At 43.8% G+C, this 261,648-nt stretch overlaps 4 protein-coding genes across 4 annotated transcripts in view; 2 read left to right on the top strand and 2 right to left on the bottom strand.

Moving 5' to 3' along the window:
* Nucleotides 1-52,085: 52,085 nt before the first annotated feature.
* Nucleotides 52,086-169,767, bottom strand: MINDY4B (MINDY family member 4B). Its single transcript, XM_077292949.1, has 13 exons — nucleotides 169,538-169,767; nucleotides 133,754-133,872; nucleotides 133,621-133,648; nucleotides 126,707-126,874; nucleotides 122,472-122,591; nucleotides 114,426-114,520; nucleotides 106,710-106,875; nucleotides 100,884-100,949; nucleotides 76,343-76,413; nucleotides 74,172-74,244; nucleotides 71,674-71,844; nucleotides 61,029-61,209; nucleotides 52,086-52,443 (listed from the first exon to the last, which is right to left on the bottom strand). Exons 2-13 carry the CDS (start codon nucleotides 133,864-133,866, stop codon nucleotides 52,301-52,303), a joined length of 1,395 nt encoding a protein of 464 aa, XP_077149064.1. The 5' UTR covers nucleotides 133,867-133,872; nucleotides 169,538-169,767; the 3' UTR covers nucleotides 52,086-52,300.
* A 4,293-nt stretch (nucleotides 169,768-174,060) lies between these two features.
* On the bottom strand, nucleotides 174,061-223,929 carry CLRN1 (clarin 1). Its single transcript, XM_077292948.1, has 3 exons — nucleotides 223,486-223,929; nucleotides 186,776-186,955; nucleotides 174,061-175,409 (listed from the first exon to the last, which is right to left on the bottom strand). The coding sequence occupies exons 1-3, from the start codon at nucleotides 223,736-223,738 to the stop codon at nucleotides 175,144-175,146; spliced, it is 699 nt and encodes a 232-aa protein (XP_077149063.1). The 5' UTR covers nucleotides 223,739-223,929; the 3' UTR covers nucleotides 174,061-175,143.
* On the top strand, nucleotides 196,081-203,875 carry LOC143808997 (uncharacterized). The gene is made up of 4 exons (XM_077292176.1): nucleotides 196,081-196,211; nucleotides 196,371-196,527; nucleotides 197,283-198,225; nucleotides 203,813-203,875. The coding sequence occupies exons 2-4, from the start codon at nucleotides 196,400-196,402 to the stop codon at nucleotides 203,873-203,875; spliced, it is 1,134 nt and encodes a 377-aa protein (XP_077148291.1). The 5' UTR covers nucleotides 196,081-196,211; nucleotides 196,371-196,399.
* An 18,958-nt stretch (nucleotides 223,930-242,887) lies between the features above and the next one.
* Nucleotides 242,888-261,648, top strand: part of MED12L (mediator complex subunit 12L) — a 995,158-nt gene continuing 976,397 nt past the window's right edge. Inside the window, exons 1-2 of the mRNA XM_077290760.1 lie at nucleotides 242,888-243,207; nucleotides 257,642-257,759. Coding sequence (XP_077146875.1) covers nucleotides 257,661-257,759 — 99 coding nt within the window. The 5' untranslated portion in view covers nucleotides 242,888-243,207; nucleotides 257,642-257,660. The remainder of the gene's footprint in view (nucleotides 243,208-257,641; nucleotides 257,760-261,648) is intronic.

The raw sequence follows: 261,648 nt of genomic DNA, 5'->3' as shown, positions 1-261,648 counted from the left end.
TCACATTCTAGCAGGATTTCCCTGGGTTTTCCCTGTCTCGGCCTCTTTCACACGTCTGTGGTCTCCGGTACCTGTGTGGTGACAGTTTTCACACTCATCTGTGCTGACGACGGCTCTCACTAGTCTCCCCTGATCTGCCGGGATCGGCAGGAGCACAGGAGAACCATGAAAGCAGGTGGGGGCTTTTGAGACTCTTAGGCCGGCCTCACACTCAGCGTATGTAAATACGGTCAGTTTTCTATGGCCGTAATGCGCAGAAAAGTCCCCAAAATAGTGATCCGTAGGCAGGGTGTGTCAGCGTATTTTGCGCATGGCATCCTCCGTATGTAATCCGTATGGCATCCGTACTGCGAGATTTTCGCGCAGGCTTGCAAAACCGACATCTAATGGATTTATGTGCTCAAATGTTCGGGAAAACATATATACAGTATATATGTCATTGAGACACATCTAATATATAATTGCCTAGAATACTACTTCCTGCAATTTGTGCCAACTTCCGTGGCTTTGTCCGGAGCTAATGTCCGGAGATAAGTGACGTCACCAGTGTCCTACACCCAGGCAGAGCACAGTGGCCCCAGGCAGAGCACAGGGGCCCCAGGCAGAACATGGGGCCCCAGGCAGCATATGGGGCCCCAGGCAGAGCACAGGGGCCCCAGGCAGCATATGGGGCCCCAGGCAGAGCACAAGGGCCCCAGGCAGCATATGGGGCCCCAGGCAGAGCACACACCAAATCGGAGGCCGAGGGGCCCCGCCAACCAAATCGGAGGCCGAGGAGCCCCGCCCACCAAATCGAAGGCCGAGCGGCCCCGCCCACCAAAGCGGAGGCCGAGGGGCCCGGCCCCGCCCACCACATCGGAGGCCGAGGGGCCCCGACCACCACATCGGAGGCCGAGGGTCCCCGCCCACCAAATCGGAGGCCGAGGGTCCCCGCCCACCAAATCGGAGGCCGAGGGTCTCCGCCCACCAAATCGGAGGCCGAGGGTCCCCGCCCACCAAATCGGAGGCCGAAGGGCCCCGCCCACCACATCGGAGGCCGAGGGGCCCCGCCCACCACATCGGAGGCCGAGGGGCCCCGCCCACCACATCGGAGGCCGAGGGGCCCCGCCCACCACATCGGAGGCCGAGGGGCCCCGCCCACCACATCGGAGGCCGAGGGGCCCCGCCCACCACATCGGAGGCCGAGGGGCCCCGCCCACCAAATCGGAGGCCGAGGGGCCCCGCCCACCAAATCGGAGGCCGAGGGGCCCCGCCCACCAAAAGTAAGTGCGCCCCCGGGTGCAAAAGTAAGTACGCCCCCGGGTGCAAAAGTAAGTGCGCCCTTGGGTGCAAAAGTAAGTGTGCCCCCGGGTGCAAAAGTGCGCCCCCGGGTGCAAAAGTAAGTGCGCCCCCGGGTGCAAAAGTAAGCGCGCCCCCGGCCCCGGGTGCAAAAGTAAGCGCGCCCCCCAGTCCCGTGTGTGAAAAGTGCTGCTGTAAAGCTGGTAGCGCTGTTCAAGCACCATGTATTTCCTTCAGGAAATGCCCATCTAATATATAATTGCCTAGAATACTACTTCCTGCAATTTGTGCCAACTTCCGTGGCTTTGTCCGGAGCTAATGTCCGGAGATAATGTCCGGAGATAAGTGACGTCACCAGTGTCCTACACCCAGGCAGAGCACAGGGGCCCCAGGCAGCATATGGGGCCCCAGGCAGAGCACAGGGGCCCCAGGCAGAGCACAGGGGCCCCAGGCAGCATATGGGGCCCCAGGCAGAGCACAGGGGCCCCAGGCAGCCTATGGGGCCCCAGGCAGAGCACAGGGGCCCCAGGCAGAACATGGGGCCCCAGGCAGAGCACAGTGGCCCCAGGCAGAGCACAGGGGCCCCAGGCAGAACATGGGGCCCCAGGCAGAGCACAGGGGCCCCAGGCAGCATATGGGGCCCCAGGCAGAGCACAGTGGCCCCAGGCAGCATATGGGGCCCCAGGCAGAGCACAGTGGCCCCAGGCAGAGCACAGGGGCCCCAGGCAGCATATGGGGCCCCAGGCAGAGCACAGGGGCCCCAGGCAGCTTATGGGGCCCCAGGCAGAGCACAGTGGCCCCAGGCAGAACATGGGGCCCCAGGCAGAGCACAGTCGCCCCAGGCAGAGCACAGGGGCCCCAGACAGAACATGGGGCCCCAGACAGAACATGGGGCCCCAGGCAGAGCACAGGGGCCCCAGGCAGCATATGGGGCCCCAGGCAGAGCACAGGGGCCCCAGGCAGAGCACAGGGGCCCCAGACAGCATATGGGGCCCCAGGCAGAGCACAGTGGTCCCAGGCAGAGCACAGGGGCCCCAGGCAGCGTATGGGGCCCCAGGCAGAGCACAGTGGCCCCAGGCAGAGCACAGGGGCCCCAGGCAGAACATGGGGCCCCAGGCAGAGCACAGGGGCCCCAGGCAGCATATGGGGCCCCAGGCAGAGCACAGTGGCCCCAGGCAGCATATGGGGCCCCAGGCAGAGCACAGTGGCCCCAGGCAGAGCACAGGGGCCCCAGGCAGCATATGGGGCCCCAGGCAGAGCACAGGGGCCCCAGGCAGAGCACAGGGGCCCCAGGCAGCTTATGGGGCCCCAGGCAGAGCACAGTGGCCCCAGGCAGAACATGGGGCCCCAGGCAGAGCACAGTGGCCCCAGGCAGAGCACAGGGGCCCCAGACAGAACATGGGGCCCCAGGCAGAGCACAGGGGCCCCAGGCAGCATATGGGGCCCCAGGCAGAGCACAGGGGCCCCAGGCAGCATATGGGGCCCCAGGCAGAGCACAGTGGTCCCAGGCAGAGCACAGGGGCCCCAGGCAGCCTATGGGGCCCCAGGCAGAGCACAGTGGCCCCAGGCAGAGCACAGGGGCCCCAGGCAGAGCACAGGGGCCCCAGGCAGCATATGGGGCCCCAGGCAGAGCACAGTGGTCCCAGGTAGAGCACAGGGGCCCCAGGCAGCCTATGGGGCCCCAGGCAGAGCACAGGGGCCCCAGGCAGCATATGGGGCCCCAGGCAGAGCACAGGGGCCCCAGGCAGCATATGGGGCCCCAGGCAGAGCACAGTGGCCCCAGGCAGAATATGGGGCCCCAGGCAGAGCACAGGGGCCCCAGGCAGAGCACAGGGGCCCCAGGCAGAGCACAGGGGCCCCAGTCAGCATATGGGGCCCCAGGCAGAGCACAGGGGCCCCAGGCAGCATATGGGGCCCCAGGCAGAGCACAGCGATATTTTGGACCACTGTGCGGTGTTTCAGACCCCCTGTGTGATGTCTGGGGCCCTGTTCTTAAGTATATTAAAGATTAAAGTAACGTATATTAAAGTATATTATAGATCAAATTTGACAAGTTTATGAGCACCATTGAGTGATATACTCAAGAATGACATAATTTTTCAACATTTTATGGTTTCAAACTGTAAACACTCAGAGTTTTTTTTACTTCAACCAGAAAACCTTAACGGTTCATAAAAAACTTGACTGTTCAGGATATGATAAAAGTCATAGTATTCTGAATCTTTAACTTATAAAGATACCTTTACATGGGGTGATTATTGGTTCCAGAGAGGCTTTCGGCCGATAATCATACACATGGCTGGTGACAGGACAATACAATATAAACGTTCAAAGGTAAACACTGATAACATTAAAATCTAATATATAATTGCCTAGAATACTACTTCCGGCAATTTGTGCCAACTTCCGTGGCTTTGTCCGGAGATAAGTGACGTCACCAGCATCCTACACCCGCTCAGGGTGGACAAAGATATATGCCTTCGTGGTGCGCGGCACTTTTCTGATTGGTTGCCGCCTGCCGCGAGCGACCAATCAGAAATGTGCCGTACTGTCAAGAATTGTCAAGAGCTGGTGAGTGCAGCCATTTTTTGTTCTTTCTTACTATTATTTATTAATTGTATTATTCTTACATTTGAATAAATAAAGTATATATGGATTCTAGACTCCCGATTCTTTAGAATCGGGCTGCCATCTAGTATATATATATTCTATATTTATATTTAATTCAGCGCGATATATGTGAAAAGCCAGTAATTCAATTGCCGGCTTCTCATTTCTCTTTCCCAAACCCGACATGATATGAGACATGGTTTACATACAGTAAACCATCTCATATCCCTTTTTTTGCATATTCCACACTACTAATGTTAGTAGTGTGTATGTGCAAAATTTGGGTGCTGTAGCTGCTAAAATAAAGGGTTAAATGGCGGAAAAAATTGGCGTGGGCTCTCGCGCAATTTTCTCCGCCAGAGTGGTAAAGCCAGTGACTGAGGGCAGATATTAATAGCCTGGAGAGGGTCCATGGTTATTGGCCCCCCCTGGCTACAAACATCTGCCTCCAGCCACCCCAGAAAAGGTACATCTGGAAGATGCGCCTATTCTGGCACTTGGCCACTCTCTTCCCACTCCAGTGTAGCGGTGGGATATGGGGTAATGAAGGGTTAATGTCACCTTGCTATTGTAAGGTGACATTAAGCCAGATTAATAATGGGGAGGCGTCAATTATGTCACCTATCCATTATTAATCCAATTGTATGAAAGGGTTAAAAAACACATTATTAAAAATTATTTTAATGAAATAAACACACAGGGTGTTTTAATATTTTATTGCTCTCTCAATCCACCTGAAGACCTTCGCTCTGCAAAATAATAAACCAACAATATACATAGCTTGTGATGAACTGTCACGTCCCACGAAGTAAATCCATCTGAAGGGGTTAAATCATTTTACAGGCAGGAGCTGTGCTAAAGCACTCGCTCGTACCTGTAAACCCCGGGTGCTGAAAGGAAAGCAGGATGATCTGTACTTACCTTGAGTTGCGGTGAGGCGCCCTCTGCTGGATGAACTCATATGAACTCGAGCGTAGGAACTTTTCCAAGGCTCCAGTTCATGAGGACATCCAGCAGAGGGCGCCTCACCGCAACTCAAGGTAAGTACAGATCACCCAGCTTTCCTTTCAGCACCCGGGGTTTACAGGTACGAGCGAGTGCTTTAGCACAGCTCCTGCCTGTAAAATGATTTAAACCCTTCAGATGGATTTACTTCGTGGGACGTGACAGTTCATCAGAAGGTACAGTGGGGCAAAAAAGTATTTAGTCAGTCAGCAATAGTGCAAGTTCCACCACTTAAAAAGATGAGAGGCGTCTGTAATTTACATCATAGGTAGACCTCAACTATGGGAGACAAACTGAGAAAAAAAAATCCAGAAAATCACATTGTCTGTTTTTTTTATCATTTTATTTGCATATTCTGGTGGAAAATAAGTATTTGGTCAGAAACAAACAATCAAGATTTCTGGCTCTCACAGACCTGTAACTTCTTCTTTAAGAGTCTCCTCTTTCCTCCACTCATTACCTGTAGTAATGGCACCTGTTTAAACTTGTTATCAGTATAAAAAGACACCTGTGCACACCCTCAAACAGTCTGACTCCAAACTCCACTATGGTGAAGACCAAAGAGCTGTCAAAGGACACCAGAAACAAAATTGTAGCCCTGCACCAGGCTGGGAAGACTGAATCTGCAATAGCCAACCAGCTTGGAGTGAAGAAATCAACAGTGGGAGCAATAATTAGAAAATGGAAGACAGATAATCTCCCTCGATCTGGGGCTCCACGCAAAATCCCACCACGTGGGGTCAGAATGATCACAAGAACGGTGAGCAAACATCCCAGAGCCACGCGGGGGGACCTAGTGAATGAACTGCAGAGAGCTGGGACCAATGTAACAAGACCTACCATAAGTAACACACTACGCCACCATGGACTCAGATCCTGCAGTGCCAGACGTGTCCCACTGCTTAAGCCAGTACATGTCCGGGCCCGTCTGAAGTTTGCTAGAGAGCATTTGGATGATCGAGAGGAGTTTTGGGAGAATGTCCTATGGTCTGATGAAACCAAACTGGAACTGTTTGGTAGAAACACAACTTGTCGTGTTTGGAGGAAAAAGAATACTGAGTTGCATCCATCAAACACCATACCTACTGTAAAGCATGGTGGTGGAAACATCATGCTTTGGGGCTGTTTCTCTGCAAAGGGGCCAGGACGACTGATCCGGGTACATGAAAGAATGAATGGGGCCATGTATCGTGAGATTTTGAGTGCAAACCTCCTTCCATCAGCAAGGGCATTGAAGATGAAACGTGGCTGGGTCTTTCAACATGACAATGATCCAAAGCACACCGCCAGGGCAACGAAGGAGTGGCTTCGTAAGAAGCATTTCAAGGTCCTGGAGTGGCCTAGCCAGTCTCCAGATCTCAACCCTATAGAAAACCTTTGGAGGGAGTTGAAAGTCCGTGTTGCCAAGCGAAAAGCCAAAAACATCACTGCTCTAGAGGAGATCTGCATGGAGGAATGGGCCAACATACCAACAACAGTGTGTGGCAACCTTGTGAAGACTTACAGAAAACGTTTGACCTCTGTCATTGCCAACACAGGATATATTACAAAGTATTGAGATGAAATTTTGGTTCTGACCAAATACTTATTTTCCACCAGAATATGCAAATAAAATGATAAAAAAACAGACAATGTGATTTTCTGGATTTTTTTTTTCTCAGTTTGTCTCCCATAGTTGAGGTCTACCTATGATGTAAATTACAGACGCCTCTCATCTTTTTAAGTGGTGGAAATTGCACTATTGCTGACTGACTAAATACTTTTTTGCCCCACTGTATGTATATTGTTGGTTTATTATTTTGCAGAGCGAGGGTCTTCAGGTGGATTGAGAGAGCAATAAAATATTAAAACACCCTGTGTGTTTATTTCATTAAAATAATTTTTAATAATGTGTGTGTGTGTGTGTGTGTGTGTGTGTGTTAAAAAACACCCTTTCATACAATTGGATTAATGGATAGGTGACATAATTGACGCCTCCATTATTAATCTGGCTTAATGTCACCTTACAATAGCAAGGTGACATTAACCCTTCATTACCCCATATCCCACCGCTACACGGGAGTGGGAAGAGAGTGGCCAAGTGCCAGAATAGGCGCATCTTGCAGATGTGCCTTTTCTGGGGTGGCTGGGGGCAGATGTTTGTAGCCGGGGGGGGGGGGGGCAATAACCATGGACCCTCTCCTGGCTATTATTATCTGCCCTCAGTCACTGGCTTTACCACTCTGGCGGAGAAAATTGCGCGGGAGCCCACGCCAATTTTTTCCGCCATTTAACCCTTTATTTTAGCAGCTACAGCACCCAAATTTTGCACATACACACTACTAACATTAGTAGTGTGGAATATGCAAAAAAAAAGGGGATATCAGATGGTTTACTGTATGTAAACCATATCTCATATTCTGTCGGGTTTGTGAAGGAGAAATGAAAAGCCGGCAATTGAATTACCGGCTTTTCACTAACACCGCTGCGTATTTCTCGCAAGTCACACTGCTGGTCCGTGTGGAATCCGTATTTTTCTCGCCCCCATAGACTTTCATTGGCGATTTTTTTTGCGCAATACGGTGACAAACGCAGCATGCTGCGATTTTCTACGGCCGTACAAGACCGTATATTACGGATGCGTAATATACGGCAGATATGAGCTGGGCCATAGAGATTCATTGGGCCGTGTGTAATGCGAATTTTACGGACGTAGTTTATGCGCTCATACATCCGTAAAACTCGCTAGTGTGAGGCCGGCTTTAGGCTACTTTCACACTAGCGTCGTACGACGCAAACTGTGATTAGAAAACACAACGGTGGCAGCGGATGCAGTTTTAGTAAAACAAATAACCTATATCCATAGTTTATAGAATAGATAAAAACATATACTTTTATTTGAATAAAGTTAAAAACCATGAAACAACTACAGCAGATACACACAAGCGTGCTCCCTAACACAACCCTAGATGGGGTACTACACCAATCACTGCCTGACAGCGGAGGTTGGCACCCTATACACAGATACGAGACTGGCGCCCCCACTCTTCGACGGCTGACTCTGTTACTCCTACCATCCGCCCTGAACAAAGTGTCCAACACTCACTGTCATCTGGTCCCGACAGGAAAAATATTTTTCAGACAGGATGGGTAAGCAGTGGGTATATATATTGAATTGCTCATACAGGGCTGCATGTGGCAGGGTGAGAGACACGGACTAAGACACTGGTGCAAAAAATAAAAAGTGCTCGTGCAAAAACTTCTCACCAACTCTGTACCCTGTTCATGAATACCCTGCCTAGCTGTGGGGGTTGGCACCCTACTGTACAGCGGATATGGCGCCCCCACTCAGCGATGGCTGGCCCTGAAGAAACCCTGTTGATATTCTAATAATTTATCCGATATGGGTTAACAAAAAGGGTATGATTAGGCCCATTGGGCACGGCAACCAGGCAGGCATATAACACCACGATCTTTAACAGGAGATTACAGTTTAGCTGATAATAAACATCATAACAGAGGGTGAGAACCGATACTTATCAAACATTGATGAGCTGAACACCTCAACGCGTTTCGCCACGGAGGCTCATCAGGAGGCCCAGATATGTAGATATAAAACTGCAGCGGATGCAGTTTTACAACGCATCCGTTGCCCCATTGTGATGTCCGGGGAGGAGGGGGCGGAGTTCCGGTCGGATATGGCAGACACGACGCACCAAAAAACGTTACATGTAACGTTTTTTTGTGCCGACGGTCTGACTCAACACGACTCAACCGTCGCACGACGGTTGCGATGTGTGTCAATCCGTCGCAATGCGATGCTAATGTAAGTCTATGGAGAAAAAACGCATCCTGCAAGCAATTTTGCAGGATGCGTTTTTTTCTACAAAACGACGCATAGCGACGTGCAGTGCACGACGCTAGTGTGAAAGTAGCCTAACTCCCATCATCTGACACTTGCTGCCGCTAATAACAGTGACCGCAGGAGCGGGTAATCGGGGTGTTCCTCAGCTGCCCGCTGCTATCTAATTAAATGAGTGAATAACCCGTCGTGGGTTCCCCCTTATTTTCTTGAACCAACCAGGCAAAACTCACAGCTGGGGGTTGCATCCCTCAGCTGTCAGCTTCTGCAAGGATGGTTATCAAGAATAGAGGCGTTCCCATGCTGTTCTTTAAATTATTAAATAAATTTAAAAAACGGCGTGAGGTCCCCCCTCCCCCCCCCCGCATTTTTGAAAACCAGCCTTGTTAAAGCAGACAGCTGGGGGCTGGTATTCTCAGGCTGGTAAGGGCCATTGATATAGGCCCCCCAGCCTAAAAACAGCCCACAGCTGCTCAGAAAAGGCACATCTATTAGATGCTCCAATTCTGGCGCTTTGCCCGTCTCTTCCCACTTGCCCTGTAGCAATGGCAAGTGGGGGGGTTGATGCCACCTTTGTATTGTCAGGTGACATCAAGCCCACGGCTTAGTAATGGAGAGGCGTCTATCAGACACCTCTCCATTACTAATCCTATAGTTGTATTGTAAATAAAGACACAGAATAAAATCCTTTATTTGAAAAAATGACAGACACCTTTAATATTCTCAATTAAACCATACTTGCGACCTCGCCTAATTCCACCGAAGCCCTCGATCTCCTGTAGTAATAATAAAATAAAAAAACAATATATCATACCTGTCTGTCATTGTGTCCCACACCGTAATCCATGTCTGGAGGCTAAATAGTTTTCAACCTGGACAGTGCCAAGATGTGACCGTCCCGGCTGAAAACCACTGGTGAATGAGCTGCTGCGAGTGACGTCACTGAGGCTGCGTTCCCAGCCTGCCTGTACTGCGGTGACCTCAGGACCGTGAGAAAGTGCCAGTTATGATGTCGCAGCCGCCGGTGAATGATGCTGCACTCTCAGCAGCTCATTCACCAGTGGTTTTCAGCCTAAATTGTAGTGTGTTTCGAAAGGAGTCATTTCAAAGTGACTCCACTGTCTTTTATCCAACCAGCCCTTTTTGAACATCTTAACCCCTTTCTGACCTTGGACGGGATAGTACGTCCAAGGTCAGAAGCCCCGCTTTGATGCGGGCTCCGGCAGTGAGCCCGCATCAAAGCCGGGACATGTCAGCTGTTTTTAACAGCTGACATGTGCCCGTAATAGGCGCGGGCAGAATCGCGATCTGCCCGCGCCTATTAACTAGTTAAATGCCGCTGTCAAACGCAGACAGCGGCATTTAACTACCGCATCCGGCCGGGCAGCCGGAAATGATGGCATCGCCGACCTCCGTCACATGATCGGAGGTCTGCGTTGCTGCAGAATAGTAACCATAGAGGTCCTTGAGACCTCTATGGTTACTGATCCCCAGCAGCTGTGAGCGCCACCCTGTGGTCGGCGCTCACAGCACACCTGATTTTCTGCTACGTAGCAGCGAACAGCAGATCGCTGCTATGTAGCAGAGGCGATCGCACTGTGCCTGCTTCTAGCCTCCCATGGAGGCTATTGAAGCATGGCAAAAGTAAAAAAAAATGTGAAAAAAACAAAAATATAAAAGTTTAAATCACCTCCCTTTCGCCCCATTCAAAATAAATCAATAAAAAAAAAATCAAACCTACACATATTTGGTATCGCCGCTTTCAGAATTGCCCGATCTATCAATAAAAAAAAAAGCATTAACGTGATCGCTGAACGGCGTAGCGAGAAAAAAATTAGAGACTCCAGAATTACGTTTTTTTGGTCGCCGCGACATTGCATTAAAATGCAATAACGGGCGATCAAAAGAACGTATCTGCACCGAATTTGAATCATTAAAAACGCCAGCTCCTCACGCAAAAAATAAGCCCTCAACCGACCCCAGATCATGAAAAATGGAGACGCTACGAGTATCGGAAAATGGCGCAATTTTGTTTTGTTTTTTTTTAGCAACGTTTGGAATTTTTTTTCACCACTTAGGTAAAAAATAACGTCATGTTAGGTGTCTATGAACTCGTACTGATCTGGCACTAACACCATGGGGATGCGATTCACTTCCGTATTTGGAGGTGATTGCCTAGAGTTTTTGGACGTGCGAGTTACCGTCGAAAGCGGGGATTTGTGTACATCTACAGTATCTATCGAAAGCCCACCGCGACAAATTCAGTTTTACATTTCAATAGCCTTCATCCCCCCCATACAAAATGTTCCCTTCCCTTCAGTCAATTATTGCGGACACGTAGGGTCAACAATACACCTCAGGGTTTTGAACAACAATCTGGCGAGCTGTGCAATAGATTACGGGCTAGAGGCTACCCCGAGGGTATATTGCAGATGGCGAAAAACCGGGTCGATGTCCGTTCACATGAACAAGATTTGGGTAGAGTCACTCCAGCGGCGCCGCGTTTTAATTTTTGTTTCAAGTACGGTCCTTTGGATCGGGAGATAAGGGCCTCAATCAGGAGACATTGGCATCTCCTGGAGAGGGACAAGGAGCTCTCGGATAGGGCGGTTGGAGGTCCCTTAATCTCAAACAAACGCAGCACACGCATTAGGGATGTGCTAGTTCATAATAGTAAGATTCACTTACATAAGACTTTTGCATCTGGTTCCACCAGTATTTCCGGTTTGGAAGGGGACCATCCTTGCCATATAGGACCTTTGGGTTTTATGGCAGGGTCGACTGGGGAGGTGTTGGCTGATTTCCGCAGCGATGCAGCTTTATTGTTGAGTTTGAATAATACATCACTCTTGCAAGAAGAAAGCATACCTCATGGCTCAGTCTCTAAATCGTTTGTGGGTGGGGTTCCCTCTACATTTATGCCGGTTACATCTCCTGGCAATATGGTGGATCTTTTTGAAACCTTGGTTCTTAAAGACATAGAAGCCTTGATTTATAAGGAGGCACCCCCTAATCTTACTGTGCCTGAAAAAACAGCTTTGAAGGATATGGCTAGTTGGACTGATGTCGTGATACGTCCTGCCGATAAAGGGGGTAAGACAGTCTTGTTGCCTAGTGAAGCATATCTCTCAGAGGCAACACGATTGTTATCCGAGGCCAATGTCTACTGCAAGTTGCAAAAGGATCCCACCAATAGATTTAAGATTGAATTACAATCATTTTTGAGGACTGCAGTGGAACAACGCGTTATCACTCAAAAAAAAGCAGAGAAATTGTTCCCCACCTTTCCCACTAAGCCATATTGGTATTATCTCCCCAAAGTACACAAATCCATCACCCAACCCCCCGGCAGACCTATTGTGTCGGGGGTGGGATCTCTAACTGAACCCCTTTCCCAGTACTTGGAATGGCTTTTACACCCCATACTCGTTTCTGTCCCGTCCTACATCAGGGACACGAACTCCTTCCTGGATCGCATTCGTGATTTTTGTTGGCAGCCGGGGTTCTCCATGGCATCCATCGATGTGGTCAATTTATACACCATGATTCCTCAACAGATGGGGGTGGACTCCATCAGGCGGGTTCTGTCAACCACTGATAGGAGCATTGACTTCATCGATTTTGTGTGCAATGGGCTTAGTTTTATACTTACCCATAATGCCATTACTTTCATGGACTCTTGGTACCTCCAGACCACTGGGACTGCCATGGGGACCCCGGTTGCATGTATATTCGCGAATCTGTACTTGGCGGTTTTCGAGGAAGATTTTATTTACTCCTCGAAGAACCAATTTTTGCGACATATTCGACTTTTTCTCAGGTATGTTGATGACGTGTTCCTGGTGTGGGACGGCACGGAGGACGAGTTTGCACTCTTTGTTGAGTACTTGAATGACACTAACACCATGGGGATGCGATTCACTTCCGTATTTGGAGGTGATTGCCTAGAGTTTTTGGACGTGCGAGTTACCGTCGAAAACGGGGATTTGTGTACATCTATCTATCGAAAGCCCACCGCGACAAATTCAGTTTTACATTTCATTAGCTTTCATCCCCCCCATACAAAACGTTCCCTTCCCTTCAGTCAATTATTGCGGACACGTAGGGTCAACAATACACCTCAGGGTTTTGAACAACAATCTGGAGAGCTTTGCAATAGATTACGGGCTAGAGGCTACCCCGAGGGTATATTGCAGATGGCGAAAAACCGGGTCGATGTCCATTCACATGAACAAGATTTGGGTAGAGTCACTCCAGCGGCGCCGCGTTTTAATTTTTGTTTCAAGTACGGTCCTTTGGATCGGGAGATAAGGGCCTCAATCAGGAGACATTGGCATCTCCTGGAGAGGGACAAGGAGCTCTCGGATAGGGCGGTTGGAGGTCCCTTAATCTCAAACAAACGCAGCACACGCATTAGGGATGTGCTAGTTCATAATAGGACCCCAAATCCTCAGGTTAAATGGTTGGAATTATCGACATTAAAGGGCAACTACCGCTGTGGACATTGTCATTTTTGCACATATCATGTTACTGGACGGGCCTTGAATATTGGCCCTGTAAAGCACACAGTTCAACAGTTTATTTCGTGCAAAACTGACTATGTCGTATATGTACTTTTCTGCCCCTGTAAGCGGTTCTATGTGGGCAAAACTATCCGTCAATTATATGTACGCTTCAGAGAACATGTCAGATCCATCCAGAGGGGCAAAGGTGTCCCGAGACTTATTAATCATGTCAGGGATTTCCATGAAGGAAGATCTGAGGTTCTAACTTTTGCAGGAATAGAGAGGGTAGTCTTACCAGTGCAAGGAGGGGATCTGCATAAATTATTATTAAGACAAGAAACTAAATGGATCATCCGTACGCGGGCTATGGGTCCTGCCGGTTTTAATGACCGGATTGATATGTCTGTATTCTTATGACCCCTGTCTGTCTGGTTTCCCCTGCCTAATTCCCTATAGTATTTATTTATCACTGGTCCTCCTAATCTTGTTTGCTCTTATCATTCAGTCTTTGTCCATTAATCTGGAATCTATATATATAATTTTTTATTTTTTTTTGTTAGTACTCATTTGCATATTTGCACATATATTCATAATATTGATATTTTTCTGTTGGCTTTAGGTCCGCGGTCTGTTGCTTTCATAGGTATGCTCCGCCAGCTTTTGTTTTTAATTGATTTCATTCATGTTATGTATATGTTTTTTATCATTATCTGTTGTATTAAGGCACCTGTATTGTGGGCGTGTGACGGCAGTGGGTGGGTTTGCTCACCTATTTCCATCAGCGTCACCTCAGTGCTTCAGACCTGTTGAAGCGCTGCTTCAGCGCGAAACGATCGTTGTCACTCCTGCTCACCTCCTCTTTCCTGCACTCCCCCGAGCCGTGAAGACGCGGCTATGAATATGCTTCAATAAAAGATTGGACCACACTTCCTGGTGAGTGCTGCCGCATTTTTTTCTTGGTTTCATTCATTGTTCCACTGTTTCCATGCGAGCACCTCCAGTTCTGACGTCGGACTTTCCGTTCACATTACATGTGAACCACGGTTCACTCCAGGGAAGCTAGGCTGTGCAGCACCATTTTTTTTCTTTTTTCTTGATATTGGTCACATTGTGTTTGGGCTAGCACGCCTGGAACCGGAGTAGTGGTATCATAATCATTGACGTTTTTTACCGCAATATGGATCTCGACGTCTCTGCAATACGTGTGGGGCTATTAGCCGGCCGGGAGGATGTGGCTAATTATTTTAAGGAGTGTGAGCAGGCAGATCAGATACACATGCTGAGCACTAAAAATCTGGAGTACAAGCTTATGAACCTATCTGAAAGAGAAATCAGACTGTTTTGGACTAACAACTCTCTTCAATCTTATGCGGACAATGGCCGAGACCCAAGGGGACTACGTGTCTGGAAGGAGATATCACATTTCAGTAGTGATGTTTCGTTTAAATTGGAATGGGAAAAAATCATGCTTAAGAGTTCCCAAGAATTACTTTTATTGGTTTTGAAATCCAACATGCAGAATTATGAGTCATTAAAAACTGATATAGCCAAAACTCAGACCGAACTTAAGAGCAGACTCACGGAAAGCCAATGGTCTTCCTTTAATAAAAAACTGGATAGTAAGTTAATTCCAATCCAGGCTGAAATTAAACAGAGGAAGAGGGACAAATTTATCCGTGACAAAAATGACTATGACTCTGGACAGATTTTTTCATGGCAAAAGTCACAGAAGGATAATTTTCCGTCCCATTCCAAAATGAATAAGCCAAACGTTAAGAAACGTAAATTCAGAAAACGCAACCAATTTCATCGCAATGAGTACATAACCACTGAGTCAGATTCGAGTCTGAGTGAAGGGCAAACTACAGGAATGGATCCAATGGACAGTTCTATCTCTGAAGCTTCAACTTCCACAGCACCCCCTTTAGGAGAAGAACACGTAGGGGGAGGAGGAAACACAGGTTACGTTCCCGGCTGGAGACGCAAGAGGAAGAATGTGTCTTGGAGACAGGGGCATTAGCATCATCTATTACTGAGGACTGTGTCATTAATTTAACGGACCGGGTTTTGGAGCCATCACAACTCAGCTTATTGGCTAAAGGCCTTAATTATTGTATCCCTGATAAATTTGACTTTGTTGATTTCCGGATTGATCTATTTAAAGCCATTAGAAAGATTCACTTACATAAGGCTTTTGCATCTGGTTTCACCAGTATTTCCGGTTTGGAAGGGGACCATCCTTGCCATATAGGACCTTTGGGTTTTATGGCAGGGTCGACCTGGGAGGTGTTGGCTGATTTCCGCAGCGATGCGGCTTTATTGTTGAGTTTGAATAATACATCACTCTTGCAAGAAGAAAGCATACCTCATGGCTCAGTCTCTAAATCGTTTGTGGGTGGGGTTCCCTCTACATTTACGCCGGTGACATCTCCTGGCAATATGGTGGATCTTTTTGAAACCTTGGTTCTTAAAGACATAGAAGCCTTGATTTATAAGGAGGCACCCCCTAATCTTACTGTGCCTGAAAAAACAGCTTTGAAGGATATGGCTAGTTGGACTGATGTCGTGATACGTCCTGCCGATAAAGGGGGTAAGACAGTCTTGTTGCCTAGTGAAGCATATCTCTCAGAGGCAACACGATTGTTATCCGAGGCTAATGTCTACTGCAAGTTGCAAAAGGATCCCACCAATAGATTTAAGATTGAATTACAATCATTTTTGAGGACTGCAGTGGAACAACGCGTTATCACTCAAAAAAAGGCAGAGAAATTGTTCCCCACCTTTCCCACTAAGCCATATTGGTATTATCTCCCCAAAGTACACAAATCCATCACCCAACCCCCCGGCAGACCTATTGTGTCGGGGGTGGGATCTCTAACTGAACCCCTTTCCCAGTACTTGGAATGGCTTTTACACCCCATACTCGTTTCTGTCCCGTCCTACATCAGGGACACGAACTCCTTCCTGGATCGCATTCGTAATTTTTGTTGGCAGCCGGGGTTCTCCACGGCATCCATCGATGTGGTCAATTTATACACCATGATTCCTCAACAGATGGGGGTGGACTCCATCAGGCGGGTTCTGTCAACCACTGATAGGAGCATTGACTTCATCGATTTTGTGTGCAATGGGCTTAGTTTTATACTTACCCATAATGCCTTTACTTTCATGGACTCTTGGTACCTCCAGACCACTGGGACTGCCATGGGGACCCCGGTTGCATGTGTATTCGCGAATCTGTACTTGGCGGTTTTCGGGGAGGATTTTATTTACTCCTCGAAGAACCAATTTTTGCGACATATTCGACTTTTTCTCAGGTATGTTGATGACGTGTTCCTGGTGTGGGACGGCACGGAGGACGAGTTTGCACTCTTTGTTGAGTACTTGAATGACACTAACCCCATGGGGATGCGATTCACTTCCGTATTTGGAGGTGATTGCCTAGAGTTTTTGGACGTGCGAGTTACCGTCGAAAATGGGGATTTGTGTACATCTATCTATCGAAAGCCCACTGCGACAAATTCAGTTTTACATTTCATTAGCTTTCATCCCCCCCATTCAAAACGTTCCCTTCCCTTCAGTCAATTATTGCGGACACGTAGGGTCAACAATACACCTCAGGGTTTTGAACAACAATCTGGCGAGCTTTGCAATAGATTACGGGCTAGAGGCTACCCCGAGGGTATATTGCAGATGGCGAAAAACCGGGTCGATGTCCGTTCACATGAACAAGATTTGGGTAGAGTCACTCCAGCGGCGCCGCGTTTTAATTTTTGTTTCAAGTACGGTCCTTTGGATCGGGAGATAAGGGCCTCAATCAGGAGACATTGGCATCTCCTGGAGAGGGACAAGGAGCTCTCGGATAGGGCGGTTGGAGGTCCCTTAATCTCAAACAAACGCAGCACACGCATTAGGGATGTGCTAGTTCATAATAGGACCCCAAATCCTCAGGTTAAATGGTTGGAATTATCGACATTAAAGGGCAACTACCGCTGTGGACATTGTCATTTTTGCACATATCATGTTACTGGACGGGCCTTGAATATTGGCCCTGTAAAGCACACAGTTCAACAGTTTATTTCGTGCAAAACTGACTATGTCGTATATGTACTTTTCTGCCCCGTAAGCGGTTCTATGTGGGCAAAACTATCCGTCAATTATATGTACGCTTCAGAGAACATGTCAGATCCATCCAGACGGGCAAAGGTGTCCCGAGACTTATTAATCATGTCAGGGATTTCCATGAAGGAAGATCTGAGGTTCTAACTTTTGCAGGAATAGAGAGGGTAGTCTTACCAGTGCAAGGAGGGGATCTGCATAAATTATTATTAAGACAAGAAACTAAATGGATCATCCGTATGCGGGCTATGGGTCCTGCCGGTTTTAATGACCGGATTGATATGTCTGTATTCTTATGACCCCTGTCTGTCTGGTTTCCCCTGCCTAATTCCCTATAGTATTTATTTATCACTGGTCCTCCTAATCTTGTTTGCTCTTATCATTCAGTCTTTGTCCATTAATCTGGAATCTATATATATAATTTTTTTTTTTTTTTTGTTAGTACTCATTTGCATATTTGCACATATATTCATAATATTGATATTTTTCTGTTGGCTTTAGGACACAGACACAGAATAAAATCCTGTATTTGAAAAAATGACACAGACACCTTTAATATTCTCAATTAAACCATACTTGCGACCTCGCCTAATTCCACCGAAGCCCTCGATCTCCTGTAGTAATAATAAAATTAAAAAAAACAATATATCATACCTGTCTGTCATTGTGTCCCACACCGTAATCCATGTCTGGAGGCTAAATAGTTTTCAACCTAGACAGTGCCAAGATGTGACCGTCCCGGCTGAAAACCACTGGTGAATGAGCTGCTGCGAGTGACGTCACTGAGGCTGCGTTCCCAGCCTGCCTGTACTGCGGTGACCTCAGGACCGTGAGAAAGTGCCAGTTATGATGTCGCAGCCGCCGGTGAATGATGCTGCACTCTCAGCAGCTCATTCACCAGTGGTTTTCAGCCTAAATTGTAGTGTGTTTCGAAAGGAGTCATTTCAAAGTGACTCCACTGTCTTTTATCCAACCAGCCCTTTTTGAACATCTTAACCCCTTTCTGACCTTGGACGGGATAGTACGTCCAAGGTCAGAAGCCCCGCTTTGATGCGGGCTCCGGCAGTGAGCCCGCATCAAAGCCGGGACATGTCAGCTGTTTTTAACAGCTGACATGTGCCCGTAATAGGCGCGGGCAGAATCGCGATCTGCCCGCGCCTATTAACTAGTTAAATGCCGCTGTCAAACGCAGACAGCGGCATTTAACTACCGCATCCGGCCGGGCAGCTGGAAATGATGGCATCGCCGACCCCTGTCACATGATCGGAGGTCGGCGATGCTGCAGAATAGTAACCATAGAGGTCCTTGAGACCTCTATGGTTACTGATCCCCAGCAGCTGTGAGCGCCACCCTGTGGTCGGCGCTCACAGCACACCTGATTTTCTGCTACGTAGCAGCGAACAGCAGATCGCTGCTATGTAGCAGAGGCGATCGCACTGTGCCTGCTTCTAGCCTCCCATGGAGGCTATTGAAGCATGGCAAAAGTAAAAAAAAAAAAGTTAAAAAAAATGTGAAAAAAATAAAAATATAAAAGTTTAAATCACCTCCCTTTCGCCCCATTCAAAATAAATCAATAAAAAAAAAATCAAACCTACACATATTTGGTATCGCCGCTTTCAGAATTGCCCGATCTATCAATAAAAAAAAAAGCATTAACCTGATCGCTGAACGGCGTAGCGAGAAAAAAATTCGAGACTCCAGAATTACGTTTTTTTGGTTGTTGCGACATTGCATTAAAATGCAATAACGGGCGATCAAAAGAACGTATCTGCACCGAATTTGAATCATTAAAAACGCCAGCTCGTCACGCAAAAAATAAGCCCTCAACCGACCCCAGATCATGAAAAATGGAGACGCTACGAGTATCGGAAAATGGCGCAATTTTGTTTTTGTTTTTTTAGCAAAGTTTGGAATTTTTTTTCACCACTTAGGTAAAAAATAACGTCATGTTAGGTGTCTATGAACTCGTACTGATCTGGAGAATCATAATAGTAGGTCAGTTTTAGCATTTAGTGAACCTAGCAAAAAAGCCAAACAAAAAACAAGTGTGGTACTGCACTTTTTTTGCAATTTCACCACACTTGGAATTTTTTTCCCGTTTTCTAGTACACGACACGCTAAAACCAATGATGTGGTTCAAAAGTACAACTCATCCCTCAAAAAATAAGCCATCACATGGCCAAATTGACGGAAAAATAAAAAAGTTATGGCTCTGGGAAAGAGGGGAGTGAAAAACGAACACGGAAAAACGGAAAATCCCAAGGTCATGAAGGGGTAAAGCATTTGTATTTTCGATAGAAATGAATGTGAAATTCTTTTGAGTGTTGTGTGAGTGCTCATTTCTTGGAGTTTCTAGAAGCAGTCACTCAAAAAGTTGTTTCAGGAAAAGAAGACTCCTTCAACAAGTCCCCAAGAGATTCCTGAAGTGGTTTCTAATTCATAAAGGTTTGAAAAAAAGCTGTAGCCTAAGGCTTTATTAGCACATTAGTATCTTATATCAGTATTTCAGCAATGCAAAAAAACAAATGTAGGAGTGGCTTATATCCAAAACAACTGTTCTGAATGTTACTATTTCTTTTTTTATTATCTCTGTAGGTTAAACACCTGAATTTGGTTCAAGGCTTTATTCGCACCTCAGTATTAGGGCAGAGACAGACTGCGGTATTTCTCCTGCAAGAATCGGATCGTAAAACTCATACTGGCCTGGCACATCCACTGACCTGAGCCTGACAGCTGTGTAGTAATCCATCACGCTGACATGCTCCGGTCAGGAGAGGTGCCGGCCAGTGCGTGCAGTGTGATGCCATTCTCGAGTGAGTTATACATCTATCTGGCTCAGCCCTTATCAGTAATACTAGATGGTGGCCCGATTCTAAAGTATCGGGTATTCTAGAATATGCATGTCCACATATATTGCCCAGCCCACGTAGTATATTGCCCAGCCACGTAGTATATTGCCCAGCCACGTAGTATATTGCCCAGTGACGTAGTATACAGCACAGAGCCACGTAGTATATTGCACAGCGACATAGCATACAGCACAGAGCCACATAGTATATTGCACAGCGACGTAGTATACAGCACAGAGCCACGTGGTATATTGCTCAGCCACGTAGTATATGGGCCAGTCACATAGTATATTGCCCAGCAACATAGTATATTGCCCAGTGACGTAGCATATTGCTCAGCCATGTAGTATATTGCCCAGTGACGTAGTATACAGCACAGAGCCACGTAGTATATTGCACAGCGACGTAGTATACAGCACAGAGCCACGTAGTATATTGCCCAGCCACGTATGTCACAGGTTAAAAAATAAACATACTCACCTTCCGAGGGCCCCTTGTAGTTCTGTCGCCTCCTCGCGCTGGCGTGCAGGACCTGTGATGACGTCGCGGTCACATGACCGTGTCGCGGTCACATGACCGTGACGTCACGGCAGGTCCTCGCGCAGGATCTGTGATGACGTCACGGTCACATGACCGTGACGTCATAGCAGATCCTTCTCACAGACCATCCTTGCCACCGGAACCTGCCGCTTGCATGGACTGGTCACCGGAGCGTCGCGAGGAGCTGGAAAGGCGGCGGAAGGTGAGTATATAATTTTTTATTATTTTAACATTAGATGTTTTTACTATTGACGCTGCATAGGCAGCATCAATAGTAAAAACTTGGTCACACAGGGTTAATAGTGGCGGTAACGGAGTGAGTTACCCGCCGCATAACGCAGTCCGTAACCGCTGGCATTAACCCTGTGTGAGCGTTGACTGCGGGGCCTCTCTGACCTTTCCGGCACCTGCGCACTGCAGTACTTTGCTCTGCCCTCAACAGGGCAGACAAAGTACGCCTGCGCCGGAGCCGCGGCGTAAAGACCCGAAGAGGACGTCATGGAATGAAGATGGGAGGCGCCGGAGCGGACCGGAGACACCCATTTGACCAGACCGCACCGGGACCGCCCCTGGGTGAGTATAATCTAACGTCTTTTTCTCCTCTTTCAAGTATCTACAGCATTACAGAATGCTGTAGATAAGCCCCTGATGCCGGTGAGCTTACCTCACCAGCAGGGTGGATAAAAATCAATGTTTTTTTAAAAAAAAATCTGATTTTTTTGATTTAAATCGGATTTTTTTGATTTAAATCAGATTTTTTTCAATAAACTGCTTTTTGAGGAAAATATTTTACCATCCAAAGGTTCTTCCATCATGAGATAAAGCTGAGTTGTTTAACTCAGTAGAATAAAGGCTGTATATGTGTAACATTCACAATGCCATGCTCTTCCAGAGGTTTCTGTAGGATTAGTGGGCAGTTTCTCTCCTATATTATCACAGACGCTCGCTTTACTTACGCAGTTCTCAAAACTGAATTTGACTCAGCAGAGGTCCCAGCCTCTTCACGGCAAAAATGTTACAACATGAACAGAGTTGAGAAAAAGACCTTAATCCTATTGTTCTACAAACCTATGAATACAGAATCAACCCCTTCAGTGCCAAGTCCAAGAAGTTAGACAATATGTTTCTGATTGTTTGGAGTGGAATAGATCTGCACAACACAAGAAGAATGTGAATCTAAGTGTGAGGAGGAGGAAGGGCAAGCAGACAAGAAAATGAAAGTGAAACTTTGAGCACAATACTGCAGCATAGCCACAGACAGACAAGTCTAGATCTGTTTGTGTGTACGATACGATCTGAAGTTTATTACATTCTTTCCTTATAATGGCAGCAGGCTGTAAAAGAGACCCAGTTTGGGAATATTTTAATGAAGCTCCTTCGCCTATCGGTAAGGCAGGCATGCGTGCAAAATGCAAACGATGCAACAAAGAGATGCAAGGCCTGGTGGCGCGAATGAGGCAACATCATGAGAAGTGCGGTGATGAAGATGACCAAAGAAACACTTCTGAACAGGCAGGATCTTCAGGTTGGTAAACATTTTTATTGAATCCTATTTCTAAAGACTGAACTGTCATGTGTGAGAAAAATTATATTTCTTATTATTACTGCATGTTACTGTCATTTGGTACAGTTATGAAGAAAAACAAATATTCCTTTTGGGGCAGGGGCAGTGATGTGTTGTGTACAATAAGCAGAAATTGTATAAACAATAAAATAACAGCATTGACTTTTTTTGTTTAGGGGAATTCATGGATTCTGGAAACTATCCACCTCCAAGATCACCATCATCCTGTTCTACAGTTTCAGAGTTATCCATCCAGGATAGTGCTTCATTAGCAGCAGCATCATCATCAGACACCCACAGCCACATATCACCATCACCCAAAAGGAAGAAAAAACCTTTACCTCCTGGAACCACCATAGATAGGTTTGTGATAAGAACTAGCAGATTAGAAAAAGAGTTGATTGATGAAAAAATTGCCCATTTTATTTATGCAACGAACTCTTCTTTCCGTCTGACTGAGAACCCACATTTCATTAATATGGTTCAGTCACTGAGACCAGGATACAGTCCACCCAGCAGAGCTGATGTTGCAGGGAAACTGCTGGATCAAGTGTATGACAGAGAAATGGAGCAATGCGCAACAGCTCTGGAGGGTAAAATTGTTAACCTAAGTATTGATGGGTGGAGTAATGTCCACAATGATCCTATTGTATGTGCTTGTATAACAACAGAAGAAGGTAAAGTCTTCCTTGCACAAACAACTGATACGTCAGGAAATGCACACACAGCAGAATACTTACAAGAAGTGGCAGTAAAAGCTATAACGACATGTGAACAAAAATTCAAATGTCTAGTACGCAGTTTGGTCACTGACAATGCTGCAAACGTATCCAAGATGAGAAGAGATTTAGAAGAGCAGGGAGGGAATACAAAGCTGCTAATAACATGGTTGCAGTGCTCATTTGCTGCACCTCTTAGCCAAAGACTTAAGTGTTCCAGAAATAAAGGCTAATGTTGTTGAAATTGCTAAATACTTCCGTAATAATCATTTTGCTGCAGCAGCTCTGAAAAGGATGGGTGGAACCAAGCTAACGCTCCCACAAGATGTTAGATGGAACTCTGTGGTGGACTGTTTTGAGCAGTATATCAAAAACTGGCCTATTCTGATGACACTTTGTGAAGAAAATCGAGATAAAATAGATGGCACTGTCACGGCCAAAATCCTCAACATTGGGCTTAAGAGAAATGTTGAACATATGCTGAGCTTACTGAAACCCATCTCTCAAGCTTTAAACAAAATACAGAAAAATAGCTGTTTTATTGCGGAAGCTGTTGAAATTTGGAAGGAACTGAGTGAACACTTAAAAACAGAACTAACACATGGACAGAATTAAATTACAAGCAGTAAACAAACGAATGGGACAAGCACTGACTCCAGCTCATTTTTTGGCAAATATTGTCAATATCCAATATCAGGGTCAAAACCTAAGTGCTGAGGAAGAGGAGTTAGCTATGACATGGGTATCCAGCAATCATCCATCTTTAATGCCAACTATAATAAACTTCAGAGCTAAGGGGGAACCATTCAAGAAATATATGTTTGCTGAAGATATTTTAAGGAAGGTCACACCAGTAAACTGGTGGAAGTCACTTAAGCGCTTGGATTTAGAGACTGTTCAAGTAATGATTTCACTTTTAACAGCAGTAGCTTCTTCTGCAGGCGTTGAAAGAATATTCTCTTCCTTTGGACTCATTCATTCTAAATTGAGAAATCGGTTGGGACCCAATAAAGCAGGAAAGCTTGTTTTTCTTTTCCAGATTATGAATAGGAACAAAGATGAAGATGATAGAGAAGTGAGCTACAGAGGACAGCAGGGACAGTAGTATTTAAGTTTTTCATGTGTCGGCTGGGCTGACAGTCTAAGTTTCTTAAAATATATATATATTTTGTTTAGCCAAATTAGTTAACAAACATGGATGTTTGTTTAAGCAAATAACTTATGCTGTAATGTTGTTATTGTTTCAGTTGAATAAATCTATTTAAATTGTTATTAAGGTCAGGATTATTTTTCTCCTTCCTAAGTACAACAGAACAGTGGTGTCCAAATATGAATGATTAACCCATTAAACTGGGGAGAAAAAAGTAATATAAAAAGTGATTCTAAAAATCTTCATCTACTTGCATGTTAAAGTAGCAAGAACTAGTTTAGGTAGTGTGGTGTAGTGACCCCTGTGGCAGCTAGGGGGCGCTCTGTGCGCTCGGTGAGATATGCATGGAGGCGTATCTGTTGTGGTAATAGTGGTGAACCTGTAATCGGCAGTGTTGTGAATGGCCGATATGTGTCGCAGAGGGAGTCTGCGTGGTAAGTCTGATGTATTGTGGTTATGCTGGGACCTGTAGTCCCTCAAGAGTTTGTGTAATGTGTATAGTTAAGTTTGGGTGACTTACTAGGCTAGTCATGAGAGATGGGAGGGTCAGACTAGCCACACATACACTCCCACCCAGGGGAGTGGTTACCAGTATGTAACGTGACCAGGGTGTGAGTCAGTGTTGGATGTGAGCTCCCTGTGTGTGGAGCTGACAGGTGTGTCCGGTAGGTCCTGTGTGGTTCCTGTGTGGAACCTGTGTATGGACCTGACCGTGAAGGTCCCGAATGGTGCTGGACTGTTCTAGGAATGACTAGGGTCCTGCAAGCACCTGAGTTCGTGGGACTTGGCTTCGGGTGGCCTGGGTATTGGACGTTCCCGGCTGGGGAAGGACGTCCTGAAGAATACCCGGACTAGGCAACCAGCGTGATCCTGGTTACCTGTGGTGACGGGTGGAGGACGGGGTCCAGGACCTGCGGTGACAGGTGGAGGACGGGGTCCAGGACCTGCGGTGACAAGGTGAGAACCGGGATCTGCGGAGCCAGAGACAGTTACTGTGTGGGGAAGCTGGAGTCCTTCGGTGAGGTCTGGACTGACTACTGTGTGCCGGACAGGCAAGTTGGTGATCCCCGTTAGGCAGCTTACCCGGAAGAGTGTTAACAGAGTGTGGGGAAGCTGGAGTCCTTCGGTGATGTCTGGACTGACTACTGTGTATTGACCAGGCGAGTTGGTGATCTCCGTTAGGCAGCTTACCCAGAAGACTGTTAAAAGAGTCGGCAGGTGGAGCAAGGGCTCCCGTCAGGTACAGAAGAGACTGTTGGTGCCTGTTGTGTTCTATGTGATAATGAACTGTGCATTACCCGGTTTATGGCACTTTAATAAACCGTATGGACTGTTTTGTTTATAAACCCGTGCCGTGTGCTTGAATATTGCGGCCAAGCGAGTGTCCCCCAACACACTCAGTAAGAGAAACCTTACAGTAGAAACTTTGATTTAAATCACTGATTTAAATCAAGCCTTACTGACTAGTGATTTAAATCGTGATTTAAATCCGTTAGATTTAAATCAAATACACCCTGCTCACCAGCCATTTTGGGGGTGACAGGTTCCCTTTAACAAAAAAGTGCGAAACAACTGAATCTATATTCTAGATTCTTCAAAGTAGCCACCTTTTGCTTTGATGACTGCTTTGCACACTCTTGGCATTCTCTTGATGAGCTTCAAGAGGTAGACACCGGTAATGATTTTCACTTCACAGGGGTGCCCTGTCAGGTTTAATAAGTGGGATTTCTTGCCTTATAAATGGGGTTGGAACCATCAGTTGTGTTGAGCAGAAGTCTGGTGGATACACAGCTGATAGTCCTACTGAATAGACTGTTAGAATTTGTATTATGGCAAGAAGAAAGCAGCTAAGTAAAGAAAAACGAGTGGCCATCGTTACTTTAAGAAACGAAGGTCAGTCAGTCTGAAAAATTGGGAAAACTTTGAAAGTGTCCCCAAGTGCAGTGGCAAAAACCATCAAGCGCTACAAACTGGCTCACATGAGGACCGCCACAGGAAAGGAAGACCAAGAGTCACCTCTGCTTCTGAGGATAAGTTTATCCGAGTCACCAGCCTTCGAAATCGCAGATTAACAGCAGCTCATATTAGAGACCAGGTCAATGCCACACAGAGTTCTAGCAGCAGACACATCTATACGACAACTGTTAAGAGGAGACTTTGTGCAACAGGCCTTCATGATAAAATAGCTGCTAGGAAACCACTGCTAAGGACAGGCAAAAAGCAGAAGAGACTTGTTTGGGCTAAAGAACACAAGGAATGGACATTAGACCAGTGGAAATCTGTGCTTTGGTCTGGTGAGTCCAAATTTGAGATCTTTGGTTCCAACCTCCGTGTCTTTGTGTGACGCAGAAAAGGTGAACGGATGGATTCTACATGCCTGGTTCCCACCGTCAAGCATGGAGGAGGAGGTGTGATTGTGTGGGGGTGCTTTGCTGGTGACACTGTTGGGGATTTATTCAAAATTGAAGGCATACTGAACCAGCACGGCTACCACAGCTTCTTGCAGCGGCATGCTATTCTATCCAGTTTGCATTTAGTTGGACCATCATTTATTTTTCAACAGGACAATGACCCCAAACACACCTCCAGGCCGTGTAAGGGCTATTTGACCAAGAAGGAGAGTGATTAGGTGCTACGCCAGATGACCTGGCCTCTACATTCACCAGACCTGAACCCAATCGAGATGGTTTGGGGTGAGCTGGACCGCATAGTGAAGGCAAAAGTGCCAACAAGTGCTAAGCATCTCTGGGAACTCCTTCAAGATTGTTGGAAGACCATTCCCGGTGACTACCTCTTGAAGCTCATCAAGAGAATGCCAAGAGTGTGTAAAACCGTCATCAAAGCAAAAGGTGACTACTTTGAAGAACCTAGAATATAAGACATATTTTCAGTTTCACACTTTTTTGTTAAGTATATAATTCCACATGTGTTAATTCATAGTTGTGATGCCTTCAGTGTGAATGTACAATTTTCATAGTCAAGAAAATACAGAAAAATCTTTAAATGAGGTGTGTCCAAACTTTTGGTCTGTACTGTATGTAGCAAATATTTTATATGCACCTGCCTGAAATCGGCTGGGCAGGCTGGAAAGCCCCCAAAGCAAATGTTAGGATTTGTTTCAGCTTTGTATTAGTATGCTTTGGGGTAGTGTGTTGCCACCTGCAGGTCATTTTTCCTTACTGCAGTTTTATGAAAATGTTTAAAATGTATTTTGTGGTAACATTGTGGATGTGTGGTTTGTTTGGCTATTTTCTTGCTGAAGGGGGCAAGTTTACCTTTCAAATGGTGTATGATTTGTGGGTGTGGATGCAGTATGAACGGAGATACAAAGTAATCACCGAAAAAGAGTGTTTTGAAATAATATAGAAGGATAGGCCTGTTCTCCTTGCCTTTTATGCAATGCCCTCTGAAGTTCGATCTGGTAAGCTGAAACTAATGAAAGGTTCTATTAATGAATCATTCTTTGGACGCAACACATGGTCTGGAGCATTGACCTACCCACCCAGACTCTTGAGTCACGCCTGGATCTAATACATATACACTGCTCAAAAAATAAAGGATACACTTAAACAACATAATATAACTCCGATTAAATCACACTTCTGTGAAATCAAACTGTCCACTTAGGAAGCAACACTGTTTGACAATCAATTTCACATGCTGTTGTATAAATGGAATAGACAGCAGATGGAAATGATTGGTAATTATCAAGACACACTCAATAAAAGAGTGATTCTGCCAGGGCTGTGGAGTTGGAGTCATGGAGTTGAGGTTAGTTTTGGTTGGAGTCGGTAGAAATGTACCGACTCCAGCTTAAAAAAAAAAAAGTATTAATATTTCATAATTGAACTTTCATATGAATTTTATAAATGTTACTCAAATATATATGTTCTATCAAACTATGAACAACAGTGATAAGCAGTTCTGCTGAAGATAGAGACATTTCTTACTTCTTGTGTGTCACTGTTCTCCACTGCCCTTATCTAATCTTATACTTGTTTAACCTCATGCTGCCCCAACCCCCCTACTTACAATGTATGAAACTGAAAGTGAAAATGTGTTGCAAATTCTTAGTAGTAAAGCTCCTGTAGACTAGATGTTTACTAGGTGTGCATCTTCCAAGCATCTCACAGCTGCTACTCAGAAGAGGAAGACTGTAAGAAGTATTATCCTTTCAACAAACTTTGCATCAGTTAACTGTGAGTACATGAGGAATAACAGTATTACTGACCACTATATCATTTGTACGACCTGGCAATCATTTTGTACAATTGTTTTTAGGAAAAACAATTGTCATTTGGATTGTGAATGCAGAATTAAAAACCTGAGAATGTCAAAGAAGCGTCACATTAAATCAGCTGTATTTGAACATTTCACCATCACTCAAGATAGAAAACATTATGTCTGTCAGTGTATGACAAATGATCCAGACGAAAACAAATGCTGTGAAGCCAAGATCAGTGCATATTCAGGCAAAGATAAAAATGCTCCTACCAGAGCTTCTAATCTAAAGAGACATTTACAGTGCTTTCATCCAGAAGTACTGAAAGCAGTGGATGAGAAAGACTGCATCCAAACCAATGAACCAGTGCCCAGCTCCTCCAGCCAAACAAAGGAGCAGAGAACTTTGCAGCCATCAGTTGCAAGATATTTTGTCAGTGACAAAGTTACTGTGACAATGACAGTAGATATATTTAAAAAACAGATCATAGAGCTTGTTGTAAAGGATAGTGTGCCTATTTCATTATTTTCACGACCAGCTTTTATGTGTCTGAATAGGGAAATGGCCCGCAAGCTTGGTGTTTCTCTGGAGAGAGAGAGAGTATTAGAAAATTAGTAATCGAAGAAGCTTTTAAACAAAAGGAAGAACTTAAAAAAACTCTCAAGGGACGCTTTCTGTTTCTTAAAATTGATGCCTGCACACGTCACAGAGTGAACTATTTTGCCATCAATGTCCGATTTGTTTGTGACAAAAATGAAATAGTTACCAAGACATTGGCAGTAAAAGACACCAAAGCTCATCACACCAGTGAGTTTCTCCAGGTCTTGTTGGAAAAGGGTCTGCAAGACTATGAACTTAAAAAAGAGCAAGTTCTTTCTGTCGTAACTGACAATGCTTCAAATATGATAAGTACTATTAAGCTAATTAATGAGAGTAATGATGGTGACCAGCAGCTAGAAGAACATTCTGGGTCCACAGACACAGAAATGTTTGAAATAGAGGAACACAGTATTGTAACTGAGGAGCAAACTGAAGTTGCTTCAGATGAACAGCAACATGATAGTTTAGATGATCTTGTTGAAACTGTCAATACGTTCTTTCATTCATCACATGCGCTGTGTTGTGCATATGCTACAGCTGGCTATAAGAGACAGTCTGCAAGAAGGACATGCTGCACTGATTAGCAAGGTGAGAAAATTGGCTACTGTTGCCAGAACCCCTAAAGTTGACTCCATTTTGAAGAGACGTGCTGGAAAAGGGGCAATTATTGATCAAGCCACACGATGGGGCAGTACTTAATGATTCAGCGCCTGGTTGAACTGAAAACCTTTCTTGTAGACATGGCTAACCCTCAACTGACGCTAAATAAAAGTCAGTGGAATCAGGTGACTGAGCTGGAAAAATTGCTAGAGCACCCATTTACAGTGACTAAAAAATTACAAGCAGAGGACTTAACTCCAGGTATTTTCTTAAAGGAGTGGAAGAACCTTATGTTTCGCCTGTCCCAAAGAGGAGAGTTAATTGCAAGTGGCATTGCTACATCAATGAAACAGAGAGAGGAGCTACTAGTACAAAATAACATTCTTTTGGCAGCTGTTTATGTAGACCCAATGCGTCGGATTCTTCTAGATGATCAACAGCTAACTAAAGGAAAAGAAGCTCTGTTTGAAATAGCAGTAAGGATGAAAGGGTTGCAGAACAGTCAGGAGGAACAAGAAGAATTTGGTCGTCCTGCCACATCTTCACCCTCATCAACTGATGAAGAATTTAATTTCGAAAAATATTTGGATCACAAGGACCGTGCAAAGCGTTCCCACATAGAAGAAGAGTCATCCCAATCAAAGAACACAGCCAGTACATTTCAGCAGAATTTTTCATGTGCACTAAAAGAAATTGAGAAATTTGATCGTTCATCAAAAATAACAGTGCAACAAGCGATTCCTCTGTATCCTGACATTGTCAGAGATATTGCCTGAGTGGTTACTGCTTTGCCACCAACCCAAGTTAGTGTAGACAGGTTGTTCTCTGCTCTCAAAATAATTAGATCAGATTTGAGGGCATCCATGAAGAAGGATCTGACAGAGGCAATACTTTTTCTGAGGACAAATTTATAGCTTTCTTCTTATTAACTGCATAACAGTGTTTATTGCATATTTACTTACAAGAGTTTAGAAAAGTTTATAAAATTTATTTGCTATATTCTAATTGTATTCTAATAAATATGGTTTTTGCTCTAAGTGGTCTGAGTACTTATATGATGGTGAGAAACTGAATAAGCACAATGTTAATATATTACAACAGTAAACTTATTGTTACGAATTGGCCATTTATGAAGGCGTCGGAGCCAGAGTCGGAGTCAGAACCTGATAAAATCCAGGAGTCGGAGTCGCAACTGTGGCTTACCGACTCCACAGCCCTGGATTCTGCAGGTGGGGACCACAGACCACATCTCAGTACCAATGCTTTCTGGCTGATGTTTTGGTCACTTTTGAATGTTGGTTGTGCTTTCACACTCGTAGTAGTATGAGACGTACTCTATAACCCACAAAAGTGGCTCAGGTAGTGCAGCTCATCCACGATGGCGCATCAATGCGAGCTTTGACAAGGTTTGCTGTGTCTGTCAGCGTAGTGTCCAGAGGTTGGAGATGCTACCAGGAGACAGGCCAACACACCACGAGATGTGGAGGGGGCCGTAGGAGGACAACAACCCAGCAGCGGGATCGCTACCTCAGCCTTTGTGCAAGGAGGAACAGGAGGAGCACTGCCAGAGCCCTGCAAAATGACCTCCAGCAGGCCACAAATGTGCATGTGTCTGCACAAACGGTTAGGGTATGTGTCCACGATCAGGATTGCATCAGAATTTGTCCGTTTCGGTGGGTATGCCACATGCGTCTTTTAATGCATAGTGGAGACGAGATTTCATGAAATCCCCTCCACTATGCTGTAACATCTGGACGCTGCGTGTTTGACGCTGCAGCTCTACGCAGCGTCAAACACGCAGCGTTTCCTGAATGTGGAAACATACCCTCTGAAACCGACTCCATGAGGATGGTCTGAGTGCCCGACATCCACAGATGGGGGTTGTGCTCACAGCCTAACACCGTGCAGGACGCTTGGCATTTGCCACACCACCAGGATTGGCAAATTCACCACTGGCACCCTGTGCTCTTCAGAGATGAAAGCAGATTCACACTGAGCATGTGTGACAGACGTGACAGAGTCTGGAGACACTGTGGAGAGCGATCTGCTGCCTGCAATATCCTTCAGCATGACCGGTTTGGCAGTGGGTCAGTAATGGTGTGGGGTGTCATTTCTTTGGAGGGCCACACAGCCCTCCATGTGCTCGCCAGAGGTAGCCTGACTGTCATTAGGTACCGAGACAAGATCCTCAGACCCCTTGTGAGACCATATGCTGGTGCGGTTGGCCCTGGGTTCCTTCTGATGCAGGACAATGCCAGAACTCATGTGGCTGGAATGTGTCAGCAGTTCCTGCAAGGTGAAGGTATGGACTGGCCCGCCCGTTCCCCAGACCTGAATCTGATTGAACACATTGGGACATCATGTCTCGCTCCATCCAACAACATCATGTTGCACCACAGACTGTCCAGGAGTTGGCAGATGCTTTAGTCCAGGTCTGGGAGGAGATCCCTCAGGAGATCATCTGCCGCCTCATCAGGAGCATGCCCAGGCGTTGTAGGGAGGTCATACAGACACGTGGAGGCCACATGCACTGCTAAGCATCATTTCCTTGTCTTGAGGCATTTTCACTGTTGTTGGATCAGCCTGCAATTTGATTTTCCACTTTGATTTTGAGCATCATTCCAACTCCAGACCTCCGTTGTCTATTAGTTGCAATTTTACATTGATCATTTTTAGATTTTTCTGTTCTCAACACATTCCACTATATAATGAATAAAGATTTACAACTGGAATATTTCATTCAGTGATATCTAGGATGTGGGATTTTAGTGTTCCCTTTATTTTTTTGAGCAGTATATATCAGGAGATAGAGTGGCAGATGGTTGGTACTTGGGCTTCTGACCTCTGTGATGCAAGTCCTGAAACAATGTTATGACTAGAGATAATATGTGACTTAGTTTATTTAAGAGGAACCTGTCACGTCAGATAACGCTGTTAAACGGCAGCTATACGGTTACGCTGAAGGTTAATGACATGAGAAAGGTGCCTGGCCATTGTACTGAAAATGCGACACCTGGTAGAAAATTAACTTTATTTTTGCCATGAGCCACCTGGTTTCAGTCGTGCAGATGTGACCGAACCAATTACAGTCACTGCTCAGCACACTGTGAGGAGCTCTCTTTCGAGAGCCTTTTTGGTCTCACTCCAAATCTTAGAGAACTCCTGGGACAAGAAATCCGCTGCCGGTACCCCCAAGATGAGAGAAATTGGAAGAGGAATGCCCGGATGTTGACCAAAGACCACAAAGAAGGGAGATTTGGAAGAAGATTCTCTGGGAAGATTGTTATAAGAAAACTCAGCCCAAGGGAGAAGAGAAACCCAGTCATCCTGATGAGCATTGGAAAAATGTTGCAGGTATGTAGTTAGAACCTGATTAACTCGCTCCACTTGGCCGTTGGATTGTGGATGATACGCGGAAGAGAAATGCAGGCTAATCTTCAATAGTCCACAAAGAGCTCTCCAAAAACGTGAGGTAAATTGAACTCCCCGGTCAGAGACAATATGTTGTGGGAAGCCATGAAGACGGAAGACTTGGTGTAAAAAGATTTTTGCCAACTCAGAGGCGGATGGCAGACCAGGCAAAGCAACGAAGAGAGCCATTTTGGAGAACCGATCTACAATAACTAGGATGACAGCAATTCGAGGAATGGGGCAAATCGGTGATGAAGCCCATGTGTATATGGCTCCAAGGGACGGAAGGCACTGGCAAAGGATGCAGGAGGCCGGACGGAAGCTGTCTGGGAACTTTGGTTTTGGCACAAGAAGCTATGAATTCGGAGACGTCTTGATGGAGGGACGGCCACCAATAGTGCTGAGAGATAAGGGAGAGTGTCTTCTTGACTCCTAAATGTCCTGCAATCTTGGAGGAGTGACCCCAACGTAAAATTCTCTTTGTCTTGATTCGACACTACTGTCTTGCCTGCAGGCGGAGAAACCACTCTCAGAGGAGCAAGGGTGAAGATTCTTGCTGGATCAATGACGTGAGCTGGAGAGTCCTCTACGTCCAAAGGTTGAAAGGATCTTGAGAGAGCATCCGCTTTGACGTTCTTGTTTCCGGGTCGGAAATGAAGTTCGAAGTCAAATCGTCAGAAGAATAAAGACCATCTGGCTTGTCGTGGATTAAGTCTTTTGGCAGACTGAACATAGGCCAAATTCTTTTGGTCAGTGTAAATGATGAACGGATGGACGGCTCCCTCGAGAAGATAGCGCCACTCCTCTAAAGCTAGCTTGATAGCCAATAGTTCCTTATCTCCAATTGAGTAGTTACGTTCTGGAGAAGAAAAGGCTTTGGAGAAAAAACCACAAGTAACTAAATGGCCGGAAGAGGATCTTTGCAAGAGAACAGCTCCAGTTCCGACGGATGATGCATCGACTTCAAGGATAAATGGTCTATTCGCATCTGGGCGATGAAGCACAGGAGCAGCAGCGAACTTTTGCTTTAGAGACTGGAAGGCCTCTTCAGCTTCGGAGGACCAAAGGTTGGAGTTGACTCCCTTGCGGACAAGAGCAGAAATAGGCTTAGCAATCAAAGAGAAATGAGGAATGAATTGTCTATAATAGTTGGCAAAGCCAAGGAAACGTTGGATTGTTTTTATTCCAAGAGGGCGAGGCCAGTCACGGATTGCAGAGACCTTCTCGGGATCCATCTCCAGACTAGACTTCGAGACAATGTATGCAAGAAAGGGCAGGGAGGACTGCTCGAAGACGCATTTCTCGATCTTTGCAAACAAATTGATTCTCCCTTAGTCATTGCAGAACACGGCGTACGTCTCGTCTATGAGTGGTAAGATCCGGAGAGAAGATGAGAATGTCATCAAGATAAACCACGACACTGGAGTAGAGTAGATCTCGAACTACATTGTTCACAAATTACTGGAATACCGCAGGAGCGTTGCAGAGACCAAACGGCATAACCAAATACTAATAGTGACCATTGCGAGTGTTAAAGGCGGTTTTCCACTCATCTCCAGCACGAATTCAAACCAGATTGTATGCACCATGCAGATCCAGTTTGGTAAAAATTTGCGCTCCTCTGAGGCGATCGAAGAGTTCTGGAATGAGTGGCAGTGGGTATTTGTTCTTCACCGTGATGTTGTTTAGGCCTCTATAATAAATGCAGGGATGAAGCGAACCATCTTTTTTCTTTACAAAAAAGAAGCCTGCTCCGGCAGGAGAAGAAGATTTGCGAATAAATCCTTTAGCAAGATTTTCTTGAATATATTCCGACTTGGCTTGCATCTCAATAGGAGAGAGAGGATAGATTCTACCACTAGGCGGGATAGCTCCAGGCACGAGATCTATGGGACAATCATAGGGTCGGTGTGGAGGTAGACCCTCAGCTTCCCTCTTGTCGAAGACATCCAAGAAAGAACTGTAGACACAGGGTAAAGCAGAAAAGGAAGAAGAAACACCCACAGGACGCACTGGCAGCAGACAATGTTCCCGACAGAATTCTCCCCAGCGCAAAATATTACCATTGTGCCAATCTAACATGGGCTCGTGACTGCGTAACCATGGAAGACCAAGAAGTACAGGATGAGATAGACCGGCTAAAACATAAAATACAATTTTCTCCCTATGCAGAGCCCCTACTTGAAGTTCCACCTCATGTGTAACTTGCGTAATGGTCTCCTGTAAAGGTTTACCATCCACGGATGCAAGAATTAAAGGACTCTCCAAGGTTCTAACTGGGACAGAAAATTTCAAAACCTCTTCCAGTCTGATAAAATTCCCTGCTGCACCCGAATCCACATAGGCGTCCAAAGAAATGCCCTTGCCAAAAATATGCAATAAGACAGACAATGTGAGGGGTTGAGAGGTATCGCAAACACCTAGGGAGGCCTCTCTTACCTGACCTAGGCGGAGAGGTTTTCGGGACGTTCAGGGCAGGACCGCAACAGATAAGAGGCACTCCCGCAGTAGAAGCATAAACCTTGAGTACGCCTCTCCTTACGTCGTTGTTCAGACAACTTGAGACGTCCACCTGCATCGGTTCTGGAGCGGACGCCATGGAGGAAGTTCCGGGCTGCAGACTGAACGGTTTGCAGGTGGCAGGGGAAGGCCGAAGAGATCTCCGCTCCCGGGCGCGTTCCTGGAAACGAAGATCAATACGGGTAGCTAAGGAAATCAAAACCGTAGGAGTGTCCCGACCAGCTAACTCATCCTTTATACGCCCGGAGAGACCTCGCCAGAAAGCTCCCACTGATGCCTCATTATTCCAGCCTAAATCGGAGGAGAGAGTACGAAACTGGATGGCGTATTGGCCCACAGTTGATGAGCCCTGATGGAGAGAAAAAAGAGCCTCAGTAGTAGAGGCCAGGCTTCCAGGTTCATCAAATACATGACGGAAAGTCACCAAAAATTCAGACAATCGGAAGACTAGGGGATCGTCTGGCTCCCAGAGGGGATTAACCCATGCCAAAGCGACACCCTCCAGATGGGAAATCAAAAAGGCTATTTTAGCCCGATCGGTGGGGTAATGCTGGGGCAGAAGTTCAAAATGAAGACGACATTGATTTAAAAAACCTCGACATAATTTGGGATCACCATTGTACAGAGGTGGTTTAGCCAAGCGGGGAGGAGGGTGGGGAGCAGAGGCGGAGGTAGAAGCAGCCGTTTGTAAAGAAAGCAGCCGGTCGTCTACCGAGGCCATGTAGCTAAGGATATGAGCCTGGGTATCACGTTGCTGAGCCAACTCTTGCTGTAAGCCAGCTAGTTGGAAAGCATTACCAGGATCAGAGGGCTGGAGCGAAGAAAGAAGGGAGTCCATTGCCTTCATGAAGGACACGATACGGGCCTGGTTCTCTCGCAAAAAGACTAACTCTTTTTGCGCAGCAGAAGCTCCAGCGGGGTCCATGGCCTTTGCTTACTGTAAGGATTCGGAGAAGAATCTGAGAGTGGACCCTCTGGGTCATTACTCTAGAGCCCCCGAGGACAAGCGGACCAGATGGAACCACCATCAGGGAGCGTTAGGAGCAGGTCCAAGGGGGAATGGAGACACAATGGCTAGAGCCAAAGGGACGACTGAAACAAAAGGAGAAGGTAGACAGGCTATAGGGAACTGGAACAGACTCGGGAAGATATATGGATTTAGAGACACAGGAGAGGGCCACGGGAACCACAAGGCTGGAAAAGAAAAAAAGAGAAAGATCTTAAGAACTAGACTATAAACAGGAGGGAATGAGAAACGGAAAAAACTGACACAGGACTGGGAAAGGACAGATAAATCTGAGACACTCAGTGGACTGGAACACAGGACTGGCACGGCAGAGACACAGGGAGGACGAAGCTGGAACGCAGAGCAGACATGGCTGGAACGAAGGGTAGACACAGCGGAGATACGGAGTAGACAGAGCTGGAAAGCAGGGAAAACACTGCGGAGACCAAGGGCAACAGGCGAAGAAAATGATAGAGAGACCGAGGAGCCTAGGGCATAGGAACACTGACGAAAGTGCAGAGTAACCTACGAAGCAAAGGCGTCTTACCTGGGAAGACGCCGGGAAGAAATACCCAATGGGCGCCGCCATGTTGGGGCGGAACCATCGGGTCGAGACCTCCCAGGAGGCTCTGCGGTGCAGGAGATGCGACTGCGCATGTGCGAAGAAACCAGATGCCGCGACCTAGCGAAGGGAGAAGCAGAGCGGCGTGGGACAGAGTCGCGAGCGCGCCGAGGGATAGGAGTAGGCAGGTAAGTATGTGCGGTCGTAACACTCAGATGTCCTTTTGGTCCCAAAATACCCACCCACTCTGGACGAATGAGCCCAAGAGAGAACCTCCAGTCGCAAATTCGCTGGCACGAAAGTCTTGCCCGGGGGCACGGACTCTAGCGAAACCGGAGCCACAGTTCTCAGGCTCTCAGAAGGGACAATAAGCCGAGGCTCCTCTTCCTCAGATGACACTACGGAGCGGGAGAGAGCGTCGGCATGAATGTTCTCCCCGGAGAGGAAATGGAGAGTAAAATGAAACCAAGAGAAGAACAGGGACCATCTAGCCTGGCGAGAATTCAGCCGCTGGGCCGTCTGTAGATATACCAAGTTCTTGTGATCAGTGAATGCCTGGAAGGGAAAGCAAGCCCCCTCCAAGAGGTGTCTCCATTCTAAAAAAGCCAACTTCATGGCTAGCAACTCCCTGTCCCCGATGGAATAATTCCTCTCCGCCGGTGTGAAGGTCTTGGAGAAGAAGAAGCAAGGATGCTTCCGACCTTGAGCATCCTTTTGGAAAAGGACTGCTCCAGCACCAACGGATGAGGCATCCACCTCCATGATAAATGGCTTATCTACATCGGGGCGATGTAGAATGGGAGCGCTAGCGAAGTGTGATTTAATCGAGAGAAAGGCCTTGGAGACATCCTCCGACCACAACTTGGGATTTGCTCCCTTCTTTGTGAGGGCAACCAAGGGAGCTACCAAAGTTGAGAAGTGTGGAATAAACTGGCGATAGTAATTAATGAACCCCATAAAGCGCTGCACCGCTTTAAGTGAATGGAGTTCCTGCCAGTCCATCACAGCCTGTAGCTTGGCAGGATCCATAGCCAAACCCTGGGCAGAGATGATATAACAAAGGAAAGGCAAGGACTCCTGCTCAAACACACATTTCTCCAACTTGGCGTAGAGGGAGTTTGCCCGTAAGAGGTCGAAGACTTTGCGAACATGTCTCCGATGGGAGTCAATATCTGTAGAGCAGATGAGAATATCATCCAGATAGACTATGATCAAGGTGGTGAGCATATCCCGGAAGATGTCATTCACAAAGTCTTGGAAAACGGCTGGGGCATTACAGAGCCCGAAGGGCATCACCAGATATTCATAGTGCCCATCCCTGGTGTTAAAAGCCATCTTCCATTCGTCCCCCTCACGGATGCGAATCAGGTTGTAAGCACCCCGCAGATCTAATTTAGTAAATACCCTTGCTCCCCGTAGCCTATCAAAGAGCTCAGATATCAGGGGTAGTGGGTGCTTGTTCTTAACGGTGATGGCGTTAAGACCCCTGTAGTCTATGCATGGATGTAATTCTCCACTCTTCTTCTGCACGAAGTAGAACCCACCCCCTGCAGGTGACACTGACTTCCTAATGAATCCTCCTGCCAGATTCTCTTGGATGTACTGAGACATTGCCTTCATCTCCGGGAGAGATAACGGATAGACTCGACCCTGGGGAGGCTCAGCACCAGGCAAGAGGTCGATAGGACAGTCATAGGGGCAGTGAGGTGGAAGGGTCTCTGCAGCCTTTTTGGAGAACACATCTGCATAGGGCCCATAGTGCTTGGGGAGAGAGGAAAGATCTGCGGGTACCTCTGTTGTAGCAACCTGAACGCACTCCCTCTGACATCTACCCTCACAGGATTTACTCCATCCCAAAATTCTCCCTGAGAACCACTCTATATGAGGGGAATGATAGCGTAGCCATGGTATCCCCGACAGGACCTCATCAACTCCCTCAGGAAGGACTAATAGAGAGATAATCTCCTTATGTGATGGAGACACAGAAAGAGTGAAAGGAATGGTTTGGTGTGTAATCTGTGAGGGTAGTGTCGACCCATTTACCACTCGAATGGTTACTGGTTTGGCGAGCATCACCAGGGGTATTGCGTGTTGCTGGGCGAAAGCGGAAGACATAAAATTACCCTCCGCCCCAGAGTCCACACATAGCTCTACCAGAAGGACAACTTAGAGGCAAACCCGTGTCTAGTGTACCTCCTCCAACTGCCACTAGACACTGATGTTTCCCCGACCACTGAGGACACTTGGAGGCAAGATGTCCTGACTGCCGGCAAACATGACAGACCTTAAAGGGACTCTGTCACCTGAATTTGGAGGGAACAATTTTCAGCCATAGGGGCGGGGTTTTCGGGTGTTTGATTCACCCTTTCCTTACCCGCTGGCTGCATGCTGGCTGCAATATTGGATTGAAGTTCATTCTCCAAGATTGCCTTGTGCAAGCATGTACTACGGAGGACAAAGAATGAACTTCAATCCAATATTGCAGCCAGCATGCAGCCAGCATGCCACCTTTATGGCTGAAAATTGTTCCCTCCAAATTCAGGTGACAGAGTCCCTTTAAGTGCACGAGCGGACCGGGACTTGGACCCCGCTCGTGTCCCCTCTATGGCCTCATGTGACTCGGGCACCTGGACCGGAGATTCCAAAGGTCTGGCGAAGGTGGGAGCCAGCCGAAACCTCTGCCTACACTGGGCTCGCTCCAACCTTTGCTCGTGAAAACGATGGTCTATGCGAGTTGATACAGCTATGAGCTCCTCCAGTGTTGCGGGAATCTCCCTAGTGGCCAAAGCATCCTTCAAGTGGTCAGCCAGCCCCCTCCAAAATACAGGGATGAGGGTTTTATCTGGCCACTCCAACTCAGATGCTAATGTCCGGAAGTGGACAGCAAAATGGCTGACCATGGTCAAACCCTGAGTCAATGCCAGCAGTTGGAGCGCCGTATCATGGGTGACTTTAGGTCCTACAAAGACCTGTTTCAGAGTGCCCAGAGACCGAGGAACACTCAGCACCACATGATCGTCGGACTCCCGCAGCGGCGTAGCCCACTCCAAAGCTCTGTCTGACAGGAGAGATATTATGAATCCCACCTTTGCCCGCTCTGTGGGAAAACGTGCAGCCAGGAGCTCGAAATGTATACCACACTGGCTCACGAAACCCCTACAGGACTTACTGTCCCCAGAGTATTTTTCAGGCAATGGGAGGTGAGATAAGGTCGGAACAGAGGTGGCGGGTAAAGCTGCTGCAGCCACGCTAGCGGCCTGAACAGCTATTGCGGTAACATCCACCGCCGAGGTTGCACGCTCGAGAGACGCCAACCGGCCCTCCAGCAGCTGGATGTACCCCTGCAATCACTGTTCATCCGCCATTACTTAGCCAGATCCTGGCGCTAGTACAGGTCCTTCTCAAAAAATTAGCATATAGTGTTAAATTTCATTATTTACCATAATGTAATGATTACAATTAAACTTTCATATATTATAGATTCATTATCCACCAACTGAAATTTGTCAGGTCTTTTATTGTTTTAATACTGATGATTTTGGCATACAACTCCTGATAACCCAAAAAACCTGTCTCAATAAATTAGCATATTTCACCCGTCCAATCAAATAAAAGTGTTTTTTAATAACAAACAAAAAAAACATCAAATAATAATGTTCAGTTATGCACTCAATACTTGGTCGGGAATCCTTTGGCAGAAATGACTGCTTCAATGCGGCGTGGCATGGAGGCAATCAGCCTGTGACACTGCTGAGATGTTATGGAGGCCCAGGATGCTTCAATAGCGGCCTTAAGCTCATCCAGAGTGTTGGGTGTTGCGTCTCTCATCTTTCTCTTCACAATATCCCACAGATTCTCTATGGGGTTCAGGTCAGGAGAGTTGGCAGGCCAATTGAGCACAGTAATACCATGGTCAGTAAACCATTTACCAGTGGTTTTGGCACTGTGAGCAGGTGCCAGGTCGTGCTGAAAAATGAAATCTTCATCTCCATAAAGCATTTCAGCCGATGGAAGCATGAAGTGCTCCAAAATCTCCTGATAGCTAGCTGCATTGACCCTGCCCTTGATGAAACACAGTGGACCAACACCAGCAGCTGACATGGCACCCCACACCATCACTGACTGTGGGTACTTGACACTGGACTTCAGGCATTTTGGCATTTCCTTCTCCCCAGTCTTCCTCCAGACTCTGGCACCTTGATTTCCGAATGACATGCAAAATTTGCTTTCATCAGAAAAAAGTACTTGGGACCACTTAGCAACAGTCCAGTGCTGCTTCTCTGTAGCCCAGGTCAGGCGCTTCTGCCGCTGTTTATGGTTCAAAAGTGGCTTTACCTGGGGAATGCGGCACCTGTAGCCCATTTCCTGCACACGCCTGTGCACGGTGGCTCTGGATGTTTCCACACCAGACTCAGTCCACTGCTTCCTCAGGTTCCCCAAGGTCTGGAATCGGTCCTTCTCCACAATCTTCCTCAGGGTCTGGTCACCTCTTCTCGTTGTACAGCGTTTTCTGCCACATTGTTTCCTTCCAACAGACTTACCATTGAGGTGCCTTGATACAGCACTCTGGGAACAGCCTATTTGTTGAGAAATTTCTTTCTGGGTCTTACCCTCTTGCTTGAGGGTGTCAATGATGGCCTTCTTGACATCTGTCAGGTCGCTAGTCTTACCCATGATGGGGGTTTTGAGTAATGAACCAGGCAGGGAGTTTTTAAAAGCCTCAGGTATCTTTTGCATGTGTTTAGAGTTAATTAGTTGATTCAGAAGATTAGGGTAATAGGTCATTTAGAGAACCTTTTCTTGATATGCTAATTTATTGAGACAGGTTTTTTGGGTTATCAGGAGTTGTATGCCAAAATCATCAGTATTAAAACAATAAAAGACCTGCCAAATTTCAGTTGGTGGATAATGAATCTATAATATATGAAAGTTTAATTGTAATCATTACATTATGGTAAATAATGAAATTTAACACTATATGCTAATTTTTTGAGAAGGACCTGTATACTGTTAGGGTTGGCGGAACGCACCGAATATATTTATTAGGTGAGATAGGTGCGTTCGCAACCCGGGATCCACCGAGCAGGAAAGAACCTGCTGCTAAGCAAGGCGGTGAAGTAAATTAGAATAAACAAACTCTGTTACTTCACAGAGACCGTAGTAAAGAGAACGCTGTGCCCTGTTTGGCTCACAGGAGACACAGCTACAGAGTTGAGCCGACAGTGGTCATGCAGTCCAAACACGCAGCTGCTCTCTGGTGGAGCCGGAATTCTAATGGCTATTAGCTAGCCCTGAATTCACACATAAGAAACTCCTCGCCGGAGGTGCCAGCATTCTAGGGGCTTATTTCAGCCGGGTCCCTGACCACACGCACGACCACACTGGCGCTGAGCACGTATATATTTGATACTAGCGCATGGCTGTGCGGTCATGAGAACCTTTTATAGCTGCAGCAAGTACAGGACCTTCCTAGAAGGACCAATGGAAGACTTCCACAGAACTTGATCAGGTACATGACCTTCCTGGAGGACCAATGGAAGTTGCTGCAGTACCTGAGCATGTGACCCTTGATCTCCAGTGAGAGATCTTACCCTGGGCATGCTCAGTGTGTGCAAAGCAGGACTTAGTCCCAGAAAAGCCTGCTCGCCACAGACCAGTGCAGGGTACAATAGCAGAGCCTGGAGAGGCAGCAGTAACCCTTTGCACAGTACCAGATTCAGTGAGACGCTGGGACTGACGTCTCTGCTGAGCAGGTTCCACTGCGGCTGATGCAGAATGAGAGACCACAGCACACATGGTTTGAGATTCCCCCTGTGCAGCGGCGGGAACTCAACTTCTAACAAAAGTGACATTATACACAGGAGCTCTGCATATAGTGTCATTGTACAGGTAATATAGGGATTACAAGTGACACTATACAGAGGAGCTCTGTGTATAGTATACAGGTATCAAGGTAAAGTGGAATAAAAAAATAGTATTTTTTCTTTAAAATGTTGCTTTAGCCCCGATTTCTTCACCTTTACATGGAATAGAACGAGAAAATGGACCCCATAATTTGTTAGTTAATTCCGTCTGAGCGCGCTGATACCCCACATGTAGTCAGAAACCTCTACTTCGAGAAACTGAATGGCTCGGAAGGGAAGGAGCACCATTTGAATTTTGGAACACAAATTTGGCTGAAATAGATTGTGGGTGCCATGTTGTATTTGCATGGCCTCTAAAGTACCTCAATAGCAGAAACCCCCCACAAGTGACCCCATTTTGGAAACTACACCCCTCAAGGATTTTATCCAGTGATATAGTGAGCATTTTAAACTCATAGTTATCACACACAATTTGGTAACGTTAGGTTGTCATATTGAAAATTTTAATTCTTTTCACCAAAATGTTGCTTTAGCCCCAAATATTTCACTTTTGCAAGAGGTAACACAAAAAGTAGGCTCCACAGTTTGTTACCCACTTTCCTCTGAGCACATTTATACCCCTCATGTAGTCAAAAAAATCTCTTTGGACACGTGATAGGGCACTGAAGCGAAGAAGCGACATTTGGAATGTAAATTTGGCTGGAAAAGATTGCAAACATCGTGTCATTTGCAAAGCCCCTGAGGTACCAAAACAGCAGAATCCCCCACAAGTGACCCCATTTAGGAAACAATTGACCCCATTTAGGAAACTAGATCCATAAAGGGATACATCTAGGGGTGTGTTGAGCTTGTTGAACCTGTAGGTGCTTCACATAACTTTTTAAAATGTGGATGTAAAAATGAAAATTACGTTTTGTCCACTAAAATGTTGTTTTAGCCCCAAATTTGTAATTTTCACAATGGATAACAGGAGAAAATGGAACTTATAATTTGTTATGCCATTTCTCCAGCAATTTTTTCCGAATGTGGAAGTACTCATATGTGGTTGTACACTATTGTTTGAGCACACGGTAGGGATCAAATGGGAAGGAGCGCTACTTGGCTTTTAGAATGCAGATTCTATTTGAACAGATTGTGGGCTCTATTAGCTGAGCCCCTGAGGTGTCAATACAGAAGAAACCCCCCCACAAGTGACCCCATTTTCTAAACTAAATCCCTCAAGGAATTCATCTAGGGGTGTAATGAGCATTTTTAAACTACAGATGATTCACAAAACTTTATAAAATGTAGGTGTTAAATCAAAAGAAATTTTTCATTAAAATATTGTTTTACCATCTAATTTATAATATACAGAAGGGGTAATAGGAGAACATGGACCACATAATTTGTTATTGATTTTTTACTGAATGTGGAAGTACCTATATCTGGTACATTATTGTTTGAGCTCACGGCAGGGATTGGATGGGAAGGAGAGCTACTTGGCTTTTAGAACACAGAGTTCGTTTGAATTTTGGGGGTTATTAGACCCCATATTGGAAACTCCACTGCTTAAGGAAGTCATTTGGTTGTGTACTGAGTATTTTGAACCCACAGGTGCATCACAGGATTTTATAACATTGAGACGTGGAAATACAACATTTTAGTGGTAAACATTTATTTTTTTTATTTACTGCCAATTTTTTCAGTTACACAAGGGTGAATAGGTGAAACTGGACCCCACAATTTATTGCACAATTTCTCCTGAACACTGTGATGCCCCATATGTTATCAAAATCTATTTTTAGGCCACACGTCAGGGCTGAGAAGGAAGGAGCGCTATTTAGCTTTTGGAGCATATATTTTGCTGGAATAGTTTGTGGGCAACATTTGTGGAGCCTCTAAGGTGTCAGAACAGCAGAAAAACCCCAAAAGTGACCGCATTGTAGAAAATGCACCTCTCTATGAATTCATCTATGGCTGCAGTGACTATTTTGTACCATCCACTTAGTCTTTTTTTCTGAAGAATTACAAATCTGCCAGTTTAGTGCCCATATATTGTGTCCCCATACAGTGTAGTGCCTCCATATATTGTGCCCCCATACAGTGTAGCACCCCCATTGAGTGTAGTGCCCTCATACATTGTGCACAGCTTGTGCTTCTGGCGACGTGCACCATGTAAGTTGTTAAGAGTGGTCTCCCCGCTACAATAATGCCAAACATGTGGCCGCTTACCATGGTTTAGGCTCAGTGGGCTCAGAATGAGGGGAGATTTGGATTTGGCTGCTCAGATTTCTCTGGATTTTATGTGAGGGGTGAGAGCCATCGCTTTTGTAAAGTCTTTGTTCTACCAGTAATATGAGAACTCCCTATAGTCCCAGTGACAGATGATGAACCTGGGAGGGGCCTGTTTTTGTGTGGGATGTTAAGGTTTACATATAAATTCCACAAAAATGCGATTCTGATGAAACCCCCAATGGAACCACTCACTCTAATGAGGCAGATGGAGACTCTTTGTATGTCTTTTGGCGTCTGTTCTGGTGATATCCATCTTTTTAGATGTGCACAGAACTGTGGTAATCCACACTGGTGCACTAAAAATAATGTGACTCCACCAGAACAGATCAGACGGAGTGCAAAGTGACTCCATCTGCCTTATCAGTAAGTGGTTCATTCGGGGATTTTGTCCGAATCACATTTTTTGGAATGTACACAGAGACCCTGACATAAGCGCTCAGCGGAGAGTGCAGGATAAATGTGAGCCGAGCCTTATTCCAATTTTTGGGAGGTAGAATGAGCAAAAAAGACAACAGTACAGGAATAGTTCTTATTTTTATTTTTGTGCAGTTCACCGTGTGGTATAAATGATAAGACTACTTTATTGTCCTGGTTGGTGTGATTACCGTGATACCAGATTTATATAGTTTTTTTATGTTTTCCTGCTATCACAGAGTAAAAATGCTTTTTCAATAAAGGAAAATGTTTTTTTACCGCCATATTCTGAGAGCTGTAATGTTTTTATTTTTTGGAAAACAGAGCTGTATGAGGGCTTATTTATTGCTTGATGAGTTGGAGATGTTTTTGGTACCATTTTGAGGCACAAACATTTTTTGAACACTTTTTATTTAGATTTTTTTAGACCCAGAATGAACAAATACCAACAATTCAGATAATGTTTTTATTTTTTGAGCCGTTCACCGTGCAATAAAAGTGATAAGTTCGGGTCAGTACAATTACAGCAATATCAGATATATATTTTTTTATGTTAACTATTTTTACACACTAAAAACAATATTTTACAAAAATAAATGTTTTTGCATCGTCATATTTTGAGAACTGTAACTTTTTTATTTTTATGCCGAATGAGCCATTCTAGGTGTGGAGACACGGGGGGTTGGCGGGTGCCCCGGTCAGCTAGCCGAAATCTCATGGACCAGGGATCGTCCCGCCAAACGCCCGCTCTCCCTTTAGCATGGGCATAATTCTACTCAGACAAAACAGGCTGGGGGTAAAACAGTGTGGCAATGCTTTATTGAACCACAAAATAGGCAAATAACACGTAGAACAGTCCCAGCAAAATACCCTAAGATGGTGCACATTACAGAGTCTCACCCGCTGTCTCACCGGAATAATGGCAGCTGTTACTTCAGAGCTTCCAGGGTCGACTACCCCGCCTGTGCCACGCACACAGAAAGGAGGTAACGACAAGCATTGGAAAATTACTGTCCATTCAAATACAAGGCCAGTTGACCGGAGGGTAACAACCTGGCTTCTCTTAACATCTCCATGGAGCCAGGCGACCAGCGAGTCCCAATCCTGGCTTTCTCCAAATGTATCGATGGTTCAGCGATGGTCAATGAGTAGATCTGTATTCTTCCAACAGGGGCCACAGTCCCCTAGGTGACCAGCGGGTCCCAATCCTGGCTTTCTCCAAATGTATTGATGGTTCAGCAATGGTCAATGAGCAGATCTGTATTCTTCCAACAGGGGCCAAAGTCTCCTAGGTTGACATCCTGTAGAATAATAAATCTGTGTCCCTCGTGAAGGAGCCAATATGTCTTGGCTGCAGTCCCATAGAGTCCCTGGATCTTTGGAATGCCAACAAAGTGGCTGGCATGGACAATGCATGTAATCAACATATCAGCAAACATCATTGTTCAGTGGCCATGCATTACTGTTTTGCAAAGATAACAGAAAATAAACTGTAGGAGATAATATTAGAGGTAAATACTCATCCTACAAAAAAAAGTCAATACAGACAATAGTTTATGATTCTGTGCCTAGTGAATTTACGTCTGCCATAATTAAAGGGAAGCTGTCACCAGTTTTGTGAAATAGCTAAAAATATCACATTATTCAGCTTCTGCTTTGCATTCCCTAAATCCTTATATAACCCCCTGACTCCCCTTGTATACTCCCGAAAACCTTTTTTAATTTATTCCAAGCTGTATGCTAATCTTCTCAGTCCGGTCCAATGGGCATGGTTTCGGGCCTCTGCATCCCTCCCCCGGCTTCTGCTTGCCATCCTCCTGACGTGGATGACGATCCACATTGCCATGCGACATCTCGTGCCTGCTCACAAATATTGCAAAGCCGAAAAACAGAAGTGCGTATGCGCTGGCAAACATAGTCCCGGTACATGAGCCGGAAGTACGTGTGTCGGTGCATGACACTACTCTTTTTCAGATTTGTTTGCAGTTGGGCAAAGCATAATGCGCAGGTGCAAAATGCAATATTTCTGAGCAGGCGCGAGATGGTGCACGGCGCAAGAGGCGTCATCCATGAAGTAGGACAGTGAGCAACAGCCAATGGGAATGATGTAGAGACCACGCCCATCGGAGCTGACTGAGAAGATTACCATACAGCGCGGGATAAGTGAAAAAGGTTTTTCGGGAGTATACAAGGGAAGTCGGGGTTATATAAGTATTTAGGGAACGAATTGCAGAAGCTGAATAAGGTGATATTTTTTGCTGCTATGTCACAAAACTGGTGACAGGTTCCCTGCAAGATATAATGAGTGTCCTCACACTAGGGCTTGGTTTTTGCAGGACGGTTTGGCGTTTTCATTCATACAATTTTTTTACATACGACTTTTTGATCACTTTTTATTCCATTTTTTTTGTGTATTGTATGATGAAAAAGTGACATTTTTGTTGTTTTTATAATTTGTTTTTATGGTATTTGCTATACGGAATAAATAACATGACAGTTTTATAGTTCTGGTCTTTCCGGATGCGGCAATTCCAATTATGTGTACGTTATTTTCTTTTGTTTTAACACAAACGCTGCATTTTTTGTGGTAAAACGTCTTTTCCTGATTTGTGTGTGCTTTGTTTTGTTTTGTTTTTTACGTTTTTTTTTTTTACACATTTTATTTCACTTCTTTTACTTTTTCACTTAGACACGGTTTGGGACATAAATATTTTTTACTTTGATCGCTGGTCTCATGCATTGTCTCGTCTACAGCAGTGCCTGAGACCTGTCAGTGTCTCACTGACTCCGCCTGCAAGACTCTGAGTCAGTGAGATCTAACAGGCCACCGTACCCTGGAGTCATCAGATGGCCTCAGGGTACCATGGCAACTATTGGCACCCGCGATTACGATAGCGGGGAGTCGATTCTGCCAAAGGGGAGTCTTTTAACCACTTAGGTATTTAAGGGTTTAATTGGCACTGATCGGTTCCAAACCCGGTCGGGGTCGATGCCGCAAGTTGTCAGCTGTCATGTACAGCTGTGACCGGTGGGAAACGCGCTCGCTGCAGGGAGCTATTCACTTACTCCTCAGCGCTGTTAAAAAGCGGCACTGAAGGAAAAGGCCCCTTAATGACCACTGTTGATAGGCGTATCAGTGGTTGTTAAGGGGTTAATAATATAAAAATTTGGACCCACTTCTTTTTTTTATTTATAAATACCAAAGTAAAATGCTGAAAGTAGCCTGGGGTTAGCTTATCAAGTGGTGGCGATGGTGTGCCCACAATACTGCTAATTACGCAGTAAAACAGCCGTAGTTTACTATAATTTGCTGCAGGTACAGAGAAACTTGAAAAAAACACTTGCTGCACCTGCACTTTGTGCATCCATGACAATTCACTGTAAACTGTTTGCAGTTATGCCACTTGGTTCATGGATGTGCAGCAAGCTCCTGCTTCTCATCTTCATCATGTAAATCCAGCCTAAGGTTATGTTCCTACGGTCAGTAAACACTGCGAGTTGGATGCTGTGTACATCCGCAGCATCAAACCCGTAATGTCAAGATGTTACAGCATAGTGGATCGGATTTCAAGAAATCCCGTCTCCACTATGCGTGCACTAACGCCTCCGGCTTACCTGCGGAGACGGACATGCGGCGCGTCTTTCCAGACCGCAGCATGTCAATTTATGTAGCGGAGATGCCCAGTCTCCGCTGCATAAATTACCCATACACTTTCATTAGATGCGGTAAAACCGTATTATCTTCCTAGTCACATGCGAATTAAGTGCGGGAATGCAGCTTACTACGCAGGTGTACTATTTAAATAATGGTGAATCTTGTTTTAGCCGGATGTACACGTACAGTGCAGTTCTCGGTTACCGCCGGGGACCGAGTTATCTCCACTCATCAGCTTCAAGCTCCGCTGTGTCTGGATGTCAGGCTGAATGGTGGCATAATACCACCGTTCAGTCAAAGGCATCCAGCTGTAGCAGAGCTGGACTCATCGTGGGACAGTATGTACAGTGTATCTTCTCGGCGGACAGGTAAGGAATATTGTGACTTTTTTATTTTAATTCTCTTCCAGGAGACAAGAGAGTCGGTGGAATAGGCGATGCAGTAAGTATGGTTTAATTAAGATCTATTAAAGGAGTCTGTCATTATTTCAATTAAAATTCTTTATTTTGGCTGTGTCTTTATTTACCATGTAACTATAGGATTAGTAATGGATAGGTGTCTTATAGATGCCTCTCCATTAGTAATCCGTGGGCTTGATGTCACCTGACAATACAAAGGTGACATCAACCTCACAAATATGAACCCCACTTGCCACCACTACAGGGCAAGTGTCAATCCCTTCACTGGCTCCCCATTGCCCACAGACTCCAGTACAAAACCCTAACCATGACGTACAAAGCCATCCACAACCTGTCTCCTCCATACATCTGTGACCTCGTCTCCCGGTACTTACCTACACGCAACCTCCGATCCTCACAAGATCTCCTTCTCTACTCCCCTCTTATCTCCTCTTCCCACAATCGTATACAAGATTTCTCTTGCATATCACCCCTACTCTGGAACCCTCTACCACAACACATCAGACTCTCGCCTACCATCGAAACCTTCAAAAAGAGCCTGAAGACCCACCTCTTCCGACAAGCCTACAACCTTCAGTAACCACCGATCGACCAAACCGCTGCATGACCAACTCTATCCTCGCCTACTGTATTCTCACCCATCCCTTGTAGATTGTGAGCCATCGCAGGCAGGGTCCTCTCTCCTCCTGTACCAGTTATGACTTGCATTGTTTAAGATTATTGTACTTGTTTTTATTATGCATACCCCTCCTCACATGTAAAGCGCCATGGAATAAATGGCGCTATAGCAATAAATAATAATAATAATAAGAGCCGGGTAAAGTGCCACAATTGGCGCATCTTTGGATGTGCCAATTGTGGGGCGGCTGCGGGCTGCTATTTTTAGGCTGGTGAGGGCTAAAATCCATGAACCAGCCTGAGAATACCATGCCACAGCTGTCTGCTTTTTCTTTGGCTGGTTAACAAAAATAGGGGGAGCCCACGCTTTTTTTTTGGAGGGGATTCCACTATTTTTGCTAACCATCCAAGGTAAGCAGACTGCTGCGGCCTGGTATTATCAGGCTGGTAAGGTCCATGGACATTGGATCCTTACCAGCCTGAAATACCAGTCCAGTAGTCTGCCTTACTCTAGCTAGTTAACAAACATAAGGTGATCCCACACTATTTTAAAAAAATTATTATTGATTTATTAAAAAAGGAGGGGAGGACATTACATTAAACTGATCTTTCTGTGCTTTCCTTGACTTCCTGTGTCATGTACTTCTGTGTCACAAGATTCACAATTATGTACACGTGTAGTAAGCTGCGTTCCTGCACGTAATACGCATGTGATTAGGAATGTAATGCGGTTTTACACTATCTAATGAAAGTTTATGGGTAATTTATGCAGCAGAGACTGAGCGTCTCCGCTACATAAATTGACATGCTGCTGTCTGGAAAGACGTGCCGCTTGTCCGTCTCTGCGGGTGAGCCACGGGCGTTGGTGCACGCATAGAGGGCACATGATTTCTTCAAATCCCATCCACTATGCTGTAACAGTTGGACTCTGCGGGTTGGACACTGCAGATGTAGGCAGCATCCAACCTGCAGCATTTACTGACCGCGGAAACATTCCCCCAATATGTCTGCAAACAGGAAAACACTTTTTTTTTCCTTCCCAGAAGCCAACTTTCAATTAGCTTTATTTCAAGCAATAAAAAAACACATGCAATGAAAAAACGCATCAAAAAAGCAGGTCAAAACGCAGGTGACCTGCCAGTGACCACAGATGCAGATTTGGTGCAGATTTTATCTGTGTCAAATCCTGAACAAACACTGAGCCATTCCTGATTGTTTGCACATGTTCTAATATGGAGATATTTGACGAAATGCAAAGGAACGTCATTCCTACCATTTATACATCTATTTGCTAGAGTATGTCAAGAAATAAAAAAATAATATATATAATGATGTAAGATAATGTTGGAAGTAGTGGTTAGCATGGTGACGTTGCAGCACTGGGGTCTTAGGTTCAAATCCCACCAAGGGCAACATCTGCAAGGTGTGTGCATGTTCTCCCCATGTTTTGTGGGTTTCCTCCGGATTCTTCGGTTTCCTCCCACGCTCCAAAGACATACTGATAGATTATGAACCCCAATGGGGACAGTGATGATAATGTCTGTACAGCGCTGCAGAATATGATGGCGCTATATAAGCAAGTAAAATAAACTGTCTATGCTCAATTTTTAGTTTTTCTTATTCACAGCTATAGTGAGATAAATGTTTTTCTGTGAATGTGACTCCACTTCCTCTGACCATAAATACAGACTGCTTTCCATATTTATGGTATTTAGCTTACATACTTAAATAAATGATCTTTAAATGACTGCAGAAATCTTCTCGGAAAATGACTTTACATTTATTTATACAGTCTTATTTATTGCTTTGATTTTGTTCAAACCATCAAGGCTCCAGTATATTATGGAAAGCCATTAACTATCCATTGGCTGGAGGCCCAATATAATAAAGAAAGTGTCCAGTGCTGAATTTTGTCATTTAATTTTCTTTCCTTTAAAATCCATATACTTGTATGTTTAGAAAAATGGCACCGTCCCATGCCAATTTATAGCAGCCCCTTCCCATTTGGTTCTAATGATCATCTCAAGTGATGGAAATTTCTTTTCATGATCAACTTCGTCTATTTTGTATGATTCCTCCCAGTGATGTGAGTGGGTATCTGAAAGAAAAACAAGTAGCAGTAATTTATCAAATAAACTGCATTATTTGTGAATTTGAAATCCTCATACAGTCCACAGACTAAGGGCTTGTGCACAGGAGTCTATAAATCGGACGAGGAATATCCAATTTTGATCCATGTTATTCAGTGAGACACTGCAGTTGGTCAATTTTTTTCACTGACAGATCGGATGAGTCTCAGTGATTCAACTTTATGGGTACGAGAAAAAAATTGGATGCCATATGGAGTCGCGGTATGACAACCCATTTTTACGGATACATTACAATTCTGTAACATTAAAAAATGCAACTGGTCTTGTAAATAATTAATTGATGCCATAAAAAAAAACGGATTGTATATGGATGAAAACTGAGAAAAAAATCATCCTTTCTGGATGAAAATCGGACTCATTTTTTATACTGTCGTGTGACCCTAGCCTTATGCACATACTCAGAGTGGTTAACCTACTATTCAATGGAGTTCAAGTTGGTATACATGCAACGTGTAGGAGCATGTGCATACTGGCCATCAAACAGACAAAACCTAAGAAAGAAGCAAAATGAACATGTACCCCTGCTATACATAAGTAAAAAGCAATAGTGCATGTAAATAACAATAGGGTACTTAGCAAACACTTAAGCCCTTTTTGACATGTGTCGTAATAATACACATACGTAGCAATCTCCTGTTTGGTGCGTGCTCCAGAACTGAGCCCGCACCATTCCAGGCACCTGACAGCTGATCTATACAGTTGACACGTGCCCACAACAGGCGTGGGTGGAATCACGATCCACATGGCTATTAACTACCGTAGTTAAATGCTGCTCTCAATCTCTGACAGCGGCATTTAACTCACGCTTACAGGAAGCGCATCACTGGCTCCACCCATCGGTGACCCTGTCACATTATCATTGGTCACCAATGGGTCGGCATGACAACCAGAGGTCTGCAGCAGACACTACCCGATTTCTATGAGCGCTCCTCCGAGATCTGATCATCGCCTTTGTGAAGCAAAGTCGATCAAAGTACTGCAGCTTCTAGTCTCCCATGAAGACTATTGAAGCATGCAAAAAGTGAAAAAAAAGTTTTTAAAATATTAACCTCTTTGTGACATTCTCCGTACTAGTACTGCTCTGCGGGAGATGCATTAGTGCCCAGAGCAGTACTAGTATGGCGCCGCTATCACACAGCCTCACACTGAGTGCTGCGGCGATCATGTGCAGGTGTCAGCTGTATGTGACTGCTGTCGGTGCTAGCACCGATCGTGGGCATTTAAGCCCTCTGATGCCACTGTCAGTAGTGACAGGGGGCTCCCTGCGCGCTTCCATCAGAATAACGCAATGTGATCACATTGTGCTGATGGTCTCCATGGAGACCTCAGTCACCAAGATGGCCACAGGGTCCTGCCAGGTCCTGCAGGGAGGTGGCTTGTGAGCGCCTGCTGAGAGCAGGTGCCGGCATGTCTCTTTACCTGCTTGTCAAATTAGGATCTGCTGTGCAGAGTGTCAGATCAGCAATCTGCTGTAAAATAATAATGTCCCATACTGGGACAATGTAATACAGTTAAAAAAATATTATAAAGTGTAAAAATATATATATATTTTTTTAAATCTCTAAATCTCTAAAAAAAAGAAATAAATATCTTTTCAATAAATACATTTATTTATGTAAATAAAAAAACAATAAAAGTACACATATTTGGTATTGCCGCATCCGTAACGACTCGCTCTATAAAACTGTCCCACTAGTTAACCCCTTCAGAGAACACTGTAAAAAATTTAAAAATGAGGCAAAAACCAACGTTTTATCATCATACCGCCGAACAAAAAGTGCAACAAAACACGATCAAAAAGACGGATGTAAATAAAAATGGTAATGCTGAAAACGTCATCTTGTCCCGCAAAGACAAGCTGCAATACAGCTCCATCAGCAGAAAAATTAAAAAGTTATAGCTCTCAGACTAATGCGATGCAAAAATAATTATTTTTTTCTATAAAATAGTTTTTATTGTGTAAAAGCGCTAAAAAAGATATAAATTAGGTATCGCTGTAATTGTAGTGACCCAAAGAATAAAGCTGTCTTACCAATTTTACCACACGTTGAACGGTATAAAAAAAAAAAAAAAAAAAGAAGCAATTCCTGAATTGCTGGCTTTTGTACATTCTGTCTCCCCAAAAATCGGAATAGAAAGCAATTAAAAAATGTCATGTGCCCAAAAGTGGTACCAATAGAAAAGTTAACTTGTCCTTCAAAAAACATGCCATTACATGAATGTCGACTGAAATATGAAAAAATTATAGCTCTCAAATATGGTGACGCACAAACTAGTTTTCGCAATAAAAAGCATCTTTTAGTGTGTGACAGCAGCCAAACATAAAAACCCGATATAAATCTGGTATCGCTGTAATCGCACCGACTCAAAGAATAAAGTCACCTAATCACTTATACCACACGAGGAATGGCATAAAAAATAAATAAAACCAATTCTTCACATGCTGTTGATTTTTTCATTTTGCCTCCCCAAGATTTCAGTAAGACTCGGCGCACATTTATCCTGCGCTCTGAGCTGAGCACTAACACCGGGGTTTTCGTGAAAATCTCTGAAATACGTGATTAAGACAGCACCTCTGGGTGAAGATTCCCTATAATGAGGCAGATGGAGGCACAGTGGACACCATAGGACCTGTGGTCCGGTGGGGTCTGTCCTTTTAGGATTGTATTAAAGGGCCATTGGCCTCAGTTTTGTGCACTTCTGAAAAGAAGGACACTGCGGAACAGAGGCCATACGGAGTCCAGAGTAACTCTGCTTCCTCACTATAGTGAATGGATCCATTGGGGGTTTCATTTGAATCACGTCACTCAGAGATTTAGATGGAAACCATAAAGTAAGTGCTCAGCGTAGAGCGCTGGATAAATGTGATCCGAAATGTTATATAAAATGTTCCCAATAAAAGCTTCCACTCAGTCCACCAAAAAAGCAAGTCCCCACTCAGATCTGTCATCTGTTAGCGGAAATATAGGGGCTTCCACGTTACTGGTAGCACAAAGGCTCTGGTAAAGCGAAATGGCTCCTCACCTGCCAAAAAAAATTCAGCAAATTTTCCTCTCCCAAATCCAAATGCCCCCTCCTTTCTGAGCCCCAGTGTACCTAAACGACATATAGCGCCCACATGTTTGGCATTTCTGTAGTGATGAGAGCCTGCCTTTACAGGTCCGTGTCTCTGGAAGCACGAGCTGTGTATAATGTATTGGTCACTACAGCGTACTGGTCACTACAATGACAGCTTGCAATTTTTACTCAGCAACATCCACTGCTGCCTGTTTATTGAAAACACCCATGGAGTCCAAATCATCACTACATCTGTAGATAAATTCCCAAAGGGTTATAATTTCCAAATGGGGTCACTTGAGGGGGGATTCTGCTCTTCTAGCACTTAGGGGCTCTTTATATGGAATCCGCAAACTAGTCTAGGAAAATCTGCACTCCAGGAGGCAAATAGCGCTCTGTCCCTCCAGAGTCACTCAATATGGCATAGTAGTACTGTGCAGCCACATATCAGGTATTTCGACATTCAGCAGAAATTGTGGGACAAATTCTGGTGCCATTTTTACCCATCTACCGTGTGAAAAAAAACCTTGGGGCTAACACACAATCTTGCCGGTAAAAAATGTAAATTATTTTTTCTTCACTGCCCAATGATATAAAAGTTTGTGACACATCCGTGGTGTCAATATAATCACTGCACCCTTAGATAAATTCATTGAGAGGTTTAAATGGTAAAATGGGGTCAATATGGGGGGTTCCGTTGTTCTGGCACCTCAGGGGCTCTGTCAATGTAACATGGCACCCTCAAACAAGTGCAGAAAAATCTGCACTGTAATATGGCGCTACTTCCCTTCTGAGCTTTGCACTGTGCCTCAAAAGTAGTTTTTGACCACATATAGGGTGTCGGTGAACTCAGAAGAAATTGCACAACAAACTTTGGGGTCCATTTTCTCCTTTTGCCCTGGTGAAAATACAAAATTTATAGCTAAAAAAAGATTTTTGTGGGAAAAATGTGATTTTTTTTATTTAATGTTATAAACTTCTGTGAAGCAACTGGGGGTTCAAGGTGCTCAATACACATCTAGATAAGGTCCCAAAGTCTAGTTTCGAAAATGGTGTCATTTGTGGGGGGTTTCCACTCTTTAGTCACATCAGGAGCTCTTCAAAAGCCACATGGCCTCTACTTAATATTCCATAAAATTTTGCATTCAAAAAGTCAAATGGCGCTCCTTCCCTTCCAAGCCCTGCCGTGCTCCCAAACAGTAGTATTACCTCACATATTGGGTATCAGCGCACTCACAAGAAATTGCACAACAAACTGTATAGTGCAAGTTCTCCTGTTACCCTTATGAAAATGCAAAATATGGAGCTAAAAAGATTTATTTGGGAAAAATTTGATTTTTTTATTTCCACAGCTCTGCTCTATAAACTCCTGTGAAGCACCTGTGGGTTAAAGGTGCTCAATACACATCTGGATAAGTTCTATAAGGGGTCTAATTTCCAAAATGGTGTCACTTGTGGGGGACATCAGGAGCTGTTGAAATGCGACATGGCGTCCGCTAATTATTCCATAAAATTTTGGATTCCAAAAAGTCAAATGGCGCTCCTTCCCTTCCAAGCCCTGCCGTGCACCCAAACAAGTGTTTTTACTCCACATATGGGGTATCTGCGCACTCAGGAGAAATTGCACAACAAATTCTATGCCACAATTTATCTTTTTACCCTTATTTAAATGCAAAATTTGTAGCTAAAAAAGATTTATTTTGGAAAAATGAGATTTTTTTTATTTCCACGGCTCTACTTTATAAACTTCTGTGAAGCACCTGTGGGTTCAAGGTGCTCAATGCACATCTAGATAAGTTCCCTGAGGGGTCTATTTTCCAAAATGGTGTCACTTGTTGGGGGCTTCCACTGTTTAGGCACATAAGGGGCTCCTCCAAAAGCTAATTATTCCAGCATATTTTACATTTGAAATGGCGCTCCTTCCCTTCCGAGGCCTGCTTTGTGCCCAAACAATAGATTTCCCCAATATATGGGGTATCGGCATGCTCAGAAGAATTTGCACAACAAAAAGTTATTGTCCATTTTCTCCTCTTACCCTTACAAAAGTAAAAAAAATTGGGAAAAAAAGGAAAATTTTTGTGAAAGAAAAGTAAATGTTTATTTTTTCCTTCGACATTCCAAAACTTACTGTGAAGCACATGAAGGGTTAATAAACTTCTTGAATGTGATTTTGAGTACCTTGAGGGGGGCAGTTTTTAGAATGGTGTCACTTTCGGTATTTTCTTTTTTATAGACATCTCAAAGTGACTTCAAATGTGATGTGGTCCCTAAAAAAATGGTTTTGTAAAATTTGTTGAAAAAATGAAAAAATCGCTGGTCAAATTTGAACCCTTATAAACTTCCTAACAAAAAAAAAGTTGGTTCCATAATTGTGCTAATGCAAAGTGGGACATGTGGGAAATGTTATTTATTATCTATTTTGTGTGATATGACTCCTGATTTAAGGGCATAAAAATTAAAAGTTTGATATTTGCCAAATTTTCATCTAATTTCCATTTTTTTCACAAATAAATGCAAGTCATATCAAATAAACGTTGCCACTATCATAAAGTACAATATGTCTTGAGAAAACAACCTCAGAATCACTGGGATCCGTTGAAACGTTCCAGAGTTATTACCTCATAAAGTGACACTAGTCAGAATTGTAAAAATTGACCCGGTCATTAAGATGAAAACAGGCTTCGTCTCAAAGGAGTTAAAAAATAAAAAAAATATAAAAGTTCAAATCACCCTCCTTTTGCCCCATTCAAAATAAAACAATTAAAAAAAAAATCAAATATACACATATTTGGTATCGCTGCATTCAGAATCGCCTTATCTATCACTATAAAAAAAGTATTTACCCAATCACTAAACGCCATAATGAGAAAAAAAATTAAAAATGCCAGAATTACGTTTTTTAAGTTGGCGCTACATTGTAATGCAATGCAATAGCAGGCAATCAAAAGATCGTATCAAACACCAAAATCGTATCAATAAAAAGGTCAACTTGACATGTTTTTTTAACAATTTTTTTATTTCTTTTTCACCACTTAAATAAAAAAGATCCTAAACATTTTTGTGTCTGTGAACTCGTAATGACCTGGAGAATCATAATGGCAGGTCAGCTTTAGCATTTAGTGAAAATGGTAAAAAAAACAACAACTGTGGAATTGCACTTTTTTGCAATTTCACCACACTTGGAATTGTTTTCCCGTTTTCCAGTACATGATATGTTAAAACCAATGGTGTCCCACAAAAAACAAGCCCTCATATGGCCATAATGACAGAAAAATAAAAAGGTTATGGCTCTAGGAAGAAGGGGAGCAAAAAAAGAAAATGGAAAATGGCCCGGGGTTAAGGGGTTAAACTGCTACTCTTGTTGTTGGAGCTTCTGCACTAACAGTTTATTAGTTTCCGGTTGTGCTAGCTGCAGCTGCTGTTGGGTTTGCTGACGCTTTTTTGATCAGCTCCTCTATGCTGTCTGATGTTGCTTCTTGGCTTAAGGCCACCTTCACCCAAGACAAGTGGTTTGTCCACAGCCATCACAAGTGTTTCCTGGGGAAGTTGCCTAAACATCTAGCAACAGCTGTGGTAGATCATCTCACTCAGCTGTACACAGAGGTAGACACAGTAATGCTGTCTCTGTAAATCTTAGAATGGTTTATTAAATGTACTGCATAAACCAATGCAGAGTTAGCAAAATAAACACGGCCTTTCTGGAAAACAAAACATAACAAATGGCACAGTCCGAGTTGCTGCGGGGATCTGCCACTCCAGAAACAAGCATAAAAAGGTTCAGCTTTTGTTATCACAAAACACAGCTCTGGAGTTCTCTTCTCCAGGCACACCTAACGCTGAATGAGCCAGAAGACTGTGTATTAACCTTCTGGAATCCACCCTGGGGTGGAGATATGGTGAGCAGCTTCCCACCCACTCTTCAGCTGTTCACTAAACCTAGCCCTATACATGGCTGATTAACCCCTTAGCACTCAGTGTGCTGGAACATTTTCCTAGGCTCATATCACTGAAGTTAATAACCTCAGTGACACATATCGTTCCTCCAGTGCTTTGCCAGCGACTTTGTCACACACCATATAGTTTTGGTTACTAGACTGGTCAGTGCAAGTCACAATTTTCACAGAAGATAGCTGTTTGTCAAAGCCATGCAAAAGAAATGTGTATTTGACATTTCAGAATAATCTGATATTTATTTCAGGATGCAGATAACCATGAATGCAACAGTAGATTAGGGAGTCACCTGCTCCCTTTCCCACCATTTAGCCTAAGCGTCTGTGTCTCAGCGCAGCAGGTGAAATGACATCACTACATCGTGCTGTTACACGGAACCTCAGTCCACACACAGGGCACACCAGAGTATTGGACTGGAACATGCCTAGGTGATTAGTTCTATTTTTTGTCAGTAGTTGGGAGAAACTGGGGGCTATCACACTGCGTGGGGGAGCTGTGAGGGCCATCATACTGTGTGTGGTTGGCATCATTCTGTGTGTGTGTGTGTGGGGGGGATGACTGAGGGCATCATAATGTGTAAGCTATTGATCAAGGTACAATGGCTGAATAGAAGGAGCAGTATGGTTTACTGCTTTTTATTAGCTTAATAAAAAGCAGTAAACTATATGACATTGATTAGCTGCTACGGATAAGAATATTTTACAATATGCGCTATCGTAATATGTTATTAGTAGGAAATGTGTCATCTTTAACTTTACGCCTTTTAGAAATCATTTCATCTTCAACTTGCTTAACTGTTCACACAGTCATTTTGACCCGGGGTGCACAAACTTTTACATGCCACTGTATTGATTCCATTTGTAATTTGTTAAATGTTATATTGACCACATCTAGTTGTGTGATGTTTATGTTGGCATGGAGAGCAATACTTATTTATATCCAGAGATGGATAGTAAAATCTATAACATATAAGCCAAAGATTTCATGAAAGCGATGGAAACATATTTAGAATTGAGAGTCCTCAGTGGTTGATACCTTTTAATGGCTAACTGAAAAGATGGTAACAAATTGCAAGCTTTCGAGACTACACAGGTCTCTTCATCAGGCATAGACTAAAAGAAATTCTGAAGAATCACATATTTATGCACAACATAGCACAGAAAAAAAAACATGGATAAGACAGGTGACATGAAGCAGAATTACCACGAGTGATAAACAGTTATGTCCATAAATATTGGGCCAGTTCTTAGATAAGGAATGTTTTATTGTCCTCTGATTGGGGTCCGGTTATGTTGTGATGACCCCACATGGTCTGAGGGGCAAGTTCCATATTTCCTTAGTTGATGTAAAAAGACATAAATCCATGCGACATATTCATTCCTGCAATTTGTTACCATCTTTTCAGTTAGCCATTAAAAGGTATCAACCACTGAGGACTCTCAATTCTAAATATTTTTCTATCTACTGGCTGACACGGTACCAAGATATATATCTTTCCTATATCATGAACGCGATGGAGACTTACCAACTGTTAGATGTGCTGTTTTCTTTTGGGTAAACTGCCCACTGTAGAAATAAAGCTCAAAATTATGTTCCATTTTCCAGTCACACAATAGAGACGTATTTGTTCCAAACAGAACGCTGTAGGTTCCATTAATATTGCAAAGCCAGATAGGATACTTTGGCGTTTTTAGCATGCTGCCCACCTGTCATGAATTAACAAAATGTTAATATCAAATAAATAAAACATATAGACATACAAATTTCTTGTGCAACATGACCGCATGTACTGATGTGGACATGATTGTTGGTACCCTTCTGATAAAGTAGGAAAAACTCCCATTGGTCACTAAAATAATTTGAAACTGATAAAAGTAATTTTCAATTTAAAGTTACTGAATATCAACTAATGAAAATCAGACATTACTTTTGAACTTTGGTTCAACAGAAAAATTTAACAAACCAAACTAATGAAAACGGTCTGGACCAAAATGATGGTGTCCTTAAAGGGAACCTGTCACCCCAAAATGGAAGGTGAGCTAAGCCCACCGGCATCAGGGACTTATCTACAGTAGATAAGCCCCCGATGTATCCTGAAAGATGAGAAAAAGAGGTTAGATTATACTCACCCAGGGGGTCCGATCCAATGGGCGTCGCGGTCCGGGGCCTCCCATCTTCATAGGATGACGTCCTCTTCTTGTCTTCACGCTGCGCCTCCGGTGCAGGCGTACTTTGTCTGCCCTGTTGAGGGCAGAGCAAAGTACTGCAGTGCGCAGGCGCTGGGCCTCTCTGACCTTTCCCTGTGCCTGCGCACTGCAGTACTTTGCTCTGCCCTCAACAGGACAGACAAAGTACGCCTGCACCGGAGCCGCAGCGTGAAGACAAGAAGAGGACGTCATCGTAAGAAGATGGGAGGCCCCGGACCACGACGCCCACCACAGCGGGAACGCCCCTGGGTGAGTATTATCTAACCTCTTTTTCTCATCTTTCAGGATATATCTGGGGCTTATCTACAGCATTTCAGAATGCTGTAGATAAGCCCCTGATGCCGGTGGGCTTAGCTCACCTTCAATTTTGGGGGTGACAGGTTCCTTTTAAACCATAAAAATTCAATGTAGATGGGAGGAGGGCGGAGCTAAAGGCAGAGCTTTGCCGCCTCATATCTACATAATCATAACAGTAGCAGCCGCCATCTCCTATTTCAGTAATAGGAGAGCCTGTCTTCACTGAATACAGATTTTATCTCAGAATTGAGAATTTTGATAATGAATGATCAATTTTGGCAGAGAAAGAAGCAGATGTTTCATATAAGATATATTACAAAGTTGTGTACTATTGATTTATGAAATAAACATTAAAACGACTGTTAATCTAACTTCATATTTTGTTGCACAACCTTTTAAAGTAATCACTGCAAATGATTTCTGTGACTCTTGATGAGACTTCCGCACAGTATTTTGCCCAGTCTTCGTGAGTAAAATGCTCCAGCTGCCTCAGATGTGAAGGCACAATCTCCAGACTGCAGGTCTCAACTCTTTCCACAGGTGTTCAATAGGAGCCACTTCAGAATAGTCCAATGCTTTGCTCTTAGCTATTCTTGGATGTTTTTAGCTGTCTGTTTAGGATCATTATCCAGTTGGACAATCCATGACTTGCCACTCAGACCAATTTTCTGACACTGGGCAGCACATTTGGCTCCGGATGACTTGATCTTGAGATTTCATTTGTTTGAGAACCTTACTGAAAGAGTGGCTATTGGGAGAAAATTAATTAATTTCCTTATGGGAGACGTCAGTTTTCAGTTGTGGGGGTATGAAGGAATGATCTCAATGATTACTCACAGCATTGTTAGTGGGGGCTAAAAGCACTGCCTGGCACTTTGAGTGACAGCTCACCCTGCATTGATGCGCTGCAAGGCAAGGTGTCAATCAAAATGCCACGGCATGCTTACCCCTGCTTCTCACTCTGTACTTTGGTGGTTACTAGTGCCACTCTGTGCACACCCCTATGGTGCCGATCCATCATTCATTACCTTTGCCCATTTTTTTCTCTATTTTTTGTGTGTTTTGTGCCTCTTTTGTGTTTGAGCCCAATTTTTATTCTATTTTCACCTTTTTAAAGTCTATTTTAAATGTGCTCCCCCAATTTTTTCTTTTTTCCACTTTGTGGGCAGAGTCTTTTGGCTGATTCAATTGCTTTTTTTAAAAGGTTGCAAAATTTGGCACAACTCTTATTCAGTCCTTCCTTATTGTGAGTTTATGTATGTCTTTCAAAAGTCCCATGTTTTGCAAATTTTTTAAGAAATATGGTAAATAACAGTCATACAGTGGGTACGGAAAGTATTCATACCCCTTTACATTTTTCAATCTTTGTTTCAGTGCAGCTGTAGGGGACATGGTATAATGTTCTAGTCCCTTTTTGCCTTTCTTGTATATATGTTTCTTTGACACATGTGATACTGCTACACTCACTGGTGTATTATCACTACTTACTGGTACTGCTACACAGTCAAGTGTATTACCATTTTCTGCTAAATGTATAATATGTTTTGCCATTATATGCACATGACAATGTAGGGAAAGTGAATTACCCTGGGCCTGTCATTAGGTATAGTGCTAGGGGAGTAGTAACCCAAGTTGGCGACTAGATGGGGGCACTATAAGCAGGATAGCAAATAGTTACCAATAGGAGGGGCTTCTGCTTGGTAAGCCAGGGAATAGTTCCTGGAAAAGTTGAATAGGGCGGAAATGCCCAAAGGGTCCACATGGGCTATAGGCCCAGGACACAGCAGTAGCTATGCACCGTTAAGAGTGGGGCCCAGCATCCAGGATAAAGGGGGCCAGAGCACAGAAGAGCGTACAGCAGCAGCAGCAGTGCCGTATTAGTGGGACTGTAGTTGCTAGAAGAAGGAGGCTAAGCAGAACAGAAGCAAGTTATCCAACATGTGGCAGATTTTTGCGTGGGCCACTATTCTAAAGACCGGTGTGAGACGACAGAGAATACCCCCATGAGAAGCAGAAGTTCTGGGCATTGAGGACACTGAGGGACTGGAAGATACGGTTCGTCCCGGGAACAGGCTGAGCGACAGAGAGAAGGAGGCAAGGGAAAGCGTTGCCAATTGCTGTGATTGATTATGCCCTGGATGATGTTGTGCTGAGTAAAGAAGTTGAAGCTAAAGTGAAGCTGGACTGTGACTCTTTTTTTGTGGAACCGTTTGCAGAGGAAATAACCCCGTTCCGGGAGAGCCCAGATGGTGCAGAGGAGCAGTACCGAAGTACTCAGGAGGGATGGGACCAGAGAGTGATACAGAGATTACTGTCGGCTATGACTACAGCCGTGGCCTCAGCTTCTTACACAGCCATTTGGTAAATTCCAAAAAGTTCTTTTTTTTCCTCATTAATGTACACTCTGCACCCCATCTTTACTGAAAAAAAAACAGAAATGAGGAAGATGGATAGTCACAAGCCATCAAACAAAGAAGAACCACTTAAATTTTTGCACCAGGGGTGGCATAAGGTCACCCAAAAGTAGTGTGAAAGACTGGTGGAAAGCATGCCAAGATGAATGAAAGCTGTGATTAAAAATCATGGTTATTCCACAAAATATTGATTTCTGAATAGTGTTGAGCATTCCGATACCGCAAGTATCGGGTATCGGCCGATACTTGCGGGTATCGGAATTCCGATACCGAGATCCGATACTTTTGTGGTATCGGGTATCGGTATCGAAACAACATTAATGTGTAAAAGAAAGAATTAAAATAAAAAATATTGCTATACTCACCTCTCCGACGCAGCCTGGACCTTACCGAGGGAACCGGCAGCGTTCTTTGTTTAAAATGCGCGCGTTTACTGCCTTCCGTGATGTCACGGCTTGTGATTGGTCGCGTGCCGCCCATGTGGCCGCGACGCGACCAATCACAGCAAGCCGTGACGTAATTTTCAGGTCCTGAATGCCTAATTCTAGGCATTCAGGATTTGAAAATTACGTTACGGCTTGTGATTGGTCGCGTCGCGGTCACATGGGCGACGCGACCAATCACAAGCCGTGACATCACGGGAGGCAGGAAACGCGCGCATTTTAAAATTACGTCACGGCTTGTGATTGGTTGCGTGCCGCCCATGTGACCGCGACGCGACCAATCACAGCAAGCCGTGACGTAATTTTCAGGTCCTGAATGCAGAATTAGGCATTCAGGACCTGAAATTACGTCACGGCTTGCTGTGATTGGTCGCGTCGCGGCCACATGGGCGGCACGCGACCAATCACAAGCCGTGACGTCACGGAAGGCAGTAAACGCGCGCATTTTAAGCAAAGAATGCTGCCGGTTCCCTCGGTAAGGTCCAGGCTGCGTCGGAGAGGTGAGTATAGCAATATTTTTTATTTTAATTCTTTCTTTTACACATTAATATGGATCCCAGGGCCTGAAGGAGAGTTTCCTCTCCTTCAGACCCTGGGAACCATCAGGGATACCGTCCGATACTTGAGTCCCATTGACTTGTATTGGTATCGGGTATCGGTATCGGATTAGATCTGATACTTTGCCGGTATCGGCCGATACTTTCCGATACCGATACTTTCAAGTATCGGACGGTATCGCTCAACACTATTTCTGAACTTTTCCTGAGTTAAAACATTAATATTGTTGTTTGTAAATGGTTATGAACTTGTTTGTTTTTTTTTTGCATTATTTGAGGTCTGCAAGCAATGCACTTTTTATTATTTTGACCATTTCTCTTCTCATTTTCAGAAAATAAATACAAAATGTATTGCCTTGAAGTTCGGAGACATGTTGTCAGTAGTTTATAGAATAAAAGAGCAATTTACAATTTTGCAGGGGTCTCTTAATTTTTGCCAGAGCTATATATCTATATTTATATCTATCTATATTTATATCTATCTATCTATCTATCTATCTATCTATCTATCTATCTATCTATCTATCTATCTATCTATCTATCTATCTATCTATCTAAAATAAGTAATTGTAACTTTTATTGGAGGTACACCAACTGTGAGAGTCAGAATCTAAAAATAAAACCAGAAAATCACATTGCATGCTTTTTAAATAATTAAAATGCATTTTATTGCATGAAATAATTATTTACCATCAAGAATTCTGGCTGGCACAGATCTGTTAGTTTATCTTTAAGAAGCCTCCTACTCTGATCTCATTGCCTGTATTAGGCCGGCGTCACACTCAGCGTAAGACAATACAGTCCGTTTTTTACGGCCGTAATACGGAGAAATGTTCCCAAAATAGTGATCCGTATGTCATCCGTAGGCAGGGTGTGTCAGCGTATTTTGCGCATGGCATTCTCCGTATGTAATCCGTATGGCATCAGTACTGCGATATTTTCTTGCAGGCTTGCAAAACTGACATCTAATGGATTTATGTGCTCAAATGTTCGTTAAAACATATATACAGTATGTATATATATATATATACATATATGTCATTGAGACACACATATATATATATATATATATATATATATATATATATATATATATATATATATATATGAGAAAAAAAGGAAAACAGCACAAAAAATTGTAGAAAAAGTGGGTTTTAATGCCTGGACGGCGTGGCCACGCCGTCCAGGCATTAAAACCCGCTTTTTCTACAATTTTTTGTGCTGTTTTCCTTTTTTTCTCATATTATTGGAGCCACTGGAATATTGGCTTGGAGAGCTTTGCACTGCAAGTGTGGTAATGTGATGCTGTTCTAATTTTTTCTACATATATATATATATATATATATATATATATATATATATATATATATATACTGTATTTATATTTAATTCAGCGCGATATATGTGAAAAGCCGGTAATTCAATTGCCGGCTTTTCATTTCTCCTTCCCAAACCCGACAGGATATGAGACATGGTTTACATACAGTAAACCATCTCATATCCCCTTTTTTTTGCATATTCCACACTACTAATGTTAGTAGTGTGTATGTGCAAAATTTGGGTGCTGTAGCTGCTAAAATAAAGGGTTAAATGGCGGAAAAAATTGGCGTGGGCTCCCACGCAATTTTCTCCGCCAGAGTAGTAAAGCCGGTGACTGAGGGCAGATATTAATAGCCTAGAGAGGGTCCATGGTTATTGGCCCCCCCCCTGGCTACAAACATCTGCCCCCAGCCACCCCAGAAAAGGCACATCTGGAAGATGCGCCTATTCTGGCACTTGGCCACTCTCTTCCCACTCCCGTGTAGCGCCCTCTGCTGGATGTCCTCATGAACTGGAGCCTTGGAAAAGTTCCCACGCTCGAGTTCATATGAGTTCATCCAGCAGAGGGCGCCTCACCGCGACTCAATGTAAGTACAGATCACCCAGCTTTCCTTTCAGCACCCGGGGTTTACAGGTACGAGCGAGTGCTTTAGCACAGCTCCTGCCTGTAAAATGATTTAACCCCTTCAGATGGATTTACTTCGTGGGACGTGACAGATCAACAGAAGGTATGTATATTGTTGGTTTATTATTTTGCAGAGCGAGGGTCTTCAGGTGGATTGAGAGAGCAATAAAATATTAAAACAACCTGTGTGTTTATTTCATTAAAATACTTTGTAATCATGTGTGTGTGTTTTTTTAACCCTTTCATACAATTGGATTAATAATGGATAGGTGACATAATTGATGCCTCTCCATTATTAATCTGGCTTAATGTCACCTTACAATAGCAAGGTGACATTAACCCTTCATTACCCCATATCCCACTGCTACACGGGAGTGGGAAGAGAGTGGCCAAGTGCCAGAATAGTCACATCTTCCAGATGTGCCTTTTCTGGGGTGGCTGGGGGCAGATGTTTGTAGCCAGGGGGGGACCAATAACCATGGACCCTCTCTAGGCTATTAATATCTGCCCTCAGTCACCGGCTTTACCACTCTGGCGGAGAAAATTGCGTGGGAGCCCACGCCAATTTTTTCTGCCATTTAACCCTTTATTTTAGCAGCTACAGCACCCAAATTTTGCACATATACACTAGTTACATTAGCAGTGTGGAATATGCAAAAAAAAAGGGGATATGAGATGGTTTACTGTATGTAAACCATGTCTCATATCCTGTCGGGTTTGGGAAGGAGAAATGAGAAGCCGGCAATTGAATTACCGGCATTTCACTAACACCGCTGCGTATTTCTCGCAAGTCACAAGCATGGTCCGTGTGGAATCCGTATTTTTCTCGCCCCCATAGACTTTCATTGGCGATTTTTTTGCGCAATACGGTGACAAACGCAGCATGCTGCGATTTTCTACGGCCGTACAAGACCGTATATTACGGATGCGTAATATACGGCAGATAGGAGCTGGGCCATAGAGATTCATTGGGCCGTGTGTAATGCGTATTTTACGGACGTAGTTTATGCGCTCATATGTCAGTAAAACTCACTAGTGTGACGCCGGCCTTAAATGCACCTTTTTGAACTTGTTACTAACAAACAGACAATCATGGCATGTAACAGCCGCAAATAATGCAACCACAGGGACTCGAACATAATAAACAAGCACTCCCAGATGCTAGGATAACACCCGAGAATGTTCGCATATAACGTTTTTTCCTTCCACATTCCATTCATTCCTGTGAAGCAACTGAAGGGTTAATAAACTTCCTGAATGTGGTTTTGAACCTTGAGGGGTGCAGTATTTAGAATGGGGTCACTTTTGGGCATTTTCTGTCATACTGACCCTCCAAACTCACTTCAAATGTAGTGTGGTCCTTAAAAAAAATGGTTTTGTAAATTTTGTTGGAAAAATGATAAAATCGCTGGTCAACTTTTAACCCATATAACTTCCTAACAAAAAAAAATTATGTTTCAAAAATTGTGCTGATGTAAAGTAGATATGTGGGAAATGTTATTTATTAACTATGTTATGCGATATGACTCTGATTTAACCCCTTACTGACCTCGGACGGGATAGTACGTCCGATATCAGCTCCCCTGCTTTGATGCAGGGCTCCGCGGTGAGCCCGTATCAAAGCCGGGACATGTCAGCTGTTTTGAACAGCTGACATGAGCCCGCAATAGCAGCGGGTGAAATCGCGATTCACCCGCCGCTATTAACTAGTTAAATGCCGCTGTCAAACGCAGACAGCGGCATTTAACTACCGCATCCGGCCGGGCGGCCGGAAATGACGTCATCGCCGACCCCCGTCACATGATCGGAGGTCGGCGATGCTTCTGAATGGTAACCATAGAGGTCCTTGAGACCTCTATGGTTACTGATCCCCGGCAGCTGTGAGCGCCACCCTGTGGTCGACGCTCACGGCACACCTGATTTTCTGCTACATAGCAGCGAACAGCAGATCGCTGCTATGTAGCAGAGGCGATCGTGCTGTGCCTGCTTCTAGCCTCCCATGGAGGCTATTGAAGCATGGCAAAAGTAAAAAAAAAAGTTAAAAAAAAAAAAAATAAATAAAAGTTTAAATCACCCCCCTTTCGCCCCAATCAAAATAAATCAATAAAAAAAAATCAAACCTACACATATTTGGTATCGCCACGTTCAGAATCGCCCGATCTATCAATAAAAAAAGCATTAACCTGATCGCTAAACGGCGTAACGAGAAAAAAAATCGAAACGCCAGAATTACATTTTTTTGGTCGCCGCGACATTGCATTAAAATGCAATAACGGGCGATCAAAAGAACGTATCTGCACCGAATTGGAATCAATAAAAACGACAGCTCAGCACGCAAAAAATAAGCCCTCAACCGACCCCAGATCATGAAAAATGGAGACGCTACGAGTATCGGAAAATGGCGCATTTTTTTTTTTTTTTTTTTTTTTTTTTTTTAGCAAAGTTTGGAATTTTTTTTCACTACTTAGGTAAAAAATAACCTAGTCATGTTAGGTGTCTATGAACTCGTAGTGACCTGGAGAATTATAATGGCAGGTCAGTTTTAGCATTTAGTGAACCTAGCAAAAAAGCCAAGCAAAAAACAAGTGTGGGATTGCACTTTTTTTGCAATTTCACCGCACTTGGAATTTTTTTCCCGTTTTCTAGTACACAACATGGTAAAACCAATGATGTCATTCAAAAGTACAACTCGTCCCGCAAAAAATAAGCCCTCACATGGCCAAATTGACGGAAAAATAAAAAAGTTATGGCTCTGGAAAGGAGGGGAGTGAAAAACGAACACGGAAAAACGAAAAATCCCAAGGTCATGAAGGGGTTAAGGGCATAAAAATTAAAAGTTTGAAAATTGAAAAATTTTCAACAAACTTCCATTTTTTAGCAAATAAACTCAAGTCATATCAAAGAAATGTTACCACTATCATAAAGTACAATTTGTCCCAAGAAAACAATCTCAGAATCACAGGGATCCGTTGAAGCTTTCTAGAGTTATGACCTCATAAAGTGACACTGGTCAGAATTGAAAAACTTGGCCCGGTCACGAAGGCAAAAACAGGCTCGGGAGCAAAAGGGTTAAGCTGCAGATAGTTCTTAATTACATTGGTTATACGTTTGAGGCTATTGTCCTGTTACAGAATAAATTTGGAGCCAATCAGATAGCTCCCTGTTGATTTTACATGATAGCTAAGTATCTGCCTATATGTCTCAGTATGGAGGACACCATTAATCCTGGCCAAATTACCAACTCCATATACTGAAAAGCAGCCCTAAACTTGCAAAAATATTACACCACTCTACTTTCCTGCAGATAACGCCTTTTGTTACAGTCAAAAATTTAAATTTTCACTCGTCAGTCCAGTGTAACTGGGCCATTTTTATGCATCCCAGTTCCTATATTTTCAAGTCACTTGGCATTGTTTCCATATCGAAGGCATGTTTTTTTGGCCACAATTCTTCCACAAAGACCAATTTTTGCTTAAATGGATATAAGCATGATGTGTTTTTTTTCTGTTGCACTGTTTCCTTTCCAATCATTGTGTCTATGGCCCTCAGCGTTGCCCATTTCTTCATGCCCTCCTTTTTGAGAAATACAGTCAGATACTTATCCATCATGAAACACCGGCGAGGAAATGTCTGAGTGGCTCTAAATTTTTTTCTGAAGCAGGACAATGATCTCAAATATGCATCCAATGCCATTAAGAACAACGAGGGGTCCTGGAAGTAATGATCTGGCCTGCACAGAGCCCTGATCTCAACATCATCAAGTGTGTCTGGGATTACATCACTAATGGTCTGTACTAGCTTGCATCCACCGAAAATCTGTGGTTAGCTCTCCAAGATGTTTGGAACAGCCTCCCTGCTGAGTTCCTTCAAAAACTGAGTGTAAATGTATGATGAATTGATTGTTTGGTCTTGTTTAGAAGGCAATAGGTGGTCACACTAAATATTGATTTGATTTGCATTTTTATTTATTAACTTTACATTTTGTTCATTGATTAAAATAAATTCTTAACACTTCTATTTTTTAAAGCATTCTTACTCTGAAGCATCGTCTCCACATATGCCCCAGACGTTTAGCACAGTATGTATAATTTTAAAGTTATGCTTCTTTTCCAGAAGCAGCAAAATGTCTGTCCATAAGTTTTATCTTGTGTTGCAAATTCACCCTATAAAATTGAAAAAGTACTAATCTCCCATAGACGCGGACAATGGACAAATACTGTTCTGATATAAACAGGCAGCTTTCAATTCTAAACATATGGATAAATCAAGCTGCCAAAAGTAAGTATATCATGTCTTTCATCTCTTACCTGGGGAAGTCTGTTTTGTTCCATTTCTTCTCTACTCCAATGTAAGTAGCCCACATCACTGCGTGTAAGGACTCCATGGTACTTCTGATCCACATTTTGATCATCCAGAGCCCGGTCTCCATTGAAGATATGTGGACTTGCTCTACCAGTTAGCATAAGATTCAATACTGCCTGCAAAAAAAGTAGTAAATGGATTTATAACCAACTCATTTAAATATGTTCTATGTGCTTATTCAGGTACTAATTCTCATATTCTGTCAGCTTTCAGATCTGAAACAGTTCATTTTGACAAATATTTAATTACAAGAAATATTTAGAAGTATCAGTAATATTAATATTGTTTTGGAGCCAATTCATGGTAATCTGCACGAGACCTTATAGTTGCAATTGACACAACTCTTCATCTTAAAGAGAACCTGACAGCTGATACATGGTGTCCGATCCAAGGGAAGCATGTATGAGGCACTGGCTGTATGATCTCAGCCAGGTGTGCATGATCCTTAAACAATTCAACATTTTAGAGGACAACACACTTTTAAAGCTGCCGAGGAGCAACCCGAAGTAGAAACCAATCAGATAGGCGGGTCCCCGGCGGCTTCTCCCTGCATGCTGCCCTGGATTGACAGGTCTCTTCTTACAAGTGCTGCATTGATTGAGTCAAACTTACTTGGCTGTGTTCATACAGCTAGTGCCTGATACATGCTGCCCCTGAATCGGGCAGCATTATTCAGATGACAGGTTCACTTTAAGGTTACAATCACACATTCCGTGAAGCATCCATGTGCTGTCCATTTTTTAACAGGCAGCACAATAACCCATAGCACTTCATGGATCTATACATATATCTGTGAGAAACATGGATCCGTGTGTGAGATCTGTGAGATTTAGATCAAGTCCTATTCTGATTTGAATCCATTTTATATCCGTGTCTCACTGGTGATAAATTTGAATAAAAATGGACGATAAAAAAATGTATGCAACATGGAAGACAAATGAAAATAAAAAGGTCCTTTTCTTAAGGATGGTAAAATTCCCAATGTAGCCTGCAAACTCTCTCTTGACAGATGATGTAGTTGGAGCGAAGGCCCCAACATGATGAATTTCATTAGCCGATCCTTTTGTTCTACCTGGAGATACATCACTGACAGAGGAGTCTGACTGCAGCACTCTCTTGGAGAACCCACGAGAGCTGTGCTGAGCTGAGTATTCCTGTATATTGGGGAGTCAGGAAAGATAGCTATCGGCCAAATGACAGTTCAGCCAACAGCTATCTAATATATATGGGGACCTTAAATAGGGTTTCTATACTTTTTCCTTCTTTGCCTCCCAGTTTTCTGCTTGCCAGGAGGTGGTGTGCTCCTGAAGATTGACATTTCAGACAAGTGGAATGGTCGCAGATGTGCTCTCTATGATGCTACAAGCAGAGGCTGCTTTACCTCTACAATATCGGAGGGGTGCAGGGACACCAAAACTGGCCTGCTCCACTTATATGACCAACTTCAGAGTTGGGCTTATAAGCTGTATGACAAGAATGTTGCAAATGTGCTCTCCTTGCCTAGGAAACCAAAATATTCTGATAGACTGCAGAGGAGACCGATAACCTAGACAATCAGTGAAGCTGACAGTCCATTGATGTACGAGGCCAGGTGACTTGATTGTCTCAACCTGGATTCTCTAAATGTCTTTGAGGGTTCAGTGATGGTCAATGAAGCAGCTCTGTATTTCAGTTGGAGCCATGATGCTATGGCTACTTGAATCTAGAGTCTCCCTAAACACAGGCGGATCCTCCTTTTTATAGGTCACAACTTCTCATTCAGTCATTCTTTCACAGGTTTGGGAGAAGGTGGTAGGGGACTATTTCTCACTGCTGGAGTGTTCAGACAACATGCATAGATTGTTCTTCATATTTTCAGAGCATCAATGGGTCATCAACATATTAACAAAGAATGTGCCTTTGTTTTCCAAGGATAGTAGAACAATACCAGGACAGATACAATAGCTAGTCAGCAGCCAGTCATCAAATGGCATCCATTGAACATTAATTCAATTACAATAAGTCTCAACATTCATTCTCACATAAGCTCTAGCTCATCTCCCTAGGCCTACTGAAATAATATGTCTGGATAATTCAGATTAAATGCTGTGTCACCACAGATGTCACTTTTCTCTCTCTGCTCCTTCAACTTTCACTCCATGCTCCTTGATGGCTATTATACAAGCTGTGAAGAGGAAGATGAAGGGGAAGGGAGGCATCAAACTCGAGCACAGACTATGATAAGCCTTGCTCATGGTGTGGCTTACAAGCACCAAGACACTGGCCATACTTCCTGGTTTGTGACATAATGTTAAGAGTAAATTGCAAAGTTGCATGTATTCATAAACACTTTGCAGTTTTATACATGTAAGATGTCGAGGCAATGCCGTTAAATCTTCTTGTAGATATGGTGATGTTTGGGCAATAGTTTTAAAAAGGCAAAATAAACACTTTACATAGTCACCTGTCTGACTGTGTAGTTTCCCTGGCAAAAATGGAAGAGGTGAGATATGGTGTGATCCAGATCTTGTTGAATCCTAAAAAAACACAAAATATATATAAAAAATTAACTAAGGAATATACAGGAGATAGATTTGTCATGTTAAAAAAAATCATATAAAAAAAGAATCATTTCAGAGCTTTTTCCAGCTTCAATGTCACCCATAATTTGTAAAAAAAATCACTAAAGAAATGAAATAATTTGGGAGTGGGGAAAACAAAAAGTACAAAACTAAAATAATGTGGTTGCATAAGTGTGAACAACCTCTTATAATTGGGGATGTGGTTGTGTTCAGTATTAGCCAATCACATTTGAACTCATGTTAAATAGTAGACATCATTTCAAGTGATTCTGATATACTGCTTATAATGTTTAACTTGTTCTAGGATTTTCCTTTCATTTTCTTAGTCACATTTTACAGCAAAAGCCATGGTCTGTTTGCCTCTTTCAACACAGCAAAGGGATCTTATTGTTGAAAGTTATCAGTCAGGAGACGGGTACAAAAGAAATTTCCAATACATTTGATACAACATGGAACTCAGTGAAGATGGTCTTCAAGAAGTGGTTTAAATTTGGCAAACAGTGACATTACCTAGAACTGGATGTCCCTCAAAAATTGATGAAAAGACAAGAAAATTGGTCCAGTAGACTGCCAAGAGGCTTAGGGCAACAGAGGAGCAGCAGCAGTTTCTGACAAGTACAGGTTATGTACTGCATGTGACAACAATCTCCTGTTCTGGTCTGATGATACCAAGGTTAAACTTGTTGGCCATAATTTTAAAAGGTAGGTTTTGTGCAAAGCTTGCACTGTGCATCACCAAAAGAACATCATACCCATAGTGAAGTATAACAGAGGCATTGTGTTTTGGGGCTTTTTTTGGCAGCTGGAACTAAGGCTTATTGGAGATAGATCGAATTATGAACAGTTCCAAATATCAGTCAATTTAGCATCAATACCTTCAGACCTATGCTAAAAGCTGAAGATGGAGAGGAATTTCGCCCTCAGCACAACAATGACCCTAACTATACCTCTAAATCAATAAAAGAATGGCTTCGTCAGAAGAAGATCAAAGTTTTGGAATGGCCCAGCCAGAGCCTGAAGCTGAATCCATTTGAAAACCTTCGGGTTGACCTCCAGATGGTGCTGTGCACAGTAGATGCCCTCACAATCTGACAGATTTGGGCCATGCTGATAAACTCCTACCAAAAAAGACTGAATGCTGTCAAGAATTCAAAAGGTCCTTTGACAAGATTATAGTTTAAGTGTGTTCATATTTATACAAAGACATTACTTTTAGCTTTTGATTTTTTTTCCATCTGAGAAGATTTTAATTTGTCTTTCAATTGAATTGTACAGATTATGGATGATAGTCCCTTGATGAAACGTGGTGAAACACATGTCGATATCAGTGCGACAGTGGACCGGTTTGGTAAATATCTTATCTTGGTCTAATGTATTATGCTTCCTATTGATTTACTTTACACTGTCTTGTGACATACACTTTATAGGATAAGGTCTCATGTTTATAAATAGGTAGTATACTAAATATTGTGATCTAAATCTTATATCTGGCTCTTTTCATTTGAAATCTTTAGTGAATTTCAAATTCTGATTATTTATTAATTTAGCACTATGCATTTTATGTTACTGAAATATCACTTAATGAATTAATGTGTTTGTGAGTTCATTTATTATATTGCGGAGCCTATCATAGATATTTCTGCAGTGAAATCCTTTATATAACAATTTACTCCCTATCATGATTCTCATTGGTAGACTCCTCCCATATTTTAATGGTTTTTATTGATTTGTATAATAACATTAATCTTTTGAATCAGGTCTACAGTATGTGTAGTTATTTTGTGTAAATTTATAGATTGTGGGTGACAAAGGTGGAAAAAGTTCTGAAATGATTCTTCTTAGTATGATTTTGTTACATGACAAAAACCTGTCATTTTAAAAGTGGTGTGTAGACTGGTTATATCCACGGTAGCTAGGCTGACTATGCAAAATCGGAAATAGTTTTTCTTGTTCCAGTCTGTGACTGTTTTCATACATGTTCCCAACCACTTATTATGAAAAAGATTATAATAGTATTAAAACCAAACTAAATTTAACACAAAAAATATCTCACCTTTCAATTGTCCTGGAGAAAAGCAAACTGTACAGAAACAGTATGACTCCATGGCTGCCCTCCTCCTTAAACTAACATGAAAAAAGCATATTAACATACAGCTATGAATAGCAAAACGCTTTTCTTTCCATTTAGCCATTATTACTGGGCTGCTCATTTACGCAGAATTATCGACATGGCCATCTAAACCTGCTTACATGAAATGGGTGGAAATTGAACAACTTTGGCTTGCCCCAGCCCACATTAATTCTCTATTATGGAATGGTTGTTACAACCCGTCTTCAAACGAACTCCTAGGCCCAATGAGTCTCACCTGAGACATTTGGAGGACCTGCTCCAAAAAATTCAAGATACTATCCACAAGCTGCCCTCTTACTTCTTTCCTATTCCACCCTAATTTCCCTGAGAGCTCGCCTCCCTCAATAACAGGAACGTGAGCTCACACTGGCCTGTTTAATTTTGGAGACAAAACTAATTATAAAACAAGGACTTTGCTTCCTGATGATGAGATGTAATCTACATTAGCCGTTCCTACGCTCCCGTTATTCCAATACATGAAGATCAGGCATTTGCCTCATCCCTATTTAACAGTTTACAGGTTCCAACCCCAACACCTTTTGAAAGACTTTGTAGAAATGGTTCCTCAACAAAGGGCTTCATCTCTGATGTATATAATCAGGGCCGGTTTTACACAAAGCGGGGCCCTGGGCAAAAGTTTAAAGTGGGGCCCCAAATGCTCACATATTGCACCATCACACAAACATTTCTGTTGCATTTACAAGCGCTGAGTCCAGGCTGGTAAACGAGTGTGATCGACAATATTGAAGTCATTCGACGCTTGTTTCCCGGTCTCTTTAGGGTATGTGCACACATTCAGTAATTGGCAGCAGCACATGTCCGCTGCGTCCAAAGCGCTGCCGGCTATTGAACGTAGGTGATTCCGCATGTGTTCATTGAACCGTACGGATTCATCACGCCAAATACATTGTATGGGTGACATTTAACTTGTGTAGGCTCATGTCTTTGCAAGATAAATAGACATGCTGCGGTCTGGAGAGACACGCCGCATGTCTGTCTCCGCGGGTGAGCTGCAGGCATCTGTGCACGCATTGTGGGCATGGGATTTCTTGAAATCCCATCCACTATGTGGTAACATCTGGACACTGCACAAGTACGCAGCGTCCAACCCGCATCGTTTACTGACCATGTACACATACCCTTATTCCGGCTGAGGAAGAATAATTGGTGCAGGTACTCCTCGATACAGTATAATGCAGGTCCCATATAGTACAAATAGTAAAATGTGCTCCCCATGGTCCATGATAGAGCATAATGCAGCCCCCTCAGAGTATACTGCAGCCCCCCTCAGAGTATACTGCAGCTCCTCAGAGTATAATGCAGCCCCACACACACAGTATAATGCAGCCCCTTCAGCGTATAATGCAGCCCCAGACACACACTATAATGCAGCCCCTTCAGAGTATAATGCAGCCCCTCTCAGAGTATACTGCGGCCCCTCAGAGTATAATGCAGCCCTACACACATAGTATAATGCCGAAAAAGAGGAGGACCAGGAGCATAAAGTACAAATATATATAAGAGAATCTTTATTTATACAAAATATTAAAATATGGACATCAGTAATCATAACAAGTATACCACAACATTACATGAAAAAGGGGGAAAGTACAAACCCTCAACCTCACCACCCCAACGCTATAGGGAGTAATCATGTAAACAGTTGTAGGCGGTAAACACCATATAGCTAGAGGTAATCGCATGGAAAGAAAGAAGGAGAAGAGATTGCTGCTGTGTCAGTACTCAACAAAGGGTCTAAGGCAAGTGCACCAACTAATTACAATAAATAACCCATGACACAGCAGCAAAAAAATGCAAAATGCGCTTACCCATGCAGAGGGGGGAGAGGGGAAGGGATCCCGCCGGTGGATGAACCGGCGGGATCCCTTCCCCTCTCCCCCCCTCTTCCATGTGATTACCTCTAGCTATATGGTGTTTACTGATGTCCATATTTTAATATTTTGTATAAATAAAGATTCTCTTATATATATTTGTACTTTATGCTCCTGGTCCTCCTCTTTTTCGGCATTTAGTGTGTGGAGCAATGATTTAAATAATCTGGGTTATCATTATATATACTAGTACTCTTTCCCAGATTTTTTTGCTATGCATTCGGATTTCCGGTTATCACACATAGTATAATGCAGCCCCCTCAGAGTATAATGCAGCCCCTCAGAGTGTAATGCAGCCCCCCACAAACAGTATAATGCAGCCTCCCACACACAGTATTAATCAGCCCCTTCAGAGTATAATGCAGGCCCCCTCAGAGTACACTGCGGCCCCTCAGAGTATAATGCAGCCCCACACACACAGTATAATGCAGCCCCCTCAGAGTATAATGCAGCCCCCTCAGAGTATAATGCAGCCCCACACACACAGCATAATGCAGCTTCCCACACACAGTATAATGCAATCCCTTCAGAGTATAATGCAGCCCCCACACACAGTATAGTGTAGGCCCCACACAGTATAATGGAGCCCCCACACATGCACAGAGTATCGTGCAACACACACACTTTACCTCTCCTCCTCATTTCCCCGCTGCTCTGGCTTCTGCAGAGTGTGCTGCTGAGTCAGAGACAGAGTGATGGGAGAGGAAGCATCACATGACCCTCTCCTCCATCACTACTTTCAACTGAATCGGCATTTATGATGCTGATATGTTCAATGCACGGGGAGGGGGGTTCTGGCGCTGGGCCCCTCTTACTCAGTGGCCCCATAGTGGCTGCATGGTGTGTCTGGATGGTGGCCTCTGAAAAAGAGGGGGCCCTAGGCGGCTGCCTGGTCTGCCTGCCCCTAACGTCGACCCTGTATATAGTATTATACAAAACCCTGATGGAAATTCCTTGATTAGGCATCCATATATGCTCAAATGGGAAAGCTATATGGGCAGAACCATAAACGATGCTGATTGGAGATTTGTATGGTCAAAAGCAGCCATTTTGGCATCTTGCATCACTTATAAAGAGAACCAATACAAGACCCTCCATTTCTGGTATCACACTCCTGAACTTCGACACAAATTAGATCCATCTATTTCCCCCCCGTGTGATGGAGATGTGCCTTGCTGACAGGATCTATATTCCACCTATTCTGGGACTGCTCTCTGCTCCCACGGAATATATCTATAAGATCCGTTTGGAGAAGTCTACACACATTGACGGCTGCAAGATGTTTGATGGCCTCTCAATGGAAACAAACCTCCTCCCCTCTATGTATGACTTATACACTAAGATCAAAGATATCAGAAATTTTGAATATCGCGCTGCTCTGAATGATGAAACGGTCGAGAGATTCAACCTCCTTTGATCCCCATGGGAAACCTTTTGGGTACTTCTTAGTATTTAGGAACCTAGGAACCCCACTCACAAGGTCATATATTTCCTATCATCCTTCAACACCTAATACCGTTACTTATCCCCTTACCCCTCCTTCTGTTTGTATGTCTTCTATGTATCCTCCTTTTTATTTACTTTGATTATATATATCTATATATACTAGCTGTACTACCCGGCTTCGCCCGGGTTAATGACTGCTGTTAGCAAAATAGAATGTGTTAACAAAAATTTATTCTGCACACAAAAACCACAAAACAAATAGATAGAAATGTAATTATTAAAAGGCAAAAACTAAGCTAATAGAAGAATTTCACAACATATATTAGCTTTGTTATACTGAGAATGTCTTTGTTGCCTATATTAACCAATCAGAGCTCAGGTTAATTAACTGTAGCAAAATAGAAGCTGAGCTGTGATTGGTTGCTATTGGCAGCCTGATAAATCCCCAGCCAACAGGAAGCCCTCCCCCCTGGCAGTATATATTAGCTCACACATACACATAATAGACAGGTCATGTGACTGACAGCTGCCGTATTTCCTATATGGTACATTTGTTGCTCTTGTAGTTTGTCTGCTTATTAATCAGATTTTTATTTTTGAAGGACAATACCAGACTTGTGTGTGTTTTAGGGTGAGTTTCATGTGTCAAGTTGTGTGTGTTGAGTTGCGTGTGGCGACATGCATGTAGCGACTTTTGTGAGATGAGTTTTGTGTGGCGACATGCGTGTAGCAACATTTTGTGTGTCGAGTTGCATGTGACAGGTTAGTGTAGCAAGTTGTGTGCAGCAAGATTTGTGCATGGCGAGTTTTGCGCATGGCGAGTTTTATGTGTGGTGCGTTTTGAGTATGTGCAAGTTTTGTGTGAGGCAACTTTTGCATGTGGTGCAACTTTTGTACATGTGGCAATTTTTCTGTGTGTGCAAGTTTTGCATGAGGTGAGTTTTCCATGAGGTGAGTTTTGCACGTGTGGCGAGTTTTGCGTGAGCCTAGTTTTGCATATGGCGAGTTTTGCATGTAGCGAGTTTTGCGCGTTGCGAGTTTTGAGTGGTGACTTTTGTGTTTCAACTTTTATGTGGCGAGGTTGGTGTGTGTGTGGTGAAATGTGTGCTGAGGGTGGTATATGTGTTCAAGCACGTGGTAGTGTGTGGCGCATTTTGTGTTTGTGTTCATATCCCCGTGTGTGGTGAGTATCCCATGTCGGGGCCCCACCTTAGCAACTGTACGGTATATACTCTTTGTCGCCATCGCTCTCATTCTTTAAGTCCTCATTGTTCACATCTGGCAGCTGTCAATTTTCCTCCAACACTTTTCCCTTCACTTTTTCCCCATTATGTAGATAGGTGCAAAATTGTTTGGTGAATTGGAACGCGCGGGGTTAAAATTTCACCTCACAACATAGCCTATGACGCTCTCGGGGTCCAGACGTGTGACTGTGCAAAATTTTGTGGCTGTAGCTGCGACGGTGCAGATGCCAATCCCGGACATACACACATACATACATACACACATTCAGCTTTATATATTAGATATACCTGTATGTAATCTCCTGTATATAGTATATACCTGTGTGTCATCTCACCTGTATATAGTATATATCTGTGTGTCATCTCCTCCTGTATATAGTATATACCTGTATGTCATCACCTGCTATACATAGCATATATGTTGTGAAATTGGATTCTGGGCTCCCCCGGTGGCCACTTGTGGAATTGAACTTGTGTGCATCATCCCCTCTGTTCACCTGCTCCTATCAGGATGTGGGAGTCGCTATATAACCTTGCTCCTCTGTCAGTTTCTTGCCGGTCAACAATGTAATCAGAAGCCTTCTGTGCTTGTTCCTGCTACTAGACAACTCCCAGCTAAGTTGGACTTTTGTCCTTGTGTGTTTTTGCATTTTGTTCCTGTTCACAGCTGCTGTTTCGTTACTGTGTCTGGAAAGCTCTTGTGATCGGAAATTGCCACTCTGGTGTTATGAGTTAATGCTAGAGTCTTAAAGGAATTTCTGGATGGTGTTTTGATAGGGTTTTCTGCTGACCATGAAAGTGTCCTTTCTGTCTTCCTGCTATCTAGAAAGCGGACCTCGATTTTGCTAAACCTATTTTCATACTACGTTTGTCATTTCATCTAAAATCACCGCCAATATATGTGGGGGCCTCTGTCTGCCTTTTGGGAAAATTTCTCTAGAGGTGAGCCAGGACTGTCTTTTCCTCTGCTAGGATTAGGTAGTTCTCCGTCTGGCGCTGGGCATCTAGGGTTAAAAAACGTAGGCATGCTACCCGGCCACTTCTAGTTGTGCGGCAGGTTTAGTTCATGGTCAGTATAGTTTCCATCTTCCAAGAGCTAGTTCTCATATATGCTGGGCTATGTTCTCTCGCCATTGAGAATCATGACAGTTTGACCGGCCAAAAAAAGGGTTAAATTACTGGCTGAGAAAGGAGAGAAAAAAGAAGTCTGCTACAATTTTTTTTTTTTTTTTTTTTTTCCCTCTAGTTCTGAGTGTGCTCTTAAATGAATCACTTGCTAGTCTGCCTATACTGCAGCCTTCCTCTCTTTCTCTCCTTCTAATCCTTGAATGGCTCTGTGTTCACCTGTTTCAAATGGATCTTCAGAGTGTAGCTACAGGTTTGAATAATCTCGCCACAAAGGTACAAAATTTGCAAGATTTTGTTGTTCATGCACCTATGTCTGAGCCTAGAATTCCTTTGCCTGAATTCTTCTCGGGGAATAGATCTCACTTTCAAAATTTTAAAAATAATTGCAAATTGTTTTTGTCCCTGAAGTCTCGCTCTGCCGGAGACCCTGCACAGCAGGTCAGGATTGTAATTTCCTTGCTCCGGGGCGACCCTCAAGACTGGGCTTTTGCATTGGCACCAGGGGATCCTGCGTTGCTCAATGTGGATGCGTTTTTTCTGGCCTTGGGGTTGCTTTATGAGGAACCTCATTTAGAGCTTCAGGCGGAAAAGGCCTTGATGTCCTTGTCTCAGGGGCAAGATGAAGCTGAAATATACTGCCAAAAATTCCGCAAATGGTCTGTGCTTACTCAGTGGAATGAGTGCGCCCTGGCGGCGATTTTCAGAGAAGGTCTCTCTGATGCCATTAAGGATGTTATGGTGGGGTTCCCTGTGCCTGCGAGTCTGAATAAGTCCATGACGATGGCTATTCAGATCGATAGGCGTCTGCGGGAGCGCAAACCTGTGCACCATTTGGCGGTGTCTACTGAGAAAACGCCAGAAAATATGCAATGTGATAGAATTCTGTCCAGAAGCGAGCGGCAGAATTTTAGACGAAAAAATGGGTTGTGCTTCTATTGTGGTGATTCAACTCATGTTATATCAGCATGCTTTAAGCGTACTAAGAAGCCTGACAAGTCTGTTTCAATTAGCACTTTACAGTCTAAGTTTATTCTATCTGTGACCCTGATTTGTTCTTTGTCATCTATTACCGCGGACGCCTATGTCGACTCTGGCGCTGCTTTGAGTCTTATGGATTGGTCCTTTGCCAAACGCTGTGGGTATGATTTGGAGCCACTGGAGGCTCCGATACCTCTGAAAGGGATTGACTCCACCCCATTGGCTAGTAATAAACCACAATACTGGACACAAGTGACTATGCGTGTTAATCCGGATCACCAGGAGGTTATTCGCTTTCTGGTGCTGTATAATCTACATGATGTTTTGGTGCTGGGATTGCCATGGCTGCAATCTCATAACCCAGTCCTCGACTGGAGAGCTATGTCTGTGTTAAGCTGGGGATGTAAAGGAACTCATGGGGACGTACCTTTGGTTTCCATTTCATCATCTATTCCCTCTGAGATTCCTGAATTCTTGTCTGACTTTCATGACGTTTTTGAAGAACCCAAGGTTGGTTCACTACCTCCGCACCGGGAGTGCGATTGTGCCATAGACTTGATTCCGGGTAGTAAATACCCTAAGGGTCGTTTATTTAATCTGTCTGTGCCTGAACACGCTGCTATGCGAGAATATATAAAGGAGTCCTTGGAAAAGGGACATATTCGTCCTTCGTCATCTCCCTTAGGAGCCGGTTTTTTCTTTGTGTCTAAGAAAGACGGCTCTTTGAGGCCGTGTATTGATTATCGACTTTTGAATAAAATCACGGTTAAATATCAATATCCGTTACCACTGCTTACTGATTTGTTTGCTCGTATAAAGGGGGCCAAGTGGTTCTCTAAGATTGATCTCCGTGGGGCGTATAATTTGGTGCGAATCAAGCAGGGGGATGAGTGGAAAACCGCATTTAATACGCCCGAGGGCCATTTTGAGTATTTGGTGATGCCTTTTGGTCTTTCAAATGCCCCTTCAGTCTTCCAGTCCTTTATGCATGACATTTTCCGCGATTATTTGGATAAATTTATGATTGTTTATCTGGATGATATTCTGATTTTTTCGGATGACTGGGACTCTCATGTCCAGCAGGTCAGGAGGGTTTTTCAGGTTTTGCGGTCTAATTCCTTGTGTGTGAAGGGTTCTAAGTGTGTTTTTGGGGTTCAAAGGATTTCTTTCTTGGGATACATTTTTTCCCCCTCTTCCATCGAGATGGATCCTGTCAAGGTTCAGGCTATTGGTGATTGGACGCAACCCTCTTCTCTTAAGAGTCTTCAGAAATTTTTGGGCTTTGCTAACTTTTATCGTCGATTTATTGCTGGTTTTTCTGATGTTGTAAAACCATTGACTGATTTGACTAAGAAGGGTGCGGATGTTGCTGATTGGTCCCCTGATGCTGTGGAGGCCTTTCGGGAGCTCAAGCGCCGCTTTTCTTCCGCCCCAGTGTTGCGTCAGCCTGATGTTGCTCTTCCTTTTCAGGTTGAGGTCGACGCTTCTGAAATCGGAGCTGGGGCGGTGTTGTCGCAGAGAAGTTCCGACTGCTCCGTGATGAGACCTTGTGCTTTTTTTTCCCGTAAATTTTCGCCCGCCGAGCGGAATTATGATATTGGGAATCGGGAGCTTTTGGCCATGAAGTGGGCTTTTGAGGAGTGGCGTCACTGGCTTGAGGGGGCCAGACATCAGGTGGTGGTATTGACTGACCACAAAAATTTAATTTACCTTGAGTCTGCCAGGCGCCTGAATCCTAGACAGGCGCGCTGGTCGTTGTTTTTCTCTCGGTTTAATTTTGTGGTGTCGTACCTACCGGGTTCTAAGAATGTTAAGGCGGATGCCCTTTCTAGGAGTTTTGAGCCTGACTCCCCTGGTAATTCTGAGCCCACAGGTATCCATAAAGATGGAGTGATATTGTCTGCCATTTCTCCAGACCTGCGGCGGGCCTTGCAGGAGTTTCAGGCGGATAGACCTGATCGTTGCCCACCTGGTAGACTGTTTGTTCCTGATGATTGGACCAGTAGAGTCATCTCTGAGGTTCATTCTTCTGCGTTGGCAGGTCATCCTGGAATCTTTGGTACCAGGGATTTGGTGGCAAGGTCCTTCTGGTGGCCTTCCCTGTCACGAGATGTGCGAGGCTTTGTGCAGTCTTGTGACGTTTGTGCTCGGGCCAAGCCTTGTTGTTCTCGGGCTAGTGGATTGTTGTTGCCCTTGCCTATCCCGAAGAGGCCTTGGACGCACATCTCGATGGATTTTATTTCGGATCTGCCTGTTTCTCAGAAGATGTCTGTCATCTGGGTGGTGTGTGACCGTTTCTCTAAGATGGTCCATCTGGTTCCCTTGCCTAAGTTGCCTTCTTCTTCCGAGTTGGTTCCTCTGTTTTTTCAAAATGTTGTTCGTTTGCATGGTATTCCTGAGAATATCGTTTCTGACAGAGGGACCCAATTCGTGTCTAGATTTTGGCGGGCATTCTGTGCTAGGATGGGCATAGATTTGTCTTTTTCGTCTGCTTTCCATCCTCAGACTAATGGCCAGACCGAGCGGACTAATCAGACCTTGGAGACATATTTGAGGTGTTTTGTGTCTGCGGATCAGGATGATTGGGTTGCTTTTCTGCCTTTGGCGGAGTTCGCCCTCAATAATCGGGCCAGCTCTGCCACCTTGGTGTCCCCGTTTTTCTGTAATTTGGGGTTTCATCCTCGATTTTCCTCCGGTCAAGTGGAATCTTCGGATTGTCCTGGAGTGGATGCTGTGGTGGAGAGGTTGCATCAGATTTGGGGGCAGGTGGTGGACAATTTGAAGTTGTCCCAGGAGAAGACTCAGCTTTTTGCCAACCGCCGTCGTCGTGTTGGTCCTCGGCTTTGTGTTGGGGACTTGGTGTGGTTGTCTTCTCGTTTTGTCCCTATGAGGGTTTCTTCTCCTAAGTTTAAGCCTCGGTTCATCGGCCCGTACAAGATATTGGAGATTCTTAACCCTGTGTCCTTCCGTTTGGACCTCCCTGCATCCTTTTCGATTCATAATGTTTTTCATCGGTCATTGTTGCGCAGGTATGAGGTACCGGTTGTGCCTTCCGTTGAGCCTCCTGCTCCGGTGTTGGTTGAGGGTGAGTTGGAGTACGTTGTGGAAAAGATCTTAGACTCTCGTGTTTCCAGACGGAGACTCCAGTATCTGGTCAAATGGAAGGGATACGGTCAGGAGGATAATTCTTGGGTCACTGCCTCTGATGTTCATGCCTCCGATCTTGTCCGTGCCTTTCATAGGGCTCATCCTGATCGCCCTGGTGGTTCTGGTGAGGGTTCGGTGCCCCCTCCTTGAGGGGGGGGTACTGTTGTGAAATTGGATTCTGGGCTCCCCCGGTGGCCACTTGTGGAATTGAACTTGTGTGTTGTGAATTTGCTTTTTTGCTCCCTCTAGTGGTTACTAGTTTTTTGACTCTGGTTTTTCTGTCATTCCTTTTATCCGCACCTGGGTCGTTAGTTAGGGGTGTTGCTATAAGCTCCCTGGACCTTCAGTTCTATGCCTGGCAACGTAGTTATCAGAGCTAGTCTGCTGTGCTCTTGTCTACTGATCCTGGTTCCAGTTATATCAGCTAAGTCTGCCTTTTGCTTTTTGCTATTTGTTTTGGTTTTGTATTTTTGTCCAGCTTGTTCCAAATCTATATCCTGACCTTTGCTGGAAGCTCTAGGGGGGCTGGTGTTCTCCCCCCGGACCGTTAGACGGTTCGGGGGTTCTTGAATTTCCAGTGTGGATTTTGATAGGGTTTTTGTTGACCATATAAGTTACCTTTCTTTATTCTGCTATTAGTAAGCGGGCCTCTCTGTGCTAAACCTGGTTCATTTCTGTGTTTGTCATTTCCTCTTACCTCACCGTCATTATTTGTGGGGGGCTTCTATCCAGCTTTGGGGTCCCCTTCTCTGGAGGCAAGAAAGGTCTTTGTTTTCCTCTACTAGGGGTAGCTAGATTCTCCGGCTGGCGCGTGTCATCTAGAATCAACGTAGGAATGATCCCCGGCTACTTCTAGTGTTGGCGTTAGGAGTAGATATATGGTCAACCCAGTTACCACTGCCCTATGAGCTGGATTTTTGTATTCTGCAGACTTCCACGTTCCTCTGAGACCCTCGCCATTGGGGTCATAACAGTTTGCCAGGCCAGTATTAAATGTTTAATGCATTGCAGAAGAGGGATTATAAGAAAGAAGATTCTGAGTTTTTTTTTTCTTTTTCCCCTTTACCTCAGAGTGGCTATGCTTGCTGCAGACATGAATGTCCAGACCTTGATTACAAGTGTGGACCAGCTGGCTACTCGTGTGCAGGGCATACAAGATTATGTTATCAGAAATCCTAGGTCAGAACCTAAAATACCGATTCCTGAACTGTTTTCCGGAGACAGGTTTAAGTTTAGGAATTTCGTGAATAATTGTAAATTGTTTTTGTCCCTGAGACCCTGTTCATCTGGAGATTCTGCTCAGCAAGTAAAAATTGTTATTTCGTTCTTACGGGGCGACCCTCAGGATTGGGCTTTTTCGCTGGCGCCAGGAGATCCGGCATTGGCTGATCTTGATGCGTTTTTTCTGGCGCTCGGTTTACTTTATGAGGAACCCAATCTTGAGATTCAGGCAGAAAAGGCCTTGCTGGCTATGTCTCAGGGGCAGGACGAGGCTGAAGTGTATTGCCAAAAATTTCGGAAATGGTCCGTGCTGACACATTGGAACGAGTGTGCACTGGCCGCTAATTTTAGAAATGGCCTTTCTGAAGCCATTAAGAATGTTATGGTGGGTTTTCCCATTCCCACAGGTCTGAATGATACTATGGCACTGGCTATTCAAATTGACCGGCGGTTGCGGGAGCGCAAAACCGCAAATTCCCTCATGGTGTTGTCTGAACAGACACCTAATTCGGTGCAATGTGATAGAAAAACCGCAAATTCCCTCATGGTGTTGTCTGAACAGACACCTGATTTAATGCAATGTGATAGAATCCTGACTAGAAATGAGCGGAAAATTCATAGACGCCGGAATGGCTTGTGCTACTACTGTGGTGATTCTACACATGTTATCTCAGCATGCTCTAAACGTATAGCTAAGGTTGTTAGTCCTGTCACCGTTGGTAATTTGCAACCTAAATTTATTCTGTCTGTAACTTTGATTTGCTCACTGTCATCTTACCCTGTCATGGCGTTTGTAGATTCAGGTGCTGCCCTGAGTCTCATGGATCTCTCATTTGCTAAGAGCTGTGGTTTTACTCTTGAACCATTAGAAAATCCTATTCCTCTTAGGGGTATTGATGCTACACCATTGGCAGCAAATAAACCGCAGTATTGGACACAGGTTACCATGTGCATGACTCCTGAACACCGCGAGGTGATACGTTTCCTGGTTTTACATAAAATGCATGATTTGGTTGTTTTAGGGCTGCCATGGTTACAGACCCATAATCCAGTCCTGGACTGGAAGGCTATGTCAGTCTCAAGTTGGGGCTGTCGTGGTATTCATGGGGATTCCCTGCCTGTGTCTATTGCTTCCTCTACGCCTTCGGAAGTTCCGGAGTATTTGTCTGATTATCAGGATGTCTTCAGTGAGTCTGAGTCCAGTGCACTGCCTCCTCATAGGGACTGTGACTGTGCTATAGATTTGATCCCAGGCAGTAAATTTCCTAAGGGAAGACTGTTTAATCTGTCGGTACCTGAACATACCGCTATGCGTTCATATATCAAGGAGTCTCTGGAGAAAGGACATATTCGTCCGTCTTCTTCCCCTCTTGGTGCGGGATTCTTTTTTGTGGCAAAAAAGGACGGATCTTTGAGACCTTGTATTGATTATCGGCTTTTAAATAAGATCACTGTCAAGTTTCAGTATCCTTTACCGCTGTTGTCTGACTTGTTTGCCCGGATTAAGGGTGCCAAGTGGTTCACCAAGATAGACCTTCGTGGTGCGTACAACCTTGTGCGCATTAAGCAAGGTGATGAATGGAAAACCGCATTCAATACGCCCGAAGGTCATTTTGAGTACTTGGTGATGCCTTTTGGGCTCTCCAATGCGCCTTCAGTTTTTCAGTCCTTTATGCATGACATTTTCCGGAAGTATCTGGATAAATTTTTGATTGTTTATCTGGATGATATTTTGGTTTTTTCTGATAATTGGGATTCGCATGTGGAGCAGGTCAGGTTGGTCTTTAAAATTTTGCGTGAAAATTCTTTGTTTGTCAAGGGCTCAAAGTGTCTCTTTGGTGTACAGAAGGTTCCCTTTTTGGGGTTCATTTTTTCCCCTTCTGCTGTGGAGATGGACCCAGTCAAGGTCCAAGCTATTCTTGATTGGACTCAGCCCTCATCAGTTAAGAGTCTTCAGAAGTTCTTGGGCTTCGCTAACTTCTACCGTCGTTTTATCGCTAATTTTTCTAGCATTGTGAAACCTTTGACGGATATGACCAAGAAGGGCTCCGATGTAGCTAACTGGGCTCCTGCTGCCGTGGAGGCTTTCCAGGAGTTGAAACGCCGGTTTACTTCGGCGCCTGTTTTGTGCCAGCCTGACGTCTCACTTCCCTTTCAGGTTGAGGTGGATGCTTCGGAGATTGGGGCAGGGGCCGTTTTGTCGCAGAGAGGCCCTGGTTGCTCTGTTATGAAACCTTGTGCCTTTTTCTCTAGGAAGTTTTCGCCTGCCGAGCGAAATTATGATGTGGGCAATCGGGAGTTGTTGGCCATGAAATGGGCATTTGAGGAGTGGCGTCATTGGCTCGAGGGTGCTAAGCATCGTGTGGTGGTCTTGACTGATCACAAAAATCTGATGTATCTCGAGTCTGCTAAACGCCTTAATCCGAGACAGGCCCGCTGGTCATTGTTTTTCTCCCGCTTTGATTTTGTTGTCTCGTATTTACCAGGTTCAAAGAATGTGAAGGCCGATGCTCTTTCTAGGAGCTTTGTGCCTGATGCTCCTGGAGTCGCTGATCCTGTTGGTATTCTTAAAGATGGAGTTATCTTGTCAGCTATTCCTCCGGATCTGCGACGTGTGTTGCAGAGATTTCAGGCTGATAGGCCTGAGTCTTGTCCACCTGACAGACTGTTTGTCCCGGATAAGTGGACCAGCAGAGTCATTTCCGAGGTTCATTCCTCGGTGTTGGCAGGTCACCCGGGAATTTTTGGCACCAGAGATCTGGTGGCCAGGTCCTTTTGGTGGCCTTCCTTGTCAAGGGATGTGCGGTCATTTGTGCAGTCCTGTGGGACTTGTGCTCGAGCTAAGCCTTGCTGTTCTCGTGCCAGCGGTTTGCTCTTGCCCTTGCCTGTCCCGAAGAGACCTTGGACACATATCTCCATGGATTTCATTTCTGATCTTCCGCTATCTCAGGGCATGTCCGTTATCTGGGTGATATGTGATCGCTTTTCCAAGATGGTCCATTTGGTTCCTTTGCCTAAGCTGCCTTCCTCTTCCGATCTGGTTCCTGTGTTTTTTCAGAACGTGGTTCGTTTGCACGGCATCCCTGAGAATATTGTGTCAGACAGAGGATCCCAGTTCGTTTCCAGGTTCTGGCGATCCTTTTGTAGTAGGATGGGCATTGATTTATCGTTTTCGTCTGCTTTCCATCCTCAGACTAATGGACAGACGGAGCGAACTAATCAGACTTTGGAGGCTTATTTGAGGTGTTTTGTCTCTGCTGATCAGGACGATTGGGTGACATTCTTGCCGTTGGCTGAGTTTGCCCTTAATAATCGGGCTAGTTCCGCCACCTTGGTTTCGCCTTTTTTCTGCAACTCTGGTTTCCATCCTCGTTTTTCTTCGGGTCATGTGGAGCCTTCTGACTGTCCTGGGGTGGATTCTGTGGTGGATAGGTTGCAGCAGATCTGGAATCATGTGGTGGACAACTTGAAGTTGTCACAGGAGAAGGCTCAGCGCTTTGCCAACCGCCGCCGCGGTGTGGGTCCCCGACTACGCGTTGGGGATTTGGTATGGCTTTCTTCCCGCTTTGTTCCTATGAAGGTCTCCTCTCCCAAATTTAAACCTCGTTTTATTGGGCCTTACAAGATATTGGAAATCCTTAATCCTGTATCTTTTCGTCTGGATCTTCCTGTGTCGTTTGCTATTCACAATGTATTTCATAGGTCCTTGTTGCGGCGGTACATTGTGCCTGTAGTTCCTTCTGCTGAGCCTCCTGCTCCGGTGTTGGTTGAGGGCGAGTTGGAGTACGTGGTGGAGAAGATCTTGGATTCTCGCCTCTCCAGGCGGAGGCTTCAGTACCTGGTCAAGTGGAAGGGCTATGGTCAGGAGGATAATTCCTGGGTGGTCGCCTCTGATGTTCATGCGGCCGATTTAGTTCGTGCCTTTCATGCCGCTCATCCTGATCGCCCTGGTGGTCGTGGTGAGGGTTCGGTGACCCCTCACTAAGGGGGGGGTACTGTTGTGAATTTGCTTTTTGCTCCCTCTAGTGGTTACTAGTTTTTTGACTCTGGTTTTTCTGTCATTCCTTTTATCCGCACCTGGGTCGTTAGTTAGGGGTGTTGCTATAAGCTCCCTGGACCTTCAGTTCTATGCCTGGCAACGTAGTTATCAGAGCTAGTCTGCTGTGCTCTTGTCTACTGATCCTGGTTCCAGTTATATCAGCTAAGTCTGCCTTTTGCTTTTTGCTATTTGTTTTGGTTTTGTATTTTTGTCCAGCTTGTTCCAAATCTATATCCTGACCTTTGCTGGAAGCTCTAGGGGGGCTGGTGTTCTCCCCCCGGACCGTTAGACGGTTCGGGGGTTCTTGAATTTCCAGTGTGGATTTTGATAGGGTTTTTGTTGACCATATAAGTTACCTTTCTTTATTCTGCTATTAGTAAGCGGGCCTCTCTGTGCTAAACCTGGTTCATTTCTGTGTTTGTCATTTCCTCTTACCTCACCGTCATTATTTGTGGGGGGCTTCTATCCAGCTTTGGGGTCCCCTTCTCTGGAGGCAAGAAAGGTCTTTGTTTTCCTCTACTAGGGGTAGCTAGATTCTCCGGCTGGCGCGTGTCATCTAGAATCAACGTAGGAATGATCCCCGGCTACTTCTAGTGTTGGCGTTAGGAGTAGATATATGGTCAACCCAGTTACCACTGCCCTATGAGCTGGATTTTTGTATTCTGCAGACTTCCACGTTCCTCTGAGACCCTCGCCATTGGGGTCATAACACTTGTGTGCATCATCCCCTCTGTTCACCTGCTCCTATCAGGATGTGGGAGTCGCTATATAACCTTGCTCCTCTGTCAGTTTCTTGCCGGTCAACAATGTAATCAGAAGCCTTCTGTGCTTGTTCCTGCTACTAGACAACTCCCAGCTAAGTTGGACTTTTGTCCTTGTGTGTTTTTGCATTTTGTTCCTGTTCACAGCTGCTGTTTCGTTACTGTGTCTGGAAAGCTCTTGTGATCGGAAATTGCCACTCTGGTGTTATGAGTTAATGCTAGAGTCTTAAAGGAATTTCTGGATGGTGTTTTGATAGGGTTTTCTGCTGACCATGAAAGTGTCCTTTCTGTCTTCCTGCTATCTAGAAAGCGGACCTCGATTTTGCTAAACCTATTTTCATACTACGTTTGTCATTTCATCTAAAATCACCGCCAATATATGTGGGGGCCTCTGTCTGCCTTTTGGGAAAATTTCTCTAGAGGTGAGCCAGGACTGTCTTTTCCTCTGCTAGGATTAGGTAGTTCTCCGGCTGGCGCTGGGCATCTAGGGTTAAAAAACGTAGGCATGCTACCCGGCCACTTCTAGTTGTGCGGCAGGTTTAGTTCATGGTCAGTATAGTTTCCATCTTCCAAGAGCTAGTTCTCATATATGCTGGGCTATGTTCTCTCGCCATTGAGAATCATGACACATATACCTGTATGTCATCTCCTCCTGTATATACTATATACCTGTAGGTAATCTGCTCCTGTATATAGTATATACCTGTGTGTCATCTCCTCCTGTATATAGTATATACCTGTATGTAATCTCCTCCTGTATGTAGTATGTACCTGTATGTCATCTCCTCCTCTATATAGTATATACCTGTGTGTCATCTCTCCTGTATATAGTATATATCTGTGTGTCATCTCCACCTGTATATAGTATATATGTGTGTCATCTCCCCTGTAAATAGTATATACCTGTGTGTCATCTCCTCCTGTATATAGTATATAACTGTATGTCATCTCCTCCTGTATTAGCCCTCGTTCACACGTTATTTGGTCAGTATTTTTACCTCAGTATTTGTAAGCTAAAATGGCAGCCTGATAAATCCCCAGCCAACAGTAAGCCCTCCCCCTGGCAGTATATATTAGCTCACACATACACATAATAGACAGGTCATGTGACTGACAGCTGCCGGATTCCTATATGGTACATTTGTTGCTCTTGTAGTTTGTCTGCTTATTAATCAGATTTTTATTTTTGAAGGATAATACCAGACTTGTGTGTGTTTTAGGGCGAGTTTTGTGTGTCAAGTTGTGTGTGTTGAGTTGCGTGTGGCGACATGCATGTAGCGACTTTTGTGAGATGAGTTTTTTGTGGCGACATGCGTGTAGCAACTTTTTGTGTGTCGAGTTGCATGTGACAGGTTAGTGTAGCAAGTTGTGTGCAGCAAGTTTTGCGCATGGCGAGTTTTGCGCGTGGCGAGTTTTATGTGTGGTGCCTTTTGAGTATGTGCAAGTTTTGTGTGAGGCAACTTTTGCATGTGTTGCAACTTTTGTGCATGTGGCAATTTTTCTGCGTGTGGCAATTTTTCTGCGTGTGCAAGTTTTGCGTGTGGCGAGTTTTCCATGAGGTGAGTTTTGCACGTGTGGCGAATTTTGCATGTGGAGATTTTTGCGCGTGGCGAGTTTTGAGCGGCGACTTTTGTGTTTCTACTTTTATGTGGTGAGGTTGGTGTATGTGTGGTGAAATGTGCGCTGAGGGTGGTATATGTGTTCGAGCACGTGGTAGTGTGTGGCGCATTTTGTGTGTGTGTTCATATCCCCGTGGTGGTGTGGTGATTATCGCATGTTGGGGCCCCACCTTAGCAACTGTACAGTATATACTCTTTGGCGCCATCGCTCTCATTCTTTAAGTCCCCCTTGTTCACATCTGGCAGCTGTTGATTTGCCTCCAACACTTTTCCTTTCATTTTTTCCCCATTATGTAGATAGGGGCAAAATTGTTTGGTGAATTGGAAAGCGCGGGGTTAAAATTTCACCTCACAACATAGCCTATGACGCTCTCGGGGTCCAGACGTGTGACTGTGCAAATTTTTGTGCCTGTAGCTGCGACGCCTCCAACACTTTTCCTTTCACTTTTTCCCCATTATGTAGATAGGGGCAAAATTGTTTGGTGAATTGGAAAGAGCGGGGTTAAAATTTCACCTCACAACATAGCCTATGACGCTCTCGGGGTCCAGACGTGTGACTGTGCAAAATTTTGTGCCTGTAGCTGCGACGGTTCAGATGCCAATCCCGGACATACACACATACATACATACATACGTACACACATTCAGCTTTATATAATATATATATATATATATATATATATATATATATATATATATATCTAATATATAACCCCGCGCTTTCCAATTCACCAAACAATTTTGCCCCTATCTACATAATGGGGAAAAAGTGAAAGGAAAAGTGTTGGAGGCGTCGCAGCTACAGGCACAAAAATTTGCACAGTCACACGTCTGGACCCCGAGAGCGTCATAGGCTATGTTGTGAGGTGAAATTTTAACCCCGCGCTTTCCAATTCACCAAACATTTTTGCCCCTATCTACATAATGGGGAAAATATGAAAGGAAAAGTGTTGGAGGCAAATTAACAGCTGCCAGATGTGAACAAGGGGGACTTAAAGAATGAGAGTGATGGCGCCAAAGAGTATATACTGTACAGTTGCTAAGGTGGGGCCCCGACATGGGATACTCACCACACACTGGGATGTGAACACAAACACAAAATGCGTCACACACTACCACGTGCTTGAACACATATACCACCCTCAGCACACATTTCACCACACACACACCAACCTCGCCACATAAAAGTCGAAACACAAAAGTCACCACTCAAAACTCGCAACGCGCAAAACTCGCTACATGCAAAACTCGCCATATGCAAAACTAGGCTCACGCAAAACTCGCCACACGTGCAAAACTCACCTCATGGAAAACTCACCTCATGCAAAACTTGCACACACAGAAAAATTGCCACATGTACAAAAGTTGCACCACATGCAAAAGTTGCCTCACATAAAACTTGCACATACTCAAAACGCACCACACATAAAACTCGCCACGCGCAAAACTCGCCATGCACAAATCTTGCTGCACACAACTTGCTACACTAACCTGTCACATGCAACTCGACACACAAAATGTTGCTACACGCATGTCACCACACAAAACTCATCTCACAAAAGTCGCTACATGCATGTCGCCACACGCAACTCAACACACACAACTTGACACATGAAACTCACCCTAAAACACACACAAGTCTGGTATTGTCCTTCAAAAATAAAAATCTGATTAATAAGCAGACAAACTACAAGAGCAACAAATGTACCATATAGGAAATACGGCAGCTGTCAGTCACATGACCTGTCTATTATGTGTATGTGTGAGCTAATATATACTGCCAGGGGGTGGGCTTCCTGTTGGCTGGGGATTTATCAGGCTGCCAATAGCAAACAATCACAGCTCAGCTTCTATTTTGCTACATTTAATTAACCTGAGCTCTGATAGGTTAATATAGGCAACAAAGACATTCTCAGTATAACAAAGCTAATATATGTTGTGAAATGCTTCTATTAGCTTAGTTTTTGCCTTTTAATAATTACATTTCTATCTATTTGTTTTGTGGTTTTTGTGTGCAGAATAAATTTTTGTTAACACATTCTATTTTGCTAACAGCAGTCATTAACCCGGGCGAAGCCGGGTAGTACAGCTAGTATATATATAATTTGAATATCACTATAATACGTTACATCTATACTATAAAGCTGATTTACCCTGTTTTCATTGTAATTTGTATATCCCTTGCTTATCTCAAATTTGTTTTTGTTAAATATGAAAATCTTTCAATAAAAATTGCAATTATTAAAAAAAAGTTTTTGTTCCCAATTCTGGCCATCAGGTGGCAGCACTGCTCTAGAGTAGCTGCTTGATGCTCAGGCATTTCCTAACCTCTAAGCCTGGGTTCACACTAATGTGCGCTCCCCGCCAAGGGAACCCTGACCGAGCCGTAACGGAGCTATCCACTAGAGTGAAACTGGTTTAACAAAAAAAATCAGAGCTGAACATATAATGTAATAACCGCGTGGATGTATGGTATGCAGTAGGCAGAGGAAAATTATAAAAAACCTCAGGCATTAGCACTTCTTGAATAGATTATTATTGTTATTATTATTATTATTCATTTATATAGCACCCTTAATTCCATGGTGCTGTACATGAGAAGTGGTTACATACAGGGTTATAGATATCGTTTACAGTAAGCAGGTTTACAGGGACAGACTGGTACAGAGGGGAGAGGACCCTGTCCTTGCGGACTTACATTCTATAGATTCATTTAACCCCTTATTTTAAATAACTAATAAACCTTTATTGCATTAGTGCCTGAGATTTTTGTCCGTTTTCTCTGCATACTGTATTCAGTTGAATGAAGCCGTCAGTGTCACCGTGGACAATGTGTGGCCTCCGCAGTGGCAGAATTCGTTTTTCTCAGACATGCACAAAAATGTCCAAGTTCTGAAAAAGACTAATTCTGCCTTACCGGAGGCCACACATTGTCCACGGTGACTTTGACGGCTTCATTCAACTGAATAGAGTATGCAGAGAAAACTGCACCATGACTCCATTGGCTTCATAAAAAGAATGGCTTCATCTGGGCACTCAGTAGTAAATAAGATGGTCCGCACTACCCCGAAATGAGCGCCCAGAAGGAAAAATAGACTAACCACTTCTAGAAATAAAACTTTGGCACAAAATAGGTAATACATTTGCAATAACTATTTATTGACCCAACTCTTATGAGACAGATTACGTGCCAAACCCTTATGTGACAGATCACATTCCAAACCCTTATGAGACAGATTACGTGCCAAACCCTTATGAGACAGATTACATGCCAAACTCTTATGAGACAGATTACGTGCCAATTTCTTATGAGACAGATTAGGTGCCAAAACCCTTATGAGACAGATCACATGCCAAACCCTTATGAGACAGATTACATGCCAAACCCTTATGAGACAGATTATGTGCCAAACCCTTATGAGACAGATCACATGCCAAACCCTTATGAGACAGATCACATTCCAAACCCTTATGAGACAGATTACGTGCCAAACCCTTATGAGACAGATTACGTGCCAAACTCTTATGAGACAGATTACGTGCCAATTTCTTATGAGACAGATTATGCGCCAAACCCTTATGAGACAGATCACATCCCACACCCTTATGAGACAGATTACATGCCAAACCCTTATGAGACAGATCACATGCCAAACCCTTATGAGACAGATTACATGCCAAACTCTTATGAGACAGATTACATGCCAAACTCTTATGAGACAGATTGCATGCCAATTTCTTATGAGACAGATTAGGTGCCAAAACCCTTATGAGACAGATCACATGCCAAACCCTTATGAGACAGATTACGTGCCAAACCCTTATGAGACAGATTACGTGCCAAACCCTTATGAGACAGATTACGTGCCAAACTCTTATGAGACAGATTACGTGCCAATTTCTTATGAGACAGATTATGCGCCAAACCCTTATGAGACAGATCACATCCCACACCCTTATGAGACAGATTACATGCCAAACCCTTATGAGACAGATCACATGCCAAACCCTTATGAGACAGATTACATGCCAAACTCTTATGAGACAGATTACATGCCAAACTCTTATGAGACAGATTGCATGCCAATTTCTTATGAGACAGATTAGGTGCCAAAACCCTTATGAGACAGATCACATGCCAAACCCTTATGAGACAGATCACATGCCAAACTCTTATGAGACAGATTACGTGCCAAACCCTTATGAGACAGATTACGTGCCATACCCTTATGAGACAGATCACATGCCAAACCCTTATGAGACAGATCACAGGGCTCTAAAAGGGCTCTAAAAGTGAACCTGGAAATTATAGGCCAGTAGGTCTAACCTCTACTGTTGGTAAAATATTTGAAGGGTTTCTGAAGGATGTTATTCTGGATTATCTCAATGAGAATAACTGTTTAACTCCATATCAGCATGGGTTTATGAGAAATCGCTCCTGTCAAACCAATCTAATCAGTTTTTATGAAGAGGTAAGCTATAGGCTGGACCACGGTGAGTCATTGGACGTGGTATATCTCGATTTCTCCAAAGCATTTGATACCGTGCCGCACAAGAGGTTGGTACACAAAATGAGAATGCTTGGTCTGGGGGAAAATGTGTGTAAATGGGTTAGTAACTGGCTTAGTGATAGAAAGCAGAGGGTGGTTATAAATGGTATAGTCTCTAACTGGGTCACTGTGACCAGTGGGGTACCACAGGGGTCGGTATTGGGACCTGCTCTCTTCAACATATTCATTAATGATCTGGTAGAAGGTTTACACAGTAAAATATTGATATTTGCAGATGATACAAAACTATGTAAAGCAGTTAATACAAGAGAAGATAGTATTCTGCTACAGATGGATCTGGATAAGTTGGAAACTTGGGCTGAAAGGTGGCAGATGAGGTTTAACAATGATAAATGTAAGGTTATACACATGGGAAGAAGGAATCAATGTCACCATTACACACTGAACGGGAAACCACTGGGTAAATCTGACAGGGAGAAGGACTTGGGGATCCTAGTTAATGATAAACTTACCTGGAGCAGCCAGTGCCAGGCAGCAGCTGCCAAGGCAAACAGGATCATGGGGTGCATTAAAAGAGGTCTGGATACACATGATGAGAGCATTATACTGCCTCTGTACAAATCCCTAGTTAGACCGCACATGGAGTACTGTGTCCAGTTTTGGGCACCGGTGCTCAAGAAGGATATAATGGAACTAGAGAGAGTACAAAGGAGGGCAACAAAATTAATAAAGGGGATGGGAAAACTACAATACCCAGATAGATTAGCGAAATTAGGATTATTTAGTCTAGAAAAAAGACGACTGAGGGGCGATCTAATAACCATGTATAAGTATATAAGGGGACAATACAAATATCTCGCTGAGGATCTGTTTATACCAAGGAAGGTGACGGGCACAAGGGGGCATTCTTTGCGTCTGGAGGAGAGAAGGTTTTTCCACCAAAATAGAAGAGGATTCTTTACTGTTAGGGCAGTGAGAATCTGGAATTGCTTGCCTGAGGAGGTGGTGATGGCGAACTCAGTTGAGGGGTTCAAGAGAGGCCTGGATGTCTTCCTGGAGCAGAACAATATTGTATCATACAATTATTAGGTTCTGTAGAAGGACGTAGATCTGGGGATTTATTATGATGGAATATAGGCTGAACTGGATGGACAAATGTCTTTTTTCGGCCTTACTAACTATGTAACTATGTAACATGCCAAACCCTTATGAGACAGATCACATGCCAAACCCTTATGAGACAGAATACATGCCAAACCCTTATGAGACAGATTACGTGCCAAACCCTTATGAGACAGATCACATGCCAAACCCTTATGAGACAGATCACATGCCAAACCCTTATGAGACAGAATACATGCCAAACCCTTATGAGACAGATTACGTGCCAAACCCTTATGAGACAGATCACATGCCAAACCCTTATGAGACAGATCACATGCCAAACTCTTATGAGACAGATTATGTGCCAAACCCTTATGAGACAGATCACATGCCAATTTCTTATGAGACAGATTAGGTGCCAAAACCCTTATGAGACAGATCACATGCCAAACCCTTATGAGACAGATCTCATGCCAAACCCTTATGAGACAGATTACATGCCAAGGTTTTGGCCCTTCTGGCCTCTATCTGTCCAGGTGCTCATCAGTGGATAGAAGATATCCATTCTGTTTGTCACTGTATGGCTCAATAAATACAGTTATAAATCTATTTCCTATTTTGTTCTGAAGGTTTTCATCAGGGTTCTGTCAGAGTTTCATCTAGAATATAGTTTATTAGGGATTCCGACAGAAACTCTGACGTAGTGCTCAACAGATAGCAGGGTAGGGGAAACTTACTGCCAGTAACAAAGAACTAGTTCATCTTTTCAATGCTCAGAAGAGTAGTAGCGGCTCAGGCACTATTTGCACCCACTAAATGACTCCCCAAACAAGTAACTAATGGATGCTATCATCATATGCAACATGTGAAAATTAAAGGAACTGATTATTAATTTCCAGGGTTCTGATTGCTGAAACCCCACTGATTCCGACAATAGGTCTCTGCAGAGTCTGAATGGAGTAGAGGTCGGGCACACACACCTTCACCCCTTTCATTCCTTATTGGACTGCCTGAGAGAACTGAGTACGGTGTTATGTAATTTCCGGCGGTCTCACAGGGAATGAATGGAGCGATGGTGCACATGCTCTAATTCCACTTCTCTCAGATGGGACTCTGCAAAGATTTGAGGATTGGTATGGTGCCAATAGTCTGGTTTTCTATCCTAATGATAGCTGATAAACTATATACTTAGTGCAACCCATTAATGATCTCATTAGGATGGCATGTATGGCAAAATAGATAGAGCTGAATGCAGAGTCATAAACCCTGTGAACCCCTGTGCAACGCAGAGTCATAAGCATAAGGCTTAAAGAAGAGTTTCTATTGCAGGTAATCAGCTATAAAAATGAAAAATAACACGTATTCAGACTCACGCAGTGTATGTGGGCACAAATGAATTTTTCCAATCTGTCTTTTTCTACAAACTCAAATAACTGGAGCTGTCAATGGAAAAAGAAATGTGGTTAAGCGTAATACAATAAAATATCGCTCTAATATGTAATAATCATTTACTCATTTACTGTCTTATGTTCCATTTGTTGTGTATAGCAATCATACCTTCTTTTGTTTTATTTATTTTTCTATTACAATTTAGACACATGCCGTAAAGGAAAGATCCATTAATTCTTCAAAAGGACTTCCAATATTGCATGTACAATATAGGGCTGCACTATCTTTTGGGTAGTAATTTACACAATACAGAAACTGATATCTCACAACTGATAGCATTAAGACTGTTGTCCCATGAATACAAATTACATTTACCTGTTAGATCATGTAAAACATCATTTATTCCAATTGAAAAGTTGTTAACAAAAATTGCTTCTACATCTGGATTTTGCTGTTACAGACTTGTTATGGCGCCCCCTGGTGTTTGTTTTCCTTTGCAAGGACTCCTTAAAAGCTAGAGTTTGCTACCCGGTCACTTCTCCTCCTTCTGACACATTTTTAGGTTTTATTGTATACACGCTTTTAACAGTTCTAAAATGAGTTCATTTTTGGATAATCAAATAATTTTTGCCTCTTTTTTTAAAAACACACGGGGATTCATTTTTTTGTCATTTTTCTCATTTTTTATAACCACAAAAGACTTAAAAACATTTCAAATCGTCTTCTCTATTCTGTAGAATTTATTTTTCCATATTGGACATATTTTTTCCAATAGAAATAGATAGAAACAGAGAATTAGGGTATGTGCACACGTCAGGATTTCTTCAGGATTTTTTGCGGTTTTTTTTTGCGGAATTCCCCGATAAAAATGCTATAATACCGCATAAAAATCGCATACATTATGCATCCTATCATTTAGAATGCATTCTGCATTTTTTGTGCAAATGTTGCGTTTTTTTCCGCAAAAAAAAAAAAAAAATGCAATCCGGAAAAAGAAGCAACATGTTCATTATTTTTGCGGATTTTTTGCGGATTTCCCATGAATTTGGAGTGTCAGGAGAAAAACGCAAAAATTCCGCAAAAAATCAGCAAAAAAAAAACCGCACAAAAAACGAGTAAAAAACGAGCAAAAAACACAAAAAAAAAAACCGCATGCGGATTTCTGGCAGAAATGTCCGGATTTTGTCAGGAAAATTTCTGCTAGAAATCCTGACGTGTGCACATAGCCTTAGACTGGTGGTGTCTCTTTTTATTTTTTTATTCAAGCTTTCTTTAACTATTTTATTTTTTCCTTTTGTAACTGGGACTGGTATAATGTCTTCAGGTAACTTTCAGCCTGCTGGCTGTATAGCAGAACTTCCAGGATTTCATAGGACCCAGCGGCTCCTTTTCCCTCCTTATACCCAGTCATCACATGATCACTGGGTCTGGAGGAGGAAGCAAGGTAAGTTCTTCCTAATCTACATACACAAGCGCTGGTTCTGTACTATGTATAGAGAGATGGAGACTGTAAACATGGTAATAAACATATACCAACATAATAAACAATACATTTCTATCCTCTCTCTGGGTGGCAGCCTACTTCCTTCCTTCCTTTTACAATCTTCTGAAAGTTTCTTAGACTGCATTTTTATTTTAGAGCGTCAGTGCAGGAATAAGAGTGGACCACATGGACCTTTATAGTCTATGGACAGTCCAAAAGTAGTGAAAAAACATAGCAATGATTCTAATTAAAAAATATGGTTTGTGTGATCTTAAGGAGAAATTTAGTAATTCAGTTCAGGACAATTCCTTTAAAGGTCAAGTGTCACCAGAAAATTACCTATTGTACGTGTAACACAATAACTTGATTTAAGCAACAGGCCATTTTCTGGTGATACACTCCCTTGAAGTGAAGTTCCACCTAAGCAGCAATAAAAAAAATCAATATTTGGAATATACATCCAATGATGATGAGTAGCACAGGAGCCACAGCCGGGGGAATGAGAGTCCGGTTGGTTATGTAGCTTAGTATCTGTGATTGAGAAGCTTCTGGTTTCTATGATTGCATATGTTAAAAATCAGGAAACATGGCTCATATCATTATTGGAGGTGCACTATTTTTTTGCCAATGAAAGATACTCGCAACCTGTTAAATGCCACCGCCAAACTCTGACAGCGTCATTATCCCCTTCATGACCTTAGACTTATTTATACTTCCAGGTTGGGAAGTACTTCCTGACCCTCGACGTATGGATACGTCCATGCTATTTTAGCGCACAGGAGCTGTGTGCATGCGAACGCCACCAGGTGTTCAGCTGAAATGACAACTGACACCCTGCACTCACTGCCAGGAGCCGTGCCCGTAGCGCTCCTGGCAGTTTTACCCTCTAAATGCTGCAATTGATATCGATCGCAACATTTAGGAGGCAGGCGGAGGGAGGGGGCTCCCTCTGCCCTCCGATCAGTGCCCCCGAGATGTCTCAAGTGGCCGATCATTGCCATGGTGACCAGATGTCAACATCTAGGTCACCAGGGCTAGCAAGCTATTAGTTAGATCATGCAAAGTGCAAAATCTAACTAACTTGTGTCAGTGCAGCACTGACAGTATATAAAGCATAGCAATGCTATTACATTGCTATGCTTTATAACTGTGATCACAGCTGTGAAACTCAAAGTACCATAGTGGGACTAAGTAAAAAAAATAAAACATTTAAAAATATAAAAAATAAAATAAAAATATATATACCGTATATACTCGAGTATAAGCCGACCCGAGTATAAGCCGACCCCCCTAATTTTGCCACAAAAATCTGAGAAAAGTTAATGACTCGAGTATAAGCCTAGGGTGGGAAATGCAGCAGCTACCGGTAAATGTCAAAAGTAAAAATAGATACCAATAAAGTAAAATGAATTGAGACATCAGTAGGTTAAGTGTTTTTGCTCCATAAAGTTTATGATGGCCCCATAAGATGCTCCATATTAAAATATGCCCCATATAATCCTGAAAAAAGGTCAATAATGTCCCCATAAGATGCTCCATAGACACATTTGCCCCATATAATGCTACACAAACGTTAATTATGGCCCCATAAGATGCTCCATAAAGATATTTGCCCCATATAGTGCTGCCCAAACGTTGATTATGGCCCCATAAGATGCTCCATAAAGATATTTGCCCCATATAGTGCTGCACAAACGTTGATTATGGCCCCATACAGACACTTGCCCCATATAGTGCTGCACAAACATTGATTATGGCCCCATACAGACACTTGCCCCATATAGTGCTGCACAAACGTTATGGCCCCATAAGATGCTCCATACAGACACTTGCCCCATATAGTGCTGCACAAACGTTGATTATGGCCCCATACAGACACTTGCCCCATATAGTGCTGCACAAACATTGATTATGGCCCCATACAGACACTTGCCCCATATAGTGCTGCACAAACGTTATGGCCCCATAAGATGCTCCATACAGACACTTGCCCCATATAGTGCTGCACAAACGTTGATTATGGCCCCATACAGACACTTGCCCCATATAGTGCTGCACAAACGTTATGGCCCCATAAGATGCTCCATACAGACACTTGCCCCATTTGCTGTTGCTGCGATAAAGAAAAATCACATACTCACCTCTCCGTCGCTCAGGCCCCCGGCACTTTCAATATTCACCTGACTTCGTTCCGGCACCGCTCCATCTTCAGCGTCTTCTGCACTGACGATCAGGCAGAGGGCGTCCACTAACCACGTCACCACGTTTGACCTGAGCGTCAGTGCAGAAGACGATGCAGACGGAGCGGCGCCCAGAACGAGAAGCAGGTGAATATCGCGCAGCGCTGCGCTTCCCTCCCCATTATACTCACCTGCTCCTGGCGCTGTGCAGTCCCTGCTTCCCCGGCACCCCAGCTTCTTCCTGTACTGAGCGGTCACCGTTACCGCTCATTACAGTAATGAATATGCGGCTCCACCCCTATGGGAGGTGGAGCCGCATATTCATTACTGTAATGAGCTGTACCATGTGACCGCTCAGTACAGGAAGAAGCTGGGGTGCCGGGGAGCCAGGGACCTGCAGGGACCGTGCCAGGAGCAGGGAGTATAATTAGACAGCCCCCGCTCCCCCTCCCCTGCCGACCCCTGGGTATGACTTGAGTATAAGCCGAGAGGGGGACTTTCAGCCCAAAAAAATGGGCTGAAAATCTCAGCTTATACTCGAGTATGTACGGTATATATTGTTCCATCAATAAGTATTTTAATGGAAAATATTTGACAGTATTTGGAATTTCCGAATCCGGAACTACCCGACCTATAAAACTGTCCAACTAGTTAACCCTTTCAGTGAACACCATTAAAACCAACAAAAAGTGAAATCAAACATGATCAAAAAGATGAAAAATCAGTTGAAAAATAAAAAGGTTATAGCTCTCAGAATAAAGCAATGCAAAAATAATTATTGTTTTCAATAAAATAGTTTTTATTGTGTAAAAGTGCCAAAACATAAAAAAATATAAATGTGGCTTTGCTGTAATCGTACTGACTGGAAGAATAAAACTGCGTTATCAATTTGACCACACACGGAACACCATAACCCCCCCAAAAATTCCTACATTGCTGATTTTTGATTCCCTATAATAAGGTAGAGGCACTGTGGATGCCGTCTGGCCTGTAATCCGACGGTGTCCATCTTTTTAGGTGTGCATAAAAGCGCAGGTGGCCACAGTTTTGTGCACCTCTGAAAAGAAGGACACTACTGAACAGAGGCCAGGCGGAGTTCAGAGTAACAATGCTGCCTCATTATAGTGAATGGATCCCTCTGGGGTTTCATCTGAATCACGTCATTTGAAGATTTAGATGGAAACCCCAATATAAGTGCTCAGCGCCTGATAAATGTGATCACAAACTTTATATAAAATGTTCCCAATAAAAGCTTCAACTCCTTGCACAAAAAAAAAAACATGTTCCCACTCAGGTCCATCATCTGTTAATGGAAATATAGGGGCCTTCCACGTTACTGGTAGTACAAAGGCTCTGGAAAAGCACTAAGGTTCCTCGCCCCCCCAAAAATCTAGTGAACTTTGCACTCCCAAATCCAAATGCCCCCTCGCTTCTGAGCCTCACAGTCTGCCTAAACCACATTTAGCATCCACATGTTTGGCATTTCTGTAGCAATGAGAGCCTGCTTAATTTGCCGCTGCATGTCTCCAGAAGCACGAGGTGGGCAAAACGTACTGGGGGTATCATTTTCAAAATGGGGAAACTACAGTCTGTGCGATGATCTCTGACACTGATGGAATCAAGGTCTCTTCTACGTCATGCTGCTATCAGACTACATAGCAAAACCTGCTGGCATATTTTTTTTAATGTAAATCATGTGGCCCTGATTCATCTTTTGTGATTTCTTCAAGTCACTTATCTTTTCCTATATTGTGGTATTTGCTCTTATCTTTTTTAGAAAAGTTTTAAGAAGTCTAGTGAGCTATGCATAGCATCTAAAACGAATAAGACATTTTATGACCTGCACGTAAACCAGCCTACTAGTGCAATTTAAGTCCAAATTCTGTCGCATTTAGGAAATTTTGCCCTAAATGCTCTTGATCAGAGGTGTCAAACTGCATTCCTCGAGGGCCGCCAACAGGTCATGTTTTCAGGATTTCCTTGTATTGCATAGGTGATAATTTAATCACCTGCACAGAATGATTCCAGCACCTTGTGGAATGCTAAGGAAATCCTGAAAACATGACCTGTTGGCGGCCCTCGAGGAATGCAGTTTGACACCTCTGCTCTAGATATTGAATCCCATTAGAAGTGTCGCTCTTACATACTCTTTCTGTAAAATTATCTGTTTTATACTCAGGGCTCTCTGTAAAATATGAATCACTCGTGATGAGACAGATGGTGGCTCTCTTCATTTCTCCTGTGGTCCAAAGGATATCCGCCATTGATGTTGCCAGGGCTCTTTCTTGCTGTTTTTGGCTTAATTCTGATAAACTATTTGAGAAAAACACACATTTTAAAGAAAGTTATTGTAAAATGTGCATTAATTACATTACATTAATGTATGAATTTTTACATGTTTTAAGTACAAAGTCCGAGTGAATCAGGTCTCTTAAAGGGGTGGTCCAGTTAAAACAGGTTATCACCTATCCACAAGTGATAACTTGCTGATTACTGAGTGTCTGACTACCAAGAGTATTTATCTCTGACTGGGAAACTTTTCTGCCAGTTATAAAATGATCTATTAGGTTGTACTCCTGATCACAGCTCCATTCACTGCCGGATAAAGCTGTTCGTCAACCCCACAGGGAATGAATAGAGCTCAGGTCGCGCATGCGCACTGCCGCTCCATTCTAAAAGGTGCTCCATTCAGCAAGTACAAGCGGTTCTCAGCGGTTGGAGCCCCACCGATCAACAAGTTACCATCTATTCAGTAGACAGGCTTAAACTTGTTTTCATTGGACAAACCCCTTTAAAGGGACACTTTGGTAATCCCTTTTTGATTGAAGAGATCACCAAAAATAGACCGATCAGAAGGTCTCCTGCAATTGGGAGCTCAATCATATGTGGGGGTATGAGGCAGCAGGTAAAGAATGCCCCTTCCGTGCCACCATTGTTGATGCATTACATGAAGGACATTAAAGGGAATCTGTCATGATGAAAATGGTATCTGAACTGCCGACAGGATGTTATAGAGCAGAAGGAGCTGATCAGATTGAGATACATTTTTGTGGTAAAAGTTTATTAAAACTTGCATTTTATTAATTGAATTGATTGTTTATACGAGTATTAGTCCAGTGGTTGGTGCTACTCATTTATTACCAGTCTTCTGTATGACTGTGCAGAGACAGCTGTCAATCATTAGTAGGACCACCCACTGTTCTGCTATCCATACAGACACCCGGGATTCCAATGAATAAAATGCCAGTTATACTGAATCTTTTCCAGCAAACCTACAGATCATTTATCTCACCCTTCTTGCCAGAAAAGGGAAGCAATCAGCGCTGACGACTCCCTCCTCTAGGCCTGACTTTAGCACTTACCCACCAGTGGAGGTTGGCACCCTATTACGAGGAGAATGGAAGCCCCCCCTACTTTACGTAGGGAATATAGGGGGGGTCACATGGCCACACAGTCTCTACTGTTCATTGGTCATTTCTGGTTACTAACCAAATTGGATGTTTTTAGTATTCATAGTGGTTATACTATTGGGTAAATCCGGCTCCAATCAGCTGTTTTGGCGGTTTTATAATGACTGACAATTGGTTGTCAGTGCGTTGCCATGCTGTCGCCGGGATATTTATAGCCGTGTTATGGCAAGGTGCAGTCATTGTGAGGTACCGTTTGAAGAAAAGAAGACCCCACTGTCTGTATGGATAACTTATTACAGCAACTTATTGCTAGAGCTGGGGAGGAGGGCGGAGCAGAATGGCTGAGATCGTGCCTTAACTCTAGGCCTGTTACCTCAAGTCCTGAAGCAGTTCCAGTTACATCGGTTCCCAGCCCTGTGCCTCAGAGTCCAAGCATGCCTCCGACATCGCCGCCGAGTCACCGCGGCAGCACTAGGAAGAGGAAGCCCCGGACGACTTACTCTCCATCTCCGGCACCTCCTCCGGTCAGCAGCGCAGCGCCGGAGCATTCCAGGAAGTCCCGCCTGCCTCCAATGAGAAGGTCGCGGAGCCCATCGCGAGATTCATGGAGGCGCCGGGAAGTACAGCCGTCCACGTCATCACGCGCCGACAGCAGGGCAGAAGAACGTCGCGGACGGAAGAAGATGCCGACGAGAGCGCCAATTTCAAACGCCGGCTCTCCTTACCAGGCGGATTCTGGTTTCTCTTTCCCTCCGCTGTCTGGAGCTCTGCATCCTCATACCCAGGATCCGGAGTCCCTCTCTACACCAGCCACGCAGCTGCGCTCGCCTAACAGGGAGGGCTCGAGTGCATGCTGCGCACCGGATGCTACATCAGAAAACAGAAGCTCTGGAAGGGGTGAGATGATTAATACCAATGTTTCTTTATTTGATGATGATATTAAGCGCATTGTTCAGAATGTTCTCTCTGAAACATTAAGTGGTATTCTTCCTTCTGCCCCCCCTTCCATTTCTCACATAGATCTGACTGCCATTCCTAAGAATACATTTAAAGAGGCATTAACATGTGATTTATCTCCCCTAGGCTTCCACTTGAGTTCTGCAACTAAGGAACTCATTTGGAGCAATAATTATGTGGATTTGTTTTCACTTCTTCCTCGCAGGGAACAGCCAAGTAAAATAGATAGGAAGGAAGACAAGCCTGATTCTGATGACGCCAAGCGTATGTTTAAATCTTTCAACAATTGGTTGCAGGCGTTTTCTATTTACTCGGCTGTTCTAGGTGAAAAATCTCCACAGCTTTGTAGCAGATTATTTCAACATATCGATATAATACTTGAAGCGTACCGCAATTTTGGAGGAGTCGCGTGGCTTCATTATGATGAAGCTTTTCGCCAAAAGCTGGCTGTACATCCTGAGGTTCGCTGGGGCAGTAAGGATGTTGGATTATGGTTAAACCTAATGCTCCCGCAAAGACATTTTTCTTCCAGAGCTTCTTCTGCCCCTGTCCCTAGGAAAGGATTCTGTTTTACCTTTAATGAATCCAGTTGTAAATGGGGCTCAAATTGTCGTTTTCGCCATGAGTGTTCCTTTTGCGGGAACGGACACCCCGCTTTCAAATGTTTTAAAAAACAATCTGCTCAATCTATCTCAAAAGAGCCTTCTGGAAAGAGCACAGACGCCAGTGAAGGTGGAAAATATGGTATCATGGCTAAATCGATACCCAGACCAAATGATCAGTAGCCTGCTTTTTAACAGGTTTACTTATGGCTTTTTTGTTCCTCCTTTCAAGGGATCAGGCTGCCAAATTGTTAATAATTTACGTTCGGTTGATATGTATCCTGATGTAGCGGAAGAGAAAATTAGGCATGAGTTGGATCTCGGTAGGGTAGCTGGTCCTTTTTCCTCTCCTCCTTTTCCAGATTTTAGAATTTCACCGCTAGGTGTGGTTCCTAAACGAGAACCTGGTTCTTTTCGCCTTATTCATCATTTATCCTTTCCGGCAGGATCTTCTTTGAATGATGAAATTGATAGTGCAGCCTGCTCAGTGTCTTATTCTTCTTTTGACAAGGCAGTGGACATTTTGAGGCACTTTGGGCAGGATGCATTATTAGCAAAATCGGACATTAAATCCGCCTTTCGGCTTCTCCCGGTTCACCCCGACGGTTTTTCCTCCTTGGGTTTTCATTTTCTAAATTGTTTTTTCTTTGACAAATGTCTTCCTATGGGTTTTTCTTTATCTTGTTTTTATTTCGAAACCTTTTCTACCTTCTTGCACTGGGTTTTGGAAACAAATTCTCCTGGGTCAGGCATTTTGCATTATTTAGATGACTTTTTATTTGTAGGTCCCCCTTCTTCCTCTAATTGTCTTTTGACATTGAATTCCTTCATTAGCTTGTGTAATCATTTTGGTGTACCCCTTGCTCATGAGAAAACGGTTTATCCCACTACATCTATCGAATTTTTAGGCATTGTTTTAGATTCCTCTGCTATGGAATGTAGACTCCCAGAAGAGAAAATCTCTAAACTGCGATCAGCTTTACACAAATTTCTCTCCAAACCAAAGGCTACCCTGAAAGAATTACAGTCATTATTAGGCCTTTTGAACTTTGCCGCGAGAATCATTCCAGTTGGCAGGGCATTTTCCCGCCGTCTGTATGACGCTACGAAGGGCGTTTCTTCCCCTACTTCTCATGTGCGAATAAGTTCTGCTCTGAAGGAAGACGCCAGAACCTGGCTGACTTTTATTTCTGAGTTTAACGGGAAATCTTGTTGGCAAACGGCGTTCATTTCCTCCGATTCTTTTCCATTTGTTGTTTCAGTCCAAACTCTCAAGGGTTGTGGAATATTGTTTACATCACATTGGATTGCGCAGGACTGGCCCGATTCATGGGTGGCTTGTGGCCTTACTAAGAACCGGATGGTTTTGGAACTTTTTTCCATTTTTTTGGGTGTCTCTACTTGGGGTTTTCATTTCAAAAACTCAAGAATTATCATTTGGTCCCTCGACCCTGGTGTCATCTTCGCGATCAACACCTTGTCTTCCAAGAACAAATGGGCTGCAAGTATTTTGCGGCAGTTGGTAATGATTTGTCTTAAGTTGAATATTTGGCTTAAGGCGGCTTCTGGTAAAAGCAAATTTTGTTCTGCAGTTGACGCTTTGTGTGCACGTCATTGGTCACTTTTTCGTTCACAGGTACCAGGGGCGGATTCGGAAGAAACTCCTTGCCCACGTTTGATCTGGGACATGATTGTAATCTGATCCCTCACTTTATTCAGAAATCTGTGTCAGATAGAACATGAGCCAGCTATTCGGCCGCATGGTTCGCTTGGCTTGCTTTTTGTAAACTTAATGCCTTTAACCCAAAAGTATCTGACCCCATGGCTGGTCTACACTTTGCTGAGTCTTTAGTACTTCAAGGTTTCTCATATTCCTCGGTAACTAAATATCTAGCGGGGGTCTCCTTTTTTCTGAAACTTTCCGGAGAGTTACCATTAACGGCAATTTTTACAATCAAGCAGTTTTTAAAAGGCTTGAGGAAGAACAATTTTCACCTGACACCAGACGGCCGATCTCTTTGCCCCTGCTTAAAGAGTTATGTTCAGCCCTGAGCCAAGTTTGTATCAATTCAGATGAGGTTTTATTATTTCATGCAGCCTTTTGTTTGGCCTTTTTCGGAGCGCTTAGAGTGGGCGAATTGGTATCGGCTAAAAAATCTCATCCTTCGGGATTGATGTTATCAGATATACGGTTTTATGATGGTTTTTTTCTTATTGTTCATTAGGAGATCTAAAACTGATCAATTAGCAAGAGGGACCAGCATTAAAATTTCTTCCTTCCCGGACCCATTCATATGCCCATTTTTTAACATGAACCGTTGGTTACATGCCAGGTCACTCGCAGAAGGACCGTTGTTTATACATAAAGACGGTTCAGCAGCTACAATTTTTCAGTTTAATTTTATTTTAAAGAATTGTTTGAAAACCCTTGGCAAAGAGCATCTCAAAATTTCCTCTCACTCTTTTAGGATCGGTGCAGCAACCGAAGCTTCTAGGGCTGGCCTCTGTGATTCTCAGATTAAACAAATTGGGAGATGGGAATCCAGAAGATTTAAATTATATGTGCGGCATGACTTGTATGATTACTAATTATCGATTTATTTGCAGGTCCTTCCATAGTTTGGATACTTGGTCATTCATTTATTTTTTGGGCACAGAGGCGAGCTTCTCAACGAAGTTATACTGAGAATTTGTCATTCGACCCTTCCTTGGTCCAAATATTTTGGCACGGTGTTCGAGGACTGAAGTGGTATAATTTAATTTTTCAATTTCGTTATTGTATTAATTTGTATCCGTTTCCGGATTTGGTAATTTTCCATCTAGGCGGTAACGATCTCGGTAAGTTAAGAACTCTGGATTTACTTGCTAATATGCGAGCTGATATAGTAAATCTCAGGCAATCCTTTCCTTACCCGAGTTTTGTATTTTCCGAGATCGTCCCGAGGTTGGTTTGGCATTCCGCTGAATCTGGTTTTATGGACAAAATTCGCAAAAGGGTAAATAAGAATATGGAGAAGTTTTTTCCGTTGGTTAATGGGTTTTCTTACAGGCACGTCGAGCTTGAAGGTTTTTTGCCTGGTCTATATCAACAGGATTTGGTTCATTTATCCAATATCGGTTGTGATATTTTTAATCTGGACATGCAAAGCATAGTGGAAAAATGGCTGTGCGGTGTGGGGGGGGCCTCGACTCAGTGAGCCGAGGCTTGTGGGAAAATCGCCCAGTCTATGGGTGGATGGTTGATTGGTTTGTGGAATATTTGGTGAAATTACATGATTTATTAATCTGGGAATGTTTTGTTAATTTTTATGAGTAACCCAAAATAAACATCACGGCCTTATTTTTCCACTAAGAAAGCTTTGTCGTGTGTTTTTATTTCATGTATGAATGAGGCTTGTGTTGCCATGGAAGCCCCCCCCTACTTTACGTAGGGAATATAGGGGGGGTCACATGGCCACACAGTCTCTACTGTTCATTGGTCATTTCTGGTTACTAACCAAATTGGATGTTTTTAGTATTCATAGTGGTTATACTATTGGGTAAATCCGGCTCCAATCAGCTGTTTTGGCGGTTTTATAACGACTGACAATTGGTTGTCAGTGCGTTGCCATGCTGTCGCCGGGATATTTATAGCCGTGTTATGGCAAGGTGCAGTCATTGTGAGGTACCGTTTGAAGAAAAGAAGACCCCACCCTCCCGCCCTTAAATTTTGCTTTGTTGTGATGTTTATGTTGTGGGAAAATCGCCCAGTCTATGGGTGGATGGTTGATTGGTTTGTGGAATATTTGGTGAAATTACATGATTTATTAATCTGGGAATGTTTTGTTAATTTTTATGAGTAACCCAAAATAAACATCACGGCCTTATTTTTCCACTAAGAAAGCTTTGTCGTGTGTTTTTATTTCATGTATGAATGAGGCTTGTGTTGCCATGCCCCCAATCATTGTCGACTCTCCCTGTGTAACCCTTGATATCCCTAATGTTACAGTGGGGTGATAAAGGTTAGTGTGCAAAAACTGATCTGGCATTGCTCACACCAGCCCAGTTAAAGGCCAGTATCAGAAGCAAGGTGACTATGTGCAAAGTTATCAACAGTACAATGTGTATCTGATGCCCTATACTCCACACCTGAATATCTTGCTGAGGTTGGCGCGCGCCCTATTTGATGACGACTATGGTGCTCCTGCTCCTTGACAACTCACCCTCAATAGTCCTGACTACACTTGGTACCCAGTCATGACAAAAAGAGGAATTAACTGTTTCATAAAGGCAGTGAGAAAAAAATGCTGTAGTTAGCAATCAGAAGATACTTAGGTTGATAAAATACTTTGCTGTAACTTGGGTAAAGCCTCAACGAGTTTCCCCATGTCAAGGTTCCTCAGGAGGCTGATACAGCCATGAATCCATGTGATAAGCCCAGCATGGTATGTTACAGACATATACATCCCCATTTCAATAGATAGAAACTCCTCCCCTTCCTATTGCCCCACAGTCTTCCCCCTATACCTTAAATCCAGTAGTAGACCACCATATCCACTTCTACTTACACCCGATACCCGTATTCCTATATACATCAAGTATGTACAGTCATTGTTAATCAGTGAAGTAAGTTGGACTTATTTACCTTGAAATGTCACAGATGCATTTAAAATATTAGCCATATATTTAAAGCATAACATTACAGATTGTCAGCTGTAATCCTGATTTTAGGCACACGAGATATCAACTCATCGGTTAATGGCTATGTTTTCAAGGATACCATGATCTGTAGGACGCTAATTTCACAAAGTCATAGAATGTTCTGTAGCTTAACCTCATGTCTTGTGTAAAACACACATTGCCATTGATAAATCAGGCCCATATATACAAGTTCCATCCCTTCCCATTGTCTTACCTCTTTATAGAAGTGTATTCATGCTTGTTCTTTGTAAACAGCAGGTACTTAATGATGTGAGCTTGCACCACCAGCTGAATGGCTCTTGTTCCCCCCTTTAATATATATGTTTGTATTGTTATTATTAATTGGATGAACATTAGCTACACATAATTATGTTTCGCTATTAAACGGCACCATATAATAAAAATCAATAGGTTTTCATATATAATAGAAAATGTTTCAATCTAGATTAAGTTTTCTGCCTGTTTATCTGCAAGTCGTGCACTAAATTACAGTTTCCTTTAGAATGGATGAGTGATGGATGGAGGGAGGGATGGATGAATGGGGGATGGATGGAGGGAGGTATGGGGGATGAATGAAGGGAAGGATGGATGAGATATGGATGAGGGATGGATGGAGGGATGGCTGTAATCCATAGTGTCCCATGCTGTAATCCATCTCTGTGACATGTGCTCTTTAGCCTGAATGGTGGGATCATGCTGAGAATCAAGGAAGTATGAGCTGCAGCGAGCGGGCCCATGAACTACGGTGATCAACCGCTAGCACAATGAGAAAAAGTCTCAAGGTGCAGTATTGAGTTCACTGTAAGAAATTTCTCCCGATGAACTCACCTCTGCACTGTGACACCATTTCTCACTGTACGAGCGGTGATCTCATCGAGGTCACTGCAGTTCATTGGCCCAACTGGAAACGCAAAATCAGTGACCTGTGGTAACCTCGATGACGTCACCTCTAGTCACTGACGCTGAGCTCACAGCAGCTGATTTTCCCAGTGGTTCTCAGCCTGGATGGTCGCATCTTGGCAGCGTCCAGGTTGAAAACTATTAATCCCCAGACATGGATTACGGCATGGGACAGAACAACGGACAGGTGAGGGATATTGTGGCTTTTTATTTTTGCTTTACAGGAGACAAGGGCTTCAATTAAATGGGCGTTATTTGAGTATAATATAAGTGTGTTTCTTATTTTTAAATCAAAATGAAAAAAATGTGTTTTATTTTTTATTTGTGTGTCTATTTACCAGACAACTATAGGATTAGTAATGGATAGGTGTCTCAGGCCGGCATCACACTGGCATATCGCATCCGATGCGAGAGCATCGGATGCGATATGCTAATGACACTCAGCTCCTGCTCGCAGCAGAGCAGGAGCCGAGTGTTATGCGTCTGTGCTCCGATTCTCTCGCACATGGAGGATTGGAGCACAGCTGCGGAGGAGGCGGAGAAATGAATTTCTCCATCTCCTCCATTGCTGGGGTCCGCTTATAACGCACATCACTCGGATGATATCTGAGTGATGTGCGCTGTCTCACTCGCACCCATAGGCTTATTCCCACGCTCGAGTTCATATGAGGACATCCAGCAGGGGGCACATGACCGATACTCTAGGTAACTACAGGACATTCCCCTGCATTACATTCATTCACAACATTTTACAGACAGGGGGCGACTGCATTAGCAGAGCTCCTGGCTGTAAAATGATTTAACCCCTTCAGATGGATTTACATCGTGGGACTGACAGAACGATGGAAGGTATGGGATATTGTTGATTTTTTATTTTACCTTTTTTACAGGACGAGGGTCTTCAGGTGGATTACCAGTATAATAAAATATTACAACACCCTGTGTCTTTATTTCATTAAAATACTTTTAAATAATGTGTGTGTGTTTTATTAACCATTTCGTACTATTGGATTAATAATAGATAGGTGTCATAATTGACGCCTCTCCATTATTAATCTGGCTTAATGTCACCTTACAATAGCAAGGTGACATTAACCCTTCATTACCCCATATCCCACCGCTACACGGGAGTGGGAAGAGAGTGGCCAAGTGCCAGAATAGGCGCATCTTCCAGATGTGCCTTTTTCTGGAGTGGCTGGGGGCAGATGTTTTTAGCTAGGGGGGCCAATAACCATGGACCCTCTCTAGGCTATTAATATCTGCCCTCAGTCACTGGCTTTACCACTCTGGCGGAGAAAATTGCGCGATTTAACCCTTTATTTTACAAGCTACAGCGCCCAAATTTTGCACATACACACTGCTAACATTAGTAGTGTGGAATATGCAAAAAAAAAGGGATATGAGATGGGTTACTGTATGTAAACCATGTCTCATATCCTGTCGGGTTTGTGAAGGAGAAAGAAAAAGCCGGCAATTGAATTACCGGCTTTTCTATAGAACACCGCTGCGAATTTCTCGCAAGTCACACTGCTGGTCCGTGTGTAATCCGTATTTTTCTCGCCCCCATAGACTTTCATTGGCGATTTTTTTTGCGCAATACGCTGACAAACGCAGCATGCTGCGATTTTCTACGGCCGTACAAGACCGTATAATACGGATCAGTAAAATACGGCAGATAGGAGCTGGGACATAGAGAATCATTGTACCGTATGCAATCCATATTTTCTGCACCTCTCATACATCCGTAAAACTCGCTAGTGTGACGCCGGCCTTAATGGCAGCACAATTTTGTAGAAAATGGGGGGCATTAAACATAAGTAAGGTGTTTGTAATTTATTTCTACTGATGCAGCGGAAAGCAACATTTAATGTTGCATCGCAGTAATCACACTCTTTCTTTGTGGACTGTAGGTTTGCATGTAGACCCATCTCTCATTATTTTCATATTATAACATGAACCTGACTGTATGTTACTGTTCCCTGTAACTTATTACACAGCATTGCAGAAAATGATTGCACTTTATTCACCCCTTCACGCTGCGGACAATTCTGTCCACATTGACATATGAGGGCCTGTTTTTTGCAGGACAAGTTGTACTTTTGAATGACAGCATTCATTTTACCACGTAGGGCACTGAAAAATGGGGAAAAAATTCCAAATGTGGTGAATTTGTGGAAACCCCCCCCCCCCCCCGCCCCAATTCTGACATTGTTTTTTTAGGAAATGTTCATAAAGTGTACGTTTTGTGATAAAAGTGAGCATGCAATATGATTCTGCTCATCAGTACGATTATGGCCATTCCCAACATTTCCAGTTTTTTTTAAATTATTTTAGTGGTGAAAATAAAATCAGAATTCTTCAAAAACAATTTTTTGGGTTGTGTTGCCATTTTCCAACACCTGTAACATTTTTAATTTTCAGCACTGTGTGTGATGGCCTATTTTTTTGTGGGGCGAGATGACATTTTTGTTTTTACCATTTTGGGATAGATGTGAATGTTTGGTTGTGGAATTGCTGTGACCAAAAAATATACTTTTCGCGCTCTTGATTTATTCTGTCTTAGGCCGGTTTCACACGTCAGTGGCTCCGGTACGTGAGGTGACAGTTTCCTCACGTACCGGAGACACTGACACACGTAGACCCATAAAAATCAATGCATCTGTTCAGATGTCATTGATTTTTTGCGGACCGTGTCTCCGTGTGCCAAACACGGAGACATGTCAGTGTTCGTGGGAGCGCACGTTTTACACGGACCCAATAGAGTCAATGGGTCCGCGTAAAACACGGACCTCACACGGACATTCTCCGTCTGGGGTCCGTGTGCGTGCAGGAGACAGCGCTACAGTAAGCGCTGTCCCCCCCACATGGTGCTGAAGCCGGTATTCATATCTTCCCTGCAGCAGCGTTTGCTGTAGAGAAAATATGAAGAATAGTGTTAAAAATAAAGATTTAGGTGTCCGCCGCCCCCCCACCCCCTGTGCGCCCCCCCGCTGGTCAGAAAATACTTACCCGCTCCCTCGCTCCTTCCTCTCTGCCCCGCGCCTCCTACTGTATGCGGTCACGTGGGGCCGATCATTTACAATCATGAATAGTCGGCTCCGCCCCTATGGGAGGTGGAGCCACATATTCATGACTGTAAATGATCGGCCCCACGTGACCGCATGCAGGAGAAGCCGCGGCCAGACCAGGAAGCAGCGAGGGAGCGGGTAAGTATTTTCTGACCAGCGGGGGGGCGCACAGGGGGTGGGGGGGCGGCGGACACATGGATCTTTATTTTAAACACTATTCTTCATATTTTCTCTGCAGCAAACGCTGCTGCAGGGAAGATATGAATCGCAGCTTCAGCACCATGCAGAGTGGGTACCACACGCTCCGTGTGGTACCCACTCGCCATACGGGCGGCACACGTGTGCCGCACGTATGGCCTCCGTGAGTTCCCAGGCACACGGACACGGATAACTCCGGTACCGATTTATTCCGGTACCGGAATTATCTGGACGTGTGGGACAGCCCTGAGGCCAGTCTCACACGTCCAGATAATTCCGGTACCGGAGAAAACGGTACCAGAGAAAACGGTACCAGAGTTACCCATGTCCGTATGCTCACGTAGGCCATCCGTGTGGGATCCGTGTGATGTCCGTGAGTATGTTTTTAAGGTCCGTGTGCTGTCCGCGTGCTGTCCGTGTCCGTGTATTGCAACAATTTTTACAATTTTAACCCTATGACAGGAAAAACGCACACGGACAGCACATGGACAGCACACGGATGTCACACGGACAGCATCCGTGTGCGGTACGTGTTTACACGGACCCATTGACTTTAATGGGTCCATGTGATCCGTGCGCTCCCACGAACACTGACATGTCTCCGTGTTTTGCAAACGGACACACGGTCCGGGAAAAATCACTGATATCTGCAGAGACACATTCATTTTAATTTGTCTACGTGTGTCAGTGTCTCCGGTACGTGAGAAAACTGTCACCACACGTACCGGAGCCACTGATGTGTGAAACCGGCCTAAGGTGTTTACCGATCCTGTTAATTGTTTTTATATTTTAATGGATTGGACTTTTCTGAACGTGGCGATACCACATATGTGTATTTATTTTTATTTTTTTAATATGTTTATTTTCAGTGGGAGAAAATGGGAGTGATTTGTACTTTTAGTTTTTTTTTTATTTCTTTTAACTTTTTTTTTAACTTGTTATTGTTAGCCACATTAAGTCAGATAGCTTGTGCTATATGCAGTGGTGCAACAGCGTATTAAATGCTGCTATCCAATATTGACAGCCACATTTAACAAATTAACAATCGTGGCAGAGCTCTGCTCCACCCGTAATTGTTACGCCTGTTTCACACGTCAGTGGCTCCGGTACATGTGGTGACAGTTTCCTCACGTACCGGAGACACTGACTCACGTAGACACATTAATATAAATGTGTCTCTGCACATGTCAGCGTTTTTTCACGGACCGTGTGTCCGTTTGAAAAACACGGAGACATGTCAGTGTTCGTGGGAGCGCACGGATCACACGGACCCATTAAAGTCAATGGGTCCGTGTAAACACGTACCGCACACGGATGCTGTCCGTGTGCCGCCCGTGTGCCGACTGAGTACCACACGGACATTGCAGGAGACAGCGCTACAGTAAGCGCTGTCCCCCCAGCGTGTGGTGCTGAAGCCGACATGGGGTGGAGCCGCATATTCATCACTGTAATGAGCGGCACCACGTGACCGCTCATACAGGACAAGTTGCGGCGCTCAGAGGAAGCATCGAGGGAGCTGGGTGAGTATTTTATTTCCAGCGGGCGGGCGCACAGGGGGTTGGAGGGGGGAGGTTGCCAGGAACATTATTTTAACCACAAAAAAAAAAAACAACAATGATTTTTCATTCCTTCTCTCCAGCGAATGCTGCTGGGAAGAAGGAATGAATTCCGGCTTCAGCACCCAAAGCAGGGGACAGCGCTTACTGTAGCGCTGTCTCCTGCACAGTCCGTGTGGTACTCAGTAGGCACACGGGCGGCACACGGTTGCCGCACGTGTGCCACACTAATGTACCATGTGAGCACACGGACACACGGACACGGATAACTCCGGTACCAATTTTTCCAGTACCGGAATTATCTGGATGTGTGAGACTGACCTTAGAGGCAGGTCCTGGCTATAATACGCAGCCATCACCTACCTGGTATGGGGCGACTTGGCGGAGTAAACCCGCTCCATACACCCACTTCCAACATGTATGTTGAATGTATGGCAGATGTCTTGAAGGGGTTAAAATCTTATTAATATCAGTAGCTAATTTGATGTCTTTAGACATCTAATGGTATGTGCACACGTTGCGGATTTTGCTGCAGATCCGCAGCGGATTTGACACTGCGGATCTGCAGCTGTTTTCCATGAGTTTACAGTACCATATAAACATATGGAAAACAAAATCCGCAGTGCACATGCTGCGGAAAAAAGCGCGGAAATGCAGCATGTCAATTCTTTGTGCGGATTCTGCAGCGGTTTACTCCTGCTCCTCAACAGAAATCCGCAGGTGTAAAACCGCAGGTGAAATCAACACAAAAACGGCACAAAAACCGCGGTAACTCCGCAGCAAATCCGCAGGTAAACCACAGTGCGGATTACCTGCGGATTGTGCAAAAACAGTGCGGAAAAATCCTCACACCAACCCGCAACGTGTGCACGTGGCCTCACAAGTTGTCACAACCCTGCTAAGTGATCTAACCTTAGATGGCTGTTGGCAGACCACCCCTTACATATTCATACTCAGACGAGCCAAACATCTACATGTTCTTAGCGGGGAAAGGGGAATAAGCCGCTGCCTGGTGCCCCTGGTAGCAGCATTTTCCTGCAGTAACAGAAGGGTTAAAATTCAACATGAACATCTACAGGATCGGTAGTAATATGCAAAGCACTGGTGGTCCCACTAGTGGGCATTCCTGCAGACAATGAGCTGGGGCCCTTCAGAGCCCCTTTCTTGGAATCAGTTGAGGAGGCCTTGTGGTGGGACCCCAATAATCAGAAAGTTTTCATTTATCCTACAAAGTCTTCTACCTGGAGTTTTGTAGACAAGGCGATATTTTTTTTTACGGTTTGCTGGGGGTAGAGTGATTAAATGAGCATTCCCATCTCTAAGATCCTATCCCAATATATAGTAGGTGTAATAATAATAATATTAGAAAAAAAACTCCAATTAGAATTGTAGCATAGTTCTTCTGATCGGCTATGTCACTTACCCGATGTGCAGTAGCGTAGGGATCCATGGTTATAACCACTCATATAGTGACATATAGTGATATTTATTTCAATCCATTAAAAAGAACAATGTCCAGGAAAAACATTAAAACCAAAGCGTTTCCGGCAAAAAACGCCCTTAATCATAGTATATACTGTATAATATCATTAAGGGCGTTTTTTGCTAGAAATGCTTCAGTTTTAATGTATTTCCTGGACATTGTTCTTTTTAATGTCTTTAAATAAATAGTTTTTTTAAACTTACCATCTGTGCTGCATTCCCTCTCCTTCCTCTTGTTATTGCTGTGCTGCTCCAGCTGGATCTAGCACCCTCCGGTTACAAGGCACTTGGCTATCTGGATGATCAGCTGGCCTAGTGAGCTCTATTTTTGCTTTTATTCCTGACATTTAGTTAGTTGGTTGTTAGTGGTCGTAATCACGAATACCTAAGCTATTGCAATACCCTCCACATGGGGTAAGAAACATAGCTAATCAGAAGAACTCTATCTTTCTAATTGACGGTATTTGCTAATATTATTATTATTATTATTACATCTAATACATATTGTGAAAGGATCTTGAAGATGAGAATACCCCTCTAAAGCTGGAGTCACACGAGCGATGTTTCTCTCATAAGGGAGAATTGGCTGCAATTATGTAAATGACAATCGCTCAGAGATTGAACTGAATGTCACCTTAGTGTGAGCCGAGACTCATATCACAGGTGAAGAGAAGACGGAGAACTTAAGTAGTCCAGCTTCTTCGTAGTTTGAGTCCGTGTAAATGAGACTGCACTCGGATGACATCGGAGTGCAGTCTCATGTTTTCTCATGCCAGATAGGTGTTGACAGTAGAAGCCGCTGTAGACGAGCCTCTAACCCCTTCAACCCTGGTGGCCGACCAGAAAACCAAACATACCCATTCATTGAGCCATGATAGTTTTATAGTCAGTGGAATTTCTGTATTCAAACCAGTGATGCCAGGTCATTAGGAATGTGTCATGGCAATTATGTCAAAGTCACAGCATTTTCAGATATCCACTTATGGTTTTATTTTCTATTTCTGTACATTATTTGTAATAGTAAAATCTATTCTGCTTTTATTTACAGTCACTCACCTTCTCTGCTTCAATAGCATAAGCCAGTTCGGAAAAGGCCTCTCTAAACTTGAAAAATGACTTTTTCCATTCATAGTTGAATGTTTGAAATGTGTTTCCAAACAGAATTTTCCTCATTGCCTTAAAAATATATATAAAACAGTAGTATAGGAATCATTTCAATAAAAAATAACGGGCAACCCCTTTTATTATAAATTCTGCCCCTTCAGTGGATCAATGTTGTTCCATCTGCTGCAATTTCTAGTCTCTATAATGACCATGTGCATAATTGGAAGTAATTACACATATATTTTTTATATCACACCCCTGACCACTTCATGCAGATCATGGCATCACGCAGACACTGAGCATAAGGTTATTGATGAGAAATAATAGGTTTTAGGGGTTTTTTTTTTTTAAAGAGAACCTTCCACCAGTTTGAGCAAGTTGAACTGGCCACATGATGGAATAATGGCTGCAGAACTGAAGAAAATGTGCTTCTTATTTCAAAAATTCTCATGTCCATTGTGCTGATATTAGCTAGTAAAGTTTAGATTATAATTTTAATAATAAGGAAGCGTTAGAAGAGATTTTTCTATAAGGGCATTAACCTATTCCTCTGCATGACGTTGCCCAATCATAAGCAGAGACGTCATGCAGGGAAAAAAAATACGCCCCCGAGAATGTCAGACTCGGCTTCTTCTGTAAGAGACATGTAATGACGCACTGATATCACTGAATGGATCCTCTGGTGAGTACAAGCAAGGGAAGGGAGTAGAGCAGAGCTGTGTGTCATTACCAACACTTCTTGCAGTACTCATCTGACAGTAGTCAGTGTGGGTTTGAGGGAAATAGAGCAGTGCTGACAGTGCTGTGAGAGGAGAGCTGCAAAAGATGTTTGTAACGACTCTACTTCCCTCCCCCACTTGTAATTACAGAAGATGTTGGCAGTGATATTACTGGGAACAGTAGGGCTGTTTGTTATTACATTTTTCACACAGAGAAAACCACTTCTGTAATTTTCTGAGGGCATTTTTTTTTCCCTTTCCCTTGAATGATGTCTCCTGCTTTTCCATGCAGAGGTAAAAGACAATGCACTCAGAGACGAATCTCTGTCAATGCCCACTTAGTCTTAATAAATTTGGAATATAAACTTTACAAATCAATACTTCCACAACGGAGATGAAAAATTACAAATTAAAAAGTATGTTTTATCTATCTCGGCAGCCCCTATTCCATACAGTGACCAATTCAACATACTCAAACTGGTTAAGGTCCTCTTTAAAGTTGCATTTACACTGCCCGATTATCATGAATGAGTATTCTTTACAAAAATCACGCAGTGTGAACAGGCTGCCAATCAAAACACTCATTTGTCAGGTAAAATGATTTTTTGATTTGTCTGAATGATCATCATCCTGTGAAAGCAGTACCTGCGCTGCAGAGAACAATGGCAGCCTATGTGCACTAAATAATCTATTACAAATTGTTCAGTGCGCATTGTTTACCATGGTCTTCCACCCCTTCCCGACATGTGACGGAATAGTACGTCACATGTCGGGACCCCCGCTTTGATGTGCGCTCCGGCGGTGAGCGCACATCAAAGTCGCGACATGTCAGCTGTTTTTTTACAGCTGACATGTGCGCGCAATAGCGGCGGGTGAAATCGCGATCACCCGCCGCTATTAACTAGTTAAATGCCGCTGTCAAACGCAGACAGCGGCATTTAACTACCGCATCCGGCCGTGCGGCCGGATATGACATCATCGCCGACCCCCGTCACATGATCGGGGGTCGGCGATGCTCCTCCATTGTAACCATAGAGGTCCTTGAGACCTCTATGGTTACTGATTGCCGGTGGCTGTGAGCGCCCCCCTGTGGTCGGCGCTCACAGCACACCTGCATTTTAGCTACATAACAGCGATCTGATGATCGCTGTTATGTAGCAGAGCCGATCGGGCTGTGCCTGCTTCTAGCCTCCCATGGAGGCTATAGAAGCATGGCAAAAGTAAAAAAAAAAAGTTTTTAAAAATGTGAAAAAAATAAAAAAAATATAAAAGTTTAAATCACCCCCCTTTCGCCCAATCAAAATAAATCAATAAAAAAAAACCCCAACCTACACATATTTGGTATCGCCGCGTTCAGAATCGCCCGATCTATCAATAAAAAAAAAGCATTAACCTGATCGCTAAATGGCGTAATGAGAAAAAAATTCGAAACGCCAGATTTACGTTTTTTTGGTCGCCACGACATTGCATTAAAATGCAATAACGGGCGATCAAAAGAACGTATCTACACCAAAATGCTATCATTAAAAACGCCAGCTCGGCACGCAAAAAATAAGCCCTCACCTGACCCCAGATCACGAAAAATGGAGACGCTACGAGTATCGGAAAATGGCGCAATTTTGTTTTGTTTTGTTTTTTGCAAAGTTTGGAATTTTTTTTCACCACTTAGGTGAAAAATAACCTAGTCATGTTAGGTGTCTATGAACTCGTAGTGACCTGGAGAATCATAATGGCAGGTCAGTTTTAGCATTTAGTGAACCTAGCAAAATAGTGAAGCAAAAAACAAGTGTGGGATTGCACTTTTTTTGCAATTTCACTGCACTTGGAATTTTTTTCCCGTTTTCTAGTACACGACATGCTAAAACCAATGATGTCGTTCAAAAGTACAACTCGTCCCGCAAAAAATAAGCCCTCACATGGCCAAATTGACGGAAAAATAAAAAAGTTATGGCTCTGGGAAGGAGGGGAGTGAAAAACGAAAACGGAAAAACGGAAAAAGCTCCGGGGGTGAATTAAACAGGCTATTAAATTACTGCCGATCGTCAAGCATGTTGCCAATTGGCAAGGTGCAGTAATTAGACCTTTCTGCTACATCATAAATATGCACTCCTCAACATTTACATTGCAACATCAAGAAAGAAAAGTTGTGGAATTATGAGAATCTCAGAATCAATACACGTTATTAATGTCCAAATTATTTAAAAAAAATGGAAACGTTTCAGAACATATCAATTTATTCAGTCTTGAGTATGAGCCTCACACACTCAAATACCTGCACTTACATGCCTTGACTGCTATCAACGAGGAAAACGGATCAGAGTAGATCAGTAAACAAATTGGGTCGGTAAAAGGAAAGAATAGACAATAAAGCACCAAAATAAGTAAGTAAGAGACTGACTGCTCACTAGAAACCTAAGTTCAAGCCAGGTGCGGAGTGATGAGCTGTCTAATATATCTCCTTCTTGCAGGGGATAGGCCAAGGAAACAGAACTGTGCAGGACACAGCAGGGTTAAATTCCAGTAGCGTCTGGCCATGTCTCCCTATAGCCAGGTGGAAACTCTCCAGCAACTGGGGAATGCAGCAGAGCTGGGAGTGCGGAAGAGGCAGTTCAGTGCAATGGCTTGTCTCTGGATGGAGCAGCACAGTTAATGCAGTGAGTATGATGGCGCTGAGAAGGCGTGCAAGTTACTGGTGTGACTGGGCTACGAGCCAGATATCCAGCTACAGGCGTCCATTGACCTCACACCAGTGATCTGAAAGCCTATCTTGGTGCAGAGCAAGATGGCAATGGAGGCTGGAATCAAGGTCTATCCTCTTCAGTGATGTGGTCTGCTTTTGTATTCGACACAGTGATAACCAGAGATTGGTCTGGAGACCATGTGGGCAACGCCATAAAGAGGCCTTCATGAGGGAACATAAAAGAGTCCCATTAGGCATATTTTAACATGACAATGTAAGGTCACATTTTTTGTGCATTGTGAGCACCTTGCATAGCCTAAACATGCTACGATGGCCTACAGCGTCTCCGCACTAGCCTACCGTCAAGCACATCTGGGATATCATTAGTCAGCACTTGAACAGGGAGCTGCCAGAAGTGGATCTTGATGATTTGTGTGCCCAAGTACATAATAACTTCATTGATAGCAGCCAAGGTGTGTAAGTTCGGGGACTTCTGATTTATTCAATACTGTATAATTCAAGATGTTTTGAAAATGTTGTTCCTATTTATTCATTATTTGCATATTATTAAAATTATTTCCATAATTTCATGAATCTTTCTTCTTGGTGTTGCAATTTCTATATTGAGGAGTATACTACTGCTTTATCTTCTTGTTCAACCTTCTACTGACTTATTTGCATTAATGACACCCTGCCTGTTCTTACAGTGTGACAGATAGCATTTCATGGGCTCTTTGTTGGTCCTGGTTTAGATTTCACCTCTTCCTTAACCGATAAGCTCTCCTTACCGTTGCCATTTCTATTGAGATGGGCTGACCACCGAGGTTGGAGGCTACTATCAACTCTCTTGGAATGGAATAGAAAATACTGCCTGGAAACGTCCCATGCTTCTTGCCGCTTGTGGTCTCCGCTCTCTCCTCAATGTCTTCATCTGCTTTGTGGGGATCTTGGGTGGTCTTTAAACAACAACACATTGCATTAATGGGTGGAGAACTAAGCACCAGTAGATGTGTGTGTAGAGATTTGAGTTATGTATAATGTTAGTGTTCTTAGCTTCAACTTTTCTTTTACTAATAACATTTTCCATGGTGATTTACCTTACTGTACATGTTAACTGCTTGAAGACATCAATTTTACCTTTCCCTTATAGACTTCTTAGATCCAATTTCACGGCAATCTCTTTTTTGGGAAAAATGCTACACCATGTATTTTTCTACTCTTTCTGCAGTGGGGTACCAAAAAAGTTAACCCTTCAAGTCTGCCACCAGTCCTGTTCTACACTCTCATTATTCATTTATGTGGTGTAACCCTTTCAATGAATGTCTATTTTTTTAATAAAAGTTTTGGTACTAATACAATTTGGCCACTTTCACACATTCGATTTTATTATACATGTTTTATCTCCATTTTTTCCCAAGAGAACCCTTTCTAGTCTATGGGATATTCAGATGTCAGCTATTTTACAGTATAGGAAAAAAATAAAGACGCATTTAATTTTGATCCTAGTCACGGATCAAAATCACCGATGCCAGTCTATCGGACAGTGAAAAAGTCAGACAGCACACTTATAACGCTATTCATTTTTCACTGACTGTTAGCTGGGAGAAACCTCCATCAGCTATTATTTTTGTGTACCAAAAAAACTGATAAAGAAATAATGGTAATAACTGACACTGATGAAAGTCCATCCATTTTTCACATATGAGAAAAAAAACGTGCATGTGAAACAGGCCTAAGTTAGAAGGGTCAATGTTTGGACACCTGTAAATATTGTATTGCCTGATCCCTAACAAATAGGTGCTTATCAGGGGGCTATGCTTCACGACAGAGTTGTCTAGATGAAACATACGTCTTATAACCACTTCCTTATAACTTGGATTGCCGTAATAAAATATGACAGAGTTCTCAGCCGTTTGTGTTTTTTTCACTGACACTTTTAGGAGATTCGCTTATTTATCACCTGGACTTCCCTCTTAGTCTCTTTCCTCTTTACAGAAAACCCCAAACAATGGCAAAAGGGTAAAATCACAAAGACAAATACTATATCTTGTTTTGTTTAGGGCACTAAAACTGATCTCGCAAGCGGGTCACCACCAATATTGATAACGTCATCACATTTTGTTTGACAGTGATCTCCCTAGATGTACAGTACCAGTTAAGGCCGGGTTCACATTGCGTTAACAGCAGCCCGTTCAATACATACGTTAACGGGCTGCTGTTAATGCAAGTGCCGATGTGTCATCACGCTAGCGCAGATAGAGCTAGCAGATGCTCTATCTGCGCTAGCGGTGACGGACCCGGAAACGCTGCAGCCCACGTCCCATGGTCCGTCACTCAATGACGGCACATCGCTAGCGCATGCCCATGGTGGGCGTGTGCTAGCGATGCGTCCGACATAGGACATAAAGGCGGCGTTAACGGACTCTGTTACACCGCATTATGCCGCGGTGTAACATAGTTTGTTTAACGGACGCCACAGACGCAGTGTGAACCCAGCCTAAGAGTTTGGATACAACTGTTCATGCAATAATTTTTCTTCTTTTTATTGAAATCTGCACATTGTCGATTCAGACTGAAGGAAGCAAACCTACGAAAGAACCCATATGTGAACCAAGAGTCAAGAAACACACGTGAAACAAACCACACGGCCACATCAACACCATCGGAGCTACTGCAACCCTGGCCTACTGTCTCCTTCCCCATAATCCTATAGAATGTAAGCCCGCAAGGGCAGGGTCCTCTTCCCTCTCTTCCAGTCTGTCATTGTTAGTTTTGTTTACTGTAAGTGATGTTTGTATTTTGATGTAACCCCTTTTCATGTACAGCACCATTGAATTAATGGTGCTATATAAATAAATAATAATAATAATATGAATGAAACATTAGATTCCTCAACATACCCCCTTTTGTAAAAACTTAATTCCAGCTCACCCAGTTGCTCTATGCTCATCCACCTGGGGCCCAGACACCGGCCTCGCCCTGGTCTCACATCAAGGAAAATAGAAACAATTGCAGTCTGGCTCAACAGGGCTGGATTTTCCTTTTCTTTTTTTTTTTTTTTCAAAAGAAATTATAGTGCGTACAAAAAAAAAATGTACATGGTCAACATGGCCCAGTCGACGCGTTTCGAATGCACTAAGCAGTCTTACTCATGACTAGTGATGAGCGAATATACTCGTTACTCGAGATTTCCCGAGCACGCTCGGGGGTCCTCCGAGTATTTTTTAGTGCTCGGAGATTTAGTTTTCATCGCCGCAGCTGAATGATTTACATCTGATAGCCAACATAAGTACATGTGGGGGTTGCCTGGTTGCTAGGGAATCCCCACATGTAATCAAGCTGGCTAACAGATGTAAATCATTCAGCTGCGGTGAGGAAAACTAAATCTCCGAGCACTAAAAAATACTCGGAGGTCACCCAAGCATGCTCGGGAAATCTCGAGTAACGAGTATATTCGCTCATCACTAGTAATGCCCCCTACCCTTTTACTCTGATGACCACTTTAGACCCCACTGGCATTCTCTCGAGTAGCTTCATCAGGTAGTTTACCTGGAATGGCTTTCCAACAGTCTTGAAGGAGTTCTTTACTCCTTGATTCCACATTGTTTCTTCATGGTTTTGCTTCCTTCAGTCTGAATCTACAGTGCGCACATTCCAAAAAAGAACAAGAATACCAATGCACGAACAGTTGTGTCCATCTGTATTTGTATTTTGAATTATTTTTTACATATAGTTATATAAAAAAAATACAAGGAAATATAACCAATGTTAGAATGCCAATATTCACAGAGTGCAGTTGTTCAATACAAAGTCTAGTAGTGATACAGTAAAGATGGGTCACTCACTTCAGAAGAAGCTTAAAGATAATATGTTTAGGTGTTTATTGCATTTTATACATATTTACGTCATTCTGTGTCACATGGCATTGATTACTTCATTTTACAAAATATTAGTTTGACAATTGTTTGGAATAACAGAAACATTAATATCATATTTAAAGGTACTTTAGGCTAGGTGCATGTTTTCTAATCCAAGAAAAACGGGTCAATTATACAAATCACACTCTTATGAAACGCTGATGAGAGTATGTTCATAGTGTGATCCCATTCTCTCGGAAGAGGAGAAGATGGACTGACTTGCATGGCCGAGTGCAATCCGAATATCAGCACGTGATGATTTTTCCCTGGACGAGGAAAAAATTGCACATGTGTACAACCCCATAGCATACCATGTGGACAAGTGCTATCTGTCACAATGCTGGCTAGCACTCATCCGATTACTATGGTCGTCTGCGCGAGCCCTTAGACGAACTAATTCCACCACATGAGAATATGAGTTTGTAATAAAATGTAAATTAAAGTCAGTTATAAGTAAGAAACAAACAATTTCTGCAACATGGAGACCTATTTTAGATGGCATCAACAGAAAATCAATACTCAGCACGTGCTTGTACAAGGATCTTTAACAAACTAAAGTGTTGCACGTAATTATCATGAAGCTGCAGCGCACAAACCTGCTCATAAAGTGAGGGGTCACTTACTATTGGTTTCTTCATGACGTCCTCCTGCAGTAACTGAATGTAATTTAGCTTTGAGGCATCTCCATTCACATGGACCTTTGCACAAATATTCATAATAACAATGTAACAGAAGAAGTCACCGATGGAGGAGCTTGTGATGACTGAAGCTGCGGCCTCTCTACCAGCTCCTGCCAAGTTACTGCCTTCCTGACTCTTCTCGATTACCAGATAATTTGACACGTTCTACCTTGTTGAATGGATATGTTGAGTCATGGATAACGGTGTATTTAACATGCCATGTAGAATACTAAACCCAAAGCAGCAAAAGAATGTTGAAAAATCAGCCAATGGCAGAAGAAACCTAAAAAAGATTTTATTGTTGACTCTGTGGCTCAAAAATCTAATTTCTGAAGTAATATCTTAAGAATTTTGCAGTACTTTAATTAAAAAAAAAATTCTTTCTGTTCTTCCTATTTGTAAAATCGATCAGCTATAGATAAATATGTAGCTGTTGTAACCTTTGCTGCCCAAATCATTTCTGGGCCCCACAACAGGAGAATATGTGGGACCCCTCCTTATGCAGTAAGGAGCACATGTCTGCACCCTCGATGTCCCGTCAGGAGTCACTGCCGGCATGTCTGGTGTCTAATGGATTAAACAAGAACTATGTCTATGGTTGAGAAACAGTTAAAGAGGTTATCGGGACTTTAGTTATTCTTTCCTAAGTGGCTAAGAATTTACAGGCAGGGAGTGTCTTCCACATTGTTCTATTTTTATGAAAATTAAACTTTTTTTCCCTACAATTAGTAATATTTGTTCACAGTTAGAAAACATGACAAATGAAATATAATTTCCATATTTTACACACTAGGGAAAGCAGCTGCATACATTTGCAAACCCACTGCGATGCAATCGTGCACAGCGACTGACCGAGAATTAAGCCTCACTCAGATGTTCGTGATTTTTCCCGTAAGTAAAAACTCGGAATGATTATCCATCAGTGTTAGCAATCCGATTTTCATCAGTGTTTGGTCAGTGTCAGTTTTACCATCAGAGTTACACGGATTGCACAGTGATGACAGCCGTGTGTCGGCCGTGGTTTTCATAGACCCATAAGCTCATATATGTCATTTTGATCCATGACACAGATGTCTGCAAAGAGCATGCTCCGTACACAACTGATACGGCCCCAGCCTAGAAGATCGGAGACCAGTCCTTGTCTGCTTTGCCTTGTAAGTGACATATTTGCTGTGTATAAGTGGTGTGCCATGACAGTGACACTTATACACTAGCAAATGGAAATGGCAGCCCCCAGTGGCTGCATCAAAATGAATTAAATTAATTAATTTAAAAAATGACAGCAATTTATAGTTTCACTTTTTTTAATACAATGTTATCAAATATACTAATTTATTTATTAGAAATAAAAAAAAGTGGCAGATTACCTTCAAATGCTTTGGAAGAGCATTGTCTGCCTGTTTTACCTAAATAACACACAGGAGGAATGCTACAGGAGGGAATAAGGTCTAAGGATACAACTTCTTTACAATTGCAAGAATGCTTTATGTGCATTATCGATGGAGATATTACTTTAGGCTGTGCTTTGTTTAGATGTTTTTCATTACAATCCAGTTTTATATATTATATTATATTATAGTCCTAAAATCCATTTCTAAGCCAATGACTTTGCTCTTAATTCTCAAGATCCTATTTTCTGTTCAATTTTGGTAACTGGTGAGGCAATGATGCTGAATGTTGGCCGAGAACTGGCAATGCCAGAAAGCAGATGTGATCCTATTCTCAAGTTCAGGACTGAATTCTCTAGTTCATGTCTGTAACTTCTATGTGACACCGACATCTGTTACTATAAATTATACTTCTCTGCACAAAGTCCTGATGTGAACATGCTGCAAGCAGATTCTCAGAATGTAAGAGATCAGGCACGGGAATTCTCCTGTCCTCAGATGTCCTTAGTTACTCACATGTAATGTCAATAATGTATCTAATATGATCAAGAGATGGGCTACTGATGTATAGAAGGGAAAAAATTTGTACATAATTGATTTTTATATCCAGTACTTATTAATTGTTACTAATAAGTTATACTAAGGAACAGAAGAGGAAGAGGGTACGAAATTGGCACCTCTTTGTGGAGGGATTGCACCTTATCCATTTATATTATCCTATTATGTGTAGCACCAGTTGGTCACAGGCCTTTAGGATCTGGTATTTGGTTTATTCTTATATATCCTACAGCATTTCCTTGTTCCTCTTATGTGTGTACCATCTTGGTGTCTTATAGCCATTATACTTTATTAGGTTTTCATTTTTCATGCTAACATTTGACTTTTTCCCATTTATCTTCTTATTCCATCACTGTTTTATTAATATTTATTAATATGGATTAAGGTTAGTTGTCAATGCTTATTTTCCTGTGGGGACACTGGAATTTATTGTCTTTTATATGTTTTTAACCCTTGTTTTTTCATTACGTTTAATAAATATTTTCCTTTTTACCATCCTTGGGCCTATTTCATACCTCTTTGGTTCCTTACAATCGTTCTTCGGTATATGGCACATTTCTCTATGTATTTAGTGGTGCCGGTCCTCTTCCTCACAAGCTACAACTAATGATTTATGCTATCATGGACGAGATGTGTAAGTGCTGTGGATGAAGGTCACCCTGCAGTATCTTGGGGTAAATGCTGGTAATCTGACATTTTCTTTGTACGTCTGCTGCAATACAATCCATTATGTATATTAATGTGCTATAGTGTTGTAATGCTTTTCATGGCTTATAATTTTGTAGGATACAATGGAATATATCTGATGAAATAGTGGAAAAAATAAATAAAAAATAAAACAACATTAAAAAAAAGCCTCCAGAGTCCAGATAAAATTGGAAGCATTTTGTCATACAGTGGGGCCAATAGACCTATTATAGATCTGTACTTCACGGGTTAGAAATGTGTATGCCATTTAGATCCTGTTAATTTCTGGACAAAATACTTAAATTAATGTATCTGGTGTGTTCTTCATCTACACACATAGCACATACTATTTTCTACCAAATACAAAGTCTTCTTGAACACTAACTCATCATACATTCCAATCAATTATGGACCATAAACCAAGACGTTACAAAAGTCTATTGGACTATCATGATAAATCAACTTGAATTACCTGATTTGCTGGATTTCTGATCTCCAATCTGCAACCAACAAAAGTAATAGATGCTTTCAAACATATTGCAAAAGCTGGAACAGGAAATCAATGCCGGCAATGTAATTTACCCCCCTATGATTGACCGCCTCACCCTTGAGAACTGAATATTGCTCTCCATTTGTCCAGAGCAGAAATTTTGGTTGCGATTTCTTCCAGTTCCATTGTTTTTAAGCTGGGGTTTCTGTCCGAAGGTCTCTTGTCCATGTGAAGCTGGTGGGAACATAGAGAAGAAGAATAATGGGTCCTTCTTTTATGATGGAGATAAAAGATTGATATTGCATCCCCAACAAAGGCCAGACAGAAAGTTACTGACACAGTGTCACCATCGAGGACAGGCTGTAAGCTCACACCGACACCTCTTGATTAAAGTTTTATCAGAGATGGACGTACTTGTCTGTTCTTTTTCCTCACTTTATAAATATAGATCATCTGCCCTTTTTATAACAAAACACATGTTAGATTTTGTCTGGGACCAAATATCTGTTTCCTCAGGGGATAAATAATTTACATGTGTGAATTGTGTCCAAAGAAGAGATTGTTTAATGTCTTATTGTGTTGCATTTCATTGCTCCAAAATGGAGATGAAAATTGATCAGTTCTGACCTTTGAAAACTCAACACATTACATTGTAGTTAGGGAGGAAAGTGTTTTTATTATGTGGGTGTCTTATGTTCCTCTTATACGCAATCAAATTCATATATTTTGCAAAAAGCTGTGACCAGTCTAGTCTTCTGTTTGAGTTTTTAGGTTGCTAAAGGGCGTGACAACGTCTGTGATAGTAATGTGAGTGTCAATGTAGTCTTGCTTCTAATGGTTTGTAATATATCACTTAATAATTTTCTTTGTTAAAGGAAATCTGTCAGTAGGATCAGCCCTCCTAGGCAGTCTCTATGGGCATACAGGTTACAGAAAGGTGAATAAAAAGATATCTTGATATCTGCGATTCCATATCTTATTTTAGAGAAATTCATACTTTTCCTATATGCAAATGAAATATTCAAATCTACAGGCCGGATACTGATCTTCAAGAGAATCTGCCTCCAGAGCTAATTATAAATGAAAGGGAATGTTACCAGTGTGAGACCTGCTCTCATAATAATCACACATAGCTCTGTGAACATATCCAGAGATCCCCACTGACGTAACTTATGCCAAATGAATATCCTTTTGGTATTTGCCAAGGAAATATGTATTAACATACTGGAAAGAAATACCTGCAGTGGAAGGCTGGTAGCACTTACAAGGGTTTCTACGGACAAGTTTTGAGCAAGCAACTCACCTTTTTTTTCTTAAAAAAATAATTTTCTTTTTAGGCCTTGTGACATTTCTCTTCCATGTGGTGCTATTGCTATCAGCATGAAATGGGAATGGGTTTATTTTGTTAAGTAATGCCCCTTCATAGTCAACTGATTGATGGACATCTGTTTAATGAATAATTAGACTAACCTGAAGTTGAATTATTGTTCATTACAATGTTGTAGTCTAAACTTTAGCTTGGCTCCTAAGAATTCTATTGAGGTGTACTTATTTTTGCAACATGGTCTTACATTAATTTTTGGATAAAAAAAATACTTTTTGTGCTGTTCAAAACATCAAATCTTGCTTGCAATCAATGGCCTACATTTGTGGGAGTATTTTGCTATATGGTATCCCATAAAAAATGTTGATTCTGATAAAGGATTTATGTAAAAATCTGTTGCGGTGTACTCATTTATGCTGAGCACTGTATAAGCCAGAAGTTATGACCGGGACATTAGTGGATACAAAAAGGTGAATTTGTTTGGATCAAGTGAGGGCAAACCTTGCTGCCATGGCAATGTAATAAAGGTTATCAGGCATGCATGGCTCCTTGGCATCTTGTCCTACAGTAAAATCCTTTAGACCTGCTTTTATTCAAATCTGTTATAGTTGTGATAATGCCAATGGAGGACAAAAGCACATTAACAAAGATCTGCAAACTAATGACTTCTCATATTCCACTTCCCATTCTCTATTATCTTTCAACACATTATGAAAGCATATGAATGTTTTGTTACATGATACCCAAACAAGTTTCACAGGGCACCGAGTGTCTTTATTTGCCTGGGTGGACGCTCTATAAGGTTTGCTGTATTTACTGCTGATCTTATATCTTCATCATACATCATTCATTACATATCATGTGGTTATATGTATATTCTATGCAATAGGTTACAGAGGTTTAGAGGAGCACTAACAGGTCATCACTAATGTACCCAAGAGCAACCTATAGACCACCATAATCAGTGGACTGTGAGAAAAGTATGCCCTTCACTAGCTGTTGGTTATATTGACAATCATATCCCCTTAACGACCGCCGATATGCCTTTTCACGGCGGCAATTAAAGGTACTTGGGGCAGAGCGATGTAACAGTGCTGAGAGGACGCAGTTAGACGGAGCTCCCATAATCCTGGACGAAATCCTGTGTTTAAACGCTATTATTTATACTTACCTGCCAGCGGTGGGATCCCCTGGAGTCTTGGAGACTTCCGGTTCTTGGGGGAGAGCGGTGTGGAGCCTTTCCGGTGCATCGGGCTGTGTGAGGGCTCTGGCGGGAAAGTGAGGCTTGTGGACGGTGGCCATTTTCTGTCGTGCGCTCTATCAGGAAGAGACATGGCGCTGCAGACTCTGTTTCTGAGAGGGCTGACAGAGCGGTGCCGCTTCATCCTGGAGGTACTTGGAGGGAGGCGCGGTGTGTGCTCTGAGATATGAGCCCCGTGCTCTCTTAGGTGATAAATTAACGGCACAAAAGCTCCTGTCACCCTGGGAGGTTTTCTGTACTCCTACCGCTGTCCCTGCAGACGCTTTATCAAACCTTGCTATATAAGACTTGCATACTACCAGCAAATCTGTCATAATACTTGATATCTCGCTCTATAAACCTGACCAGAGCTTCTTGATTTATGCTCATTATCTTGTGACCTCTATGGATGATCTTCAGGAAGAGGAGACTCTATAACCATACTATTCAGCTTATTATATGTCATCATTATTAACTATGAGTCATTCTAAAGGCTCAGGGATAGCTGATAAACTGAAAGAATTTGCAAGGACTGATTCAGCTGATAATGCACGATCCCTGAGGAATGCTACATCACAAGCTAAAGCTGCTGATCAACGTACAAACTGTGCTTCTGACAGTGAGGAGGATGGTATACAGGAGGATCTAACCCTTAGACAGGCATCGGAACAGTTAATGCAGGCCATATCTTTAACTAGAATGTCCCTGACAGGGAAAATAGAAGATGTGCATTCTGAGGTGGGGCGTCTCTGGCAAGATATGCATGCTATGAGTGGTTGTGTTACAGAAGTTGAAACAAGAGTGTCCAATCTGGAAGATAACTTTATACCTTTGGAGTCTAAGCTAACAAAAGTGACGGGCTCCATAAATGCCTGGAAACAAAAGGCAGACTACCTTGAAAACAGACTTTGCCGGAATAATATCCGGATTATAGGATTGCCAGAGCACTCAGAAGGTCAACAGCCTGAGAATTTTTTTAGAAGGCTGGCTTAAAGATACTTTAGGGGATAATTTCTCTTCCACCTTTTCTGTGGAAAGGGCGCTTAGAGTCCCTACAAAACCGCTTCCACCGGGTGCTCCACCTAGGCCTTTTCTAGCACGTCTCCTTAACTGCAAAGACCAAGATCCTGTATTAAGGATGGCAAGACAAAAGAGTCCTATTAAGTTTAATGGTGCTACGATTTCAATATTTCCTGATTTCTCCATGGAACTTCAGAAGCAGCGGGCCCAATTCATGGAAGTCAAGAAGAAGCTCAGGGAAAAGAATATTCTTTATTCAATGATATATCCAGCCCGACTTCGAATTGTTCATGAAGGCTCCTCCATATTTTTTACGATCCGAGTGGAGGCAATGGATTGGGTGCGGTCCCATAAAGGCTCACGTGGACAGGAATCCTGATTTACTGGATCTTTTCTACTAACTATATGATTGGAGCTCATCACATTGGTGTCCGACTTCACAGTAATACCGGACACTGTGTTCAGTAAGGGTATCCCCCGATTTAATTCAGGATAGGAGCATGGAATTTTGCTCCTTTATTTTTTAACTTTCTGCTGTTTCTCATTTCAAAAGTTTTGTTTGTTGTTTTTGTAGGTACTGCCGCTGAGAGTCTATATATGATGCCTATAATTTTTATTGTGTGATATGCATACCATATTCAGATAGAATGATATGGGTTCCGAAGTTATCTATTTGACATGGAATGTGAGGGGTCTCAAATCTCTTCGGGAAAGAATTAAGTTTTCTTCCCAGGTTAAACGTTATCGTCCTCATATTATGGCGTTGGTTGAGACGCATCTGACTAGAGACTCAGCTAGGTTTGTACAGAAACCTTGGGTGCAGTGGTACACTCATTTCATTTATGAAACTGCATTTCATACCAGTTATTCTAGAGGGGTTTCATTGTTAATACATAGGAATGTTAGGTGGGATGTTAAAGAGGCCCGAAGAGATCCTGAGGGACATTTTGTCTTTGTATATGCATTGATAAACTGAAGAGGCTATGTAATTTTGTGTATTTATAATCCTCCTCCTGCCAATGTGTCAGTTCTTCAAAAGGCAATGAGCTGTGTTCTAAACTACCCAGATGCATATGTTATATGTATGGGGGACCTTAATTCGGTGATGGATGATTCCCTTGATAGAATCAGGTTGGATGATGGGATCTCAGTGGTAACCCCATCTACAGCTCCGTCTCCACTAGCACTGTTTATAGGGGGAAGTGGTTGGTTGGATATATGGAGGATACGTCATCCTCAGGTAAAGGGGTACACCTGTCACTCGTCCACTAGATGTACTTTGTCTTGTATAGATTATATCTTCGGTTACAGTGATCTAGCAATGTGGGTAGATAACATAGAACATGGTCCAAGGGGAATCTCAGATCATAGTCCGGTTATACTTAAACTTAATTTTGGCCAATCAAAACATAACACATTCTGGAAGTTAAACCCATTCTGGTTGAAATTAATAGGTCCCACTGACAGAACTATAGATCAATTGATTTGCTTTATTGAAACCCATCCTGATCCCCAGAATATTAATCTGTTCTGGGATGCCCTTAAGGCATACCTGAGAGGATGTTTATCCTCTACAATCTCTTATAATAAATGGATAACCTCTGAGGAGGATGATAATATGGAACTGCAACTAAAAGAATCGGAAGCAGCTTACTTATCTAGCCAGACTAATGAAAACAGAATGGCTTGCTTGACCTCTCAGAGGTTATATACCCAATATATGGATACCAAATCTAAACGTAAGTTATTTTTTACCCGTCAGTCCTACTTTGAATTGGGGAACCAATGTAGTAAGTTTTTGGCTTTTTTGGTGCATCAGCACAACATATCTAACACTATTCTTCAATTTCGGAGAGGGGATACTTTGATGGCGACCTCAACAGAGGATATACTTCATCGTTTTTATGATTACTACATAGCATTATATAGTTCTGGGAGTGGCCTTGGAATCCTAGAATGTTTAGACTACTTGTCTGATATAGAGTTCCCCATGCTGAGTTCTACTGAACAAGCTTTTTTGGATGCTAATTTTACCATAGAAGAAATTGAAAATGCTATGATGGATATGGCCTCTGGGAAGGCTCCTGGACCAGACGGGTTTCCCATTGAAAAATACAAAAAGTATATAGATATATTGGTACCCCTTCTTTTGAAAGTATTTAAGGGGCTTGGGGTGGGGGAATATCTTCCGGACTCCTTCTATGAAGCTAATATCATTATACTTAAGAAAGAAGGAAAAGACCCCCTTGAATGTGGATCTTATCGTCCCATATCGTTGGTTAATGTGGATTATAAGATTTTCACCAAGGTTCTAGCTACTAGACTAAATACTATTATACTAAAACTTATACACCCTGACCAGACTGGTTTCAGGCCCGGTAAAAATACCTCTATTAATATTAGATGGGTCCAATCAGTAATCCAATATAGTTCTTTAGTGCCGGATAATAATTGGGCTTTGGCATCATTGGACACAGCTAAAGCCTTTGACTCTCTTGAATGGCCTTTCTTATTTGCATGTCTGAGGAGATATGGCTTCGGGGCTAGGTTTCAAAAATGGGTAGGTGCAATATATCCAAAACCTAAAGCTCGTATAATTATAAATAATTCGGCTTTGGAGTCATTTTCTCTATTTAGAGGGACACATCAGGGATGCCCCTTATCCCCAGCTATCTTTGCTCTTGCGATTGAGGCACTGGCTATACGCATGCGATTCTCTCCAAATATTGTGGGTATAAAAATAGCCGATCGTCTAGACACTATTGGCTTATATGCTGATGATATGATTTTATTCATGGATAGGACAGAAGAGACACTCCCACATGCGGTTACTACTATAGATAAATTTAGTAAATGCTCCGGATTATATATTAACTGGGATAAATCCGCCCTATTGCCTGTCTCTCATAGCCCATTGACCCACCTTGCTACTTTGTCTTCGCTGCCTGTGGTGTCTCATTTTAAATATCTAGGTATTAACATATCCAAAGACAGTTAGATTGAGCTACAACTTAATATTATTCCCCTACTGGAATTAGTCAAAATTAAATTTGCCTTGTGGGTAGTGTTGAGCATTCCGATACCGCAAGTATCAGGTATCGGCCGATACTTGCCGTATCGGAATTCCGATACCGAGATCCGATACTTTTGTTGTATCGGGAATCGGTATCGGGACCATATTAATGTGTAAAATAAAGAATTAAAATAAAAAATATTGATATACTCACCTCTCCGACGCAGCCTGGACATCACCGCTGGTAACCGGCAGCCTGCTTTGTTTAAAATGAGCGCGTTCAGTACCTTCCATGACGTCACGGCTTCTGATTGGTCGCGTGCCGCTCATGTGACCGCCACGCGACCAATCAGAAGCCGTGACGTCATCCCTCAGGTCCTAAATTTCTAATTCTAGGAATTTAGGACCTGAGAATTACGTCACGGCTTGTGATTGGTTGCGTGGCGGTCACATGGGCGGCCGCGACCAATCACAAGCCGTGACGTCATTTAAGGCCCTGAACGCGCTCATTCTTAAGAAGGAAGGCTGCCGGAAAGAAGCAGGGCGCGTCCGAGGGTGAGTATATACCTAATAGGAATATACTCACCCTCGGCTTCTTTCCGGCAGCCTTCCTTCCTAAGAATGAGCGCGTTCAGGGCCTTAGATGACGTCACGGCTTGTGATTGGTCGTGGCTGCCCATGTGACCACCACGCGACCAATCACAAGCCGTGACTTAATTCTCAGGTCCTAAATTCCTAGAATTAGGAATTTAGGACCTGAGGGATGACGTCACAGCTTCTGATTGGTCGCGTGGCGGTCACATGAGCGGCACGCGACCAATCAGAAGCCGTGACATCATGGAATGTACTGAACGCGCTCATTTTAAACAAAGAAGGCTGCCGGTTACCAGCGGTGATGTCCAGGCTGCGTCGGAGAGGTGAGTATATCAATATTTTTTATTTTAATTCTTTATTTTACACATTAATATGGATCCCAGGGCCTGAAGGGGAGTTTCCTCTCCTTCAGACCCTGGGAACCATCAGGGATACCTTCCGATACTTGAGTCCCATTGACTTGTATTGGTATCGGGTATCGGTATCGGATTAGATCCAATACTTTGCCGGTATCGGCCGATACTTTCCGATACCGATACTTTCAAGTATCGGACGGTATCGCTCAACACTACTTGTGGGGTAAACTTACATTATATGTAGCTTGCCGTATAAACTTAATTAAAATGGTTTAACTTCCTAAGCTCAACTACTCTCTCCAACATAGTGCAGTGTTGATTCCTAAATCCTTCTTTATGAATCTAAATTCCTTGACCACGTCTTTCATATGGGGGAAAGGCAGACCCAAACTTTAACTTTCTACTTTACAGAGGTCCAAACAGATGGGGGAAGTGGCATTGCCGGATTTTATTTATATTACTTAACCAGACAAATCAAGGCTTTGAGTAAATGGATGCCCGATAATCACCTACCCAACTCAGAAAGTCAGTTGATGTATGCTGCAAAGGTGGACTGCCCATTAGGTTTCTTAGAAACAAATAAACCTGGTGTCCCTCGATTACTACCTCTACTTAAATTAGCAAGGTCAGTTTGGAGACAAGTTAAAAAGGTCATTCACTTTGAGGATATCATAGCAGAGATGCCACTGTGGAACAACTCTTATTTTCCAGTGTTGTTGGGTAACCCATCTGCTAATTTTTGGATTTCACATAATGTTTTCTCGATTAAAGATTTGTATGATGATGGGGTTTTAATGTCCTTTGAGCAAATTTAATCTAATTATAATGTCCTGAGGGCCCAGTTCTTTCATTTTCTTCAGCTCAGATCAGCTATCCAGTCACATCTTCGTTCTGTGAGTATGACTCAATTCATCTCATCTTTCCCCTTGATAGGAATTCTTAAGTCGCAAGGTCCCCAGGGTCTCATCTCTGCTTTATATACATACATGTTATCGGTGGGAACCAATTCTGCTATAGTGTCAATTAAGGGAAGGTGGGAAGCTCTCATTCCTGATGCTCAAGATGAGGATTGGGAGGATCTCGAATCTCTGATTGGAGTGTCCCCATCAGTCAATAATAGAATGACCCAGTTATATATCATACATCAGTCATATTTAACTCTGTTGCGGCTTTTTGACCCCTTTCTTCTATTGGACGTACTATTCCGTCCATGTGGGGTGGGCCCTAATTCCCAAGGACGGAATAGTACGTCCAGCGCGATCAGCCGCGCTCACGGGGGGAGCGCGGCCGATCGCGGCCGGGTGTCAGCTGACTATCGCAGCTGATATCCGGCACTATGTGCCAGGAGCGGTCACGGACCGCCCCCGGCACATTAACCCCTGGCACACTGCGATCAAACATGATCACAGTGTACCGGCGGTACAGGGAAGCATCGCGCAGGGAGGGGGCTCCCTGCGTGCTTCCCTGAGACGATCGGTACAAGGCGATGTGCTCACCTTGTACCGAGCGTCTCCTCCCTGCAGTCCACGGATCCAAAATGGCCACGGGGCTGCATCCGGGTCCTGCAGGGAGGTGACGTCACAGCGCCTGCTCAGAGCAGGCGCCGGGAAGCCTCCCTGTTGTGCACGTCAGATCGCCGATCTGACACAGTGCACAGCAAAGTGTCAGATCGGCGATCTGTCACTTTACTGTGATGCCCCCCCCCCAAACCAGGGCAAAGTAAAAATGTAAAAAAAAAAAAATCACATGTGTAAAGAAAAAAAAAAAATCCTAAATGAATAATAATAATAAAAAAAATTGTTCCAATAAATACATTCCTTTAGCTAAATAAAAAAAGAACCAATAAAAGTACACATATTTAGTATCGGCGCGTCCGTAACGACCCGACCTATAAAACTGTCCCACTAGTTAACCCCTTCAGTGAACACCGTAAAAAAACAAACAAAAAACCGAGGCAAAAAACGCTTTATTATCATACCACCGAACAAAAAGTGGAATAACATGCTGTTAGGGCTGGCGGAATGCACCGAGTAAATAGAGAGATGTTATTTGGTGCGTTCGCAGCCCGGGGTCCACCGTGCAGGAAAAGAACCTGCTGCTGGCAAACGGAGGCACTATATGGCGGTAGAAGCGATCTCTGCTGCTTCACAGAGTCTCTAAAAGAAAGGGCTGTGTCCTGTTAAGACTCCACAGGAATACACAGTAACTGCTGAGCAGATAGCAGCTTGTGGTCACGCAGTCAAGGAGGCAAACATACAATCTCCTCACCGGAGGAGCCGGTATTCTAGGTGGCTTATTTCAGCTGGGGCCCTGAAACCATACACACAATCTCCTCACCGGAGGTGCCGGTATTCTAAGTGGCTTATTTCAGCCGGGTCCCTGAAACCACACAAGCGTGACCACATTGGCGCAAAACTCATAACATGCATTGATACTAGCGCATGGCCGTGCGGCCATGCAAACCTTATATAGCTGCAGCAAGTACAAGACCTTCCTAGAAGGACCAATGAGAGGCTGCCACAGAGCCTGAGCACCTTCAGGACCTTCCTGGAGAACCAATGGGCTTTGCTGCAGTATCCAAGCATGTGACCCTCGATCTCCAATGAGAGATCTTACCCTGGGCATGCTCAGAAGGAGAAAAGCGGGACTTAGTCCCAAAAGCATCTGCTCACCGCTGCCCAGCACTGGCTTCAATGGCAGAAGCTGGAAAAGCAGCAGTAACCCTTTGCACAGAGTCAGACTGATCGAGACGCTGGGACCGACATCTCCGCTGAGCAGGCTCCACTGCGGCAGGAGAAGAATGGGAGACTCCAGCCGAGATTCCCCCTGTGCAGAGGCGGGAACTCGACCCCCAACATCACCCCTCCCCCCTGGACCTCGCCACGCTCGAAGGCAGCAATGAGCTGCAGAGCCTGAATGTGCTCAGCAGGCTCCCAGGACCTGTCCTCAGGACCATAACCCTTCCAGTCCACCAAATAATATTTTTTGCCACGTACCACCTTGCACCCTAAAATAGCGTTCACCTCGTAATCGTCCGTAGACAAACCCGATGTCCCGGCAGATGACTCGGAAAATCGGGACATGTATACGGGCTTCAAGAGGGACACATGAAAGGTGTCGGTGATACCCAGGCGTGGTGGAAGGGCTAAACGGTAGACCACAGGGTTAACCTGTTCGAGGACCTTGAAAGGGCCCAAGTAGCGAGGTGCAAACTTAGTGTACTCAACTCGCAGCCTGATGTTACGGGCAGAGAGCCACACCAAGTCGCCAGGAGCAAAGGTCGGAGCGGGGCGCCGATGTGCATCGGCGGAGGATCTCATTCTCTCCTTGGAGGCCCGAATGATATCCTGAGTGCGGTCCCAAATATCCCGTGCCTCCACAGCCCAGTCTGCCACCCTGGAGTCAGCGGAAGACACAGGTATAGGCACAGGTACCCGTGGATGCTGACCATAGTTAAGGAGGAATGGGGTTTGTCCAGTGGAGTCGGCTACGGCGTTGTTCAGCGCAAACTCTGCCCACGGTAGCAAGGATGCCCAGTCATCCTGCCTGGCTGAGACAAAATGTCGCAGGTATGTGACCAAGGTCTGGTTGGCCCTTTCTACTAACCCATTCGTCTCGGGATGATATACGGAAGAGAGATTCAACTCAATGCTGAGAAGACGACAAAGCTCTCTCCAGAACCGAGACGCAAACTGGGGACCCCGGTCACTGACAATTTCGTCCGGCATACCGTGTAGGTGGAAGATGTGTTTTATGAACAACGCTGCCAAGGCCTGTGCAGAAGGTAGCCGTGGAAGCGGCACCAAATGCACCATTTTAGAAAAATGATCGGTGATAACCCAAATGATGGTACAGCCACGAGACTTGGGCAAACCCACCACAAAGTCCATCCCGACCATCTCCCAGGGCCTGTCTGCCACTGGCAAGGGATAGAGTAACCCAGCTGGCCGTTGTCGAGGAGACTTATTTTTGGCGCAGGAGACACACACCCGAATATAATCTCCGACATCACGGACCATATGTGGCCACCAGTACGTCCTCGCCAGCAGCTCAGATGTCCTCTTTGTCCCAAAGTGTCCACCTACCCTGGACGAATGAGCCCAAGAGAGAACCTCCAGTCGCAAATTAATGGGTAGAAAAGTCTTGCCCGGAGGCACAGACTCCAGCGAAACCAGAGCTACGGTTCTCAAGCTCTCAGAAGGGACAATAAGCCGAGGCTCCCCTTCCTCCTCCTCAGATGACACAACGAAGCGAGAGAGGGCGTCAGCACCAATGTTCTTCTCCCCAGCGAGATAATGGAGGGTGAAGTGGAACCGGGAGAAGAACAAGGACCATCTGGCCTGACGAGAATTCAGCCGCTGGGCTGTTTGTAAATAGACCAAATTTTCGTGGTCCGTGAAGACCTGGAAAGGAAAGCGAGCCCCCTCCAAAAGATGTCTCCATTCCGAGAAGGCTAACTTCATTGCTAGCAACTCCCTGTCCCTGATGGAATAATTCCTCTCCGCTGGTGTGAAGGTCTTGGAGAAGAAGAAGCAAGGATGCTTCCGACCTTGAGCATCCTGTTGGAAGAGGACTTCTCCTGCACCAACGGATGAGGCATCCACCTCCATTATAAACGGCGTATCAAATCGGGACGATGTAGGATGGGAGCACTAGCAAAATGAGACCTAATAGAAGAAAAAGCCTTGGAGACCTCTTCAGACCACAATTTGGGATTTGCTCCCTTCTTGGTGAGGGCTACCAAGGGAGCTACCAAAGTTGAGAAGTGGGGAATGAACTGACGATAGTAATTTATGAACCCCATAAAGCGCTGCACCGCTTTTATAGAATGGGGTTCTTGCCAGTCCATCACAGCCTGTAGTTTGGCAGGATCCATAGCCAATCCCTGGGTGGAGATGATATAGCCCAGGAAATGTAAAGACTCCTGCTCAAACATACACTTCTCCAACTTTGCATAGAAGGAGTTTGCCCGTAAGAGGTCGAAGACTCTGCCAACATCTCTCCGGTGGGAGTCAATATCTGGAGAGAAGATGAGAATATCATCCAGATAGACTACGACCGAGGTGGAGAGCATATCCCAGAAGATATCATTGACAAAGTCTTGGAAAACGGCTGGGGCATTACAGAGCCCGAAGGGCATCACCAGATACTCATAGTGCCCATCACTGGTATTAAACGCCATCTTCCATTCGTCCCCCTCACGGATGCGAATCAGGTTATAAGCACCCCGCAGATCTAATTTGGTAAATACCCTTGCTCCCCGTAGCCTATCAAAGAGCTCAGAAATCAGGGGCAACGGGTATTTATTCTTAACGGTGATGGCGTTAAGACCCCTGTAATCTATGCAAGGACGTAATTCTCCGTTCTTCTTCTGCACGAAGAAGAACCCCCGCCCCTGCAGGTGACACTGACTTCCTAATGAACCCTCTTGCCAAATTCTCCTGGATGTATTGGGACATAGCCTCTGTTTCCGGGAGAGAGAGGGGATAGACCCATCTCCGAGGAGGTTCTGCTCCAGGCAAGAGATCAATAGGACAGTCATAGGGACGGTGAGGCGGAAGGGTCTCCGCAGCCTTTTTGGAGAAGACGTCTGTATAGGACCAATAGCACTTGGGAAGGGAAGAGAGATCTGCGGGTATCTCAGTAGAAGAAACCTGAACGCACTCCCTCACACATCTGCCCTTACATGAATCACTCCAACCCAATATCCTCCCAGAGGTCCACTCAATATGTGGGGAGTGGAAACGGAGCCAGGGTATTCCCAGCAGATTCTCGTCCATTCCCTCGGGAAGAACAAGAAGGGAAATAATCTCCTGGTGGGAAGGTGACATAGATAACGTGAAAGGGACAGTCTGGTGTGTGATTTGTGAGGGAAGTGTCGACCCATTCACTACTCTAACAGTCACCGGTTTGGCGAGCATCACCAGAGGTATTGCATGGCGCAGAGCAAAAGCAGAGGACATGAAATTCCCCTCTGCTCCAGAGTCCACACAAAGCTCGACTGTTAGAGAGGATGAGCCTAACATGATTGTCCCTTTGAAGGACAGCTTGGAGGAAAACGCCGCTGTGTCTAGTGAACCTCCTCCAATGGTTACTAGATGCGATCGTTTACCCAACCGCCGTGGACATTTATTTGCATAATGTCCTTGTTGTTGGCAATTTCTACAAACCACGGGTACTCGAGTGGTCCGAGACTTAGGTCCCGCTCGAGAAACCTCCATGGCCTCATGGGAGTCGGACGCCTGAACGGAAGATTCTAGAGGTCTGGCGAAGGTGGGAGCCAGCCGAAACCTCTGCCTACACTGGGTCCGCTCTAACCTCCGCTCGTTAAAACGGTGGTCGATGCGGGTAGATATAGTAATGAGCTCCTCCAGTGTGGCGGGAATCTCCCTGGTGGCCAAGGCGTCCTTCACATGGTCTGCCAGTCCTTTCCAGAACACCGGAATAAGGACTTTATCTGGCCACTCCAGCTCAGAGACCAGAGTCCGGAATTGGACGGCGAACTGGCTGACCATGGACGAACCCTGTGCTATCGCCAACAATTGGAGCACGGTATCGTGGGTGACACGAGGTCCCAAAAAGACCTGTTTCAGAGCGTCCAGGAAGAGAGGAGCACTCTGCACCACACGATCATTACGCTCCCATAGCGGCGTTGCCCACTCCAACGCCCTGCCCGACAAAAGGGAAAAAATAAATCCCACTTTCACCCGTTCCGTAGGAAAACGTGCAGCCAGGAGCTCAAGATGTATGGAGCACTGACTCACGAATCCCCGGCATAGCTTACTGTCACCAGCAAACTTGTCTGGAAGCGGGAGATGGGATAAAGTCGGAGCAGGGATGGCAGAGGACAAACTGGCTGCAGCTACACTGGCAGCCTGAGCAGCGACTGCGGTAACATCCACAGCTGAGGTTGTGCACTCAAGAGCCGCCAACCTACCCTCCAGCTGCTGGATGTACCGCTGTAGACACTGATCGTCCGCCATTTACCAGCCAGACCCTGGCGCTAGTATACTGTTAGGGCTGGCGGAACGCACCGAGTAAATAGAGAGATGTTATTTGGTGCGTTCGCAGCCCGGGGTCCACCGTGCAGGAAAAGAATCTGCTGCTGGCAAACGGCGGCACTATATGGCGGTAGAAGCGATCTCTATTGCTTCACAGTGTCGCTAAAAGAAAGGGCTGTGTCCTGTTAGACTCCACAGGAATACACAGTAACTGCTGAGCAGATAGCAGCTTGTGGTCACGCAGTCAAGGAGGCAAACATACAATCTCCTCACCGGAGGAGCCGGTATTCTAGGTGGCTTATTTCAGCCGGGACCCTGAAACCATACACACAATCTCCTCACCGGAGGTGCCGGTATTCTAAGTGGCTTATTTCAGCCGGGTCCCTGAAACCACACAAGCGTGACCACATTGGCGCAATACTCATAACATGCATCGATACTAGCGCATGGCCGTGCGGCCATGCAAACCTTATATAGCGGCAGCAAGTACAAGACTTTCCTAGAAGGACCAATGAGAGGCTGCCACAGAGCCTGAGCACCTTCAGGACCTTCCTGGAGAACCAATGGGCTTTGCTGCAGTATCCAAACATGTGACCCTCGATCTCCAATGAGAGATCTTACCCTGGGCATGCTCAGAAGGAGAAAAGCAGGACTTAGTCCCAAAAGCGTCTGCTCGCTGCTGCCCAGCACTGGCTTCAATGGCAGAAGCTGGAAAAGCAGTAGTAACCCTTTGCACAGAGTCAGACTGAGCGAGACGCTGGGACCGACGTCTCCGCTGAGCAGGCTCTACTGCGGCAGGAGAAGAACATCAGTCACGAGGATGGTATTACGGCGGTACTATATTTTCTGGATTTGGTGGAACACTCAGACCGCATGCATGACTCTCTGGTGGTGGACCTACTCGACTTCATTCTCAGGCACAATTATTTTCTGTTCGACAGGTCATACTACCTTCAAACGTCAGGTGTGGCCATGGGTGCCAGATGTGCGCCTGCCCTGGCAAACCTGTTTTTGGGATGGTGGGAGGCCACGGTCATTTACCCGTCATCGATTTTCAGGAATAAGGTTGCCCATTGGTCACGATACATCGATGATGTTTTCTTTATTTGGGTAGGCACTTTGGAGGAATGCAGGAGTTATATTGAGTCTCTAAATGAGAACACGCATAACATTCTTTTGACTTACTCCATGTCATCCTCCACAGCCACGTACCTGGACTTACAGATTAGGATTGAAGAGGGTGGTTCCATCTCCACCAAATTGTATCGGAAGCCGACGGCCACCAATAGTCTTCTGGATTACAGAAGTTTTCATCCACAGCATACCAGGGACAGAGTGCCCGTTGGCCAATTCCTGAGAGCTAGAAGGAATTGCACGACTGACGCGGACTTTCTAGTGGAAGCGCTGAGACTCACGGATCGTTTTAAAGAGAGGCACTATCCGCATAGGAGTATCTCTACAGCATTTCAACGTGCTAGACTCCATACCCAGGATTCTCTACTGCTTGCGTCAACCAAGGTACGTGATGATAAACCTAGGTTTATCACGGATTACAATAATAACTGGGGCAGCCTCAAAGCGATCCTGCGCAGGCATTGGGATATCCTGACGACGGATCTCCAAACTGCTGATGTAGTTAGTGCACAGCCCTCACTGGTGGCCAGAAGGGCCCCTAATTTCAGGGACATGCTGTCCAGGAGTCACTATAGGAGGCAGAATACTAGTACCAACCGGGGTATCAAACTTTGAGGCTCATTTGCCTGTGGAGGTTGTAGTATATGCCCGCATATGGGGCCCACAAGGGACTTCTTTGTTCATCCTAGGGATGGTAGTCGGCGCAAACTTTTTTCTTACATCAACTGTAAGACCACGTGCGTTATCTACTCCCTTGTGTGTCCGTGTCAACTCATATATGTGGGTCAAACCTCGCAGGAATTGCGACGGAGAGTGCAGAAGCACTTCTCCACAATCAATCTGGCCTCTAATGATCACGGGTTACAATAATAACTGGGGCAGCCTCAAAGCGATCCTGCGCAGGCATTGGGATATCCTGACGACGGATCTCCAAACTGCTGATGTAGTTAGTGCACAGCCCTCACTGGTGGCTCATTTGCCTGTGGAGGTTGTAGTATATGCCCGCATATGGGGCCCACAAGGGACTTCTTTGTTCATCCTAGGGATGGTAGTCGGCACAAACTTTTTTCTTACATCAACTGTAAGACCACGTGCGTTATCTACTCCCTTGTGTGTCCGTGTCAACTCATATATGTGGGTCAAACCTCGCAGGAATTGCGACGGAGAGTGCAGAAGCACTTCTCCACAATCAATCTGGCCTCTAATGATCTTTCCAAGGGCAAAATTCTTACCCCTGTGGCGGCCCATTACCTCACCCACCATGCGGGCCGGGTGACCAACACCAGGGTGGTGGGCCTTGAGCGTGTCCAGATCTCAAATAGGAGGGGTCCACTTAGGCCATCCCTGTTACATTGTGAATCTCGCTGGATTTTCAATCTGTCTTCTGTTGCCCCAGCAGGTCTCAACGAAGAACTCCTATTTACGGGTTTTCTAGGATGACGTCTCGCTTAGTCGCTCCCCACGGTCTGGGACCTGTATGGACTATATGGTTTGAACGGACCCGGATTCTCCCTTCTTCTTTCCTCCTCTTGAGGGACCGTTTTGGGGACTTCAGTGATTTGGGAATCGTCTCTTCGCCAAACTAAGTGGGCCCCCTATGTGTAAATTGGAATCACCTTGAGGACTTCTTTATACTATGGTCTATGTTTTGCTATCATTGCGGTCGTTTCCATAGGATAACATTGGGGGTTCAACATTGTATATTTTATCATTTTGTGATACTCTATGGATGGGCTTACCTGTGGTCCTATCGGATTCTATTTATTGGTATCCTCTAATCTGCATTACGCACTTTATACTTATTGTGCATTTATTAAACTGGATGTACAAGATAGGATATAGGCAAAGAGCTTACATCTGCGAGCTTCGCTTGCTCTACTTATGGAATGTAGGGGTTTCCAGCTCATGGGACAGTCATATATGGCATCTGTTCCTTTTTATATCTAACTTATATGAATAATAAAAAATATAAAACTGTGCCCTGGTTTATGGTATACCGCTTTTCGACAGATTGGCATTTTTTTGCCTTTTTCATCATCCTAGTCCAATAGGCTTTTTCCAGCCAGGGGATTTCCCGTTTCCAACTGTGGGAGTGGCCTTGGCCTACAAATATGCATTCCGTTAGTTTCACCTTTTATGTGGGTTTGCAGGCTATCAGTCCAAGCCTGGCCTCCTTGGAGCCATTCTCTAGTCCTCACTTATAGCTCATGTGGCAATATATGTATACATTTCTTGATATTTATCTAATAAAGATTGTTTGCAGAATTATTTCATACTCGTTGCATATGTTCTTACTGTGCGATTATATGTGGCTCGGGTGTGCGTGATATACCTCTGTTCTTTTATATATGTGCAGGGCCCTGTTTGGGGCTGTGTGCTTGTATGCCTGCTGCTTATTGGATAGATGTGTTCTGTGAGTGTGAGCTTCTGTATGGCCACCTTATACCTCTGGCACGTTTGTTATTACGTTTGTTATTTATTATTATTGTTCAGTTATTATGCTGACCGTAGGACTGTTTGCCTGCTGTTTTACATACACATATGGATGTGTATGTGTATATGTGTATATATATATATGTATATATATATATATATATATATATATATATTTATATATTTGTATGCCCCAAGTCTTTTAACCGCTACATTCCGGCCAGTGGCGGACACTGACAGCTTTGGGCCCCTGTGCAAGAAATGTGTCTGGGCCCCCCTCCCTGCCCAGCATCATACCTCCCAACTTTTGAAGATGGGAAAGAGGGACAAAGCTTGCGGCGCATTGCGCGCCGCGGCAAATTTTAGGCCACGCCTCTGGCCACACCCATTCATAACTAGTCACACCCATATCCACGTCCCAACCACACCCATTTAGCACTGCTGATCACACTTTCATAAAGAATAATTATAAATAAAAAAATATGGCCACACAGTGCTCCATACTGTATAATGGCCACACATGATGGTCAATACTGTATAATGACCGCAGATAATGCTCCATACTGTATAATGACCGCACATGATGCTCCATACTGTATAATGGCCGCACATGATGCTCCATACTGTATAATGACCGCACATGATGCTCCATACTGTATAATGACCGCACATGATGCTCCATACTGTATAATGGCCGCACATGATGCTCCATATTGTATATTGACCGCACATGATGCTCCATACTGTATAATAACCGCACATGATGCTCCATACTGTATAATGACCACACATGATGCTCCATACTGTATAATGACCGCACATGATGCTCCATACTGTATAATGACCGCACATAATGCTCCATACTGTATAATGACCGCACATGATGCTCCATACTGTATAATGGCCACACATGATGCTCCATTCTGTATAATGACCGCACATGAGGCTCCATACTGTATAATGACTGCACATAATGCTCCATACTGTATAATGACCGCACATAATGCTCCATACTGTATAATGACCACACATAATGCTCCATACTGTATAATGACCGCACATAATGCTCCATACTGTATAATGACTGCACATGATGCTGCATACTGTATAATGGCCACACATGATGCTCCATACTGTATATTGACCGCACATGATGCTCCATACTGTATAATGGCCGCACATGATGCTCCATACTGTATAATGACCGCACATGATGCTCCATACTGTATAATGACCGCACATAATGCTCCATACTGTATAATGACCGCACATAATGCTCCATACTGTATAATGACCGCACATAATGCTGCATACTGTATAATGGCCGCACATGATGCTCCATACTGTATATTGACCGCACATGAGGCTCCATACTGTATAATGACCGCACATGATGCTCCATACTGTATATTGACCGCACATGATGCTCCATACTGTATAATGACTGCACATCATGCTCCATACTGTATAATGACTGCACATGATGCTCCATACTGTATAATGACCGCACATGATGCTCCATACTGTATAATGACCGCACATGATGCTCCATACTGTATAATGACCGCACATGATGCTGCATACTGTATAATGGCCACACATGATGCTCCATACTGTATAATGGCCGCACATGATGCTCCATACTGTATATTGGCCGCACATGATGCTCCATACTGTATAATGACCGCACATGATGCTCCATACTGTATAATGACCGCACATGATGCTCCATACTATATAATGACTGCACATAATGCTCCATACTGTATAATGACCGCACATAATGTTCCATACTGTATAATGACCACACATAATGCTCCATACTGTATAATAACCGCACATAATGCTCCATACTGTATAATGACTGCACATGATGCTGCATACTGTATAATGGCCACACATGATGCTCCATACTGTATATTGACCGCACATGATGCTCCATACTGTATAATGGCCGCACATGATGCTCCATACTGTATAATGACCGCACATGATGCTCCATACTGTATAATGACCGCACACAATGCTCCATACTGTATAATGACCGCACATAATGCTCCATACTGTATAATGACCGCACATAATGCTGCATACTGTATAATGGCCGCACATGATGCTCCATACTGTATATTGACCGCACATGAGGCTCCATACTGTATAATGACCGCACATGATGCTCCATACTGTATATTGACCGCACATGATGCTCCATACTGTATAATGACTGCACATCATGCTCCATACTGTATAATGACTGCACATGATGCTCCATACTGTATAATGACCGCACATGATGCTCCATACTGTATAATGACCGCACATGATGCTCCATACTGTATAATGACCGCACATGATGCTCCATACTGTATAATGACCGCACATGATGCTCCATACTGTATAATGACTGCACATCATGCTCCATACTGTATAATGACTGCACATGATGCTCCATACTGTATAATGACCGCACATGATGCTCCATACTGTATAATGACCGCACATGATGCTCCATACTGTATAATGACCGCACATGATGCTCCATACTGTATATTGGCCGCACATGATGCTCCATACTGTATAATGGCTGCACATGATGCTGCATACTGTATAATGGCCACACATGATGCTCCATACTGTATATTGACCGCACATGATGCTCCATACTGTATAATGGCCGCACATGATGCTCCATACTGTATAATGACCGCACATGATGCTCCATACTGTATAATGACCGCACATAATGCTCCATACTGTATAATGACCGCACATAATGCTCCATACTGTATAATGACCGCACATAATGCTGCATACTGTATAATGGCCGCACATGATGCTCCATACTGTATATTGACCGCACATGAGGCTCCATACTGTATAATGACCGCACATGATGCTCCATACTGTATATTGACCGCACATGATGCTCCATACTGTATAATGACTGCACATCATGCTCCATACTGTATAATGACTGCACATGATGCTCCATACTGTATAATGACCGCACATGATGCTCCATACTGTATAATGACCGCACATGATGCTCCATACTGTATAATGACCGCACATGATGCTGCATACTGTATAATGGCCACACATGATGCTCCATACTGTATAATGGCCGCACATGATGCTCCATACTGTATATTGGCCGCACATGATGCTCCATACTGTATAATGACCGCACATGATGCTCCATACTGTATAATGACCGCACATGATGCTCCATACTGTATAATGACTGCACATAATGCTCCATACTGTATAATGACCGCACATAATGCTCCATACTGTATAATGACCACACATAATGCTCCATACTGTATAATGACCGCACATAATGCTCCATACTGTATAATGACTGCACATGATGCTGCATACTGTATAATGGCCACACATGATGCTCCATACTGTATATTGACCGCACATGATGCTCCATACTGTATAATGGCCGCACATGATGCTCCATACTGTATAATGACCGCACATGATGCTCCATACTGTATAATGACCGCACACAATGCTCCATACTGTATAATGACCGCACATAATGCTCCATACTGTATAATGACCGCACATAATGCTGCATACTGTATAATGGCCGCACATGATGCTCCATACTGTATATTGACCGCACATGAGGCTCCATACTGTATAATGACCGCACATGATGCTCCATACTGTATATTGACCGCACATGATGCTCCATACTGTATAATGACCGCACATGATGCTCCATACTGTATATTGGCCGCACATGATGCTCCATACTGTATAATGACTGCACATCATGCTCCATACTGTATAATGACCGCACATGATGCTCCATACTGTATAATGACCACACATGATGCTCCATACTGTATAATGGCCACACATGATGCTCCATACTGTATAATGGCCGCACATGATGCTCCATACTGTATATTGACCGCACATGATGCTCCATACTGTATAATGACTGCACATGATGCTCCATACTGTATATTGACCGCACATGATGCTCCATACTGTATAATGACCGCACATGATGCTCCATACTGTATAATGACCGCACATGATGCTCCATACTGTATAATGGCTGCACATGATGCTGCATACTGTATAATGGCCACACATGATGCTCCATACTGTATATTGACCGCACATGATGCTCCATACTGTATAATGGCCGCACATGATGCTCCATACTGTATAATGACCGCACATGATGCTCCATACTGTATAATGACCGCACATAATGCTCCATACTGTATAATGACCGCACATAATGCTCCATACTGTATAATGACCGCACATAATGCTGCATACTGTATAATGGCCGCACATGATGCTCCATACTGTATATTGACCGCACATGAGGCTCCATACTGTATAATGACCGCACATGATGCTCCATACTGTATATTGACCGCACATGATGCTCCATACTGTATAATGACTGCACATCATGCTCCATACTGTATAATGACTGCACATGATGCTCCATACTGTATAATGACCGCACATGATGCTCCATACTGTATAATGACCGCACATGATGCTCCATACTGTATAATGACCGCACATGATGCTGCATACTGTATAATGGCCACACATGATGCTCCATACTGTATAATGGCCGCACATGATGCTCCATACTGTATATTGGCCGCACATGATGCTCCATACTGTATAATGACCGCACATGATGCTCCATACTGTATAATGACCGCACATGATGCTCCATACTGTATAATGACTGCACATAATGCTCCATACTGTATAATGACCGCACATAATGCTCCATACTGTATAATGACCACACATAATGCTCCATACTGTATAATGACCGCACATAATGCTCCATACTGTATAATGACTGCACATGATGCTGCATACTGTATAATGGCCACACATGATGCTCCATACTGTATATTGACCGCACATGATGCTCCATACTGTATAATGGCCGCACATGATGCTCCATACTGTATAATGACCGCACATGATGCTCCATACTGTATAATGACCGCACACAATGCTCCATACTGTATAATGACCGCACATAATGCTCCATACTGTATAATGACCGCACATAATGCTGCATACTGTATAATGGCCGCACATGATGCTCCATACTGTATATTGACCGCACATGAGGCTCCATACTGTATAATGACCGCACATGATGCTCCATACTGTATATTGACCGCACATGATGCTCCATACTGTATAATGACCGCACATGATGCTCCATACTGTATATTGGCCGCACATGATGCTCCATACTGTATAATGACTGCACATCATGCTCCATACTGTATAATGACTGCACATGATGCTCCATACTGTATAATGACCACACATGATGCTCCATACTGTATAATGGCCACACATGATGCTCCATACTGTATAATGGCCGCACATGATGCTCCATACTGTATATTGACCGCACATGATGCTCCATACTGTATAATGACTGCACATGATGCTCCATACTGTATATTGACCGCACATGATGCTCCATACTGTATAATGACCGCACATGATGCTCCATACTGTATAATGACCGCACATGATGCTCCATACTGTATATACTGTGCACTGTACTATGTGCACATATATAGTGTTATATACACTGAGCACTGACCAGGCTGCAGGAACTCACATTATAATATACTATATTATAATGTGAGTTCCTGCAGCCTGGTCAGTGCTCAGTGCACATAACACTATATATGTGCACATAGTACAAATATATATATGATATATAATGTGGGATGTCCTGGAGCCGGGCTCAGGGTCACACAGTGCAGGGTGAGGATCACTGTGACTTATTGCTGCAGCTTCAGCTTACATGCAGATCGGGTGATGCTGGAGCCGAGACCTTATCTGTATGTAAACTTAAGGTGGTGCAATAAATCTCACAGTACAGAGAGATCCTCTACAGAAAGCAGATAAGAAAGCAGGAGTGAGATGAAGCCCGTCACATACCTCCTGCCCGGGACCCCATGGCTTTCTACTAACTTCATCTCTCCTCTCCGGCGCGCAGGTGATGTCAGATCAGCAGACACACAGGCTCCTGCTGTGTCTGCAATAGGAGGATGCCGGCCGGCACTTGTACACTGCTAATACAGTGCGGGGCCTGCACCCGTGCACCGATCTACTGCAGCAGCACAAAGCCGGGCCCCTGTATGTCCCTGCCTGCAAGGGCCCCCCTCCACCTCCGGGCCCCGGTGCGGCTGCACCGGTTGTACCGGCGGTAGGTCCGCCCCTGATTCCGGCGCCTTTGCATGTTGCCTTGGGACTGATCACCCCCTGGCTGTGCATTCTTTAGTAGGTTACTTTCTGTCTCTGCCCTTTATTATCATTATCATTAACTGGACTGCAGTGGTAATGCCCCCATTCAATGCCTTTGTTAGGCCACCTTCATGCCAGGACATTTTTTTTTTTCCAGCAAGCGCTTTACAGCTGATGTTCTGGTGCTTTTGCGCCTATCTAGGTTTACTCTTGCTGGTATGCTTTGTGGCCTGTAGGCGTGGTTTTTCTTTCTCACACTGACAGCGGCTCCCCTGTCTGGTCCCCGCCCTGCTGGGCTTTTCATCGGTTCCTCCTCTGTCTCCTTGGGGCACCTGAGTCACAGGTGTGCCGTATTTTCTTATTATCCGGCTGGTATTTAAACAAGGTTTGTGATACACACCAACACTTCCCCTGACGAAGCACTACTTGAGAGGGCGATACGCGTGGGGCTGCATTGGCCCTAGTCCTGCTTACTTGCCGGTTCACCCACGGACTTCTTCCTGGCCACCATCTTGCTTTGGGTAACTTCTGTCCCAGCATTTATTTTGGCACTTTGCTGGGTGGTCTCTGCACTTTTTCTATTACTAGCATGTCCTTTTGGGATTTCCCTTACAGCCCAGTTTGTCTGGATTACATGCTTATCAGTGTCCCATGAGCCACGCAGGTTATTGTACTTGTTGAGGTGCCTGGTGGGGCATATGCCCATTGTCATATATAGGATGGTGTAGGATTTACATTCCCTGGCCAGTTTAGTGTTCTCAGTTGAATCATATATTGCTCCTACTCTATCTAGGGTATAGGCAGGTTTATAGCATTGCATGTTATAGTTTTACTGTTGTTTGTACGTATCATTGTACCTTGCATTGTTTGCTATGGACAGGGCTTTTTGTTTGCTGTTTTTAATTATGTTTTATGTAGTGTTTCAATAAAATCTTGTGCTTTTCCAGTATCATGTCTCTTATTCTTATACGTGGTGTGCATCTCTGGGAGTGATACTTTTTTCTTTGTGTGTACTAGGAGAAGAATGGGAGACCGCAGCGGAGATGGCCCGAGATTCCCCCTGTGCAGAGGCGGGAACTCGACCCCTAACACATGCAATCAAAAAGACTGATATAAATAACCATGGTACCGCTGAAAACGTCATCTTGTCCCACAAAAAATGAGCCGCCATACAGCATCATCAGCAAAAAAATAAAAAAGTTATAGTCCTCAGAATAAAGCGATGCAAAAATAATTATTTTTTCTATAAAATAGTTTTTATCGTATAAAAGCGCCAAAACATAAAAAAATGATATAAATGAGGTATTGCTGTAATCGTACTGACCCGAAGAATAGAACTGCTTTATCCATTTTACCAAACGCGGAACGGTATAAACGTCCCCCCCAAAAAAATTCATGAATAGCTGGTTTTTGGTCATTCTGCCTCACAAAAATCGGAATAAAAAGCGATCAAAAAATGTCACATGCCCGAAAATGTTACCAATAAAAACGTCAACTCGTCCCGCAAAAAACAAGACCTAACATGACTCTGTGGACCAAAATATGGAAAAATTATAGCTCTCAAAATGTGGTAATGCAAAAAACATTTTTTGCAATAAAAAGCATCTTTTAGTGTGTGACGGATGCCAATCAAGAATCTGCTAGAAAACACGCTATAAATAGTAAATCAAACCCCACTTCATCACCCCCTTAGTTACGAAAAATAAAAAAAATTAAAAAAATGTATTTATTTCCATTTTCCCATTAGGGTTAGGGTTAGGGTTAGGGCTGGGGCTAGGGTTAGGGTTAGGGTTAGGGTTAGGGCTAGGGTTATGGCTAGGGTTAGGGTTAGGGTTACGGTTAGGGCTAGGGTTAGGGTTAGGGTTACGGTTAGGGCTAGGGTTAGGGTTAGGGCTAGAGTTTGGGCTAGGGTTAGGGTTAGGGCTAGGGTTAGGGCTAGGGCTAGGGCTAGGGTTAGGGTTTGGGCTAGAGTTAGCGGTACAGTTAGGGTTAGGGTTGGGGCTAAAATTAGGGTTGGGGCTAAAGTTAGGGTTAGAGACGTAAAATCCCTATAAACCAAATAGGATGATTGACAGTTCATTCTTGTGCAGCAAATGTTGTAAAGAATATCGAATGAACAAAGTAGAAATGCCTAGAAATTGTCAAGGTCAATGCGATTATACGTACAACTTCTAAAAAATGTAAAAACAGATGCAAATGTGATATATAAGAGCAGCAGTGCTCATCTGTTCTTCCATCCACCCATCCCGCACTGATACTGTGGCCGTGCTCCTGGCCTTTATATACCAGCATCCAGCAAATTGATATCTGTAGCCAATCGGTGGCCACAGTGGCCACTTTCTATATACTGGCTTCACAGTCAGCTGTGAAGAGCCTGGATATTGCATTGAAGTTGCACCTTATGAAACACTGTCTGTTGGCCCCATACACAATAGGTAGTTGTCAGCTGAATCATTTTTCGGCGGATTGTTTGGCCAACAGTTATGTTTCCCATCCACCTCACACAGGACTGCTCAACTGGGCGCTCCAGTGTTCTCTATGAGAGCCGCAACTAAACTCCTCTTTGTGGCATCATATATCAAGGAGGACAAAAGGTTCAGTAGTCCAAAATTCGACATACTGTATCCTACTCTTCCCCAACATTATCTGTTTGGGGCGTCAGGAGGCCTCCATGCACATTAGTGACTAATCCTGCCATGAACACTATCCAAAAGCTAAAGTCAACACATATCTGTATGCTACATATTGGAGGCTGAGAGGAAGCTGGGGGGACAAACAAGTGCAATAGGGCGTGCTCCAGACAACAGCGTTAAAGGGTGATACAAGTTGTGATAAAGCGCAACTCCTGGATGGCTCCAAGTATAAATCCAACTGTTGCTGCTCTGGCAGGTTGGAGGATCCAATGTAGGGATCAGGTAAAAGGAGATGTGGGTATACTGCGCTGCTGCTAGATATTACATAAGGTTATCCAGGGAGGCAAAGTATTGTAGCATAAATGTGGTTTTACATTCATAGAAACCTTGAAGTGCGTTGAGAATAAAACCACATTTCTACTACAATACCTTCTGGATACTCTTATTTAAAGTACCAGCCCAGTATTTTCTTTTTTCACCACTGGAGTGGTACTACTAATCTACATTCCCTGACCCCCAGTATTATACTTACCTGTCGCTATCTTCACTTTCTACTGGCATTGCTCCGTTCCCGTGGCACCATCTTGTGACCGTAACTGCTGAGTGGCCGGAAGTCAGAGGTAATGGTCATAAGCTCTCAATATAAGTCTGAGGGCCAGAATGAGGCACTCATAGACTTGCATTGAAAAGTGACTTCTGGTTTCAGCAAACACTGGAGCGATCCGGCAGGTAACAAACTGGTTGAGATTGACAGGAGCAGCGGGAATAAAGGTGAAGATGGCGATGGGTAAGTTTGATATAAGACTAGGTGCAGGAACCTTAGAGTAGAAGCACCACTCCAGCACTGCAGTAAAAAGAAACTCTGGAGTAGTGCTTTGCTATCTACCAGCACCGCATGCCCTCATTTCAGTTACCACCGATATATTGGAGGCTTACATACACAAGAATAGCTGTTACATGTGGAATCAGACAGATAATAACCCTACTAACTCTCCATCCTTTGCTCTGTTGGTGACGTTAGCATTTTTCTTACTGAGCCCCAAATCCACTTCTTTCCAACATACCGGTAAGTTATAACATACAGACATAGAGGGTATAGTCCCAAGATAGCCATTGACTAGTGCTAGCAAGTTATATAACTTCGGACACATCTAAAGCTCAGCTTCGTCCTCTGGCCAGAAGGTGGAAGATAGATGACAAGTCACAAAATGTTACTGTGTTTTACCTGTTGGTAGTTAATGAAGCTCCTTTCAATTAAAACAGAGCATGGGACAAACCTTTATCTAAAGTGCTAAGAAATCCCTGAAACGTGAAGTATGGAGATTATAGTGCACTGCTGACCATACTCGGAACCAAGTGGTTAGATTGTAAAGCTTGGTCTCTGAGTCTTGGACACATACTTAGGACAATGTAGAAAATGGTCAAAGCAGTGCAAGAACACAATAAATTGCCACCTGATGAAGACGGTTTACCGTCGAAATGCGTTGTGGGCTTAAGAAATTACTACCTTGTCCTTTTGTTCTTTGCGCTCCTTTGACCGTTTTCTACATTGTCCCAGATACTATCCTCCATTGGAGGTTTACGGCTGGAGCTGCATTGGGCTGCTCATTAATTTAATTGACCTCATTCACTGCTTTCCTGGTGCTCCCCAGTGACCACTACTTTCACTGATTTGGACACATACTTGGCATTGCCGAGGCGAGCCAAATGTATTCGGTGTCAACAAAGATTTGTGTTACTAAGAAACAAAGAAACACGTAATGAATTATCCAGCCTGCAAATAGAGGATACTGTATTAAATAATTAACACCCCGTGCATGTATTGTTTCTCATTTACACAGCTGCTACAGATAGAGTTTGCTATTGTGTGCTATGTACAACATGTCCTGTCCTTCATTACTGTGCCCTGTGCCGGACTTATGTAACTTTCTTATGTCATACGTATATGGCCTGTGTTATTAGACACCCTGCAATTTAGAGACAATGCTTTATAAGTAACAGAAAAATAGGACCTAATATAAGATATTATTAGTCACCTGCTACTACAATTAAACCCTTAAAGGGGGAGATCCCAAAGTGAATTACTTGGACTATGAAGGAGAAGTGATTTATTGCTCACCCACCTTATTGCCTATGTCCAAATATCATTTAGTCACTAAGGTATCACTAATAGTGATGAGGAAATGTGCTCGGATAAGGTGTTATCTAAGCAAGCTCAGATGCTAATGGAGTGTTTTCGGCGTGCTCAAGTAATATGTTACAGTCCGTACAGCTGCATGTCTCCCAGCTGTTCAACACCTGCAGGGATTTCCTAACAAACAGGCTATCCCTGCCTTTGTTGCGACTATCAAACAGCTGTGAGACATGCAACCGCTGGGACTCGAACATATTACTCGAGCACGCCGAAGTCACTGATTAGCATCCGAGCATGCTCAAATAATACCTTATCTGAACACATTCACTTATCAATCATCACTAGCCTTAACAGTATGGGCAGGGATGCAAATATCTCCATTTCTGTCAATATTTCTATCCACATAGAAGGTCTGATACAGTGGGTTCCTGTTAGTAAAGGTACACTGTGTCATGGCTGGTGGCACTCATGAATTGGCCAATTGTGTGCTAAGTTCCTTTTATTAGTATTTTATAAGTATAGTCTATTTGGCAGTAATGCAGCTTAAAATTCTTACATTCACTGTTTGCATACATCTTGGTGCACACCATGGATGCTGCACTCTTTGATATACAGCTCTGCTAAAAATTAAGAAACACCACATCAAAACCTTGTCATGGGCAGCCCAATCTCCCGACCTGAACCTCATTGAAAACCTCTGGAATGTAATCAGGAGGATGATGGATAGTCACAAGCCATCAAACGAAGAAGAACTGCTTAAATTTTTGCGCCAGAAGCTGGGGGAAAGACTGGTGGATGCCAAGAAAGCTGTGATTAAAAATCATGGTTATTCCACAAAATATTGATTTATGAATTATTCCTGAGTTAAAACATTAGTATTGTTGTTTCTAAATGATTATGAATTTGTTTTCTTTGCATTATTTGAGGTCTGAAAGCACTGGTTATTGAAAAAATGAATGAGGCAGCTTGTTTGGAGTCAGAGAGCGAACAGAAGTTAAAGAAGGGCTCGGCTCCTAAAACCACCAAAATGAGTCAGCTGAAGTTGGAGACCCCCGGTTGCCAGTCCAAAGACCATGATGAAGACCCTCCAGTACCACCGTTGAGTGTGAACCTTAAACCACCAACAAAAGGGAGGACAGCCAGAGCTGACTGGGAAGAAATAATATGAGAACTGCGAGCGGAGCTGATAATACGTTTCCTGGACGTTCTTCTCCTCAACCTGATCCAGTGCTGATTGATGGTCAAGAGGAATTTGTGGTGGAGAAGATTCTGGATTCCAGGTTATATAGAAATCAGCTACAATACCTGATTAAATGGCAGGGCTACCCAGTTGAGGACAACTCATGGTAACCGGTCAAAAACATTAATGCTCCTCGCTTACTCCGCCAGTTCCATCAGAGGTACCCAGACAAGCCTGATCTGAGGTCATCCAAAGGCTGTCCCTAAGGGGGGAGTAATGTAAGGTTCTCAGTCTCTTTGCTATATCTGCTGTGATTTTCTGTTATTGTAACCTGTTTTTTCCGTCAGCCATTTTACTTTGTCCTGCTGCAGCTACTTTGCCCTGAGTCAGTATGGAGTTTCTAGCTTCTATGTTTCCTCCCTGTTCTCCGCCTCTTGCCTTTTTAAGCAGCCTCAGCTGTTCAATCAGTGCTTCTGAATCATGTCTGCAGTCAGCCTGTGACCTGCTCCTAGAAGTCTTGGACTTAGTATTCCTTCCATCTCCTACTGAGTATCTCTGGTACACTTGTGGACACTGGAACTCTGCTGCATGCTAATCTACATTTGCAAGGGAAGTAACAGAGAGAGAGACTCTGAACCAGTTTGTGCTTAGTGTTGAACTTAATGTTTACTCTGACCTGCCGTGTCACCTGCCGTGTCTCCTGCCTGTGTACCTGCAATTGTGTAAAGCCTTTTTCCCTGTGGCATACTTGTATGCAGTAATACAAGCAAGTCATATCTAAACCTGTGTCTACTGTGTCTTCCTCGCACCCAAGCACAAGACTCTAAATAGACTGTGTACAATTCATAACAATGACTCTGATATAGGCTGTATTCCTTCGTTGCAGTTGAAAATTAATTTGAAAGACACGATCCCAGGAACCAAAAGTTACATGTCGGTGCTGAAACCATTACACCGTGTAGTGAAAGAGTATTTACAAGATCTAATCAACAGAGGTTGGGTCCATAAGTTGAAGTCATCTTATTCCTCTCCTATTGTTTGTGTTAGGAAGAAGAATGGTATGTTGAGACTCTGCTGTGATTACCGGGAACTAAACCGAAAGTCAGTACCTGATCGACATTCGATACCAAAGATCCAAGATATGCTGGATAGCCTCTCAAGAAGTACCTGGTTTTCTGTGCTCGATCAGGGTAAGGCATACCACCAAGGGTTTGTCGAGGAGTCCAGTAGACCTTTGACAGCATTCATCACACCATGGCGATTATACAAGTGGATCCGCATACCGTTTGGGCTCAGTTCAGCTCCAGTAGAATTCCAGAGGAGCATGGAGACATGTTTAGAAGGATTGAGGGATGATATCTGTCAGCTGTACTTGGATGACAATGTGGTACACAGCAAAACCATCCAAGAGCATGTTGAACACGTGAGAACCGTACTTCAGCGATATCAACAACATGGAGTTAAGTTGACCCCAAAGAAGTGTGAACTGTTCAAAAGGCAAGTGCGATTTCTAGGGAAAATTGTGTCCGGAGAAGGATATACCATGGACCCAGCAGAAATCACTCCGGTACTGGCCTTAAAAGACAAGCGGCCTTCTACTGTTGGGGAGGTGAGGCAGATCATTGGATTCCTCTCCTACTATCGTACTTATATTCAAAACTTCTCCAGGATTGCCGCCCCACTATATCTCCCCTTGGGGGAGACAACAGAGTCAACAACACCCATGGAGAAAAAGAAGAATTCGGGCAGGACCGGACTTAAAAGAAACAACGCCGTTTCATCCCAGCAGGCCATTGTCTGGACATCAGAGCACCAGGAGATATTGGAAGAACTAGTGGATTACTTGGTAAAACCACCCATATTGGGATTTCCTGATTTCCACTTACCATTTATTCTTCATTGTGATGCTTCTAAAGTTGGACTGGGAACTGCCCTGTATCAGCATCAAGATGGGAAATTGAGAGTCATCGGTTACGGTTCCAGAACATTGACAAACGCCGTGAGAAATTACCATCCACATTTTGTAAAACTGGAGTTCCTTGCATTGAAATTGGCTATCTGTGAACGATTTAGAGATTATCTCTATTACAGCAAAAAGTTTGAGGTTTACACGGACAATATCCCCTTGACCTATGTTCTCACTACAGTCAAACTGAATGCAATGGGTCAGAGATAGGTAGCTGAACTAGCTGACTTTAATTTCAGTATTAAGTACAGGCCAGGGAAATGCAATGTGTATGCTGACGGATTGTCAGGAATGCCACTAGAGCCTGAGGAGTTCATGCAAGAATGCTCAGAGGAAGTCAGCCTGGAAGCTATTGAGTGCACTACCCATGCAGTACAAGCTCATCACCTGGGAGTGGAAAGAACAACAAACTTGATCAGTGAACGCTACTTCTGCCCATACATGCAGAGAGATATTGAGAGGTACGTGACCAGTGAGTGTTTGTATCTGAAAGATAAATGTCCCAACACATCAACCCGAGCACCTATGGGCAACATCCAGACTACGTATCCATTTGAGATGGTCTCAATAGACGTTTTACATCTCAAGACATGTAAGGGAGGTTACGGATACATCTTGGTGGTGATGGACCATTTTACTTGATTTGCTCAAGCATATGCCACCACTAAAAAATCTGGTCAAACAGCGGCAGAGAAGATCTTCAACGATTTTGCTTTGAAGTTTGGGTTCTCTTCGAGGTTACACTATGACCAAGGAAGAGAATTTGAGAACCAGCTCTTTGCCAAATTAGGAAAGTACTGCAGAATTCAGAGATCCCATACAACACCCTATCACCCAGAGGGTAATGGACAAGTGGAACGTTTTAACCTGACATTATTGTCAATGCTGCACACTTTAACAGCTGAAGAGAAGAAAGATTGGAAGAGTTCTCTGTCAAAGGTGGTACATGCATATAACTGTACCAAGAGCGAGGCAACCGGTTACTCACCTTTCTTCCTGTTGTATGGACGATCGCCAAGACTGCCAATTGACATCATGTTCGACACCCCAGTGTCAGAGACTTACAAAACATATCCGGAGTACGTTCAGAAATGGAAGGAACGGATGACAGAGGCATACAGCATAGCCTCCAAAGTGGCTACCCAAGAGTAAGGAGAACTATGATCGAAAATGTTATGGAGCAGAATTAACACCGGGAAGTCGGGTGCTAGTCAAGAACGTACATGAAAAAGGTGGTCCAGGAAATTTTCATTCGTACTGGGAAGACAAGGTGTATGTGGTCATAAGGAGGAAAGCTGATGACAGTCCATCGGAATTTACTACTACCTTGTGATTATCTTCCACCACAACAAGTCTCCCAAGAAGTAGACCGACATCGATCGAGATCGACTACGGGACTACCACAGACTGAAGCTCCAGTGGTGGATAGTGATCTTGAAAGTTCCGATGAAGAAGAGCACATTGTTGTACCTCTTGGACTGGCAAGGAGAGAGATGTACTATCCTCAGGAGAGTGAACTAAGTCCAGAGGCTCCAGAGTTTGTACCAAGGAGTACAGATGAAGTTCAATTCAGTTCTGATGATCGAACACCGATCACTGCAGAGACCAATCGACACTCAGGAGGACTGGTATTATAGACTGTGGGGAACCAGATGATTCCAAGAGCATCTGAGGAAGTATGAGAAATGAGTGCCGTGGAAGAGACTCCTGCAACTGAAGAACCTGGGGTATCAATTCGAGAAGTGAGGAGGCCCGTAATGCTGACGTATGAGACACTTGATGAACCTAGTCAAGTGACAATGACTCTCGATTGGAAACAGATATCCCTGCCTATGGACCAGGTAAGTCCACTTGAGTGGTATTCACCACCAAGAGGCAGTATGGAAGATGTTACCTTGTTTTCACGCTGTAATTTTCCTTAAAAGACTTTGTAGAAACAAAGAACTGTTAAGGCCTAGTGAGAGGGAGAGCTGGTTGAAGACGTACAAAAAGCTCCAGCTGAAGAGATGCTGTTTGTTTTAATTGTTTATTTCTTACAGAAGTCCTACAAGCAAAAGTTCGTAATAATGGGTTGTTTTTAATGTTTATGAATGTTATGCCAATATGTATATGAAGTGACATGACTTCCACCACTGTCTTAGAATTGGTCAGATCGATTAATTGTCAAGGACAGCATTCAAGAAAGAGGGAAGAGTGTGACATGCAGAAATAGTGCTAACTATTGTTGCTTCAAAAGCATCCAGCAACTAGAGAGGTTAACACAGTCACAGGAGACAGGGAGTGGTTAGCAGAGCACCAGGGGGATTGCGGGAAACTTGTTTACCATTCTGGGCTGGCAGCAGCCAAAGGAATGAGTGGTGTGTTTCTGTGATCTCTCTCACAGAAGTTTAGATAAGTGAACCATAGGGATACTGGATTCATGTACGGAGTGAAGTTGGGCTACCCCTATACTGCTTTTTGAGGAAGTCTAACAGGAGTGGAAAGATAAGGACTGGAAGAAGTTGTGTACAGGGATAATCTCCCTAAGTAAACCCCCCCTCCCTCCTCCATTACACTGTGCTGGAAGGAATGCTGTATACTCCTGTGCTTCTGTAAAGAGTCTTGATCTGTGCTATCTAAAGAGACTGTTAATCAATGTGCCTCTAAGAAGCAGCTGTTTATGAAGCCTGTGCTTAAGAGACTTGAATTGTACTGAATGTGCTGTGACATTAAACTACACTGTTCATCTGTTCATGAGGAATCTATTTGTACATGATCTAACATAGAGGATTTAGGGTACGTGATTTCCTGCGGATCCGCAGCTTTTTTTTCAGCGCAGAAACGCTGCAGATCCGCAAGTGATTTACAGTACAATGTAAATCAATGGCAAAAAAAAGGGTGTGCTAATGGTGCAGAAAAACCTGCACGGAAAATGCAGCAGATTCAAAAAAGGACCATGTTGATTCTTTGCGGATCTGCTGCGTTTTTGCACCCATTCCATAATATAAATCTGCAGGGGAAAAAAAGGAAACAATCCGCAGCAAATCCGCAAAAAAAAAAGAGCAAAAAAAAGCGCAGATTCTGTCCTGCGTTTTTTGACAAGAAATGCAGAATCTGCACAGAAAATTCCACAGTCAAATCCGCAACGTGTGCACATAGCCTAATGGCATCTCTAATTAGGGGGCTTCGTCTCTTACATGTACAATATCTACTATTAGCCACATTGTCTGTGTCATGCTTGGTTGAGCACATTTTTTTCTAATTTCTATTTTGGGATTTTTTTTTTAAAGAATTGATATATTAAAAGTTTTAATCTAAGGGTTATTTTTCTGATAAGCTCTGTCCCAATATAGGTTTTGTTTCATGGAATACAGTACATAGCAAAATATATAAAAAAAAATGAAACAATATATTTTATCCTACTGGTCTGCCATCCAGTGATTATCTCACTGTAAGGCGGATGTCAGTAAAATCTTAATGTCATAGGCGTGCGATTCTGCTGAATACCTTTTCTTTATAAGGTTGCCTTGTAGCATGGTAATGTGTGACAGAAGCCCTTAGTACAATCGCATACATGGAGCCAGCGGCCATATACTCAGAAACTCACACTTTATCAGCTTGTGATGCCAGACGTCCAGGTTAGGAGACAATTGGTTTTATCCTCGGCTCTTCTGTGGCTCCAGGATGATTTTATCCTCTTTGTGCGTCTAGGAAGGTTTCACCTTGTGTTGATCTCATTATACGGTTCTTCCCATGGAATATAGAGGGTATATAGATATATATATACTGTGACTTTGGAGCACTTGTTGCACTATACGCTTGTGAATTTTGAGTGACAAGGGAAGAGCGTCCCTCCCACTGTCACTATAGAGACACGAATGCTGAAGCTATTAGTTTTGGCTTTGTTCTCTGCTATGAATCATGAAGCATGACAAATGTGAGCATTAATGTCATTCAAGGACATGACTGAGCAGGCTTCAATATATACAATTACTAGTTTCAAATCCCTTGAAGGCAAATGTTATCCTAACACTTGGGGAATATAATTATTTTGTTACTATTCCATCACATAGGTTTCAAATAATTAAGCAATTGCTTAAAAAAACTTCCAGAATATAGCATGATTATCAAAGTGGAGAATAGAATTCCAAACAGAAAGACAAAGAATGGAGGACATTGTGAAGCACAACCTGCTGAGTTTTGCCAGTGATAACAGGCCAGATTAATCCCCCGCCCAGAATATTCCCGGGGTTAAAGTGGCCTAGGACAGCTTATATCCCTCCGAGTCAGAATATACCCCAGCTGCTGTAGATCAGATTTTTCAGGCTTTTGAGAACCATTGAGTGATATACTCAATAACAGGGCCCCAGGCAGCACACGTGAGCCCCAATGCAGCGCACAAGCCCCGAGGCAGCACATGGGGGGCAGAGACAGCAAATGGGGTCCCAGGCAGCGCTCAGGTCCCCAGGCCACACACAGGCGCCCCAGGCAGCGCACAGGATCGCAGTAAATGCACAGGGGCCCCAGGCAGCATACAGGGGACCCTGACACCACACAGGGGCCCCAGTCAGCGCACAGGGGTTCAGAGACAGCACGCAAGGGGGGAGAGACAGCTCGCAGGGCCCCTGTGCGCTGTCTCTGCACCCCTGTGTGCTGTCTGGGACCCCCTTTGCGATGTCTGGGGCCCCATTCTTGAGTATATCACTCAATCCTGCGTGATGTCTGCGGCCCCTGTGCAATGTTTGGGGCCACTGTGCAGTGTGCAATGTCTGGGGCCCCATGCGCTTTCTTTGCCCCCCGTGCACTGCCTGGGGCCCCGTTCTTGAGTATATCACTCAATCCTGTGCCATGTCTTGGGCCCATGTGCCATGTCTGGAGCCCCTTGCGCTGTCTAGGGCCCCATGCACTGTCTCTGACCCCCTGTGTGCTGCCTGGGGCCCCGTTATTAAGTATAGTCCTCAATGATTCTCAAAAGCATGAAAAATCTGATCTACAGCAGCTGGGGTATATTCTGACCCAGAGGGATATAATCTGGTCTAGGCCATAATAAACTCGGGGTATTTTCTGGCCCAGAGGTGTATAAACTGGCCTAGGCCACTTTAACCCCAGGTATATTCTGGGCAGGGGGGGGTTAATCTGGCCTGTTACACCAGCACACTTTATTTATCTTTATCTCTCTCGATCAGGGGTGAGCAATTCATCTTTCCGAGGGGCCACATGAGAGCCCATTACTGTTGTGGAGGCTTGAGCCAATAACCTGAAATTAATTAATCTAAATATTAATATCAATGTATATTAATTATAATATTGATAATTATATTAACCGTATCACTTAATATTTTGCAGATTTAAGTTTGCTGACATCCCCATATACAGTTGTGCTCAAAAGTTCACATACTGTACCTCGGCAGAATTTTTGCTTTCTTGGCCTTTTTCCAGAGACTATGAATGATAACACCAAAACTTTTTCTCCAATCATGGTTAGTGGTTTGGTGAAGCCTTTTACAGTGGGTAAGGAAAGCATTCAGACCCCTTTAAATTTTTCACTGTTTGTTTCATTGCAGCCATTTGGCAAATTCAAAAAAGTTCATTTTTTTCTCAATAATGTACACTCAGCACCCCATCTTGCCTGAAAAAAACAGAAGTATAGAAATTTTAGCAAATTTTATAAAAAAAGAAAAACTGAAATATCACATGGTCATAAGTATGCAGACCCTTTGCTCGGACACTCATATTTAAGTCACATGCTGTCCATTTCCTTATGATTCTCCTTCAGATGGTTCTACTCCTTCACTGATGGGACTTGATTTGGAAAGGCACACACCTGTCTCTATAAGACCTCACAGTGCATGTCAGACCAAATGAGAATCATGAGGTCAAAGGAACTGGCCAAGGAGCTCAGAGACAAAATTATGGCAAGGCACAGATCTGGCCAAGGTTACAACAGAATCTCTGCAGTACTTGAGGTTCCTAAGAGCACAGTAGCCTCCATAATCCTTAAATGGAAGAAGTTTGGGACCACCAGAAGTCTTCCTAGACCTGGCTGTCCAACCAAACTGAGCAATAGTGGGAAAAGAGCCTTGGTGAGAAAGGTAAAGAAGAACCCCAAAGTCACTGTGGTTGAGCTCCAGAGATGCAGTAGGGAGATGGGAGAAAGTTCCACAAAGTAAACTATCACTGCAGCCCTCCACCAGTCGGACCTTATTGGCAGAGTGGTCCAATGGAAGCCTCTCCTCAGTGCAAGACATATGAAAGCCCTCATAGAGTTTGCTAAAAAACACATGAAGGACTCCCAGACTATGAGAAATAAAATTCTCTGGTCTGATGAGACGGAGATAGACCTTTTTGATGATAATTCTAAGTGGCATGTGTGGAGAAAACCAAGCACTGCTAATCACCTGTCCAATACAATCCCAACAGTGTAACATGGTGGTGGCAGCATCATGCTATAGGGGTGTTTTTCAGCTGCAGGGAAAGACAACTGGTTGTCATTGAAGGAAACATGAATGCGGCCAAGTACAGAAATATCCTGGATGAAAACTTCTTCCAGAGTGCTCTGAACCTCAGACTTGGCCAAAGGTTCACCTTCCAACAAGACAATGACCCAAAACACACAGCTAAAATAACAAAGGAGTGGCTTCAGAATAACTCTGTGACCATTCTTGATTGGCCCAGCCAGAACCCTGGCCTAAACCCAATTGAGCATCTCTGGAGAAACCTGAAAATGGCTGTCCACCAATAATCACTATCCAACCTGATGGAACTGGAGAGGATCTGCAAGGAAGAATGGCAGAGGATCCCAAATCCAGGGGTGAAAAACTTGCTGCATCATTCCCAAAAAGACTCATGGCTGTGCTAGCTCAAAAGGGTGCTGCTACTCAATACTGAGCAAAGAGTCTGAATACTTATGACCATGTGATATTTCAGTTTTTCTTTTTTAATAAATATGCAAAAATTTCTACATTTCTGTTTTTTTTTCAGTCAAGATGGGGTGCAGAGTGTACATTAATGAGAAAAAAATGAACTTTTTTGAATTTACCAAATGGCTGCAATGAAGCAAACAGTGGAAAATTTAAAGGGTCTGAATACTTTCTGCACCTACTGTATTTACACTGTACATGGGCACAGCTATAGTGGGCGCAGAGGTAGCAGTTGGGCAGTAGAGAACATGAGGTTCAATTTGGGGATCTAATTCTGTATTCAAAGAGCTGTAGCTGTTTTTCCTAGAAGGGTGCACTAAATCACAAAATAATTACATACAAAATTCTAAATTGCCATGAAATAGTATGATGAAATATTTATTGACTTTATTAATAAATTATGATGTAATCTAATAAAAGCATTATGCAATTATATTAGCATGCTTATCACCAAATATTTGGCACCATCATTATCATCAGCAAGAAATGCTAAAAGTGGATTTACACTTGTCATGAAATATGTCCAGAGGCGTTGTTAGTACAAATGACAAGCGATAGTTTCAGTGTCCAGTTGTGTATGGGATGCAGGACCTTATAGCTTCACATCAATATGGACTTATTGGGGAACTACAAGTTACAGTGATAGCCAGAGTTCAATAGTTATTTCTATGTACTGACATATTAACAGTTTTTAAAGATCTGATATTATATCCATTTTTGTTCCTCTCGTTCCGGTGCACATGAGGAACCCATTTATTACACCATTGGTCATTAGGCATTTACTTGAATGGGCACATTTAATAATACATTTCTAATGCAATAACCTTAGTTATCATGGCTTTCCACAGCAATAACAGGTGATTGCTGGGAATAGAGTAGATGATGACTTAGTGGTGAGCCGAGCCCTGTCCCTGTATCTATATAAAAAGTATGGCTTTGGGAGACAAACCCTTTAGCAAACTTAAGCTTGGCTATATTATATTATCTAACTTCACTAATATACATCCATCTTTAAGTCTTGGGTCAACACTGTCTTTAAAGTCATTGTCCAGTCCAAAGCGATACATCTGCAGTCACTCTGTGTGACTGCAGACTTATGAATCCCCCCAGGGCACGCACTGTGTGGTGCGAGGATTCGCTGGTTTCTGAGCCAGGACCGGAGGGTATGTATGAGTTATACATATTCCCAGGCCAGAGCCCATCCAGTGGGCGTGACCTTGCTGCATACAAGTGTATGGAGTGAGGTCATGCCCACTAGTCAGGCTGTGGCCAGGAATATGTATAACGCATACATACCCTCCGGTCCTGGCTCAGAAACCAGCGAATCCTCGCACCACACAGTGCGTGCCCTGGGGGGATTCATAAGTCTGCAGTCACACAGAGTGACTGCAGATGTATTGATTTGGACCGGACAGCCCCTTTAAGTATACTTAATGCAAAAATTATAATATCAGAAGCTCCGCTAAGTTTTCATAGAAATATTAAGCATGTTCATTTTTTTACCTACAAACGAGATTATATCTGATTCTTGATTATTTTACCCTTCAGCCAATATCTTTGTGCAACTTGTGCAGTATGTCCTGTCTGAGATTTTTGTCCTTTATGTATCCCTCAAGATAATTCATAAAGATATGAGCGTTTGGGGTCTGCCTGCTGAGACCTCAATGATCACAAGGGGTCCTAAAGTTCCATGTATAAATGAAGAGGTATTTTCATTCACCTCTACCAGTCTATGACAGCGGTAGTGACATATGTGACAACCACTCCCATAGACAGTGAATGTAGTGTCAGTATTGCACGCAACAACTCCATTTACACTTTGTCCACGATGGTCCCAAAGGTTGGTAGTCCAAAATATCACACATTTATCATCCATCATGTGGATAGATGATGTTTATGGGACACCCCTTTGCACATTAACTTTGTTGTGCCAATCTCTTAGTGCTCACTTGTTTAACCTAGGCTTGTGAACCTAATAGATGTTTCCTTTAAAAGTCTTGCCTTGCGTAGTTTAAAGTGTTCCCTCCAAAGTTATTATTTTCTCTATTATTCTCATAATATTTTTTATGCAAGATATTAATGTTTGTACAATTTTTCATCGCAATTCTGTAAAATTCCTTATTTTTCCATAACACTGTATAATCCATGTCCACCACAATGCTTTATGCATTCACTTTAAAAGCTCTGCTGATCTGGAAAGTCTGAAGATGAGGCTTTAAAATGGCAGCAGGGACCAGAACCGTTCTGCTTCATTTGTCTATCAATGTTCTCTGCTTCTTGTGTGACGCTAATCTCAGTACATCAGATCAATTGCTCCAGAACTTGTATCTAGGTCCTTTGATTTTGAGAAAGGAAAATTAAAACCAGCTAATCGAATTAGAAAAATGTTTGAAAAATGTATCAGAGTGCAAACCAGGACAATCCAAAACGATTTCTCAAAGTATTCTGTCTGAGTCTTAAATAAAAAACCATCTGCTTTGTAATTAGCTATTTTCTCTGATAGATTGTGCATCTTCACTTCCGAGGAGAAGAGGATCAGGACAAGACAGCCACAGGAACCTGTAATACAAGCACATGGACATATATGAATGTGCGGTACTGTAGGATAGTACTGTGTTAGTACTCACACTTGAAGTGGTATCATGCTCTACATACACAAAGTTTCTTCTTAGACTGAATTCAGAAATCATTTTATTTTTTTTTTGCAAAAAAGGACCATTTGTCATCCATGTGCAAAATTCCATTTTTAAGAGATTGTGGCCCATGTATCCGTTTTTATAATCTGTGCGACATCCATTATTCTCATCTGCAGGAAAGAACTGATGCAGATTTCCCAAATTTCTAATGTGAGTATTTACAGAAGATTTTCGGCACCAAATACCAGAGTGTTGCAGCTAAAAGACCATATTAAATATGTGTATTTTTACAATTTTTATATACAGTACGTTTCTGATGCGTTTTTTCCCCATTCATTTAAATGGCTGAAAGCGCTAACAACCCCTGAAAGGATTGAAAAGGTGCAGATTTATAAAAACAAAACAATCTGCAAGGAAAAAGTCAACAGCATGTTGATGAGATTTCAGAAACTTTATTCACTTTACTGGTAATGTAAACACAACATCTGAACAAGCCCTAATAACTAGTGAAAAGCTTTTTTTTATGTATCCTTTTACATGAATGGGCAAGTTTGGTCTGCAAATCAGACTAAAGTGGACATGTCTCCATTTTTTTTTATGTGGACCATCAGTCAGCAGGAAAAAAAAACCTGATGTGAATAGCACCATAAAATATGTTTCAGTATTTTGGATGGAATATTTTTGGGATTGGAAACCCCAGGAAAAAGCATACTTGCCAACATTTGAATTCCTAATTGTGATACCTTTTAAACTTCATCCCATTTCACCTGGAAATGCAGCCAAAATACCAGAAACACTCTTAGGTCTTTGTCACTCGTCCGTTCTTAAGGACCACAAATACGGACACACGCACACCCACTGTATTCAATAGTGGTGCGCACATGTCAGGTTTTCCACACGGACCATGTGTCCATGTGAAAGCCCGTAGACATGTCCATTTTTTTCCACATATCACAGACTAAATGCATGCACACTTGCACACTGAGGCCACACAAATGACATCCGTGTGACATCAGTGTGACCATGTACCAGAATGAAAACCTCTGGTGGCATGCTCCGATGTCTGGGAAAAGCAGTGCAGTTATCACTGTTCCCAGGGGCCGGGTGCTGAATTAAACTCATAATTGTCGCCTACTTTCCCTGAGATCAGCGAGACCAAGCGACGCTGATGAGACTTGTAGTCAGTATCCACTGCCTGGGAACAGTGCTAACTACAAGACTCATCATTGTCGCCTTATCTCCCTGTGATCAGCAAGACCAGGAAACATTGAAGAGACTTGTAGTCAGCACCAGCCCTGATATTAAGGCTTATGAAAGTTATATATATATTTGATCATCATTATTCCTCCAAAATATTGAGCCTCATTGCCGCACAGCTCAGTATATAATAGGAACCAAGTATTAGACAAACACGTTTTTTTGCAATATAGCACTTTATTTAGGTGTTTGGTGTTGGCTTTGCACAGAAGTCCTGGTAAGGGCCAGGGAGAGTCAGTTGACGTGGAGCGGGGTGCCAAATCGTTACCCAGGGTGACAACCTCCGCTGCTAGGTAGGGATATACTGTATGTAGGGTAACGCACATTTTACCTCCCTAGTCTCTTCCTATTTGTATTATTGATTTATTAGCTTCAAATAAATACCGTACGCTAATTATGGTGTTCTATCCCAGTGGATAATCTCCACAGAATTACCAATTCAAGACCCTGTACCAGCTCCTTTTTAAGAAATAAATGTGGTATTGGACTTTTAGATAAATTGATTAAAAGTTATTTTTTAAGGTTTTTTGTTTCATAAATCTCTGAAATACATGATTCAGGCAGAACCCCTCGTGGAAGATTCCCTATTATGAGGCAGATTGAGGCACTGTGGACGCTGTCTGACATGTGATCTGGCAGTGTCCGTCTTTTTAGGTTTTCATAAAAGTGCCGTCAGCCACAGTTTTGTTCACCTCAGAAAAGGACACTGCTGAACTGAGGCCAGACAGAGTCCAGAATAACTTAGCTGCATCATTATAGTGAATGGATCTGGGGGGTGTTTCATCTGAATCATGTCATTCAGAGATTTATGCCATACAGGAGGCCCAGGGAATGGCGCTCTTTTTGCCACTGAGAGAAATCAAGGTGCAGAAATTTCAGGTTGCTTGTAGGTAAAATTGTATTCAAACTGATATAAACTATATATACACAACGCGTTTTGGCTGTTTGCAGCCTTCTTCGGGTGTATGGAGAAAATTAATATGATCCTTCTTATATAGCTCTTTCCCGGTGTGAGAGAGGGAGGGAAGACAAAAGTGGAATTGGTGGAGTAATTCATCCTATGTTGTTCTTTTAAATATATATAAAAACATGGCATATAAAATGTATAAAAAACCAATATTGATAATAATGAACCTATTTGAAAGAAACATGTCAATCTAATTAAATTCCCATCTAAAGACTACAATGTATCCCAATAAATGACCTTCTGTTCTTTAAAAAAGAGGGGAAAAAAACCTTTTGGAAAAAAAATCCATTCTCTCCAGGTTGGCAGCAGTCTCTTGCAAATACATCCATACTTCAAATGGGTGAGCAAATTCCTGTAGATACTTACCTTCTCAATTAATTATATCTTACTACACTTAGATAGCGCCACATTTTTCTCCTTTACAAACTTCAACACTATTCACTTGGAGATTTATATGAGGATCCAAGGGGTAACGTTTCTTCTTGCGGAGATTGACATGCTAAGCATGCCGAGATGGGGAAACTTTTAAGCTGCAATGCTCCTCTGGGAAATATGCAAATTGTCTCTTCAGAGACGAAGAGGACTAGACTGTAGTGACACCTATAGGAAGTAGCAATCCTACAAGTCAATGTCGACCCTTTAATGAGCCTTGTCACATGACTGAGGATAAAATCCAAAACCAGAATCTCAATTTGCAGAGACTGTGTTTCGGGGTACTGCCCCTCGTCAGTGCAAACTGTGAGATCTGGTTTGAATTTGAGATTTAGATGGAAACCCTGATGTAACAACTCAGCGTAGCGCGCAGGATAAATGTGATCCAAAACGTTATGCAAAATGTTCCCAAAAAAGCTTCAACTCAGTCCATAAAAAAGCAAATCCCCACTCAGGTCCGTCATCTGTTAATAGAAATATATCGGCTTCTACGTAACTGGTAGCACAAAGGTTCTAGAAAAGCACTATGGTTTCACGCCCCTCAAAAGAAATACAGCGAATTCAGAGCTCCCAAATCATGCCCCCCACTCTTCTGAGCCCCACAGTGTGCATAAACCACATTTAGCACCCACACGTTTGGCAGGGGTATAATTATAATAAAATTTGACACCTTTTTTATTATTTTGGACTATTCAATGTCATTTTTTCTTTTTGTGCATGTATTTCATGACGAGTTGTCCTATTGAGTCCATATTTATACCAGAATGTTTTATATTATTTTGATATATTTATATTGTATTTAACATGTTTTCTCTTTCTATGAGTTATCTCTATTGAGCTTTACACTGTGCCTGAAAAGTAGTTTCTGATTATATGTAGGGTATTGGTGCAATCAGAAGAAATTGCACAACAAACCGAGAGTTCCATTTTTCCTATTTGCCCTTATAAAAAAAAGTTTGGAGCTAAAAAAAATATTTTATCAGTAAAAATGTAATTATTCTTTTGTCACTGCCCCATGGCATAAATTTCTGTGAGGCACATGTGGTGTCAACATGCTCACTGCACTCTAGGTGAGGTAATTGAGAGAGGTGTAGTTTGTAAAATTGGGTCGCGTATGGGGGGTCTGCTGTTCTGGCATCTCAGGGGATCTGCCAAGGTGACATAGCACCCTCAAACAAGTGCAGTAAAATCTGAACTTCAATATGGTGCGTATACCCTTCTGAGCTTTGCATTGTGCCTCAAGAGTAGTTTTTTTTTCTTACTACATATGGGGTAATTGCGTACTCAGGAGAAATTGCAGAAATAATTGCACAATGTATTTTCTTCTGTTACATTTGTGAAAACAAAGAAATTTGGAGTTGAAAGAACATTTTTGTGGGAAAAATTTGATTTTTTTAATTTTCATGTCTCTACGTTATAAACTTCTGTGAAGCACCTGGGGGTTCAAGGTGCTCACCACACATCTAAATATGTTCCTTGAGGGGTTTAGTTTTCAAAATGGGGTCACTTGTTTGGAGGTTTCCACTGTTTAGGCACATCAGGGGCTCTCCAAATGGGACATGACATCTGGTAATTTCAGGAAATTTTACATTCAAAAAGTCAAATGTCGCTCCTTCCCTTCCGAGCCCAACCGTGTGCCTACACAATACTTTTCTCCCACATATTGGGTATCGGCGTACTCAGGAGAAATTTCACAACAAATTTTATGGTGCAATTTCTTTGGTTACCCTTATGAAAATGCAAAATTTGTGGATAAAATAACATTTTTGTGATGAAAATATGATTTTATTATTTTCACAGCTCAGCGTTATAAACCTCTGTGAAATACCTGGGGGTTCAAGGTGCTCACCATGCATCTAACTACATTCCTTGAGGGGTCTAGTTTCTGTAATGGGGTCACTTGTGGGAGGTTTCATCATGGGCTCTCCAAATGCTACATAGGGTCCTCTCAAAATTCCAGCCATTTTTTAATTCAAAAAGTCAAACAGTTATCCTTCCATTCTGAACCTGCCATGTGCCCAAACAGTAGTTTTCCTCCACATATGGTGCATCAGCATACTTAGCAGAAATTGCAAAATTTTAACTCCATTTTCTCCTGAAACCCTTATGAATATAAAAAAATTGGGGTTAAAAGAACATTTTTGTGGGAAAAATTGGATTTTTTTGTTTTGTGGCTCTACATTATAAACTTGGGGGTTCAACGTGCTCACAATACATCTAGAAATATTCCTTGAGAGGTCTAATTTCCAAACTGAGGTCACTTGTGGGGGATTTCCACTGTTTAGGCACAAGGGGCTCTCCAAACGCGACATGGATTCCAGACATTTTTGAGTTCAAAAAGTCAAACTGTGCTCCTTCCAAGCTCTGCCATCAGGGCTGGGGAGTTGGAGTCGTGGAGTTTGAGTCAGTGTTCATTTTGATGGAGTCGGAGTCAGTATAAATTGGACCGACTTGAACTCCTAAAATATATAATAAATTGGGTAGAGTAGTTCAATGAAGTATGTGCTGTAAATTTTTTCATAAGAATTTGGGAACGTTATGAAATGTCCTATAAATGTCTGTTCTATTCATTATCTAAGGATCTAGGCTTTTAGTTGTGATTAATTTGTGCTGCACTTTACAGTAGTGAGGCAGTGCTGTGGAGTGGGAGTCAGAGTCGTGGAGTCTGCGACGGAGTTAAGACTCAGGGAAATTGAGTAGTCAGAGGTTTGGCTTACCATCTCCACAGCCCAACTTCACTGCCATGAGCCCAAACAGTAGTTTTCCCCCACATATTGGTTATTCCCGTACTCAGGAGAAACTGCACAACACATTTTGAAGTCCATTTTTTAATATTACCCTTATGAAAACAATAAATTGGTGGCTAAGGTAAAGTTTTTGTGAAAAAAAGTAAAATGTTAATTTTTTCCTTCCACATTGCATTAATTCATGTGAAGCACCTGAAGGGTTAATAAACTTCTTGAATGTGGTTTTTAGGACTTTGAGGAGTGCAGTTTTTAAAATAATGTCACATTTGGGTATTTTCTGTCATATCGGTCCCCTAAAGTTACTTCAAATGTGATGGGGTACCTGAAAAAAATGGTTTTATAAATTTTGTTGGAAAAATGAGAAATTGCTGATCAACTTTTAACCCTTCTAACTTGGTAGCAAACAATACATTATGTTTCAAAAATTGTGGTGATGTAAAGTAGACAATGTTATTTATTAACTATTTTGTGTGGCATAACTGTCCGGTTTAAGGGCATAAGAATTACAAGTTTGAAAATTGTGACATTTTCAAAATTTTCACCAAATTTCTGATATTTTCACAAATAAGCGCAAGTCACGTCGAACAGATTTTTACCACTATCATGAAGTACAGTATATCATGTGAAAACATTCTCAGAATCACTGGGATCCATTGAAGTGTTCCTGAGGTATTACCACATAAAGTGACACTGGTCAGATTTTAAAAAATGAGGCTTTGTCATTAACCCCTTCTTTCTGAAGCCTGTTGTCACCTTCATGACGGGGCCAAATTTTACAATTCTGACCAGTGTCACTTTATATGGTAATAACTCAGCGGATGCTACTGATTTTGAGATTGTGTTTTTTCGTGACATATTGTACTTTATGATAGTTGTAAAATTTCTTCAATAATGACTTGCATTTATTTGTTAAAAAAGGAAATTTAGCAAAAATTTTGAAAATGTAGCATCTTTTAAACTTTTAATCTCTATGCGTTTAAATAATAGAGCTATATCACATAAAATAGCTAATTAATAACATTTCCCACATGTCAACTTTACATCAGCACAATTTTGGAAACATAATTTTTTTTGTTAGGAAGTTATAAGGCCTAACAGTTGACCAGCGATTTCTCATTTTTCCAACAAAATTTACAAAACTATTTTTTTAGGGACCACATCAGGTTTAAAGTGACTTTGAGGGTCTTATATGACAGAAAATCCCCAAAAGTGACACCATTCTAAAAACTGCACCCCTCAAGGTGCTCAAAATCACACCCAAGTAGTTTATTAACCCTTTATGTGCGTCACAGGAATTTTTGGAATGTGGAAGGAAAAAAAGAAAAATAAATTTTACTTTAGACCCATTTTTTTTATTTTTGTAAGGCTAACAGAAGACAATGGACTCCAAAATTTGTTATGCAATTTCTCTTGAGCATGCTGATACCCCATATGTGGGGGAAAAACACTTTTTAGGCACGCGGCAGGGCTCGGAATGGAAGGAACACCATTTGACTTTTTGAATGAAATATTTCCTGGAATAATTAGAAGATGGCATGTTGTGTTTGGAGAGCCTCTGATGTGCCTAAGCAGTGGACACCCCCACAAGTGAGATGTGTGGTGAGTAGTGTTGAGCATTCCGATGCTGCAAGTATCGGGTATCGGCCGATACTTGCTGTATCGGAATTCCGATACCGGGATTCCGATACTCTTGTGGTATCGGGTATCGGGTATCGCAACAACATTAATGTTAAAATGTGTAAAAGAGAGAATTAAAATAAAAAATATCGCTATACTCACCTCTCCGACGCAGCCGGGACTTCAGCGAGGGAACCGGCAGCGTTGTTTGTTTAAAATTCGCGCTATTACTTGGTTACGTGAATTCCCGGCTTGTGATTGGTCAGGTCGGCCACGTTGCCGGGACGCGGACCAATCACAGCAAGCCGTGACGAAATTACGTCACGGCTTGCTGTGATTGGTCTGCGTCCCGGCAATATGGCCGCCCTGACCAATCACAAGCCGTGACGTCACGGGAGGCTGGACACGCGCCCATTTTAAAATGAGCGCGTCCAGCCTCCCGGCTTGTGATTGGTTGACCGCGGCGCAACCAATCACAAGCCGTGACGTCACGGGAGGCTGGACACGCGCCCATTTTAAAATGAGCGCGTCCAGCCTCCCGGCTTGTGATTGGTTGACCGCGGCGCAACCAATCACAAGCCGTGACGTCACGGGAGGCTGGACACGCGCCCATTTTAAAATGAGCGCGTCCAGCCTCCCGGCTTGTGATTGGTTGACCGCGGCGCAACCAATCACAAGCCGTGACGTCACGGGAGGCTGGACACGCGCCCATTTTAAAATGAGCGCGTGTCCAGCCTCCCGTGACGTCACGGCTTGTGATTGGTCAGGGCGGCCATATTGCCGGGACGCGGACCAATCACAGCAAGCCGTGACGTAATTTCGTCACGGCTTGCTGTGATTGGTCCGCGTCCCGGCAACATGGCCGACCTGACCAATCACAAGCCGGGAATTCACGTAACCAAGTAATAGCGCGAATTTTAAACAAACAACGCTGCCGGTTCCCTCGCTGAAGTCCCGGCTGCGTCGGACAGGTGAGTATAGCGATATTTTTTATTTTAATTCTTTCTTTTACACATTTATATGGTTCCCAGGGCCTGAAGGAGAGTTTCCTCTCCTTCAGACCCTGGGAACCATCAGGAATACCGTCCGATACATGAGTCCCATTGACTTGTATTGGTATCGGGTATCGGTATCGGATTGGATCCGATATTTTGCCGGTATCGGCCGATACTTTCCGATACCGATACTTTCAAGTATCGGACGGTATCGCTCAACACTAGTGGTGAGCACCTTGAACCCCCACCTTGAAAAAAATCAAATTTGTCCCACAAATATATTATTTAGTCCCAATTTTTTTTTATTCTTACAAGGATAGCAGGAGAAAATAGACCCCAAAATTTGTTGTGCAATTTCTCCTGAGTACGCCGATAACCCATATGTGGGGTAAACTCCTGTTTAGGCTCACGGAAGGGGTCAGAAAAGAAGAAGTGACGTTATGTAATGCAGACTTTGATGGAATGGTCTGACGGTGTCATGTCTCTTTTCGAGAGCCCCTGATGTGCTTAAACAGTGGAAAACCCCAACAAAGGACACAATTTTGGAAGGTAGAAACCTCAAATGTATCTAGATGTGTAGTGAGCATCTTGAATCCCCATCTGCTTCATAGAAGCTTATAACGTAGAGCCATGAAAATATAAAAATCAAATTTTTCATACAAAAATGTTATTTTAGCCCCATTTTTTAATTTTCACAAGTATAGCAGGAGAAAATGGACCCCAAAATGTGTTGTTCTATTTCTAATGAGTATGCCGGTACCCCACATGTGGTCAAAAACTACTTTTGAGGCACGGAAGGAAAGAAGCTGCATATTGGAGTTGACATTTTGCTAGACTGGATTGAGGGTTGCACGTCACATTGGCAGAGCCCTTGAGGCTAAGGTGCCAGAACAGCAGAACCCCCATAAGAGACCCCATTTTACAAACTACACCTCTCTTTGAATTCATCTAGGGGTGCAGTGATCATATTGACACCATGGGTATGTCACAAAATTTTATACCATTGCGCAGCGAAGAAAAAATAACTACATTTTTACCACCAAAATTTTGTTTTTGCCCCAGATTTTACATTTTCACACTAGGAATTAGGTAAAAATGGCACCAAAGTGTGTCCTACAATTTCTGCTGAATCTAGAAATAGATGGCTGTATAGTACTGCTTATCCATATGGCGTGACTTGGGAGGGACACAGCGCCATTGGCAAGTCATGATCTAACTAAGTTGCCAGTGCCTGGTGATCAGGATCTCGTTATGACATCGGGTCACCATAGCAATGATCGGGACCCCATGATGTTGTCACTTGGTCACCGATTGAAGGGCAGATCGCCATGATGTATATACAGCTCTGGCAAAAATTAAGAGACCACCACATAAAAATCCTGTCATGGGCAGCCCAATCTCCAGACCTGAACCCCATTGAAAACCTCTGGAATGTAATCAAGAGGATAATGGATAGTCACAAGTAGGGTTGAGCGACTTTTATTTTTATAGGATCGGGTCGGGTTTCACGAAACTTTCTCAAAAGTCGGGTCGAGTGAAATCGGCCAATCCTATAAAAAAGTCGGGGTCGGGGTCGGCCGAAACACGAAACCCAATGCAGTGCAATGGGATACTATGGTTCCCAGGGTCTGAAGGAGAGGAAACTCTCCTTCAGGCCCTGGGATCCATATTAATGTGTAAAATAAAGAATTAAAATAAAAAATATTGATATACTCACCTCTCCGACGCAGCCTGGACCTTACCGCTGGTAACCGGCAGCCTTCTTTGCTTAAAATGAGCGCGTTCAGGGCCTTCCATGACGTCACGGCTTCTGATTGGTCGCGGCTGCCCATGTGACCGCCACGCGACCAATCACAAGCCGTGACGCAGAAGACGCATAAAAGCTGTGATTAAAAATCATGGTTATTCCACAAAATATTGATTTCTGAACTCTTCCTGAGTTAAAATATTATTATTGTTGTTTCTAAATGATTATGAACTTGTTTTCTTTGCATTATTTGAGGTTTAAAAGCCTTGTCTTTTGTTTTTTAATTTTGACCATTTTTCTTTGTCAGAAAAAAAATTACAAAAATTATTGCTTGGAAATTCGGAGACATGTTGTCAGAAGTTTATACATAAAATAAAAGAACAGTTTACATTTTACTCAAAAATATACCTATACAGAGAAAAATAAGACAAACTGAACATTTTGCAGTGGTCTCTTAATTTTTGCCTGAGCTGTGTATTGCACTAGTTGGGAAGTCCTTCCCGACCATGAACTATATATACTGCAAATGTCAGGAAGGAGGTAATGTACACAGGTTACTAGTGTTCTGAAGCTGTGCGGCCGTCGCTCTGGGTGCCCAGCTGCCGGGAGGAAATGAACTTTATTCCTCCTGGCAGCCTTGGGCTTTCAGTCAGAGGGGTGCTGCCGATGCGGCTTAATCACCACAGTTTGCATAGTGAGCAGCGGCTGTAACTGTACCCCGGTACTGACAGCTGACACTAAGGGCAGGTGCAGACGACTGTATATTCTCTCATAAGTCAGAACTGAATCATTTATGCAAATCACACTCTGATAATACTTTGGTCAGAGTTTGATTAGAATGTTCTCTCGGATGAGGAGAAGATGGAGAAAAAAAATTATCCATCTTCTCCATTCTGACAGTCTGTGGAAATGGGACTGCACTCAGATGCAATCCAAATTGAATTGGATCCAACTTGGGCATACAGCGATTTTTAACTTCTGACTGGGGAAAATTTCTTACATGTGCATGGCCCCACAGAATAATATTGGTCCAAGTGTGATCCAATTTTTGTTTGATAATACGGTTGTCTGCACAAGCTCAAATCCTGAGGAATGAAGTTGATTTCCTCATGGTAGCAGGGCTCTCAGTGCGAAGTCAGTTTGGGTTCAGAACGCAGTTTACTAGCTTTTTTTTACATGACAGGTTCCCTTTAAACGTGAACGTGTGAATGATGCCTCATATGCAAAAAACAGGCATCTGAATGAGGCTTTATTAGCATCCTAAAATTAACACACGAGGTGTGCATTAATAATAGATTTCTAGCATCTATACTCAAAGCATATGTGAATAATTTAAATCATCAGTAAGTATCAGGTGACAATCCTTGTAGGCATGCAATGTATAAAATGTAGGCTTTATTCCCTAGTACATACGTATCTCCATCTTTGCCATAATCCAGAATTGTAGGATGGTACATTGCACATCTATGGTCTCTGTACCCTACTTGTTCACTGAATAGCTGGAACGTGGAAAAGAAGATTACTTACATGATATGAAGCACCAGAGATATAATCCCACTGGACCATGTAGAGATTCGTATGGTTTTCCGAAGGCGTTGAACATGAAGAAGCCAGTCCCCACCAGAGCAAACACAATAAGTACGGTACTGAATATCACCACACTGACATGCATGCTGGCAGGAATAACATTCAGCAAGTTGGGAAAAACTAAAAAAAAAGAAGAAGTACATGTGATGTGCCAGTTGGAAAGAAAAATACTATTTTTTGCTACACGCTGCAACTCCTATATGATAATATTATACATATAGCTGGATAAATGCACAAAATTGTCATAGTTTGGCCCGGCATTGCCAACTTGACTTTTTATTTTTTTCCCGCCAGCTTATCAAAAAATCATAGACAGACAATATTTTTTGTGGACACATTGGAAAACCATAATAATGATTATAAGTGATTAGGGTTGATCGAATAGCTTTGGCTAAGTGCTTATGCAGCTGCGGCGCTCGTTGATTATCGGGAGCGCTCCAGGTATGCAGGTTACCGATGCAGCTATTCGTTAAGCGCTATAGCTATTCGGATAAGCTCTTATCCAAAGCCATTCGATCAACCCAATAAGTGATCCATGTCAATAAATTTGATGTGAAGACATCAGCTGCATTCAATGTAAACTGTATTTTGACTGAAATTATCATTTTAATCTGTAAAAGTTTCTTCAGCTCCAAAAAAAAAAAATCACAGATGCCTTAAATTTATTTTTACAGGCAGGGCAAAAAAGTTACCTTCTTTTACGGACAGTCTTGGAATTTCTGGATGGTTGTCAACCCTGGTTTAGCCTCTACACAAGTACAATGAATATGATAAACAGCTATTATAAATCCCTGGGCCTCTCACTCTAGGCCAGGACTTCCAGGTTTGATAGGCCTCGCACTGTGACCTTAGTGGGCACATACACCGAACCTTTAAGGGCTTATCAAACCCAGAGGCCGCGGCCTAGCATAATAGGCCTGAGGATTTCTGCCGATGATGATCCAAAGATATGATGTGGACCAGATGGGTGTCAGTTAGGAGAAGAAGGGTCAAAGAGATGAGCATAAGGATTTTTTCAGTCTTTAACATTTTGATTTCCTTTTATAATTGAAAAAAATGATGACTGGTATTGGCCATTTTGCCATTATAGTGCAGATGCGAATTACAAAAAATCATAAATGCGAATGCAGATTTTTGTAAAATTTAATTCCACTCACATTTATTCGCTTATCTCTACTGCTTATCATTACATTTCACAGGAGAATCCATGTTCTTCAGACCTTGTTGGGGCGTGTTCTTTTTTTACCCTGCATGACGCCTCCTGCCTACAATTGGTCAATGTCATGCAGGGGATGCAATCTGAGTGCAATTTACCATTTTACCATTTCATCTGTAATTACCATGCAGACAAAAACCATAAATGAGAAAAGTAGTCATCCTCCAGTTCATTTCTTACATTGGATGTATGCATCATGAATATTATCACTCATTGCATTCTATTGTAGAAAGAAAGCAGTCTGTGTGCTGGTCCTTGTGCTCGCTCACGTAGCAGATATGTGCAGAAGCTGCCGACTATTTGGCTGTCGTCACACTAGCAGTATTTGGTCAGTATTTTACATCAGTATTTGTAAGCCAAAACCAGGAGTGGGTGATAAATGCAGAAGTGGTGCATATGTTTCTATTATACTTTTCCTCTAATTGTTCCACTCCTGGTTTTGGCTTACAAATACTGAGGTAAAATACTGACCAAATACTGCTAGTGTGACGGCAGCCTCTAAGTTCAATAGTCTGGTATATAAATCGGGCCAGACTAAACATGCTGCAATTTCACTAGCGCATAGGATAAGATTGGTCAGTGTGTGAACTGTTGCATTCATGGACCTGTGTGATAGGTGACAGATGATAGATACTGGTTAATGTAGTGAGTCGCCCCGCCAGGGCCGTGGGGTACTCGGTACCGGATCCTGAGTTCACAGGGAGATGTCACGGCAGAGACCCGGTCCGTGGCCCAGGGCTCCCATGTAAAAGGGAAAGGTCTTTAAAGGGAATAAAGTTTATGTTCTTGACGCCACCTGTGGTACTCGGTCAGTGGGGACCGACGCTGCTTCAAGGGGTCCTCTGGGGAGATGTTATGGCAGCTAGATGGTATAACTTCCCACAGGCGAAGTATATCCCCCGGGCTCCCAGTGTGTAGATGGAAGATGGTGAATGGCGCAGTAAAGAACAAGGACACAGGTTTGCAGTCTCTTTACCTTTACTGAAGACTTCAGGCAGCCACAGTCCAGGGCACCAGATCACAGGGCAGACAGGGTCCGGCCAGCTTGGAGGCAAGTTAGGAGTCCCCTTATCCAGGTGGAAATCAAAGCCTTCCTCTAGTGCCGTATTGTTGTAGTCCCTTACTGCCTAAGGCTTCAGATAAGGTCCTCACAGATGTTCTCTGTCCCCCATATAGGATAGGACATAACCCGTATGACTGGTGACTTGAGTCTGTTTATAGGGACTCTAGCACGCCCCGGGCTCTAAAGGTGTCACTGTGTCTCCTGGGTATTAAGGCGGACAGGTAATGTAAAGTTCAGCTGTCCTTCCTGTCTTTGATGTAACTCGTAGAGTTCCTTACACCCTCGGTGTTCCGGCTACCGGTCTCTGCACCTCAGAAGGAGGCAGCCTACTCATGGCTGGTCTCCCCCGGTATCCTCTCCTGTACTTTGCTCTCCTTCACGCTCACTGTAAGATATTCGGCTTTCTGTATGTCTCTTTCCGGGAGCTGCTGCACTTCGGCTACACAGCTCTGTAAACCCTCTTTTGCCTCAGACTGATACAGTCTGTTTTCTGGCAAGGACTGAACTGACCTTTCCTTCCAAAACTACCTTATATATGGGGAGTCACCTAATAAATAGGATCAAAAGCTCCCCCTGGTGGCCTGGAGTGTCAATGTGTTGCATGCTTGTGTTTCCCTGGCGACAGTTATCCCTTCTTGCCTCCAAACGTAACATCACTCTCCCCATGAGGAAAGCAATGCTACTGTGATGACCAGGACCCTGGGGCGCCACAGTAGTCTTAATGAAATATATATTTTCTCTTGAAATGGTAAGCTTGGCACATTCTTTATATAGGTCTTCTTGTTATAATTGTGCTTATTGACCTGTCATTGGCAGCTCAAAATACCAATACAGGTTTGTTTATTAGTATAACTAACTGGTTTAATGGTAAAAAGATATTTGCCACTCCAGGGTACGTGTGACTGTGCAAAATTTTGTGGCTGCAGCTGCTTTAGTGCTGATGCCAATCCCGGACATGCACACATACATACATACATACATACATACATACACACACACATTCAGCTTTATATATTAGTTAGGAATTTTATATATTAGTAATTTTCAGACTTTGAATGTTTATACCCTTAAACCAGTTACGCAAATGCAGGAAACAGATGATGGGCCCCTATAGCGTCTCCCAACGCGTTTCATCCACTCACGGATTAATCAGGGGAGTGTAAGCGATACCTGTAGTGGCTGCATGCATTTGAAGGAGCATGTAATTTAAAGGAATATGGGACAGCCTCTTCAGGAAATGGGTGAGATCTAACCATATCATCACTTTAAACTGAAAGTGACACAGGTTCTGGTGCTAACAAGGGATATCTAACCCCATCTATGATACTGAAGCACACATTTGTGTTGTGGTCACATTTTCTTTGCAGGTAAAAAAATGTGGATGTATGCATTATTATACAAGGCTTCCTTACTGACAATGGACTAAGAGATGGGCATATAGCCCATTATAAAGTAGGAGTCTTGGTATGTCATTCATCATTTTTGGCCCTCTAGTTTATTACATATGCTGCAATATTTTATGCTGATATACAATAGTGTGCCAAATACATATTCTTGTTACAATTTTGAGCATAGTAATATGATGGGGCGGCATGTGCTTATCGGAACATTGGTAAATAAGTGATTGGGGCAAATTGTTATTAGTGTATGATGCCCAATAAGTGCGGTGTGATATAAGGCAAACAGCACGACTTTAAGCTCCTCAAGCTCATTCACCTTTTGTGGCAGCCCTGATTATAATAGGCTTAGTGTTGTGGTTCGTTCGTCTCTGAGTTGAAATTTTTTTTCTTGAGACCTATCTCTGGACAAGTTTGGAAAGAGCCACTTTTGGTACACTTTTGGTATAGGTTCCTATACAGGACCATACCATAAACATTGTTATCAGCCTTTTTACACCTTTTCCCCTTTTGTGTCTCGTAGTGTCATGTTTGTTTTTTTCACTTAGGTGGTTTTAGTTTGGCACTTTTTTTGTTTGTTTCTATTTTTGGAGATAATAAAAGTTGAGTTTTAGGTCCATTGCTATTTACACATACTTAGAGAATAAACCCCCTACACGTGCACATGAGCTTGTCAGATGTTAACAGTGAAAAGATATCCGGCACTCTGTGAGTGGACTAAAATCTTCAAATTTATATCAGGAACATAAATATAGACAGGACAGCTCAGTCAGCAAAACTAGCGCGTTTCGAACAGAATGTCTTAATCAAGGAGCTTGTGGAAACGCGCTAGTTTTGCTGTCTGAGCTGTGCTTTGTATATTTATGTTCCTGAAATAAATTTGAAGATTTTAGTCCACTCACAGAGTGCCGGATATCTTTTCACTGTTAACATCTGACAAGCTCATGTGCACGTGTAGGGGGTTTATTCTCTAAGACTGATGAACTGGATTCCCCATTCTCCGCGTAACTGGTTTAAGGGTATAAACATTCAAAGTCTGAAAATTACTAATATATAAAATTCCAATTTAATATATAAAGCTGAATGTGTGTGTGTATGTGTGTATGTGTGTATATGTCCAGGATTGGCATCTGCACCGTCGCAGCTACAGCCACAAAATTTTGCACAGTCACACGTCTGGACCCTGAAAGCATCATAGGCTATGTTGTGAGGCAAAGTTTTAACCCCGCGTGTTCCAATTCACCAAACAATTTTGCCCCTATCTACATAATGGGGAAAAAGTGAAAGGAAAAGTGTTGGAGGCAAATTGACAGCTGCCAGATGTGAACAAGGGGGACTTAAAGAGTGAGAGTGATGGTGCCAAAGAGTATATACCATACAGTTGCTAAGGTGGGGCCCCGACATGGGATACTCACCACACACGGGGATATGAACACACACACAAAATGCGCCACACACTACCACGTGCTTGAACACATATACCACCCTCATCACACATTTCACCACACATTCACCAACCTCGCCACATAAAAGTCGAAAAACAAAAGTTCGCCGCTCAAAACTCGCCACGCGCAAAACTCGCCACATGCAAAACTAGACTCACGCAAAACTAGGCTCACGCAAAACTAGCCACACGTGCAAAACTCACCTCATGGAAAACTCACCACACGCAAAACTTGCACACGTGGAAAAGTTGCCACATGCACAAAAGTTGCAACACATGCAAAAGTTGCCTCACACAAAACTTGCACATACTCAAAACGCACCACACATAAAACTCGCCACGCGCAAAACTCGCCATACGCAAAACTTGCTGCACACAACTTGCTACACTAACCTGTCACACGCAACTCAACACACAAAAAGTGGCTACATGCATGTCGCCACACAAAACTCATCTCACAAAAGTCGCTACATGCATGTCGCCACACGCAACTCAACACACACAACTTGACACATGAAACTCGCCCACACACAAGTCTGGTATTATGCTTCAAAAATAAAAATCTGATTAATAAGCAGACAAACTACAAGAGCAACAAATGTACTATATAGGAAATACGGCAGCTGTCAGTCACATGACCTCTCTATTATGTGTGAGCTAATATATACTGCCAGGGGGAGGGCTTCCTGTTGGCTGGGGATTTATCAGGCTGCCAATAGCAACCAATCACAGCTCAGCTTCTATTTTGCTACAGTTAATTAATCTGAGCTCTGATTGGCAACAAAGGACATTCTCAGTATAACAAAGCTTGTGTGAGGTAATAGCATGTCAGTTAGGGTGTGTTGGTGGAAATGCTGATGTCAGTCACATTACCTCTATGTGAGAGGATATAGAAACTGCCAGTTAGAGACTATTTTTACCACATTAATGCCTCAAGAAAAGGAATTCCATGGCACGAATGTCAGCTGATGCGAAAAGAAAAGCTGCATTACGGGCCAATGAAAAATGTGAAGACCGAGAAACAAGGCTGACACATGAGAACAGCAGCTGCTTCCTCAAGAGCCAATGAACTTTCTGAGCAGAGGGAAGCGAGGCTTGCAGACATGAATAAATTTTTGTTAATACATTCTATTTTGCTAACAGCAGTTATTAACCCGGGCGAAGCCGGGTAGTACAGCTAGTATTTTTATAAACGCAAAACATATTGCCCTATTTTTACCATTACCAGAATGTACAATGTGTCCTGAAAAAACAAAGTCAGAAATACCGAGATATGTAGAATCATATCAGCGCTATGATCACGTAAAGTTACACATGTTGGATTTGAAAAATGTTTCTTGGTCATTAAAGGGAATCTGTCAGCAGAGTTTTGCTATGTAATCTGAAGACAGCAGGAGATAGGGGCTGAGACAGCTTTCCGGGATGTGTCACTTGTCAAAGTGTGAGCTGTTTACTAACTGTCAAGGATTTATCACTAAGAGATTAACATGGCTGCACTGCACTAGTCCAGCAATGCCCCTTCTCCTGTGAAAAGCAGCTCACTGTCTATGGACTTTGTACACAGAGCGCCTGATGTGGGCGGAGTTAGCTTTCTCAGCTCTGCTTCATTGTAAATCTATAGGCTCTGATTGTGTCAGAATGGCAGCACCCCATAATCTAATTAAGCAAAGTACCAGCTGTATACCACTTTCCAATTTATTCAGACAACTCATATATGATTTATATAAATAGGAGGACATGGAGTTATTGCTGATCATATAATTTATTAAATTCAAAGAAAAATACAAGAAGAAATATCAAATTTACATGATAAAAATGGATAATACATATCAAATGTGACAAGTGAGTTACCCAGGTGAGTGTAAATGACCTATGGGCCACACAAAGAGCCACAATATAACCTATTGATGATAAATTACTGACATCCCGACATTTCAATGTAGTTTGTGTGGTTAGACCCTATATCTATGCTACAGCATGTTACTAGTGGGCCATTATGCACAATATATAGTTATATATATAGTTATACACAAACTACATTGAAATGTCGGGATGTCAGTAATTTATCATCAATAGGTTATATTGTGGCTCTTTGTGTGGCCCATAGGTCATTTACACTCACCTGGGTAACTCACTTGTCACATTTGATATGTATTATCCATTTTTATCATGTAAATTTGATATTTCTTCTTGTATTTTTCTTTGAATTTAATAAATTATATGTTCAGCAATAACTCCATGTCCTCCTATTTATATATACCCCATAATCTAAGTGATACATTGTTGGATTCACGGTCTCTTTACCTACATTATGCTGCTCTCAGATGAGGAAGGAAAAACGTGACTGATTCCCTTTAAGGGGATTTTACACACAGTGGGAATAAATTTTAATAATAATAATAAACATTTTACTTACATGTACATAGGTTTACATTGTTTGATATGTTGTAGTGAGATTATCAGAGTATGTTCAGCAAAACTGTTAGAGCAATGAATACTAGCAGAATATAAAAGCTCATTGTATTGATAAATCCGCCCACTATGTTGCTAAACATATATATGTTAAACTAACGGATAATTCTATTCTCCTTTTTACAGCAGCCAGTAGTCAGATTGAAAATTGGATTCCTTTATTTATGTGGCCCGATGTGACATTTTATTGGCAGATGAGTTTTCCCACAACAATCAAGCTTACTGGACCAGCAGATTCCTGTATAATTAAATGAGATAGATTGGTTTGCAGAGAAAAATTTAATGGCTTCTCTTCGATGGAGTTATTCCGTGTAACATGAGGGCATCTATCGCTATATGTAAATATATATAAAAATAATACGTCTATACTATTCATCTATAATATGTATCAGCATATATACATAACACATTGCTCATCTGGTGGAAAGATGTAGACATATAGCCATTAGTGTATCTGCAGGTCTGCTTCAGTAAGTACCAAGCAGAAGATGTACAAGTGATTGATATTTCATGAATTGTGAAATTGACTCACTGCCATTTACCAACCAGTAGAAATGGCTGCCACACTGGGGCCCACTGTTCAGATGATTGATGTAAGGCCGCTTTCACATTTGCGGTTGTGTCCACAGCGTTTCTTCCGCAAATATCTGCATGCGTTGTGTATTCCTATCTTTAACATTATCGACGCATGCGTTTTTCTATGTTCGCGTTTTGCCGCGTTTGACGACGCATGCGTCGTCTAGCCGTCTGCGTCTTGGCGCGGAAATGCAACATGTAGTAATTTTTAGAGGCGTCAATTTGCCGCCTGGAAACGTATGCGGCTGATTGCGCAAGGTTTGCGCCCAAAAAACGCATTGTAGTCTATGTAAACGCATGCGTTTTTCAGTACATGCGTTTGCTTGCGTTTGCCGACGCATGCGTCTCAATTGAGAAAAACATGTCTAGACACTGATAAGCCACCCCCCACATACAAGGTGATAAAGGGAGGTAGTGGACATTTGCAGGTCACTAGTCAGCAGACTGCCTTGCAGACGAGACGCCCCACAGCCCCTTGGATCAGCAAACAAGCCTCAGAACTATGTGAGTATATCCTATCCAATGCATTTCTTTTCTATAATCTGTGTCTATGTGCCCTAATTTCTGTCATTCCTTTCTTTCTGCACACATCAGAATGTCTGCTTCTTCTGATGAGGAAACGCCTGGGCCTGCACAAGGGGAACATGTCAGCGAAGTGAGTATTCACCTCCTCAGATTGTATTCACTGTCACATCTACACATATGACAATGTATATTTTCCCTTTTTCAGACCACTTCTTCTACAGCGGAAGAGACTGGGCAGGAGACTGGGCAGGAGCAGCGTAGTCATGGCCGGGCAACACGGCGGCATCGTGTAAGTATAGCTGGCTGAATGTGTATTGTATCCTCACTTTATAATTCTTGAATCTTCATTTCTTTCTACTTCTCTCTTTCTTTCCCTTTTGCTTCAGCACCAGTGTTTTTTTTTACTTCAATATTCATGCCATTCCTCTGATTCTGTTTTCTGTCTTCCGTATGTGAACGCCTCCTATATTAATGTACTTTTTGTTGTTAGGTTCCAGAGGAGGATGAGGACCTAATTGAGAATGAACACCTCATCTCCCTGGTTCACGAGCGAGTCGCATTGTGGGACACCCGGGATCCACTGCACGCCAACAATGTGACGATCCGGAGGCTTTGGAATGAGGTGGCTGCAGCGTTGTGGGATGGCTGGGCCAATGCCCCGGCTCGGGTCCGTTCTGCATTTGGTAAGTATCGCAATGCAGTGTGATGTAGTCAATACCTTGGCCATGCTCACACAACTGTGTATGATGTGAGAAAGTCATTACTTTTTCACAGCACATACAGTTGTGTGACCATGGTCAAAAGACCATTGTCCTAACTATTATGTTTTGTTTTGTCAACAGTGTCAAAAGTGAAAACACGTTGGAGATCGATGAAGGACCGCTTCAACAAGGACCTGCGCCAAGAGAGCCGGCTTCCAAGTGGTTCTGCAGCAAGGATACGCAAATACAAGTACCACCGCATCCTTGCGTTTTTGAGACCAGTCCTTGCACGAAGAACGTAAGTATATTGGTTAAAAAAGAAAAAAAAATGGTGTATAATGCAATTTGTTGTTGGTCATTATTTCCCATCAGTATTTGTAATCCGAAACCTTGATTGATTGATAGATGCAGCAGTGGGGTACGTGTTCTTTGAATACTTTCCCTCACATAGTTCCTCTCCAGGTTTTGGCATACCAATACTGATTTGAAATACTGATCAAATACTGAGAGTGTGACGGCAGCCTGCACAACAGATCTATACTCAGCAAGTTAGGTGTCAGAAATAATGAATTCAGGATGCCAATGGCTCCTCAATTCATTTTTCCTGACACTTGTCCTGGTGAGTATACAGGAGGCTTGTATGTCCTCTGTCGTCAATTCGTATTTCCCATCAGTATTTGTAAGCCAAAACCTTGATTGATTGATAGATGCAGCAGTGGGGTACGTGTTCTTTGAATACTTTCCCTCACATAGTTCCTCTCCAGGTTTTGGCATACCAATACCTTGTATAGAGATATGGCTTGTATTGTCTCCATCGTCTCTTCATAGTTTACATCAGTTTTTTTAATCCCCAAGGACTGGTCGATGCATGCAGAAGTATAGCATGTTGTTTTATGAAACTTTTATTCCTACTGTTGAACTCCTGGCTTGCAAATTCTGATGTAAAATTCACTACAAATAGTAGTGTGACCTTTCCCTATCTGAATGTGTATCTAACTGTTCAGTTATCTTTTTGTAAATGTTTTGTAATTTTTTTTTTTTTTTTTTCCGCAGCACTTGGAGCTCCACTGTTGGCCCAGGTTCTGGAGCGGTCCTTCATCAGTCAGCCACGGACCCGTCCCAGCCATCCTCCAGCGCTGCAGCAAGTGGGCCTGCCACACAACCTGGAGACCAGGAAGCTGGTCCATTAGGTGTTCCCCTTCCCCAGTCCTCTGCCTCTAGCCAATTTTTTATGGGCTCCTCCCGGCAGCGGCAGAGGGCCGCGGACAGGTCACTCATGCCCGAGTTTTTGCACTTGAGCTCGGTCTTCCATGAGGGACTCAAGGCGATGGGTGACCGACTGGATACTGCCATTAGTCATATGAGCACACGTATCCAGGAGGTAACCACAGCCCTTGCCCAAGTGAAAGCCGACCTCCAGAGGCCAGCACATCATTTTTTTAATCAGATAGAACAGGGCATGTCGGAACACCTTAGTCCTGAGCTCCAGATTACTGTTATGCAGGCCTGCAATGCTGCTTACGTGCAGGCTATGCAGCAGAGTCGGTATTTTCAGCAGACAGTGGGGACATTTCCAACAGTGCCCACACTGTCACGCTTTACATCAATGCCGACATCTGCTGCATACCACTGCACGGCCACCTCCATTCCAAACACTTCCGGACCGTATTATAGCACCACCACCATGCCCAGTGCAGTGGGTCAGCCCACCGCCACCACCATGACAACTGCTGCTCCTGCTTGGGCCTCCTCCACTGCCACCAGTATGCTGCCGCCGCCGGACCCTGCCCTGGTGTTTCCTGGCACCACCACTACCAGACTGCCGTTGCCGGACCCTGCCCTGGCGTTCTCTGGCACCACCACTACCAGACTGCCGTTGCCGGACCCTGCCCTGGCGTTCTCTGGCACCACCACTACCAGACTGCCGTTGCCGGACCCTGCCCTGGCGTTCTCTGGCACCACCACTACCAGACTGCCGTTGCCGGACCCTGCCCTGGTGTTCTCTGGCACCACCACTACCAGACTACCGTTGCCGGACCCTGCCCTGGCGTTCTCTGGCACCACCACTACCAGACTGCCGTTGCCGGACCCTGCCCTGGCGTTCTCTGGCACCACCACTACCAGACTGCCGTTGCCGGACCCTGCCCTGGCGTTCCCTGCCACCACGACAACGTGCCCGCGCAAAACAAGGAAGGGGAAAGGCAAAAAAAAAACAAAAAACCATAGCTATCCCTCCCCCCTCACCTCCCAATGTGTCTGTAATGTCTGGTTTGTCTCACCCTTCCAGTGTGTCTCAACCCTCTCATGTGTCTAGCCCTATCCCTGAATATCCTGACCCCAGTAGTTTCATAGCGCCTTCTCCTGCCACCCCTATGTCGGCTACAGTAAGCCAGACCTCACTACTCAACACCCCACAATATCGGCACTCAACCCCAAGCAGGCGCAGTTAATTTTTTGGTTTGTGTGTGTTTAATAAACCTGTGTTTTTTGCCCCAATAAGGTTTGGTTAATTGTGTATTTCGCCACCGTCACCACACAGCATGCGCCAATAACAAATTATGCGTCAAACACTTTTTTGGGGGCCACCTCCAACCTCCAGTACCTACTTAGCAGAACACTGAAGCTTCTTTCTGTTTACTCCGTGACTTTTGGTCGCACACAGAAGACAAAATGGTGGTAATACACAGCACAACTATACTCAACAGGTCCTTTCTTATCCGAAACATTATTTATGACCCCTGACCTGCTGATTTTAGAAATGCATTGTATTACCTCCATTTTATCTTATTGGTACATATACATATATTTCACACAAAGTGAAGGAACAATGTACATGGCATATCAATACTCACCCGAACAAGTGTCAGGAAAAATGAATTCAAGAGCAAATAGCATCATGAATTCATTAGTTCAGACACCTGACTTGATGACTATAGATCTCTGGTGTAGGCTGCCATCACACTGTCAGTATTCGCTCTGTATTTTACAGCACTATTTGTAAGCCTAAACCTGGAGTGGAACTATGTGAGGAAAAGTACATTAAACAGATATGCACCACTAAAAGAATTTAACTACCGCTCCTGGTTTAGGCTTACAAATACTGATGTTAAGTACTGGACAAATACTGCGACAATAACGGACATCGTCTATACAGTCTGCGGCAAAAAGCTAATGGTGAACCAAGACAGGACTCACGTCAACAACCTAAGCCCAAAAACCCAAAGTGGTTTGTTAAGGAAATAGATAGGAGACATGGTGAAGAAAGTAAATCACAATTATTTTATTTGAAAAAACATTAACATTCCAAACATAAATTTGCAGACCCGAAACCAGCAGTACATTTTACACCATATTGTCCTGCCATGGCACACGTCCAATGTCAGAATCAAAAAACGCTGCAAATTGGTCCCGCATGTGGCCTACTTCAACTGTTGACCGCAGCGGGTGATGACGGTAATCAGGCAAAGGGTTGGCAACAGGTTCATCAAGTTCTATGGTGGGTCGCTCCTTAGCCAGAATGAAATTGTGGAGAACCACACAGGCTTTAACTACCTCATCCACTGTCTCCATTTTTAGATTTATTGCAGTTGCTAGAATGCGCCATTTGGACACCATAATCCCAAAGGCACACTCTACTGTTCTGCGTGCCCTGGTTAGTCTGTAGTTGTAGATCCGTTTTGTGCGGTTCAAGTCCCGACTTGAATAGGGCTTCAGGAGATTTTCACTCATCTGAAAGGCCTCATCCCCAACCATTACAAATGGCAGCGGTGGGCCTTGAGTGTAGGGGAGTGGTCGTGGCTGTGGGAAATTAAAATTTTTGCCATAATCACGTCGGCCCATATCAGAGGTTTTAAAAGTCTGTGAATCGTTGCCACGGCCAAAAGCACCAATGTCCACAGCAATGAAGCGACAGTCCGCATCGGCTATTGCCATAAGAACTACTGAAAAATATTTTTTGTAGTTGAAGAACTGTGATCCCGTTCTGGCTGGTTTGGTAATCCGGATGTGCTTCCCATCCACCGCACCCAAACAGTTGGGAAAATCACAAACAGTCCAAAATTTGTCAGCAATTTCTTTCCACATGTCCTCCGTGGGTATGGGTATAAATTCCTCATGGAGAATGGTCCATAAAGCCCGGCAGGTTTCAAAAACAATTCCGGACAGCTTGGAAATCCCAAGGCAGTACTGGAAATGAAGGGATGACAAGCTCTCTCCAGTTGCAAGAAATCTGTAGTAAGAATAAATAATTTACAAAATAGGCAAAAAAACATCAGACCTGCAAAAAATTTTGGTTAGCTTTTGTTTAGAATTATTACGTACCTTAAGGTAACCAGGAGATGTTCCGCTGGTGGAATGGCTCTACGGAGCTGTGTGTCCTGTCTCCGGATGGCTCCTTGGACACGATCAAGCAAATCCCGGAAAGAGTCTTGTGACATCCTGGTATATTCTGGGAATTTTTCTGGGTTCTCATTGAGCTCGCCATACAGGGTGTGATATGTACCACGGCTCTCCCGCAGTTCTACAATGGGGTGTTGCCAAAACCGCCTACGCCTTGTCCTTCTCTGTCTTTCCCGGTTTCGGTGTTGCTCCCAAGCAAACGCACATGCCAGAAAAATCTTGATGCTCAGATCCAGTTTAAAGTAATAGCTATCCATGTGAAGATCCATCTTCTCACAGGACACAGGAGCAAAATCTGAAGATTTCAGCTGTCCTAGGGTCTATATATAGATTTCACATAATACACGCCCTCTGTAGTCCCATTGGCTGGTTCTTGCATCTAGAATTTTTCTCTGGTAAAATTTTGCGACATGCGCACAAAAAACGCAAACGCATAGAAAACGCAAGCAAAAGCATGTAAACGCTGCGTTTTAATGACGCATGCGGTAACCGTAAGCGTTTTAAAAACGCTGCGTTTACACGCGTTTTCATGCGTTTTTCGTGTCCTTGCGTTTGCGGATTAAACGCTGCAGATTCAAACGCTAATGTGAAAGTAGCCTTACTGTACAGCCCATGAATGCGCTTAGCAGGACGTCAATCTGCTGAACAGTGGGCATGATTAGAAAATAGATGTCACTGCTGCAAGAACAGAGTGCGGCACAGCTACAATGTTGTTTTATCCTTTCAATGATGGCTGCTTCACATGACACTGACATGATCTGGATGCTATTTTTTTACTTTTATAGCGCCAATAATTTCCACAGCACTTTACAGAGATTAACACCATTGGGGTCACATTCCCTATCAGTATGTCTTTGGAGTGTGGCAGAAAACTGGAGAACCCAGAAGAAACTCATGCAAACATGCAAACTCCTTGCAGATGTGTCCTAGCTGAGATTTGAACCCTGGACCCTATGCTGCAAACAACAGTGAGCCACCATGCTGTCTAGTACAAGGATTTATCTTTCACATTGTGTAGGCAGGGAGCGCTCTTGTTAGAAACGCTGAGTCCTACAACTACCTACAGTGGCTTGCAAAAGTATTCACCTCCTAGGCTTTTTACCTATTTTGGTACATTAGAACCAGTGTTTAAATATTTTGGTAATCTGATTTGTGTGTGATGTATCAGCACTAAATAGTCTAAGTTGGTGAAGTGAGAAAAAATAGACATAAATTAAATTTATGGTATCAAATTACTAAAAACTCACTCCTTTTGCGATTAAGCCCCTAAAAATTTCTGGTCCAAGCAATTACCTTCATAAGACACATGCTTAGTGAAAAGAAGTTCACTTGTGTGCAATCTAAGTGTTACATGGTCTCTCAGTATATTACCACATTTTCTGAAAGGCCCTCAGAGGCTGCAACACCATTAACCAAGAAGCATCTCTAACCAAACAACACCATGAAGAACAATGAGATCTCCAAACAAGTCAGGGACAAAGTTCTTGAGAAATACAAGTCAGGGTTGAGTTATAAAAAAATATCCCACTCTCTGATGATTCCCCGGAGCACCATCAAATCCATTATCATCAAATGGAAAGAACATGGTACCACAACAAACCTGCCAAGAGAGGGCCACCCACCAAAACTCTCAGCCTGGGAAAGAAGGGCACTGATCAGAGAGGCAGCACAGAGACTAAAGGTAACCCTGAAGGAGCTGCAGAGTTCCCCTGCAGAGAAGGAGTATCTGTCCACACAATCACAATAAGCTGTACACTCCATAGAGGTAGCTTTTATTGAAGAGTGCGCAGAAAAAAAGCATCTACACATTTTAAGGCTCATTTTGAGTTTGACAAAAGACATGTGGGAGACTCACCAAATGTATGGAGGAAGGTGCTGTGGTCAGATGAGACCAAAATTTTACTTTTTGGCCACCAAAGTAAACGCTATGTCTGGAGCCAAATAAACACAGCTCGTCACCCTAAGAACACCATCCCCACAGTGAAACATGGTGGTGGCAGCATAATGGTGTGGATGTTTTTCAGCAGCAGGGGTCCACAAGGAAAATGGTCTGAGTCAAGGGAAAGATGGACTGTGCTGAATACAGAGATATTCTTGAGAAAACCCTGTCTCTGTCTGTCAGTGATTTGAGACTGGGACAGAGGTTCACCTTCCAACAAGACAATGACACAAATGATACTGTTAACCCATTACTTGCCAAATTAGCAATTTTCATTTTTTTTCTTTTTTTTAATGACAGATTTTTAATGATTTGGGTCCTAATGAATCAGAAACATAATTTGCAAAATTTTTTCAAGTACGGATTTTTCAGAAAAGGGCGTCCCAATATTCAATTAAAAATGGGGGGCGTGGCTATGGTGTGAAAGGAGGAAGACGTGCTTTGGGAGAGCTCCCTAATATCCTGCCATTATCCTGCCTATTAGACCCCTCTCTAAGCCCATATTCCGCTGCTGCAGAGACCCCTGGGGGTACTGAGGTTGCCGGCTCCTAGAGAGAACTAGGGCAGTGACGGGGAAATACCGGACAGGGAAGAAGATCGGCGGTGTGGTGATCCCTGTGGGTGACGGCGGCCATCTTTCAGGAGGACGCTTCACTTGCAGAAAGCGCGGCGCTGTGAATAAATACAATTGGAATCCATCCTGGACCCCCGGGAAGCGCTGGGCGCCTGCAGGTGAGAGCTGCGGGCCCTGACCCGACGGGAGTATAGAGAAGAGAGGCACATACCGGCAGTGGGGGTGGCTGTGTGCCCTGCATGTGGCGGCGGCCATCTTCCCAGCGGGAGATCCTGTGACACAGGGCGCGGCGCTGCAGATAGCGGCAGCTGGAGATCCTCCTCGGCTTCCAGAGGACAGCGGACGCCTGCAGGTGAGAGCTGCAGGACCCCGATCCGGCGAGAGAGAAGAGGAAGCTGTGCAGGTGACGGGGGAGGCTGTGTGAGGCAGCCATTACTGAGGCGCGTGCTTCTGCAGCAGAGGGGGCAGCGCAACCTTCCCATTACAGCACCGCGGCTGAGCAGCTCATATATAGTGCACATGGACTCAGGGACAGCGTGGTGTGAGCTCTGAAAGATTGAGCCCCACGTTCTCCCTATAAATAATAATCCAGCCGGCTGTACTTTTAATTGGAGACCTCCAGCCCCCCCCTAAACTGTTCTTTGCCATTACTTGGAACTTTCCCTATTGCAGGGACTGCCGCCCAACTCCAGCATACATCCCCTGATACTACATCAGCGTGCCTCCTGGTCATAGAGGCTCACAGCAGCATTGCGTACTATATACAATAACTCTGGTGTGGCTTCTAGACATTGTTGTGATTCTGATTTGGACTGCCCTGCTGCGTCACTCACTGGTCAATCATGCAGCGCGTAAAGAGTACATCTGCAGCTGACAAACTTAAAGAGTTTGCTAGGAGTGATGCCCAAGATAATACAAGATCTCTTAGAAATAGCTCATCACAAGCCCAGCGGGGGAAAAATCGTCCTTCTGATAGTACTGATGAGGTTGAACAAGATGAACTGACTCTTGCGCAGGCATCTGCACAATTAATGCAGGCTATATCCCTGACTAGAACGTCCCTTTCTGAGCAGATAGAGGATGTGCACACTGAGGTGGGACGTCTAAGACAAGACATGCAAGCTATGAAGGGACGTATGACGGAAGTGGAGACAAGGGTATCTCAGGTAGAAGACACCATTAAACCTATGGAGGCAAAATTGGCGAAAGTTCCATGAATGCCTGGAAGCAAAAGGCTGATGATTTAGAAAACAGAATGCGCCGTAATAACATCCGCATCATAGGTCTACCGGAACACGTGGAAGGCCAGCAACCTGAAAAATTCTTGGAGGACTGGCTCAAGTCCTCGTTGGGAGACATGTTCTCCCCAATGTTCTCAGTGGAAAGAGCTCATAGAGTTCCCACCAAACCTCATCCTCCTGGAGCTCCACCCAGGCCTTTTCTGGCACGTATCCTCAATTGCAAAGACAGAGATGCTATCCTGCGGTTGGCACGACAAAAGAGTCCCATCAAGCTCGACGGTGCTACAATCTCGATATTTCCAGACTTCTCTGCTGAGCTTCGGAAGCAGCGGGCAAGATTCGTAGATGTCAAGAGGCAACTTAAGGATAAGAACATTATTTATTCCATGATATACCCGGCGCGTTTGCGGGTTGTCAGCAATGGCTCCTCCCTATTCTTCACTGACCCGTCAGAGGCGGCGGACTGGCTGCGTTCTCGTGGGAAGTCTAATGGAGCAGATCTCTGATAGATTCTAAGCTGATTTACAACTTTTCAACTGTTGAACTGGAGCTCTCCCAATGAGCGCTTAGTACACCAATAATACCGGACGCTGGAATCAGCGGGGGTATTCCCAGGTTTACTTAAGGATGGGAGCGTTGAATTAAGCTCCTGGATTATCCAGTTTTTGTTAAGTTGTTTTTTTTTCTTTTTTTTGTTAAATTTAACTAGCCTCAGTAGGTATCTAGGTAACAGCCGCCTTCGATACTGTTATAACCTTCTATGCGTAGTATGTGGACTCTTATTATTATTGTCGATGCATGTCATGTCTTTAATGAGTGAATATGGGGTCTGAACTAATATGTATGACATGGAACATACGGGGTATTAAATCGCCCCGAAAGAAAATTAAGGTGTTTTCTCAGATAAGGCGGTACCATCCCCATATTGTAGGCTTGGTAGAGACGCATTTGACCAGAGACACGGCCAGATATGTACAGAAGCCCTGGGTACAATGGCATGCTCACGCATTTCACACTAGCTATTCGAGAGGGGTGTCATTGTTAGTACATAGAGATGTCAGATGGGAGGCTCGGGCGACTCGACGGGACCTGGAGGGACGTTTTGTTTTTGTCCATGCATTAATTGATTCCCGCGAATATGTCATATTATGTATTTACAACCCTCCTCCGGCCAATGCCTCTGTACTTAAGATGGCAATGAGCTTTGTGTTAAATTACCCAGACGCATATGTTATTTGTATGGGTGACCTCAATCTAATTATGGACAGTGATCTCGATAGAGTGAGATTGGGAGATGGATCTCCTGGGGATCCCTTGCCCTTCCCTCCTTCTTCAACCCCGACTCAGTTGGCACTGTTCATAGAAAATAGCGGCTGGGTGGATCTGTGGAGGGTACGTCATCAGGGGGAGAGGGGATATACCTGTCACTCATCCACTAAACGCTCTCTCTCACGTATAGACTATATCTTTGGATCCAGCAACTTAGTGCAGTGGGTGGATAATGTGGAACATGGTAATAGGGGAATCTCGGACCACAGCCCAATTATACTTAAACTTGTGTTTGGAAAGATGAATAGTGGTAGAATATGGAAGTTAAACCCCTTCTGGCTCAAACTATTAGATTCAGATGATAGGACGGTTGATCAGTTGAACTGTTACATCCAATCCCATTCAGACCTTCAAAATATTAATTTATTTTGGGATGCACTTAAGGCATATTTAAGAGGCTGTCTATCGTCTACAATTTCTTATATCAAAAAGAAAACGTCAAAGGAGGACGATGAGGTTGAACAACAGCTGAGAAAGGCTGAGGCCGCATATACGGCCGATCAGACTAATAATAATAGGGTTGAGTGGCTGACTCTACAAAGACTATATACCCAACACTTAGACACTAAATCTAAGCGTAAACTCTTTTTCACGCGACAATCGTATTTTGAAATGGGGAATCAGGCGGGAAAATTTTTTGCCTATTTGGTGCGTCAACACAACACATCCAATATGATAATACAAATTCGCTCACCAGATGATTCATTAAATTCCACTACTGAGGGAATTCTTCAATGTTTCTATAATTACTATAAAGGATTGTATGAGTCTAAGAGTAGTTTTAACGTTTCTGATTGTTTAAGTTATTTATCTGATATAGCATTCCCCACGTTGAGCCCCACCCAGCAGGCCTTTATGGACGCTGAGTTTACTCTGGAGGAAGTAGAGCAAGCTATAACAGATATGGCTTCTGGGAAGGCCCCTGGACCGGATGGCTTCCCGGTAGAGCTATATAGGAGATACCGGGAAATACTGGCTCCGCTTTTACTGAAGGTATTTAAAGAGATATGGGAGGGTGGATGTCTACCTGATACTTTTTATGAGGCACATATTATTGTACTCAAGAAGGAGGGGAAATATCCTTTGGAGTGCGGGTCCTATCGTTCCATATCACTGGTAAATGTGGACTATAAGATCTTTACTAAGATACTGGCGACCAGGCTAAACTCCATCATATTAGACATTGTACATCCAGACCAAACAGGCTTCATGCCTGGTAAGAGTACATCTATAAACATTAGACGGGTTCAGTCAGTGATCCGGTATAGCTCTTTATTACCAGATAACAGTTGGGCGCTGGCGTCGCTGGACGCGGCTAAGGCGTTCGACTCTCTTGAGTGGCCCTTCTTGTCTGCTTGTTTACAGAGGTATGGCTTTGGGGAAAAATTTCTACATTGGGTTAGTGTATTATACGTGAAGCCTAAGGCCCGCATAATCGTAAATGGCTCCATGTCTGAGTCAATTTCACTGCATAGGGGAACCCGTCAGGGGTGTCCCCTATCCCCAGCCTTGTTTGCTCTAGCGATAGAGGCATTAGCTATTCGTCTGCGTTCTGCCCCTGATATTGATGGTATTAAAATAGCGGACCGTACCGATATCATCGGTCTATATGCTGATGACATGATAGTATTCATGGATGAGGTAGAAAAAACATTGCCAAAGGTAATAGATACCATAGACAAATTTAGTGGGTTCTCAGGCCTATATATTAATTGGGATAAGTCTGCCCTATTGCCTCTGTCCCAATCCCCAATACCTAATCTTGATGCTCTTTCTCCGTTACCTGTAGTATCTGAATTTAAATATTTGGGTATTTATATGTCCCGGTGTAGTGAATTAGATCTGCAACTCAATGTCCTCCCCCTGCTAGAATATGCCAAATCGAAATTTACATCCTGGGGTAAACTTCCACTGTCTGTAACAGGCCGTATCAATCTCATAAAAATGATCTTACTCCCTAAATTCAACTATTGTCTTCAGCATAGCGCAGTAACCGTACCAAAATTCTTTTTCACTAACTTAAATTCTTATGTTACTTCATTCGTGTGGGGGAAAAGTAGACCCAAACTTAAATTGACCACTTTGCAGAGACCTAAACAGGGGGGAGGAGCGGCATTACCAGATTTTTTTTTTTACTACTTGGCGGGGCAGTCCAAAGCACTTTGTAAATGGATGCCTCATAATTATCTCCCTAATTCTGAAAGTCACCTGGTTAGTTCTGCTGGCACTAAATGTCCACTGGGCCTTCTAGAATCAGGAAAAGTAAATGCCCCCCGATTGTTGCCCATGATACGATTGGCGCGATCCACTTGGAAGAAAATTAAAAAGGTAATTGGATTTGGGGACATTGTGGCTGAGATGCCTCTATGGGATAATGATTATTTCCCTGTGTTGGTGGGTCACCCGTCTGCGGGCTTTTGGGTTTCCCACGGGGTCCTGTCGTTAGGGGATTTATATGATCAGGGGGTCTTTAGATCCTTTGAACAGCTACAGGTTAAATATGATCTTCCAAGATCTCAATTTTTCCGATACCTACAACTCAGATCCGCCATCCAGTCATTTGTCAGGAATGTGGGAACAAACCGTAACATCTCATCTTTGCCCCTGATAGGTATTCTTAAATCACAGGGACCTCAGGGCCTTATTTCCTCTTTGTACACATATTTGCTATCGGTGGGAGCGAATTCTGTTATGGACTCGGTGAGGAGCAAATGGGGAGGGCTCATCACTAATACGCAGAACGAGGAATGGGAGGATATTTTAGACTCCCCCCTCAAGGTCTCTCCGTCAGTTAATAACAGGATGACCCAGCTGTATATAATCCATCAGTCGTATCTAACCCCACTGAGACTCTTTCGGATGGGTCGATACTCGACATCAGACTGTTTGCGTTGCCACTCACCAGACGCTGACTTTATACATCTGATATGGCAGTGTCCCATTGTTCTTCGATATTGAGGGGAGGTGACGTCACTGCTAACCTCTATACTGTCAATCCCGGTTCCTATGGAGCCTTTGGTCTGCCTGTTTGGAGTATGGGACGAGGAAGCTTGGGACCATTATGTGGGGATCTTTCTATGTGAGACTTTGTTTTTGGCACGGAAATTGTTGGCTCTGCGGTGGATGGGGAGTTCACCCCCCTCCATTAGATCCTGGATCGAGTTGGTGAATACAGTTGTCACATATGAGCGCACTCTTTATCAAAACAGGGGTTGCCCGGGTAAGTTCAATAAAATCTGGGATAGATGGAACGCCTCTCATCTCACCTTATGACATGACTAATAGACAAGGACATGGTTTGTTTGACTCTTGTTCTACAAGCACTGCGCAGCGGAGGGAGGGAAATATTGCTTACTATTGTCAAATGGTGGCTTAATAGTTTCAGAGGCTTGGTTTGGTTGTAGTTTAAGAGTTTTATGTTTATAACTTTGTGTTTGATTGTTTTATAATTGTACACATAAGTTTTTCCTCTGTGTAATAATTGGCATATGTATGTGCTGTCCTTATTATCCTTTGTAAATGTAACCATGCAGACAAGGACAAATGTGTATGCTATACTTTATTTATGTTTGGAAATAAACGAATTTAAAAAAAAAATATTCAATTAAAAATGACAATGACATTATTTCCTATTTTGTAAACATTCATTTTACAAACACAACACAAAAAATTGGACCTAATTTTAAAAATTATAAAATCTTAGTTGCTAGAAGCTAAAGATTAGGCGTCCAAAAAAAAGGACATTGGTAGATAATGGATTAAATGCACTCAAGTGGTTTATGGATAAACGAGTAAATGTTTTGGAATGGCCTAGTTAGCCATTATCTTAATTCAATTGAAAATCTGTGGTCAGACTTGAAGATTGCCTTTAAGAATGGGCAAAAATCCCAGTGGTAAGATGTGGAAAACTCAAAGAAACTTATCCAAAGTGACTTGTAGTTGTAATTGCCACAAAAGGAGGCTCTTCAAAGTACTGACTTTCAGGGGGTGAATAGTTATGCACACGAAAGTTTTCAGTTCTTTTGTCCTATTTGTTGTTTGCTTCACAATAAGAATGAAAGCAAATGTTCACAGTTGTAGGCATGTTCTTTGCATGAGCTGATGCAAACCCTCAAAAAAAAAAAATCAGTGAAATTCCAGCTTGTGAAGTAGCAAAACCTGAAAAATGCAAATGGGGTGAATAGTTTTGCAATCCACTGTACTATAAGTATAAAGTTAATATATTCCTAAAGATTGCCTACCTAACTGCAGAAGTTAAAAATAATATTAGAGCTTGACTATTGTAGTCTTACACACTTACATTAATAAATAAACAATGTGCTTCTTCTCTTGTGATCTGGTCTCCCAGGAAATCAATCCCACAACATCAATCTTTCCAAACAGATACTTAAGCTACAAGTCACAGGCTACACTTATAAAGATAGGAGAATTTTGTAAACTTGAAGCTGCATTGCAGGCTCTGAACCCAGAGGCAGATTATACCGGTACATTGAGATACATCTGTACATAGCAGTGTATTTCTATGTCCCTGTATTCTAGAGATGAAGAAAAAGTCTGATATTTCTATAAAATAACAAAAAAAGGGAAAAGCAATTACAAAAATGCCATTTATTCTGTTATGTGAGATCTTTTTTTTCTTTTATGTTAGATGACAAATTAGCAAACAACATGGACATTTTCGGTGTCCCTGTAATCCTAATGTCCCGCACAACACAGCAATCAGATTCTTTATGGTGAAGGGTAAATGGGCATGATAGATTTTTTTCCCTATTAAAACCCATAAAAAATGTAATAAAAATGTAATGATGAGGCACATGTAGTATAAATGTTGTGTTTTTTCTACTGCTTTTTTTTACTGCAGGTGTCCGCACTACACAACGCAATAACAATCTTCTCTGATTATTGCGTGTTTACTGTATTTCTTTTATGTATTTTCCTCCTTGATGTATTTTTGGTGCAGATGTGAAGCAGCGTTTTTAACTCTTTTTTTTAATAAAAAGCATCTTTAGATGTACCGAGGGATGAGTTTGCATTAAATCACAGACACTTTACTTGGATTTTTCCGTTGTATTCAAATGAAGCGTAAATGCTCCATATACAGAAATTCTGCTGTTTATCTGTACAAGTAAAGTGGATGTGATTTCATGAAAACTGAACCCCCTGTGCGTCTAAAAATGCTGTTTAACTGTGCGGTTTTGGTGCTTTTTTTTCTCTGTAGGCTTCTATGTGGAGTCTAGAGAAAGGTGTGTAAAAACCTGGAGTCGCAATTTTAAGTGCAGAATCAAAGCTCTTCAGTACTATAAAAAAATATTTTAAATACCACTGGTTCACATCTACACCCAAAAACGCATGAAATAATGGGGAAAATACATAAAAAACAGCAAAAGTTTAATAATCACATAAGATTGTTATTGCGCAGTTTGGTGCGGACAGCTGCAGAAAACCAAAAACATGGTATTTATACAACGTGTGAACACAGCTTTATAGATACAAAAAAGGCCAGATGTCGTATAAAGCAGTTATATAAAAATGAGAAAGTGCTGGCTTCTGCGACTGTGAATGAATGAACAAAAAGTGAATCCACAGGTCCCAACTAGAAATGAGCAATGTGCCAGCCTTAGTTAATCAAAAGCAGCACCGGGGACGACGGACAGTGAGAGATTTGCTGGCCTCTATCCAGCCGCCAGGTTAGCACTGACATGCATGCTGGACCGAAGTCCCGTGAATCGATACGTTCATCTCTGGGCCCAAACGTTCTACATACAGTGAGATAGTCCTGGATTTTGGTCTACACCTTACAGTCTCAGTCACCTGCTGAATGTCCCTCATAGCTACTGCCCCTCTGACATCTCCTCCTAGCAGGATAGAAAGAAATTGAAAATGGCTTGAGGGTGTGGCTATTGGTGAGTTCCAAATTTGGCACAGTGCCCTAAGTGCATTGCATGATTTGTCCTTCTTTTGTTACTTCAAAAGTTGGGAGGTATGAGTTACATCCCATCAGGATGCATAGTACTTGACTGTGCATTAAAAGGTTAAGGGGAACCTATAGGAAAGTTCATGATGCCTAAAAAGGTGCCATAGGTGATATGAAACAGTGAAAGCCTCCTTAGTTACAAACAATTATATTTTACTCTGTGATGTTTTAGGAAAAAAATATAGCTTAAAAATTACCTTGGAACTGGCTATAGCGTTATCCGGTCTAGACTATGTCAGCTACTCCCCATCCAGTGTGGCTTGATTGAAGGGTCTCTCAATTAGAGACGAGAGAGAACTTTTCAATTTTCGATTTGGATTACGTTCGCCGAATTTGCAATATTCGCCGATTAATTCGTCGAATATTCGCCGATCATTACCGAGCATCATTCACGTCAATGGGAGGCAAAAACAAACGCATGCACAACACCTTAGAACGGCCTCAAATGCTGCCAAAACATATCAAATGAGGGACAGACACCAGGAAAGTGGCCTCAATTCACCCACAGTACAAATTGCAGCACGGAACTGCAGCAATCAGCCAGACATAAGGTATCGGGGTCTGGGACAGCATTTAAAGCTTTCCAATGAACGTCACAGTAAGATGAGGTGGGTGAGAGATCGGTGTAGGTCCCCTTTGCTGGGAGCCCTGACACCACATGCAACACATCTACCTGCTTTCATGCTGAGCCACACTCAGGTGACATAAATATCAGTTTTCTAGACTACCATTGTCAGAAAAAATTAAGGATAGCAACACGGGTAGTTGAGTAAAAGGAAGTCGAGGCCTGACGGTCTTGGAGGCCTACTGCTACAGGCAACACGCATGACAGAGACCTAACCAGGACTGTTCACAAAATTATTGGCAGACACCACCAAAGTGGCATCAATTTCACCACAGTAGAAATAGTAGAGAATGGACCGACAGGTCTTTCACTACACCCAGTAAAACAGATGGACACCCAACCAGGAGTGTTCAAGTTTCCAAAAATTATTGGCAGACACCACCAAAGTGGCATCAATTTCACCACAGTAGAAATAGTAGAAAAGGGACTGACAGGTCTTTCACTGCACCCAATACAGCAGATGGACACCCTACAAGGAGTGTTCACATTTAAAGAAATGAGGGCCTTACACCACAGAAGTGACATCAATTTCACCACAGTGGAAATAGTCTAAGGGTGCGTGTCCATGGTCAGGAAACGCTGCGTGTTTGACGCTTCGTGGGGCCGCAGCGTCAAACACGCAGCGTCCAGATGTTCCAGCATAGTGGAGGGGATTTTTTGAAATCCCGTGTCCACTATGCGTGGAAACACGCATGCGGCGGCCCTGCGACTCCGGACATGCTGCGCGTCTTTTCAGATCGCAGCATGTCCGTGTTCCTTGCGGCGACGCTGCGTCGCCGCAAGGAATAACACAGGGCCCTATGCGAGGGGTGCAATGATCCCGGATGTGTACAATGAACACATCCGGCATCATCGCGTCCCAGAAGGGGGCGGGGCTTAGCACCGAACGGCTTTGCCGCTCCGACGATACCGCCGGCCATCCTGATCGTGGACACATACCCTAATAGGGACCAACAGGTTTTTCTATACTCCCAATACAGCAGAAGGACAACCTACAAGGAGTGTTTACATTTAAAGAAATGAGGGCCTTCCACCACAGAAGTGGCATCAATTTCAACACAGTAGAAATAATCTAATAAGGACCAACAGGTCTTTCTCTACACACAATACAGCAGATGGACAACCTACAAGGAGTGTTCACATTTAAAGAAATGAGGGCCTTACACCACAGGAGTGGCATCATTTTCACCACAGTAGAAATAGTCTAATAGGGACCAACAGGTCTTTTTCTACTCCCAATACAGCAGAAGGGAACCCAACCAGGAGTGTTCACGTTTCCAAAAATTATTGGCAGACACCACCAAAGTGGCATCAATTTCACCACAGTAGAAATAGTAGACTAGGGACCGACAAGTCTTTCATTGCACCCAAAACAGCAGATGGACACCCAACTTAGAGAGTGTTCTCATTTTAAAAAATGAGGGCCTGACACCACCGAAGTGGAATAACTTTCACGAGAATAGAAATAGTATAATTGGGACCGACATGTCTTTCACTACAGCTAATACAGCAGATGTAGGCCAACCATGACTGTTCACATGTCCACAAATTTGTGTTAATGTGGTGCCCCTGGTCCAGTTGCCACAGAGGCACTGCACCTCAGCCAGAGGTGTGGTACTCCGCTATCAGGTAAGGAGGGAGCACTACCCAGAACCCAGACACTTGCATCCAACGCTATACCTCTCAGGGCCCGGGAGGAGCTAGGCAGAGGGTGTGGGTTGAGAAAGCAGCAGAGGGAGTACTGAAGGGAGTGACAGTGAGATCTGAGAGTGAGTTGGTGCTGGGGACTGGAGCTGAGAGGAGCTCATCCCTGGACCAGAAGACTGTAGAAAGAGAGAAAGGAAGGACAGAAGAAACAGAAAGATAAGCTTCAGTAGAAGAGAGAAAGAAGGGGCCCTTGGGGCACGGGTAGTGAGAAATCCACCCGTGGGGCCTGCATCCACGCCGACCATAGTTGGGTGGAGGGACCAGGTCGCAATAGGGGACTGGCCCCAGACTAATGGAGGAACTGAGTACTCAGCAAGCCAACCGGAGGCTACGGCATCTGTAAGTGCTGCAGCCACTTCCACATGTAATTGCCGAAAAACATGTAACAGCCGCATAAAATCAAGGGGACCTACAGTAGAGTACGTTGCCCAATAGAATCCGAGGCTTCTGGCTTGGAACACTGCATGTGAAGGCCCAGGGCAAGAGAGGCAGGAGCCAGCGCAATGAGATGGCCAGGGAAGGAACATAAAAGGGGGTTCTGACATGGTGTACTCCCAAAGTTACTTGAGAGCTGGCTGGATCACCAACCCGGAGGACACAGCACCCCAGCTAGGGAATGCAACTGGAGAACTGTGAGTAAAAGTGTGGAAACTGCCCTCCGTTGTGTCCTCGGATTTATTTACCGCATCACCTGCCCTGTACCACAACAACATTCACCATCTTTTGCCTCTTAACTGCCCTGGGGCCTAGCTCTACCCGTGGAGAGCTGTAACAACTCTGCTGCATCACCATCGGCCCCAGCGGTCCCCTTTAAGCAGCGTCGGTTATCTCCTCATTGCCGAATACCACGGGTGGCTTCACTAACAATCTATCCATAATCTTTATTCCCCTTTCAATTGGACTTTTATTGGACGCCCAGGGCCATGGACCGTGTCACTGTTGCCGTGACCATCCCTACAAGAACTGTCGGACCCGGTTCCGAGTACCCCATGGCCCTAGCAGGTGCTCCATTAACATCATCAGCAGCAGCCACAGAAGCAACACTAAATATATCACAGAGTACAGTTACGTGACATTAATGCATCACTAGTGTTGAGCATTCCGATACCGCAAGTATCGGGTATCGGCCGATATTTGCGGTATCGGAATTCCGATACCGAGTTCCGATATTTTTGTGATATCGGAAATCGGAATCGGAAGTTCCCAGTGTATGGTTCCCAGGGTCTGGAGGAGAGGAGACTCTCCTTCAGGCCCTGGGATCCATATTCATGTAAAAAATAAAGAATAAAAATAAAAAATATGGATATACTCACCCCTCCGACGGAACCTGGACCTCAGACGTGCAACCGGCAGATTCCGTTCCTAAGAATGAGCGAGTGAAGGACCTGCGATGACGTCGCGGCTTGTGATTGGTCGCGTGAGCGGTCACATGAGCGGTCACGCGACCAATCACAAGCCGCGATGTCATCGCAGGTCTTTCACTCGCTCATTCTTAGGAACGGAGGCTGCCGGTTACAGCGGTTACTACCAGGGCGCGTCAGAGGGTGAGTATATCCCTATTTTTTATTTTTATTCTTTATTTTACACATGAATATGGATCCCAGGGCCTGAAGGAGAGTTTCCTCTCCTTCAGACCCTGGGAACCATCCAGGATACCTTCCGATACTTGTGTCCCATTGACTTGTATTGGTATCGGGTATCGGTATCGGCGATATCCGATATTTTTCGGATATCGGCCGATACCATCCGATACCGATACTTTCAAATATCGGAAGGTATCGCTCAACATTATGCATCACGCTAAAAAATGCAATATCACCTAGTCTGTACAGTCTGCGATTGGGGTGCAAAAGTCCTTGGAGATCCATGACTTGTTCTTCTTAATGAAAGTTAGGCGGTCAACACTTTCAAAGGACAGCCGTATGCGCTTATCCATCTGGACACCACCACCAGCACTGAAGACACGTTCTGAGAGAACGCTGGCTGCCGGGCACGATAAAACCTCCAAGATATGTGAGGCGAGCTCAGGCCACTCATCCATTTTGGAAGACCAAAATGTGAAAGGGTCCAAACCCTCCCTGATGGTATTGATATTTAGTTATAGATACTCCTGCACCATTCTCTCCATTGGCTCACCACGTGTAAGACTTGAACTCTATTGTGCTACTGCACGAGTTGGTCTAAAAAAAAGGGTCAAAGGACTCATAGAAATTGCTTCTTTCACTTCCACCACTGCTGCTACTTATGTTTTGGCTTTGACGAATTGACAGGCTAGAGGTTGTAAGTCCTACAGCTGCGATGTGAACTGTGTGCGTCACTGCTATCTTGGGGAAAAGCTCTAAAGGGAAACTGTAAGCAGATTTTGTCGCTATAAGATGCGGCCACTGCCTTTCAGGGCTTATCTACAGTATTCTATAATGCTGTAGAAAAGCCCCTGGTCCAACCTACAAGTGAAGAAAAATAAGTTATATTAAACTCACCCGGGGGTGGTCCTGTGCAGTCCGGTCCGATGGGTTTCCCATGTCCGGGTCCGGTGCTTCCCATCTTCTTGTGACACCACCCTCCTGCTTCTTCATCACTCCACAGCATCGGCACTCCTGCGCAGGTGTACTTCTCAGCCTTGTTGAGGGCAGAGCAAAGCACTGCAGTGCGCAGGCACTGGGCCTCTCTGACCTTTCCAGGGGCCACCGCACTGCAGTACTTTACTCTGCCCTCAACAGGGCAGAGAAGTATGCCTGCACAGCAACGCCGATGCCGGGGAGCGATGAAGAAGCAGTAGGGCAGCGTTGCAAGAAGATGGGAGGCACCGCACCCGCACCTGTGACACCCATCGGACCGGACTGCACAGGACCGCCCCGGGGTGAGTATAATATAACTTATTTTTCTTCACTTGCAGATCGGAACCGGGGGCTTATCTACAGCATTACAGAATGCTGTAGATAAGCCCTGAAAGGCAGTTGCTGCATCTTATAGGGGCAAAATCTACTGACAGGTTCCCTTTAGGGTTGTATAAAAGCATGTTTCCATACTCCAGCATTCGCGGGTCCCTTTCTAGGGTGGGAATCATGTGGCAAAATTTGGTTTTATAACGTGGATCTAATAACGTGGCAACCCAGTAGTCAGCATTATTAATATTCATTACTGTACGGGGATCATATTGCAGATAGTGCAGCAAGAAGGCACTTATATGTCGGCCTCTACCATGAGGTCTGAGCACATGCTGTGTTGGTGGCTGGGTAAAAATGAGGCTTGTTTCCGCCGTACTATTCTGCCAACCCCGAACAACACAGAGGGGTGGATTATCCTCTTCTCGGCCGTCACCTCTTCCTCCTCCATTTGTTCCTTGGATCTTGTACCATCGATAACAGTTTGTCTGTTATTATCACCAGCCCCCTTCGATCGCAGTAATCCACCCTCCCTTGGCACCCACCTGTGTGACAACAGTCTTGAACTTCGAGACAATGTTATCCCTTCTGCAGCCTCCTCTCCTTTCTCCTCGTCTTCTGAGACCACCATCTCCTCCCTCAGGCTATTCAAAGCCTTCTCCAGCATATAAATGACTGGAATAGTGATGCTGATGAGGGCGTCGTCAGCGCAAATCATCTTAGTAGCCATTTCAAAACTGTGCAGAAGGGTGCAGACGTCCTTAATCTGTGTCCACTCTGTAAATGTGATATGCACCACCTCCATACTGTGTCGGCCCAGGCTATACGACATGACATACTGCGTCAGGGCTTGTAGCTTCTGCCACAGTCGTTGCAACATGCGCAGAGTGGAATTCCACCATGTCGGAACATCGCATATCAACCTGTTAACTGGCATGGACAAGACCTCTGTATCAATGCAAGTCGATGAGCAGAGGGGTGCGAACGACGAAAATGAGAACACAGCTTACTTGCTTTCTGGAGCAGGCCACCCAGGCTAGGATAGTGGCTGAGAAAAGCTGTACCACCATGTTAAGGACATGAGCCATGCAAGGCAATTGTGTGACCTTGCCTCGCGGTAGGGCCGCCACTAGGTTCGCACCGTTATCGGACATGACCTTCCCTGGATGCAGGTTCAGTGGAGACAGCCAATAATCAAATCCAGCCTGGAGAGCTGTCCACAACTCTTCAGCTATATGACCGATCTCCAAGGCATATAAATTTTAAGACTGCCTGATTGTGGTGAGCCCTGGCTGCGCAGTACGGAGGTGGTGGGGGGTTCGCTATGCACTGTTGGAACGCATGTCTTGTAAAGGCAGAGGTTGAGGGTGCAGGTGGAGGAGATAGAGGAGGCAGAATCAGTGGCATATTTGTTAAATGTAGAGGTTTGGCCTGCAAGCCTTGGGGATTCCAAGACTTGTGGAGCAGTGCCTGTCCCCACAGCCACCAGAGTCACCCAGTGCCCATCGACATGTAATGCTTTTGGCAGTGCTTACTCGTTCAAGTGTCTGTGGTGAAATGCACTCTGGCAGACAGAGATGTTGTCTGCTAAATGCTGGTATAGCGCAAGCACAGCTTTCTTTGAAAAGTAATGGCAACTGGGTAATTGGTGCTGGGGGACTGCAACGGCCATCAACTTTAGGAAACTGTCGGTATCCACCAGGCGGAAAGGCAGCATTTCTGTGACCTACAACTTGGAGATGGCGGAGTTCAACCTCTTAGGTTTGTCATGCGTAGTAGGAAACAGTCTTTTCCGTGACCACAACTTCGTCTGTTCGGTGACATCATCAAGGCATGGCTGAACTGTGGTGACCTCAGGACTGTGGAAAAATGCCAGCGATGATGTCACTGCTGGTGAATGATGCTACGTTCGCAGCAGCTCATTCACCAGTGGTTCTCAGCCTGGACGGTCGCATCTTGGCACTGTCCAGGTTGAAAACTATTTAGCCCCCAGACATGGATTATGGCATGGGACAGAACAACGGACAGGTATGGTATATTGTTGTTTTTTTATTATACTTTTATTACAGGAGATCAAGGGCTTCAGTGGAATTAGATGAGGTTGTAAGTATGGTTTAATTGAGATTATTAAAGGAGTCTGTGTCATTTGTGTATTTACCATATAACTATAGGATTAGTAATGGAGAGGTGTCTTATAGACACCTCTTCATTACTAAGCCGTGGGCTTGATGTCACCTGACAATATGACAATACAAAGGTGACATTGCAGCGCCCCAGAGTCCTGGTCGTTGCAATATTGTCGCTCTTCCACCAGGGGGAGTGATGGTACGTCTGATGGCATTAAAGGAGTTCACCTGACCAGGTATCACAGTCAAAACTACACTTCACACTCCGGCCACCAGGGGGAGCAAAAGGTCCTATCTATTAGGCCACTCCTCACACTCGGGTAAAACTGGGGGTTGGATAGGAAGTTAGAGGAGAACGCTACTGGGTGAGACCTAGGAAAGACCTGTCAGGCAGACAGGGAGAGAAGGTGGAACATCTGAGCTGCAGACAGAGGTCCCTGTCAGGGGTGGGATCCTGGCAGAGACAGAGCGAGAGATAGAATGTTATGGAGCTGCGCTTACACCTCATTGCGGCAGCATCCTAAGAAAGGACAAGAAGCGAAGTATATTGTGGAGAAGTGAGAAACGAGAGCAGAGCACAAGGAGATAATACCAGGAGGAGTCCTGCCCTAAGATCGGCAACATCCTTCTGAGGCGCGTAGCCGGTGGCCGGAACACCGAGGGAGTAATAGGCTCTACGCATTACTTCAAACTATGGCAGGACAGATAATTCCAAGTTGGCTGCCCAACCTTTAACCTAATGAAGACAACGGAGGCAAATTGTGGGAGAGGGGAGTCTCTAGGGTCCCTATAAAATAGCTCCAGGCCTACCCCGTCATACGGGTCGTCCTATCCATATCATCTGGGGGACGTAGAGAGAGAATATCAGAAACATACATGACAGTTGTGAGGACTATCCCATGGTGCTCAGCAGGGAAGTACTACAACACACAGGCGCTAGTAGGAAGGCTACTGATTTCCACCTGCAAAGGGAACTCTGGAACTGCCTTCGGACCGGCCAGATTCAACTAGCCCTGTTAGCAGTGCTCTGGATTGTGGACGCTGAAGTCTACAGTAAAAGGTAAAGAGACTGCAACCCTGTGTCCTCGTTTTTTACTGCGACCTACACCATCATCATCAACCTTAGTGGGAAGCCCTGGGGACATACTTCACCTGTGGGAAGGTATACCATCTAGCTGCCATTCCATCACCCCAGCGGACCCCTAAGCAGTGTCGGTCACCCTGACCGAGTACCACAGGTGGCTTCACGAACACTTGACAAAGTACATCCTTTAATTGGGCACCCCTTAGCAGGGCCACGGACCGGGTCGGGCCACCGTGACATCCCCAGAACCGAGACAGAGGGACCCGGTACCGAGTACCCCACTGCCCTGTGCCTGGGGGCGATCCAACATCAACCTCACAAATATGAACCCCACTTGCCACCGCTACAGGGCAAGTGGGAAGAGCCGGGCAAAGCACCAGAATTGGCACATCTAATAGATGTGCCTTTTCTGGGCAGCTGTGGGCTGCTGTTTTTAGGCTGGAAGTGGGCCTATATCTTACCAGCCTGAGAATGCCAACCCTCAGCTGTGAGCTTTAGCAAGGCTGGTTGTCAAAAATGGTTGGGACCCCATGCTGATTTTTAAATTATTTATTTAAATAATTAAAAAAACAGCATGGGGACCCCTCTATTCTTGATAACCAACCTTGCTGAAGCTGACAGCTGTGGTTTGCCTGGCTGGTTAAAGAAAATAAGGGGGAACCCACACCGTGTTTTTCATTAATTTATTTTGCTATATGGCAGGCAGCGGCTGAGGAATATCCTGACCATTCGCTCCTGCTGTCACTGTTATTAGCTGCAGCAAGTGTCGGATGATGGGAGGAATAGTCCCAAAAGCCCCCACATGCTGTCATTGTTCGGACTTTAATATAACTCTCATCATTCTCTTCTCCTCCCGCCGATTGCCAGCAGAGCAGGGGATAATGATGAGAGCTGTCTTCAGCACCTGCCACCGGGGAACAGCGTTTACTGTAGCGCTTCTTTCCTGGCGACCATTCGTGTGGTACTGATGCGGCACACGGTTGCCACACATGTGCCGCAAGTATTACACACACGGACACGGATATCTCCAGTACCAGATTTTCTGGTACCGGAAATATCAGGATGTGTGAAAGAGGCCTTACCCTCAGTGAATAGTGGCACCAACACTGCAGGAATAGCACCCTCTGCGGGAGGAAAGTATACAGTGCTTTTGTACTAGTTAGGGTGCCAAGTAGTGACAAAACCTCATGTTAAAATATTTTAGAAACTGTATTAACATGGTGGGGACAAGATGTAGTTATCTTGTTATCAAGGAAAATATCAAAATTGCATATATTTACATAGTGTCAGTTATTGAATATTTGTTTTTTGTACACAGATTTGCAAAAATGCCCATTAAATAACAAAATCTTTAAAAATATGTGCGGTTTTCTAAATACAGATGCATTCTTTTGACTGCAACATAACTGCAGGCTAGGTTCAGATGAGTGTATCAAAAATGGTCTGATTTTCATCTGTGTGCCATCCGTATTTCTTCTTTTTACTTCCATAATGCATCCATATACAGTTTCCTATGTTAATAATGTCCAAGAATCTGTAAAAATCGAATGCCTTGCAGACTAGCCACGTGGGTCACGATTTTGCTGCGCACCCATAGACTTAAACAGGCAAGTTTCATCTGAAATGCTGAGACCAGTGCAAGCTGCAACTTTTAGGCTGCCGTCACACTAGCAGTATTTGGTCAGTATTTTACATCAGTATTTGTAGCCAAAACCAGGAGTGGGTGATAAATGCAGAAGTGGAGCATATGTTTCTATTATACTTTTCCTCTAATTGTTCCACTCCTGGTTTTGGCTTACAAATACTGATGTAAAATACTGACCAAATCTGCTAGTGTGACGGCAGCCTTACACTTGGTACATGTACAAAAATTATCATCTGAACAGTCCTATTGAATAACATTCTTCCGTTTGCCTCCGTTTTTAACAAAGACTGCTCACGTATGCATCATACGTTCATTTGAACCAGCTGAACCCAGACTCATTATGCCCCAAACAACTATACTGGCTGCATTTAACTTTGGTACATGTGAAGGCAATATTCAGCACACCAGTCATACTGGTGAATTATTTAGGCTGGGTTCACACAGAGAATAAAAAACTGACGACTTTTATAAAGATGCCGTTAATGAATGTGCATTTTGGAGGAAATAAATTGCAAAAAAGATTCATACACTCACCAGATCTTTAACAAAAAAACACATTATTTATTAAAAGACACAATTTTTTAACATGTGACATGTATATTGTCTGCGGCATAGAACCAGCCTTATGTAATAACCTTGTAATCGGCTGTTACTCCTTATTGCTCCAGGTGATCTCCCTCAATGATTCGTGGTGACATTTATGACATCTTGGTGGACATGACTAAATCTTCTCCACAGTCACAGACAAAAAAACTGACAACTAAAGCGTTATATTTGGGAAAGCATCAGATGTGGTAGAACAAGTCCCACTGATGGGCAGAAATATTGCCAATGGAAGCAAACATATATCTTCTGGACATACACAGCTGTGACAATGAATAATATAAAACGCCACATTCCTGATTCCTAAAGTAATACAAACATTTTGGTTTTGTCCTGATGAAGAAGTCTGTGATCTTTGATAATAAAACCTCAGTTCTCCACACATCGCCTCCTGCATCTCCTTTTTCATCATATAATCCATGGTTTAAGATCCATCCTCCATGGTTTTTCTCTCCTTGTATGTATCCTGGATCTACCGCAGATGTTTTTCTAGGCTTTCCATGGTGCTGTGGTCCCACAACCCTGCCAGGTGAGCACATCCCTGCACCTATCGTTCTCATATCCTCTAGCCAGGAAAGACCCTACTTTGGGTGATTGTCTTCCAAATTTCTCCTATAATGACCCTTTGTCAATGACAAATTTATCACAAGTCTGTGAAAATTTGTGTCATAGACACTTGCATAACTGTTTTTGCAATAAGGAATAACTGAAGAAGCATTTTCTAGAAAAAAGCATATCATATCAGGAGTTGCCACAACTGTGCAGGTATCATCTACTACACATTATTATTATTCTACACATAAGTACGAGCACAAACGCAGACACATATATAAATGTACATTTCCTTATAGGCTTTATTTAGCCATTTACAGATTTCTGGTGAGTAATATATGTACCATGGATATGTATCATCCAGAGCAGAATCACAAGTTCCCACTGTCACCCACAGCTGTGGTCCCTGAGATCTACATTTGGGGGCTGAGTTGTTTCACTCAGTGCACTGCTCATGTTCTCATGTTCATGTTCAATATATTAATATATTGCACAAAGGACAAAATAATCAAAATATTGTCCGACATTTATGAATTAAAAAAACAAGCACGTTTACAACACCGACTGTACTTACTTGAAAAGGTAGTAGGTCTGCCACCAAGTCCGCAATGTTTCACTCTCTGCCCATAGAACAGGCCATACTGGATCTCCCCAATAAACTTTTGCAGTTCATCCCCTGTAGCATTGACCAGCAGGGCTCCAGTTTTGCACAATACTGTTCCCTTTACCCATAGCTGAATGCCTAACGCAGCTGAGATCGCCAGGGCACAGCCAAAGCTCAGTATACCAGCCAGACAAAAGAGAACTTTCTTCTGCAGTTTAGGCATGACTGCACCAAAAGTCTTCACTTACCCTACATACAATCAGCACTTCAGTGCATAGAGGAAGCTACCCCATATGCCAGTGAGCCACAGGTCGCTGACCGTAGAAAGCAGTATATTCTCATAGGATCTATCCGCAGAGACATATAGAACAACTTGCTATTCCTTATTTCTTCCCTTTGACTTGATGACTGAGGCAGCAGATGGAACCCTGGTGTAACCTGATAGATGCTTCTTCTCTAAGTAGATGCATTCTGCCTGATTGGCGGAGATGAAATTCCAGAAACGGGCAACATTCCCATTGTACAGTCTATTGGAGAATGGATAAATCATTCCGTAACATCCCAGGGGGTCCGTAAACCTTCATGGAAATGATCCTGTACACACTCATCTCAGAATTACAATATCTGCAGCCTCCAGCAAGCCCACAGTGTAATGGTGTCTTCTATATCCGGGCTTAGTTATCTTGTTTCACATCGACATCAATAACCTTTTCATCCCAGACATTTATTATCAGTCCATTTACTTATAAATTGAAGGATCCTGTTTATATCACATGCGAACAAAGAGAATATCAGGTCATCATGGAAACTAAATTATGCGGTTAAATGGGTTCTGCAAATTATAATAAACTGCCATAAACTGGCACCTGATAATCAAAAAGGGGCAACCTACAGTGAGAGTTACAGCAAATAATCCATTATTATGGGGGTATTTCCATCTCCAAGATCCTATCCTAATATGTAGTAAGTGTAATAATAATGTTAGCAAATTTAGCAAAAATTAAAAATATAGTATAGTTCTTCTGATTCGCTGTATTGCTTACCCCATGTGCAGGATATTGGAATAGCTTAGATATCTATGATTATAGTCACTAACAATTAACAAACTACTGTATATACTCGTGTATAAGCCGAGTTTTTCAGCACATTTTTTGTGCTGAAAACGCTTCCTCCGGCTTATACACGAGTCATTGTCCCAGAAAGATGGCAGAGGAGAGGGAGCAGCAGAGCAGCGGGTCACAGAGGCAGGAGCCAGCGGCTGAAGCTAAAGCCTGTGCCTGCTGCTAAAGAGAAATTAATATTCACTGCGCTGGCACATAAAATTATGTTTGGATGTGATGGTCAGTTTTTTGAAATTTGTACTCATTAGCCTTCTGACTGATCACTCCACCTTACAGCCTCAGGCATTTTTATCACAGCAGGACCCTACCCCTTCACAGAGATATAGATTTTAGACTACGAGAGGATTCATATTAAGTTCCCATACAGATGAAGACTTTATTCTAAGAGAGGATTGGCATTAAGTTAGGTCCTGGAAACGAGAAACGCCTTAACGTGGCTTCCAGGTACACATTAAATGGCCAATTTATGCGCAAAGCATTCACAATTTTTCATATTTCTAGAGCAGTAATGCAATTCAATTTTCATTGATATTTGCCATATGGTGCCACAGAGTGATGCCTTTTTTGTTTCAGTGTATATGACTTGGTGACTTTAAGTAAGCACCTGTTCGCACTTAGTTTATGTTTGGATTTGACAGTCAGTTTTTTGAAATTTGAACTTAATGAATGTGTCAGGCCATAGTGGTGGTTCTATTAGGCCAAATGTCACCTATATGTTCCTCTATATGCATTAACAAGTACTGAGATAAAGAACAGCCATAGTTTTGCAATTTGTAAAATGTCTGTTATAGAGTATTTTTGGGGTTAAGACACCGTCATTACTTTCCCAAGGTGAAATAAATCTACAGATGTTGCACATTCTATAACGATATGTACCCAGAGGTACATATACAGCCACGTCCCCGAGTTTATAGGGGGATCATGGTGGCTATCTACCAGTGTATCTCTGATTGATGGTCCCTTTCTGAAAGTGATAGCCGGCCTATGAGGTACAATCTTGTAAATCTGGAGCCCTCCCCAATGCTTCCTTCAAATACTCATCACTTGGTCAATCTGATCATCACAGGTCCCAATGATCCATGCAACTTGATTCTTCTTCGTTTTTTGATTGGGTACGAATAAAGCCTGTTGGGAAGGGAAGAGAGGAGCTAGATAATATGGGCTCTGTAAGAGGTCTAGGGAACAGGGACTGAAAATAGCAGGGGCATTGTGTGGGAAGTGAGGTATAAGGGAGAACAAAAGTGTAACACTAATGCGCCTCTGCATGGTCCCTTTTCCCCCTCCTTGCAGAGACGGCGACATAATCACAGCCCTGAGATCATGGGGTGCGCCGTGTCTCCTGGTTGTGTAGACAGGAGAATCTTCCCGGCTTTGGGCATGCTCCCCTGTTCTTAAAAAGGCAGCGTGTACCTTGAAAATGTCCCCAGTCAATAGCTGGGAGGCATCCAGTATAAAAGGCACCCTTCCAAATTGAGAGGTGCCTGAGCAACCCCTGTAGTTTCCTTTCAACTCTAGTGTGTGCAACTGTATGTTGCCAGGTTCCCCATCCTAATTTTGAAGTAAGTTAGTTATCTTGAACCTGTTCCCATATTCCTGTATAGTACTTACAGTACATTACACTGAAGCTGCTTTGGCAGTACCTGATCCCTGAAGCCGCACAGGCGGTACCTGAACTCCGAAGCTGCATTGGCAATACCTGGACTCTGTAGCCACATCTGCGGTTCCTTAACTCTGTAGCTGCTGCAACAGTATCTGTAACCTAAAGCCACAACTGTCCAGTTGCTGTCCAAATCGTACTGTCTAAGCAGGTTCTGAATCCAGTCCTGCCTGTAACTAGGAGTCTTTGATAGTGATTGCTTTCATGCCCTTTTGGTGTTAGCAGCTGTAGTATCGGAGACAGCCTAGGAGGAGTACCTGGCGGATACTTGAAGCTTAAGCCTCACTCCACCATTAGGAGCAGTGAAAACCATGTAGCTGCTTTGTTACGCTCCTCCCAGGTAAGCCTGTCCCCATGGCACAGTGGGTCCACTATTCCTGTGCGCCACTCACATCTGTGACAATAGGTGTGAGGACAGGGTTGAAAAAGACTGCGGGAGTATCAATGCTATGTGGTAGGCTCCACGGCTCTCTCTGACTTCAACAATGGGGTGTTGCCAAAATCGACGAGGTCGTCCTCTCCGTCTTTGTCTTTTCCTTTCCTGTTCACAAGCTAATGCAAAGGCAAGAAGCAAGTTGACATCCAATTCCAGATTCCGATAGAAACTCTACATGCGAAGATCCATCTTGATGCTGGATACAGCAGCAAAAGATGAGGATTTCATCTGCACAAGGGTCTATATGTAATAGAGTGCTGGGTTGAGTATGTCACCACGGAACAGACAGACCAGCTGCTGAGGGGAATTTATTAACAGGAGTAAGATTCTCCTCGCAGGGAGTAAACAGGGGGTTAATAGAGGTAAATCAAACAGTAAACAGTTAAGCGAAAACAAAAGGGTTAATGAGTGTTCTTGTAACTTATCAGTCCAGGGAGGTCCTGACTGGAGGGTCCTAATTCCAGCGTGGGTACAGTCACCAGCAGAGTCCGCTTTCATGTACTCACAAGATGCCGTCTTTAGCTTTTACAGCACAGCCAGGAATCAGGGGCTCCACACTGTTAAGTCCCTCACCAAGAATCACAGTCTCTGTACTGATACTGCGGGGACCAGGGGATCGAAGTCTCTTCTCTGTTTCCTGGGAACTGGAAACTCCGGGGTTAAGACTTTTCTCCCAGTGAAGCTGCAAGCAGGAAGTCACACAGCTACTCTGCTGCGAGTCTCTGTACACCAGGCTGACAGTCTCTCTCTCTCTCTCTGCAGCAAGAATACACACACACTGAGCAGTTTCCTTAGTCACACACAGGGGTCCTGGCTTGTCAGTGCGGTCACCGGGGCTGTGCGGTCAGGTCACTGTAAGGGGATACATCTTCTCTGATTGTGGAGGCTTCCAAGTCCCCACTCTCACTCCAGCCTTAGTGCCCTCACGGGGAGCACTCTGTCATGGGGAGCGCAGCGCTGCAGCCTGCTCTCTCTGGCGCGCTGTCCCCTCTGTCTGGCGCGCTCTGCTCTCCCGCTCTTTTCTGACCACACCCCTCTCTCTTCCTCTCTGCATCCAGCCATCACATGGTCCCTTCTGTCCAGGGCAGAAAGTCCTTCCCCCAACAACCCAGCTGTCTAACTAAGTGGTTCCAGGTAAGGAGCATGGAAAGCAACCTCCTTACATTTATACAGAATTTCCATGAGACACGCCCATTGGGCGTGGCTTGTGTAAAGGAAATTTTCGTGGAAAAACGCATGCACATAAAAAGCGCAAACGCATGCAAAAACGCATGCAATCGTATGCAAACATAGAGTTTTTGCCTTCTTGCGTAAGCTGATGCGGATAGAAAATGCTGCCTTAGCATGCGTTTTGGCATGCATTTGTGGTTGCGGATGATACGCTGCGCACATAGACGCAAATGTGAAACTAGCCTTAGCCATAAATTTGCAAGGCTCTGTAGGGAGGAAAAGTAGATTGAGTAGAACGAGTAGAACGTGGGGCGGCAGGAGCTTGTTATGCTGTGATGTGACTGCATGAAAATGGTCCAAAGACTGTGTTGGCAAAAAAGTAAGCCCTTACTTAACATATTAGTTATTTGATGGTGCTGTATCCTGTCTTTCTCACGACTGTGCACAATATTACACAATCACTGCAATTTGTGGTTGTGGACATTAGCACTTCATAGTATAAGGCTGTGGCTTATGGCCACAATACAGGTCGTGCAACCAAAAATTGCTGTATGCTGCTGCTTCACCGAAGCGTAATGCGGATGAAGGAGGTGACAATGTGACCCCTAGGGAACTGCCTTTGCTACAAGCCAGTCACAAAATATCCAACTTTTTGCGACTTGCTTGTTGCGGTTGCGATACTCTGGGTCGTCCCAGTGTCGCCCTATTCACCAGCATCTACACTGCGATGTAGCAGCTGCACCAAGCAATCCTTATCTGCACAACTCGTAATGTGCAGGAGTCGCCCCCTGCCTAATGGAAATGTAAAAAAATTAATTTGCGGGATGCATATTAAATTAATAAAAACAATCTACACTAACAAAAGAGCATGGATTGGTTAAGTGTTTGCAGCTCTTTCATGTCAGTCAACCACTACTGCAAAATGTGATTTGTTGAATTGTAGGATGTCACAGAGCCACCTGCTGTCTACTTTCAACATTACATCAATTGCAGAACTTTAGACTCTGGCTGCATAAAAGTTAATATATCATTATCATTTGAGATATTTTCCCCTAAGGAATCATAGAGAATGCTCTGAAACAAAACTGTACATTGTGTAGGGACTGGAGTGACTAGCTGCAGCAATCAAAATACCTCATGTAATCGTTGCAGCAATGGAATCGAAGAATGTTGTGCGTTATTATCATTGGAGCCAATTCCACAATAAGCCCAATTTCACACTTACAACTTTTACGGCCAAGTACAGACCCTAATTTCCAGATTCTTACTCAGGAAAGTGGTTTAACAAAATGGAACATTGCACAAAAGAAACCTGAGTAAATATATAAAACAGTTTTTAATGATTTCTATTATTATTATTATTATTTTATTTCTGAGGGTTTTCTTAAATCACAAGCTCAGATCTGCTAAAGTACCGTATATACTTGAGTATAAGTCGGCCCGAGTATAAGCCGAGAATTTTGCCACAAAAAACTGGGAAAACTTATTGACTCAAGTATAAGCCTAGGGTGGGAAATGCAGCAGCTACTGCTAAACTTAACCCCTTTCTGACATTTGACATACTATCCCGTCGAGGTCGGGTGGGCCCGTATGACCACCGATGGGATAGTACATCATATGCGATCGGCCGCGCTCACGGGGGGAGCGGTGCCGATCGCGGCCGGGTGTCAGCTGACTATCACAGCTGACATCCGGCACTATGTGCCAGGAGCGGTCACGGACCGCCCCCGGCACATTAACCCCTGGCACACTGCGATCAAACATGATCGCAGTGTTCCGGCGGTATAGGGAAGAATCGCGCAGGGAGGGGGCTCCCTGCATGCTTCCCTGAGACCCCCGGAGCAACGCGATGTGATCGCGTTGCTCCGAGGGTCTCTTACCTCCTCCTCCCTGCAGCAGGCCCGGATCCAAGATGGCCACGGCATCCGGGTCCTGCAGGGAGGTGGCTTCACTGCGCCTGCTCAGAGCAGGCGCCGGGAACCCTCCAGGAGCTGTGCACGTGAGATCGCCGATCTGACACAGTGCACAGCAAAAAGTCAGATCGGCGATCTTACACTATAACATGATGCCCCCCCTGGGGCAATGTTATAGTGTAATAAAAAAAAATTCACATATGTAAAAATAATTAAAAAAAATTCCCCAAAAAAAATTCCCCCCCCCAAATATATTGTTCCTACAAATACATTTCTTTATCTAAATAAAAAAACAAACAATAAAAGTACACATATTTAGTATCGCCGCGTCCGTAACGACCCGACCTATAAAACTGTCCCACTAGTTAACCCCTTCAGTGAACACCGCAAAAAAAAAAAACGAGGCAAAAAACAACGCTTTATTATCATACCGCCAAACAAAAAGTGGAATAACACGTGATCAAAAAGACAGATATAAATAATCATGGTACCGCTGAAAACATCATCTTGTCCCGCAAAAAATGAGCCACCATACAGTATCATCAAAGAAAAAATAAAAAAGTTATAGTCCTCAGAATAAAGCGATGCAAAAATAATTATTTTTTCTATAAAATAGTTTTTATCGTATAAAAGCGCCAGAACATAAAAAAAGATATAAATGAGGTATTGCTGTAATCATACTGACCCGAAGAATAAAACTCCTTTATCCATTTTACCAAATGCTGAACGGTATAAACGCCTCCCCCAAAAGAAATTCATGAATAGCTGGTTTTTGGTCATTCTGCCTCATAAAAATCGGAATAAAAAGCGATCAAAAAATGTCACGTGCCCGAAAATGTTACCAATAAAAACGTCAACTCGTCCCGCAAAAAACAAGACCTCACATGACTCTGTGGACCAAAATACGGAAAAATTATAGCTCTCAAAATGTGGTAATGCAAAAAATATTTTTTGCAATAAAAAGCGTCTTTCAGTGTGTGACGGCTGCCAATCATAAAAATCCGCTAAAAAACCCGCTATAAAAGTAAATCAAACCCCCCTTCATCACCCCCTTTATTAGCGAAAAACGAAAAAATTAAAAAAATGTATTTATTTCTACTTTCCCATTAGGGTTAGGGCTAGGGTTAGGGTTAGGGCTAGGGTTAGGGCTAGGGCTAGGGTTAGGGCTAGGGTTAAGGTTAGGGTTAGGGCTAGGGTTAGGGCTAGGGTTAGGGCTAGGGTTAGGGTTAGGGCTAGGGTTAGGGTTAGGGTTGGGGCTAGGGTTAAGGCTACATTTAGGGTTGGGGCTAAAGTTAGGGTTAGGGTTGGGGCTAAAGTTAGGGTTTGGATTACATTTACGGTTGGGAATAGGGTTGGGATTAGGGTTGGGGTGTGTCAGGGTTAGGGGTGTGGTTAGGGTTACGATTGGGATTAGGGTTAGGGATGTGTTTGGATTAGGGTTTCAGTTATAATTGGGGGGTTTCCACTGTTTAGGCACATCAGGGGCTCTCCAAATGTGACACGGCGTCCGATCTCAATTCCAGCCAATTCTGCGTTGAAAAAGTAAAACAGTGCTCCTTCCATTCCGAGCTCTCCCGTGGGCCCAACAGGGGTTTACCCCAACATATGGGGTATCAACGTACTCAGGACACATTGGACAACAACTTTTGGGGTCCCATTTCTCCTGTTACCCTTGGGAAAATACAAAACTGGGGGCTAAAAAATAATTTTTGTGGAAAAAAAAGTATTTTTTATTTTCACAGCTCTGCGTTATAAACTGTAGTGAAACACTTGGGGGTTTAAAATTCTCATAACACATCTCGATAAGTTCCTTGGGGTGTGTAGTTTCCAATATGGGGTCACTTGTGGGGGTTTCTACTGTTTAGGTACATTAGGGGGTCTGCAAACGCAATGTGATGCCTGCAGACCAATCCATCTAAGTCTGCATTCCAAATGACGCTCCTTCCCTTCCGAGCTCTGCCGTGCGCTCAAACGGTGGTTCCCCCCCACATATGGGGTATCAGTGTACTCAGGACAAATTTTGGGGTCCAATTTCAACTGTTACCCTTGGAAAAATAAAAAATTGGGGGCGAAAAATAATTTTTGTGAAAAAATATGATTTTTTATTTTTGCGGCTCTGAATTATAAACTTCTGTGAATCACTTAATGGGTCAAAGTGCTCACCACACATCTAGATAAGTTTCTTAGGGGGTCTACTTTCCAAAATGGTGTCACTTGTGGGGGGGGGTTCAATGTTTAGGCACATCAGTGGCTCTCCAAACGCAACATGGCGTCCAATCTCAATTCCTGTCAATTTTGCATTGAAAAGTCAAAACGGCGCTCCTTCCATTCCGAGCTTTCCCATGCGCCCAAACAGTGGTTTACCCCCACATATGGGGTAACGGCGTACTCAGGACAAATTGTACAACAAGTTTTGGGGTCCATTTTCTCCTGTTACCCTTGGTAAAATAAAACAAATTGGAGAAAGTAAATTTTTGGTGAAAAAAAGTTAAATGTTCATTTTTATTTAAACATTCCAAAAATTCCTGTGAAACACCTGAAGGGTTAATAAACTTCTTGAATGTGGTTTTGAGAACCTTTAGGCGTGCAGTTTTTAGAATGGTGTCACACTTGGTTATTTTCTATCATATAGACCCCTCAAAATGACTTCAAATGAGATGTGGTCCCTAAAAAAAAATGGTGTTGTAAAAATGAGAAATTGCTGGTCAACTTTTAATCCTTATAACTCCCTAACAAAAAAAATTTTGGTTCCAAAATTGTGCTGATGTAAAGTAGACATGTGGGAAATGTTACTTATTAAGTATTTTGTGTGACATATCTCTGTGATTTAATTGCATAAAAATTCAAAGTTGGAAAATTGCGCAATTTTCAAAATTTTCGCCAAATTTCCAATTTTTTTTACAAATAAACGCAGGTAATATCAAAGAATTTTTACCACTATCATGAAGTACAATATGTCACGAGAAAACAATGTCAGAATCATCAGGATCTGTTGAAGCGTTCCAGAGTTATAACCACCTAAAGGGACAGTGGTCAGAATTGTAAAAATTGGCCTGGTCATTAACGTGCAAACCACCCTTGGGGGTAAAGGGGTTAAAAAATAAAAATCGATACCAATAAAAGAAAAAATTGATTGCGACATCAGTAGGTTAAGTGTTTTTGAATATCCATATTGAATCAGGAGCCCCATATAATGCTTCATACAGTTCATGATGGGCCCCATAAGATGCTCCATAGAATATTATGCCCCATATAATGCTGCCCAAAGGTTGATGGCCCCATAAGATGCTCCATAGAATAATATGCCCCATATTCTGCTCCATAAAGGTTGATGGCCCCATAAGATGCTCCATAGAATATTATGCCCCATATAATGCTGCACAAAGGTTGATGGCCCCATAAGATGCTCCATAGAATAATATGCCCCATATTCTGCTCCATAAAGGTTGATGGCCCCATAAGATGCTCCATAGAATATTATGCCCCATATAATGCTGCACAAAGGTTGATGGTCCTATAAGATGATCCATAGCATATTATGCTGCAGCGCCCCAGAGTCATTGCAGTAATGTCGTTCTTCCACCAGGGGGAGTGATATTACGTCTGAAGGCAATAAAGGAGATCTCTTCGCCAGGTAAATACAATGCATGCAACATGTTCACACTCCAGACCAGAAGGGGGAGCTCTAAGCCTGTTTAAGGTGAACTCCCCTATATAACATCCTGATCTGGAGGGAAAAGGGGTTCAGAGTTCAGAGTAGAGTTCCTGTCAGGAAGACAGAGGAAGAGGAGCTCTGTGGCATGAAGTGCTGCAACTCTTTGGAAAAAACACTAAAGAGTGAACATATTGCAGAGAGTGTGCAGGAAAGCAGAGCACAGGAGAGGAATATCAGAGGGAGATCAGCCAGGAGCAAGCTGCTTCCCTCTGAGGCGCAGAATCCTGTAGCCAGCATACCGAGGGAGTAAGGATCTCTATGCTTTACTTCAGAGACTGGCAGGACAGATAATTCTATGTCACCTATCCGCACCTTATACCCAGGAGGCACGGTGGCAGCTTGTGGGGGCCGGGGCATGATATAGTCCCTGTAAAAAGCCTCAGGCCATCAGTCATACGGGTTTGTCCTTTCCTATCCATCAGGGGGACAGAGAGAAAGAGACTTAACATCCAGAATAGTTGTGAGGAGTGGACCTTACCGAGAAGCTCAGTAGGGAGGTACTACAACACCCAGGCGCTAGAGGAAGGCTACTGATTTCCACCTGGATAAGGGGACTCTGGATTTGCCTTCAGACTGGCCGGACTCTGCCTGCCCTGTGATCTGTACCCTGGACTGTGGACACTGAAGCCTTCAGTAAAGGTAAAGAGACTGCAACCTGGTGTCCTCGTTATTCACTGCGCCTCACACCATTCACCAACTACACTCTGGGAAGCCCTGGGGATACATCACCTGTGGGAAGGTATACCATCAAGCTGCCATAACATCACCCCAGCAGATCCCTAAGCAGCGTCGGTGACCCTGACCGAACACCACAGGTGGCGTCATGAACATTATCCCTTTAAAGACCTTTCCCTTATTTTACAACGGACGTTCCCCTAGGGCCACGGACCGGGTCAGCTACCGTGACATCCCCCGCCGAGAGAACTGAACGTCCCGGTACCGAGTACCCCACGGTCCTATGGGGGCGCTCCAATGCCCCATATGCTGCTCCATAAAGGTTGATGGCCCTATAAGATGCTCCATAGAATAATATGCACCCTATGCTGCTGCTGCTGAGATTAAAACAATAAAAATGACATACTCACCTCTCATCGATGGGCGCCGAGTGCAGGGGACCTGAGCAGGCAGGGACACCGGCATGCTATTGGGGCCAGGTGCTGGAGTCACCGCTGGCTCAGGACACTTGCGATACTCACCTGTCCCCATTCCACCACCACACGCTGCTGTGTCTTGCGGGTCTCTGCAGTGACTGTTCAGGCAGAGGGCGCGCAGTAACCACATCATCGCACCCTCTGTCCTGAACGTTACAGCCAGAGGACGCGGAAGACGCAGCGCGGTGGTGGAACGGTGACAGGTGAATATCGCATGGCTCACCCTCCCCCGTCATACTCACCCCCTCCTGGTGCGGTCTCTCTGTTTGTCCCTGCTTCTTCGATGGTCTCCGGCACCTGCAGCTCTTCCTGTGTTCAGTGGTCACATGGTACCGCTCATTAAAGTAATGAATATGCGTAAAACACCTATGGGAGTGGAGTCGCGTCCATATTCATTACTTTAATGAGTGGTACCATGCAACCGCTGAACACAGGGAGAGCTGCAGGTGCTGGAGACCACTGGAGAAGCAGAAAAGTGCAGAGACCGCGCCGGGAGCAGGTCAGTATGATGTGACAGCTGCCACTCCTGCCGCTCCCCCTTCCCCGCCAACTTCCTGGGACAATGACTCAAGTATAAGCTGAGAGGGGCACTTTTAGCCTAAAAAAATGGGCTGAAAATCTCGGCTTATACTCGAGTATATATGGTAGTTATATATAAGGTATATTTGTTTCTAAGGTATTATTAATCATTTACCTTTAGCACATAAGTGATGTACATAATGTTATTACTTCCAGTACCAGCAGAGACCACCAAAGTGCGGGAGCTTTCAATGGGTAAATAATGCTTATTTCTTTATTTTATATCGCTCTTTACTCTTTACTTAATTTTGAAAAATCTTTGAATGAAATGATAACTTGATATCAGGATCCGATGTCTTATTTGAGAGAAATCTAAGTTTTCTTATAAGTAAAGGAGCTGTTCAGGACATGTTGCATTAGGCAGGCTTGTCAAAACATTGCACGGGGACGCATCCGCATACAACGCATGACCAGTGACCACGCATGTCCCTGCGTACACAGTTAAAGGTAGGTATGCAGGACGGATACGGATGTATGCGGATCTGAAGGTAAGAAGTACGCAGCCCCACACTGTGTACACAAACGCTAGTGTGAAACCGACCTAAGACATCAGATTGCAGATATCAAGGTATAATTTTATTCAGCTTCCTATGACCTACATGCCCATGTATATAGCTTAGGAGGGCTGACCCTACTGACAACTGACAGATTCATTTTAAAGCGCTTTTCTATATACACTACTAGCCTTATAGTATATGTGGTAGATCGGCTCACTCAGCTGCTTAACCCCTTCCCAACATTCACCGTACTAGTACTGCTCTGCGGGAACTCAGTTCCCGCAAACTGCAGTACTAGTACGGCGGCACGATCGCGCGGTCTCACAGTGAGCACCGCGGCGATCGCGTGCGGGTGTCAGCGCCGATCGTTGGCATTTATTTCCCTCTGATGCCACTGTCAGTAGTGACAGCGACATAGAGGGGCATCGCGCAGGGACGGGGCTCCCTGCGCTCTCCCACTGGATCGCGTTGTTCCGGTGTTCTGGAAGGAGTCCCCGGATCCAAAATGGCCGTGGGGCTCCTTCTGGGTCCTTCACTGAGGTGGCTTGCCGGCGCCTGCTCTGAGCGCCAGTAAAGCCTTGCCGGCACCAGGAAAGCCTCCTGCACTGCCTGTCATGTCAGATCGCTGATCTGACACAGTGCTAAGCAAAGTGTCAGATCAGCGATCTGATGAAATATAGTGATGTCCCACCCTGGGACAATGTTATAAAGTGTAAAAAAAAAAAATAGAATGTATAAAAAAAATATAAAAAAAATCCCCAAATAAAGAAAAAATAAATAAATAAATATTTTCCAATAAATCCATTTATTTATGTAAATAAAAAAACAATAAAAGTACACATATTTGGTAACACCGCATCCATAACGACCCGCTCTATAAAACTATCCCACTAGTTAACCCGTTCAGCGAACACCGCAAAAAAAATAAATAACAAACGATGCAAAAAACAATGCTTTATCATCATACTGCCGAACAAAAAGTGCAATAAAATGTGATCAAAAAGACGGATATAAATAAACATGGTACCGCTGAAAACGTCATCTTGTCCTGCAAAAAAAATATACTATACAGCATCATCAGCAGAAAAATAAAAAAGTTATAGCTCTCTTAATAAAACGAAGCAAAAACAATTATTTTTTATATAAAATAGTTTTTATTGTGTAAAAGCACCAAAACATAAAAAAATATAAATGAGGTATCGTTGTAATCGTACTGAACCAAAGAATAAAGCTGCTTTAGCAATTTTACCACACGCGGAATGGTATAATCGCCCCCTAAAAGAAATTCAGGAATTGCTGTTTTTTGTTCATTCTGCCTCCCAAAAATCATAATAAAAAGCAATCAAAAAATGTCATGTGCCCGAAAATGGTACCAACAAAAACATCAACTCGTCCCGCAAAAAACAAGACCTCACATGACTCTGTGGGCCAAAATATGGATAAACTATAGCTCTCAAAATGTGGGGATGCAAAAACGATTTTTTGCAATAAAAGCGTCTTTTAGTGTGTGACAGCTGCCAATAATAACATTCCGCCAAAAAAAGCTATAAAAGTAAATCAAACCACCATTCATCACCCCCTTAGTTAGGGAAAAATAATAAATTTTTAAAAAATGTATTTATTTACATTATCCCATTAGGGTTAGGGTTGGGGCTAATGTTAGGGTTAGGGTTGGGGCTAAAGTTAGGGTTAGAGTTGGGGGTAAAGTTAGGCTTAGGGTTGGGGCTAAAGATAGGGTTAGGGTTGGGGTTAGGGTTAGGGTTGGGGTTAAAGCTAGGGTTAGGGTTGGGGCTAAAGTTAGGGTTTGGTTTACATTTATGGTTGGGATTAGGGTTAGGGGTGTTGTTAGGGTTATGGTTGGGATTAGAGTTAGGGGTGTGTTTGGGTTACGGTTTCAGTTAGAATTGAGGGGTTTCCACTGTTTAGCCACATCAGGGGCTCTCCAAACGCGACATGGTGTCCGATCTCAATTCCAGCCAATTCTGTATTGAAAAACTAAAACAGTGCTCCTTCCCTTCCGAGCTCTCCCGTGCGCCTAAACAGGGGTATACCCCAACATATGGGGTATTAGCATACTCAGGACAAATTGGACAACAACTTTTGGGGTCCAATTTCTCCTGTTACCCTTGGAAAAATACAAAACCGGGGGCTAAAAAATTATTTTTGTGGAGAAAAAAAAGATTTTTTATTTTCACCACTCTGTGTTATAAACTGTAGTGAAACACTTGGGGGTTCAAAGTTCTCACAACACATTTAGATAAGTTCCTTGGGGGTCTAGTTTCTACTGCTTAGGTACATCAGGGGCTCTGCAAATGCAACGTGACGCCTGCAGACCAATCCATCTAAGTATGCATTCCAAACCGCGCTCCTTCCCTTCCGAGATCTGCCGTGCACCCAAACAGTGGCTCCCCCACATATGGGGTTTCAGCGTACTCAGGACAAATTGGACAACTTTTGGGGTCCGATTTCTCCCATTACCTTTGGGAAAATAAAAATTTGGGGGCTAAAATATAATTTTTGTGGAAAAAAATATATTTTTTATTTTCACGGCTCTGTGTTATAAACTGTAGTGAAACACTTGGGGGTTCAAAGTTCTCACAACACATCTATATAAGTTCCTTGGGGGGTCTAGTTTCCAATGTGGGGTCACTTGTGGGGAGTTTCTACTGTTCAGGTACATCAGGGGCTCTGCAAACGCAAAGTGACCCTCAGACCATTCCATCAAAGTCTGCATTCCAACACAGCGCTCCTTCCCTTCCGAGCTCTGCCATGCTCCCAAACGGTGATTCCCCCCACATATGGGGATCAGCGTACTCAGGACAAATTGGACAACAACTTTTGGGTTCCAATATCTCCTGTTACCCTTGGGAAAATAAAAAATTGCGGGCTAAAAGATCATTTTGTAGGAAAAAAAATGATTTTTTAATATTCACAGCTCTACATTGTAAACTTTAATGAAACAATTGGGGGTTCAAAGTGCTCACCACACATCTAGATAAGTTCCTTAGAGGGTCTTATTTCCAAAATGGGGTCACTTGTGGGGGGTTTCCACTGTTTAGGCACATCAGGGGCTCTCCAAACGCGACATGATGTCCGATCTATGGGGTATCAGCATACTCAGGACAAATTGCACAACAACTTTTGTGGTCCAATTTGTCCTGTTACCCTTGGGAAAATAAAAAAATGGGGGCAAAAAGATCATTTTTATTAAAAAAATATGATTTTTTTTTGGCTCTACATTATAAACTTCTGTGAAGCACTTGGGGGTTCAAAGTGCTCACCATAAATCTAGATTAGTTCCTTAGGGCGTCTACTTTCCAAAATGGTGTCTCTTGTGGGGGGTTTCCACTGTTTAGGCACACCAGAGGCTCTCCAAACTTGACATGGTGTCCGATCTCAATTCCAGCAAATTTTGCATTGAAAAGTCAAACGGCGCTCCTTCCATTCCAAGCTCTGCCATGTGCCCAAACAGTAGTTTACCCCCACATATGGGGTATCAGCGTACTCAGGATAAATTGCACAACAACTTTGGCGTCCAATTTGTCCTGTAACCCTTGGGAAAATAAAACAAATTGGATCTGAAGTAAAAATTTTGTGAAAAAAAGTTACATGTTGAATTTTTTTTAAACATTCCAAAAATTCCTGTGAAGCACCTGAAGAGTTAATAAACTTTTTGAATGTAGTTTTGAGTACCTTGAGGGGTGCAGTTTTTAGAAGGGTGTCACTTTTGGGCATTTTCTGTCATATAGGCCCCTCAAAGTGACTTCAAGTGTGAGGTGGTCCCTAAAAAAAATGGTTTTGCAAATTTTGTTGTAAAAATGAGAAATCGCTGGTCAACTTTTTTACCCTTATAACTTCCTAACAAAAAAATTATGCTTCCAAAATTGTGCTAATGTAAAGCAGACATGTGGGTAATGTTATTTATTAACTTTTTTGTATGATATGACTCTCTAATTTAAGGGCATAAAAACTAACATTTTAAAAATTGCAAACTTTTCAAAATTTTCGCCAAATTTCCATTTTTTTCCCAAATAAACGCAAGTCAAATCGTAGAAATTTTACCACTATCATAAAGTACAATATGTCATGAGAAAACAGTCTCAGAATCACCAGGATCCGTTGAAGCGTTTCAGAGTTATGACCTCATAAAGTGACAGTGGTCAGAATTGAAAAAAATGGCTGGTCAGGAAGTTGAAAACAGGCTTCGAGGTGAGGGGTTTATGAGGTAGTCACAGAACGCTTTTCATTTAAATCTTCAGCTGGTTTATTAAAACGTGCATCATAAACCGGTTCAACAGAAAAATAATTGTATTTAGACTTGTTGCCATAAACAAACTGCACCCATTACAGTCCGTATAACTGAAGGGATCTGCCCCCTCAGAAAAGAGTGTTTTGCTCTCTTTAGCAAGAGCACAGCTCTATAGGTTAGCTTAATCTCCAGAGTACATACAGAACAATCATTAAGCCCAAAGGTTTTGTCTTTACTTCCTGGACCACACTATAAGGTGGAGATATGGTGAACAGCCATCCTGCCCAACTCTTTAGCTGGTAAACAGAAAAACCTGGTCAATTTCCAGGCTCATATCACTGAAGCCAATAACCTCAGTGAAACACAGTCTACAACATAACCGCCTTAAACTGAAGCTGCAGAGGTAAGGACTGGGGGAAACTGTATGCAGATGGGTAAGGAATTGGCCAAATGACAGGAAACAAAGAGTTGTCATAAATGGTACGTTCTCTAAATGGGATGTAGTCAGCATTGGGGACCGCAGGGATCTGTGCTTTTAAAATATGACTTGAACTTACAATATTGCAAAACGATCTGGATAAGATATCTGAATGGACAAAACATTTAACAAATGAGATTTAATGTTGATAAATGTAAAGTAATGCACCTGGGACAGAGTAATCCTATTGCTGCATATACATTAAATGGTAGTATACTCGCGACTACAGAACAGGAGACGGACTTTGGGTATTCTGGTTACAAGTACTTAAGCTGAGCAGCAGTACCCAGTGTAAGCAGCAGCCGCAAAAGCAAACAGGATTTTAGGAAGTATAAAACGTGAGATAAAATCCCGTGATCCCAACATATTGTTACCCCTTTATAAATCAATGGTGAGACCACATCTAGAATATGGGATCCAGTTTTGGGCTCCACATTTTAAAAAGAATATTTAGAAGTTAGAATCAGTTCGAAGATGGGCAACTAGATTATTACAAGGGATGGAGTCCGCTTATATGATGAGAGGTTGAAAAAGTTGGGCTAGTTTAGTTTAGAAAAAAGATGACTCAGGAGTGTTGAATGTCCAACCACAAGAGGTAGTAATTTCAGACACTATAACAGCTTTTAAAAAAGGGCTGGACGATTTCCTCGATACACATAACATTGCGGGTTATAGTTGTTAGTGACAAAATGTACAATTGGTGGAGAAAGGTTGAACTTGATGGAAGAAAAAGAGGTTCAGAAAGAGTGTGTAAACACTGGAATTTTAGGAGCTGGAATCTTCCCTTTTTTTCCTGAACTTGATGGACCTAGGTCTTTTTTCAACCTATGTAATATCTCCCCTCCAGCACATTACCAGTGACCCTCTTACATATATTAAACAGTTTAATGGCTAAAATTGCAAAGTACTTGTAAAAAAAAAACAAAAGTGCAAATTATTTGATTACTTTAAAAATCCTGTCCTTTCTCAGGAATGGAGGAATTGATAAAGAAGAACTCTCACTAACTTTTTTCATTGATTGTGTGTATGCGCATGGAATGTAGTTTGGGTGTGTTAATATACTCACCCATTGCTTTCTTCGGTGTCCAATGCTGAGTCTTCTGCTCTTCTGAATGAAGACTCCTTCCGACCACGCTGCATTCTGTCTGACCCGGAAATGACTTTTACAATGTATAAAGCGCCAGAACACGGCTCCATAGGCTTTCATTGTAACAGCGACTTCCGGCTCACTCATAGAGCATAGAAAATGAACTGGATTGCCTCATTTACGGTGACGTCACTCAGAAGAGCAGAAGACACCAGAGAGAGCAGCGGTCAGTGAGTATATCAATGCACTCACATTGCATTAGATGCCTGTATACGCAGATTTCATTTAAAAAAAGTTAGTGGAAGTGCTTCTTTAATGTTAACCTCAGCAATCTGTGAGTGATGGCTTCTCTTTTCTGTTGATCTTGTAATCACTGACCAGCTCCAGTGCTTTTGTGTCTTCCTGTTGCTTTTGGGCCAAAGCTGCCTCTGTTTGTAGTATTAGAAAGTACATAGTTTGGGCAAGGGGTGCAACGATGGCATCGGTGTGAACGCAAGCAGCAGTGCCCCGCACATGCCCAATGAAGCAGGAAGACAGGAGACTTGCGACTGCTGCACTCTTGTAGAAGTTGAGAAAACCACCTTAAGCCCCAAATGATGAAAAAAAATTGTCCAACATGCACTGGGAAGCTTTCTAATCCAGGTTTAATATAATTTATCTTCTATTTCTATTTTCTAGGGGCATCTCATAAAGAGAACCATTGTGTATATGCCCCATTTGGGAATATAGAAGTAAAAGAAGTTGTTCCTCACTCAGGTTCCTCTTCAGAGCCAGGCTAGAGAGCCATACCAAATAGTGCCTCTCCTTTTTGATGTCTCAGCAGTTTATCTCTTGATTTACCACACTGCAATACTACATTTCAGGGGTGGCCATATCATTGGTGAAACCAAGAATTAAGGGGACCACTTCCACATGGGCCCGTGTTGAATCAGTGGTAAAGGACTTACAATTTTTCAGTGTTTTTAATTTCCTGATAAATACACTATAAATTTTAGGTATTTTTCATAGCCATTTTTACGTGTAATTTTGTGGGGTTTTTTTTAATTATTATGATGTGTTTGTATTATGCATTTTTTTGTATGTTTAAGTCTTATAGGAAAAACACTAGAAATAAATGCTTTAGGCTTCCTCCCTATATATAATGAATTGTTTTATCATCTATACACTACATCTCAGAGTCACAGCACAATGACAATCAGACATTCCCACGGGCATCGTTGATTGAGGCGTAGCCGACACAAATTAGCATCCTTTACCTTTAATATCCTTGTGACGTGGCCAGCTGTGAAGTGGGTTGGAAGCCGGCAGCCTGACAGACGTCAGCCTGTGCAGCTGGAAGAACAAGTGCATGGTGGTGCCTTGATTATGAGAGGAGCTGGAGCTCTGCAAGCACTGCAGCACTCACTGGATCCCTCCCGGGGCCTGAGTTCTGCTCATTGACCTATTCTGCATTTCAGCTGTGAGCCCCGTCATCCCACGCCCCTGATGCACTAAGTGAGGGATGAATACAAGAGCAGCCCTGGAGTACCAGCATCTACAGCATGTACCGTATTACCGGTGACACCTACAAGTAACCTGACTAGGAGGTCTTCATATCACCAAGAGGCTGGAAACCTGTTCTACATAGCCTGAGGCCAAGGCAAGTAAAAGTGCACACACAATCCAGTAGCCGGTAGCATAAGTAGTTCACGCATGTCGTGTAGGAGTTAAAATTCTGCTTAGCAACTGCAGTCAAAAACTACTACAATAGTGCCATAGAATAATAAAGCCATGTAAGAGCTCGCTATTGTTAACTCTATCATGGCCTTATCAGAGCGGAAATAGTTTTAAAAAAAAAACCTTAGAACAATACACAGATTTAATTGCTACATTTACCGCTTGGAAAAACAGTCTGTATGGACCACAAGCTTCAGTCATGAGGTTTAGGACATTGTTTGCCAAGAATATTTCATAATTGAAAAAGATTTGTTAATGGAGAAAAATCCGTGGAGCCCACACGTTTCAGTGGTGTACAAGGTGGAATTTTTCAATTTTGATGATTTTGACCTCTTGGACCTACCCGTCGTGCAGAACTTCTGCAGAGCTGTAAGAACACAAGAACAAGCTACTGCTGTCAGTGGGCTGGATTGGTGGAGATTACTATTCTTTACTATTCGTTACTATTCTTGAAAAGTATAATGTTACAGGGTATATACTAGATTCCTTGTTAGGGTGTTGATCCAGGGATCTAGTCTGATTGCCGTACGTGGAGTCGGGAAGGAATTTTTTTCCCCATGGTGGAGCTTACTCTTTGCCACATGGGTTTATTTTGCCTTCCTCTGGATCAACATGTTAGGGCATGTTAGGTTAGGCTAGGGGTTGAACTAGATAGACTTAAAGTCTTCCTTCAACCTTAATAACTATGTTACTATGTTACTATGAGATTGAAAGCTGCCTCTGCCAGTGGGCTGGATCGGTGGAGATTGAAAGCTGCCGCTGCCAGAGGGCTGGATCAGTGGAGATTTAAAGCTGCCGCTGTCAGTGGGCTGGATCGAAGAAGATTGAAAGCTGCCGCTGTCAGTGGGCTGGATCGAAGAAGATTGAAAGCTGCCGCTGTCAGTGGGCTGGATCGAAGAAGATTGAAAGCTGCCGCTGTCAGTCGGCTGGATCGAAAGAGATTGAAAGCTGCCGCTGTCAGTGGGCAGGATCAGTGGAGATTGAAAGCTGCCTCTGTCAGTGGGCTGGATCAGTGGAGATTGAAAGCTGCCTCTGTCAGTGGGCTGGATCAGTGGAGATTGAAAGCTGCCGCTGTCAGTCAGCTGGATCAGTGGAGATTGAAAGCTGCCGCTGTCAGTCGGCTGGATCGAAAGAGATTGAAAGCTGCCGCTGTCAGTGGGCTGGATCAGTGGAGATTGAAAGCTGCGGCTGTCAGTGGGCTGGATCAGTGGAGATTGAAAGCTGCCTCTGTCAGTGGGCTGGATCAGTGGAGATTGAAAGCTGCTGCTGTCAGTGGGCTGGATCGGTGGAGATTGAAAGCTGCTGCTGTCAGTGGGCTGGATCGAAGGAGATTGAAAGCTGCCGCTGTCAGTGGGCTGGAGTGGAGGAGATTGAAAGCTGTCGCTGTCAGTGGGCTGGAGTGGAGGAGATTGAAAGCTGTCGCTGTCAGTGGGCTGGATCAGTGGAGATTGAAAGCTGTCGCTGTCAGTGGGCTGGAGTGGAGGAGATTGAAAGCTGTCGCTGTCAGTGGGCTGGAGTGGAGGAGATTGAAAGCTGTCGCTGTCAGTGGGCTGGAGTGGTGGAGATTGAAAGCTGTCGCTGTCAGTGGGCTGGAGTGGTGGAGATTGAAAGCTGCCACTGTCAGTGGGCTGGATTGAAGGAGATTGAAAGCTGCCGCTGTCAGTGGGCTGGAGCTCTAGAGATTGAATACATTTGGAATCATGAGCAGTTTCTCTCTTTAGTTGGACTCATAAAATGCTTATTTTAATATTAGAATTATGCAGCCATTCAGTCATGGATTTTCAAAGTAAGTACATTAGCCTCAGCCGGTCTAAGTAATGCATTTTATAATGTATGCAGTTTGTAATGAGAAATGTAGTGACATATCCACTTAAGATGCAATTGAACGGTGTTATGAGCATATATATTCACTATGATATACGGGGCGAAGAGCCAGATGTCTGCACATTGCATTAAAGATTCAGCCAAGGAAGCTGTATATCACTGTCTGAACTCCATATCTTATAAACCAATATTAGACACAGTGCCGGTATGTATTACTTGAACTAAGAAGTGATGGTAATGAAAACAGAAATGGTCTTCTCTTATGCTGTGTTACTATATCAGGATGTGTAACACCAGTAATATTACCTAATATTCCATATAATGAGATATAGTTATTCTAATATGTAGCTGATACTGTTACCTTTATCTTTCCCTTTGCCTATATAACCCCATCATATTCCACAGATATGTACACACGGTTACTATATACAAGTTACTTTTCCGCTTTACCTTTTGTAAGAGGTACACCACACGACATCTATATTATTAGAACCTCAGACTTATCTTCATTTTTATTTTATTCTGTTACATTACACATTTTTTTCTTAAATATAAATGAAAGAAAAAAAAACTAAGTATGTAAATTATATTTCCGAATGAAAACATCACCCATGGAGTTTAACCCCTTACTGACATATGACGTAACGGTATATCATATGCTGGCTCCCTGACTTTGATCAAGCTCGCATGCTGTGCCGACATCTTTCCCTGCACATGATGGCTGATTTAATAAGTCATCATGTGCCTCTAAGGCCTCTTTCACACTTCCGTCTTTCATTTTCCGTCATAATGCGTTGTTTTGTGAAAAAAACGGATCCTGCGAATTTGCCCTCTGGATGTGTTTTTTCTCATAGACTTGTATTAGCGACGGATTGCGATGCATGGCCACACGTTTCATCCGTCGTGCACTGGATCCGTCGGAATTTGTTGACACGTCGTCTGGAAAAAGCGTGCATTGAAACGTTTTTTGTCTGCGTCGGAAAATCGTGCCACGACGAATGAAAGCCTATGGATGCAGGATCCGTCGTAGTAAGTCACATGACAGAATCCAGCGCTGGATTCTGTTTTTTTATACTGGGCATGCTCCAAATCAGTATTTAGTAGCCAATTGGCCAGACAGCCCCAAATCTATATAAACCTGCCATGTGGCTTCATTCCTCAAGAAGCATAGAAGCAAGAAGCCTGCCAGCAACCTGCCTGATGGATAAATGCGTAGATGGTCACAATATTTGCTAGAACTCCTTCCATTTCTGCCACTTGCTCTACAAGCTCTCAAAGATGGGGTGTTAAAACACTCAATATATAGGTTTCCATTATTTTCCAGTAGCCAATCACATTTGGGAGCCTCCCATTTGGAGGTATGGAAAACAGATCCGTCAAAAAAAACAGATGAAATGGATGAAAAAAATGGATAAGATGGATGTAATGGATCCAGTTTTTTGACGGAACCGTCTAGCGGATCTGTCGAAAAACTGGATCCGTCGCATCCGTTTGACACTATTTTTGACGCATCTGTCGATACATCGCACCGACGGATTGTGACGGCCACCAGATGTGTGAAAGAGGCCTAACTGCTGCAGGTGGTGCAGAACTCCATCCAAGGCTAACATGTTAAGTCCCCTTGTCAATCTCTGACAGCAGCATTTAATACATGCCAAGAGGGCCGTGCATCATTTCATGCTTCGATGTTGTTATTGCAGTCGAGAGTCTGCTGAAGACCACTGTGCCAATCATTGCGATGCTCCTGAAATTCATAGGAGATTGTGATTTTAGCTACATGTATACATAGCAGTGCTGATGCACTGCTATGTGTAGAACGCTTGTTCAGAGGATTGCAGCTTCAAGTTCCCTGTGGGGACTATTAAATACAGGTAAAAATATGAAAAAAAATTAAAAACAAAGCTCAAATCAACTTCCTTTTACCCCATTAAAAATAAAACAATAAAAAATAAATTAAAAACCCACATATTTGGCATCGCTGCATTTGTAAAAGTCCTGTTTATCGAAATATAAAATAAATTAATCCATACGACATAACAAAATAAAAATCAAAACACCAGATTTAAGAGGCGATCAAAATATGTATCTATTCCCAAATGGTATCAGTAAAAACATCAGCTCAGGGAACAAAAAAAAAAGCCCTCACACAGCCCCAGATCCTAAAAAATGAAAATGGCAACAAAAGCAACATTTTTTTCTCTTACAAATTTCCAAACATTTTGTAACCAGTTAAACAAAAAAAAGAAACATGTTTGGTATCTGCGTATTTCAGCTGACCTGGGGAATCATATTGTAAGGTCAGTTTTACCATATAGTGAATATGCTAAATACAAAACCCAAAAAACAGTTGTGAAATTGAAGTTTTTTTCCAATTTTCACACATTTCCAGCAAAAAACAATCCTCAAAAAAACAAGCCCTCAAACGGCTACATTGACTGAAAAATAAAAAAGTTCTGGGAGGGAAAAAAAAACTGAAAAAACAAAACAAAACGGAAAATAGCCATGCATTTAATGAACACACATTTCAGTAGGCCAACATTTCGGATTTTAGAAACATTTTTCAAGCTGGTGTTATAAAGTATTCTAATTTACTGAGATAATGACTTTTGGGTTTTCATTGGCTGTAAGTAGTGTTGAGCATTCCGATACTGCAAATATCGGGTATCGGCCGATATTTGCGGTATTGGAATTCCGATACTGAGTTCCAATACTTTCTCAATATCGGATACCGGAATTGGAAGTTCCCATAATTCAATGAGCCAGTGTGATTTAATTCAGCCAATGAGGAATCCTAAGAAGTGTGGGCACATCCTGTTATGCATGTTAGGCATGTAAGTAAGGGCATGGCTGTGTTTGGCTGCTGAAATAATGTCATGATGAACTATAAAAGCCGCTGCCGCCATTTTGGGTTCACTCTGCTGTGAATTCAGTTAGGGACAGGACGCTGCTGTTCTGACTGAGGGATAGTTTGAGATAGCGATCTGCTTCATCGTGCTTTACCCAGGCTAATTTAGCAACCGCTGTGTGAGAACCTTGTTTTTGCCTTGAAGCGCTGTTCACGGGTGTCTGCAAGGTGTCTGTGGGAGTGCAGCTCACTCTTTAGTCTGGTCTGCAGCCACCGCTGGCTGTAGTCATCTCAGAGTGCGTCACGGCCTCATACCGTTCCATTGTCCTTTTTTCAATTACTGCAGCCTGCTGCACATTTTTTCAGATTTATCCTATTAGTGGGTTTCCATCCGTATCCTGCTAGATTGTGGAAAAACACTATATAGGATTACATAGAAGAGCTTTTTTTGGCCTTGCAGCACTGTTCACGGCTGTCTGCAAGGTCTGTGTGTGAGTGCAGCTCACGCTGTAGCCTGTTCTGCTGCCACAGCTGGTTGTAGTCAGCTCAGCGTGCATCACTGCCTCATAACGTTCCATTGTCCTTTTTTGAATTAGTGCTGCCTGTTGCACATTTTTTCAGATTTATCCTATTAGTGGGTTTCCATCCGTATCCTGCTAGATTGTGGAAAAACACTATATAGGATTACATAGAGGAGCTTTTTTTGGCCTTGCAGCGCTGTTCACGGCTGTCTGCAAGGTCTGTGTGTGAGTGCAGCTCACGCTGTAGCCTGTTCTGCCACCACAGCTGGTTGTAGTCAGCTCAGCGTGCGTCACTCCCTCATACCGTTCCATTGTCCTTTTTTCAATTAGTGCTGCCTGTTGCACTTTTTTTCAGATTTATCCTATTAGTGGGTTTCCATCCGTATCCTGATAAATTGTGGAAAAACACTATATAGGATTACAAAGAGGAGATTTTTTTGGCCTTGCAGCGCTGTTCACGGCTGTCTGCAAGGCCTGTGTGTGAGTGCAGCTCACGCTGTAGCCTGTTCTGCCGCCACAGCTGGTTGTTGTCAGCTCAGTGTGCATCACTGCCTTATACCGTTCCATTGTCCTTTTTTCAATTAGTGCTGCCTGTTGCATATTTTTTCAGATTTATCCTATTAGTGGGTTTCCATCCGTATCCTGCTAGATTGTGGAAAAACACTATATAGGATTACATAGAGGAGCTTTTTTTGGCCTTGCAGCGCTGTTCACGGCTGTCTGCAAGGTCTCTGTGTGAGTGCAGCTCACGCTGCAGCCTGTTCTGCGAAAAAACCAAAAAGTTAATAAAGTTCACCAAACACTCCACTTTACAGTTGTGTAGGCCACATTAGTTCATATTAAAGTGTAGACCACACTTTATAAAATTAGTGTTTCTTATACCTGTTAGCAGCTCTTCAGGAATAAGCACACTAAGCCCTTAGTACTTTTTTGCCTATCTTTATCAGTCTACCAAGATGAAGAAGGCAGGGAGTAAGGCACGTGGTCGTGGGCGTGGAGTTTCTGCAGGGAGAGGACGTGGGGATTCTGTGCCTGCTGCGGGCACTGGTGACTCATCATCATCCCCCAGTTTTAGCAGGGAACAGTCCTTCATGCGCAGATTTGTAGGAGCTCGCCGTACCCCACTGCTGCGAGACGAACAAATTGAAGCCGTTGTCGGATGGATGGCAGCTAACGCATCGACTTCAATTAGTGCCACATCCTCTCAGGCACAGAGCACTGAAGAACCCATCTTTCTCTTCACCACCTGCCAAATTGCCCAGGCAGTCAGAGAGCCCTGTACAGGAGCCATCTCTACTTCTGTTCTCTAAATCTCTTGGCTTGGAAAGAGGGGGCCAGCCAAGCAGCATTCGAGAAATGGAAGAAGAGCCAGTATGCAGTGATGTCCAACTGCTTTGTCTCTCTGAATCTGAAGAGGCGGGTGGGCCAGTGCTTCCGGTCAGCACACCTCAGTACGCATGTGATGATGAGACTCAGGTGCCACTTTCTGGTGTGTACTGTACTGCCAAGACTACCCAGGAGAAGCAGTTGTGGAAGAGGGTAGTGTAGATGATGAGGTCCTTGACCCATCATGGCGTGAGGTACAGGAAGGTGGTGGGAGCAGCTCTTAGGAAGAGATTCCCTTAACGGCCCAAAAAGGAGGGAGGGGGAAGACTGCGTTGCCTGTAGCCTCCACTTCGGCACCCATTAGGAGCATGCCTCTTCCAAAAGCCAAAACAGGTGCTCCCAAGACTTGCAGTGCCTGGTCCTTTTTTGACACAGTTGCAGATGACATTTGCTTAGTCAAATGCAAGCTGTGTAATCAGAAAGTCAAAAGAGGGAAAAGTGCCAGCAACCTCAATACCACAAATATGTGGAAATATGTGCGGACCAAGCACGTGGTGGAGTTACAAAAACACACTGAAGACCTAGGCCAACCTACAGCGGCACCTACCACCTCTTCAGCTCGTGTTGCAGCCTCTTCCTCCAGCTCACACACAGCTGGTTCGGCTTCCTCACAGGATCGCCATGGAAGAACCTCTGGCACTGTTGTACAGAGACCCAGTATAATTCCACCCACAGCACCACGTTCCCTGTCATCCTCACATTCTCAGCCCAGTCTACAGCCATCGGTAGCACAGGCATGGGAGAAAAGGTGGCCATTCTCAGCAAACCATCCCCGAGCACAGGCTCTGAATGCTGGCATTGCAAAACTACTGTCCCTTGAAATACTGTCATTCAGGCTGGTGGAGACTGACACCTTCCGTAACTTGATGGCATTGGCAGTCCCACAATACAACGTGCCCAGCCACTTTTATTTCGGCAGGCAAGCCGTCCCTGCCCTGCAAAAGGCAACTCCTTGCCAACTCCAAGGATTGCAGGAATCCAGTCTGTACACATTGACTCCTCCTCATACTCCAGTTCCTCTGAATCAGCGCTGCAGGAGCCGTCACAGTCCACCTCCACATGGACCCGTGAACGCTTACCTGTTACGACCGATATGAGCACAGCCGTGGCCAAATGTCAACAGGCCATATTGAAATTAATTTCTTTGGGGAATCGAAGCCACACAGCGCAAGAGCTCTGGAATGCCATCAAGCAGGAGAGCGACGTGTGGTTTGTGCCAGCGAATCTCCAGCCAGGCATGGTAGTGTGTGACAATGGCCGAAATCTGGTGGCAGCTCTGGGCCTAGGCAACCTCACTCACATCCCATGTGCTCAACTTGGTTGTGCAGAGTTTTTTGAGGGACTATCCGGATCTTGATGCACTGCTGCACAAGGTCCGCCTAGAGTGTGCTCACTTGCAGCGTTTCAGCATGGCAAGATCGCGCATTGCAGCTCTGCAGCGCCGATTCCGCCTTCCGGAACATCGCATCATATGTGACCTACCCACCAGGTGGAATTCAACGTTACATATGTTGGAGCGGTTGTGTGAGCAGCAGCCAGCAGTAATGGAGTACCAGCTGCATCAGGCGCAAAGAAGTCGCACTGCGCGCTGTTCAGACTTCACAACCACTGAGTGGGCCACTATGAAGGACATCTGCCAAGTTTTGCGTGCCTTCGATGATTCCACGCGGATGGCGAGTGCAGATGAAGCACTAGTCAGCATGACTGTCCCCCTTATCTCTTATCTGCCTGCTTCAACAAACACTGCAAGCGCTTAGGGAGAAGGTTGTGGAAGAGGTGGAAGATGAGGAGTCACAAAGGCCATCTGCTTCTGGACGATCTGCGCAACATGGTTCCTCACAAAGGCCTAGGCAGGGGACACTTTGTGAGTTTTGTGAGGAGGATGAGGAGTCAAATGAGGAGGAAGACATCTGTCCAGAGGAAGGAGTTACACAATGCTCCAGTAGTCAGTATGTAGAGCGAAGGTGAGGTGATGCAGAGCAGGCAGAGATCACGCCTGAAGCAGGGGACAGCGTTTCTTGGCCAGTTGGCAGTCTGCAGCACGGTTGATTTCATGCTGCAGTGCCTGAAAAACGACCGCCGCATCGCCCACATTCTCAACACGACTGATTATTGGGTGTACACCCTCCTAGATCCTCGCTACCGGGACAACTTACAAAGCCTCATAACACCGTTGAACCGGGAGCGTAAAATGCGGGAGTACCAAGACACACTGGTGCATTCCATCATCTTCTCCAGTACAACCGAAAGCAGTGCTGCTATTGCTTTACAAAGCAGCTCAGTGCGTCGAGGCAGTGGAGGAAGCTCTGCACAAACAGGGAGCAGAAGCAGTGCCTCAGCACAAGGCAAGACCAGTATGGCCCAACTGTGGCAAAGTTTTGTGTGCCCGCCACAAATGTCTACACCATCACAGACGGCTCCAGTCAGCAGGAGGCAACGTTTCCGTCAGATGGTGACACTACATGTCTTGCCCTCTCAGTGTACTCCCAGATGGCTCTTCCCCTTTCAAGTTTTGGGTCTCTAAGCTGGATACATGGCCATAGCTTAGCCAGTATGCATTGGAGGTGCTGGCTTGCCCTGCTGCTAGTGTATTATCGGAACGCGTCATTAGTGCCGCATGTGGTGTACTAACAAACCGTTGCATGCGACTATCCTCCGATAACATTTACCGGCTTACTTTTCTGAAAATGAACAAGGCCTGGATCTCGCAGGAATTTGCCACTCCTCTTCCAGATTAAATAATTGGTTGGCAACAGTATCCAGGTCTCATGTTGTGTTCATGTTTCTACCACCTGAACTGCAATCCCTGGGCTCCAACACCGCCAGTTGCTGCTCGGAAGTGCCGTCTGGACTGTCAACACATGACCCAGTGTTATTGGGGTTCAGTAATGTCAGCTGATCCCCTGCTGTATATCCGGCAATGCCTCCACTCTGCTTCTCCTGCATTCCTTGGGCTCCAACAACGCCAGTAGCTGCTCGGAAGTGCCGTCTGCACAGTCAACACTTGCTCCTCTGTTATTGGGGTTCAGTAACATCAGCTGATCCCCTGCCGTGTATCCGGCAATGCCTCCACTCTGCCTCTCCTGCATTCCCTGGGCTCCAACATCACCAGTTGCTGCTCGGAAGTGCTGTCTGCACAGAGAAAAACACTAGCTCCTGTGTTAGTGGGGTTCAGAAACGTCAGCTGCTCCCCTGCTGTGTATCCGGCAATTGCTCCTGCTCCCTCCACATTCACACAACTTCAGATATTAAACTTGCTCCAATTAGGCTTCGGCCTACACCCTGATTGACCCTGGGCTCCAAAACCGACAGTTGCTGCTCGGAAGTGCTGTCTGCACAGTCAACGCCTGCTCCAGTGTTATTGGTGTTCAGTAATGCCAGCTGCTCCCCTGCTGTGTGTGCGGCAATTTCTGCCATCAGTTTCTAGCATTGACCCTGGGCTCCAACACCGCCAGTTGCTGCCCGGAAGTGCTGTCTGCACAGTCAACACCTGCTCCAGTGTTATTGGTGTTCAGTAATGCCAGCTGCTCCCCTGCTGTGTGTGCGGCAATTTCTGCCATCAGTTTCTAGCATTGACCCTGGGCTCCAACACCGCCAGTTGCTGCCCAGAAGTGCTGTCTGAACAGTCAACACCTGCTCCAGTGTTATTGGGGTTCAGTAACGCCAGCTGATCCCCTGCTGTGTGTTCGCAAATTTCTCCTGCTCCCTCCACACTCTTACTACTACAGAAATTAAAGGGAACCTGTCTACCCCCCAGACGTTTGTAACCAAAAGAGCCACCTTGTGCAGCACTAATGCTGCACAAGGAAAAGGTGGCTCTTTTAGTTATGCTCCTTGCACACGCTGAACTAAACACTTATAAAATGTGTCTCCTCATACCGTGAAAGTCACGGAGGCGGGACTTTCCTTCCTAATCAGACGCGGCAAAGCTGTCATTCATACCCCCTTGGCACCGTGCGCTGCCTCCTGAGCGTTGTTTGAATCTGTCCCAGAGCTTGCGCTGTTATGTTATTCCTTGGCCATGCGCAGTTAGCGCTGCCCATCTTCTGACATCATTTGATGTCAGGCTGACCGCACCTGTGCTGCCGCGCTGCCCGAGATCTCGCCCCGCAGTGTCTTCTGGTTTATGCACACTGCGGGGCTGGGATTCATGGCCATGCGCAGTGCATATCTTCGCCTCTCACTCATCTCCCTCCGCCTTCTTCAGACTGTGCGGTGTCAGCTGACCCCTAATCGCTGTGGCATGTGCAAGGGGGTATGAATGACAGCTGTGCTGCATCTGATTAGGAAGGAAAGTCACGCCTCCGGGACGGTTTCACGGTATGAGGGGGCACATTTTATTATAATTGTTAACTTCAGTGTGTGCAAGGAGCATAAGTAAAAGAGCCACCTTGTCTTTGTGCTGCACAAGGTGGCTCTTTTAGTTACAAACGCCGGGGGGGGGGGGGTTAAAGGTTCCCTTTCAACTTTCTCCAAATAGGCCTCAGCCTACACTCTGCTTCTCCTGTAATCCCTGGGCTCCAACACCGCCAGTTGATGCTCAGAAGTGTCTTTGGCATGGGTACTCCCTCTTGCCCAGCCTGGTTCCAGCACGCCAGCCGTTTCCGGGTAGTGTCAAGGTCACTTTGAGTCCAACACATTGTCCTGTCGGGTTGGGGTCGGGTTAGCCAACTCTATGGTGCCTGCAGTTTAGGTGCTTCCTATGTGGGCTGCGGGAACTGGCAATCAAGGCTGGTTCCGTAGTGCAAATACAACAAGCTCCCCCTGTAGGACTGTGGGTTTTCGGTAACTCTGGCCGGCTCGCGGCCTAGCAATTTTTTTTTCATGTGGACCTTCTAATAGCTATCTGAGTACCAGCACCATTAGCTGGTTCTTTGGAAGACAATCTTGAATACGTCCCCCTGGTTCCAGTACCGTCAGCTGGTTCCGGGCAGAGCCTTTGGCTTAGGTGCCTCCTTCTGAGTATCCGAGTTCCACCAACGACTGGTGATCCATGGTAGTGCTTTCTGGCACAGGTACCTCATGCTTAGTAACCGGGTTTCAGTATCGTCAGCTGGTCCTCGGTAGTTCCATTGGCTCTTGTACCTTCTGCTACCCATCCGGGTTCCAGTACCGTCAGCTGGTTCTTGGCAGTGTCTTTTGCTCTTGTACCATCTGCTCTCCATCCTGGTTCCAGTACCGTCAGCTGGTTCCGGGCAGAGCCTTTGGCTTAGATGCCTCCTTCTGGGTATCCGAGTTCCACCAACGTCAGGTGGTCCTTGGTAGTGCTTTCTGGCACGGGTACCTCCTGCTTAATAACCGGGTTCCAGTACCGTCAACTGGTCATCGGTTGTTCCATTGGCTCTTGTACCTTCGGGTAGCCATCTGGGTTCCAGTACCGTCAGCTGTTTCTCGGCAGTTCCTCAGCCTTCTTGTACCTTCTTGCTAATCGCTCTGGATCTCCCTGACGATGACCCTAAATACGATGACCCTGAAGAGCACCCTGAAGAAGACGACGACCCCAGAGATGATGACCCCGGAGACGACCACCCTGAAGACCACCCCAAAGAAGACAACGACCCTGGAGACGACGACCCTGGAGACAATGACCCTGAAGACCAAGAAGCAGAAGAGCAAGAAGCTGCAGAACAAAAAGCAGAAGTAAAATTATTAGTAAATTATAAGCAGAAGAAGACTAAGCAGTGTATGGGGGTGAGTCCATTCCTCCTGGTGCCCCTGGAAAAAACCTGCTGCTGCAGGCCAAACTGAACGCGGACAAATCCTGTTGTAAATCTTTAGGGACAGGCAGAACGGAAGGTGTAATCTTCAAACTTTTATAGATAACAACTACAGGAATGCCTGTCACAAATAAGAATGTGATGAAGAAGAAGAAGATGAAGAAGTAGAATATGAAGAAGAATAATAGTTGAATAAGAAGAATATGAAGAATGTAAAAAAAGAATAATAGGAAGAAGGTCAAGAAGAAGATGAATAAGGTGAAGAAGAAGTTGATGAAAAAGATAATGAAGGAGAAAGTGTGGGAAAAGTAAAAAAGAAGGTAAAGAGCATGGAAGTAGTGAAACATAAATATCTGACAAAATATATAAAATCTTAACATAGTCAATATCTTTGTATCTCTGAACGTCTTTAAAAAAAAAATTAATTCCCGATATTCCATTTGATTGGGCTAAACCTCTATGCCTTTAATGTCTACTCCACCTCCCCCAGTACATCCTACATTATTCTTAGTTGTTTTCCTTCATGTAGAATTAACCTACAAGGAAAGAAAGGGTTTATTTTAATTCCGATATTTTTGTTTCATTGACTTGCATTGATATCGGGTATCGGTATCGGCGATATACGATATTATTGGGATATCGGCCGTTCCAATCCGATACCGATATTTCCGAATATCGGAAGGTATCGCTCAACACTAGCTGTAAGCCATAATCATCAACATTAACAGAAATAAACACTTGAAATAGATCACTCTGTTTGTAATGATGCTATATAATATAAGAGTTTCACTTTTTGTATTGAAGAACTGAAATAAATTAACTTTTTGATGATATTCTAATTTTGTGAGATGCATCTGTAGTATTAGTATAGGTAAATAATGGCAGCATCCACCAGAAAGTGTAGTGGTTCCACAATAATGAATAGCGTAGACAAACCAAGGATCCTGTCATGGAGCTTAGAGATCAACTAAAAGCACTATATTGCAATGATATGTTCTGTAGCAATAGGACAGCCATATGAGGAAGATGAGAATACCTGGTGAGAGACACACAGTGTGGCCTACAGCTGATCAGAAACAAAAGTAGCCTGTATATGAGTAGGCACACAGGGGTGCAATACCTGATGGCCCGGAGAGAAAATGAATGCAGATCAGATGTAATATGAAGGCAATACGTATGACACATGAGAGAAAAAACTGTTTGTTGTACATGGAAGTAAAAAAAAAAAAAGATACTGATGTGTGAATGTAGCTTTAGGCGGCTACACTGATCCACAGTGAAAGCGATTGTGGAGACATTTCATTAAGACTGCCGTAACGTGTGTGGGTCTTGGTGAAGCATTCGTAGTGACCTGATTCATTCAGTGGCACCGCTTAATGAATCAAGCGCATCAGGAACCCAGCATGCGCCATCACCAGTAATGTAAGTCTGGCATACTACATCTTTGGAGTAATAAACGCCACTTTAGTGGCATAACTTCTGCTGAATTTGATAGGCGGATCTGACCATGCCATGCCCCGCACATGTCTCACCCACATCTCACCCTCATTGGCGCAGCTGGCAGGGGCCGGCATGTAGAAGCCAAAAGTCATAATACTTTTGCTCCACTGCTGAGTTGTGCAAAATGTACTGCGCCTTATCAAGGTGTTTGTGGGAGATTTCTGCCATAAGCACCTTAATGAATCACCCCCATTATCTTCAGATGTAGAAGATGTAGCACAGATACAAATCATCCAGGCATGCCTGCCAAAGTACTGCCAGGGCACAGAGACAACTCATCCAAGAAACCGCTAAGCATTCTAAAAGAGTATACAAAGTAGAGCGGGACACAGCTAACGGCATAGTTCATGAGCCCCGGCAAAGACTGGATTTATGGGCAACATGAACTTGAAAATCATCTTCCCATCATAGTAAAATTAATTGTTGACTTTTTTAAAAAATACATTTTTAGGAACACTATGGAATGCGAAAAATAGGTTATCACTGTACGTATGAACTGGTGTCTATTGTCAGATTTAGTAAAAAACTGTCCAGTCGTCTAAAGATGTCTTTGTCTCATTCCAGCACGTTATCATGAAAGATTATGGCTGCTTTGGGGATTCTTAGCTATGAACAAAGACCTCTGAAAAGACCTCGGCTTGGACCCCCGGATGTCTACCCACAGGATGCCAAGCAGAAAGAGGTGAGTGTTGTTTTCTACATTCATGAGATCCTGGGGAACAGTTATGCTTCAAATTTATTAAAACTATCTAAAACAGAAAAGTGTCTCCTACCCATAGCAACCAATCACAGCACAGCTTTCATTTTCGCAGAGCAGTTTTAGGAAAGTCTGCGCTCTGGTTGCTGTGAGTAATGATTTGAGTTTTTAATTTTTTACGGTTTCGATAGATGTCTTAAATGTCAATTTGTATCAGAAATATAACACTAGTGGAGAGGTCTTAAAACTGGTGCACATAAAAAAGTGGACTAGTTTTCTATGGCGACCAATGAGGTTATGACTTTTATTTTCCAATGTGCCTCTAAATCTGAACAAGTAGAAGAGGAAACTGATTGTCATGGGCAGCAGGTCTAGTTTTGTTCTTCACCAGATCTTCCTCAATATTCCTAAAAAGAAGTTGTATTGCCACATTAGTCATAGGTAGTGTAATCACGAGAAACATTGATATTATGCTCTGACTATCTGCAGGAAATGTGTATTTCTTCAAACTACTACTCAGGCTGCCGTCACACTAGCAATATTTTGTCAGTATTTCACATCAGTATTTGTAAGCCAAAACTAGGAGTGGGTGTTAAATGCAGAAGTGATGCATATGTTTCTATTATACTTTTCCTCTAATTGTTCCACTCCTGGTTTTGGCTTACAAATACTGATGTAAAATACTGACCAAATTCTGCTAGTGTGACGGCAGCCTCATACTTACCATCAACATTCTTGTTGGTACATATGGTGTGCCCAGGGCCGTATTTAGAGTTTCTGCTGCCCTAGGTACTTTTAGTGCTGCGTCCCCCATTGGTGAGTATGACACTATCGGCAGTGAATTTGCCATAAATCGCAGATGTGAAAGTAACCTTTTGCAGCAGATCCGGCAGTTTTTCCGCATCTGCCACGTAACGGATCACTTACGGCAACACTGCGTTCAGCCTCATTCATTCCCTATGGGACTTGCGGACATGTGCGGCACTTGCGGCACTTGCGGTTTTGCAGCGATCCGGCAAATGCGGCACTTGCAGCAATGGAAAAAAACACTGCTAGCAGTGTTTTTTTGTCTCACCGCAAGTGCAAACCCGCAAGTGCGGCACATATCCGCAAGTAGCCATCACTACCTGTCCCTGCACATTGCTAGCTCATCCCTAACCATCCCTCCCTGACCTAAAATTACACTATAAAGCTTTAGAAAAACAATTTATTACCTCACATATTCCTATGATAATGAGGGCTCCAGGCTACGGCGTAGACTGGGATGGGCAGTCTCCGGGTCTCCATCCAATCTCTGTGCACACCCTCAGTCCCTGCCTCACTGCCTGTGCTGCACTGTGCACAGACATCCCTCTACTGGACCTGGTAATTGCCGCTCACAGTAGCATACCGGCAGAGGTGTATGTTGGTTTTCTGGCACCCGGGGAAAGAATTTATTTTGGATCCCCCCCAGCACACATGCTATTTGCACACTTAGTCATGTACCCACGAGCTGCTCTCCCTAATGCTCTCAATGTTCAGTGAAAAACAGAGAAGCAGAAGAGAAGCTCGTTGTCACAGGACCACAAGTATCATAGTCACATATGAGTGATGTGTCCATGTGACGACTACTGGAACCTGCAGAGCCGAATCCTGACATAGCAGGCTTCTGAAATCTCACAATGAATGCACTGCACACTTTTAGGATTCTCCCTTGCCGGTGGACAGTCATGTCAGCACAAGCATGTGATTTGTATACTTCTGACCACATTCCGACTAGACGTGCCCGGCCTCACTCAGTTCATTATCATTGAGTTAGGCCACACATGTCTAGTCAGCACGGGACTAGTGTTGAGTGATACCGTCCGATACTTGAAAGTATCGGTATCGGAAAGTATCGGCCGATACCGGCAAAGTATCGGATCTGATCCGATACCGATACCCGATACCAATACAAATCAATGGGACTCAAGTATCGGAAGGTATCTCCTTTCCATACTGGCCCCCTCTTCACACTGTCCTCTCATACTCTGTCCCCCCTATAGGGCCCAGAATTTGTACTGTACTCTCTCATCACACTCCCCCTCCCTTGGTATACTGTCCCCTCCTGGCTGTGCCCTTACACTGTCCCCCATGCTATGCCCCCACTACTCAGGTTCTATTCTGTGCCCACTCACTTTTCTCCCCCCATACTGTCTCTTCACACTATTCCCCTCCCTCCTCATACTGTCTCCTCTCACATCCCTCCTGTTCACCATATTGTCTCCTCATATATTTACCCCCTCACTTTCTATACTGCCTGCTCACCTGACTCCCCATACTGTGTCTGCACACATCCCATCACACTCACTCCCCATACTCTGTCCACATCAATTTTTCACATTGTTACTCGTACTGTGTCAGCATACATTCCCCCGTTCGCTCCCCATACTATCTGCACCCATCCCCCTTACTGTTTCCTCATATATGCCCCCATTCCCCAGTACTGTTTCCTCATACATGCCCCCCATTCCCCAGTAATGTTTCCTCATACATGCCCCCATTGCCCATACATGCCCCCCATTCCCCAGTACTGTTTCCTCATACATAACCCCCATTCCCCCGTACTGTTTTCTCATACATACCCCCATTGCCCATACATGCCCCCCATTCCCCAGTGCTGTTTCCTCATACATGCCCCCCATTTCCCTGTACTGTTACCCCATCTCCCCTTTGCTCTTCATTTTGTGCCCTCAAATATCCCCCACACATTAAATCCCCATCCCCACTCCAATTCTCCCCACACATAATAAATCCCCCTATCCTCACTCAAATTGTCCCACCACACATAATAAATCCCCCTATCCTCACTCCAATTGTCCTCACACACAATAAATCCCACCATCTCCACTCCAATTGTTCCCACACATAATAAATCCCCTCATCCCCACTCAAACTCTCCACACACATAATAAATCCCCCCATCCCCACTCAAATTGTCCCCCCTCCCATCTTGTATGTGTGGCTCAGCTCCCACTCTCATTCTTGTATGTATGGCTCAGCTCTCCCCCATCTTGCATGAATTGCTCAGCTCTCCCCCATCTTGTATGTATGGCTCAGCTCCCATCTTGTATGAATGGCTCAGCTTCCCCCCTCCCATCTTGTATGTATGGCTCAGCTTCCCCCCTCCCATCTTGTATGAATGGCTCAGCTCAGCTTCCGCCCCTCCCATCTTGTAGAAATGGCTCAGCTTCCCCCCCACTCCCATCTTGTATGAATGGCTCAGCTCAGCTTCCTCCCTCCCATCTTGTATGAATGGCCCAGCTTCCCCCATCTCATCTTGTATGAATGGCTCAGCTCAGTTCCCTCCTCCCATTTTGTATGAATGGCTCAGCTCAGCTTCCCCCCTCCCATCTTGTATGAATGGCTCAGCTCAGCTTCCTCCCATCTTGTATGAATGTCTCAGCTCAGTTCCCCCCTCCCATCTTGTATGTATGGCTCAGCTTTCCCCCCATCTTGTATGTATGGCTCAGCTTCCCCCTTCCCATCTTGTATGAATAGCTCAGCTTACCCCCTTCCCATCTGGTATGAATAGCTCAGCTTCCCCCTCTCATCTTGTATGTATGGCTCAGCTTCCCCCCTCCCATCTTGCATTTATGGCTCAGCTTTATCCCCCTCCCATCTTGTGTGAATGGCTCAGCTCAGCTTCCCCCATCCCATCTTGTAAAAATAGCTCAGCTCAGCTCCCCCCACTCCCATCTTGCATGAATGGATCAGCTCAGTTTCCCCCCCTCCCACCTTGTATGAATGGCTCAGCTCAACTCCCCCCCCCTCCCATCTTGTATGAATGGCTCAGCTCAGCTTCCCCCCACCCATCTTGTATGAATGGCTCAGCTCAGCTTCCCCCCTCCCATCT

The sequence above is a fragment of the Ranitomeya variabilis genome, chromosome 2, assembly GCF_051348905.1.
Source record: "Ranitomeya variabilis isolate aRanVar5 chromosome 2, aRanVar5.hap1, whole genome shotgun sequence".
Taxonomy (NCBI): Eukaryota; Metazoa; Chordata; class Amphibia; order Anura; family Dendrobatidae; genus Ranitomeya; species Ranitomeya variabilis.
This window is presented reverse-complemented; position numbering and strand designations above follow the sequence as displayed.

What these genes read in the sequence shown, in the direction of transcription:
- MINDY4B (XM_077292949.1), bottom strand. Translation starts at nt 133,866, where the DNA reads ATGGACAAGAGACCTTCGGACAGAAACCCCAGCTTAAAAACAATGGAA. An exon ending in TCAGAAATCCAGCAAATCAG is followed by an intron (nt 126,875 to 133,620) that starts GTAATTCAAGTT and finishes TGTTGTTTAAAG; the next exon opens with ACCACCCAAGATCCCCACAA. An exon ending in ATGCTATTGAAGCAGAGAAG is followed by an intron (nt 114,521 to 122,471) that starts GTGAGTGACTGT and finishes TATATATTAAAG; the next exon opens with GGGGGAACAAGAGCCATTCA.
- LOC143808997 (XM_077292176.1), top strand. Translation starts at nt 196,400, where the DNA reads ATGAAGGACCGCTTCAACAAGGACCTGCGCCAAGAGAGCCGGCTTCCA. An exon ending in CCAGTCCTTGCACGAAGAAC is followed by an intron (nt 196,528 to 197,282) that starts GTAAGTATATTG and finishes TTTTTTCCGCAG; the next exon opens with CACTTGGAGCTCCACTGTTG. An exon ending in CGTTGCCGGACCCTGCCCTG is followed by an intron (nt 198,226 to 203,812) that starts GTGTTCTCTGGC and finishes TCCCTATTGCAG; the next exon opens with GGACTGCCGCCCAACTCCAG.
- CLRN1 (XM_077292948.1), bottom strand. Translation starts at nt 223,738, where the DNA reads ATGCCTAAACTGCAGAAGAAAGTTCTCTTTTGTCTGGCTGGTATACTG. An exon ending in CAGACCTACTACCTTTTCAA is followed by an intron (nt 186,956 to 223,485) that starts GTAAGTACAGTC and finishes CTTTTTTTTTAG; the next exon opens with TTTTTCCCAACTTGCTGAAT. An exon ending in TCTCTGGTGCTTCATATCAT is followed by an intron (nt 175,410 to 186,775) that starts GTAAGTAATCTT and finishes CTTGTATTACAG; the next exon opens with GTTCCTGTGGCTGTCTTGTC.